Source organism: Sciurus vulgaris, assembly GCF_902686455.1.
Source record: "Sciurus vulgaris genome assembly, chromosome: 8".
NCBI classification, from domain to species: Eukaryota; Metazoa; Chordata; class Mammalia; order Rodentia; family Sciuridae; genus Sciurus; species Sciurus vulgaris.
This window is the reverse complement of record NC_136468.1, coordinates 47,161,590-47,405,382: the sequence shown is the minus strand read 5'-3', so window position 1 is coordinate 47,405,382 and position 243,793 is coordinate 47,161,590. Positions and strand designations below refer to the sequence as shown.

The 243,793-nt window shown below is 39.3% G+C and overlaps 1 protein-coding gene and 1 long non-coding RNA gene across 2 annotated transcripts; one reads left to right on the top strand and one right to left on the bottom strand.

Annotated features, from left to right (window-relative positions):
* Window positions 1–269: 269 nt before the first annotated feature.
* Window positions 270–216,907, bottom strand: SLC25A13 (solute carrier family 25 member 13). Its single transcript, XM_079152267.1, is given in 20 exon segments — window positions 270–1,440; window positions 1,683–1,773; window positions 1,891–2,049; window positions 36,667–36,805; window positions 56,399–56,539; window positions 85,494–85,574; window positions 87,140–87,192; window positions 100,956–101,114; window positions 101,592–101,679; window positions 104,949–105,033; window positions 105,260–105,353; window positions 106,101–106,239; window positions 108,322–108,468; window positions 123,124–123,263; window positions 150,667–150,782; window positions 179,835–179,977; window positions 189,041–189,094; window positions 216,696–216,720; window positions 216,722–216,768; window positions 216,770–216,907. Coding segments are annotated over 20 exon segments (2,211 nt in total). The 5' UTR covers window positions 216,893–216,907; the 3' UTR covers window positions 270–1,253.
* On the top strand, window positions 10,966–40,062 carry LOC306668676. Its single transcript, XR_013765939.1, has 2 exons — window positions 10,966–13,398; window positions 39,127–40,062. It is a non-coding gene; the product is annotated as an uncharacterized lncRNA (long non-coding RNA).
* Window positions 216,908–243,793: the final 26,886 nt, after the last annotated feature.

Genomic DNA, 243,793 nt, shown 5'->3' with positions numbered 1-243,793 from the left:
CTAAAATTTTATACTATCATTACGATAAGAAGCTGCTAAAAGTGTTAGGGCTGACTAGAACAAAAGTGTTAGTTTGCCATCTAGGGTCTTATCTAGGGTCAATGGAGCTTCTCTTGTTCTCTCGCAACCAGGAAAATGAGGGTACCCGTGACCTTGAGAGAGCATGACAATAGGAACCCAATCTTCCTCAAGCCATAAAATGTAGAACGGAGTCCACTAATGACAACTGTTATAATCGTTCACGATGCAATACACACATGAGAAAATGGTTCAGTAGCATTAAAAATAGTTTATTTCCACCTTAACAAACACATGGGCCTCTGACCATTATGTAAGGCACCAACAAATTAAATAAAAACCTATATTAGAAGATATTTGTCTGACATGATTCAAGACAGAAAGTGGATTTTAAAAGCAAATGGGTGCCAATTATGGGGATGTTGAGGGGATGAGGGCCACTAGGGAACTCAGCAATAGGGTGCATGAATTTTTCTACAGTATTTATTGAAACAGGCAGTAATCAGCATGAGTGCATCATATGAACAGTTATCCAAAACAATTAGCACATTCAGGAGCGGGACTGTGTCTCAGTTTCTCTGTCTATATAATCAAATGCCAAAAGCACTTCCTTAAAGTGCAAAAACTTTCCCCTAGCAGTTTTGGTACCAGTAACAGAATATGATTACTAAACATCTCCAATGTGGTTTTCATTACAAAAAACATGTTTCACATAAAAGCTTCATAATACAATCCAGAGACAAAATTTGTGCATGTTTAAAATTTGAATCCAGGCTGGCTATTTCTGATGTTTTTTTCACTTCTTCCAGTGTTTTTCATTTTTATAAATATGCACACAGCTTCCTACCAATTTAAACATACTCGGAACCCTTTGCTCCGAGAACCATGATTGCCTTTCAGCAGCCTCTCTGGGACCATCATCTCAGTCCAAGAAGGGGAGCCCTAATTTCTATTCTCCTTCCTTTGAATCATGTTAGCATTGACCAAATCTGAGCAAATGTCAGATACCAACCAGGGTTTGTAGGCAGAGGTCCAGAGAATAATTAGGAATAATTCCACTATGATCTGGTTGAGAAAACACACAGAAAATGAATGAATTCACTTTATAGAAAGCCTCGACCTGAATTCAAACATGAGATGGATGTGAAAGGAATGAAGCCTTGCTTCAATCCAAGCCGGGTCGTTCTTACTGCTGTACTATCCACCAAACAGCAATGTCCTGGTGGCCAGTCACCCTAGGGGCCTCCACTGAGCCCTTCTGAGGTAGATGCTGATGGCTTGAAGAGAGGTAGGTAAAGTCCAAATTTGTTTTCAATCCCTGCAAATGTTGCAACTGCTAGCTTATAGCCCCCAACATGATCAGGATTAGGAGCAGGCAGTGTGATCCTGGATTTAGGAACTGGCTCGGATCCCACGGGTTTTCTGAAAAAAGAATAAACATAGTAAAAATCTGAGTTTTTTGTTTTATTTATTTATTTTTAACTTGGTAAACCTGTTGCGTACAACATAAAGGAGCTGTTGAATTCTCAACAGCTATACGTTCCCCTTTGGAATGACCTTGTCAATGTTTCTTAAATCTTCTCTCTTTTACCATTGGGTCTGATGCACTTTTGTCAATGACAACCGAGGATTTGAGGTAGCAATAGATTTAGCATGATACTTACACTCCTCCAAAATCAATGTAGAACCATCGTTGTAGCAATTCATAAGTCAGCAAAGTGACACCAAACTGGGGCGAGGATCGAAATACACGGGCTTTGGGAAAAAAACAAAAACAAAAACAAAAAAAACAGGAACGTAACAGATATCATCAGATTTTTAAAAAATTTACCTGATACCAAAGGGTTAGTTAAGAACCAATTACTTCCATACCACCAGCTCCTTTCCACAAAGCTTTTGGGCCTTCTTCCCGCAGGATCTTTCTGAAGCAGTCTATCACTCCGCTGTAAGTGGTTTGGCCAGCCCGGGCGGCCACCTGTAATCTAGTCTTGATAACATCAGCAGGGGTCACTAAAGATGCCGCAGGCATACCTGTAGGAGACATGCAACACCATCTCAGTCTGGTCACATTCTCACTATATAAAAATAACTGTGCTTTGAACTGCTGGCCGTGAAAAGAAAGTTAAGAGGCTGAGGCAATAAAATGCCCGTTTCACTGTCCTCTCTGGACAGCATGGCCGTGCGGTCCTGTCTACAGTGAAGGCTGAGCCTGTGCACCTGCCTCCCTCGGCTCCCCTTCCCCAGCCTACTTTTATTATGTTCTTATTCTTAAATACTTAACAAAATGAAGGAATCATCTATCAGTAACACTACTTTGAGTGGTCTAGAATGAATGGAGAAAGTGGTTTCTAAAATATTTTTGCTTTCCTATTGAAATCTGAACCTCACAAGGTTATTAGGGTTGATTTTTCAGAGGTGGACTTTTTCTGTATTTACCTAGCTTTCTGGCAGCTGGCTGTCACAGCAGGCGCCTTCTCTCACACATTCAACCACTCTACCTTCCAAACCCCAACCTCTCCCTTACACCAGAAAGACTTTGCTGATAGCTAAACAAACACCGTGTGTGTGTGTGTGTGTGTGTGTGGGGGGACTCCACAGATAACCCTTCAGAATTCCTTTTTCCAAAGACTGACATCTCCAGAAAAATATCTGACAGAAGGCTTAAAATTTATACTGGCTGATAATCAATGAAAAAGGAACAACAACAACAAAAATCCCTCCTAAAATTACCAATGGGAAATTTTTCTACAGTCATTTTATCCAAAATGGGGCAGCCCATGTTTAGATTTTTTAAAAGCGAGACTGTACTCAGAAGACACTGTCTCTTATGGTTTTATTACTTTTCCATTATGAACCTATTCCAAACCAAATTGGTCAAATGCAGATGCATAAATCTCCTTTGCTTTTTTTAAGGCTTAATAATTCTGTAAGAATTTCTGTCCAAACCAACATGGTCTGGCTCATAACTATATCTCATCCTTCGAACAGACAGTTTTAAAGTTATAGTGTGAGTGTGAAAGTGCGTGTGTGTCCTGGTAAATCTGCATACTACATGTTTGCTTTCATGTTACTACAGCAGTCTCTTCCCCTTCCACCTCCACTCAGCTCCTCCAATGCTAATCTTAGGTAACAGTTGTTACAAAATGCACCACAATTTTACATGTGAAAAGCTCACTTTATATCCAATGCTTCACAGAGTAAGTCACACTGAGTTTCCTATTAGCTTGGAGGAATTATTTTAACTTCGAGCCAGGAATTTATCCTCCAACATAATGGAAGGAAACATGAAAAATGCTTAGAAACCCACTGTGTTCACACCACTGATTCTGCTTTACTTCCTGGTTTAGAGAGAGTTTAGCAGGCAGTCGGCTTTAGACATGCAATAAAATCCTTCTTACAGCAGTGGGCATGCATGTCCGAGTGTTGCTAAGAAATGCTTATGAGCAGTGAAGTGGGTAAAAAGTTCCCCTCTGTTAGTTCTCATAAATAGTTCCTTGTCAAGAGAAGAAGTATGGGGGAGGGGGAAACAGGGAGAAAAGACACTATTTACTAGAATAAAAATGCCCAAAGAAATGTCTAGGCTCCTTAGCAAACTTGTCTGACAATATCTGGTGTTTCAGGGATTCTAGAAATATGGCAACCCAAGAGATTAGGGGACAGGGTAACATCTTCCAGGATCCTCAACAGAGAGGATGCTGGCAGTCTGCCTGATTCTTCAATGATGAGACAGATGTGCAGCCCAGATGGCCAACCACCACCTCTGGGACAGGAACAATGTGGGTGCTCCTCAGCCAATAAAAACAGTCTTTAAGAGGGCCAGCAACTGGAGAGTGGAAGAAAATGTGCCTCGAAAATATAGTTTTGGGGCCTTGGGTCAACTTTAATTTTCACAAATATCCCATTAATATTTTTAAAGAATGTGTTTATGGTTTAAATGTTAATATGTATTTATTTTAGGTCAAGGCTAATAGTTTTCCAAATTCCCTTTGTATCCTTATCTCTATTATCTACCTGCTAGGTCAGCTTCTGAGCAGCGTGGTGAGGTTCCTCATTAGGAATGAGAAAACATGTTCTCCTTAGACTTGTAAGCTGAGATCTTATATGCTGATAATACACAGAGGTTGATGACGGCATCTCTGGAGTGAATTTTATCTTTTTTATGTAAAAAATGTCTTTATGCTTCTGAATGCCATTTTAATCCCCAAATTCTATATAGTCTGATGTTAATATTCCTATGCTCGCTTACTTTTGGCAATTGCCTGGAACATATTTTTCAATCCAATCTCTTTCAATCTTTCCATGTCATTGTTCTCTCTAGTTTCAGACAACTAGACGCTCTTTCAAAACTCATCTGAAAATGCTGTTTTTCCCCCTAGGGGCACTGAATCTATTCCCATTTATTGTGGCAATTGGACTCATTTCTGATATCCTATATTATGTTTTCTATTTTCTCTGCTTCTAGTTACTTACCTTTTGATTTCCCACCTTTCCTGAGTAAATTTATTTAAGTACTACACACATCTATCACACATGTCCATCACAGGGTATACCAATCCTCAACATTTGCATCCTGCTCTGGCAAGGTGAGGATTCAGTCCTTTCACTCCTGTCCTGGCTTTACATCATCTGTCTCCCAACAACCCTTCTTGAATAATAAATACATATGCCCAAGTCCACATTGTCTTCCTCCTCAAATTTACTCTCCAACTGGCTGCAGAGAAGGCCTGTGAGGGGTAACCTTGCAGTGACTGCATGTACACAAACTAAGCTTTACCTCCCTCCTGAACGCTTGTGTGCCTGGGAAACATAATCGCAGTGCAAGACCACTTCTCCCTGGTATTTTCTTTCTTGGCACCAGGCATTGAACCCAGGGCTACTTAACCACTGAGTCACATCCCCAGCCCTTTTATGTTTTTTATTTTGAGGCAGGGTCTCACTAAGTTGATGAGGCTGGCTTTGCTCCTCCTGCCTCAGCCTCCTGAGCCACAGGCACCAGCCGCCACACTCGGTTCTCCCTGGCAATTTGAAGGTGTTCAGCTTTGCAGATGAGAAGTCCATCTTCTGTTATTGATTTCTGTTTTCTGTCCTTCTCTTGTTATTACTTCTCCTCAGGGAACTCCCATTAAATACTTGTTAGATCTTCTAGATTAATTCTACAGCTCTCTTAAATTTTCTTTTCTTTCTCATCTCTGTATTTTTGCTTCACATTCTAGAGATCTTTCCATGTCTTTATTTTCCAGGTGTCTAGCTTGGTCTTTGATCACAGCCATTCATTCTGTCATTCAGAATGATCTCTTGATTTTTAATTTTGAGGATCCTTTCATTAATTTTCAAGAGAGCTTCCTTACTGATTATTCCTTTTGAATCCCTCTGAGGACCTTAATTATAGTTCTTAAAAGTTCTCTTCTGTTCCCTGAACTGCCTGTTTTCTCTATAATTCTTCAGTTCACTTTTGTGTTTGCTCCTTACTATCTGAAGACCTCTGGCTGTTTACTGATTCTCAAGTTCAAAGGCTACGCGTGCCTGATACGCATTTGTGGGTGTCATCAACCAGGCTCTGGGCTGGGTTCGCCCACAGGGGCACTCTCCATTACCTTTCATTTTTAAGGATCTAAGAATTGCATTTAAATGATCTAGCGTTATGTCCACATAATTAACACCTTTGTGCCAACAATACTTCTGTCCCAACTGATGCTTTCTTGTCCCTACCTTATGAAATCTACTGTTCTGCTTTCACTCAGCGGAAGCCAACCAAGTAAGTTAATCTGTGATGGTGATGGAGAGTGACATAGTGATCTATGCCCCAAATGAAGAGGCTGACCAAAAGGGGATACTTCTTTCTTTAGGTAACATAAATTTCTATTTATTTATTTTTATATATAACACTAGGGTTTATTTTGATGTAATCAAAAGGGATAATTGTTAAAGTAAATTTGGGTCCCAGAAACCTCCCTAGAGTCCTCAGTAAGAAATGGCAATCTAACCCAGTGTGTAAATAAACTGAAAACCTAATCTAGGAACACACACACACACACACACACACACACACACACACACACACAGCTTAATCTCAATCAAAGCAGCCAAACAGCTAACTAGCTATCTGTGAACCTCAATTCTGTTTTCTGTACATCATTTCCCTCTTCCTGTCTACAAATGCTCTTCAGCCAAGTGGCAGCCCTGGAGTTGCTCTGAACCTATTCTTGTTCTGAGGTCTAACCAATTCACAAATCATATTTTGCTCAATTAAACTCTGTTAAATTTTATATGCTTATTATCATCCTTCTAATATTTTAGGGAAAGCACCATAACCGATCGGACACATATAACATTTTCATATCTAAATAATGGACAGCTTTTAAAGACAATCCTGAAATAAATTTTAGTTTAACTTAATTAATTCAAAGGCAAAGAGACTGTTGGTTCGACTTGTTCCTGTATCTTATCACTCTGACAACAGAAATCATCTGGTATGATAAAATCCAAGAAGTATTAGATCTCCTTTATTTAATATTACCCATGAACTGTATTGAAATACCCTTCATTAATTATAAAATACAATACTTATTACAGGGAATTAGAATTTGGTTGCTTAATTACAGGCTCTTTGCTTCAGCCCTCACCTTCTGACATATTGAAGTACTCTGGCCAATAAACACAATTCACATGGTGGTTAACTTACTCTATAATGGAGATGTCCCCAGTATTTAAAGATACAGTTAGACAGTTACAAAACCTTTTACTTTTAAAGTAGACTAAAAAGAATCTTAAAACCATAGTCTCTAGATACTGAGATACCAAGAACAACCTGTTAAAAAGCTGTACATTACTAAAAAAAAAAAAAAAAAAAAAAAAAAAAATCCTAACTTCAAGACTGGCAAAATTCTATTTAAAAAATGAGATAATACTTATTAAATAAGTGAAATTATTATCAAAACAAAGAAAGCATTCATTTAAACACAGATCTACCTTAATTATAATAGGACTGTTATAAATACACATACACATATATTCTACATATATATTCTGTGTAAGTGATCAAATTAAATGTAGTACATATAACAAAGATTCACGAGCCACTTTATTATAAAAAAAGCTAGTGGCCAACAACTATTCACTGTAGTTATCTAAAGATTCACAGAAATAGGATTTTTATATTTTGAGATAAGCTTTTCCCCTTAAAGACAACAAACATCCCTCCTGCCCTAGGATGGTCTTCCCAGGGTTCTCTGCATGCTCTTCTTGTCCTAGGAACACCATTACTCATCTCCACAAAGGGAACGTGGAGGCCTGAATCCAAGATGGGTTTGGTGTGCCCTTGCTCTCCTCAGCAGCATAGCATTGGGCACGTTTCTGAACACATCTTGCCCTGCTCTGGACTATCCTGGCTCTCTGGGCCAGCATGCCAGCCAGGCTCTGCACAGCAGCTGGCTACCCTGCTTCCTCCGCAGTGTCAGCTTACCTGTTATCACTGGACATAGATTTCCTATGTTTATCTTAACAACAAAATGCACTGCTAATCTTTCTTTTTAATTTCAATATTTTTAGGCAGTTTGGATTTTCACGTAAATAACCATTTATATATAATGGTAGCTTCATTTCTTCTTTTCTAATATTTATACCTCTGACTTCTTATTTTCCAGATTGGAACCTCCAAAAGAATGGTGAATAGCAAGGATGTGAATGACATCTGTCTTATCCCTAACATTAATGAGATGGTAGTGATGGCATTTGCCATTGGCCTCTGATATCCTATGAAGAAACTGCTTAATCCTTATTCATTTAATAGGTTTGTAGAATATATACGCTGTTGAGTTTATAACTAATCCATTCTTTGAGCATAAAACCAATGGCACAACATATCTTATTATTTTCCCATCATTCAAGGAAGGAGAAGATTAAGGGAAAGATGAGTAACAATATGAAAATAAACGTTCTGTAGTAAGTGTACCAGATAGCTTCCAAAATGGCCCTTGATGACCTCTGCCTCTTGGCATTGACATTTATGTTTCTGTATGTCTCAAGGTGAGTGCTGCTTCTACCATGCCTTCTCTCAGTGTCTGCTCTGGGGAAGCCAACTGCCATGTTGTGAGGGTGTCCAAGCTAGCCTATGGGAAGGCCTAAGTGGCAAGAAGCTGAGACCTCCTGTCAAAAGAGATGTGATTCAGTCATTGTCCAAGTGGATCCTCCAACTTCATTCACGCCTTCTTGAGCTGTGGCTGCCACCCTGACTACAACTTCATGATAGACATTGAGCCAGACACATCCAATAAGCTGCTCCTGAGCCATGGAAACTGGAAGATAATAGATATTTCTTCTTTTAAACTAGTAGGTTTGGGGGTAATTTGGAATGCATCAATAGATAATGAATTCAGGTGTCTGGAAAGACAACAGTATGGCTGTTGGGTCTACCTAGTGGGAGAAGGATGCTAGCTACTCAAACTTTCAACACTGCTGTGGCAATGTCTTAAAAAACACACTTTTTATGAACCAACTCACTTCAGAAAATTTATTTCTCCAAAAAGAGTGATTTGAAATAGAGGAAAAGCCTTAGAGCCCAAAGATTTCTTTTTTTCAAAAAATTGCTTATTTAAAGTTTTTGGAAAAAAATTTAAGAAACTAAGACTAAGGAATATAAAGTATGCTGCAATTAAAAACTATGTTTAGATAGTTTTAAATTATATTTCAATAAAATTACTATTATTGAACACTTTTGAATATGTATATGCTAGGAAATATTTTGGATCTTTGTATCTATGAATTCACTTAATTCCCATAATAATTTGTGATGCTAGGACTCTTCTTATCCCCTAAAATAGAGAGAAAAAAAAAAAAGCCAAGAAAGATTAAGTAACTTGTGTTGGTTACACAGTTCTGAGTGGGGATACTAGAGTTTGAATCTAGGTAGCCTGACTCCACAGCACATACCATTTTGCTATGACAGCCAACAATGCTTAAGGTACTAGATTAAGTGAAAACCACATTTATAGTGTGATTATAACTGTGTTAAAAAACACCGAAGGGGAGGAAAAGTAGTAAAAATGTTAAATAGCAATAACAGTAGAACAATAGATAATAATTTCTAATTTACCCTTTCTTGTACTTTCCAAATATTTTACAAACAGCAATATTTTCATAATTATGAAAAAAAATAGAAAGAAAACAAATCTAGAAGAGAAAAAAATAATCTAGTAGTCAATTTCTATAGCACAGGTAGCATGAATTACCTCGTAAACTTCTCCCCATAGATGAGACTGATTCCCGGTACCTATTTTTTTCACAAGAAGGGTTAAATACAGTATTTTTATATTTCAAGAAAAATAAGGCTTAGGAAAGGGTTCTAGACCTTGATCTGAACTCTATTCCTTATCTTTAATTGCACCTCTAATACAAGGAGTGGTTTACATATGTTACGAGCTGGGCACTATGCTAAGTCCCTCACATGGATGCTGCCATCTGAGGACACCATACACTCACAGCAGGTTCAAGTACGATCTCCATTTACAGCCGAGGAAACTAAGATTTTGAGGACGTTACCTTACCCAAGGTCACACATTAATAAGTTGCACTTAGTTATCCTCATTAGGCCCCATCTTACTTCAAGTATGCAATTTAAAATAAACTGTATTATATTGCTTCATTTCCCCAAATTTTCTCATTTATACATATGTAAATGACCTACACAGGGCACAGTCAATCAATGGCTAGGTTGGAAGTAAAACTTGGAATTCTACACTCTAGACTTGAAATCATTCTTCCCTGATGTCATGGTGGTCTTATTGCTATTCTTAAGAAACAGGGTCCTTAAGCCACCAGGAAAAGAACAAGTGTCAAAGCCTTTGAAAAAGCAGAGATTAAGAAGAAGGAGGAGTTACATGATTTTCAGCTTCCAGAGGTTCCTGCAGGCTACCTGCAGCAGAGGGGAGACCCCAAACAGAAAACAACTCAAAGTTGGGGGTTGTTCTCCTGCTGTCTTTAGAAATAGCTCTAGCCACCTATCTGATGAGACCAACCCCCATAAGAAAAATGTCTGAAGCCAGAAATTCCATGACTGCCTTAGGGTTTGTTAATTCATTAAATGTTTGTTACCACCTGGAGAGCTAATCCAGACTGTACCAGCCTTTAGGGTCTCAGGATAAAGGAGGCTTATATAAAAGCACAAACTGATCCCTGCTGTGCCTATAATCAATATCTATACTTTTCTATTGGTATTTTCACCATAGCACTGAAAAAAAGACAGTTATTTCTAGGATTCAGTTAACACTATCCTACTCCTTTAACCTTAAAAGAGGGGAAGAACCCTGCCACTAATCAGTCCAAATTGTTATGGTTCTTATTATATTTCTTTTATGTAAATGATATCTAAATGATAACTATTGCTTCAATTTTGGACAAGTTCGTACGCAATATTTTGTTTATACATCTTTAAGGCACACATTTTCAAGTTTTTAAAAACTTCTGGCTGAAACATTACTATTCTTATGGTCTAAAGTGAAATTTCAAAATAACATGGAACTTGGATTGGAATCCAATAAGACCACAGAATGAATCAGTATTTAAGGATCCCTCTCCAGAATTATTAAGTTTATCTGATAATCTGATCTCCCAAAATGAATATTACTTTCTTACCCTCTCATTTCTGTAGCTATCCAAAATTATCTATAGCCAACTGTTATGTACCCCATCAAGAACTATCAGTAAATAAATCCAGTGTTGTAGCATGTGGTGGGGGTGGGGGTGGGGTGGGGGCGAAAACCTGGGGATGGGTGGTGGGGAAGCAACTCCATGGAGGACACTCACCAGCTACAGCACCAGCTAAGAGCAGGCTCCCGGGGCTAACCTGCCCATCTTCATTTGCCAAAGAAGCCTTCACATGAGCATAACACGGGAAGTAGATGGCCGAGAAAGGAATGTCCCGCAGAAAGCAGGCTTTGGCACCCTGTGCATTTTGCAAAGGAAGAAAAACCACATGAAACACATATCCCATTGAGAAGATCAGGCTTCTTTGGAACATACCTCAGAACAAAATATTCCTGGAGAAGACCAAATTTGTACTCTTAAGTTGAAAGGGGAACAGTAAAAAATCATCCAAATTCTGCAAGTAACAAGTCTGAATCTTGTATTTAAAAATAAAACTAGTTTTGTTGTATAGTGTGAGGAAGTGGGAGGAGAGTTCTCATTTATTCTAATACTAAGATTTCTATTTAAGCATTTTTGGAACTCTGCCTGTTAACAACCTTTCAAGTCCTCACTGGTGGCAAGTCATTGACATTTCAAGGAAGATCTGTTTGCTGGTTTCAACAGAAGATGGGAGACAATAATCAAGATGCTCTTTTGCTTATGCATGGGAAGTAGACAAATTATATAGGTGGAGGGGCAACGGGTCCAATTTTTGTATTATTTGAGAATCTGACAAAAGTATTGGAAATTTTCCCAGAAAAAAAGTTACATGTACACAAAAAGTTATGTATTTTTCTGGAGATTCATGGATCCTCTTAATTCATTCACACACGTACCCACCATTCAGGATTTATGAAACATTGAAAAATGCCTGTTCGTGGACCTTAAAATATTTACTGTAATTATGACACACATAAAAGCGGAGGTAAAATAATTAGCTCCTAGAGCAAAGTCTTCAATAAATAATTTCTGGTGCCAAAATAATGCCATACAGAGGCCCTGAGAACTGATGAGTGCCCTGAAATATGATATAATATTATAATGAAAACCACAACACATATATTGTGTTTGGGGTAGGCTGCTCAGGAAGGAAATCACCCCTTTTCAACACTTAATGATTTAATACCATTTCTTTCACAGATTTCTAATGTCTACAAATTTCCAACAACTATAAAGATTCCCAAAAGAAAATAATGAATCCATCCAGATTCAACAGATCTAGCCATGTCCAGCGACATTTACTGAGGTTTAGTAATGCTGGATCTTGGGTATTTCTCCCTGATGCTGCTCCAATCTGTCAAAGTTCTTTAACACCACACATCTGTTAACTGCAGCTTTGCTTTTTTTCTGACATCGACATTTCATTCCTAACTCAGACTGAGATTCTGGGTTATAAAACCCTTAGTCTTTTTCATAGAAACTGTTAACCCAGGTCTACTGCAACTTAGATGTACACAAGTAAAGTAACACAAGGAGGACTTTTATTTAATCCCATTACATTTAATACCCGTTTGGCTCATCCCTGCAACCAGAACAAATGCTTGGAATCTGGATTCTGTTGTGTTGGCTGTTCCTCAGTCAACTCCCCCATGGATGCCTGAAGCATGTCTCATGCCTCCATTCACTCTGCAAATGGATTCAAAAAAGGACTGGTCCATCTCACAATCGCCCATGCTTCTGTATTCTGTCCACTCCCAAACTGTTCAGTGTCTAACTGAAATTAAGGACCATGACATCCAGCACACACAAGCTGCTCATTTTATACATGTGCAAACTGATGCCCAGGATAATCTACCAATTGTGCTTTTTTTCTTGAAGGCTGTGCCGTGGGTTTGTTCAGAGTACATCTTGGTGTTAGTTCTGGATACAGGTCCAAAACTCAGGTCTCTGAGGGTTTTCCCCATCTCTTCCAGCTTTTTCAAGGTGGAAAAGTAAAGTACAATGTCAATATCCATATGTAGCATCCAAAATCCTTTCCTTATGATTAGTTTTTTAAAGTCATAATTTAGGTTGTTTGTGTGTAAGATAACTCTACCACCCTTTAAATTTCTTATTTTCTCTACCTTTTCCCTTCTTGCCTTTTTTTTTTTTTTTTATATAAGTTCTGCCTGCTCTTTTGTTTACATGTAGAGTCTGTCCAAAAGATACTCAAACTTGACAGCAAATAACCAACTCAAATAAAGATCAATTGAATCATCATGTCTGTTCCCTCAAAATGGTAAAAAAAATCACCATATTGCTGACTTTCTGAACAAATCATTTGGAGTAACTTTTTAGATTGGCGTAATTCTCACAAATTTTGCTTCTTACTACATCTATTAGTTTTTACCTTTAACCACGTCTCCCAATGTTCACATTTGAAGGCCAGATTTCAATCTGTTGTCCTCATATCTTTGCTGGTAATATTTTCTAAGACTTTTCCCCCCTCTACTGATTATAAAACAGTAAGTGTTTATCATAGGAAATACAGAAAGGCATTAAAAATTTAGTTGCACCTAATTTTTACCAGTCAGAGATAACCACAGCAAGTATTGCAAATGTTTTGGAGTCTTCTGATAGCAGAAATATTACCAACCCTTCCACAGCTGAGATCATGCTGGAGTGGCTCTGGGTTATGCCTTTTCTTCTCCTTAAATTCACAGTGTATGATTTTTTGTTTTGTTTTTGCCAGGGATGATCTAATATTTCCTTCATTCTTTAGTCATGCTGCCTACTTTTTTTTTCCCCCTATTCATTGTTTCAAAACCTCTAATGCCATCTTTGGTACTGGGTTGTCCTGTGGATTAGGATGAATATTCCCACCCTTGTCAAAGCTTTATAATGACCTCCCTCACTTTCCCAATTGCCTCTCTCTAGTAATCCTGATGCCTCTCAGATAAAGCTGTCAATGACCCATACACCTGATCAATCAAGGTACATCTATCCCTGAATATTCTTTTATGATCGCTAAGATGGGAGTACCAACCTCTTAAATATGACTTCTTCATTTACTTAAACCCTACATACCAAGTTTCCATGGAAGACTTTTTAAGTAGAAGAAAGACTGGGATGGATTCCACATGGCTCCGCACTGTCTATACCTTCTCAATACTGTTCTGAGTTTTCTTCATGTCCTTTTATCTGCTTGTGTCAGTGTTGCCCATTTCAGACTATAAGCAACCAGAGGCCAGGAACTATTATCTGATTTCATTCATAAAACACTTAGCAAAATCTTTGTCAGCTGGGGCCTAAGACATGTTCTTTAAGATGCTGATTTTATTTTGCCAATTCCCATAGGGGGGAAAAATCACAATTGAAAAGAGACATGAGAGATTTTCAGATATGTCAGATTTTCAAAAGGAAATGCTGGAAAAAATCATGTTGAAAAAAGCATATTAGAAAAACTATTATATTAGAGAAACTCATCCTGGAAAAAATCTATTAGGAAACAAAACAAGCTTTTAGTTGAGTAAAGACATGTTATTTGTTGGGGATACCACAAAAATAAGGGAAAGGAGTAATTTTGTACTGGAATGCTAAAGTTGGGGGGGGAAGGTTGGGGAGTCAGATTAATTTGTATTGTGCTGTGTGGCTTCAATATGAGCAAAAGAATATGCATGGGAAGACAGGACCTGAAATTAGAAACATCCTTAAGACACAGGAAGAGTGAAGGCACATGAAAGAAGCAGCTGGTGCCTTAAGAAGGGACCACACCAGCAGACCCTCTCCTTCTTTTCCTGAAATCCTGAGAGTAAATCATGCATCCCTGTGAGAAGTGCCTGGGGGCAGGTGTGAGGAAATTCAAGAGATGTTTGACAAGAACACTGGATGGTGGAAAGGAAAAATGGCTTGGCCAAAAATCAAACATACAAATGAAAAGGAACAAAATGGGCTGGGGTTGTGGCTCAGTGGTAGAGCACTCGCCGAGCATGTGTGAGGCCCTGGGTTCGAATCTCATCACTACATATAAATAAATAAAATAAAGGTCCATCAACAAATTAAAAAAAAAAAAAAAAGGAACAAACCTGGGGAAAGGTGAACTGCACAATTATGCAAACCAGAGTGAACGTTAGGATATGTAAGAGGACTCAGGTTTCCAATTACCTGAAAAAAAGAAAAAGTCCAGGAAGAGAACTTGTGGGCAACCACCACCCCTGCTCTACAGAAGGGGTGTTTAAACCTTTAAAAATGCATCTACTGAGATAAAGAGAACACGTGGAAGACCGCACACTACCCACCTCCACATCCAGCCATGTGATGAACCCCAGGAAACTTCCCGTCAAAAACACCAAAGGTGCCAGTCGCAGTGGTACACACCTGTAATCCCAGGGGCTCAGAAGGCTGAGGCAGGACTGTCAGTTCAAATCCAGCCTCAGCAGCTGAGCAAACCCTAAGCAACTTAGTGAGACGCTGTCTCTAAATACAATATAAAAAAGGGTTGGGGATGTGGCTCAGTGGTTGAGGACCCCCAGGTTCTATCCCCAGTACTAAACCACAACAAGAACAACAACAAGAACACACCAAAGGTCACATTCTCCAGGGAAGGGGAGGGACTGGAGTTTTAGTAATAAATGAGGCAATAACTATGTAAATCTTCTGAAAAGTACCCAGTACACTGAGTACACACATAAGGGACAAATGGGACCAGAGAGAGGGCTGTCTCCCTGCCTCTCTTGGTACCTGTATTATTTCCCAGTCCAGCTCCTGCTCAGGTGTCTCCCTGCAGCAAATAACAACCCTGACTGAGTCAGGAGGTGGCCTTCGATTCCCCTGCACTGCAGGCATGAAAATCCAATTCCCTTGGAGAGCTAACTTTGCAAAAGGCTGGAGAAACAGGCACACTTATTAAAATTCCCTGGTCTCCTTTTCCTCACTGCTTCCTTCAGGTTGTAGGCACAAAGGCGGGTGCCAATTTGCAAGGCCGCCTTAGGCAATCCCTGACCTGCTGCTCCCTGCACAATGAGAAGAGAAGCAGGATGTGAAAAAGGCTTTAAAGTCCCAAGGGTGAAAAAGTTTCTCTCCCAGATTCCTTGATAAATCCTTCACTTTGTCGTGTGAACACCCATTCTCTAGTCCTCCATCAAAACACAAACCTGTTTAACTTGTATTCTGCTTGCCCCTCGCATAACTTTTACTAAGCCATCAGCCATTCTGAACAAGCAACTGCAATAAAGGAAAACGCATTCTCTGCCATCCCATAGCCTCTGCGTCAGGAGCACAGAAATAATTACTTTGGCCATTAAAAAAATTAATAAATTACAAAGTGTGTGCATTTAAAATAAATCTGCCCCCTACAAAAATCCTCACATTTTCTGGCATGGAGTCTTTTTTCACTCATTCTCTGGGCAGCTCTGCTCTTAGACATTCTCTGGCTGGCCCTGAATTTCCTTTGTACACACAGTAAAATCATTTAGGGAAAATTAACAAGTGCAAAATACAATTCTCTAATCTCTTACTAGTCATTACTCTCTCCAAAACAGGGGAAATTATTGCTTTTTCTTCTTTTTAAATAAGTGGCCCACTATTACAGATAGGAACAACATAACACATCTCTGGGTAGACCTATACGTAAGCCATCTTGAACTCTGGCCCCCTCTAATTCTGAATCATTCTAATGCCCTCCACGGTCATCATATCGAGGCCTAGGAAGGTTCTTTAAAGGTACTCTCATTTCACTTAAAGTTCATCATCCATAGTCAACACAGGCCAACTGGACAGGTTTAGAGATGTTCGCCACAGTATCATCATGGCGCAAGAACCATTTACTGTGCTTCTCCTGACTTTTTGATGTGGACACTGTGCTGAAAGCCCTGGGGAACGTTAATGAATTCTTAAGTTTCCAGAATTACCCATCTGGGTTTACTCTGGCAGCTCTGTCTGGTGTGAGATTGTCAAAAGATACAACATGTCAGGATTTCCCTGTACTCTCACCCCAAGAGCTAGCTTCAATTCTCAATGTCTTTTTTCCTTTTTTATTTTTCTTTCAAAGTTCTTCATTTTGGATGGTATCACATCTGCCCAATCAATTCAAAGTTGGGAAAAAAGCCAGTCCTGAAGGGTGCTGCTGATAAAGAAGTCAGGACCAGGGCAGGTCTTTTCGCATGCTAATTCCTGCTTATTCTAGCTGTACCTGCAAACACAGCTCTAAACAGACTATTTCTAATACAGGGAAAGGTAATTACATTCACAAAGGCACCTCTGTGTCGGGCTGGGCACCAGGAGCCAGCAGGTCTGGGAGACAGAGGCTTAACAGAGACTCCAGCAGTGAATGCACATTGTCTAGCATGGGGGAAAATGCCAGACTGAGGGACCCTGCAGCATTCAGGACAACAGTGGTGCACCTTGTCTGAGAAGGTTATTTAATGCTTCTGGCACCTGTCGTCAGGGCCACCCCTCTTTTCCTACCTTACAGGTTTAGGATTTATTTGGCATGTATAATTGTATATTTTGATCCTGGAGCTACAAACAATGGGCAGCATGTCATGTCTTGATCCTTTAGCATTCTTCGTGGTTTCCCCAAATGAGTTAACCCTTAGATACACAGCCTGGCAGCGTGCCTGCAGCCCAGTCAAGGAACGGTTGGACCTCAGGTGCCTGGGACCTGAACAGGTGAGTTTCAGCATCTCAATGAGGAACATCACTAGTGCCAAAATCTGTTATGTTATTGTCAGTGGTGTTAAAACCAAATAAGCCAGTCAATAAATGAATACTTGATATCACTAAACATCAAAATGGTGTCCATTTTAATATAAAATGTAAGTTTCTACTATTTGGTGTCTAGTGCAAGGATTTTTAAAACATTGGCTTCTCCTTAATTTCACTGTAACTCTAAAAAAATAATCTTGGCAACCCCAAGGCGTTTTTTTGTTGTTGTTGTTTGTTTGTTTGTTTTGTTTTTTAAGGAAATGCCTTGGTAAGTCCCAGCTCTCTAACTGTTCTATTATTGTATGTTGCTTTGCCATTGACGGCATTCATAACTTAGATGGACTGGAATTTTTTCACAAGGAACTTTAGTCTGCAAGCTGCCAGTCCTGCCACCTTCATAAAGCCACACTGTGACATGTGTCCCACCTTTTCAATTTTTGATATCTTTCCTTCCTCTCCCCACTCACCCACACCATTACCTGCAAAGTCTATTTCTAGTCTAAGATTTTATGCAGAGAATGTTAATACATCTAGTTAATGTATTAGTCTTTGCTGTATTCACTTTCCTCTTGTATAACACATGTTCTTTAGATTACTTAAATTACAAGCAACCCCCATTTTATGATTATGAATTTTATTCTACCTTAAAACATTAAGCATTTATAATTACCATATATAAACATATACATACATATATAAATTAATTAAGGTAATGCTGTTTAGAGTAAACATTTATTACTTTCTTTGCTTTTCATTTCTGTTGCATTTCCACCTGCAATCAATTTTTTCTACCTTAAGTACATTTTATAATTTCCTTTATTAGGGGTTTCTGGTGATGTGTTTTTCCAGTCTAAAAATGTCTTCAATTTTTTCTGTCTTTCTAAAATACATTTTTACAGGGTATAGAATTCTGGGTGGAAAAGTTTTTTCTTTTAAACATCGACAACACCATTCAATTGTCTTCTGGTTGTCATTATTCCTAAGTTAACTGTTAGTTCAACTGCTGCCCCTTTGGAAACAAATCTGCCTTTCTCTCTGGCTGCTTAAGAGCTTCTCTTTAGTTGTGATGTTCAGCAGTTTTAGTCTACTGTGTCTAGTCTGGATTATTTTTATCTCGCACTTGCAATTTGTTGTACTTATTGAGTATATAAATTAATGGTTGTTATAAGATCTGGAAAACCTTCAGCTGTCATATTTTCTTTCTAGTTTTGATTTATACCTATTAGATCACCTCACACTTTGTCCATCTCAAATTCTATGTCTCTTAAAAATGCATACTGGATAATTTCTTATCTTCCAGCTCACTAATTCTCTCTTTGACTGTGTTCAATCTGCTGTCAAAGGCATCTGTTTAATTTTAATCATTATAAATATCTTCACTTTTTGATTTTTTTTTTAAATTAAAAATTAAAATTTCTGATGTTTTAAAAACTTATATCCAGGAAAGGTGGTGCATGCCTGAAATCTTAATAATATGGGAGGTTGAAGCAGGAGGATTGCAATTCTTAGGCCAGCTTGGGCGACTTAATTAGAATCTGTTTAAAAAATAAAAAAAAGGTCTAGGAATATAGCTCAGTGGTAGAGCACTTGCATAGCATGTGTGAGACCCTGGATTTGATCCTAGTATATTTGTAGATTGAAAATACTTCCCCATTGTTTTTGTTATCTCTTCTTAAAGTGCCTCACTGCTTGTATGACTTGAGATTTTCTAATGTGACTTACTCATTTTCTTATAACATAATCTATGAAAAAATTTTTGAGGCCTGGGTTGAATATGGATTCAAAGGACTTAGGATTGCTTCTGTCAGACAGAAAGCAGTACCATAAATTCAAGAGTGTTTAAAATTAATTACCAATGTGACATTTTTCTTATCACCAAAGAAATATAAATTCAGCCCGTAAGCTCATGTGAGACCAGCTCAGGGTTTCTGATTCTTCGGCGAGGTTCCCTCCCTAGCCCCTTTTCTCCTCTTCTACTGAGAAGTAAGGCAATTTTCCTTACAACCTACAGTAGAAAAGGCATTATTATTTTATTCATCCATTGGGGGCATAGCTCTCTGTGGTCCGTTTCATGGGGGAAGATTTTCTTTAGGATCAGAGGTAGGGTTAAGATTAGTGATGCCTGGAATAGACACATGGAGCAGACCCTCATTATCAGAGTTGTGCACATACAGGGCTGGCCCCTGGAAGTAAATATCCCCTTAAATTTTGTAACTGAGGTCCTTTGCTTGACTCAACTTAGTTCTCATCCTGTTCTTTTCAGATTTAAATCTTTAGGCAGTACCTACTTGTCCCCTACAGCTTCAAAAATTAATGCTAAACTTCAGCTGTTTTGCAAATGTCTTCAAAGCAAAAGTAAGCTTTGTCGTTCTGCTGAAGCCACCTAATTTTAGGTTCAAATATTCCTTATTTCCTTGCTAGCCCATGTGTTTGAAAAGGCTATTTAACAACACACTGAACAACATTTTAAGTTGTTTTAACTGGATGATCAGTTTTGATCTGCTAATGGCTGCAAACCCTATAGAGACAGTTTATGCATTTTGGAGGAGATGCTCATGTGGATTGCTCTTGACACTGTCCCTAGACACATTTCCTTCAAAACATGCCATGATTATGCAGGCAGTACCCCCTGCTAATTTTTTTGTTTGTCTTCCCCCTTGATGTAGATCACCAAATTGGGGAGGGGGCTTTTTTCCTAATTCCCTCAGCAAATCAATGAGGCCAACTGTCTATAACATCAACTATTATGGTTACTCAGCTAACTGAGCTGGGAATTCTCTTTGTGTCTCACCATTCCATGCAATTCTCTGAAAGCTCCCTCCCTGAAGAGGATGACTTCTCAGAGAAGTACATTGCTTAAAAGCACATATTCAAAATGTATCATCTTAAATATGGAATTACATCTGATTCTACCTCTCTGTGCCAAAAATAGTATGTTGTAGGAGCAAGAATACAATAGAGGATTTGAAATCAGAGACCTGGGCTCAGATTCTCTCTCTAATGTTGGGAGAAGTTTTCAGAATCTCAGTGCCTCAACTTTCACAGACACACTAAACTTAAATCCAATGATAAGTATAACGTACCTGGTATAGTACCTAGCACAAGGATCTTCAATAAAAGGTGATGATAATTACTACTACCAATGAAAAGCACATTGTCCTATTGGACAATGGAAGTTCATATCTGAATTATTGTAGGGTTTGACATTTATTAGGCTAAGATACAATCTTTTATTTATTTAGTGAAAGACCCAATTCTACTAAGTTTATAAGAGTTTGCTAAGTTGATCAGATCCCATAGGCTTCTTTAGTTACCACGAGACATTTATCTGTTTGATTCTGTAGTCAATTAACATTTCTTAAGTCAGTCATTTTTAAGTGCATACCTTGGTCACAACTGGAAATCAGAGAATACAAGGATAACTTGGTGGAAATAGAAACATATTCATCACTTCTTGAAAATATATTCAGAGCACCCTATGAACAGTGGGAGGTTAGTAGCATCATTTTATATACTTTTACCATGAAGGGCAGTCCGAAAGTTAAATAAAAGACCTGTCTTGGGACTGGGGCTGAGCTCAGTGGTAGAGCACTTGCCTGGCATGTGTGAGGCACTGGGTTTGATCCCCAGCACCACATTAAAAAATAATGAAATAAAGGTGTTGTGTCCATTTAAACTAAAAAAAAAAAAAAAAAAAGACCTGTCTTAAAATTAATCTGTGGGCACTCAGCAAGAAATAACAAAATTAGAAGGAAAAATAATAGAACAAAAACTGGTAAAAATGTGTGCCTCTTGAAAGATAGTTACTAAAGCATGGGGCTAAGAAAATAATATGTTATTGTTAGATATCCCGTTTTATCTGCATTTTCTATCTATTGTATCTGTATTTTCTATCTATTGAAACAAAATTTTTAAAAACTTTATGGCACTAGAATTATATGTTTATATTCTTTCATGCCCTCAACACTGATCACACTGAAGGCAATGATACTATATATGTCTCTGAAACTCCAGCACCTACTGCAGTGTTAGCACATAGCAAATATTTGGTGAATGAAAGAAAGAATGGTAAAATATTAATCATTCACTTTTTTTTTACCTTTTAGAATTTTTATTTTCATTTTTTAAAAAACTGTAATAACATACACAACGAAGTTTATCATCTTAAGCATTTTTAAGTGTGCACTTCAGTAGGGTTAAGGGCATTCACACTCCAGAAATTTTCATATTGCAAAACTGAAATTTTGTACCCACTGAACTCTACCTCCCATTCTCCTCCTGCTCCATGGCAACTACCACCCCACTTTCTGTCTCTATGAATCTGACTTACTCCAGATACCTCTTACCAGTGGAATTATGTCATACTGTCCTTTGTGATTGGCAAATTCTCTTGGCATAGTATCCTTAAGGTTCATCCACGTTGTAGCATGTGTTAGAATTTCCTCCCTTTTTCAGGATGAATACTATTTCTCATATATATATATATATATATATATATATATATATATATATGCCAAATTTTGTTTATCCACTCATCTGAGCATGGACACTTGCGCTCACTTGCCCTATTTTTAAGAATCTCTTTCCCCCTGGCTTCTTTAACACTCTCAATTCCTTTGGGAATTGTTTTACAACAACAATGTTTTTCAAGTCATCTCCTTTTTATTTGCTATTCCAAAGCTCTAACTTGATTGCCTAGCCTAGAGGAGGTTGCTGACCACACAGCTTTAGAAATTACCCAGGCCTGGGGCAGAACTAGGTATTTTTGCAAGGATCCCTTAGTTGGCATTCTATAATTAAAAATTACTAATAATCACGTCATATGCACTATGTGCTAAGCTCTACCTTATGTGCTTTGCATGTATTAGTAAATTCCCACAATAACCTTATGATTATTTCCCTGGAAATCTTCATGCATCTATTATGACTGTGTTCTTTTCTATTTGGCTCAAGTATCTTTAGGTTATAGGTCAGGTTTCAAAAAGCAATAGGACTGAGTTTGAAACCCAGTCTCACCACTTACCTCACAAGGAATGTGGCCTTATACCAATTACCTAAAACCATTAGTCTTCCCTTTCCTCTGCTGTAATGGGAGCTTAGAATAGTACCACCTGCCTGATAGGCTGTAGGGAGGACTAAATGATTCGAAGCATACACAGCTTCAAGCCAGGGGGCCCAGCAGAGTTACTCAGTAAACATAAGCACTAATGAGTTTACCCCTCCCCCGAACACACTTTCCTCTAAGCCAGGACAGGACACACTCTCTCTCTGCCTCCTGAGAGTCTAGCACTATATTGGGTCTTGCCACCTTCAGATGCTCCAAACCCTTCCATCTTCAGTGACTCTTCTGTCCTGCCTAGAGGCAGGCACAGTTCTCCTAAGAAAATTAAAACAAACAGGCTGGGAGTGTAGCTTAGTGGTACAGCACTTGCCTAGAATGCAGGAGGCCCTGAGTTCAATCCCCAGCACCACAACAAACAATAAAAAACAAACAGTAATCTCTCACCCTATCCCCACTGCCCCCACCAAAACATTATCCCTACATTCTTCTTCTTCTGGTTGTTGTTTTCTTTCACAGTAAAACTTTTAGTGTGAATGGTTTCTGTTTATATTTCCTCTTAAAGGTTTCTGTTTCTATCATCCTGATTAAATTGACTTCTTAAAGATAACCACTGACCTCCATCTTTAAGTTTGAAAACCTTTTCATATGCTTCATCCCTTTTAGTCTCAATAGTATCTGGTAACACTCATGGCTGTTTCTTCCTCACATCTCATTCCTCTACTAGTGCCACATGCTGTTCACTGATTTCTCCACCTGATAGCTGCACCCAGCTGCAGTCCCGCATACCTATAATCCCAGTGACTTGGGAGGCTGGGGCAAAAGCATCCTAAGTTCTAGGCCAGCCTCAGCAACTCAGCAAGACCCTGTTACAAAATAAAAAATAAAAAGGGCTAGGGATGTAGCTCAGTGGTAAAGTGCTCCTGGGTTCACTCCCCAGTACCAAACAAAAAAATATTTACATAAATAAATAAGGGTGGTCTCCAAGTTCCATTATTGATTTTCCTTGGCTTGGACATCTCACCTACGTTTAAGGCTTCACGCCTGTGGATGACTGATAGAGCACCTATCATACCCATGCCTCTGCAAGGCTCCAGTATTCCATCTTCACTGTAAGAAAAATACCAAACAGGGAGTCAGGGACCTGCCCCTGCCTACCTAGTAATGTAGCTAAACCTTATTAGAGTTCTTGGCCTCTATTCCCCAATTAGAAAAATAATAGTAGATAAAAGATCCTTTAAAGGTTTCTTACAGCTCCCCAAATATTCTGAAATTGTGAAGTTTACATTATTCCCATCTATCCAGGTGCTCAAGTGAGAAATCTACGAGTCACCTTTTAATTTTCCTTTACTCTCTACCTTTCATCACTTTTCAGGGCTTTGCGAGACTAACTCTGAAGCATCCTTTAAATATATCCCCCCCGTGCCACTGCCCTGGTCCACCCCAGCCTACATCCTTCTTGCTGTCCTCCTGCCTTCAGTCCTGTTCAGTTTTGGCCTGCCCCAGCATCCCCCACTGAAGCCAAATTATTTTCCCCACACATAAAGCTGCTTACGCCACCTTTCTCTGCCTTCCACCTGGTTCACTGTTTCTTCAAGGCCGTCTCTTTCAGAAAGCCTTCCTGGCTGTCTCTCGTGAGTTAGCTCCACCTCCTTTATAGCCTGCGCATTCACCCCTGGACAGCTCTTCTCAACTGCACGTACATAGTTTCTGTGGATCTGTGAACTTGGCTGACTGTTCCCATGAGATGGTAAAGTCTTTAAAAACCATCCTTATTGATTTACTTTTGTACCCCTGGTCTAGGGCAGAGCTTGCTGGGTAGAGAAATGGGTGTCTCTGAAACTGGACACAATTGGCCCGCTGTTCACATTTGACTTTCCCAATATCATGGTCTTTTTACCAAGCTACTTTCTCTGCTCTAATATCCTCATGTATGATGTGGAAACACCTGGCTTTTAGTTATCTTAATCAGGTGTCTCTTAAGTACCAGAAAAGTTAAAAAGCAGCAGTGAAGAAGAAAGTTTGCTGCTATCAAATATACTCTAGATAAGGGAGACACAACACACAGAGAAAGACATCTCTGTGATGGATGCTGGTGGAGAACTGGAAAGGGGACCAGGACAGCAAGTGGCCTGGCTGTCTTCCTGAGGAGGCATCTGTTTAGCTAAGGCTTCAGGGGAAGAGCCTTCAGGCAGACTGAAGAGCAAGAGGAAACAAGCATGGAATATCTGAAGAAAGCAAAGGCAGCCAGCAGAGCTAGCTCACAGGATGTTGATGCAAAATGGAGAGTGAAGAGGAAAGGCCCCCAGGCAGGCAGTGGGGATCTGCTCCAACTGCAAGAGAAAGCTGCTGGAAGGTTTTCCACTGGGGAACAGTTTCTGTAGAGCCCACTAGTTTCTCATTTCCTTCTGGTTTCTGCCCAGATACCTCATTCCAGAGGACTTCCCTGACCACCCTATTAAAATGTACCCCCAGCCTACTTTGGCCCTTCTCCATCCCCTTACCCTGACTTTTATGTCTTCAAAGTTCTTAGCACCACCTGATGTCATGTATTTGTTCTCTTGATGGCAAATTTTTCCTATACGCCAAACTGTGAGCAGCAACTTGGCTTTTCCCAGCACCACCCGAACGGCAAGAACAGCACCAGGCACATAGTTAGCTCCCAATAAAGTGTGCTGATGGATCTTTTTACTGTCTCTATGGTTTTGCCTTTTCCAGAATGTCATGCACTTGGACAAATACAACATGTACCCTTTTCAGATCAGCTTCTTTCACTTAGTAATATGTACTTAAATTTCTTCCATGTCTTTTCATGGCTTGAGAGCTCATTTCCTTTTAATATCGAGTAATAGTCCATTGTGTGCATGTCCCAAGTTTGTTTATCCATTCACTTAGTGAAGGACATCTTGGTTGCTTCTAGGTTTTTGGCAATTGTGAATAAAGTAGCTATAAACATTAAGAAAGTGTGTGTTGAGTGAGTTAATCAATCTGACTTACATTTTAAATGGATCATTTTGGCTGCTGCAATAACAATGAATTTGAAAGAATCAAAGTCAGAATAAAGAAACCACTGAAGAGGCTTCCACAGAGGTTCAGAGGAAGAGACAGAGGTACAAGCAGAAGGATGACAGCAGCCACTGCGGTGGCAGCAAAACCAAAGCATGCCCCTCGATGTTCCAAAACTAGTGTGCAACATATTCTCAAAGCAATGATTAAACAATTGCTTTCTTCACATGGGGCACACGCACATAAAAAGAGAAGTTTATGAAAGCTTCTTAGTACCACCTGATAAACTGAGGAATTATTCTTATAAGTACGCATGTGTTACAGGACGAAATTAAACTGATGGAATTTGATTAGCTCTATTAAAACTAAAACATGCACATGCCCCTTGATCTAACAACTTCATTCCCAGGAATTTATTCTTTGTATACACTAATGAAAGAATATCAAAATACCAAATCTTATTATTGCACAGTGTGCATGTATGCATATGTAACAACAAATCCCACTATCATGTATAATTATAATGCACCAATTAAAAAACACAAAAAAGTTTATCAAACTAAACCACAGGAATATTCACCAGGTATTACTTATATTTCCACACTGGAAGAAACATAAATACTCATCAAGAGGAAACCAGCTTTAAAAAAAAAAAAAAAAAATCAAAAAACAAAAAACAAAAAACAAAAGAAAAGAAAAGAAAAAAAAACTTAAAAATTTTGTGTAATTGTATACCACTATCAAATAAAACAAGGAAGGAGTTTTCACATACAATGTGCCTAGAAATACTCTTTATGGTAAAACACACATGCTATAATGCTATTGGTACATTTTAATATAGAGAGAGATAGAATGAAAGAAATGAGGAGACAAATACTCATGTAAGTAGAAAAATTTTTTCAAGGATTTATAAAAATTTAAGCAATGGATATTTGAAGAGAATGGAAAGCTAAAAGGCTGGTGAGAGAATTTTACTTCCCTCCATATCTATAGTTTGAGGTTTTAAAAATATCAACTTGTATTTTATTTGAAAATTGAAAAAAAAATCAAAACTTTGAGACAAGTAACAGAATAAACAAGAATGCATGGATATATCACTGCTTACTTTTACAAGATATGGACAATAGCTTCAATACTCATTTACACACAGTGGATGAACTCAGGTACACACTGATGCAGGTAGATGAAAAACACACTTGAAAACTGTCAAATACAGTGGGGTAAATCGAATGCCTTTGATCAGAACATGACCAACAAGAGCCCATATTTCTAAGCAACTTTCTAGTAAAAGCCTATGTTTAATTTGTGATTAGAGAATTTGAAACTATTTTGAACAATGCTTGATGGATCTTAGCTGTCACTGCTTCAGTGACCACTTTTTGTCTTCCAAAAGAGGCATGAACTCTTTTGGGCTTCCTAACAAAAGAATCTTTTTGGAACTGTGATAGCTCTGCTGCCATTTAATGTTCAACACAAATTTTATAAGTTGAGAGCTTCTAAGGAAAAGGTAACATTCAAAAATAGGTGGATGCAACTTTCTTTCCCATGACAAAAATCTGACTTATTTTATATTCTGGGAATTATGCATAAAAAAAATCTTTCCAGTAAAAGGAAATTATATCCCCATATAGTTTTTATTGTTAGTGTTGTTTTTTGGTGCTGAAGACCAGACCCAGGGCCTCATTCAGGCTAGGTAAGTGCTCTCCCACCAGCTCCAATCCTCACATATCCCCCCCCTCCCTTAATCCTCATATATTCTTAAGAAAAGTCATATATGTAATAGATTTTTTCTTAAACTACATCACAATCAGAGAGCTCTTTCAAAGGCAATGATTTATTCTGCTTTTACTTCAACCACCTATTTCCTGCATGCTATAACTACAGTTCTCTAAATGTCACTATTTTAGAGGGGTGCTTTGTTTACATAGTACCCTACATTGGCTCTAAACTATTTCTAATTTCAGGAATGTGAAATGTTTACCATATCCACTCTTTTTCACTTGCAAATGTATTCTAAAGCAAGAATTCTAATTGCCATTTACTGAGAAGTTGCAGAATAGTTAGGTATTTTGCAAGTCAATTCGGAGAAAAAACAGAAGGCTTGGTTAAGTCCAATTCAGGTGAGGTTAAGCTCAGCAGGCCTAGACACACAGACAGAGTCAACCACTCACCCCTCCTGTGCTGGGCATTATAATGTTAACATAGCAAACAAAAGAGCCCAGGGGAAGAGAAGGCAGATTACCAGTCCCAACAAAAACTATGACAGTGGTCTCTTTTTAAAGACCCACAGGGAAGGACACAAACCAGGCTTAAAAGTATTAGGTCACTTCTTGCCATTTGCATTTTTCTACCCAACCAAGACAACAAACAGAGAAAGGCACTATTGCTAAAAAGAGCTACTTAGAAACAAAAACACATTAAATACACAGCAATACTAAAGCTGTGATGCTCCCTAAATGGATGGAGCTTTACCTACTGAAATGATTTCTGACTGGGAAAGGTGAGGAGGGGCAGGTAAGTGGAGAGATGGGGGGCTTGAGTCCATTTTATAAGACAAGGCATAGGTTGAAAGCCATGATACCATAAATGAGGATCAGCTGGGGTGGTAATACAAGAGTGAGTTGACTCAAAGAAGCCAAAACCACAGGGAGGTGCATGTCTGCCCAGGGAAGTCTCACAGGTCTCCAGGAATTTAATTGATATAGATGGCCAGCAGGAAGGTGGAGAACGCTAGGTCATTCTCTCACAATGAAACCAAGTTTCCAGGTCAAGCACTAGTGACTTCACTTGGTAATTATCAATACACCAAAAACCAGTATATTGCAAGGCAGCTCCAAGCGCTATGGAATGCCTCTGAACTAGATTAAACCACTAGACTAGTAATTAAACTAACTTTATATGGGAGAGTTCTCATGCTCAAACTTGAGCAATCCTGCTCATTTCAGGAAAGCAATTTTGGCACAAAGTGGAAACAAGCATCTTCTGAACCTCAATTTCAACTCAAATACCAAGACTGGCAGCCTCTGTTCACCCAACTGCAAAATCAGGATACCAACTACTTCCAAAGGGTGTTAAAGGGAATTAAGATTATGAAATAATGTGAAGATGAAAAGCACTAAGTCCCAGGCTCGTAGCATCTGCAGGTGATTTAACAGGCCCTGTGTCTGTGTCGGCAAACAAGTCTTTACCATTTTATCCATCTAGACAATCTGAGGACAGTCACTGCCAGAGTACCCAAGTGTTTTTACCAGACAGGCCCACTGAAAGACTGCGTGGCGTCCTGTCAAAATGACACAGCTGCTACGATCACGTTATACACCACGAGAGCCTAAAATTTAGAAAAGAAGATGATTCAAATTGATCTTTGCTATGCCCATGACAATACTGTTTATTTCTTTGAACTGGATAATAAACTGGTAAAGAAAATAGCTATAGAACACTGCTCACTGCACATTTCCTGATTGTGTATCTTAAGTGGTGGGGGGAAGGGAAAAAATAACAGAATGAATCAAACAACATACCCTATGTAAATTTATGAATACACAAATGGTATGCCTTTATGCCCTGTACAAACAGAAAAACAACATGTATCCCATTTGTTTACAATAAAAAAAATTTATCATATAAAAAAAATCAGCATTTTATTCTTAAAAACCACATATGTTTAAGTAAATAAGGCAAGTTTATTCCCATCTCCCCAATCAACCCACTAAAGAGGACATCAGCTTATGGGGTGCTCTTTCTATCACTTAACTTTGAGAAGTGAAGTATCATTCGGGGAATGTAGATTTGCCCTAAATGACCACAAGCATTATTAATTCTGGATATTTAGTGAGGGTTCACTTACAAAACTCTGGGTACTCACAAAAGGAAAAACAATAAAGTATTCCATGGGGTAGGGATCTTATAATACTGTGATGAATGTCAAAACAAGTCATTGAAAGGTTCTCTAAAAAGCAATATGATCAGTTGAAACTCATTATGGGGATCAGTTATATCCACTCGTAGGATGCACTGAGACTAGGAAAAAAGACATCAACATCTCTCAATGTACATATCTGTGGGATAAAATTTCCAGGGACAATGTTGTACATGAAGATCAAAAGTGCTATATCTTGCAGAGGGTGAAAATGAAGACAGTATACTCTGTAAAACCACATTAACAGATGATCCGAAAAAGAATTAAGTAGTAATCAAGACACTTGTTTAAAATTTGCATAAATAATTTGAATTAGACATTTCTTGATATTATTCACAGAAACAAACCATTATTAATTTCATATATTTTATAATTTCTGTGTAAACACATGAAACTATTTTAAGTAGACATTTGATTCTCCCCCCTATATTCTTAAAGGTTTACTTATTCAAGTTAGTATAAACGTTTTTTTTTTTAATCTTATTGAAAATGGGAAACACCTTTTGTTTGATAGTCTTAGAGCGAGGCATATGTGCAGATGATTTTATATATTCCCTACAACTTTGTGGTAGAATGGTGTGAGTGATAAATTTAAAGTATCCTGGGTGCCTATAATCCTACTGGCTCTGGAGGCTGAGGCAGAAGGATTGGGAGTTCAAAGACAGCTTTGGCAAAGGTGAGTTGCTAAGCAACTCACCCTGTCTTAAATAAAATACAAAACAGGGCTGGGGGTGTGGCTCAGTGATCCAGTGCCCCCTGAGTTCAATCCCCTGTGCTACCCCCACCCCTAAAAAGTTTGGTTTATAATCATTCTGAAGAACCATTTTCAATGAAAAACTGTTAAGATTTTATAATAATTGGGAGGCAGCATAAATATAGAAAAACACGAATAGAGCCAATGTGTAGGGTCAGAAAATAAATTCTTGCCCTGGCGTGGGTTTCTCCTTAACTGAGCTCAGCACGCCTTCTGAAAGATGGTGCCCTAGGATCCTGGCTTATTTCCCTCATGGAGGAGGGCACTGAGAATTAGGTTTTTGTATCAATAACAAATCAAAATAAAGCCCTGGACAGTGTTGCTATAGAGAGTTGTGCTGAACAGCTCTGGTGGGCCATTCACTTCACAGTTCAGCTTGGATTTGTATGTCTGTGACTTGTGTATTGTATTCGGATTTGTGTGCAGTTTTTGGCAGATGGCAGGAATGGGTACTCCCTATGGGTTCCAGAAGAAAATTTTTTCACAGGAAAAGTCAATTTCAAGTTGATGAGTTACTAGTTTAGAAAATGAGCAAGCAATCAAGTCACTAAAGATACCTTGTAGATGCCAAAAAAGGCCCAAGTCTCGCAGGACGGGACAGAGCGCTGACTCGGGGTCCAGTGGTGATTTCTCCAGGCCACTTGCAAACGGTCTTGACAATTTCTAAAGGATTTGTGAAAATCACTTGGGAGCCTCCAGCCTAAAGAGAAAAGAAAAGATTTAGGATCAAGTTGGAGGAAATGGTAAGGTGGGTCAGAAAGAGATGAACAATTATTCTCAATAAAGCTCAGGAAGGTCTGTACTTAAAGACTCTACAGTTTCAGTCTTAGTCCCATCAATTAAAAACCTGGTGATCCACAAGCTTGATTAATCAAATATCAGAGTTACTGCCTAGAAGCCACTCAGGTAGAGATCCTGCCTCCTTCATCTCCAGAGATTTCCGTTGGCCTCACTTGAGTACTTCATACCATACAAAAGACTCCTCGAAGTATGAGCACCATGCATAATAAAATCATGTATTACCCAAACACAGGGGACAACGTCTGCCTCTCTGAATAGGAGGGAAGCAAGGAGGACAAATGGAGGACAAATGTTCTTCGATAATGGATTTCGTGAATTCTAAGTGATGATTCAAATATTGCCAGTGCTATGGTTTAGATGGTGGTGTCCCCTAAAAGTTCACGTGTGAGACAGTGCAAGAGGTTTAGACATGAAGTAATTGGGTTATGAGAGCCTTAAACCAATCAGTGAATTAATCCCCTGATAGGGATTAACTGAGTGGTAAATGAAAGCAGGTAGGATGTGGCTGGAGGAGATGGCACTGGAGTATGCCTTTGGAGTTTAATATTTTTTCTGGTTGAAGGGAGCTGAGCGACTCTCTCTCTCTCTCTCTCTCGTCTGATCCTGGATGCCATGCTCCAACTGCTTTCCTCCATCATTTTCTTCTGCCTCACTTCGGGTCCCAAGGAATGGAGTTCGCCATCTATGGTGGGAAACACTCTGAAACCATGAGCCCCAAATAAACTTTTCCCCTCAAATGTTTTTGTTAGGTCTTTGGTCACAGTAGTGGAAAAAACTGACTACAGACAGAACACATGTAAACAAGTGAAAAAACAATCTTAAAAAATTTGGGGTCATCCAATACCATTTCATAGAATTATAATTTTATTTATATGTTACCTGTGTAGAAAATTATTCTTTTCATATAAGATAAATGGTATTTCAAAGTAGTACAAATATGCATTAAATCAATTATGGTCCAAACTATGAACAATGAATATTATCATTCCAGAAATGGCTGGATGCCACTCCTCCAAGAACATCAGTGAAATCTTTAAAGTGCACTATATAGGAAATTTTAAGCTAGCTATTTTGAAGCTAAGCCTATGCTTATTATTAGCAATTATATTCTTTCTTATTGTACTTCAACTTGTTATTCCTTGTCACAAATCTACTAAATTTTATACACCAAAACTAAGGTTGCTATGTAGCACAGTTCAGAGTACCTGTTACGTAGTAATGTCACCAAAGCCAGACCACAGACAGAGCTGTCATTTTACAGTTTAGTAGACGTCATCAGGGCAACAGGTATAACATCACACAAAACTACCGCTTGGTAGATTCTCTACTCCCAGTCTGCAACATAGGCAGCCTCATAAAATGGTCTGCACTGATTAGAAATGGCTCCAAAGATGGTCTTATTTTTTCCAATTAAAATTTTTTTGTTTTAGTTGTAGATGAACACAATACCTTTATTATTTATTTATATGTGGTGGTAAGGATCGAACCCAGGGCCTCCACATGCTAAGCAAGCTCTCTACCACTGAGCCACAACCCCAAGCTCTAAAGATGGTCTTTGAGGTATTATTTATAATAGATGACAATAAGTTGGAAACAAAATAAATATCCAAGGCAAAGGGATGGATTAAATTAATTTGAGCATGTCTATACACTGAGATGCTATGCAATAAAAAAAATTTTGTAGAGAAATGTTCAATAGATACTGTTAAGTAGAAACTCTAATCACTAAATATGTTTAGAATACATGTACACTTTTCCCCCTGATGTACCCTACTACCACACAGAACACATATACCAAAGTGGTACTTTGAAGGTAGTAAGATTTCAAATAGTTTACTTCTTCTATTTTTTTTTCATACACGTGCGCGCGCGCACACACACAGATACATAGAGGGAAATATGTCCTACTTCTATAAAGAAAAATAAATACTTGTGCATAACTTCAAAGAAAAATGTTCATTCACTAACTCTACATCAAACTGTTTTTCCATTTTTATTAACTTGATATCATAATCAAGACACAGACAAGGGTTTCCCTGTCACCACATTTGGAGGGGAATAGCAGTCACCTGTGTTTTGACAATTGCAGACTATCTCTTCTTGGCTGCTTTTACCACGTTTTGCCTATCACCTTCACCTCTAAGGAGATGAGCCAAATGAGCTTGGTAGGAACAACCTGGATTGAGCTCACCGAAAAACCCAGGAGGCCCTCGTGAAGTAGGAGCAGAGTGCGGGATGGCAGTCCAGAGGGTGATGTTTCCTGGTCCGCACACACCAGCCTGTTCCCTACTCTATGGCTCAGAACAGTTCTGCTCGGCTTATCCCCTGCTGCTACCTGCAGCTACCTTGTAAGAACAACCCCCTGTCTGTCTACTGCCTTTAGTATTCTGTGGGTTTATATCTATCTTTCAATGGGATGTGAAAGGAGTTGTTGAAGGCTACAGGATGAAGAGATGAAACGACTTTGGTAGCTATGCTAAGCACATAAGCATTCTGTTTGTGCTTCCGGACTAGAGACCTCTCCATATGAAAGTGAAATGAAAATGAACAAAAATTTAAAGTGTAAAAAATTGTCTTATGGGGCAAAATTGCTGAGGAAGATTCAACCAGATGGAATTAGCTTGAGGGCTGATTTCTTACAAAGTGCCAATGGTGATGGTAAGATTATCTCTATGAGGGATAAAATGAAGTGTAATCAGATCATACCATCTTCTTGAAGAATAGAAAAGGAATGAAGCCCACCTTCATTCAAGCTCTGCCAACAGGAGGTAAGGAGACAGCTGAGCACCCTGTGTGAACAGCCCCTCAGCTACCCAAACCTGTCCAAATTCTTGCTTGCCAGGAAGAGCAGAGACGGCAAATGTCCAGCACCACACAATGCCCAAGACAGTGCAGTGGCTCCACATGCTCCGCTTTCTTTCCCTGTCTCATAATGGGCTGGTTTTACTCTTTGGTTGTAAATTACTATCACCTGCACAGCCTGTGAAAAGCAGTGACTTCTAGACCCCACTCTACACAGCTAAAATAATTTCTGCATTTGCCCTTATTAAAAAATTTCCTACGTAATTATTCTGGGCAATGAGCGTTGACAGAGTTCCTTCAGTACTCCATCTCTAGGAATGTTCTTTCTTTTGCTTCTTTTTTTTTTTTTTTTTTTGATGGGGGGTGGGTACTAGAGACTGAACCCATGGGTACTTTACCACTGAGTTATATCCCAGTTCTTTTATTCTGAGACGAGGGCTCACCAAGTTGCCCAGGAGGATCCTGAACTTGCCATCCTCCTATCAAACTCCCAGGTAGCTGGGATTACAGGCATGTACTCTATGTCTGGCAATCACTGTTAATTCTGAGGGTCGGTTTAGTAGTCCTCCTTAAGGCTATGATTTCTAGTCTCAAGTCCCCAATATTATTTCAGGGAGTAATTTTTACTTTTAACCTGTGATCACATAACCAAGTGCTGCCATTATTAAAGGGTACAATTTTTAGGCATAAATTGTCATCTTTTATTTTCTATATTCTCTACTACTATAAAAGTTCTGAACAATGTATATAGTTAAATGTACATTCTCAGCTCCCTGACTCCAAGCCAATGAGGACAGATACCAATTCTTTCACGAAAGCCAAGTGAGTTCTCATCAATGAGAATGATGCAAGAGACAAATCCACTTCAGAGAGCTTGTGGGGGGAAAGAGTGCAGTGATACCAGGAAAAAAACCCCTGGTGGACTAAGAAAGAACCTATAGACTTAAAGGTGTCAGAGATGAAACGGGTCCTTTGGAGTCAGACTGGAAGGAAATTCGAGACTCTAAGGCACCGAGAGAAGATGCTTATCATCAGATGCACAGTGTCTGAGTATCACCGTAGCTTGACCATGGAGCTCCACTCTGCCTGCTGCTCACCCAACTCCTGGTCTATTATCCCTTCACAGTCCCTTAGCCATGTTCCTCCTTCACAGAGATCAAAGATAGCTGAATCGGCAGACAACGAACAGGAACACCTATTGTGTGCAATGTCTTTGTGTCTCTCATCACTTGAGAGCTCTGGCTGTGTGAAGATACTGTCTTTTTTGTGCATGTAATTTTGTCACAAATAATTTCCCCATGACTTTCTGGAGTGTGGCGAGTAGGATGGGGAGATTTTCCATACTGAACTCTGTGTGGCATATTGTTTTTACAGTGGGGACACTTTCTTCTCTACGTGTTTCCTGTCATCGTCTTTGTTACTAAATCCATCTTAGAAGAAACATACCTATTACAGACCACTTCTGCAACTCCTCATCATTCATTCATGTCTTTGTTCACTGTGTTCAAAGTTTGTGCCAGGAATTGCAAGGACACAAGGCAAGAAAGCATTCTTGTCCATCAGGGGCTACTAAGGTGTGGCTTTGCATATACAGTGAATCTTTAGTCACTCAAGAGGTGCTTTTTCCAGATTTTACCTAGTTGTAAATGGAGACCTGAGGAAGATTAAAGCAATTGTTATGAGCTGAACCATGTTACACTGTAAGTCACGACTGGCTATGACTAACCCCTCTGAGGCACTGAACCCTCAGCACTTCAGAATGTGACCATGCACTTGGAGATGGGACTCTGAAAAGAGAACTAAATTGAAATGAAGTCTTTAAGGTGGGCTTTAATCCAGTCGCACTGGCATTCTTATGAGCACAGGAAATTAAACACAGGCATGTAAGGGCAGAGGGAAAAGACCATGTGAGGACGCAGGGAAAGACAGCCATCTCTAAGCCACAGAGGGAGGCCTCAGAGAAATCAACCTGCCAACACCTTGATTTTGGACTTCCACCCTCCAGAAATGTGAGAAAATAAATTTCTGTACTTTAAGCCACCCAGTCTATGGTATTTCACTTTGACAACCCCAGAAAACTAATATTGCAGTTTTCCCAAGGCTACCAGGAAAGCAAACAGAAGAAAGAATTCTTTATGGAGTTCACTAACTACATGACTTACAAGTATAGGAAATGGTACGTGACAAAAGGCAACTATTCCACGTGATAAGAGTTAAGATCCAGACAAATTGGTATGACAGTTCAAAGGAGGACAAGAGTTCTGGCTGGGATGTTCAGGGAAGTGGTAAAGCATACAAGGTAACATGGTGGCTGATAACTGAAGCAGGCTTAGGGCCTAGCTAGTCCAGACAGAAATGGCACAAAAGCTCAGTGACTGGGGCGACCAAAGGCATGGCATACTTAAATAGGTAACAGACCCAGCACTGTGCCACAAAGTAACATTTTATAAAGATAAGATCTATGTCATCATCCACCAGCATTCAACTGAGTGCTTACTATACCAGGCGTTGTGCTAAGAGTTTATAATCTTTCTTTCCCCCTGGGTTGGGCTTCATAATATCATAAAGTGAGTAATAATACTACCCTAATATTATACATGAACAAACTAAGGCTGAGAGGAGTAAAGGAGGCTTCTTACCTTGCCTGGGGTCACATAGCTGGGAAGGTAGGACTTGGATTCTAAGCTGGAGCTGGTGAAATTTCAAAATAACATGGAACTTGGATTGGAATCCAATAAGACCACAGAATGAATCAGTATTTAAGGATCCCTCTCCAGAATTATTAAGTTTATCTGATAATCTGATCTCCCAAAATGAATATTACTTTCTTACCCTCTCATTTCTGTAGCTATCCAAAATTATCTATAGCCAACTGTTATGTACCCCATCAAGAACTATCAGTAAATAAATCCAGTGTTGTAGCATGTGGTGGGGGTGGGGGTGGGGTGGGGGCGAAAACCTGGGGATGGGTGGTGGGGAAGCAACTCCACGGAGGACACTCACCAGCTACAGCACCAGCTAAGAGCAGGCTCCCGGGGCTAACCTGCCCATCTTCATTTGCCAAAGAAGCCTTCACATGAGCATAACACGGGAAGTAGATGGCCGAGAAAGGAATGTCCCGCAGAAAGCAGGCTTTGGCACCCTGTGCATTTTGCAAAGGAAGAAAAACCACATGAAACACATATCCCATTGAGAAGATCAGGCTTCTTTGGAACATACCTCAGAACAAAATATTCCTGGAGAAGACCAAATTTGTACTCTTAAGTTGAAAGGGGAACAGTAAAAAATCATCCAAATTCTGCAAGTAACAAGTCTGAATCTTGTATTTAAAAATAAAACTAGTTTGTTGTATAGTGTGAGGAAGTGGGAGGAGAGTTCTCATTTATTCTAATACTAAGATTTCTATTTAAGCATTTTTGGAACTCTGCCTGTTAACAACCTTTCAAGTCCTCACTGGTGGCAAGTCATTGACATTTCAAGGAAGATCTGTTTGCTGGTTTCAACAGAAGATGGGAGACAATAATCAAGATGCTCTTTTGCTTATGCATGGGAAGTAGACAAATTATATAGGTGGAGGGGCAACGGGTCCAATTTTTGTATTATTTGAGAATCTGACAAAAGTATTGGAAATTTTCCCAGAAAAAAAGTTACATGTACACAAAAAGTTATGTATTTTTCTGGAGATTCATGGATCCTCTTAATTCATTCACACACGTACCCACCATTCAGGATTTATGAAACATTGAAAAATGCCTGTTCGTGGACCTTAAAATATTTACTGTAATTATGACACACATAAAAGCGGAGGTAAAATAATTAGCTCCTAGAGCAAAGTCTTCAATAAATAATTTCTGGTGCCAAAATAATGCCATACAGAGGCCCTGAGAACTGATGAGTGCCCTGAAATATGATAATATTATAATGAAAACCACAACACATATATTGTGTTTGGGGTAGGCTGCTCAGGAAGGAAATCACCCCTTTTCAACACTTAATGATTTAATACCATTTCTTTCACAGATTTCTAATGTCTACAAATTTCCAACAACTATAAAGATTCCCAAAAGAAAATAATGAATCCATCCAGATTCAACAGATCTAGCCATGTCCAGCGACATTTACTGAGGTTTAGTAATGCTGGATCTTGGGTATTTCTCCCTGATGCTGCTCCAATCTGTCAAAGTTCTTTAACACCACACATCTGTTAACTGCAGCTTTGCTTTTTTTCTGACATCGACATTTCATTCCTAACTCAGACTGAGATTCTGGGTTATAAAACCCTTAGTCTTTTTCATAGAAACTGTTAACCCAGGTCTACTGCAACTTAGATGTACACAAGTAAAGTAACACAAGGAGGACTTTTATTTAATCCCATTACATTTAATACCCGTTTGGCTCATCCCTGCAACCAGAACAAATGCTTGGAATCTGGATTCTGTTGTGTTGGCTGTTCCTCAGTCAACTCCCCCATGGATGCCTGAAGCATGTCTCATGCCTCCATTCACTCTGCAAATGGATTCAAAAAGGACTGGTCCATCTCACAATCGCCCATGCTTCTGTTCTGTCCACTCCCAAACTGTTCAGTGTCTAACTGAAATTAAGGACCATGACATCCAGCACACACAAGCTGCTCATTTTATACATGTGCAAACTGATGCCCAGGATAATCTACCAATTGTGCTTTTTTTCTTGAAGGCTGTGCCGTGGGTTTGTTCAGAGTACATCTTGGTGTTAGTTCTGGATACAGGTCCAAAACTCAGGTCTCTGAGGGTTTTCCCCATCTTTCCAGCTTTTTCAAGGTGGAAAAGTAAAGTACAATGTCAATATCCATAGTAGCATCCAAAATCCTTTCCTTATGATTAGTTTTTTAAAGTCATAATTTAGGTTGTTTGTGTGTAAGATAACTCTACCACCCTTTAAATTTCTTATTTTCTCTACCTTTTCCCTTCTTGCCTTTTTTTTTTTTTTATATAAGTTCTGCCTGCTCTTTTGTTTACATGTAGAGTCTGTCCAAAAGATACTCAAACTTGACAGCAAATAACCAACTCAAATAAAGATCAATTGAATCATCATGTCTGTTCCCTCAAAATGGTAAAAAAAATCACCATATTGCTGACTTTCTGAACAAATCATTTGGAGTAACTTTTTAGATTGGCGTAATTCTCACAAATTTTGCTTCTTACTACATCTATTAGTTTTTACCTTTAACCACGTCTCCCAATGTTCACATTTGAAGGCCAGATTTCAATCTGTTGTCCTCATATCTTTGCTGGTAATATTTTCTAAGACTTTTCCCCCCTCTACTGATTATAAAACAGTAAGTGTTTATCATAGGAAATACAGAAAGGCATTAAAAATTTAGTTGCACCTAATTTTTACCAGTCAGAGATAACCACAGCAAGTATTGCAAATGTTTTGGAGTCTTCTGATAGCAGAAATATTACCAACCCTTCCACAGCTGAGATCATGCTGGAGTGGCTCTGGGTTATGCCTTTTCTTCTCCTTAAATTCACAGTGTATGATTTTTTGTTTTGTTTTTGCCAGGGATGATCTAATATTTCCTTCATTCTTTAGTCATGCTGCCTACTTTTTTTTCCCCCTATTCATTGTTTCAAAACCTCTAATGCCATCTTTGGTACTGGGTTGTCCTGTGGATTAGGATGAATATTCCCACCCTTGTCAAAGCTTTATAATGACCTCCCTCACTTTCCCAATTGCCTCTCTCTAGTAATCCTGATGCCTCTCAGATAAAGCTGTCAATGACCCATACACCTGATCAATCAAGGTACATCTATCCCTGAATATTCTTTTATGATCGCTAAGATGGGAGTACCAACCTCTTAAATATGACTTCTTCATTTACTTAAACCCTACATACAAGTTTCCATGGAAGACTTTTTAAAGTAGAAGAAAGACTGGGATGGATTCCACATGGCTCCCACTGTCTATACCTTCTCAATACTGTTCTGAGTTTTCTTCATGTCCTTTTATCTGCTTGTGTCAGTGTTGCCCATTTCAGACTATAAGCAACCAGAGGCCAGGAACTATTATCTGATTTCATTCATAAAACACTTAGCAAAATCTTTGTCAGCTGGGGCCTAAGACATGTTCTTTAAGATGCTGATTTTATTTTGCCAATTCCCATAGGGGGGAAAAATCACAATTGAAAAGAGACATGAGAGATTTTCAGATATGTCAGATTTTCAAAAGGAAATGCTGGAAAAAATCATGTTGAAAAAAGCATATTAGAAAAACTATATATTAGAGAAACTCATCCTGGAAAAAATCTATTAGGAAACAAAACAAGCTTTTAGTTGAGTAAAGACATGTTATTTGTTGGGGATACCACAAAAATAAGGGAAAGGAGTAATTTTGTACTGGAATGCTAAAGTTGGGGGGGGAAGGTTGGGGAGTCAGATTAATTTGTATTGTGCTGTGTGGCTTCAATATGAGCAAAAGAATATGCATGGGAAGACAGGACCTGAAATTAGAAACATCCTTAAGACACAGGAAGAGTGAAGGCACATGAAAGAAGCAGCTGGTGCCTTAAGAAGGGACCACACCAGCAGACCCTCTCCTTCTTTTCCTGAAATCCTGAGAGTAAATCATGCATCCCTGTGAGAAGTGCCTGGGGGCAGGTGTGAGGAAATTCAAGAGATGTTTGACAAGAACACTGGATGGTGGAAAGGAAAAATGGCTTGGCCAAAATCAAACATACAAATGAAAAGGAACAAAATGGGCTGGGGTTGTGGCTCAGTGGTAGAGCACTCGCCGAGCATGTGTGAGGCCCTGGGTTCGAATCTCATCACTACAATAAATAAAAAAATAAAGGTCCATCAACAAATTAAAAAAAAAAAAAAAAGGAACAAACCTGGGGAAAGGTGAACTGCACAATTATGCAAACCAGAGTGAACGTTAGGATATGTAAGAGGACTCAGGTTTCCAATTACCTGAAAAAAAGAAAAGTCCAGGAAGAGAACTTGTGGGCAACCACCACCCCTGCTCTACAGAAGGGTGTTTAAACCTTTAAAAATGCATCTACTGAGATAAAGAGAACACGTGGAAGACCGCACACTACCCACCTCCACATCCAGCCATGTGATGAACCCCAGGAAACTTCCCGTCAAAAACACCAAAGGTGCCAGTCGCAGTGGTACACACCTGTAATCCCAGGGGCTCAGAAGGCTGAGGCAGGACTGTCAGTTCAAATCCAGCCTCAGCAGCTGAGCAAACCCTAAGCAACTTAGTGAGACGCTGTCTCTAAATACAATATAAAAAAGGGTTGGGGATGTGGCTCAGTGGTTGAGGACCCCCAGGTTCTATCCCCAGTACTAAACCACAACAAGAACAACAACAAGAACACACCAAAGGTCACATTCTCCAGGGAAGGGGAGGGACTGGAGTTTTAGTAATAAATGAGGCAATAACTATGTAAATCTTCTGAAAAGTACCCAGTACACTGAGTACACACATAAGGGACAAATGGGACCAGAGAGAGGGCTGTCTCCCTGCCTCTCTTGGTACCTGTATTATTTCCCAGTCCAGCTCCTGCTCAGGTGTCTCCCTGCAGCAAATAACAACCCTGACTGAGTCAGGAGGTGGCCTTCGATTCCCCTGCACTGCAGGCATGAAAATCCAATTCCCTTGGAGAGCTAACTTTGCAAAAGGCTGGAGAAACAGGCACACTTATTAAAATTCCCTGGTCTCCTTTTCCTCACTGCTTCCTTCAGGTTGTAGGCACAAAGGCGGGTGCCAATTTGCAAGGCCGCCTTAGGCAATCCCTGACCTGCTGCTCCCTGCACAATGAGAAGAGAAGCAGGATGTGAAAAAGGCTTTAAAGTCCCAAGGGTGAAAAGTTTCTCTCCCAGATTCCTTGATAAATCCTTCACTTTGTCGTGTGAACACCCATTCTCTAGTCCTCCATCAAAACACAAACCTGTTTAACTTGTATTCTGCTTGCCCCTCGCATAACTTTTACTAAGCCATCAGCCATTCTGAACAAGCAACTGCAATAAAGGAAAACGCATTCTCTGCCATCCCATAGCCTCTGCGTCAGGAGCACAGAAATAATTACTTTGGCCATTAAAAAATTAATAAATTACAAAGTGTGTGCATTTAAAATAAATCTGCCCCCTACAAAAATCCTCACATTTTCTGGCATGGAGTCTTTTTCACTCATTCTCTGGGCAGCTCTGCTCTTAGACATCTCTGGCTGGCCCTGAATTTCCTTTGTACACACAGTAAAATCATTTAGGGAAAATTAACAAGTGCAAAATACAATTCTCTAATCTCTTACTAGTCATTACTCTCTCCAAAAAGGGGAAATTATTGCTTTTTCTTCTTTTTAAATAAGTGGCCCACTATTACAGATAGGAACAACAAAACACATCTCTGGGTAGACCTATACGTAAGCCATCTTGAACTCTGGCCCCCTCTAATTCTGAATCATTCTAATGCCCTCCACGGTCATCATATCGAGGCCTAGGAAGGTTCTTTAAAGGTACTCTCATTTCACTTAAAGTTCATCATCCATAGTCAACACAGGCCAACTGGACAGGTTTAGAGATGTTCGCCACAGTATCATCATGGCGCAAGAACCATTTACTGTGCTTCTCCTGACTTTTTGATGTGGACACTGTGCTGAAAGCCCTGGGGAACGTTAATGAATTCTTAAGTTTCCAGAATTACCCATCTGGGTTTACTCTGGCAGCTCTGTCTGGTGTGAGATTGTCAAAAGATACAACATGTCAGGATTTCCCTGTACTCTCACCCCAAGAGCTAGCTTCAATTCTCAATGTCTTTTTTCCTTTTTATTTTTCTTTCAAAGTTCTTCATTTTGGATGGTATCACATCTGCCCAATCAATTCAAAGTTGGGAAAAAAGCCAGTCCTGAAGGGTGCTGCTGATAAAGAAGTCAGGACCAGGGCAGGTCTTTTCGCATGCTAATTCCTGCTTATTCTAGCTGTACCTGCAAACACAGCTCTAAACAGACTATTTCTAATACAGGGAAAGGTAATTACATTCACAAAGGCACCTCTGTGTCGGGCTGGGCACCAGGAGCCAGCAGGTCTGGGAGACAGAGGCTTAACAGAGACTCCAGCAGTGAATGCACATTGTCTAGCATGGGGGAAAATGCCAGACTGAGGGACCCTGCAGCATTCAGGACAACAGTGGTGCACCTTGTCTGAGAAGGTTATTTAATGCTTCTGGCACCTGTCGTCAGGGCCACCCCTCTTTTCCTACCTTACAGGTTTAGGATTTATTTGGCATGTATAATTGTATATTTTGATCCTGGAGCTACAAACAATGGGCAGCATGTCATGTCTTGATCCTTTAGCATTCTTCGTGGTTTCCCCAAATGAGTTAACCCTTAGATACACAGCCTGGCAGCGTGCCTGCAGCCCAGTCAAGGAACGGTTGGACCTCAGGTGCCTGGGACCTGAACAGGTGAGTTTCAGCATCTCAATGAGGAACATCACTAGTGCCAAAATCTGTTATGTTATTGTCAGTGGTGTTAAAACCAAATAAGCCAGTCAATAAATGAATACTTGATATCACTAAACATCAAAATGGTGTCCATTTTAATATAAAATGTAAGTTTCTACTATTTGGTGTCTAGTGCAAGGATTTTTAAAACATTGGCTTCTCCTTAATTTCACTGTAACTCTAAAAAAATAATCTTGGCAACCCCAAGGCGTTTTTTTTTTGTTGTTGTTTGTTTGTTTGTTTTGTTTTTTAAGGAAATGCCTTGGTAAGTCCCAGCTCTCTAACTGTTCTATTATTGTATGTTGCTTTGCCATTGACGGCATTCATAACTTAGATGGACTGGAATTTTTTCACAAGGAACTTTAGTCTGCAAGCTGCCAGTCCTGCCACCTTCATAAAGCCACACTGTGACATGTGTCCCACCTTTTCAATTTTTGATATCTTTCCTTCCTCTCCCCACTCACCCACACCATTACCTGCAAAGTCTATTTCTAGTCTAAGATTTTATGCAGAGAATGTTAATACATCTAGTTAATGTATTAGTCTTTGCTGTATTCACTTTCCTCTTGTATAACACATGTTCTTTAGATTACTTAAATTACAAGCAACCCCCATTTTATGATTATGAATTTTAATTCTACCTTAAAACATTAAGCATTTATAATTACCATATATAAACATATACATACATATATAAATTAATTAAGGTAATGCTGTTTAGAGTAAACATTTATTACTTTCTTTGCTTTTCATTTCTGTTGCATTTCCACCTGCAATCAATTTTTTCTACCTTAAGTACATTTTATAATTTCCTTTATTAGGGGTTTCTGGTGATGTGTTTTTCCAGTCTAAAAATGTCTTCAATTTTTCTGTCTTTCTAAAATACATTTTTACAGGGTATAGAATTCTGGGTGGAAAAGTTTTTTCTTTTAAACATCGACAACACCATTCAATTGTCTTCTGGTTGTCATTATTCCTAAGTTAACTGTTAGTTCAACTGCTGCCCCTTTGGAAACAAATCTGCCTTTCTCTCTGGCTGCTTAAGAGCTTCTCTTTAGTTGTGATGTTCAGCAGTTTTAGTCTACTGTGTCTAGTCTGGATTTTTTATCTCGCACTTGCAATTTGTTGTACTTATTGAGTATATAAATTAATGGTTGTTATAAGATCTGGAAAACCTTCAGCTGTCATATTTTCTTTCTAGTTTTGATTTATACCTATTAGATCACCTCACACTTTGTCCATCTCAAATTCTATGTCTCTTAAAAATGCATACTGGATAATTTCTTATCTTCCAGCTCACTAATCTCTCTTTGACTGTGTTCAATCTGCTGTCAAAGGCATCTGTTTAATTTTAATCATTATAAATATCTTCACTTTTTGATTTTTTTTTAAATTAAAAATTAAAATTTCTGATGTTTTAAAAACTTATATCCAGGAAAGGTGGTGCATGCCTGAAATCTTAATAATATGGGAGGTTGAAGCAGGAGGATTGCAATTCTTAGGCCAGCTTGGGCGACTTAATTAGAATCTGTTTAAAAATAAAAAAAAGGTCTAGGAATATAGCTCAGTGGTAGAGCACTTGCATAGCATGTGTGAGACCCTGGATTTGATCCTAGTATATTTGTAGATTGAAAATACTTCCCCATTGTTTTTGTTATCTCTTCTTAAAGTGCCTCACTGCTTGTATGACTTGAGATTTTCTAATGTGACTTACTCATTTTCTTATAACATAATCTATGAAAAATTTTTGAGGCCTGGGTTGAATATGGATTCAAAGGACTTAGGATTGCTTCTGTCAGACAGAAAGCAGTACCATAAATTCAAGAGTGTTTAAAATTAATTACCAATGTGACATTTTTCTTATCACCAAAGAAATATAAATTCAGCCCGTAAGCTCATGTGAGACCAGCTCAGGGTTTCTGATTCTTCGGCGAGGTTCCCTCCCTAGCCCCTTTTCTCCTCTTCTACTGAGAAGTAAGGCAATTTTCCTTACAACCTACAGTAGAAAAGGCATTATTATTTTATTCATCCATTGGGGGCATAGCTCTCTGTGGTCCGTTTCATGGGGGAAGATTTTCTTTAGGATCAGAGGTAGGGTTAAGATTAGTGATGCCTGGAATAGACACATGGAGCAGACCCTCATTATCAGAGTTGTGCACATACAGGGCTGGCCCCTGGAAGTAAATATCCCCTTAAATTTTGTAACTGAGGTCCTTTGCTTGACTCAACTTAGTTCTCATCCTGTTCTTTTCAGATTTAAATCTTTAGGCAGTACCTACTTGTCCCCTACAGCTTCAAAAATTAATGCTAAACTTCAGCTGTTTTGCAAATGTCTTCAAAGCAAAAGTAAGCTTTGTCGTTCTGCTGAAGCCACCTAATTTTAGGTTCAAATATTCCTTATTTCCTTGCTAGCCCATGTGTTTGAAAAGGCTATTTAACAACACACTGAACAACATTTTAAGTTGTTTTAACTGGATGATCAGTTTTGATCTGCTAATGGCTGCAAACCCTATAGAGACAGTTTATGCATTTTGGAGGAGATGCTCATGTGGATTGCTCTTGACACTGTCCCTAGACACATTTCCTTCAAAACATGCCATGATTATGCAGGCAGTACCCCCTGCTAATTTTTTTGTTTGTCTTCCCCCTTGATGTAGATCACCAAATTGGGGAGGGGGCTTTTTTCCTAATTCCCTCAGCAAATCAATGAGGCCAACTGTCTATAACATCAACTATTATGGTTACTCAGCTAACTGAGCTGGGAATTCTCTTTGTGTCTCACCATTCCATGCAATTCTCTGAAAGCTCCCTCCCTGAAGAGGATGACTTCTCAGAGAAGTACATTGCTTAAAAGCACATATTCAAAATGTATCATCTTAAATATGGAATTACATCTGATTCTACCTCTCTGTGCCAAAAATAGTATGTTGTAGGAGCAAGAATACAATAGAGGATTTGAAATCAGAGACCTGGGCTCAGATTCTCTCTCTAATGTTGGGAGAAGTTTTCAGAATCTCAGTGCCTCAACTTTCACAGACACACTAAACTTAAATCCAATGATAAGTATAATGTACCTGGTATAGTACCTAGCACAAGGATCTTCAATAAAAGGTGATGATAATTACTACTACCAATGAAAAGCACACTGTCCTATTGGACAATGGAAGTTCATATCTGAATTATTGTAGGGTTTGACATTTATTAGGCTAAGATACAATCTTTTATTTATTTAGTGAAAGACCCAATTCTACTAAGTTTATAAGAGTTTGCTAAGTTGATCAGATCCCATAGGCTTCTTTAGTTACCACGAGACATTTATCTGTTTGATTCTGTAGTCAATTAACATTTCTTAAGTCAGTCATTTTTAAGTGCATACCTTGGTCACAACTGGAAATCAGAGAATACAAGGATAACTTGGTGGAAATAGAAACATATTCATCACTTCTTGAAAATATATTCAGAGCACCCTATGAACAGTGGGAGGTTAGTAGCATCATTTATATACTTTTACCATGAAGGGCAGTCCGAAAGTTAAATAAAAGACCTGTCTTGGGACTGGGGCTGAGCTCAGTGGTAGAGCACTTGCCTGGCATGTGTGAGGCACTGGGTTTGATCCCCAGCACCACATTAAAAAATAATGAAATAAAGGTGTTGTGTCCATTTACTAAACAAAAAAAAAAAAAAAGACCTGTCTTAAAATTAATCTGTGGGCACTCAGCAAGAAATAACAAAATTAGAAGGAAAAATAATAGAACAAAAACTGGTAAAAATGTGTGCCTCTTGAAAGATAGTTACTAAAGCATGGGGCTAAGAAAATAATATGTTATTGTTAGATATCCCGTTTTATCTGCATTTTCTATCTATTGTATCTGCATTTTCTATCTATTGAAACAAAATTTTTAAAAACTTTATGGCACTAGAATTATATGTTTATATTCTTTCATGCCCTCAACACTGATCACACTGAAGGCAATGATACTATATATGTCTCTGAAACTCCAGCACCTACTGCAGTGTTAGCACATAGCAAATATTTGGTGAATGAAAGAAAGAATGGTAAAATATTAATCATTCACTTTTTTTTTACCTTTTAGAATTTTTATTTTCATTTTTTAAAAAACTGTAATAACATACACAACGAAGTTTATCATCTTAAGCATTTTTAAGTGTGCACTTCAGTAGGGTTAAGGGCATTCACACTCCAGAAATTTTCATATTGCAAAACTGAAATTTTGTACCCACTGAACTCTACCTCCCATTCTCCTCCTGCTCCATGGCAACTACCACCCCACTTTCTGTCTCTATGAATCTGACTTACTCCAGATACCTCTTACCAGTGGAATTATGTCATACTGTCCTTTGTGATTGGCAAATTCTCTTGGCATAGTATCCTTAAGGTTCATCCACGTTGTAGCATGTGTTAGAATTTCCTCCCTTTTTCAGGATGAATACTATTTCTCATATATATATATATATATATATATATATATATATATATATATATGCCAAATTTTGTTTATCCACTCATCTGAGCATGGACACTTGCGCTCACTTGCCCTATTTTTAACACTCTCAATTCCTTTGGGAATTGTTTTACAACAACAATGTTTTTCAAGTCATCTCCTTTTTATTTGCTATTCCAAAGCTCTAACTTGATTGCCTAGCCTAGAGGAGGTTGCTGACCACACAGCTTTAGAAATTACCCAGGCCTGGGGCAGAACTAGGTATTTTTGCAAGGATCCCTTAGTTGGCATTCTAATAAAAATTACTAATAATCACTCATATGCACTATGTGCAAGCTCTACCTTATGTGCTTTGCATGTATTAGTAAATTCCCACAATAACCTTATGATTATTTCCCTGGAAATCTTCATGCATCTATTATGACTGTGTTCTTTTCTATTTGGCTCAAGTATCTTTAGGTTATAGGTCAGGTTTCAAAAAGCAATAGGACTGAGTTTGAAACCCAGTCTCACCACTTACCTCACAAGGAATGTGGCCTTATACCAATTACCTAAAACCATTAGTCTTCCCTTTCCTCTGCTGTAATGGGAGCTTAGAATAGTACCACCTGCCTGATAGGCTGTAGGGAGGACTAAATGATTCGAAGCATACACAGCTTCAAGCCAGGGGGCCCAGCAGAGTTACTCAGTAAACATAAGCACTAATGAGTTTACCCCTCCCCCGAACACACTTTCCTCTAAGCCAGGACAGGACACACTCTCTCTCTGCCTCCTGAGAGTCTAGCACTATATTGGGTCTTGCCACCTTCAGATGCTCCCAAACCCTTCCATCTTCAGTGACTCTTCTGTCCTGCCTAGAGGCAGGCACAGTTCTCCTAAGAAAATTAAAACAAACAGGCTGGGAGTGTAGCTTAGTGGTACAGCACTTGCCTAGAATGCAGGAGGCCCTGAGTTCAATCCCCAGCACCACAACAAACAATAAAAAACAAACAGTAATCTCTCACCCTATCCCCACTGCCCCCACCAAAACATTATCCCTACATTCTTCTTCTTCTGGTTGTTGTTTTCTTTCACAGTAAAACTTTTAGTGTGAATGGTTTCTTTTATATTTCCTCTTAAAGGTTTCTGTTTCTATCATCCTGATTAAATTGACTTCTTAAAGATAACCACTGACCTCCATCTTTAAGTTTGAAAAACCTTTTCATATGCTTCATCCCTTTAGTCTCAATAGTATCTGGTAACACTCATGGCTGTTTCTCCTCACATCTCATTCCTCTACTATGTGCCACATGCTGTTCACTGATTTCTCCACCTGATAGCTGCACCCAGCTGCAGTCCCGCATACCTATAATCCCAGTGACTTGGGAGGCTGGGGCAAAAGCATCCTAAGTTCTAGGCCAGCCTCAGCAACTCAGCAAGACCCTGTTACAAAATAAAAAATAAAAGGGCTAGGGATGTAGCTCAGTGGTAAAGTGCTCCTGGGTTCACTCCCCAGTACCAAACAAAAAAATATTTACATAAATAAATAAGGGTGGTCTCCAAGTTCCATTATTGATTTTCCTTGGCTTGGACATCTCACCTACGTTTAAGGCTTCACGCCTGTGGATGACTGATAGAGCACCTATCATACCCATGCCTCTGCAAGGCTCCAGTATTCCATCTTCACTGTAAGAAAAATACCAAACAGGGAGTCAGGGACCTGCCCCTGCCTACCTAGTAATGTAGCTAAACCTTATTAGAGTTCTTGGCCTCTATTCCCCAATTAGAAAAATAATAGTAGATAAAAGATCCTTTAAAGGTTTCTTACAGCTCCCCAAATATTCTGAAATTGTGAAGTTTACATTATTCCCATCTATCCAGGTGCTCAAGTGAGAAATCTACGAGTCACCTTTTAATTTTCCTTTACTCTCTACCTTTCATCACTTTTCAGGGCTTTGCGAGACTAACTCTGAAGCATCCTTTAAATATATCCCCCCGTGCCACTGCCCTGGTCCACCCCAGCCTACATCCTTCTTGCTGTCCTCCTGCCTTCAGTCCTGTTCAGTTTTGGCCTGCCCCAGCATCCCCCACTGAAGCCAAATTATTTTCCCCACACATAAAGCTGCTTACGCCACCTTTCTCTGCCTTCCACCTGGTTCACTGTTTCTTCAAGGCCGTCTCTTTCAGAAAGCCTTCCTGGCTGTCTCTCGTGAGTTAGCTCCACCTCCTTTATAGCCTGCGCATTCACCCCTGGACAGCTCTTCTCAACTGCACGTACATAGTTTCTGTGGATCTGTGAACTTGGCTGACTGTTCCCATGAGATGGTAAAGTCTTTAAAAAACCATCCTTATTGATTTACTTTTGTACCCCTGGTCTAGGGCAGAGCTTGCTGGGTAGAGAAATGGGTGTCTCTGAAACTGGACACAATTGGCCCGCTGTTCACATTTGACTTTCCCCAATATCATGGTCTTTTTACCAAGCTACTTTCTCTGCTCTAATATCCTCATGTATGATGTGGAAACACCTGGCTTTTAGTTATCTTAATCAGGTGTCTCTTAAGTACCAGAAAAGTTAAAAAGCAGCAGTGAAGAAGAAAGTTTGCTGCTATCAAATATACTCTAGATAAGGGAGACACAACACACAGAGAAAGACATCTCTGTGATGGATGCTGGTGGAGAACTGGAAAGGGGACCAGGACAGCAAGTGGCCTGGCTGTCTTCCTGAGGAGGCATCTGTTTAGCTAAGGCTTCAGGGGAAGAGCCTTCAGGCAGACTGAAGAGCAAGAGGAAACAAGCATGGAATATCTGAAGAAAGCAAAGGCAGCCAGCAGAGCTAGCTCACAGGATGTTGATGCAAAATGGAGAGTGAAGAGGAAAGGCCCCCAGGCAGGCAGTGGGGATCTGCTCCAACTGCAAGAGAAAGCTGCTGGAAGGTTTTCCACTGGGGAACAGTTTCTGTAGAGCCCACTAGTTTCTCATTTCCTTCTGGTTTCTGCCCAGATACCTCATTCCAGAGGACTTCCCTGACCACCCTATTAAAATGTACCCCCAGCCTACTTGGCCCTTCTCCATCCCCTTACCCTGACTTTTATGTCTTCAAAGTTCTTAGCACCACCTGATGTCATGTATTTGTTCTCTTGATGGCAAATTTTTCCTATACGCCAAACTGTGAGCAGCAACTTGGCTTTTCCCAGCACCACCCCGAACGGCAAGAACAGCACCAGGCACATAGTTAGCTCCCAATAAAGTGTGCTGATGGATCTTTTTACTGTCTCTATGGTTTTGCCTTTTCCAGAATGTCATGCACTTGGACAAATACAACATGTACCCTTTCCAGATCAGCTTCTTTCACTTAGTAATATGTACTTAAATTTCTTCCATGTCTTTTCATGGCTTGAGAGCTCATTTCCTTTTAATATCGAGTAATAGTCCATTGTGTGCATGTCCCAAGTTGTTTATCCATTCACTTAGTGAAGGACATCTTGGTTGCTTCTAGGTTTTTGGCAATTGTGAATAAAGTAGCTATAAACATTAAGAAAGTGTGTGTTGAGTGAGTTAATCAATCTGACTTACATTTTAAATGGATCATTTTGGCTGCTGCAATAACAATGAATTTGAAAGAATCAAAGTCAGAATAAAGAAACCACTGAAGAGGCTTCCACAGAGTTCAGAGGAAGAGACAGAGGTACAAGCAGAAGGATGACAGCAGCCACTGCGGTGGCAGCAAAACCAAAGCATGCCCCTCGATGTTCCAAAACTAGTGTGCAACATATTCTCAAAGCAATGATTAAACAATTGCTTTCTTCACATGGGGCACACGCACATAAAAAGAGAAGTTTATGAAGCTTCTTAGTACCACCTGATAAACTGAGGAATTATTCTTATAAGTACGCATGTGTTACAGGACGAAATTAAACTGATGGAATTTGATTAGCTCTATTAAAACTAAAACATGCACATGCCCCTTGATCTAACAACTTCATTCCCAGGAATTTATTCTTTGTATACACTAATGAAAGAATATCAAAATACCAAATCTTATTATTGCACAGTGTGCATGTATGCATATGTAACAACAAATCCCACTATCATGTATAATTATAATGCACCAATTAAAAAACACAAAAAAGTTTATCAAACTAAACCACAGGAATATTCACCAGGTATTACTTATATTTCCACACTGGAAGAAACATAAATACTCATCAAGAGGAAACCAGCTTTAAAAAAAAAAAAAAAAATCAAAAAACAAAAAACAAAAAACAAAAGAAAAGAAAAGAAAAAAAAACTTAAAAATTTTGTGTAATTGTATACCACTATCAAATAAAACAAGGAAGGAGTTTTCACATACAATGTGCCTAGAAATACTCTTTATGGTAAAACACACATGCTATAATGCTATTGGTACATTTAATATAGAGAGAGATAGAATGAAAGAAATGAGGAGACAAATACTCATGTAAGTAGAAAAATTTTTCAAGGATTTATAAAAATTTAAGCAATGGATATTTGAAGAGAATGGAAAGCTAAAAGGCTGGTGAGAGAATTTTACTTCCCTCCATATCTATAGTTTGAGGTTTTAAAAATATCAACTTGTATTTTATTTGAAAATTGAAAAAAAAATCAAAACTTTGAGACAAGTAACAGAATAAACAAGAATGCATGGATATATCACTGCTTACTTTTACAAGATATGGACAATAGCTTCAATACTCATTTACACACAGTGGATGAACTCAGGTACACACTGATGCAGGTAGATGAAAAAACACACTTGAAAACTGTCAAATACAGTGGGGTAAATCGAATGCCTTTGATCAGAACATGACCAACAAGAGCCCATATTTCTAAGCAACTTTCTAGTAAAAGCCTATGTTTAATTTGTGATTAGAGAATTTGAAACTATTTTGAACAATGCTTGATGGATCTTAGCTGTCACTGCTTCAGTGACCACTTTTTGTCTTCCAAAAGAGGCATGAACTCTTTTGGGCTTCCTAACAAAAGAATCTTTTTGGAACTGTGATAGCTCTGCTGCCATTTAATGTTCAACACAATTTTATAAGTTGAGAGCTTCTAAGGAAAAGGTAACATTCAAAAATAGGTGGATGCAACTTTCTTTCCCATGACAAAAATCTGACTTATTTTATATTCTGGGAATTATGCATAAAAAAAATCTTTCCAGTAAAAGGAAATTATATCCCCATATAGTTTTTATTGTTAGTGTTGTTTTTTGGTGCTGAAGACCAGACCCAGGGCCTCATTCAGGCTAGGTAAGTGCTCTCCCACCAGCTCCAATCCTCACATATCCCCCCCCCTCCCTTAATCCTCATATATTCTTAAGAAAAGTCATATATGTAATAGATTTTTTTCTTAACTACATCACAATCAGAGAGCTCTTTCAAAGGCAATGATTTATTCTGCTTTTACTTCAACCACCTATTTCCTGCATGCTATAACTACAGTTCTCTAAATGTCACTATTTTAGAGGGGTGCTTTGTTTACATAGTACCCTACATTGGCTCTAAACTATTTCTAATTTCAGGAATGTGAAATGTTTACCATATCCACTCTTTTTCACTTGCAAATGTATTTCTAAAGCAAGAATTCTAATTGCCATTTACTGAGAAGTTGCAGAATAGTTAGGTATTTTGCAAGTCAATTCGGAGAAAAACAGAAGGCTTGGTTAAGTCCAATTCAGGTGAGGTTAAGCTCAGCAGGCCTAGACACACAGACAGAGTCAACCACTCACCCCTCCTGTGCTGGGCATTATAATGTTAACATAGCAAACAAAAGAGCCCAGGGGAAGAGAAGGCAGATTACCAGTCCCAACAAAAACTATGACAGTGGTCTCTTTTTAAAGACCCACAGGGAAGGACACAAACCAGGCTTAAAAGTATTAGGTCACTTCTTGCCATTTGCATTTTTCTACCCAACCAAGACAACAAACAGAGAAAGGCACTATTGCTAAAAAGAGCTACTTAGAAACAAAAACACATTAAATACACAGCAATACTAAAGCTGTGATGCTCCCTAAATGGATGGAGCTTTACCTACTGAAATGATTTCTGACTGGGAAAGGTGAGGAGGGGCAGGTAAGGTGGAGAGATGGGGGGCTTGAGTCCATTTTTATAAGACAAGGCATAGGTTGAAAGCCATGATACCATAAATGAGGATCAGCTGGGGTGGTAATACAAGAGTGAGTTGACTCAAAGAAGCCAAAACCACAGGGAGGTGCATGTCTGCCCAGGGAAGTCTCACAGGTCTCCAGGAATTTAATTGATATAGATGGCCAGCAGGAAGGTGGAGAACGCTAGGTCATTCTCTCACAATGAAACCAAGTTTCCAGGTCAAGCACTAGTGACTTCACTTGGTAATTATCAATACACCAAAAACCAGTATATTGCAAGGCAGCTCCAAGCGCTATGGAATGCCTCTGAACTAGATTAAACCACTAGACTAGTAATTAAACTAACTTTATATGGGAGAGTTCTCATGCTCAAACTTGAGCAATCCTGCTCATTTCAGGAAAGCAATTTTGGCACAAAGTGGAAACAAGCATCTTCTGAACCTCAATTTCAACTCAATACCAAGACTGGCAGCCTCTGTTCACCCAACTGCAAAATCAGGATACCAACTACTTCCAAAGGGTGTTAAAGGGAATTAAGATTATGAAATAATGTGAAGATGAAAAGCACTAAGTCCCAGGCTCGTAGCATCTGCAGGTGATTTAACAGGCCCTGTGTCTGTGTCGGCAAACAAGTCTTTACCATTTTATCCATCTAGACAATCTGAGGACAGTCACTGCCAGAGTACCCAAGTGTTTTTACCAGACAGGCCCACTGAAAGACTGCGTGGCGTCCTGTCAAAATGACAAGCTGCTACGTCACGTTATACACCACGAGAGCCTAAAATTTAGAAAAGAAGATGATTCAAATTGATCTTTGCTATGCCCCATGACAATACTGTTTATTTCTTTGAACTGGATAATAAACTGGTAAAGAAAATAGCTATAGAACACTGCTCACTGCACATTTCCTGATTGTGTATCTTAAGTGGTGGGGGGAAGGGAAAAAATAACAGAATGAATCAAACAACATACCCTATGTAAATTTATGAATACACAAATGGTATGCCTTTATGCCCTGTACAAACAGAAAAACAACATGTATCCCATTTGTTTACAATAAAAAAATTTATCATATAAAAAAAATCAGCATTTTTATTCTTAAAAACCACATATGTTTAAGTAAATAAGGCAAGTTATTCCCATCTCCCCAAATCAACCCACTAAAGAGGACATCAGCTTATGGGGTGCTCTTTCTATCACTTAACTTTGAGAAGTGAAGTATCATTCGGGGAATGTAGATTTGCCCTAAATGACCACAAGCATTATTAATTCTGGATATTTAGTGAGGTTCACTTACAAAACTCTGGGTACTCACAAAAAGGAAAAACAATAAAGTATTCCATGGGGTAGGATCTTATAAATACTGTGATGAATGTCAAAACAAGTCATTGAAAGGTTCTCTAAAAAGCAATATGATCAGTTGAAACTCATTATGGGGATCAGTTATATCCACTCAGGATGCACTGAGACTAGGAAAAAAGACATCAACTCTCTCAATGTTACATATCTGTGGGATAAAATTTCCAGGGACAATGTTGTACATGAAGATCAAAAGTGCTATATCTTGCAGAGGGTGAAAATGAAGACAGTATACTCTGTAAAACCACATTAACAGATGATCCGAAAAAGAATTAAGTAGTAATCAAGACACTTGTTTAAAATTTGCATAAATAATTTGAATTAGACATTTCTTGATATTATTCACAGAAACAAACCATTATTAATTTCATATATTTTATAATTTCTGTGTAAACACATGAAACTATTTTAAGTAGACATTTGATTTCTCCCCCTATATTCTTAAAGGTTTACTTATTCAAGTTAGTATAAACGTTTTTTTTTTAATCTTATTGAAAAATGGGAAACACCTTTTGTTTGATAGTCTTAGAGCGAGGCATATGTGCAGATGATTTTATATATTCCCTACAACTTTGTGGTAGAATGGTGTGAGTGATAAATTTAAAGTATCCTGGGTGCCTATAATCCTACTGGCTCTGGAGGCTGAGGCAGAAGGATTGGGAGTTCAAAGACAGCTTTGGCAAAGGTGAGTTGCTAAGCAACTCACCCTGTCTTAAATAAAATACAAAAACAGGGCTGGGGGTGTGGCTCAGTGATCCAGTGCCCCTGAGTTCAATCCCCTGTGCTACCCCCACCCCTAAAAAAGTTTGGTTTTATAATCATTCTGAAGAACCATTTTCAAATGAAAAACTGTTAAGATTTATAATAATTGGGAGGCAGCATAAATATAGAAAACACGAATAGAGCCAATGTGTAGGGTCAGAAAATAAATTCTTGCCCTGGCGTGGGTTTCTCCTTAACTGAGCTCAGCACGCCTTCTGAAAGATGGTGCCCTAGGATCCTGGCTTATTTCCCTCATGGAGGAGGGCACTGAGAATTAGGTTTTTGTATCAATAACAAATCAAAATAAAGCCCTGGACAGTGTTGCTATAGAGAGTTGTGCTGAACAGCTCTGGTGGGCATTCACTTCACAGTCAGCTTGGATTTGTATGTCTGTGACTTGTGTATTGTATTCGGATTTGTGTGCAGTTTTTTGGCAGATGGCAGGATGGGTACCTCCCTATGGGTTCCAGAAGAAAATTTTTTCACAGGAAAAGTCAATTTCAAGTTGATGAGTTACTAGTTTAGAAAATGAGCAAGCAATCAAGTCACTAAAAGATACCTTGTAGATGCCAAAAAAGCCCAAGTCTCGCAGGACGGACAGAGCGCTGACTCGGGGTCCAGTGGTGATTTCTCCAGCCACTTGCAAACGGATCTTGACAATTTCTAAAGGATTTGTGAAAATCACTTGGGAGCCTCCAGCCTAAAGAGAAAAAGAAAAGATTTAGGATCAAAGTTGGGAAATGGTAAGGTGGGTCAGAAAGAGATGAACAATTATTCTCAATAAAGCTCAGGAAGTTCTGTACTTAAAGACTCTACAGTTTCAGTCTTAGTCCCATCAATTAAAAACCTGGTGATCACAAGCTTGAATCAAAATAGAGTTACTGCCTAGAAGCCTCAGGTAGAGATCCTGCCTCCTTCATCTCCAGAGATTTCCGTTGGCCTCACTTGAGTATTCATACCATAACAAAGACTCCTCGAAGTATGAGCAACATGCATAAAATCATGTATTACCCAAACACAGGGACACGTCTGCCTCTCTGAATAGGAGGGAAGCAAGGAGGACAAATGGAGGACAAATGTTCTTCGATAATGGATTTCGTGATTCTAAGTGATGATTCAAATATTGCCAGTGCTATGGTTTAGATGTGTGGTGTCCCCTAAAAGTTCACGTGTGAGACAGTGCAAGAAGGTTTAGACATGAAGTAATTGGGTTATGAGAGCCTTAACCAATCAGTGAATTAATCCCCTGATAGGGATTAACTGAGTGGTAAATGAAAGCAGGTAGGATGTGGCTGGAGGAGATGGGCACTGGAGTATGCCTTTGGAGTTTATATTTTTTCTGGTGAAGGGAGCGAGCGCTCTCTCTCTCTCTCTCTCTCTCTGATCCTGGATGCCATGCTCCCAACTGCTTTCCTCCATCATTTTCTTCTGCCTCACTTCGGGTCCCAAGGAATGGAGTTCGCCATCTATGGGTGGAAACCTCTGAAACCATGAGCCTCCAAATAAACTTTTCCTCCTCAAATTGTTTTTGTTAGGTCTTTTGGTCACAGTAGTGGAAAAAACTGACTAAAACAGACAGAACACATGTAAACAAGTGAAAAAACAATCTTTAAAAAATTTGTGGGTCATCCAATACCATTTCATAGAATTATAATTTTATTTATATGTTACCTGTGTAGAAAATTATTCTTTTCATATAAGATAAATGGTATTTCAAAGTAGTACAAATATGCATTAAATCAATTATGGTCCAAACTATGAACAATGAATATTATCATTCCAGAAATGGCTGGATGCCACTCCTCCAAGAACATCAGTGAAATCTTTAAAGTGCACTATATAGGAAATTTTAAGCTAGCTATTTTGAAGCTAAGCCTATGCTTATTATTAGCAATTATATTCTTTCTTATTGTACTTCAACTTGTTATTCCTTGTCACAAATCTACTAAATTTTATACACCAAAACTAAGGTTGCTATGTAGCACAGTTCAGAGTACCTGTTACGTAGTAATGTCACCAAAGCCAGACCACAGACAGAGCTGTCATTTTACAGTTTAGTAGACGTCATCAGGGCAACAGGTATAACATCACACAAAACTACCGCTTGGTAGATTCTCTACTCCCAGTCTGCAACATAGGCAGCCTCATAAAATGGTCTGCACTGATTAGAAATGGCTCCAAAGATGGTCTTATTTTTTCCAATTAAAATTTTTTTTGTTTTAGTTGTAGATGAACACAATACCTTTATTTTATTTATTTATATGTGGTGGTAAGGATCGAACCCAGGGCCTCCCACATGCTAAGCAAGCGCTCTACCACTGAGCCACAACCCCAAGCTCTAAAGATGGTCTTTGAGGTATTATTTATAATAGATGACAATAAGTTGGAAACAAAATAAATATCCAAGGCAAAGGGATGGATTAAATTAATTTGAGCATGTCTATACACTGAGATGCTATGCAATAAAAAAAAATTTTGTAGAGAAATGTTCAATAGATACTGTTAAGTAGAAACTCTAATCACTAAATATGTTTAGAATACATGTACACTTTTCCCCCTGATGTACCCTACTACCACACAGAACACATATACCAAAGTGGTACTTTGAAGGTAGTAAGATTTCAAATAGTTTACTTCTTCTATTTTTTTTTCATACACGTGCGCGCGCGCACACACACAGATACATAGAGGGAAATATGTCCTACTTCTATAAAGAAAAATAAATACTTGTGCATAACTTCAAAGAAAAATGTTCATTCACTAACTCTACATCAAACTGTTTTTCCATTTTTATTAACTTGATATCATAATCAAGACACAGACAAGGGTTTCCCTGTCACCACATTTGGAGGGGAATAGCAGTCACCTGTGTTTTGACAATTGCAGACTATCTCTTCTTGGCTGCTTTTACCACGTTTTGCCTATCACCTTCACCTCTAAGGAGATGAGCCAAATGAGCTTGGTAGGAACAACCTGGATTGAGCTCACCGAAAAACCCAGGAGGCCCTCGTGAAGTAGGAGCAGAGTGCGGGATGGCAGTCCAGAGGGTGATGTTTCCTGGTCCGCACACACACAGCCTGTTCCCTACTCTATGGCTCAGAACAGTTCTGCTCGGCTTATCCCCTGCTGCTACCTGCAGCTACCTTGTAAGAACAACCCCCTGTCTGTCTACTGCCTTTAGTATTCTGTGGGTTTATATCTATCTTTTCAATGGGATGTGAAAGGAGTTGTTGAAGGCTACAGGATGAAGAGATGAAACAGACTTTGGTAGCTATGCTAAGCACATAAGCATTCTGTTTGTGCTTCCGGACTAGAGACCTCTCCATATGAAAGTGAAATGAAAATGAACAAAAATTTAAAGTGTAAAAAATTGTCTTATGGGGCAAAATTGCTGAGGAAGATTCAACCAGATGGAATTAGCTTGAGGGCTGATTTCTTACAAAGTGCCAATGGTGATTGATGGTAAGATTATCTCTATGAGGGATAAAATGAAGTGTAATCAGATCATACTATCTTCTTGAAGAATAGAAAAGGAATGAAGCCCACCTTCATTCAAGCTCTGCCAACAGGAGGTAAGGAGACAGCTGAGCACCCTGTGTGAACAGCCAGCCTCAGCTACCCAAACCTGTCCAAATTCTTGCTTGCCAGGAAGAGCAGAGACGGCAAATGTCCAGCAGCCACACAATGCCCAAGACAGTGCAGTGGCTCCACATGCTCCGCTTTCTTTCCCTGTCTCATAATGGGCTGGTTTTACTCTTTGGTTGTAAATTACTATCACCTGCACAGCCTGTGAAAAGCAGTGACTTCTAGACCCCACTCTACACAGCTAAAATAATTTCTGCATTTGCCCTTATTAAAAAATTTCCTACGTAATTATTCTGGGCAATGAGCGTTGACAGAGTTCCTTCAGTACTCCATCTCTAGGAATGTTCTTTCTTTTTCTTCTTTTTTTTTTTTTTTTTGATGGGGGGTGGGTACTAGAGACTGAACCCATGGGTACTTTACCACTGAGTTATATCCCAGTTCTTTTATTCTGAGACGAGGGCTCACCAAGTTGCCCAGGAGGATCCTGAACTTGCCATCCTCCTATCAAACTCCCAGGTAGCTGGGATTACAGGCATGTACTCTATGTCTGGCAATCACTGTTAATTCTGAGGGTCGGTTTAGTAGTCCTCCTTAAGGCTATGATTTCTAGTCTCAAGTCCCCAATATTATTTCAGGGAGTAATTTTTACTTTTAACCTGTGATCACATAACCAAGTGCTGCCATTATTAAAGGGTACAATTTTTAGGCATAAATTGTCATCTTTTTATTTTCTATATTCTCTACTACTATAAAAGTTCTGAACAATGTATATAGTTAAATGTACATTCTCAGCTCCCTGACTCCAAGCCAATGAGGACAGATACCAATTCTTTCACGAAAGCCAAGTGAGTTCTCATCAATGAGAATGATGCAAGAGACAAATCCACTTCAGAGAGCTTGTGGGGGGAAAGAGTGCAGTGATACCAGGAAAAAAAACCCCTGGTGGACTAAGAAAGAACCTATAGACTTAAAGGTGTCAGAGATGAAACGGGTCCTTTGGAGTCAGACTGGAAGGAAATTCGAGACTCTAAGGCACCGAGAGAAGATGCTTATCATCAGATGCACAGTGTCTGAGTATCACCGTAGCTTGACCATGGAGCTCCACTCTGCCTGCTGCTCACCCAACTCCTGGTCTATTATCCCTTCACAGTCCCTTAGCCATGTTCCTCCTTCACAGAGATCAAAGATAGCTGAATCGGCAGACAACGAACAGGAACACCTATTGTGTGCAATGTCTTTGTGTCTCTCATCACTTGAGAGCTCTGGCTGTGTGAAGATACTGTCTTTTTTGTGCATGTAATTTTGTCACAAATAATTTCCCCATGACTTTCTGGAGTGTGGCGAGTAGGATGGGGAGATTTTCCATACTGAACTCTGTGTGGCATATTGTTTTTACAGTGGGGACACTTTCTTCTCTACGTGTTTCCTGTCATCGTCTTTGTTACTAAATCCATCTTAGAAGAAACATACCTATTACAGACCACTTCTGCAACTCCATCATTCATTCATGTCTTTGTTCACTGTGTTCAAAGTTTGTGCCAGGAATTGCAAGGACACAAGGCAAGAAAGCATTCTTGTCCATCAGGGGCTACTAAGGTGTGGCTTTGCATATACAGTGAATCTTTAGTCACTCAAGAGGTGCTTTTTCCAGATTTTACCTAGTTGTAAATGGAGACCTGAGGAAGATTAAAGCAATTGTTATGAGCTGAACCATGTTACACTGTAAGTCACGACTGGCTATGACTAACCCCTCTGAGGCACTGAACCCTCAGCACTTCAGAATGTGACCATGCACTTGGAGATGGGGACTCTGAAAAGAGAACTAAATTGAAATGAAGTCTTTAAGGTGGGCTTTAATCCAGTCGCACTGGCATTCTTATGAGCACAGGAAATTAAACACAGGCATGTAAGGGCAGAGGGAAAAGACCATGTGAGGACGCAGGGAAAGACAGCCATCTCTAAGCCACAGAGGGAGGCCTCAGAGAAATCAACCCTGCCAACACCTTGATTTTGGACTTCCACCCTCCAGAAATGTGAGAAAATAAATTTCTGTACTTTAAGCCACCCAGTCTATGGTATTTCACTTTGACAACCCCAGAAAACTAATATTGCAGTTTTCCCAAGGCTACCAGGAAAGCAAACAGAAGAAAGAATTCTTTATGGAGTTCACTAACTACATGACTTACAAGTATAGGAAATGGTACGTGACAAAAGGCAACTATTCCACGTGATAAGAGTTAAGATCCAGACAAATTGGTATGACAGTTCAAAGGAGGACAAGAGTTCTGGCTGGGATGTTCAGGGAAGTGGTAAAGCATACAAGGTAACATGGTGGCTGATAACTGAAGCAGGCTTAGGGCCTAGCTAGTCCAGACAGAAATGGCACAAAAGCTCAGTGACTGGGGCGACCAAAGGCATGGCATACTTAAATAGGTAACAGACCCAGCACTGTGCCACAAAGTAACATTTTTATAAAGATAAGATCTATGTCATCATCCACCAGCATTCAACTGAGTGCTTACTATACCAGGCGTTGTGCTAAGAGTTTATAATCTTTCTTTCCCCCTGGGTTGGGCTTCATAATATCATAAAGTGAGTAATAATACTACCCTAATATTATACATGAACAAACTAAGGCTGAGAGGAGTAAAGGAGGCTTCTTACCTTGCCTGGGGTCACATAGCTGGGAAGGTAGGACTTGGATTCTAAGCTGGAGCTGTTAGATGCCAGAGCCTGAGCACTCATTCTGCTACTGCTCATCACAGCAAATCAAAGGAAATGACCAGAGCCCCTTTCCTTTTAGACAGCATAGAAGTCGTATGAAAGAGGACAGCTGAAGATCAGTCTGTTGGGGCAAATCATGGAAGGCCTGTGACACCATCTTGACTGACAGGGTTGCATACTGGATTTGGTGCATGTGAGTTTATGGTAAGAAGAGGGCAGGTAAACACAGTTTAGCAGCTGGTGAGTAGTCTGACTAGTATCTTCACATCAGGAGAGTGCCCAGACAGCAGAGGAGAGGGAAGGAGAGGACGTATTAGGAAAAGAGAGCCCTGAGGCAGGGATAGCAATTAGGGTTAACAATCAGGGTTTTAGCAGAGTAGGTGAGAAATGAAAGGCCACAATTAGAACAATTACATTTGAAATGAACTAGGAGGTGGGTAATGAATGCAATAGAGACCAAGAGGGTTTGGCTGCAGAATATGCAACAAAGGAGTCACATTTTTGCATCTCCTTAAGAAGAACAAAGGGTTATAAAGAGAAAAAGGACACATTTAGAAGGCAAGGAAGAGTAAGTTTGGAGAAAAGAACTGAGACACAAGAGGGCAGATTCCACATAAATCGGAAGCAGGGGAGTGATGGGAAAAAATTGAAGGGAAGAGCTTATATGGAGTAGGAGGAAGAAAAAGATGAGAGACCTAAGAAGGGATGAGAAGCCTCTGATACACAGTAGTGTTCTGGTCATCTGGGCACAGAAGGCAAAAGGTGGGCTTACAGAAGGCAGAAGGTGAAGTGGCCAATGGCATCTGTTGACACAGGCAGGCTAAGTGGAGTCCACTGGGACCAGTGATGGGAAAGCAGAGGCTGAGGATTTAGAGAGCTGTGCAGTCTACACCTTCTGAGGAAGGGAAGGTGAGAGGATGGTAGTGATTTGTGAGAGCAAGCAAAGGACAATGAAAATTTATTTAGGGTAGTTAAGGAGAAAAGACCTAGGGGGAAAGGAGAAAGTAGAGATGAAACAGAGCTAGGGATAATTACTCCTTGGTTAAGCAAAATAGCACAAGTTCCAAGGAGAGAAAGAAGTGGAAGATAAACATATAAAGCCTTTGCTTTTGTGACACTCAGAACTGGGAGGCAATTTTGTTACAGGGCAAAAACTGATAATTGGTCATTTTCCCTTTTGTGCTTTGAAGATAAACAGAATCAAATGAAACAGGGTTTGGCACAAGGAGACACAAGTCAAGTCTGATGCATCAACCAAGACATCAACAATCAATCCCCCTGAAAAATCAATGATAAGGTAATATTCTGGTTCTTCATAAGAAGTTATGATGAAGTCTTTCTGATCTGTACATCGAGATTAAGTAGCTAATGACTTTAAAGGCGAGTCTTCAGGCAACTGCTCATGCGTTCGGTTCCTCAACCCAAAGACACTGGGAGATACAGTGGGGCCCCATCTATGTTTACACAGGCTTCTGCAACTGCGTCTGCCCCAGGAGACCCAGAACCACAGGCAGCCCTGTGCGTGCTGTATTAGGAGCCCACTAGGTGCACTGTAGATGAGCAATAACTAAGTTCACAGTCATGTGGATTCTTACCCTGGCTATTGGCAGGTCCTGAACAAGAATACTTGATTAACTCAATCTACTCACATTGAATACTGGTATGGGTATAATAAAAAATTTTGTAGCATTTTTAAGAAGACAGATTCTGACATTCAAAAACATGTGTCTTTAGCTGAGCACAGCGGCGCACACCTCTAATCCCAGCAGCTTGGGAGGTTGAGGCAGGAGGATCAAGAGTTCAAAGCCAGCCTCAGCAATAGGGAGATACTAAGCAACTCAGTGAGACCCTGTCTCTAAATAAAATACAAAATAGGGCTAGGGATATGGCTCAGTGTTCAAGTGCCCCTGAGTTCTATCCCTGGTACCCCACCCCCTCAAACAAATGTGTCTTTAAAGGAGAGAGATGGAAGTAGTACACCAAAAATAATCTTACATATTAATTTCTTTTATATCAAGTGGGATTAGTCAGAAATAACATGAAATATAGGCTCAAAACAAAGAAAAGTAGCTTTTCTTTAAGAGACAAAGTACCTGAATAGTAGAGAAACAAGCATTGTAGTTAGGGAGATTCAATGGTGTAAAGATGTCACTTGGCAAATTAATTTAAAATGCAAGCATAAAAACATCAATTTTCCTATAAACAAACATAAGAGTCAACTATTATAAAGGTATCATTTTCCCCAAAATTAATTTAAAATTTAAAACAATTTTCCCAAATAAAAATCCCAGTACAGTTTTCCAAAAGTGTTTGAACACAGGAATATTCTGAATAATCAGGTACAGAATTTTGTGTCCATACGTATTCACAAACTTTTACACTGTCAAAAAATTTAAAAGCGTAGCAGAACATCAGATAAATAAAAAGACCCAAACATGGAGATTTACTTAGTACCTCAAAAAGCCAGGCAAGAAGTACTGCTGGGTGACACAGTCAATGGTAGGGTGGAGCCCCTTCCATCTGTAGCTGGGAATACCTCTGCCCCACACACATATTTGGTGGCCTCTTAATGAGTCACTATGGTTTGCTAATCTTTTTGTTTTTTCTTTAAAAATGGATGAGTGAGGTTTTCAAGATGGCGGCCTAGAGGGTGGCTGCATTCCGTGTTGCTCCAGGACTCAGGATTCAAGAGAGGAGATATTGGGACGCTTGGGACCAACTCAAAGTAGCCGGGTGACTCTCACCCCCTGGGGGGGCATCCCGGATGGGACGAGGGTCCCGGAACGCAGGAAACTTTGTGAAGTAGAACTGCCGGCGAGACGCCCCTCCCCCCGCTGGAGCGCCATAGAGGAGGCCGCTCGGCACAGCGCTGGGACTCGGAGCAGCCACTGGGGCTCCGGCGGCTGCCCGGGGGAAGAGTGGCGAGGAGAACTGTGTGGACTCAGGACACCGGGGCCTGCCCTGAGGAGGAGGAGAGGAGCGTGGCCACTTGGATTCGGAGAGACTGCACCAGAGCTGCAGGCGGTTGCCAGAGGAGAAGCCGCGCGGCGAGCTGTTTGGAATCAGAACGACGCTTCTGAACCCCGGGGCCTGCCCTGAGGACAAGGAGGAAGAGGAGCAGCCGCTTGGATTCGGGTGACTATACGGGAACTACAGGCGGTTGCCAGAGAAGGGGCTGCGTGGCGAGCTGTTTGGACCCTGACCACTTCTGAACCCCGGGGCCTGCCCGGAGGAGTAGGAGAAGGAGGAGAAGGAGCGCGGCGGGTCCTTTGGACTCGCAGTGACTGCATTAGCGCTCCAGGCGGCGGCTCAGAGGAGAAGGCGAGTGGTGAGTTGTTTGGTCTTAAAGTGACAGCTCCTGAACACAGGGGGGCTGCCTGGAGGAGAAGCGTGGTGGGACGCTTGGTCTTGAGGGACCACACCAGAGCTCCGGGCGGTTGCCCAGAGGACCCGTGCAGCGGGTCACGTGGATTCAGAGCCACTCAGAGGGACTGCTCCTGAACACCCGGGGGGTTATCTGGAGAAGGAGGAGGAACGGGCAGGGTCACTTCGACTTGGAGTGATTGATTGCCCCGGGCTACGGGTGGTTGGTGGGAGGAGGAGGCACGAAGTGAGTTTCTTGGACTCCTAGTGACCGCACCGACATACTGGGCGGCTGTCTGGAGGAAGAGGCCTGTGGCGGGTCTCTGGGACTCAGAGCGATTGTTCGGGGCCACAGGTGGCTGCTCAGAGGAGGGGCCACGCAGCCAGGCGATTAGGTGCAGAACAGGGTCCCAGGATCTAGGAGGCTTCTGGGTGGAAGAGCCGCACAGAGACAGGCTTAGGGCGGAGCGAAGGTTCCAGGCCTATGGGCAAATTCTCTGAGGAGGGGCAGCCTAAGGAGATTCATCTGCGAAGGGTGAGGCTCCCAGGCCCAGGAGGTAGGGCCGGGCCCCTGGAAACTTTGCAGAGGAAGGCAGCCCAGCCCAGGCAGTAGCTGTAAATTGAGGGGAACCTCTAGGAGGAAACTGACCAGCGAGACCTCCCCACCGGGTGAGTCTTCCCTGCTGGGTGAGGTTTCCCACAAGGACGGTAAAACCAGAGGCTCAGGCCCAAACAGGCCTTGCCTCAGCCCACAGCCTAGGTCCCCTTTTGATGACCATTGGTCAACAAGTGGAGGCACCTCTGCCCACTAGCAGGGAATATACCCCACCTGAAGGCCACCACTCCTAGAGAGGCAGCTTCCTTGTGGAGCACCGCATTATCAACCTCCTCCAAGACTTCAGCCTACTGAAGGCTAAGAGGGGATATATATAGAAATCTTCAGGGTCATTGTAAATCAACAGAGGAAATCTGCAATATCTCAGCGGTCCACTGATATCTGAACAACATGAGAAAGCAAGGAAAGAAAATGCTGCAAACAAATCTAGATGTTACATCAATAAAACCCAATGACAGCATGGCAGAAGAAATGACAGAAAAGGAGTTCAGAATGTACATAATTAAAATGATCAGAGAAGCAAACGAGGAGATGAAAGAGCAAATGCAAGCATTGAATGATGAGATGAAAGAGCAAATGCAAGCATTGATTGATCGCACCAATCGACAGTTAAAAGAGCAAATACAGGAAGCAAAAGATCATTTCAATAAAGAGTTAGAGATATTGAAAAAAAAACCAAACAGAAATCCTTGACATGAAAGAAACAATAAACCAAATTAAGAACTCCATAGAAAGCATATCCAATAGGATAGAACACCTGGAAGACAGAACCTCAGACATTGAAGACAAAATATTTAACCTTGAAAACAAAGCTGAACAAACAGAGAAGATGGTAAGAAATCATGAACAGAATCTACAAGAACTATGGGATATCATGAAAAGGCCAAATTTAAGAATTATTGGGATTGAGGAAGGCCTAGAGAAACAAGCCAAAGGAATGAACAACCTATTCAATGAAATAATATCAGAAAATTTCCCAAATCTGAAGAATGAAATGGAAAATCAAGTTCAAGAGGCTTACAGGACTCCAAATACACAAAATTACAACAGACCCACACCAAGGCACATTATAATGAAAATACCGAACATACAAAATAAAGACAGAATTTTAAAGGCTGTGAGAGAAAAGAACCAAATTACATTCAGGGGGAAACCAATACGCATATCAGCAGATTTTTCAATCCAGACCCTAAAAGCTAGAAGGTCCTGGAACAACATTTTTCAAGCCCTGAAAGAAAATGGATGCCAACCAAGAATCTTATACCCAGCAAAACTTACCTTCAAATTTGACGATGAAATAAAATCCTTCCATGATAAACAAAAGCTAAAAGAATTTACAAAAAGAAAGCCAGCATTACAGAACATTCTCAACAAAATATTCCATGAGGAAGAGAGGAAAAACAAAGAAGCAAATCAGCAAAGGGAGGAATTATCCTAAAGGAATTGTCAAATAAAGGAGGAAACAAGTTGTGTCAAACAAATAAATAAACAAAATTTTAAAAATGAACCAAATGACCGGGAAACCAAATCATTTCTCTATAATAACCCTGAACGTTAATGGCCTGAATTCATCAATCAAAAGACATAGACTGGCAGACTGGATTAAAAAGAAAGATCCAACAATATGTTGCCTGCAAGAGACTCACCTCATAGAAAAAGATACCCATAGATTAAAGGTGAAAGGATGGGGAAAAACATACCATGCACATGGACTCAGCAAAAAAGCTGGAGTATCCATCCTCATTTCCGATAATGTGGACTTCAAGCCAAAGTTAGTCAGAAGGGATAAAGAAGGTCATTTCATACTGCTTAAGGGAAGCATAAATCAGCAAGATATAACAATCATAAACATCTATGCCCCAAACAGTGGCTCATCTATGTATGTCAAACAAATCCTTCTCAATTTCAGAAACCAAATCGACCATAACACAATAATACTAGGTGATTTTAACACGCCGCTCTCACCACTGGACAGATCTTCCAGACAAAAATTGAGCAAAGAAACCATAGATCTCAACAACACAATCAATAATTTAGACTTAACGGACATTTATAGAATATTCCATCCAACCAAGAGTGAATACACTTTCTTCTCAGCAGCACATGGATCCTTCTCTAAAATAGACCATATATTATGCCACAAAGCTAATGTTAGCAAATACAAGAAGATAGAGACACTAACATGTATTCTATCAGATCATAATGGATTGAAGTTAGAAATAAATGAAAGAGTAAAACACAGAAACTATTCCAACATCTGGAGATTAAACAATATGCTATTATATGATGAATGGATAACAGAAGATATTAGGAAGGAAATTAAAAAATTCTTAGAGGTAAATGAGAACAAAGAAACATCATATCAAAACCTCTGGGACACTATGAAAGCAGTACTTAGAGGGAAATTTATTTCATGGAGCGCATTTAATAAAAGAAGTAAAACTCAACAAATAAACAACCTAACACTACAGCTCAAAGCCTTAGAAAAAGAAGAACAGAACAGCACCAAAAGTAGTAGAAGACAGGAAATTGTTAAACTCAGAGCTGAAATCAATGAAATTGAAACAAAAGAAACAATACAAAAAATTGACAAAATAAATAGTTGGTTCTTCGAAAAAATAAACAAAATTGATAAACCTTTAGCCACACTAACAAAGAGAAGACGAGAGAAAACCCAAATCACTAAAATTCGGAATGAACAAGGAAATATCACTACAGACAGGATGGAAATACAAAACATAATTAGAAGCTATTTTGAAAATCTATACTCCAACAAAATAGAAAATTTCGAAGACATCAACAGGTTTCTAGAGACATATGAATTGCCTAAACTGAATGAGGAGGACATAAACAATTTAAATAGACCAATTTCAAGTACTGAAATAGAAGAAGTCATCAAAAGCCTACCAACAAAGAAAAGTCCGGGACCAGATGGGTTCTCAGCCGAGTTCTACAAAACCTTTAAGGAAGAGCTCATTCCAATACTTCTCAAAGTATTCCATAAAATAGAAGAGGAGGGAACCCTCCCAAACTCATTCTATGAAGCCAATATCACACTGATACCTAAACCAGACAGAGACTCATCAAGGAAAGAAAATTTCAGACCAATATCCTTAATGAACATCGACGCAAAAATTCTCAACAAAATTTTAGCAAATCGCATACAAAAACATATTAAAAAGATAGTGCACCATGATCAAGTTGGTTTCATCCCAGGGATGCAAGGTTGGTTCAACATCAGGAAATCAATAAACGTAATTCACCATATTAATAGACTTAAAGTCAAGAATCACATGATTATTTCAATAGATGCAGAAAAAGCATTTGATAAAATACAGCACCCCTTCATGCTCAAAACACTAGAAAAAATAGGGATAGTGGGAACATTCCTTAATATTGTAAAGGCCATTTATGCTAAGCCCATGGCTAATATCATTCTAAATGGTGAAAAACTGAAAGCATTCCCCCTAAAAACTAGAACAAGGCAGGGATGCCCTCTTTCACCACTTCTATTCAACATCGTTCTTGAGACTCTGGCCAGAGCAATTAGACAAACCAAAGAAATTAAAGGGATACGAATTGGAAAAGAAGAACTCAAACTATCCCTGTTCGCTGATGACATGATTATATATTTAGAGGAACCTGGAAATTCCACCAGAAAACTCTTAGAACTCATAAGTGATTTCAGTAAAGTAGCAGGTTACAAGATCAATGCCCATAAATCCAACGCATTTTTATACATAAGTGATGAATCTTCAGAAAGAGAAATTAGGAAAACTACCTCATTCACTATAGCCTCGAAAAAAATAAAATACTTGGGAATCAATCTCACAAAAGAGGTGAAAGACCTCTACAATGAGAACTATACAACACTAAAGAAAGAAATTAAAGAACACCTTAGAAGATGGAAAGATCTTCCATGTTCTTGGATAGGAAGAATTAATATTGTCAAAATGGCCATACTACCTAAAGTGCTATACAAATTCAATGCAATTCCAATTAAAATCCCAATGACGTACCTTACAGAAATAGAGCAGGCAATTATGAAATTCATCTGGAAGAATAAGAAACCCAGAATAGCTAAAGCAATCCTTAGCAGGAAGAGTGAAACAGGGGGTATTGCAATACCAGATCTTCAACTCTACTACAAAGCAATAGTAACAAAAACGGCATGGTATTGGTACCAAAATAGAAAGGTAGATCAATGGTACAGAATAGAGGACACGGACACAAACCCAAATAAATACAATTTTCTCATACTAGACAAAGGGGCCAAAAATATGCAATGGAGAAAAGATAGCCTCTTCAACAAATGGTGCTGGGAGAATTGGAAATCCATATGCAACAGAATGAAACTAAACCCATATCTCTCACCATGCACGAAACTAAACTCAAAATGGATTAAGGACCTCGGAATCAGACCAGAGACCCTGCAGATTATAGAAGAAAAAGTAGGTCCAAATCTTCATCTTGTTGGTCTAGGACCAGACTTCCTTAACAGGACTCCCATAGCACAAGAAATAAAAGCTAGAATCAACCACTGGGATAGATTCAAACTAAAAAGCTTTCTCTCAGCAAAGGAAACTATCAGCAATGCGAAGAAAGAGCCTACAGAGTGGGAGAATATCTTTGCCAATCATACTTCAGATAGAGCACTAATCTCCAGAATCTATAAAGAACTCAAAAAACTCTACTCCAAGAATTCAAACAGTCCAGTCAACAAATGGGCTAAGGAAATGAATAGACACTTCACAGAAGAAGATCTACAAGCAATCAACAAACATATGGAAAAATGTTCAACATCTCTATTAATAAGAGAAATGCAAATCAAAACCACCCTAAGGTTCCATCTCACCCCAATTAGAATGGCGATTATCAAGAATATGAGCAACAACAGGTGTTGGCGAGGATGTGGGGAGAAAGGTACACTCATACACTGCTGGTGGGGCTGCAAATTAGTGCAGCCGCTATGGAAAGCAGTGTGGAGATTCCTTAGAAAACTTGGAATGGAACCACCATTTGACCCAGCTATCCCACTCCTTGGCCTATACCCAAAGGACTTAAAATCTGCATACTACAGAAATACAGCCACATCAATGTTCATAGCTGCTCAATTCACAATAGCCAGACTGTGGAACCAACCTAGATGCCCTTCAATTGATGAGTGGATAAAGAAACTGTGGTATATATATACTATGGAATATTACTCAGCCATAAAGAATGATAAAATTATGACATTTGCAGGCAAATGGATGAAATTGGAGAATATCATGCTATGTGAGATAAGCCAATCTCAAAAAGCCAAAGGACGAATGATATCGCTAATAAGTGGAGGTTGACACATAATGGGGGGGAGGGAAGGGTTAGAGTTAGGGTTAGGGAGGGGGGCAAGTATGGAGGAAGGAACTACTGTATAGAGGGTAAAGAGGGGTGGGAGGGGTGGGGGGAAGGGGAAAAAATAACAGAATGAATCAAACAACATTGCTCTATGTAAATTTATGATTACACAAATGGTATGCCTTTACGCCATGTACAAACAGAGAAACAACATGTATCCCATTTGTTTACAATAAAAAAAAAAAAAAAAAAATGGATGAGTGGGATGCATTCATCATCAATCCCATGGGTTGATGAGGAATACTGCTCAATCTTTCTGGGATAGCATCCAGAGTCTGTTGATTCTTACTTCCCAGGGTTCTCCTTTCTCTTTATTTATAGGCTACATAGTTAACCAAGAAGTTCTGTGTACTGGAGGAATCCAAGAGAATGAAAGTATACAAGAGGAAGGAGATCAAGATTTTGCTGTATAATACTCAGGGCTAGTATGGGAATTATCTATTACCAGTTGTGTAAGGATTATTTTGCAGTCTACAGTTTTCAAACTGGTTTCCTACGTCTGAGGGCTCTCCCAGCAGAGAAAAAGCCCAGTGTGGACTCCAATTGCTTCTTCCCACAAGGCACTTTTCCTCTTCTTTCCTTTCTTCAGCTTTCTAATGAGCCAGTACACCTCTTTCTGTACTTTATGGCACCTGAAAGTTGTACCCTTTCCTCTAATATGTGGCTTTCCCCACCCTGATTTCTGTGCTGATTGTTTCCAGTCAGACCTCTAACAATGTCCACTAACACTAAGTCTGCCCCTCAAGGTCCCTTTCTGGAAAGATGGGTTTTCCCAGCAACCAGGTGGGAGTAGTCAGCTTGAGACTCAGTCTTCAACAACAAACTCTACCAGTGTGACCAGAAAGAAGACATGACTATAACTCTTTGAAAGACTAGGGACACCTGCAAACCCTTTCTCTTCTTCCCTCCCCTCCTCTCCTTAGCAAGTCAGGGCTAGACATTTGTGGAGCATATTCACATAGCAGCCACTGTGTTAAACTGTTCACTTTCTCTCCCTTGTCGCCACAATCATGCCAACACAAGCTGTGGTGTTCCTCCCTTTGGAGATGAGGAAATAGAAGCACAGAGTTCTGCCCAAGGCAGAACCCAGTCTGGCCTGATTTCAAACCAAAGCTCAGAATGGTTATGCTTATTTGCTGACTGTCAAAGAAAATGAGTTTTAAAACAGATTCATTTTCAGTTTTCTTGCTTGAATGGAATATCTGCCTGCATTTTTGGTTAATTTAGTCATATAGACTAGAATTCCCATGTCTTGGTGAACCTCTGTCCATGAGATAAAGAAATGATTCACAGACACTAATGTACATAAAGCAATGTGGAGGGGAGATGTTTCTTTAGATACAATATAATTAATTTTCATCAGTTGCCTTAAAATTTTCTTTGTATGTTAATAAATCTTAAGGAAGTCAAACTAATGAGTAGTAAAATCCCCAACTCATACTAACTCTGAATCTGAGGCATGATTTAGACTCAGAAATATACAACTGGTGATAATTTCAACTTTATTCAAATGGGCTTGCAAAATGGTTACAAGAGTAGAGGTTGTACTGTAGCATAGTAGCTCAAGGTAGGAGCGATGGATGTCTCACTTCTCAACCAACAACAAGCCCAAGTCCACATCTCCATGAGATAGTTTTGGCTGTTGTGATTCCTGTGTGTCCAGCAGGGCTGAGAGCAACCAGAAAGGGAAATGGGACTGTGGAAGCTCCGGTGCTAGCATGAAGCCCAGGTGGGGAGGCTTTATCTACACAGAGCATTGTTGTTTCCAAATGCTCTATTTTTCACATGACATGGTTCTCATGGAAGTGAAATTATAGTTTTGTTCTTCTAATGCTCCCCTCTGGAACGGGTTAGGAAATCTGCAAAGAACCCAAAGTGTAGCTTCTAGCACGGCTTCTCTCAGGCCATGCCCAGATGCTTCTCCGAGTGTGATTTCCTCTTCTCTTCCTCACAGTTTTGTGACCCAAATTTGTCTTGCCATGTTATGAACTATTTACTTCACTGTGGACATTTCTAACTCTGCAGAAGGAACTTAGTGATAGGGAGTGGTACAGCTAGTTCTTTTTTAAAAAACAGAATCTCAGGAAATAAAATATTTAGAAAGGCAATATAATTCAGAATCCTAATGTACTACCCATTTTCCCCAAGTAGTCCAAGAACAATGACCCTCACTAAATTGATAATATTCTTTAGGTCTAAGGTATGGACAAGTAGGTTTTACAGTTAAGCATGGGTTTTCAAAGTGACTTGCCAAGGCTGCCTGCTCATTATTGTAAAAAATACCAGCAGGCTACATAAATCAATCTAAAGGATTGGTTCAAGAGCTCGAGTTCCTGTTCCTCCACAATCCATTTTCTTTCACCTGTGTGAACTAAACAAGCCGCCTTTCTCCAATGCTTCTTTACTGAGATAGTATCCCCAAACAATTTTTCCTGGGACCTGAGGAGTCAAGTCAAAAGAATTCGTAAGATGAAGAAAAAGCATGCTTTCTTATTTTTCCCCCAAACCATTCTAGTCTGGAGAATATTCAGAGAATGCTCACAGTTTTGATTTTAAAACAATCAAAACCATCATCAGTCTGTAGTCCACAGAAAACAGAGTGTACATTTTTATCTGTGTAATTTCTGCTATGTTTTAAACTAAAAGCCTTAAATATAACCATAATTTAATCACTTTCCTTTAATTTGAATTCACATGGTACATACTTATAGCTACTTAAAAAATTAAGTGGCAAAATGTATATGAAGAATATGTATCTTGATATTTTAATTATACTCAATTGAATGTACTTAGATTTAAAGTGCTTTTCACAAATGACATGTGCTAAGAATATCTAATTGCACACTGACATTCTAAAATATGTGCTTACATGTGTCAAAAATAGATTAATAAGAAGTTATGGAATATGAATTTTTTTAAAACTAAAACCCAAATACATTATTTTGATTATTTAGATAAAAACAAAATTGTAACTATAAATAAGGTCTCCACTAGTAAATGCCTAATGTTTTATGTTACATTAAAATGACTAAAAGTATGTGCTATTTGAATAAATTAGAAAATAAAGATTTCTTAGGAAATCTAAGCTTTAAGATATTTTCCATTTACTCTCTCCCTAACACAATGTTAAATGACAACATGAAGATAATTTGTATACAGAACAAGTAGTATTATTGTGTATGAAAATCAAAAGTACAAAACAGATATTCAACAAATACCAATGAATGGATTAAATTCATATGCTTTGCAAATACGAGTTCACTACTGTTCCCAAGTAATGAAGGCAGGCATGTAGCACCTCACAAAAAAGCTACAAGCCTGAGGCAGCATGAAGTCCAAGGCCGTTCACTCTATCCAGCTCTGAAGGGAAAGTGTGTTGGGCCCAGTGTCCTCACAAGAAATGTCACCCTCCTGCAATCAGGAACTTAAGTCCCATTCCAAGTCCAGCAAAGAACTTTTTCTCAAATGCTAGTTGTTGTGGGCCGAATTACATCCCTCCAAAACTCATACCTGGAATTCCTAACTCCGAAAACATTCAGAATGAGTACCTCAGAATGAGACTGTATTTTGAGAAAGGACCTTTAAAGAGGTAATTAAAGTAAAATGAAATCATATGGGTGAGCCCTAATCCTCTGTCCTTATAAGAGGAGGAGATTAAGGTTCTATAGCACACAGACTAGGGGGTGACAACATGAGAACACAGGGACAAGGTGGCCCCCCTGCAACAAAGGGGAGAGCTTTAAGAGAATTAAACTTGCCAACAATGCAATCTTGGACTTCAAGGCCCCAGGTCTATGAGAAAATAAATTATGTTGCCAAGTAACCCAGTCTGTGGCATTTGTTATGACATTCCTAGAAAACTGACTAAGATGGAGTACTAAGATGGAGTGTCCGACTAATGACACATCTCTAAAATAAAGCAACTTAAGATTTTCCTCCTTTGATTTGGTATGTAAACTTAGTTCTTTGGTAAAAAAGTCTGTAACTAGATTTTCAACAACTTTGAAAAGAGAATAAAGTAGATTCTTACCATTTCACTGTTTCTGAGACAGATACCAAACTGAAATGTCCTAATTTCTCAATTGCATGGTAAGGCAGGAAAAGTCTATTCTGTATACACATTTCACAAATATTATATTTCGTATTTTCAGCTTCATAGGTTTTTAATAGACCTATAGAAGCCTGGCCAAGAAACCAAAGCAGAATCTATTTGACTGACATTAAAAAGCAATTAAGTTACAGACCTGTCAAATATGTTAACATTTAGGGTCTGCCTGTTACACATGTCTATTTTGACTAGTACCACCAGAATCACTTAATGCTTTACAGACCTTCCATGTCTAAAGTACCTTAACTGCATGAAAGCTGTGACCCAATCTTCCTTCAGATTTTCATATCATAACCCCCCCTTCCCCAATTTATTAGAAATCCAGAAGGAAGGTCCAACATTTTGAAGTGAGTTGACTTCTGAGGCTTTACCAAAGAGAAGAGAATAGCAGAAAAGAGATATCTGGTTGGTTGTGTGTCTGTTATGAGAGGTGGACTTCCCCACTAAGGTGGCACTGACGAGTCTCAGAAACAACCCTAAGTCAGGCAGGTCATCCTTGTCTCAGTCTGTTTAGCTGCTATAACAAAATGTCACAGACTAGGCAGCTTACTAAAGCATCAATTTATTTCTTAGAGTTCTAGAGGCTGAAAGTCCATGGTCAGGGTCCATGCTATCTCTTGCTGTATCTTCACATGGCATAAAGATAAGTAATTCTCTAAGGTTCTTTTTATAAGGGCACTAATCCCATTTGTGAGGGGTTCTCCTCTCATGACTTAAATCATTTCTGCAAAGCCCAACCCCTTAATACCATTACATTGGGGGTTAAGTTTCAATGTATGAAAAAATATTAACTCTATAGTTTCCATAAATCCTTAGTACCATAGTACCATCAGATTTTGCTTTTGTTTTTGCCCAGTCCAAATGGAAGTCATCTGCAGAAGATCCTCTCCTCTCACAGAGGCAGGCAGGCAGCGGAACTCTGTCCTAGGCATGGTCTCCGTCCCATCACATAGGAGACTTCTTGGGTGAACTATGATGGAGTTACCTCCTTGACTTTTCTGAGATCTCCAAATCTGGATACCGCCATGGCTAACATTTTTTGTTATTCATGAGCTCCTTTTTAAAGACTCTCTTTTCTATTATTCCTTCATGGTTTTGACATGATGTTTTCATATGTTAACCATTCAATAAAAACTTTTCTACTTAAAAGGGAGGCTATAATAAATAAACTATACCAAATGTCCCATGTTATTATCTTCTTTCTATTCTTAGGGTTCTGAATATATTTAAGGGTTATCTGACATTTTGGGGAATGAAGTCAAATAAAATAAACAGGGTCTTTTTAAAGGCTGCTCTATGGAATGCTTTCTTGTGAAACACCCTGCATATGTGGGCATGGTTACAGGCACAAGGGAAAGCCCACCAATTCCTTCACCTGCCCTCTCTGGAGTTCACACCTCTTCACTGGCCATCTCCCTCTAGGTTAATAAAAACAGGGAAGATGAAGTAACCACCTCTCCTTTCCAATTCACAACTGCCCTCATCACCAACACCTTTCAAACATTCATTCATTCAACAGACATTCTTTAAGCACCTCCTGTACATCAGACATTAAGCTAGGCACACATAACAGTGAGATATGTGCCCTCTGCTTATCACATGGATGTCTAGGTTTCATCAGCATCTAGCCAAGTTCCTGAGGGACACAGCACATAGTTGTAAAAGAGGATCTTCACAAGTGGCAAAGCAGTGATTGCATCTGACAAAGATAGTAGGTCACACATAACACCTGATACAGTCTCTAAGCCTTAAGTCAACAGGAGTTGAAAGACAGCATAAAGCACAAGGATAAATTAAGAAAATCTATAATATGTTCTTAATTTTGCAGGTGGGTATATGCAAAAATTACTTAGAGAAAATATTTCAAATAATAAAATTTTAAAATAGTGTTAACAGCCATTAGGTTTCCATTAAACTACAAGTGAATCACAAAGATGTAAGCATTAACCATAATCAACGTATTTCCATAATATCATCTTGGTTACTTGACATGTCACACAGGAGTGACTTCACAGAAACTCAACTTAATAACTGAGTCTCACATCACCTTCTATTTTTAAGTAGGATATGTGCAGAGACTTGAACAATGAAATAAAAATTCTGCCTTAAAAAAACTATACTGTGAGGCCATGTCTTCACAGGAAGACCTGGGAAGAAAAAGATCACCAAAGTTGGATTTAAATCCACTTTTGGCAATCTGCATGACCAGCTCTGATTGACAGAGTTTGCATTCATTACATTAAAGAAATTTTTTTTTCTGGTTTGATATGATTTGGTCCAAAATCTAAAGGGATTTCAAGTTCAATCACAAGGAACTTTTGGTATATCTTATAAAGGAAGAACCCACACTACTATTCAGGAAATACTTACAGAATTCAGAATTAAAAATAAAACAGTACAAGAAAGATTTGAAGACACACAAATAGTGGAAAACAAAGAAATTGTTAAGCACACTCACATCTGATTGATTCCAGGCTGCCATTAGCCTTCTACCCAAAATAAGATTTGCCAATCGAATTTCCTCTCAATAATGAAAAATAAAACACTACTGAGCAACTTGTCCTAATTAGCTGGAGGATAAAGAGAAGTTGAAAGGTCATACCATTACAGAGAGGCCAGGTAGTTGGCAAGAATATGGAGGGAATTCTAGAAAAAGTCAATGCCACAAAGAGAAGAAATGGACCAAAAGAGTAAAAAGATGTGTGGAGAGATGTAAAGTCATTGTGAGAGAGACCAAGAAGGCTAAGTGGGAAAATGGAGAGAGGAGACTGTTCCCAGAGCTGCTTCAATTCTCGAGAATCTTCACTTTTATTTCACGAGACCCTTAAGGTAAGCCTTGTTAATGCCACTTTAGTGAGCTTCTACTCCCAGTGGCCTCCAGCATTCTGTAACAGATGAATGGGTTCCAGAGTTAGCAACAGACCTGTGAGAAGACATGGGACTGCTTCTGAAGCCTTCTCAAGGTGGAGGGCCACAAGGGTGCTGCTGCCCCACAACACTGCTTACTGAGCCACCCACCAACTGTTGCTATTCCTACTCAGAGGTAGAGTCTAATTTCTCTCCTTTTGAATATGGCCTGGCCTCCCTGCCTTGCTTGACTTACAGAACAAAGTGGAAGTGTGGGCCATAAGAAGTCTGGCATTTTCTGCCAGGCCTCTTCAGATGGCCTGCTCTTGGTGGGGATCCTTTCAGAATCAAGCTGGCAAGGTATGCAAGGTACGAGTTACACAGAGAAGTCATAGTAGGTGCTCAGGACAACAGTCCCAACTGATAGCAGTTGACAGTGCACATTCTGGCCAGCCTTGAGAGTAAGCCACCGTGGATATGCGGCTCAGATAGGCCTCAGAAAAATCCAGCCCTGACTGGCATCTGCCTGTACCCATGTGGAAATCCCAAACTAGAGCCTCCCAGCTGAGCCCAGTCAACCCAGAGAACCATAAGAGATAATACACTGTTGTTTGAAGCCACTAGGTTTTAAGATGACTTGTTGTGCAGCGAAGGATAATCAGAACTCTGCTCCTCCTCAGTGATGCAGAAACTAAAATCATTCCCATCAGGAAGTAAACCCTGGGACCAAGACTGGAATGCAGTATGAGTTAAGATGGAATAAAAATCATATTTAGAAGAAGGATGCTTAGTTGCCCAGCAGAGGAAACCAACTGTAGAGAAATGGGCAAACTCATGGGCCAGGGCTGTAGCTCAGTAGTACAGTGCTGGCCTAGCACATGTAAAGCCCTGGGTTCCATCTCCAGTGCCTCAAAAACAAACAACAACAAAGGAGCTCAGATCTTCCACAGCCATATCCAAACTCTAATAAACTTCCCTTTGCCCCAGTGTAACTGAATGTGACTATTGTTTTCCATTTCGGAAGCCTAACTGAAACATTTATTTTCAAAGAGTCCAAAATATAAAAGCAGGTATTGGAAGAAGAGCAAGACTAGCATTGGACTCATGTTTTAATTACTGCACATTTATTATCTCTGTTAATTTCCACCACAACCATGACAAGTAAGAGAGTGTGGGTTAAAGATGGCTGCAATACCTCTGGCACTTCCTCTACTCTTGAGGAAGTGGACTTCCCCTGCCACTGAATCTGGCTTGTTAACACAATGTGATTAAATCAATGCCATGTACCTACAGAGGGTGGGCCTGAGAGACCCAGCTCCTCACTTGGCTCTTAGAACACTGCCACTTAGGAGCAGATATTACGGTATAAGGAAGCTTAGGAAGCCCAGGCAGCCACACCACCTGGGGAAGTTCACCTGCAGAACCCTAGGACTGCACGGAGTTCCCAGCTTGCTGCCATTTGTATGAGGCCATGCTGGATCTTCTAGCAGCCCAGCACTCCAGATGAAATCATAGCCAACAGGCAGAACTCTCGCGTCATTACTGTTTTAAGCCATTAAATGTTGGAAAGCCTTGTTATACATATTAGATAATTGAAAAGAGATTGTTATCTCCATTTTACAGACAAGAGAGGCCCAGAGAAGGCAAAAAAAAAACTATCTATCTATTCCTTGACTCCCATCTGGTAGGTGACGCTTTGAGACCCCAAACTGACTGAAAGCCCAGGCTCTTCAAAGGACAATGACCGTCCTGCTGTTAGATGGAATTACTTTTAACACAGATAGTTACAATTTTCAAAGGGATTAATTTTATAAATAAAAACATCCCTATTATGCAAATTCTCAAACACTAGAATTCTGAGGTTTTAAGAACACTTTCACTTTGTAAAATGATGTCCATCTATATGCTTTCTACTTTTTATAGCTTGGGAATCACGATTAAGTATGGCTTGGAGAGAAAGGTGATAAATTTTATTAAGGATGGGGAAGATATAACTAACTTTAAGGAAAATATATATGTATGAGCCCATTACCAGATCTGTCACGGATAAACTGAAGATTTAAGTAGTTTACTTTTAAGAGCCATTTTGGTTTTAAAATTCTTCCATTCAACAAACATATACGAAGTGTCTGCTTTACCATCTACCACCTGAGGTCCTTGAGGGTACATGAGTGAATAAAAAGACCCCTGCTCTTGTGGAGCCTATCCTTTATAATGAGAGAGGCAGAAGACAAACAGATGTCATTTGGTGAATATGTACAATTTTACAGAATGTTTAAAGGTAGTAAGAGCTATGACAAGAAGAGGGAGGGAGAGAGAGAAAAAGAAAGATGGAATGTAGGGAGGACCAACAATAAGGCAGAAAGGCAGGGTGTGTATCTGAAGTGGAGATGGTTAAAATTTTTTAATTTACTAGTACTGAGTTTAAGTGTAAACTGCAAGACTGAAGGAATAACGGTAGTCTAGGGAAGAAATCAAAACTTGGTTAAATGAATACACTGTCCCAAACAGAAGTATATCTATATACGCCTATAAATCCATGCATCTGTAACAGACACATAGCACATGCCACATCACAACATTTGAAAGTGATACTCCCATTTGCTCTTCTTTTCTGATAAGCAAAGCACAAGAGTGGCAGTGATGGGAAAATGCAAGGGCTTCAATCTGGAAATCATATAAGTTGTTCCCACAGCACCAGGTTTGAATGAGACATTCAAAAGCAAACATTTGTATTCCTTAGGGATACATTTATCTGTAACACAGAGCAGGAAGATGCACATGGCAATGAGAAATACCCATTTCAGGACAGGTTTGCTTGGGGGATGAAGAAAGGAAAAGCAACTGAGACATGCACACCAGGGCCTCCTGCTGCACTTACAAGTTTGCCATTTTTAGCTAAGTGGTAGGCACACTAGTGTATCTTTGTGTTTTCCAAAACTTTGCAAAATAAACATCAACCACAATTGAATGTAATGTAAAAAAGATGAGGCAAGTGATAAAAACTTGCTTCGAAAATGACATCTGATATATGACTGTACAACAGGTATTAAAATATCATATGCAGGGGAATTCCCAAGATAGTGAAAAAGTCGACAAGGACAGCATTAGGGTGCTGCCTACTTGCCAGGGAGAGCAATTAAGATAGTTCTTTAAGATGTAATCCCAGTTACTCAGGAGGATCCCACATTAAAGGCCAGCCTGGGCAATTTAGTAAGACCCTGATTTAAAATAAAATGAAAAAGCACTGGTGGTCGAGTGATTGCCTAGCATGTACTAGGCCCTAGGTTTGATCCTTACTACCTGAAGGGGGGAAACAAAAAGGACTGCTCTTCATTCCAGGTTTTTCTAATGGTGATAGTCTTACAATCCCTTTCAGAACCAATGACACAAGCATATCAGTGATTTTTCTCACTCAAACGTAAATTTCCATAAACAGCAGGTATATTTGTACATGAATACACACATGAACATCATGATGGGAAAATACCATGGACCCATTACTAAAGGATTATAGTTCAAAAGCGTTTGGGGCTGGGGGAGATAGCTCAGTTGGTAGAGTGCTTGCCTTGCAAGCACAAGGCTCTGGGTTCAATCCCCAGCACCACACACACACACAAAAAAGAATATAGTTCAAAAGTGTGTTCACTTGTTTTTCCAAAAATTGTTATAGAACATTACTATTTTCTATTGGTATATAACTAAGTTTTACTAAATGAACTTTAAAACTTTATATATTGATGACACTTTTTTTTTTTCCTGGTGAATATTAGACTTATTTTCACAACAGATAAATTAATCATCATATTTCTATTTCTTCCTTAAAATCAGCCATGGTACCACTTTTGCTTACTTGGTCCTTTTAAAGATAAAAGGATCAAAAGTTAAAGATTTCAAAACATCAGGATTTGAACCTTCTATTCCACTAGATACACAGAATATGATGGACTGTAATCTACAGATCATAGGAATTACAGAGATTTTTGTTTTTGTTTTTTTCTTAAGATAGTAATGAAGCAATAACAACAACATACTCAGAGATAGAATATCAGTTTTCCAAGTCACTGGGAACCTAACAGGGAATCCGGAGTGATCATAGGCCTCTCCTCTGCCACTTATGAGAACCTTCTCTGTCACTAACAGACTCCATCATACCCGCTCCCTGAGCTTCTAACCCAAGTTGGGGAAGAATGGAAGAAACAGAGGTGTGTGTGTGTGTGTGTGTGTGTGTGTGTATATTTAGTGCCAGGAAGCCTGAGGGTCCAGGGCTGTCAAAGCTCCCACAACTACTGACTAAATTTGGAATGTACAAAATCAACTCACAGAGAAAATGCACACCGCAAAGAATTCTTTCAGACTTAAAAAAGAGTTTGTAAACTTTGGTCTCAGCCACCTAGTTTAGCCTTGAATTGTGCTGAATATGTCACTACTGTAAAGTGTGAATCTACAAAACACTCAGAAAACTCAAGTCAAAATTTTGGCAGGGCTCTAAACTAAAACTAATCTCAATATGAAAAATCTGTTTTAAAAAAAAGTCTGATTCACCTTTTCATATGTGTCAATGAAACAAAAAATTTTATCTCATCGGTTACAGATACTATTTTATCAAAAATATCGAGTTAAGGAATGGGATAGATTTTATTCCTTTTATATATCAATGATTGGTTTCCTCTAAATATACTACCACTTTCATTTTTCCAAAAAATAAATAAAGATTGTTTGGCTAAGCACTATGAAGTTATGAGTTATAAGACAAAGATCTCCCAGCATATTTCTTGTTTTTGTATAAAACAGATTATAAAACAGAAAAAGCCTTGTCCAAAGAAATGAACAGCTTTGGTTATAAGTGCAAAAGTCAGTCATGTGTACTGACTCTTAGTAATGATGAAGCAAGGTGAATTCCCCAGGGACTTACAAGTCAACACCTAGCAATGCTTGGCTGGACTAAGGCAGGGCATGCTCATGTGACACAACCTCACTAAACCTTTTGTATCCCCGGTTGCACAGACCAGGTTGTGCAACTCACAGTGTCTAAGGTACACACTGGTTCCAGTTAAGGGAAAACATTGCCAAAGGCTTTGGGGAGAAATGTGGCTGCCGCTACTTAAAATACACACACACACAGGGAAGATGGAATCACCCAACTTCGTTCCTTGGAGATGGAAGGATGTCTGGATTGTCTGTTCCCCACAGGACTGCTTTCCTGGACAGGGATGCTGGGAGAGCCATGAACAATTGAGGAATACTGTCTATCTGCCTTTGAGATACAGGGTGGCAAACTTCACAGATATTTTAAGTAGTTGTAAAGCCTGAGTGGCTCCAGTTTTAAGCCTGTGTTTAGATCAGATTTGAAAAAGGGCTACACTTCTCTACTCTAAAATAACTAGATACCACATCTGATGCCAGCCTGTGCTCTGTATTTGAAATGGGCGACCACATGCAAAAACAAGACCACCTACAGATGGCACCCTGACAATACGTGCCACAACCAATCTCCTTGGCACCCAGATGCATGTGTAGGCAAAATGCTTTCATTGAAAACACACCTCCAGGCACCACACCATGATGACTGCCAAAATCTTTAGTAGCATCCCAGAATTAATTTTACATTTTGCATTCTTATAGAGATCTGTAATTGTGTCTTTATAGCAGGTTTAAAAATCTAATTTTAAAAGCAAACAAACAAACCCTGTGACCTGACTTACTGAAATGCCCTGCTATCTTGAATTCCTTGCAATAGCCTGAGGGCTGGGCTAGACACAGCCTGTGGAAACACCTATTTAGAAATCAGAAAATCCATTTACTCAAATGAAAGCCATAGAGGTTTTTTGAAATGAAGAGTACTTATGGAGAAGAGCAGTTTCTGCAACTGCTGCCATTCTCTGTGATTATTATTGTATGCTCTTTTTATTGAGCACATTAAAGGCTCCCTTTTTTCCATCCTGAATGCTACTAAAGTTACAGAACAAGGGGATCCTACCTGACCATCTCTGACAGGTCAGTGATCAAACAGAGTCAGTCAGAAGCCAAATTCCACCCATCTCTTTAAGAATCACCAGGAGCCATGACTTCATATTATGCTGAAGGGGCTACTCAATGTTAGGACAAGAGCCCATTCCACACAAATGTTAATATGCTCAGGTGTTTGGCCAATTTCTGAATGCAATGATTTTTAAGTTTATTTTATGATAACATAAAATAATTTCCAGCTCAGAAAAAAAGCAATAAAATAAAAAAAAAAGAAAGAAACAAAGAAAAATGTGACCTCATCTTTCTTAAAAGACACAAGGGTTAGGCAGAAAATCCACCACCACCATATTGCTTGAGTGATCAAAGCCTATTTATTTAACCAACCTTATCTTTAAGTAGCACCAGTCTTTGTATAAGAGTTTAATTTACTTAAAGTATTTATATTCACATGAACAAACCAGTACATGAGATAAAGCGAGACACAATGTTTTGTGGAACTTCAGAACAGGATGCAGGTTGTTCATCCATATCCAGAAGCAAACATTCCATGGTTTTGACAATGCAAAGCACCCTCAGCCAGTTATTCCCCAGCATCATTCCCCCAGAAGCACTGGAAGTTTGAAGGGTTGCTGCCACTTGTAAGGAAAAGCAAAGCAGAGAGCCACAGCTGATGTCTTCGAGCTACAAATCATAGTGCCTGACCCAGCAGAGGGTGTTGTGAGGAAGGAATGTACTGCAAATGAACTTTAGAAAAGGTAAGCAAAGATATTTCAAAGGCCAGACACTTCTGCCATGAATGACTTCTACTGCAGAACTAACTGCAAGCAATGATGCACTGCACAGGCATGACTTAACAGGCAGTACGACCAGAAACATTTACCCTTGCACCGCAGGAACAGTTGCCTGTGTAGGACAGGTAGAGTTGCCCTAGGAGACTCTGCCCTTGAACAGGATCTGTGGTTAAACAGAAGCCTTAGTCCACTCTGACAATGGCAGTGATAAGTGTGAGAAACAAATCTTTCAAATGTAGCCAAAGGTACTTACACAGCCTCCTGCAAGAATTTCTGCTGCAAGTGGGACGGAACCATCTTTGCGCATAAATTTATCCCTCACAAAATCATTCACCTTGAAGAAAAATATTTATAGAAGCTGATGAAAAATATAAAGAAAGTCATTAAACACGTATAAATATACATCTGTTAACATGCTATTTTTTTCTGTCAGTCTATTGGATAAATTAACAACCTTAAAATAATCTGAGAGAGGTACTCTTAACAGCATACATGCAGTCCTCGTCCCCCCCGCCCCCTTTTTTTTTTTTAGTACTGGGGATGGAACCCAGGGCCCTTTACATCTAAGTTGCATTCCCAGCCTTTTCTATTTTTTTTTATTTTGAGACAGGTCTCTCTAAGTTGCTTAGGGTCTCACAAAGTTTTTGAGGCTGGTCTTGAATTTGTAATCCTCCTGCCTCTGCTTCCCAAGTCGCTGGGATTACAGGTGTAAACTACCACACCCAGCATATATGCAGTTCCTAAAAGGTTAAAAAAAATGTATGCATCCTTGATCTTGCAGGGAGAAGAATTAAAGATATGTTGGCCTATAAGCCCCAAATTCAAATATGTCCTGCAGTTATAACTGCATGAAAATAAAGACAATGGACAGTAGAGATAAAATACAAACATATATCTTATAATTTAAGAACTGTTTTATAAGGTTTGATTAAAAATCACTTTCAAGTTTTCTAGCAAGATTTAATCTAAAATAGCACTCTTCACTGAGACCAATTTGGTTGTGCAGATTTTTTTAGCTTAGCAGAAATTCAGTATCTAAAAATTCCTCAAGGATTCTCAAAGAACCTCAATTGCATTAATTAATTAAGTATAATATTCTCAAAATGGTATGCACAACAAGCAATCTGAAGGAACAATCATGTGTTTTTGGCAGATACAGGTCAGAGAAGATTAGTTATCTCGAGGTCACATCACGGAATGGCATCAGAACTTCAAGGACCAAAGCTGTGTGGCCCAATTCAAAGAGTTTAACCTCCTGGAGTTTTGTGACCTTCATGATTTACATGCCATATCTACTTATTCCACAAGTTTAAAATGAATATCAACCACCTGTCAATATGAGCCATTCACTGGGCAAATAGTGATGAAGGATCAATTTCAACAAGAACACAGAGCCCTCAATATGCGACTTTCCAAAAGAAGCCCTGAACTCACATTCTGTAATCAGCAGGTGTAACTGAAAGAGTACATGTGTTGAGGTCAGAAAATCTGATTTTGAATTCTGGTTTTGAGTGATGTGGACCCAGGTTGGCTACTTACACCCTGTGAGCCTTTCTTTACCTGTATACAGTGGATCATATTTTGCTTGCAATTAAAACAATGAGAAGTTACACACACTAAGTGCCTACTGTGGTAGTACTGAAGGAAATGCTTCTGCTGTTGCTGCTGGAATGATGAATAACGATGGCAGCAACCACCAACAACCTTCAAATTCATTACCACGTTTTTGGATGTTTAGTGTTACATGGGTTATACTGAAAAGCTGCGTGTGCTGAGTATCCCATCTGCAAATTAGCACCTCGGAGGAACCACAAGCCTGCTGGTTCACGAAAGAATACCTGCTAGATCCTGGAGTCTGTGCAGATTCTCTTAATAAGAGCACCAACTCAAAAGACTTACTGTTAGTTTTATGGCCTTCTCTGGGGCGACTCCCAATAACTGTGGCAACAGACCTAAAAATCAACATAAGTAAGAAGTATATTAAATAAATTAGCATTAACTAAACAAATCAACAGCTCTGCAGAGGGGATCACCACTTAAAAACTGGGGCAATCTTTACTGCAATTTTCTGCTATTACCTTTAATGAGAATACTTGAAATGGAATGTTCAAGTACTAACTTCTAACAGCCACATCAGGCCCAAGTAAATTCCCTCCCACATTCTGGATCGTTTGCACATTGAGTAAATCAACAATATTAGTGATACAGGAAATCTTATTATTCCAGGGAAGTCTGCTCCTTTCCCTCCTGCCTCCTGGATCAGTAGACTTCAGTAGAAAAGTATATATACAATTCTCTTTAGTAAAGAGCATATAAACATATATGAATATATCTTTTAGTAAAGAATATACATATGTATATATATATAGTCTTTCCTGAAGATGTGTATATATATTTATATATACTAATGTATGCTTACCTATTCTTTACTAAAGATATATGCATACATATTTATATACACATACATATATATATGTACTAAAGTCCACTGATACGTATATATTTATTCAATCGTCCCAAATTCCCCAAGTTCAGCCATTTACTCATTCATTGAACTGTGACTTGTGAAAAGCACAAGACAAATAAGATTATGTGCTTACATGACTCACATGGAAGGAGAAACTTTTTGGGGAAGTGACAAGTGAAGAAAGATACATTCCAAAAGGGGGAACAGAAAAGTTCAAGAAAGCGGAGGAGACACAAGCCTGGTATGCTCTAGAGTGAGGGAGAACATCAGCAGGGCCCACAGAGAGCAGGCACAGGAAGAATAGCATAGGTGGGTGCCAGATGCTGTAGCCACACCAAGGGTAGGATTCTGAGCCTGATTTACTCCCAGATGAGAAGTAAGTAGAGTTTTAAGCAAGAGAGTGATGGGCTAATTCATATTTTTAAAAGACCACTCTGGCTGCTGTGTGGAAGGAAAAGAAGGGGACATACTTACTCTGTGTGTATGTGTCTCAGGATGGGAGACTGAGATTTGTCTGAGACAGTGAAATTGTCAAAAATGAAGACAGAAGACATTCTTGGAAGTAGCTAGAAACAATCTGTCATTTACTGGGATCCTTATTAAGATCAATAACAAATTTCTCTTTAGGAACCCCAGAAGTCACAAAGTAGTAGGATAATCAATTTGAAATATTAAAAGTAAATTCAACCCAACCTTGAATTCTATATCCACTAATACTATCCCTCAAACATGAAGGACATATTAAGAAATTCCTTGATTAAGAAAAAGATGAAAGAAAGAAAGAAAGAAAGAAAGAAAGGAAGAAAAAGGAAGAAAGAAAGAAAGGAAAAGAAAAGAAAGAGAGAAAGAGAGGGGGCGGGAAGGGAGAGGAGGGAGGGAGAGAAAGAGAAAAAAAAAGGAGTACTGGGGCTGGGGATATAGCTCAGTTGGTAAAGTGCTTGCCTCAGATGCACAAGGCCCTGAGTTCAATTCCCAGCACCACAATATCTAAATAAATAAAAAAGGAGTTCATTACTAGTAGATCTGTACAACAGGAAATAAGTTTTCAGCATGAACAGCTAGGAAGAGATGAGGAAGCCTATGGAGAGTGATGAGTCCGTGACAAGTGGACACATTCAGCCAAGTGGGAGGAAAACGAGGTTTGGAGAGTACAGGCAGGCAAGGCCTTTAGCAGGAAAGAGCCACTTTCAGGAATGATAGTTACACAATAGTTGATCTACATATCTAAACTGAAAAATGTCATTTCCATTTGTTCTTTCCTTTTTTTTTGGTACCAGAGATTGAACCCCGGGGCGCTTAACCACTGAGTCACATCCCCAGTCCTTTCTATGTCTTTTATTTAGAGACAAGGTCTCGCTAAATTGTGTGGGGCCTCGTTAGGTTGCTGAGGCTGGCTTTGAACTTGCAATTCTCCGGCCTCAGCCTCTGGAGCCACGTGGATTACAGGTATGGACCACCATGTCCACCTTTCATTTGTTCTAATGAAAGAAAATCAAAGTCAAATGCCTTTTCTTGGAAACACTAAGCTGACTGAGGGAAGAAACAGTTATCTATCCCCTGTGCCACACTGCTGTGCTTCAGAGGGGCTTCGCTGTTCTCTCCTTAGACAGGAAGTACAATTTTCTAATTTGTCCATGCAAGAAGGTCCACTTATAGCCTCTCCTGAGGGACCAGCCCTGCCCACACATCTTCTTAAAGGAGCAGTTTGAGGTCAGAGGTCACTAGCCTGTGTGTTGTATATATTCAACCTGTAGTTGTATGTGATTGAGGAACAAAAGTTTTCGAACATAATTTAAGCTCCTTGTAAAGACAGACAGATCTGAGAGCCCTGGGCTTCCTTCTGAAATCACAGCCATCTGCTCCAGGTGAGTAAGGCTCTGTCCTTTAGACAAGGACCCAAATCTGCAATCGGCCAAGGTCCCTCTCTGCATGAATGCTGACACCTCAATAAGGACAAGTGCCAGTTTTTGTTTTTATTGCTCTGTTGAGATCAGAGAAGTGTTTCTTTTTGCTCATGGCTACACAAAAAGTGAAACTAAATAGACCAAGACAGCTTCACATTTTAGGAAAAATGGGTCAAAGTTCATTTCATTGTGGAATTGGACAATAATGAAGATGCTGATGAAACATTTTAAAACAGCTATATCATGGTTGTTATGTGCCAGGCACGACTGTAAGCACTTTATTAATTCATTTAATCCTCATAACCACCCGCAGAGAGGAAACTAAGGCATACAGGGATTAAGTAATTTGTCCTAAGTTATCCAGGTAGTAAGTGGTGAGATGGGGCTTTCAAATCTAAGCCCTTCTACTCAAGAGTTTACACCCTTAGATGCCACTCAACTCTGTCATGTGTGTAATATGCATTTCTTCTCAGCCTCAAATGCTCATTTACATAAGCTGCCAGAATCTGACAAGGAGTTGAGTTTGCAATTCCTTGTCTAGGTAGCTATATTTTCAGAGCCTGCATCTCCCTGAGGCTACAACTGATTAGATAATGGGTAGACACCTAAAAGATCTGCAACCAGTAAGTTCAGCAAACTGAGACCTAGGGCAACCAAAGTGAAGCTTGCCAATCAGGATCCCTCCCTCTCATTGAGAGTCCTTTGAGGCAATGGAGCTGGCACAGAGGCCCAAATGGAAAAGGAAAAGATGCCATGGGTGGAGCAGAGGAAATGACCAGCTGGAAGCTCTGTGTGTGCTAATGTCACAAGGAAGCAGAAACCATGAATAAACAAAGGAAGTGGGTTGGCAGGAAGAAGAGAATGTAGAGCAAAAACAAAGGGAACACCAAAAAGAAAACAGAGTCCGAAGGCACAGAGATGGTCTCCATCACCCTCTGGTCACAATGAGACCAGGTTCTAGGATAACTCCCATTACTCCATGAGATTTCTGCCTTTTTTCTTACATGAACTCAACAGAAAGCCTCCCTGTGTACTTGCTAGCCTGAATGGAGCTATGCTCTTTATAATCTAAATGAGCCAAAGCAGCACTGGAGAGAAAGTGGGAATGGGGAGCCACCAGGTGAAGAAAGCCCTCTCTTTCAAAGAAAGCAGTCTCACCTCCTAAAACACTCATTTATCAACCTTTAAGAAGTTACACATAATGTGAGAAGAAAAGTTAGCTACTAACCAATGAAAACACATTAATTTCTACTAGTTAAACATGGCAAAAAGTTGTTTAAATTTCAGATGTTAACATTTAAAAGTAAAATCTCTATTTTCACTCTTGGTATTCAGGTAAAAACCAAAATGTTTAAATATTTACTTGCTAGATGTATTTTCTTCATTATTAAATTGCAGGCCCAAACTGTAGATGGGCTGAAAGCACTGTGATTTAAATGATGATCTCTTGTCTCCGTAACTACTCTATGACAGTCATTTTAAATGACTAATAAAAAAGCCCACAGAGCCAACTGACCACAGTGTTGGATGCAATCACCTCAGCCAGCCTTGTAAACTACTGAAATTTGTCTTTCTCCCTATAAATTTAGTGATGCATTGTGAACAGTAAAAACAAAAACAAAAAAAAAAAAAAAAAAACCAAAGCCAGAAAACCCTGTATTTATGATTAGAATGAGAGTAACATATATTTATTCATGGAGTGAACATTTACTGATTACCTTCTCTGGGTGCCTCACACTAGAATGAACTGGGATGAGATTGGTGTCTTTCCCTCAAAAAACTTCTTCCTTTAAAGGAAATTGGGTCCATGTGCCAGCAAGGGACAAAACATGTGAGAACAGCCTGATGAGCACCACAGCCCAGAGGTACCAAAGTGCCAGGAGATGGAGGAGAGAACAAGTGATTCTGTCTGTAGGAGGAAGGACGCACCAAAGAAGAGGAGCTATTTGCCCTGGGGCTTTAAGGGGCAACAGAGGTTCCCTGTAGTTAGAGATGTGAGTAGAAGGGAGGGCAACCTAGGTGGGCTGAGGGACTCGTGTGTGCAAAGACACCCAAGGCTCAAGATCATGGTTCATTCAGAGTCAGGGCAAGATCACTGGTTGGATCGGAGACCTTTTTACACACAATAATGATATCTGTGCACTTACTACACACTTGGTGCTACTTCTGTGTGTTTTATGTGAATTAACACATTTAAGCCAGGTGACGATCTTAACTCAGTGCATGCTACTTTTATCTCCATCAACCAATGAAGAAACTGAGGCTGACTTCAAAGTTGCTGCCCAGGGTTACTCAGTTGTTAGACAGAGAGCGGGAGTCTGGCTCCTACCTGGCATACTGAACCACTTATCTCATATTTAGTCACACTAAAAAGCATGGACCTAATTCTCTAGACACATCGGGTGGCTTTTAAAGTAAAAAGCAAAACATTACAGAGGCAGTTGAAGGACAAGCAAGGGCAGAGACCACGGACGGGAAGAAGAGTTAGGAGATTAGAGGAATATCATCAGAGGTCATGAGCTTCATTATACTGAATGAAGAATTTCAGCTCAGAATAAAACCAATGTACACGTGACTTGAAAGACCTGCGCCAGATGCCTGCACTCAGGGGGCTGGTGGGTGAGAACGATTCTTGTGGTGAAGATCTGGGCTAAACAGGAAAAAACAGGTGGCTGTGGGCTAAAACCTGAGGCCTAGAAGCTGTGCGCCTTGACACCACCCACCTTGGGTAAATGCTCTTTAGGAGGCAGGCGTCACAATCTGCTGGGATATCGAAAAGTCCGGGGGGGGGGAGGGGGGGAATTCCAGGAACCCTTCGTAGGCCCTGACCTCAGAGGGAGGAGGGTTATGTGTCTCAGTGAGGTTTAACCGCTCTAGTGAAGGCGCTTCATCACAGTTGCATTTAAGTGGCAAGTGCATATATGTTGAACATCTGGGTAACTCAGCAGAAATATCAGGTTTTTAACATAAGATGTTTCTGTTGGGTACTGGAAATCCATTTTAACCATTCAAAACACAGCTTGGATGTGTGTGTTGTTTCTAACCTGTCAAAACGGCAGTCCATTTTCCAACTGTCTCAAATGAAATTTATTAGTGTGGTTAGTTTTCTAATCTTCTCTTTTTAGTTCAGCTCCATCAGCACATATGGCAATGTTTCCTTGGCAAACTCTACTCTACCAGAAGGCTGTTAATGCGAGAAAAGATTTACAGGGTACAGTATTAATATGGTATTTTGTCTTCAAATTTCATGGGTTGGAGATATAAATCACACTGTCCCTCCTAATTCCAGTCCCGTAAGCAGCCCAACGAGAACTGAGCTGGAGGTGTGGGATCTAAGCCTACATTAGGAGCCTCCAACTTAAGCTTCATTTAGCCTCCCAAAAGGAGAATCCTACAAGCAATGTGCTAGGTTAGAAAGCTACCATACTATTTACCTAAGAACTTTTTGGAAATTCTAGAATTTCAGAGTTGAAAGAAACTGCGAGATAAACTAATAATACTAGTCCAAACAAGGTTATTTATTTTCAGTGGCCCGGCAACAAAATCAGCAGTTAGGGGTCTGGGCTAAAATGCTTGGTTTGTACCTCTTTCTTGATGAGTGATCTTGGCCAAGTTATTCTTGGCCAAACTAGTTCTAGGTTCCTCATTGTTTAAACAATGCTAATTACTATTCACTGGTTTAATTTGATAATTACATTAATAAATGTATACAAAGAACCAGATACTTTTCATCACCTATTGGGTAATGCCTCTTTCTCCGTATCTTCTCAAGGCATATCCTTGATTCATTCCTTGTTTACAAGACGCAATTCAGTCTCAATAATGTCCACAATCCAGAATTAGGTAAGGAGTATACTGCTGTTCTCATGACATTATGCCTACCCTTAGAAGAGCTATCCCCAAGCAACAAGGGCACATCTGGTCAGAGAGTCCAGGGCCCTCCTTTCTATAGGGAAAGAAAGATGATGAAGTAACACAGATGTAACAATACATTTTGAACTGCTTTGAAGTTAAAATATAATCTTACTAAGAACTTAAAAATTTTTCAACCTTTGCCAACATGCAACTTTTTGAAATGTTAATTTCTACTTGGTGACAGGGGAGCCAAGTGGTTAAGTGCATGGGTATAGAGCCCAGCCCCTGGGTCTGAATTCTGACTCTGCTATTTTTTAGCTGTGAAAGTGTTGTCGAGACACCTCATCTCTTTGTACCTTTACTTCCACTCCTGTGGAATGGGAATAATTATGGTATCACATCATCTTCATGGTGTACTTGTGAAGATGAAATGAGTTAATATAGACAAATCCCTCAGAACAGAGCCAAGCACACAGAAAGTTCTACAGAAATGGATTCTGTTGTTGCTTACTTTTATCAAGAATCTAGGAAGGATAAGCAGCTTGTTCCATGTCTATTTATTATCTATAGTAGCACTCAGAATCAAGGTCAGATCCACCACCAATTCCACAGTGGGCTCTAAACCCCCTAACGCTTACATTTTTGTTGCTCTAGTGAACTTATTGCTTCAACTTCCTTCTCTGTCCCAAAAAGACATTTCTTCCAGCACAGACAGTTCTGAAATGTTTCTCTGGGTTCCCAGCTCATGCTGCCAGCTCCCTGCACTGACTGGGCTTTTCATAAAACTACCGGAGGTTGGCCACAGGATGGGCATCAACATCACACTTCCCTCTGTCTCTACGTCATGAATACTAGGCTTTCCTGGGAAAGTAGTGTTCAAAAGTCCGGTTGACAGTCGACCAACAACTGTAGCTGTACATAGTTGCTGTTCCAAAGATCATGCTGGATATGATATGCAGAACCATGGAGCTGCTAACAAGGAAGAAACTCAAAACTGCAGGCAATGCTACTGTCCACTTAGACTAAAAGAAGGAGGGGAAGGTGCTGGGGTTGTGGTTCAGTGGTAATGCGCTTGCCTAGCACATGTGAGGCACTGGGTTTGATCCTCAGCACCACATAAAAATAAATAAATAAAAATCAATAAATAAAACAAGGGCATTGTGTTCATCTACAACTATATATACATACATACACATATACATCCATATATATATATATGGATGTGTATATATATATATATACACATATACATCCATATATATATATATATAGAGAGAGAGAGAGAGAGAGAGAGAGAGAGAGAGATTTTGATAGTGACCATGCCAGCCTGGAGAAAGGTAATGCAAAGCACATAAAATGGGGTCTAAAGCATTCAGCAAAGGCAACAGTCAGAATTTGGCAGGAAAAATTACTCTACAAGACACCTCTATTCCCATAGCTAAAGCCACAGCAGCACGCTGTTGTGTTATCTAGTTTCAACCTGGGGGCAACCCTTCCTATGTTAAATTCTTACCCTCCTGACCTCGCTGCTGAAGCCGCCACACTTGCCCCCCTGGCTTTCAACATCAGATTAACCTTCATTCTGGAGCTATCAGCACCCTGTGAGTCCTGCCTTCCAGCTCTTATTCCTGCTCCTATTTCTATGCCCTTCTCTCCTCACTTGTTCAAGCATTCTTTCCTCAGGCCTCCTCCCATTTGTCTGTCCACTTTTGACTCACATTGCCCCGGGCAGGAGGTACTTCCACCATCCCAACCACACTATCCTCTTTCAAAGCCCTCATTACAGTCCAGCTCTCCACAGGCTCCTGTGCTGCTGCCCCGAGGTGGCTGGACAGCAGAGCTGGGGAAAGGGCAGGGGCCAAGGAAGCAATGAAGATTTCAATGCCTGCCTATCTGGGTTAAAGGTTTTACTCAAAATTTCAGATACCATCTGTTTAAGTTATGGCTCTGGATGCCTTTGGGAGACTGCTAAAAAGCATAAAAGTAGGGCCTAGAAAAAAGTCAGCTCCTCTGACTTGTCTACTTTAGGGTTTTCCAGAAGAGAAGACCATTGGGAAGGATCATATAGTCTCTTTCAGTTTTTTATCCTAGTTCCTGACAACTTGAAGGATTCTGATTATCTTTGCTTCTATCTAAACTATAAAATATAATCTACCTCCTTTGTTTCAGTCTCAGTAAGGACAGTAGCTGGTTATATATGACCATTCCATTAATTTAATCATTAATCTTTTCTTCTCCAGGATGCCTGTAAGTTCAAGTTTCTGTCATATCTCACAGTTCTCTAAGCTCATCACTTCCCTCATAAGCCTCTAACAACTCTTCACACCTATCTGAGTTCCAGGTCTATTACCTTAGTCTCAGATAATAATGCCCTATGCTCACTACAGTCAATTCCCTAAAGATTCCTGAGAACGTGGTATCCTAAGGTAGGAACTACCCAAGTCTTTTGCTCTTTCTTGTTTGATTTCACATAATCAAATCTCTTTTAATTAATTATTATTTTTTTTTTTAGTTTAACACCCTAACAAAGTGTACAGCAATTGGCCAAGAAAATAAAACTCAAACTAAACTATTTTGTACTCAATAAAAAAGTTTTGGTGGACAAGGGTGAACCCATGGCCCAGACAGTTCACCAACTAGCTGTGGTTTGTTCCACAATGCACATGTTCGTAAGTAATGCAATTCAGAGTCGTGCAAACTTCATTTTATTTTGATGTTAGGATTTTAAAATCTACTTTTGCCCAAAGGCATTTTGCAAAAAGAAGGAATCTCACTGAGGGCCACACAATTTGGATACTCCCTTTATAGCACCATCAACCATAAGAAGAGACCTGGCATAAATTAGCTGCCTGACAAAACTTCCTTCCAGAATATACACAGATCAATGACTTCCTGATATATCACCACAACATCCTCTAGATGTCACCTTGAGAACATTCCAGGATGGAGAATGACTGTTTCACACTATACAGACAACCTGAAATAAGACATATTTAAAACTTTGCAAGCTTGAATCAACGGACTCAATAATTTTCCCCCCTTCTTTTGCCAATTACCTCAAAGATTAAGTACTGCTCCAAATTAAGTTTTATTCATAGAATGGTCTAATTTCTCTTTCTGGGAAATTTTCTTTAGGGCTTCTTGCACCAATAGAAACAAAAACCTTTCCTCTAAGAAGTATTTCTGATGAACCCCTATTTCTCTTGAATACATCTTTTCCCCAAAAGTCCTCCTAAATCATTTTCTAATTTCTGAGGCTTCTCATCTCAGTACCTGAAGCACCAGAGACAGGAGGGTGCCCTAAAGTTCAAAAGCAGAAACTAGTTACTCCTGGAAAGTTCAGAGCATTCAATTATGGATGACTGCCCCATCAACTGTCTGTCTTAAATATGCCTTGCTCTATAGTAGGGGCCAATGACTGGCTCATTTGGTCATCCAGTTCATTCAGACCAAATGAGCTGTCAAGTAATTCATTAAGGGTTTCAAACACCTGGGAGGATTCAATGGGTCTGGGGTAGGTCAGGTGTTATTTCCCTTAAGAGAGACAAACTTAGCCTGGGGGGGGGGGGGCAGATTTTAAAAAATTACAAAACACTTATGAAAATTTATCTGCTTTTTTTGTAAAGAAAGTAGTCCGTCTTATTATAGAGAAAGTTTGTGGACACAGTGTCATAGAACTTCTAAGGGGATCTTTTCCAGTAACCAAAACTTATACAAAAAATAAGAGTATCCTGGAGACAAAGAAACAGCAACCTACACAGAGACAGGGAGAGTAAGAACTACCCAGCTCACAATATTAACATTTCTTCTGACCCTAACGCAGTCTATTCAAATAAGGCCATCACCAACAGTTCCTAGAGCTATGTTATGGTCTCCTTGGGAAAAAGTGGCAGGGATTCAAATGTGCTCTCTGATTACTGCAGGATAACTTCCAGGACTCTATGCAGATGTTGGCAGCTGCCTGAGACAGGAAAAAACAAAACAGTGCATCCTGAAGCTGGAAGAATTACTTAAAAATAACCTTCATCCTAGTTCCATAGGGAACAACTTTTAAACACAAAATAGCTTCCTGTATTCTTGGTATAAGAAAAAAGACTGTGACAGAGAAAAGATAGTTATTAACCTTATAATAAGAACATATGCTGCAAAAGCACCTTCTTTCGGAGTCATTCGCCAACTTCTTAAAAAGTATACACAAAGGTAATTTTAAAATAGGGGAGAGACCTCACTTACACAACATTCTCAAATTATCCTATTCAGGGAATATGAGCAATTATATATGTCTTGATGGAGAAAAATTACATGTTATGCAAAATTTTAAAATATGAAAAAAATGCTCAATATTTTGAAACATGTTTATAAATTAGAAATGCACTCTGACATCTTCTCGCATGTTACAAGGTAAAAGCATTAATAAAGTGAATTTACATTCTCAAATTTCAAATTTAACCAACTTATCCTAGAATTACCAAAATTTTAAAACAATAAAATTACATTTAATGAGAAATGTACAAAGGATCACAGGGAGTTATTTTAAGTCTTGACTTTGTATATAAAGGTTACAATACTAAGTCTCAGAAATACTCCAGGTCTTTTCTATTTCTATTATTTCTTTTAATAATGATAGTTTCCCATAAGTTTTCTACATTTTTCATCTGATCTCTCTTCCCCAGTGATAAGCATTTATAAACATGTAGTTATACACAATTAATGATTATGTGCAAGGAACTAAAGGGAATTAGTCCCTGATCAAGCAAAAAAAGAAAGAAGTCATTTTCAAGGCAAGACTGTAAATCATTATTATTATTTTTAACCTGAACTGTCTATCATCTCTTTGCTCTCAAGATCCAAATTATAGATGGGAACTAAACAAGAGTTTTACAGTAAATGTTTTGTTTTAAAATTGTCTGCTGGAAAAAATAAGAACTCAGGACATGATGAACATAGGTGACTCCCAGGACTAATTTTCTAATATTCACACTCTACTTGTCATCTCCACAGCCAGCTTTGGCCCTTGCCCTGCGGGTTCAGGCACCCAAGCAGATAGATAAATGTCTATTTATAATCCTGGAATAGGGTGAAGAGCTGTCTCTTGGCTATTCCGAGGGAGCCTTCTCTCTATCCAATATGCCAGCACATTTTCCCTTCTGAGAAGCTAACAGCAATTGTTCCCATCTTCCACATGCAATAACTGAGCTGGCAAGAGATATAAAAAACTTTCAAAGGTCCACCTTAGCTCAGCACTCAGTATTCAGGTGTACTTTGAGCCTGCTGATTATGAGGTCAAAAGGACGTGTTTCAGAAGAGAAATGTAGACATAACCAAGAATGATGATCTGGGGGGATGTGATAGAGCACGATAGGTGAAATTATATTGTTCTATTGTGTGAATGTACAAATATGTAACAACAGATCCCACCATTAGGTACAACTGTAATGCCAATTAAAAAAGGTTGGGGATAAAAAAGAATGAGCATCTGGCAGGTGTGGTCACAGAGAAGAAATAAAGAACAAAAAGTCAAAAACAGTCTAGGTCAACACAAGCAAACTGAAGACACTTAGCAATTCTGGACAGGGTTCCCACAATTCTAAAGGCACCCTGACTTCAATCTAGCACCAATAAAAGAAAACCCATAAAAGTAGTTGGTGAAGACACGCCAAGGCTCCAATGTCTATCAAGACTAGAGGTTCAAAGTTGTCCCTTCCAAAAAACCACCCACATGAACAGGTAAGGTGGTCACTTCTGCCTAACTCACAGCAAAGCAGAAACTGTGACATTAACCTTGTACTGTGTAGGAGCCATTCCATTTGCAAGGTTGTTGTCACCAGGGAGAAGTAGTATTTCAAAAGGAAGGCAGTGACCCTACAGGGGTCATCATCAATCACCTGGGGTCAAAGACCTTCCAAATTGTAAAAGAGGCAGGGGGTAAGGGTAGAGGGCAGAGAAAAGATCAAAAGACCTTTGATGAGGGTTATCTACCTATATATTAAAACCTGCAAAATGGAACTCCTCTGCAGTAGGAAACCTAGCTTCTAAGGTGAGAGGGTTTTTGTTTTTTGACTTGGGTGCTTACTTTGGAGACTAGAGTCAGCAGATGGCAGAAGAGGCCTAGAGGCATGCTTTATGTGGCTGCCAGTTTTACCATGTGCCTCGGCAGAGCACTAAACACTATTTTCTTCTGATAGAGCAAGCACTGGAAGGGAAAGGAGGGAAGACCTGCAGTTGGCCAAGCAGCAAAGCAGTCGGCAGGAATTGCCTTGCAATTCTGCTTTTTCAGCTGATACGAATGCACTTCTTTCCTATTTGCAGAGGATGAGCATAAAAACAAAGTTGGGAAGTCCAGGCGTTTCTCCTTAGGCCACGCCAAAAGGGAGGCAGAGGGTCTGTGGGTTCTTTCCATTTGTAAGGAAATATGTGTTGTTCCTATTACTATGCTTCACAAACCTGAGGTGATCAGAGGAGCAGGTGGAGTCATGACAGCCAGGCTGCAATGGTGTGTGAATCAACTCCACTGGGTACAGAGTCAGAGGGAAGGAGCAAGTTTGATTCAGAAAGAGGCAGGAAAGAACTGCACTGAGCCCCTGGTTATCTGCTTGACAGACTTTATGTGGCTCTGCAGTCCCTCATCATCCATAGCAGGCACATTCCAAGATCTCCAGGGGATGCCTGAAACCTTGGATATTCCAACACTAAGTATACTGTTCTCTCCTATATACATATACCTATGATAAGGTTTTAGCTGATAAATTAGGCTCAGTAAAAAGATTAACCACAATAACTAATAAAACAATTGTACAGTATACTGCAAAGTTACGTGACTGTAGTCCCTCTCAAGATATCTTAGTGTAACCTACTCACCCAAAGTTGCTTCTTGTGATGATGTGAGAAGACCAACATCTCCGTGAGGAGATGAAGGGAGGTGATTTAGTGTAAAGTTGCATCTGACCTGCAAATCATCTCCTTACTTTGGTGTAGGAAAGTGTGAGATTTCATCACACTATGCATACTAGTGCTTAATTTACATCTTATAAACTGTTTACTTCTGGAATTTTCCACTTGATATTTTCAGATCGTGGTCAATTACACGTAACTGAAATCCTGGATAAGAAGCACCATGGTATATTCAAGAACATGAGTCCTGAGCAGGCTTTGTCCTGTCCCTAGGATACCTTTCCCAATTAGCTCTTGAGTGGAATACTTTAAGCATACAATGAGCCTTTTAAAAACTTAAAGATGTTTATAAAAATAATTTATTATTTTAAGAAATATAACATACAACACAGCAATATAAATGGCTTTCAGATTCTGGGCTGTTTTGATTAGCCATGCCCCAGAGGCCTCCAGCCTACACCCATTAGCATGGATAATTGAGAATCTGCTGCATTTCCATTTTAACACAGTCTCTCTGATTCATTTCAGGCACTGAGTTGAGAAACCAAAACCCTTGGCTATTATTTCATCTTACATGAATTTAGTACATAGCACTAACCTCTATATAGCCCAAAGAAGCCTTCGTAGCGTAGCACTTTCTTGAAGCAGTCAAAGCTGTTTTTATACATGAGCTCCCCTACAAAAGAGCCAGTTGATCGTTGGTTCTGCATTCGAGTTTTTACAAGATCGATAGGATACACGGCAGTGGCTCCAACAGCTAAAATTAAAGAATGCCAACATTTCAGAGGGAATTAGGGTCAGCTAGAGGAAGGGACCGATGAGGTGGGCAAAATCAAAGAAAAGTCTGAGAAAATAAACAAATTCTTCATGTCTAGATTTTAAAACTGTGCCCTTCCATACTCTTAATAAAATGCTATGGATTTTCACTCAAGTACCCCTGATAAAAAAGATTGGCACAGTTTAAATCAAAAGCACATCACCACAGCCTAACCTCATTATTAACCTGTCTTTAGAAAGGCTGTGTGAAGATAAGACAAAAATGTCACTTATAAGACCCTGGTCACATGCAGGTATGGAAAAGATTCCCTTTGCCCTGGGTCCAACCTCGCACAGACAGGTAACTGACTGGGGAACAACTAGGCAGGGTTTGTCCTGTAATATGTCAAGGTGGAAAATCAGAGAAAAGATAAAAGGGATAATAAAAGCGAAAATTTAATACTCATCCATGACTAACCTCCAGCAATAGAACCCAGACCAAACCTGTAGGCTGATTCTGCAACTTGGAGGAGAACCGGTCGGGCTGCATCGCCTGAAGCTTTCTGCTTTGCATGCACAGGGCCCAGGGAACAGGCAGCAGGCAGACAGGGGAATAGGACAGGAGAAAAGTGAGCACATATTAAAGAATTACTCACTGAGTTCTCAATATAAGTAAAATGTCAAAGAGGAAAGCAGGGTTAGATATCCTAAGTTTTGATTAATAAGAAGTTTTTCTTGCTATTAATGTTTAAAATCCAATTTGAACAGAAAGCCATTATTACAAAAAGGGCTGTCAACCTGTTTTCAAATGTTTAAGTCTCATTAGTGTTCAGAGAAATACATATTTAAAAACACCAATGAGACAACATTCTTCACTAATCAAATTGGTCAGTTTTTTATTTATAATTTTGGTTTTTGTTTTAAATGACAATACCCAGACTGGCAAGAGTTGGCAAAAAAACAGGCCTTCTCAAACTTACCATTAAATCATGTATATACTAAGGGAAGTTTGATAATATACATCCAAATGTTTAAAATTAACCTAACTCATGACCCTGTAGTTCTCTTTAAAAGAAGTTAGGTTAGAAAATAATCATGTACACACAGATCAAGCCACAAGAATATTAAAAACTAGTACTCTTTAAAGAGCAAAAACTCTGGAAATATGCTAAATCACTAGTAATAGAAGACTGTTTAAAATATAACACTATAACTTTAAAAAAGTATGTCATTAAACATTACATTGTCAAAGAATACCTGATGTTGGCAAAAATGTTCATAATGTATCATATAAAAAAACATAAACTGAAAAGAGCATGGTGGGTGGACTGGTATTTGATATATGATTCTCTTTACCTTTATAAATGTTTGAAACATTTCATGATAATTTTTTTAAAAAACATTTTTAACACTGTAAATATGAAGTCATTTTTTGTTTATATATATATAATATATATTTTATATATATTTCTAACATTTTATTATCCCTACCACCCAGAGATATTAAAAATATTTATGGTGGCTATAACTAGGGGTCTGTATTACAGGTTAATTGTTACTTTTTTCTCTTGTCATTTTTCCTAAATTCATACTTCAGCTCAGCCAGTTGTTTGGTTGCTATTCTTTTGAGCTATTTTCTATAGTGTTTCTGAGGCTAAAACATTTCAGAGTATTGCACTTCTCTGCCTGCATACATAAAATAGTAAATTTATGTCACACTGAGTTGTCAAATGAGGGTGACATATAGTCAGTGCTTAATAAATACCTGTTGAATGAATAAATACATTCAATAAAACTTGTTTTTCAAAGTCATGATAATTAAAATTAGTGAACAATGAAAATAATCACCAACCCCAGCAATCAGCCCACTGAATTTTAGTTGCTGTCAATGTAACACAATTCTAATACAATGAGATTATTTGGAATCTCCTTCAAAGTCACTTAACTGAAAATAGCTTTACATAGAAATATGCATCTGTAAGAATGGAAAACATTTCTTGCAAATTCCATGGGTTGATTCCAACTCTGTCCAGGCACAGATGGAGATCAATAGTACCTTCATGTTGACAGACATTATCCAAAAGAGAAGCACTATCTTATTTACACAGATAAAAATATGCAACACTCAGAAATGTCCTGGCATCAAAATAGTGAGTGAAAATACTCTGAAAATAATGAGTGAGAGTAACCTACCATTATCACTAATTGTTCATCTAAAAGACAAACAAAATTCTGCACTTTCATTAAACTTTCAGAAACTAGAAATGTAGTGTATTCTTAAAATGATATAATAAAGCTCCTTCTTTGCACCTCTGTGTAGGCCAAATGTGCCAAGGACTTCATGGTGCTGGACTGGCACATCTGCCCACAGGTGGATGACCCCCCTTGCTTGAATTTGTTAGGCCCAGTGGGGTTCATTCAGTAAAAAGCACACTGTATGCCAGGCAAGGCTACTGTGAATTGCTGGAAACCTCTAAGCAGCAGCCAATCGTTTCCTTCTGTAAGTCTCATCAAACTAGCCTAACCCTTTCATGGCCAGTATCAACAAGCACCCCTTCAAACTCTCAAAAGCTGCAAAGGGCATAAAGGGAAAATGGTGGGCTACCACTGCCAGCTGGAGAGCCGGAGAGATCTAAAAGAACTTCTCTGCTTTCCTTAATCTCCACATTTCTACGTAGCTGGTGGCGTACAGATGAAGAGATAATCATCTCATGAGCAGTGTTTAAAATCAAAGGGAAGGAGTGCAGCGTTGCTTCCACCTCTGCACGTGATTATACAGTTCTTTCTCCTGCACTGAGGGAAAGCGGCTTCCTCTTTTAACCACAGCCAGCTGGTTTTCCAGAGGTGCCTCACTAGGATTTACTGAGCACACACCCACTACTTTGACTTACATGCTGCGCACAAATCTCGCCACTGCCTTTGGGTGGGAAGGAGCTAAAAGGAGGGGGTCCTGGCTCCAGGCCTGACAGTCCTAAAAATGTAGCCCGCATCAACCCATTGTGGTCAAACTGGCGTCTTAGTACAGACCCAGAGCTCCAAGCCAAAAACGGTTAAGTCTCACAGGATTCAGGGATGGCTTTGCCTTAAAGGAGGTATTTTTCTAAAAATGATGCTGTCTGTGAGTGGATTTATTTTACAAACGCCATGCAAACACAACTCCCGCTATAAAGCTTTTATTCTCTAAGCCTGATCTATAGAGAGCTGAGTAAGAGTTAAATGAGGAGGTCCTGTCTTAAGTTTCTAACTCCCACAACTTTAAGAGATTGGTTTCTGTTAACCATAAAATAAAATTTAGCATTCCTAAAATTGTTTCCACATAACTTATGAATCCTTTCACAGAGAAAATAGGTCTAAAAGCCTTCAAACTACAACTCCAGACTAAACAAAATTATCTCATTTTGATATTCGGAAAAACGGAAGGCATGGCAGTTAGACAATGCGCTGATGGGGTCCCTCTGTGCAGAGCAAAGATGGCTTTCATTTAGCAACACACAGTTGCTGATAGGGACCGTGACACCAACCCAGGGTGCCTGCCTCTCATCCCTTGATGTGAGATTTAGGGAAGAAGAAAAGATCTATGTGTTTGCAGAGTGTGCAGTTACGGGTGCAGTGAAGAAATCACCCCATCTTGAAAAAATAAATAAATAAATAAACAGATGCCAAAGTGTGTTCATCAAGTTTCTAAGCAACTTCTCTTCTCGGCCTTCTGAAGTCGTCTGGATTTGGGGGGTAAAATGGAAAAATGTTATGTCAGGTACTAATGCCAGAGAGGCAAATAGGAGTGAAAAGGAGCTGGGGGAAACAACAGGAAGCACATCTGTCCCTCTTCACTCACCTGCCTCTGGGCCTCAGCCAAGTTGAAGGGCAGAGTTCCCTCCTCCAGGGGAGCAATCCGCTCAATATCTGCTAAGGTCATACGTCTGGAGGGAGAAGCATAATCAATGAGAAAAATATCAATTTGTTACATGTTCATTATGGAATTCTACAGTGTTCCTTTTATCATTTTCCATATTTCAGTGTTGCCTTTCATTTGGCTTCTTTCTCTCCCAATTGCTGCCTTCCCCTACTCCTACCTCCTAACATTCTTTTATTAAGCTAATTAAAAAAAAAAAAAAAAAAAAAAAAAAAAAAAAAAGGCCAACTTACCCCCTTGGCTCATATAAATCTGCTAACTGAAACAAGATGTCAACCTCCATGGGTGTAACCTGACCAAATTTCTGAGCTGCCAGAACAAACTCCTCTGTATGGAAAAAAATAAAAGGGAAAAAATTTAAGAAGCAATAGGACTACATTCAGCATTAACTCAAGGCACTGGAATGGATGGACATCACAGAACTTTATTACAATCAGTAACAGAATTCAAGTCAATCCAAATGGAGCAAGAATTTTCATAGTTCTTTCCTGCACTTGGAAAGAGTATGAAGAATACTTTCCCCAACATTTACTTTAAAAGCATGGTGCCATCTGACAGCTCTGAATAAATGACACAGGGTATTATTCAAATTACAAGTCAAGGGGAATAAGGAAGCATATATTAACTTCATATGCATAGGTCTGATCCCAAGAATTTATATTAATGAAGCTGTGGAAATCCTATGGGAAGTATCTGTTTTAGAAAAGTCCCATTAACATGCTGATAATATCTTGTTCAAGTTTACAGATATTACATTGTCACCAAACAAGTTTGTGGAATTCCTCATTTACCTCTAAAGAAGATCCCTTTAGAGGTAACCAACTGAGCTCAAGTTCTAACAAAATTTGAAAATATTTAAGAAATTGTACATTTTTCTCAAAGGTTGCCTTTATTTGGTGAAGATTGTTTTGTTTGCTTTTGTCTGTCTGATCAAAAGATGGAGGACACACGTGTACCATATGGTTAATACACGAGAATGGGGTGGAAATCTGTTAACATACACTCTGCCGTTACCTTCTTCACCCTAATCCCCAAGATGCTTCCAGGTAAGAATTCAGATATATTCTCACTCACCCTTAGTCACCTCTACATCTTTCCTGTTGCCGGCCAGAGTGCTGTAGATCTTTCTAATGAGTTCCATGTTGTTAAGAAGTGAATTAAATCCGTTAAAATAGGAGAAACTAACTTGATGAGATGTGGTACCTCCAGCAGCCTCGGTAAGTTGAAAACAAGAGAGACGAAGAAAAACAAAAGATTTATAGGTGAGGAAGGAAGAAGATTCAGAAGTACATCTATCTGATGCTAGTGTGGAATTAACAAGAATGCGTATATAACAAATGACCACATGAATTTTTCTTCCACATTAAAAAAAAAAGCCATAAATAATTTTTAGAAGTAACTGCAACTAATCATGACCAGAACTTGTACTTTCCACATATGACTCTTAGCAAACGAAATAAGTACATGTGTAAGATCATAACAATGGAACTAGCAATAATTTATAGAGTTCAAATTTCAATTGGAAATGTTTTATAAGTTGGTTTATTTCATCTAATGAGCAAATCTTAAAGGCAAAATTATATTATACAAATGCACACATTTATGTGCTTATTCATGCAAAACTGTATTATATCAACATAAGCACACTATGGATAGTGGTCAACTTAACATTAATATCAAGATTTGTCGCATTCTTGTAACCAGTAATAAATAATCATTTAAATACAAACTTTATAATTGGTGGGATTTCTAACAAGCATATTATGATAAAATTATGAGATGTCATATGTTTGGATGGGGGTTAATACTCATCAGAATTCTGATAATCAGAGTTCTTAAGAAAGCATATTTCCTCACAGGGGACAAGGGAAACAGAAAACATGTCCATTATGAATGGAACTTCAGTGTAGGGTTTCAAATTCTATCCTTTCCTAACAAGGCAAAATATTTTTATTAGGAAAGCACTTTTTATAAGGTAACAACCACATAAATCTCCACTTAGTAATCATTTAAAATAGCTGACATGAGCATTTAGTATGGAAAGGGAGGTGGTGGCGGCGGGGGTGGGGTGGGGTGTAGATTAACACAGTGCCCGATGGAAAAGCCTTGCCTGAAGGCCATGTCTCTAGAATGAGGCACTGGGAAGAGGGAAATTGAAAGGTTCCCTCACACCTGCCCCAGTAAGACTGTGAAAACACTGAAAGTCTTTTGCCTAGGATTGGCAAAAGAAAAGCTACCATTGGGGGTGGTTCCCAAATCTGAGTGATCATAACAACCATCTAGAAGTTGTACCAGTTAGATTCTAAGACCTCCTACTTAGAGATGGTGAAATACAGGCAGGCCTAAAAGAAACCTACAGCCTTTATTTTCAATAACTATCCATGGGATTCTGATGCTCCATGACCAGGGCTTGGGAACCACCACCACTAAAGGGTGCCGGACACACCCAGGGCTTGCAAGGTCGGGACAACAACTGAATACCTTCTGGGACAGAAGCTCCATGATACAGATGGCAGGGGTCTGCCTGCCACACGTGCCATCATAGTCTCAACACATCAACGGTGGATAAATGAGCAAATCAAAGGTCTAGCATTTCTGTTCTGCCCACTACTCCAATAAATAATAAATGCAGGTACCATTTTCTCCCCTTAGATAAGAAGAAAGATCAGCATTTGATATACCTCAAAATATAAAGTGATAAACACAAGCTGGTTTTTCCTTTTTACTTTAACAAGTTAATACAGCCAGCCCTTCCTATACATGAGTTCCATATCGATGATGGATTCTACCACTCTCAAATTGAAAAGATTTGGGGAAATTTGCATCTGTACTGCACATGCACAGACATTTTTCCCATTGTTATTCCTCAAATAATATAGCATAACTATCATTTATGTAACATTCACATTGTATTGAGTATTATAAGTAATCTGGAAATGATTTAAAGTATCAAAGTGATATGCATGGTTATAAACAAAGATATGCCATTTTATATAAGCAACTTGAGCATCTGCAAATTTTGGTATTCATGAGGGAGTCCTGGAAGGAATCACCAATGAGATGACTGTGCATTTCTGTAGGATACGCCATACAATTCAGGAAACAAATTAACCTACCCACTAAAACTAGCCAACTAGTTTCTAAGTTTGGTAATATATACAATCACATTAAGAAAATGTCAGTGTTTTAAGCAGAAAAAAAACCCATATAATTGATAAGTGTTTTTTATAATCTCATATTTACTGAGCTTAAACCAGGTAGAAAAAAAATGTCATTAGGGCAAGTTGCAACTTACAGCTACTAGACATTCTTCCACAAAAGGTGTCAAGACATGGGGCCGGATGGTGACCATGATGTCTCGGAAGTCAATGGCTGTGACTCTCCCAGTCTTGGCATTGTCCCTTTGCACAAAGGCTTGCTTTGCATGCTCCAACTGTATTTCCTATAAATAGAGAAGGTGGAATACTTACTTACTGCAAATGACTACTCATTTTCAAATCTGGCTGAAAATATCTAGATCATATCTTGATTTAACAAGCCCCCAATGGCTTGTTTAACAGTGCCCGAGCTACTACCTTCTTCTTCAAGACAGAGAACTTTGCTCAGATGGTGAATATGTCCTGAGAATATAAACGCCACCTTAAATCTCCTACCCAAAGAAACCAAATCACTTCTGAACTCTGCTAGAGTCTGATACACAAGAAAATAAAAACTGGAATGAAGTCTGGTAGGCTCAAAGATCTGGCCAGACACAGCTTAGGTGATACATATGAAAGGAAAAACCTATACCAGGACATTAACCTCTCCTGAAAGGAGAACAGTGTGTAACTGCAATCTGGTACTCAAATGTGGGCTGTAGCAGCAGACTGAAAAGAGCAGTTCTCCTTTGGAATACGCTTTTTCTCTAATACAGCACTATCGACATCTTGGGCAGGTGGAGACTACAAGGCTGTCTTGCACTTTCCCTGCCATCTTTCTACTAGGTCCTCCCCAAGGTTATGACAATCAAAAAAGACTCCAGAGCCGTATGTCCTGGTTGAGGACCACCACTCCAAAATGAGAAGCTGGATGGTATGTGGGTCAAGCGTATCTTTGGCAGTACCTCAGGACATCTATTTAATTCATATGATCTAAGTCCAGAGGTCTAATCACAGCTTTCTATTGCTATTCCCAGGGAACAAGTGTATACACAAAATAAAACTTAGCTTCCCATCCAAACTCAGTGCGCACCACACGGCAGAAGCAGCCCTCCCGCAGAGAGCATTTTGCCATCTTTCTCAGGGCACTCTGCCTACCTCCCAGACAGGCCCTCAGAAAGAAAGCTAATCTCTACACAATTAAAAAGCACCACTAAAGTGGCTCTCAAGGACTTCTGAGTATTTATATGAAATAAGGTTTTATTAAATGATATTACAGAACTGCTTTTTTTAACTTGGGTGAGATAATGACTTGTGTAAAAATTAATTGTCCTCATGAATTAGTGCAAGAGAGTGTAAGAAAGATGGCAGGCATCTGATACTGCTTTAAAGTATTAACTCCTTTTCTTTGCCCTAGACAGCTGGGGAGATGAAAGATTGACAAAATACTGATAATGAGTACAAGGTGGGTCCTTATAACCTTTCTTTCTACTTTTCTGTAGTTGATGTACCTTTTAAAAACTTTAAAGAGAAAACAATGAGTAAGAATCAGAGTTCCTATTCTATTTAAAATCCTTTTTTCAGTTATGGCATCTGCCAATTTTGAACCAGCATGTCCCAGCTGAAACTCTTTTCTGGGATTTGAATACTTTCTTTCCGTAAATGGAAGGGATTGGTCAATCCTTTATCCTCAGATCTCCTCACTCTGCTTTCCTGGGCAAAGTGCTCTTCTACCATGTCCTTAAGGACTTTTTATAAGCCAAGGTTTGACTTCCACATCCAAATCTCCCACTCCCATCTGCTGGACCAAAATTTCTAACTGCTTACACAGTATACCCTGTGAGTATCCCCTGAAGGCCATAAAATCACTAAACATCATAAATAAATCATAAAATCTATAAACAACACAAATCCACTATAACAGACCCCTGACTCAGCACTCAAACCTGGACCCTCTTCTATGTTCAAAGCCTAATTATTGGCATGTTGGTCTTCTAATCATCTTATCTAGAAAGCTATTATTTTTAATTCTTTAAGCTTCTTTTCCCTTAAGAATAAATCGGTTACCAAATTATGTATTTGAAAGTTCAAATACATCTTTTTCTTTTCCTTCTAGAAGGTGCTAATGGTTCAAGGCCTCCTCAGACCTTACCTAAATTACCACTATGGCCCCAACTGTCAATCTGGAGTTTCTCTCTGACCTCCGTGGTCTACCTGGAGTGGCATCTAAAGTCACCTTTCATAATCACAGATCTGACCTTCACCTTCCTCTGCAGAAAGCTGATGGTCATTGATCACAGAATCCTATCTTCACAGCAAGGCACTCAAGATCTACAGGAGATACTCTCAGTCACTTCTCCTGCTACCCCATGCCCTGCTTTTCCAGACCTCCATACATGCAGTAAATACAAGGAGACCTCCTAACTGAAAATCAGTCACTTGAGTCCCTGTGACCCTCTGCCTGAGCTTCAATTATAAGACCTGTCTTACCACATCTTATATTAGAATCAGTTGTTGACATTCTGTCCTTCCTTTGGCCTGGGCAAAGACACCATGTCCTGTTTATGTTTGTCCCACTTCTGCTTCCAGGCAGGATGAGTTAGGCATAAAGTCACGTGGTAGGCATTATCACCAGTGATGGAAGTCTATAAAACCAACTGGATGAACAAATCACAATCTATTGAACAAAACAGGGTTCTCTGTATGAGTGAGCCTGATTTAAGAGGAAGGAAGGAACCAACTGTTAAACACCCTGTAGTGATAAAATGACCACAGTATGTATTCAATTGAAAGTAAATGAACACAGTCATCTCCTTCGAATTGTCAGACCCACTGCTAAAGCTGTCATAAGCCAAGATTACTTTCAACAATAGGAGGAGGTATGTTCAGTTATTTACCATTTGCCCTAGTTTATAACTCCATCTTAGGGATCCTTAGAACATTACACCAAAACAGCACCACATTCCTTGGCTACCCCATCTCCCCAGAAAGCAGGAAGCCAGAACAGTAAGACCAGACTGCTGGAATGCCAAATGGAAAATGGGATGTCCAAAGCAGGGCCAGCGCTCACACTGCAGGGCAGGGCACGTGACTGTAAAGGGCAGAGAGTCCCTACCCGTTTCTGTGCCTACACTACCTTGATTAAACATTTACTAGAAGGGACTCCATGATCATGCGATAAAAAAAGCTTTGTCGCCCAGATGAACAACTTGAGAATCCATTTCCAACAGCTTTTAAAAACTGGAGACATTAGAATTCCATGCAGAAGAAGCAGCTAGATCCATGTAGTTCTCTCAATAGGAGGAGTGAGTGAAAACAGTTATTTGGCTCTGTAGATTACCGAAGACATGAGTACAACTATCTTCTATGGCTTGCCATCTATGGAGTGGCTGGTTCTTCCGCTGGGTGAAGAAATGAAACTATTTTCTCTACCAATGCAACTGCCACGATGACCTGATGTGTATCAGAAACCATTGTAAAGTGTTTTATAAAAATTAACTCATTTCATGTTCACAGCAGCCCTGTGTGGTAGGTAGATCATTTCCCCACTCGCTGAGGAAACTCAGGTCTCACTGACGGGCAGCAGCAAAGCTGGATCTCAGCCCCAGGCACTTGCACACCACTGAACTCTGACTACTCCAGTGTACTTCACAGGGAGCCTGGAGAAGGCTACTGTTAGAAATTTAATTAAAAGTGCATTTGATACTTCGTGGAATCTGAAGAGCTTTAGAAAGAGAAGCACTAAACTTACTTTTAAGTTACTCTAATGCCCTAGGTTTTGCTGTAGCCTACTTTCATGGGAAAACAATAATATTCCTGAAGATTTCCCATTAAGGAAAAGCCTGTGCATCCAGAGTGCCAGTGTGGTTTTACCAACAGTTACAAAGAAAGAGGAGAGTGAACTAAATCTAAGTTCTTCTGTGGTTCTTCTTAGGTTTTTTTCTTTTTCTCAACCCAAAGAAACTGAGGAGGGAAAAACCAAGAGAGAGGCCTATGGGAGCTAACACATCAGTTACTCCATAAACATCTAATTTAAGAATGTGTCATCTTTGAAATAAATGACCAGGTTTCTTCTCCTTTATGACACAGTGACTTAAAATTAAAGTTCTCTGGACACCTCCATAGCTATTTAAAAAAAACTTAATGTTTAGGCAGGGTCACCAAGAGACCAAAGGCTTCTAGATGTGAACCCAGAAGGGATAAAATGGAGACCAAGAGGTTTTAGTGTGCACAGAACATGACATGTGTAAATAATATTCATTTCCTAAGCAAAGGGGATCAGAATGGACAAACAGCTCTTATGTACGGGGAAGGGAAGAATGAGAGAATACATCATCACATTTAAATATTAAAAGATTATCAGGTAAAAAAGATGTTAGTCTGTCTCTTCATATTTCTTTAAAAAGAAGTCAATGGAAAGAAGGTATCAGGTCAGGTTTTGGCACATACACTGAAGTACTTAACCTATAAAACTACTGCATAGTGAAATGGAATACTTTGCAAAGTAGCAGGTTCCCTGTCACTGGGATCTATGGGCTAAGGAACACGAGTCAAGGATCTCACTCTATCCTGACAGACAGGACCATGGAAGCACTTTGTCCTGACAAAGCTGTGACATTTGGAACAGGAATGCCAAAGCAGTTGTAACTTTCCTATTGGGAATACACAGTTGTCTTGTTTGCGTCTCGGGCTCCAGGTTTGTCTTCAATGGCACACCAATGCCTGTTGTGGATCTAAAGGTCAAATGTGGAAGTCATTTAATAAGTGGAAGTTCAGAGTACTGGGGACGTACCTCAGTGATAGAGCCCTAGCCCATCGTGCACGAGATTTTGGGTTTGATCCCCAATGCCACACACACACATTGATGGCTGAGGTTCAAGGTGTAATAACCTCTAACGTCCTCTTCAGTATGTTAGAGTGGCTCTGCTGAGTCATTCTGAACTAGCCACAGGAACAGAAAGATGAACACGGGATAGCGTAGGACATAATAATAAAAGCTGAATGCTTTAACACTTATTGCAGGCCACGGCTATGCCACAAATGTCAAAGACAGCACCTTTCTTAAGCCTTGCAATAACTCTGTGCAGTAATAATCATCATCTTCTCTCTATAGAGAGATACCTGACATTCAGGAAGGTCAAGTAACTAACTCAAAGTCACACAGCTTATAAATAGCTCAGTTGAGATCCATAGAAATGTCTGAATTGAAAACTAAGATTCTTAACTGCTGACTCAGGATGCCTTGGGCAAAATCCTAAGCAAGGAGATCACACGTAGGTTTAGATAGATAACAGGAAAAAAGAGTTAAAGAAAAGTTTTGATGACGACTGGAATGCTATGAAAACAGGGCTAGACATATCTCAAAGAATTCTCATCTTGGATGATGGGGGAGATAGGAGAATCTAACACACACACACACACACACACACACACACACACACACACACACACGGGGGAGATAGGAGAATCTAACACACACACACACACACACACACACACACACACAGATATTTAAGGGAAAGAGATGAGGTGGTTGACCACAATGAGAAACTTGGAGTGAACTGAGTTTAAGTTATAAACAAAAGTTAAGCTATCTACAAAAGACAGCTTGAGGTACAGGTAGAAGTAAATCTGGAAAATTCAGAGGATGGGATCTGAGGGGGGAAAGTGAAAGGCTAGACTTTACCCCCTAGACAGTGGTCTTCCTACTTCAGCCACCTTGAGGTGGGCCTCCCGCAATGCTTTCATTCTGTAGATGAAAAAGCGAGGTGAAGCAAGCGAGGGTCACTTGAGGTTAAGGACAAAACTGGACAGGCAGTCAGGGTCTGGCTCCGAAGTCACAAACAACCTATACTGGGACCACTTTGTCATTTTAGAGGGAGGCCCAGAAAACACTAGAAGAAAACAAGAAATCACAGGGAGACATAAGAACATCTCACAGTACATACAAAGGGCAGGCAACAACAGGTACCTACGTGAGCGAGGGAGTGCAGATGATGCTGAGGGCCGAGTGTACAGAAAACCCAGAGTGCCAGCCTCTGTAGGAGCTCTCAGCAGTGGCAAGCAAGGGGTGCCAGCTAACTGCTGCCTGTGCAGGCCATCCCCCAGGAAGAGAAAGGCGCATCCTGTCAGTAAGGCCAGATGTCCCAGAGCAAGGAGCTCCATGGCTCCCTCTCTCAAGCAGTTCTGACCAAGCATGCAAAAGGAGGCCCCACTTCTCTGTAATATTTGCCAGTGAACTGCTTCCTGTCCCTCTATTCTAGTGCATGGTGATTAATGGAATAGGCTTTTATTGTAGCAGTTTCAAACTACTTCAACACACCCATTCAGATTGCTATAGAAAAAAAAGTCAAACTCTTCAAAATTGCCAGCTGTACAGAAATAAACATATATAGGGGTTATACTGCTTTAGGTCTAATATTCATACGTCTAATAGTTCCAGGCCTGTCATTTCCTTAATAATCTCCAATTTTCAAGTGGTTATATTTCTAATGCAAGAAAAAATTCTCTCCACCTCTATTCAGACATGCAAGTTTGTGCTTTAGCCTGAGAACAATTTATCAGAAATAAAGTAAGAAAAAGACCCTCAAAACAGGCAGCAGATTCAGATGGTTTATATTATAAAGCTAAGAACATTCTTTTTTAAAAATTCTGGTAAATTTATACTTTTGTGTCCTGAAATTTAAAAAATCTAAAATTTTAATAAAAGCAAAAAGTTAAGGAAGTGATTCAGAATTCCTTTTTGATGTGTGGTAGAATAATTCTGGGCAAAATGAAGGTAACTGTTTATCAGAACAAAAAACAAAAATGTATAATGATGTGTGAAAAATATTGTTATCTATTGTATCATATTTAGTCCTATTTCAACAAATTCTATATCAAGTTTTATTACCTGTATACTATTTAATATATAAGTATCTACTTTGTTTTCATAATTCTACGCTTATTTGGAGGACAGTTTGAATCAAGAGTCACATATTGTTAAATGGAGTAAACATGGAACCTGGCAGTGAAACACATAGCAGGTGAGTAGTTACCATTCTTAATACTTTCTCCACATTTAGCCATGCAGTCAGATTTTCATAGATCAGCTTAAAATTTCACCCCTAATTCACGGGGAGTGGCCTTTAATTAATATTTATCAGAAGCAACATCACCCATGGATCTGCATGTACAGCAACGCTTTGGCAGAAAACAAATACAGAGCTTTTCCACCTCAATTTCCTTGCTCTTCTGATTTAACGTTAAACTTCACAGTGGGTAACGGCTGGGGCAATGTTGTATAGAGTGCTCATTTTTAGCAGGATGTGACTGTAAAAGCCTGCACAACAGGCTGCTCAACAAAACAGCAAGCTGACAAAACACCATGGACACAACAGCACAATGAATCCTGATTTCCTTTGCCCAGACTGCAGAACGTGCAATATAAAGGAAACATATCCTGCATCTAATTGTACAAGTGACCAGTGATCACAGCTCTGGTCATCCATGCCCACACTAGCAATGGTTTCCATTTGGAGACAAAACAGAATTTAATCTGCTGGAAGAACTAGAGGTAAATAACATTAGTTGCCTTTTTTCATCATTTCCTTTTAGAATACCAAGTTACACTGTATGTATGCATTTTTGCAGTATGGGGATTGAAACCTAGGGTGCTACACCACTGAGCTACATCTCCAGCCCTCCTTCTCTTTCTCCTTCCTTCTTCTTCTCCTCCTCCTATTCCTACTTTCCTCTTCCTCCTCCTCCTTCATTTTTTTTTTTTTTTTTTTTTTTTTTTTTTAACTGAGCAGGGTCTTGCTAAAATTCTGAGGCTGGCATCACATTTGTAATCCTTGTCTTGGTCTCCTGATACTGTATCTCCTCAGCCACAGCACCTGGCTGTGATACTATATTTATTAAACAGGAAGAAGTTACATTACATGCCCTGCCTTATGTTTTATCAACATAAAAGGCACTCACAAGTTGAAAAGGCAAATGCATTTGGTTTCTGGCTATTAATAAAGCTTTTTTTTTTTTTTTTTTTTTAAAGACCCATGGTCCAGATATCTTCACTAACACAGATAAGGAGTTGGGGGACAAAAGGGAAATACAAATGGCTCTGGTTACTCAATCCTAAAAAAGGACTTGTTAATTGTTCACTAACTGGTTTAGTGAAGTGGTGGCTTCAGCAAGTTCAATAATTGATTCTTTAATTAACAACTGAAATCCCTTATTAATATCACAGCTTCAGAATTTGATGCTGCCATGTTTAAAAGTATGCTGTCTTTTTCTGGTGGTGGTGGTAGAAAGCAATTTCTTTGTTTCTTTTAAATTTTTAAAAATTTGATAGACCTTTATTTCATTCAATTATTTATATGTGGTGCTGAGGATGGAAACCAGCGCCTCACACACACTAGGCAAGTGCTCTACCACTGAGCCACAACCCCAGCCCCCTCAATTTCTTTTTTAATATATATAACATTTTGTCTTGAAATTTTTACCTTCTACCAGGAGGCTATGACAAATAAGGTAGCAAACTCTACAAAGCCAAAAACAGCACTGACTAGCAACAGTCAGCCTCTGACTTCTACAGTAATAGGTGGCAACCATCCGCACCTATTACTATTACAGGGTACAGCAGACTCCCAGTGCTCTGCTCTCTAGGGCTCAGAACCTGAATCACTAAATGGTCCATTTCACATTGCGTTCACACTGACTTGGACCATCTGGGCTGACTTGGTCAATCTGATTTAACAAAAAGAACCAAAAGTGTTCAGCTGCATGAGTAAGCTTTGACATCCCGCAGGGTTGTAGCAGGACTCATGTGACCCAAGGACAAGAATCCTTACCAATATGAACGGCCAGTCTAGGACACCAGACACATCTCTGATTCCTACATTCTGCTCTCTGTTCTTTCAACTAAGACAAACCACTCTGGTTCTCATCATGTTCTTCCAACAAAATGAGGACCTGAATATAATTATAATAAAACTCACCCATGAATTAGGGCCCTCTGTCAGGACAGGTAACTTCATTATTATGTTCTATGTGATGCAAAGACATTAGACAGAATTTATACACACACACACACACACACACACACACACACACACACAAGTTGTAGATGGACACAATACATTTATTTTATTTATTTATTTTTTGCAGTGCTGAGGATTGAACCCAGTGCCTCACATGTGCTAGGCCAATGCACTACCACTGAGCCAGAATCCCAGCCCCATAGAGAGGATTTTTTAGATCCATCTTCCCTCAAGTCAATTATCCTGTCTCTTGGTTAATGGAATGCCAACGTCAGAATCTGGTCTTTGCCCATCCAGAAACTGCTGACTTACTGATCTTGCCTCTACCTATAGTGATGGGTGGAAAACCCCTGGATACAGAAAAATTTCCTGGCTCCAAAAATATGAGAAACAATTCCTCAAAAAACCCAAATCTACATTAGAAGGGCTCCAAAGAAAATATCATTATAATTCTCAGGGGCAGAGGAGAGCCCAAATGCCAATACACGTGTGTGAGATTATTATATGCAAAGCACTGCTCTGTAACCCTGCCATAAAACCACCTCCTCTCCTGTGCTCCCCTTCTCAATAAAACCCAACCACCTCCCACTTGCCCAAGCCTAAAGCTCAGGAGTCGATGCAGAGTTCTGTAAAAGCCTTGGCTATCTCCTTCATATTCATTCTCTAAGCCTTGTCAGGACTACCCCTTTAACTTCCCTTGAATCCATTTATTTTGGCCCATTGTTATTACCATCCAACCTGGGCCACAGTTGTTTCACTCTAGGCTGAGAAAGTGACCAGCTAGCTGGTCTCTGTCTCTTTAGTCATTTCTTTCTCCACTTGATTATATATACAGTAGCCACAGTGATTCTTCTGAAGTACAATTCTGATCATGTCTGCCAAAAGAAGTTTCTCATCAGCCTTAGGATGAAGACTTAGGGTCAAGTTCTGTACTCTTAAACATCCATGGTTCAGAAGTCTAGACCAATGTGGTTCCTAGACCATCTGCAGCATTACAGTTTGGGATGCTTTGTGGAAGGGCAGCTTCTTAGCCTGATCCAGAAATACTGATTCAGAGTCTTAGGGGCAAGGAGGACCAGAATTCTGCATTTTAAAATAAGCATCTCAGATAAATTTTTACCATAAAATTTGGAAAAAACTGCTAGAGATTTAGGAAAATTAAATTCACCTTCAGTTCCACCTGTCTGATCTGGAACAAATCCAGAAAACTTCTCTTTAAGCTTCTGAGTGCTCCTCTTTTGTGGAGAAACAACAGCAAGTGCCTTACTTAGCTTAATACCTAAGGTGACTGTAAGGACAAATATAAGCAAAAGCAAAAGCACTCTCTAAGCTGGAAAATGCTGCATGAGAGGTAGCTGATAGCAATGTTTTTCTAGTTAACAGTAATATTGGATTTGGCAGCAATCCTAGACTTTTCAAACCTGAGGTTGGAGCCATGGGAAACTCCTATGTGCAGATTATTTTAAAACTTTAATAATTATATGTGAAATATGTACCCAATTATAAAACAGTACCAGAAAATAATTGAAAACAACAGTAACATGCACCCCACTAAGGATCCTATCTGGTGACTAAAGGTGAGGGTCAGGAATGCTAGATGTCCAGCAATGCATGGCTGGGCCCCCCTACTCAGAAGCAAAGCTCCTTCCAGGAACACAGCCTTGGCCCTGGAGAAAATGCACTACAGTGGTAACATCATGTTTCTGAATCCCGCAAATGTCTTTGATTTCATGGAAGAAGCTAAGCTCTAGAGCAGATGCTCTTTGCTGTTTTGGGATACTCCTTTGGGAACTTACTGAAAGTTATGGGTCATTTCCCCCAGAAAATTACCTGTAAATGCACAATTTTACCCTAGAGTGTATTTATTCTTTTGCATATAATAGAGGATAGTAATAATTACAAGTCAGGACATTGGGAGGATGCTATTATCAGAAAAACAATATTGAAAACACTTTGAAAATTATAAAGATCATACAGATATTAGTCACCATTTATTCTTTTGAAAATGTGTCTTAGCACTGACTCTAAATAATAATTGGCAGAAAAGTTTAAAAGATCTTTCATTTTGTGCCCCAAGTACCCTATGACATCTACTCAATAAAAAAAAAAAAAAAAAAAAAATGAGCAAAGGAATAGACACATCTCCAAAGAAGATGTGTAAGTGCCAATGAGCACTTGGAAAGATACTCAACATTATTATTAGAGAAGTGCAAATCAAAACCACATGTGAGGTCATTGTAAGAGTTTCTAAAGTGAAAAGTCTGTTTTCTCGTCTGTAAAATGGGTCAGTTAACTAGATGACCTGATGCTTGTACCTGGCTCTTAAAGTTCATAATTTGGATGGCTGCTGTACACCTACACTTTGAATGCTATTAGGCTTTATTTTACAAACCCTTAAGAGTTTTTGCTACAAAAGAGCAAAGTCACAGGGTCTACCTTCTATACCTGCTTTCAATTTCTCTTTTTATACTCTTAGGTGGCCATTAATAGGAACAATTTCCAGATTTATATATTATAATTGTCTCAAGAATTGGTGTCTCTGCACAGCTCAGCCCTTTGCACAAAGGTCTCTTGACAAACTCTGCATACTCAACAAACACTACTGAAGTGAATAGTTTGTCTGATATGAGTAACTATACAGCACAAAAGAGACTTCCAAACAGGGGTAGAGTTTAAGGTTAATATCATTTATGAACTGAAATTCCACCAGGTATAGAATAGGAAAATTTCTCTAAGTTGTTTTTTAAAAATCTCAGTATATTAAAATTCATTTCTATATTAGCAACCATAAAATTAGAGCTTTGTTCTTGGAGCTCAGAGTAGAGGTACATGGAGAGGTTTATAGAGTATTTTAAAATACACATACATAGGGCTGGGGATGTAGCTCAGTGGTAGCTTGCCGAGCATATGTGGGACCCTAAGTTCAGTCCCCAGCACCACAAGTAACAACAACAACAATAACAACAACAAAAATACCTAACAAACTGTACACTTATATAACTATTTACATACAAATGCACTATCATTCATGAATTTAAGATTTTAAAAGTAGGCATTCAAAAGCCTCAGCAGACAGTGCAATAGTACAAATGAAGGGGTAGTAGAAATGTGGCCCCATTCCCTTCTGAACTTCTTCCACAATAAAGAGGAACAAGACTATAGGAAGGAGACTTCTTGCCCGTTACTTGCTTTGGCACTATTAATGAGAGGCACAATAAAAGTAAGGCAGAATGAGCTCAAAGAATTATCAAATTGATCTGTCATTCAATGAATTTTATATACCAAGTACACAAAAAGACATACCAGCTCACCATTTAAGCAATGTCCCTACCTTAGTGGGTAGGGACCTGATCTAGACCATACAAAGATGAGCACATGAACCAAATAAGATTCTCATAAGCACATGATAGTTTATAACAAACTCCCATTTGCTTATAGTAAAACATTTATTAAATGAAGAAAAAAATGGAACTTGCAAAGAATGGCACTATCCACCAATGACATGTGTGTACATCCATGAGCATGGGTACCACATGCTGGCTGGAACCAACCTGATCTACTTTCTAGGCACCTCAATGGAATAGAGCAATGTTGTCTCTATATTGCACTCAGGCTTCCAGAAATCACAAGCACTTCTCAGTTGTCCCTACAGCTGTTCCTCTTCCTCATCAGTGACAAGTAGCAGCATGTGTGGTGGCAGCTCTTCCACGTCTTAAACAGCTGCTTTTACAGCTTTGGCACCAACCAGGGAGCTGAGGCCTTTGTTTCTGAGCCCTGCCCCAGAGTAGAAAGGCGGTGCATGCCTGACAAGGTGCAAGCCTGAAATGCCAGGTAAAATTCACTCATATCTTTCAGACACTATCCACATCCAACAAAGAGCCCAAAAGAAGCAAAGGAAGAATTTGAAGAGATCAGAAGCTCTATCTGCATTCAGAAAAGAGTTGACAGAAAATAACGTCTGAAATGGAGAGAAGGAAGACATTGAAATGGCATTCCTAGGCATTCATGTAAAGTCTGTCATGATATGTCTACTAATTTCTTTAAATCTGGGTCTGGAGTTGCACACAAAAGCAGGACCTGGACAAGATCATTAACCACCATAGCCATTTTAATCTAGTAAAAGTTTAATGCTTCCATTCTGGCCCCAAGGTCAAAATTGCCCCAACCAAGACACTGGGGGATGATTCCATTTACCAGTAAGGAATGAAGTCAGTTTAAGTGGTTACCCTACAAGCTGCAGCTGGAAACATATTTGGTAATCCCCCAGTCATCCAGCTTTTCCCATATCTTCCACTCCGGCCTAGAAGCTGCTATGCAATTCAGCATAATTGATACTTGCTTAAAGGAGGAAATGCGATCATCTTTACTATTGCTAACATCCCATTACGACTAAAAGTTAATTAGGCTGTATTCCATAAAGTCAATTTGAGGCATTTGTCTCAATAGCATTATTGTAATTATTCCTCATCAAAATGAATACCGCCTCCTACAGCGTGCCAATGTCCTGCGTAAACAACAGCAAAAATCCAACTCACGTTCCATTCTCCACCTGAGTTACTCAAGTATGTTTATGTTTATATGGAAGTGAAAATAAGGACTCATACATATTAACATGTTAAGAAAATACAAAGGCAGGTTTAAGGCAAGCACAATATATTCTATGTATTCTAACAGTACTATTAAAAAGTCAAAAAGAGAGGCACCTTTTGACGTTAACCAATTGCAGGTACTATTACCTAAAAATGGATGCCACAAAAATGCTGATGAAGGAGCAGCACAGCCCAGGGCCCATGTACAGCTGTGCACCCTCCACTCCATCCCAGTTGTGCCTCAACCTCTCCTCAGAAGAAGGCTCTGGCAATGTCTTGGGCACAGAGAAGAACCAGGGGTGCCAGGACAGCCACAAACAACACTTTTCGTAACCAAGAACCAAAGCTGATTTCCCTGGCAAATTTTTCCTCAAGGCTTAAAATTTAAACATATCATAAGTATGCCCTTAAATGAGCCTTTTTAAGTTTTAGATTTATAAATTATAAATAAAATCTGATTGAGAAACAAAATACATTGCATAAAAATCCAAAAGAAAGGGTGGTTTATCACAGAAACCTATATATCATGCTGGTATTGAACTTCAATGATTAAATGTTAACACAGAAATCAAAACATCTTTTAGATGATACTTCTGGAGGAAAACTTAAAATATGATCATATATCTTTTTTAAAATACTCTTCAGTGACATCATCAACGGCTCAAAGATGTGATCATAATGAGAGAAGAAAGTGAAAGGAGGGCAGGAGAGACTGGGCTAGGGAAGATGCACCCAGAAATGCAGACAATTCCTTCTGAGTTGCCCATGGGGAGCAATGGTTCTCAAGCCTGGCTGCACATCAAGGCCACCAGAGAAGCCTCAAATATACCAGTTCCCCAACCCCAACCAATTCTGTCTCTGGAGGTGGGAGCCAGGCAACAATAGTTTTCAAAGCTCCCCAGGTGATTCCAATATGCAGTCAACTTTGAGACCAGTGGCTTAAATCTATAAAAGGCCTCAGACAAAATGATGCTACAGTTAGATATGGATAATGGCATCTCATTTCTTAGGAGGGGTGGAAACACTATATAGTAGTGGAGCCATTCCAAAGTCCTGAATTCAAGTTTAAATTTTGTCCCTCCTGACTTAAGTGACCTTGAGGAAATCATCTGATTTTGTGGGGCCTCAATATGTATTCCTAGAAAGGAGCTCTACATAATCTTTTAAGAGCCCATTTAATGATTTAAACATATTAAAGAAGAATACTTCTAAATGGTGTAGTCTTGTCAGCATTTCAAAGTTGGGGTAAATCAAAGTTCAAGGCTCAAGTCAAAGCCAGTATCCTTTACCCACAATTTGAGCCTACATTTTACTTAACTGCTCTTCTTAACTTTTTAAGAGTTAGACCCACCAGCAAAAACTGAGTAAACTCTGCATATGTCAGGTGTCGTTTTCTTTCTTTTCCAAAATGTAGTTGCACAAATTCTGAATCCCAGTTAAACGGAATATGTTGATGAATTGTGGTCTGTCCAAAAACTTGCTTAACATCCTCTGAAAGAGAAAAGAAAGGTTGATTAAAACAAAGCAAGTCAGGTCCTTTTGTATAAAAACTGTTAAACAGATATTGCTATTCTTCTTATAAAAAAAATTCAATATTAAACAGATTTAAAAACTGGCTGAAATAAAAGTAAAAATACTCATGGAATCAGTCAAGAAACCGAAGTTAGTAATCCCACCAAAGGTGGGAAAAAAATCAAGAAGTCACTTTAAAGTCAGCTTTAAAGTACAATCCCACACACATACACAACCTAAAGGCAACAGGAACCCAGAGTAAAAGGCTAAAACTATGATCGTCTCATTTGTTCTCTTTCAACATATATTGGTTATTTTCAATCTTCATTGGTAGGAAACACATAACAGACCTACATATAACAATAAACAGATTTCAAGTAAAATCTTTACCTAATTATTAAGATTTTTGGAAGATTTAGATACCAGTTAAAGGAGGGAAGCACCCCTAAGACTCTATTTGAGTTTTACAAAGTCAAAAATTTATCTACACTTAAAGAAGAAGGGAAAAGTCAGCAGCCTGATTCTTTAACTTTATGCTCTTTTTTTGACTTGACTGAAGTCCTTAAATTGTCCAATCCCATTTCAAGTAGGCTTCCAAATGTGCCATACTGACTCATCACTTCTTTTCAGTCTCTCCTACAGAACTGTAAGAGGACTGACAGAAAAAAGGAATATGAAAACCTGACTTTTCTAAAGTGTCAAGGTTTTATTAGTTCCCTTTCCTCCCAAGAAAATGTGTGTTTGAAGGGTGGAGGAAACACAAATTATTTGATTAATAAAGTTTGTCTGGCCTTCACATTTTTAAATATATCCACCAAACCTGCTTGTTTTTATGAGCAAACTGTTCCTGATACCTTTTTCCCCTTCTGCTTCTATGATGATGAAGAAGAAGAGAGAAGAAAGAATAGAAGGTGGAGGAGGATGGGGGCGGGGAATGGGGGGAAGGGGAGGAGAGAAGTGGGAAGAGGAGGAGGAGGAGGGGGAGGATAAGGGGAAGAAGAGTTCTTAAGTCCTCTAAAGGGTGCCAAAACATTTAGCACATGTTTCTGCTTCTTCCAAATTTCCTACTTCCACCCCCATTATACCCATGAAGTTTTTATTCCATGCTTTTATTTAAAGTTCCCAGAAAATGTTAGTCTTGCCATGAAGCAACAGTAGTGCCACCATCAGCATAAGTGAGGGGTGTGCATTTGCACAGAGAAGCAATAAAAATCAGAATTATGCTGGGCTTAAATTTTATAAAAGGTGGCAGAAAACCTCAGGTTGGCCCCAGTGAGGAGAATAAAATCAAAGCTTTAAAGTACAATCCCAATTTCTCTCCATTTATTCTGTCTTCTTTGCTTATAAGGAACACAAAGTGAATCAAGAATTGGGATTTAAAAGAAAATAAAAGCGTGGGGGACTCTTAGAGGGTCTGATCAGAGAGACCAGTAAAACGAATTAGGTCAAAGACTCTCTTCAATACCTGAGAATAAAATATTGGAAATTCAAGTGACTTGGGTTCAAATTCTACCAATAACAGCAGCCAAAATTTCTTGGGCACTCACCATGTGCTAGGTATTATTCTAATGACTGTAAGTCCCTTAACAGCATGAAGCCTGACTTTCTTCAGAGGCAAAATATACCAACCAAGATACTCTGTAGCTCCTTTCCAGTTCTCATGTCTATGTCTCTGTGTGGATCAGGCCTGACAAGAGACTCCACAGGCCCTCCAGCCTTCTAATCTAGACCAGTAAGTTATCTAAGGAGAAACAATGTTCAAGTAATAAAGGCATGATCAAAAAGATGCAAAATTTTTTCACACATTAAATAAAATGTTACACCATGATAAAATTCAGAGAAATAATGAGCAAGCAAAAATAGCTTTCTGGTTTATCCTCAGTGAACCTGAAGACTGCTTTCCACCATGTTTTCTGATGAAGCGTGCTTATTTTTGGTGTGGTGCTGGGGATTATACTCAGGGCCTCATGAGTGCTAGGCAGGCACTGTTCTGAATCACGTCTTCAGTCTGAGGTCTCTCCTGTTTTTAACCTCTCCTTCATGTTCCATAGAAACTAACAGAAAATATTGACCAAATATGATATATATATATGGCATTCATTATCCATTTTAATATTCATAAGGCTTTAGATTATTGATATAGATATATACATATGTCAATTTAAGTTGCTGAAACATTTGTGAATGAATTTAAAATGGGTTTCATTCTAACCAACAATCTCATTTTGCCTATAAATGTAACATTTACTGCTTATTTGAAGTTAGATTTAAGTCCAAAACTCTGAACCTTTCCCCACTAGTCCATGGACTGGTCTCCCTATGCAAAAGCCCACCTGAAGTACTGTTAGTAAGTCACTCTGGGTTTCATTCACAATGCAGCCATCCATCACTCATCACTACTGTATCCAAAACTTTCTCATCACCCCACGCCTAGGCTCTATAGTCATTAAACAATAGTTTCCCCTCCCAGCTTACCTGTGGCCCCTTTTAGCCTCTATTCTGCTTTCGGCCTCTATGAATTTATCTATACTAGGTACCTCATATAAAATGGAACCATATAATCTCTCTCCTACTGGGTTAATTATACACCTACAAATGGTTAATGGAAGGAGTTAGAGAATATCATGCTAAGTTAAATAAGCCAAACCCGAAAAACCAAAGACCAAATGTTTTCTCTGATATGCAAATACTAATTCACAATAGGGCGGTGGCTGGGGGGGGGGTTGTGGACAGGGAAGAATAGAGTTAGTTTAGATTAGGTAGAGGGGAGTGAAGGGAGGGGAAGGGGTATGGAGGTAGGAAGGCAAGTAGGGTGAAGCTGACATTATTACCTCATGTACCTACATGACTGCATGACTGATGTGCTCCTATAACATGTACAATCAAAAAATTAGAAATTACATTCCATTTATGCATGATCTACCAAAATGGACAAATGTATTCTACTGTCATGTACAACTAATTAGAACAAATAAAATAAAATAAATGGTTAAAACAACCAAAAAAAAAAAAACTTAATTATTTAAAAATAATGAAAGGAAGGAGGTAGGGCAGTCTCCAGACCAGCCAGTGTAATGCAGTCCTGTTTAAACACTGATCATGTGTGGACCCTGGAGGACATTCACAGCCACCATATTGCCCAACTCCAGTGGATGGCATTCATTTCGTGGACCAGGTGACTAGTACTACTCCCTGGAGTTGAGCAGCATACAAACTCTGTGATCTTGAGAAAGTGGCCCAATTACCAGTTTCTTGGCTGTTCTAATATACCAGCCATGTAGAAATTTTCATTTCAGTTTTTAGCTAGCTAGCTACCAACTCCTAAGCAGCACAGTTTATAAGCACTGGACTAAGTTCTGTAGGAAGCAGAAGGTTGGAAGGAGACATGCTGTACCCAGATCTAACCCACAAGAAATAATCCAGCAGCAGATCCAAACAGTATTCTCCATTAGCACTACAATGCAAGGGCTTATCACAGCAAGGAAAGAGAATTTTTAAAAAGAAGGCACAGAAGAGGGAGAGAAAGGCTTCATAGGAATCTGAGACTTGATTTGGATCCTGATGGCTGCCAAAGATTTTACTCAGATGGACCTTTGGGGAAATTTTCAATGAGAGCAATGGCATGAAGAAAGGTTTGCTTCTTTGGAAGTAAGTTAAGGTTCAGTCATAGTGCCTTAGCCCAGAGCCACCTGTGTTTCTGAGATATGACAGATCCTGCTCCATGTAGCCACAGATACTGGTATCACCTGCCAGAGACCAATATTATTTTTAAAACCCTAGGACTTAATGCAACGTTTATGGTGAAGCAAAATCTGCTCTGGAACAAGAGGGGACTCTGCAGGGGGAAAAAAGGCCTTGAGTTGTTGCCACTTGGCCCAGTTCTACAAAACTAACTTTCCATCTCCCGACCTACCACACAGGATCATTACTGAAATATCATAAGACTGCCAAGCTTTGCTAATCAGACAAACCAATGATATGCAAAAGACGAAAGGAAGAAACCTACCAATGTATCTATTCATCTTCACAGATAATAAACTGTTTTTTAAAAAAATTAAAATATCAAATCTTAACACTCTGGAAAACTCATGTATTTACTTCAAAAATATCTTACAGGCTCTTAAGTCCTTGAGTATTTTATTCTGCCTCATAAGCCATTCTGGGACATTCATTTTCTAAAGTAGTTGCCTGGAGGTTCATGAATAGAAACAACACCTATAAACCAAATAAATAATCGCAATGGTTCCTGGCATTTTCCCTCACTTTGGAAGACATTAAAATACCACCTTGGGTTAATATTCTTTTTTCCTTTGAGGAGACACAAATAGCTTTCTCACATAACATCTGATTGTTTAAGCTTTCTCCAGACCTTGAGAAGCAATGACAGATAAGAGTATTCTTCTCATCTAATAGCTGGAAAATCAAAAAGAAAAACAACAACAGCAACACACACACACACACACACACACACACACACACACACAGCAATTTTCAAGTTCAGTTTTGTTCTGTACTCGAGCTCCCATGGGTAATTCGATAAATTTTACCATTAAAGACTCCAGCAAACTGAAGATCATCCTATCACTAAGCCCTCACCATTTTCAAATCTTTGCTCTGCTGTTAAGCACCCTTTGATTGACCAATCACTAACTTAAAAAGAATTAGGAGAAGGTTCTTCCTAGTCTAAAACAAAGGCCTTAAAAACTTACCCAGGCACTTAAGTCATACAGATTAGGAAGCAAAAATAAGTTACCACTGGAAAGTGAAAGTGACACTAGGTATAAATTGTGAATATATAAAACCATGTTTTTCTTAGTTCAGCCACTCCTCCTGAAACAAATTAGAATGCTTATCTCTGAAAGTGTACTCACTGTTATTTCAGTCTGTGCCAAACAAACTATGATTAGAAGGCCTATTGCTCTCATAAGATAACCAAGTAATGGTGATATTATTTAAAGCAAGATTTCACCAAATAAGCTCAAGGATTGCTCTGGGTTTATTTATGGAACTCTGCTTTCCCTACAAATACTTCCTGCGTAAAAGTCTGCTGGGTTTTTATTTTATTTATTTATTTTTGGTACTATCAATTGAACTCAGGGCCTCCCATATGCTAAGCTAGTGCTCTACCACTAAAATACATCCCCAGCCCTTTTTTAATTTTATTTTGAGATAGGGTCTCACTGAATTGAACAAGCTGGTCTCAAACTTGCAATCCTGCCTCAGCTTCCCAAGCTGGGATTATAGGCATGCAGCACCACATCTGACAGCTGCATTTTTAAATATCACAAAGAGATGATAACAAAGTGGCAGCTGTTTTTTCCTAAAGGTAAATTCAAAAAGTCAACTAAGTTCTCCTAAGTTAATAAATTTCTTGGGCTGCAGAGTGTTCTCACAGTGAAAAGAACTGAGATTTCTGAAAGCTGGATCACATGAAACGTTCTCTTATATACAGAAAGTCCTAAGGAATCAACTAAGAAACCATTAGAACTAATAATGTACCCAGCAAGGCTGGAAGATACAAGATCAGTATACGAAAATCAATTGTATTTCTACACATTTGAAATGAGCAATCTAAAAATGAAATTAGGAAAACAATTCCATTTATAATAACTTTGAAAAGAATAACATACTTCGAAATAAATTTAACAAAAGATAGATATGTAAAGCAGATTCTCTAAGAACTACAAAACAGTATTGACTAGAATACTAGAATATTGTTAAGATGGCAAGATACGTCCAAAGTTAACGTTAAAATGGTAATAGTTCCCAAAGTGATCTACAGAGTCATTGTAATCACTGTCAAATTCCCAAATGGCTTCTTTGCAGGAACTGACAAGTTGACTCAAAAATTCATACAAAATTTTAAGGAATCCAGAAAAGGCAAAATAAGCTTGGAAAATAAGAACAAAGCTGGATTTCAAAGTCAAGGCTACGTAGTATGCCAAAAAGTAGCCCTTGTTTTAGGCAGTTTTTTCGCTGCTGTGACTAAAGGTCTTGACAAGAACAATTTTAAGGAGGAAAAGTTTATTTGGGGGCTCACAGTTTCAGAGGTCTCAATGCAAGACAGCTGGTTCCATTCCTGCTGGCTCATCATGGTGGAAGAATGTGGTAGAAGGAAGCAGCATGCCCCCCAGTGCCCATCTCTTCTAGCCACGCCCTACCTGCCTTCAGTTATCACTCAGTTAATTCCTATCAGGGATAAGACTGATTGGGTTAAGACTCCCCTAATCTAATCATTTCACCTCTGAATGCTCCTGCATTGTCTCACACATGACCTTTTGGGGGATACCTCACATCCAAACCATAACAGGCCTATAAACCAATAATAAAATAAGAATGAATTAAAGTTAGAATACAAACAAGAGTCCAGAAATAAATTCTTACATTTATGGTTAACTGATCTTCAACAAATATGATGATATAATTCAACAGGAAAATGGTCTTTTCAAAAAATGGTGTTGGGACAAGATATCTACACGTAAAAGAACAGAGTTGGGCCCTGATCTCCAACCATGTACAAAAATTTCATCAAAATGAATCAAAGACTTAAATGTAAGAGCTAAGACTGCCAACAACTTTAGAAGAAAATATAAGCATATTTTCCAGAAAATTACAAAAGAATACACAGGCATAATTTTTGTGCCTTTGGATTAGGAGATGGTTGATTAGATATGACAACCAAAATAAAAGCAACAAAAGGAAAAAAATAACCAAGTTAATGTGATCAAAACTCAATTTTTTATGGTCCAAATACCATCAAGAAAGTGAAAAGATAGACTAGAGTATAGGAAGAAAACTTTACAATCACAAATCTGATAAGGAACTCTAGATCATACAAAATACTCTCACAACTCGACAATAAAAAGACAATCCAATTCTTAAATGGGCAAAGGATCTGAGTAGACATTTTCCCAAGATGACATAAGTCACTAAGTACATGCAAAGATGTTCAATATCATTAGCCATCGGGGAGATGAAAATAAAAATTATAGTAAGCACTTCACCCAAGTAAGATGGCTATAATCAAAAGAGATAGTAAGTGTTGATGAGGACATGAAGAAATTGAAGGCTTCACACACTGTTGGGAATACACAACAGTACAGCCACTTTGGAAAACAGACAGGTCCTCGAAGTGTTAATCATATGACCTAGCATTTCTTTTCTCATGTATATATTCATGAGAAATGAAACACATGTCCATATAAAAATGTGTACGTGAATGTTTATAGCAACATTATTCATAATTAGCCCCAAAGAAGAAACAACCAATGCCCTCACTTACTTACGGATGGATTAAACAAAATGTGTTATATCCATATAAAGGACTATTATTCATCAATAAAAAAGGAATAACATGCTTGCTAATATGTGGATGAAACTTGGTAATATTATGCTAAGAAGTCTGTCACAAAAGAGCATATTCTATGGTTATACTTATGTGAAATGTAGACAAATTCAGAGACAGAAGATAGATAATGGTTGCCTAGGGATGAAAGGACCTATGAAAACGGAGAGTGGGGTGTTGAAGGAAGTATGACTGCTGAAGTTTGGGCTTCCTTGTCAAGGCGATGAAAATGTTTTCACTGAAAGTGGAGATGGTTGCACACATCTGGGAATGTACTGAAACCCACTGAGTTCTATAGCTGAATAGGTAAATAGGGGATTATTTCTCAACAAAGCTGATTTTTCAAAAACCTGGAACTGCCAGAGCCACCTCTTACCAATAACTAACACAAGCAAAACTGCTGACTCGATTCTCTTCATCTTTAAAATGGGCATAAAATATCTATTTCAGCAGGTTATTCTGGAACTAAGAACGCTTAATACGATGTTCTACGCGCAGTAAGTGAGCATTAGGATGATAAGACTCTAAAATCTAAAGTCTTAATTATACTGAAAATTATTACTTGGGCACCAAATATTTACGAATGATACCAAAAAATCAGGCTCAGTGTGATTTGGGAATATCAGTTTATGCACCTCTCAAAAGGCCATAATTTTCCTCAAATATTTAAAATCCATCCTTCCCTAAGCTCATGTACTAAAATTTTGAATGAAAAATGATCAAAATTAAGTAATTTTCTATTATGTTTCTTAAAGTGCAAAATTAAGAAAGATTAAGAACCTCTACTCTTTACTTTGAAGATCTTTGCGATACTAAAAATATTTAATTGGCAAATTACTTGCACATGCCATTAAGTGGTTAGACTGAATTTGTTTTCACAAATTCTATGGGCCCTTATTCCTGAACCTCCACCACACTATAATCTGAAATCATCAAGGTCTTCACTTATGCAAATTTTAACTTTCTACATTTTTGTTTTCATACAGAATAACTAAATTAATGCACTTTAATTTCTAAGAGATTTACTTTTCAAAGCTGCAAATCAATGAAAACGAGTTTCATATTAAAATAAAAAAGGTTCATCAAGCTATATTCTTTCAAACACTAAACCATAATCTCCCTCTTGTAGATTCTAAAACTTGTATTAATACAATAAACACAAAAAGGATGTTCCTGTTAAACATGAAAGTAACCCCCTCTAGGAGGCAGGAGACAAGACTTTCTCTGAACAGCTTCACACTTTTTCTAACTTTGCTAAATCCTCAGAGAAAAGTTGTGGTTTTGCCCTAAGAGAAATAATATTCCACCCTGCTGATATGGTTAACAACAGCTGATATGGCCATCGTCTGCAGGGAGCAAAAGACAAATTGTTGAATTCGTAAGTTAAATAACATAATGGAGTAAGTGGATGCAGACTTATCTACTACCACATGCTCCAATATCAAGGTTGCCATTTCAAACCCTCTTGACAAGTGCCTTTTTATATTAATCACAGTTAAGGGTCTAAAGAGGAAAGAAGTATTCTGACTACAATTCAGACCCTCTCTAGGAAGTTCTAGGGGGAAAATGGGTGCCATTAAAACAGAGTAAGCAACACCCTAAGTACCTCATATTAAAACTGAGTTCTCTATAAGCCCCTGCAAACTTTTATTACTATTATTCTGAACATGCAGGTACAGCGAGATAAGTATCTTTCAAAAAATAAGTACACACAATCAAGCTGAGCTGAATGTTACACTGAAGTCATATATGATTTTGGTGCATGTAAAAATTAAGACTAATTTAAAACTCTTCTAGTTCTATACTTAGAGAGCAAAGGACCCACCCTCATTAAAGTCATGTGGCATTCTGGAAAGAACATTGTTCTAGTGCCAGAAGACAAAGTTGTGGTCCCTATGAAACCAGTCACCTTTCCACCTCCCGGGCCTATTCCCTCACGCATGAAAGAAAGCCATAAACTACACAAGCATTGTGCAACTGAAGTATGAACTATGTTCCTTTGGAGAGCCTGTTTAAACATTCCCAAGACCCACGCCCAGAGATTCTGAATCAGCAGATTTGAGATGGAGCCAGTGTGTCCAGAGTTGTAACAAACACTCCCGTGCTATTACAATGGGAACCCTTACGGACTGCCTCATTGATAAGAATCCTATTCTAAAAGCAGATGGACCTACAAATCCTCAAGATTAATAACCATTCAGGTCTTCATAGAGAATGTTGATTACCAACAAGGAAAAGTCTAAAGGTCAATCCATATTTAGCCTAAGACATTAATCACCTATCACACTTTCTGCATTGACTAAATCAAGGGCAGAAAGGCCCACTGAGACGTTTTCAATCTATCTGCTAGAAAAAGCATTTTCAATTGAGTAGACTGAATCATTAGCAGCCCTTCAGGACATCAAAAGTAGGTCAGTTAAAATGGTGTTTGGAGGCGTACAGCAGACTGTGGTCACTCTCCAGACGTGCCTGCTTTAATCATCTGTTGCGTTAATTACTATTAACTTTCATCACCATTAGAGAACACAACCAAAAAACTACAAAGCTTTGAAATTCTTAAAGTAGCACAAAGAATCCTAATTCATTCTCTAAATGCAAGTATAATATCCATATTGTTTAAAAAACCAATTTCCTAAGCTAGTTTCCTTAGACGGATGTTATCAAAAATAATTTTCTTACAAAAGCATTAACATACATTTAACCCTACTTAAATGCTTCAAGAGCAGATGTACTACAAATGTACACCCACAGTGATCCCATATTAGTATGAAACTGTTTTATTTCAATTAAAATGTCTAACTATCCACCCCCAACATATACCTAAACTGTAATTTTCTCTGAGAACTTCCAATATGTTCTTGATTTTGTTTCCTTTATCAACCTATCAGAGCAAAAACTGCCTTGCAACTGTTGGAAGAAATCAGTCATTAGCAGCAAGATTACAGCAAATTTTCCAATTTAGAAAAACTGTATTTTTATCTCTCTCTCATACTGAAAGAATAATGGTATAATTTTACTATTTTTAAATGAGCTGTTCAGTTTAAAATAGTCAGATTTTCCCAGGACTCCAAGTCTTAGGACTCACTGCTAGCAGCTTTTCCCCACACCCTCTGTCCTACTGACCAGTCCTCTTCGCCCTGTCTTGCTCACACATGCGCGCGCACACACACGCGCACACACACACACGTACCTAGAGGGCCCCCAGTGTGGCCTCTCCACACCACAACAGTCTTGGAGAAGCAGTTAACCTTCAGGCCATAGTTAACTAAGGAGGGGCTTCACACGTTTCTCGTGATTTCCTCTCCAATTGACATTCTTCCACCTTCTCAACAGGCCTGTCTTTTTTTCCTCCCTATTTTTAAAATGGAGTGATGAAGTAGCAAAAAGTACAATATTTTAGCCATTTGAGCATGGGCGATGCTCAGATTATCCCACCAACTGGAAGTGCTCTCTGATACCACTATCTTTCAAAATTGAAGCCATTATGGTCAATCGTGCAAATCCGTATTTTGCTTTTCGTAAATGGTGGATTTTTGACCCAATGAACTGGAACAGCCTCTGAGCGGTCTCCAGGATCTCTGACAAGATGCTTGGTGCGCAGTCACGCCGCGATTGTTACAGGTGTGGAGGTGTTCGCTTTCAAAGTGCACGCTGCTCTTACTGGGAATCCTTGCTCCCGCTAGAACTGACTATGTGTAAGAAAATATGCCTGGGTACCGCCTGGACGTAAAATCTGTAGGGTAGGAAGTTTTTTCTTCAAAAGGACACTTTATTTGTCAAATACCAAAATCAAAATCAGTATTAACAATGAATTTCCCGAATAATTTTCCTTCTGATTTATAAACATTCCTCCCCTTCGGCTATCTTTTTAAATATTTCATTTTCCAAAGGTCTTTCACAAAGATGGTAATAAATGATGGCTGAGGCCTACCCTCCTCTAGTTTCAGTACAGGAAACCCTCTAGCTTTTTGTATTTATTATCAGATTTAAGAGTTTAACTTGTAAATATCAGCATTTCCACACATCTAATTCTTATCCCTTTCTGCACCCATATGACAATGACTGAAGTGGGTTGTTTCCATACATTTCCTCATGTTGTCTAGCCTGCCTGTTTTTCCAAAGTACACCAATTTCATCTTTGTCACTGTAGGTATTCCTGGACACCATCAAACTGAACCCAGAAAGGGTCCCTGCAAACATCATCCCCATTAGAGAATTAACTAGCTGAGAAGGAATAGCGTGGGATTGAGAATTAACTCATTTAAAAATCAGTTCTGTGGATCTTATTTAGTGTGATACAAAAGAAAGCTTCTGCTAAAATCAAGTTTGCTAAATGCTAGTTTGAACAAAGTCAAATAGACTTATTTTCCTGCAGGACTTCTCAGAGCCTTAATAAACTAAAAATGTTAGGCTTTATGATTCTCTAACAGGAGAGTCCCTTTTCACAATACTTGCTAATAAAAACAGGAATCGCTACTATAAAGTAACTAAACATTACTTTTCCATGTAAAGATTAAAGGACAAAAGGCCACTACCGTTTCCAATAAAAGGGCAAGACTGGACTGGCTCCTTTGGGACTCCAGGTTAACTGACAGGGCTTGTGAAAGGAAGCACAGGCCAGTTTCTTCCATTCCACAATTCATGAAAATCAAGAACTGATTCTCTTGTAGAGCTTTTACTAGATAGCCAACAAACAGCTCATTCTGTATTCTTTATAATTCATTAATTGTTCTGCAATTACTTCAGTTATGGAAAAATGTCTTTTCAGATCTGCTTCTTATACATAATGGGGTTGCCAAAAACATTTTATTTCCCTGCATGTCATAAATCAAAAGGCACCCCCAACTGATCATCTTTATACTTTTGAGTCATACATAAACTACTGCTGATATTTTTATATGTTGGTTGGTAAATACTTAACAACATACCGATTTTGATGAAGACTTAAAATAAGATATATGTCCACTAGTTCAACTGGCCCTCTATGTAAAGCAGTTCTTATCTTTGGCAGATCACTGACAAATTTAAGATTTGCTAAAAGCTAAGCAATTCCTCCCCAGGGGGACAGGAAAAAGCCCATTTAGACAAAATATGAGAAACCACTGTGGCCACTTATGGACTCTCTGACACTTGTCTAGATCCCCCCCCCATGTTGAGAACCCCGTATTTAAAGTTCAATTAAAAACCTGGAACAGTCCCCCACAACACACGCTCTAGCACGCGCGCACACACACACACACACACACACACACACGCACGCACCCCTCCTCCTCCTCCTTATCACCACTGCCACCACCAAGAAGACTGTGATAATGAAACTGGGTTCTGTTCACAGACTAAGACAAACTAAGAACAATTTTGAAATTGCACATAAAAATACGTTTCATGAAATTTTATTCACTGTAATAAGAAATATAAACAAAAAAAGTCAAAGGAAGAGAAAAACAGGTAATGGCATTATGCAAATAAAATTTAGCTCTTAACTCAAGGAAGTGCTGTGGTATAGAACATATTTTAAATTTTCATTAAGTCCACTGGACAAAAGGAGGATTCGAGTCCTCCACCATTACTGAGCAAGGTTACTAATGCTGCCCATGCAGAACCATCACTGAGGAAAGGCCAATAAATAAGAAGAGGTGATGTCTTCAATTAGCATCACAGTAAGACTGATCCGGATGCACGTGCCAAATACTTCAGATAATGGTTTCATTACACACCCACGACTTGTCGGGGTCTTAAGCCCCCTTGCTCTTCTCGACCAGCGGCAAGGGAAGGGGACACTCCCCAACAAGGTCAGACCGGAATAGGTAGGGCCCACTGACCGCCCTGCTCCCAGCCCTCCCAGCGGAGGACAATCAGACCGTCAGGGAGACCCGTCACAGCAGGAACTCGTTTATTGAGGAAGTCACACAGCTTTTATGTAGGGTGGGGGCTAGGCGGGAACCAATCAGCTTAAAGGTCAGTAAGGCAAGGGGGGTTCACACAGGTGAGAGTCCCATAGGACTATATGGCAAGCAGAGCTGATCACATTCACGGAACTGTTGTTAACCAATCCCTGATGGTGGTTCGATTCATCGTCATTAACTACTGAAACCGCCTTTGAGGCCTTGATCTTGCTCACTCGCCAGGGAGTAAGGAGTCAGCCTGAGTTAGTTAACATGTCATTAGTCCCAACAACGACTTTCTAAAAATCCACAATGGAAATGCTCTTCTCCCAAGAATCATTAAATAAGAATTATGGTAAAACGAAAGTCTCCATAAAACTACCACCAGGCACGGCAGTCTGCACCACCCTGCTCAGGCATCAGGAAAGTCCTTCCAAACTCTTTCTAACCCCAACTCACAAGATGAGATAATTTATTTAATTTCATTCTACTATCTTTCCTACCCCCACACCCTTCACTCTCCTCTGTCTAATCCAAAGTACCTCTATTCTTCCCTAGTCCCTGCCACTGCTTATTGTGAATTAGCCTCTGCATATTAGAGAAAATATACGATTTTCTCTGGGATTGGCTTATTTTGCTTAGCATGATATTCTCCAGCTCCATCCATTTACCAGCAAGTGCCATAATTTCATTCTTCTTCAAGGCTGATAATATTCCATTGTGTATATATACCACGGTTTCTTTAATCCATTCATCTGTCGAAGGGCACTGAGGTAGGTTCCATTGTTCAGCTATTGTGAATTGAGCTGCTATAAATATTGATGTAGCTTTGTCACTTTAGTGTGCTGATTTAAGTCCTTTGGATATAAACTGAGGAGTGGGATAGCTGGATCAAATGGTGGTTCCACAGCAAGTTTTCTGAGGAATCTCCACACTGCTTTCCAAAGTGGCTGCACCAATTTGCAGTCCCACCAGCTATGTATGAGTGTACCTTTTTCCCCACATTGTTTTCAACATTTATTGCTGCTTGTATTCTTGATTATTGCCATTCTGACTGGAATGAGATGGAATCTCATTGTAGTTTTAATATGTATTTCTCTAATTGCTAGAGAGTTGGACATTTTTTTCAGATATTTGTTGATCGATTGTATTTCTTCTTCTGTGAAGTGTCTGTTCAGTTCCTTAGCCCATTTATTGATTGGGTTACTTGTTTTTTTGGTGTTAATTTTTTGAGTTCTTTATATATCCTCAAGATTAGAGCTCTATCTGAGGTGCATGTGGTATAGATTTTCTCCCACCCTGTAGGTTCTCTCTTCAAGCTATTGATTGTTTCCTTTGCTGAGAAGAAGCTTTTTAGTGTGATTCTATTCCATTTATTTATTCTTGATTTTGCTTCTTGTGCTTTAGGAATCTTGTAAAGGAAGTCAGTTCCTAAGCTGACATGGTGGAGATTTGGGGTTACTTTTTCTTCCACCAGGTGCGGGGTCTCTTATCTAATGCCTAAGTCCTTGAACCACTTTGAGTTGAGTTTCATGCAGGGTAAGAGATAAGGGTTTAATTTCATTTTGCTATGTATGGATTTCCAGTTCTCCCAGCACCATTTATTGAAGAGGCTATCTTTCCTCCGTTTTATGTTTTTGGCACCTTTGTCTAGTATGAGATGACTGTATATATGTGGGTTTATCTCTGTGTCTTCTATTCTGTACTACTGGTCTACAAACCTGTTTTGGTGCCAATACCATGCCACTTTTCTTACTATGGCTCTGTAGAACAGTTTAAGGTCTGGTATTGTGATGCCTCCTACTTCACTTTTCTTGCTAAGGATTGCTTTGGTTATACTGGGTCTCTTATTTTTCCAAATGAATTTCATGACTGCTTTTTTTTATTTCTATGAAGAATGTCATTGGGATTTTAACAGAAATTGCATTAAATCTGTATAACGCTTAACAACACTATTTTCAATGTATACAGAATATTCTCATCCAGGTACATTCTCTTCTTCATAATTACATTCCACCATAGTGAAACGAAGTCTTAACTAATACATTTGCTTATTTTTCTTTACTTTTTCATGAAAAAATATTACATCCTCCTACTGTCTGACACACTGAGACCATGACGGGTTGACTGACAGCTCCCTAGATTATGAAGGGCTCACCCTTTGGGACATGAGTATGACCACCAGCAGAGGGGGGCAGTATGGCACAGGAAATAGCAGTCTGCCTGGACAGGGTTGCTCTCCTGGCTCAGCCACAGGTCCACCTCCATGACTGGCCAAGGTGCTCACCTTCCTCTCATGCCCATTTCCTTATAAAAATTGAGGCTTCCTCTATTACAAGAATTTAATAAGTGACTTACAAATAAAGCACTTGGTTCAGTGGCTGGTATACAACAAGTAATCAGTAACTTAAAGATACAAATGCCAACCACTCTCATTTTCTCATGAGATCATGTAAACCTTATTCCAACCCCCACCCCCGCCCCACAGTACTGTGGACTGAACTCAGTACCTAATAACTGGGGTTACTCTCTACCAATGAGCTACATATCCCCAGCCCTTTTTATTTTTTATTTTGAGATAGGGTCTCATTAAGTTGCCCAGACTGGCCTTAAACTTGTGATCCTCCTTGCCTAGGCCCCACCTCAGTCGCTGGGACCATTTACAGCAACCCAGCAAATCATGCGTCTTGAGAGCAAAACCAGGTCAAAAGCAACTCCTTGGATTTTCTTCATTTCTTTTGATCCCTCTTTCTCCCACAACCAATCAGGAGCTGAGCCACACAGATTCATGCTTGGGAATGGCCCTGCAAGATTATAGGTAAGAATTCAGTCTAGGTGTCCATTTCTGCTGCCCTGGCTGTGGCAGCACTGTCCACATGACCATCGCCTCCAGAGCTCATTGGCCAACCCTTTCTGGAAATGTACAGCCCCCAGCACACCAGTTCGTTATTTACACTTCTCAGTTATGCCTCTGCACCTGCTCAGCCTCCCCACTCCTACCCACTTACAGATAGTGTATCCTGACATAGTATCATATATTTTCCATGTTTACCATCTCCCTCCATAAAATGCAAACTCCCAGAAGAAGAAGATATTTTAGTCTTGGTCAGTGCTGGATCTCCAGTCCTTTGACTCAGTGAGCATTCAGGAGTCATCCCTATCTTATTCATTTTTCTATCTAGTTCAATGGCTTCAAAAACACCTCTGTCTGCTGATACCTCTCAAAATTTACCTTTGTGTATGTAAGTGTGTACAGCTTCACTTAGATATCCAATAGGCAATGAACTAACACTTGTATAAGTGAGTTCCTATTCTTCCTTAGCCCACCCATCTGCCAGCAAGCCTTTTTCTGACAGCTGATAATTCCAACCTTCCAAATGATTTGGCCCAATTTTATAACCCTCTCTCCCTCCTAATTCCCCCAGGCCTCCATTGTTTCGTTTTGTTTTGTTTTTCTCTCTCTCTCTTCCCCCATCCCCTCCCCTCTGCCTCTCAGTCCTCCAATCTATTTGAGAGGCTATTGATTCTGTCCTCTAAATATGTCCAGAAACTAACCACTCCTCTCTCCAACCTTACCCTGGTATTGCCACAGTCATCTCTCATCTGGATTACAGCAATAGCCTCCTAACCTCTCTTTTTACCCTGGCCTGTGTATTGTCCATTCTCAGTACAGAAGCCAGAGAAGTATTGTTAACCAAATCCTGTCACCCCTCTACCAGGTAGGCAACCACAGAACATTTCTCACCACACTTACTAGCAAAGTCCGAGTCCTAACCTTGGCCTACAGGGCCCTACCTCACCAGGTCTTTAATTCTCTGAGCTCCTTTCCTCCTGGGCTCCTCCTGCCTCACTCCATTTACATGGGTCCTCCTTGCTGTCTCTCAAATATGTCAAGCATGCTCCAACCCTAGAACCTGGGTAATAGTTATTTCTTCTTCCAGGGAACATCTCCTCCAATATACCCCAAATCTATATGACCAATTCTCTCACCTTTTCTTTCTTTTTAACTATGGGAAGGACACTTTACATGAGATCTACTCTTCTAATGTATTTTTTTAGGTGTACAGTACAGTATTGTTAACTGTAAGTACAAAGTTATACAGCAGATCTGCAGAACTTATTTTACCTTGCTTAGCTGAAACTGTATGCCTGTTGGTAACTCATCATTTCCCCTTTCACCCAACCCCTGGAAGCTACCACTCTTTGGCTCTATGAATTTATCTATTTTAGATAACTCATTTAAGTAGAATTAAATGCAGTGCCTGTCTTTCTAAGACTGACTCATTTCACTCAGCAAAATGTCCTCATGGTCCATCGTAAGCCATATGGCAGGATTTCTTTTTTTATCCCACATTTAATTTTTTTTTTTTTTTTACCTGTTCACCTCTGGGTAAATATTCAGGTCATTTCCACATTTCAGCTATTGTGAACAGTAGTACAATGAATGGGAGAGGACTAGTGTCTCTTTGAGATCCTTAGTTCAGTAATTTTGGAAAAATACCCAAGTGTTTTCTGTATCTTACGGCTGTTCTATTTTTATTTTAGATTTCTGTAAGAACTTCCACACTGCTTTCTGTGGTAGCTTCGCCATTTTGTTTGTATTCCCAACAACAGTGTACCAGTTTCTCCCCCTCCTCACCAACACTTATCTTTTACTTCATCTCTTTAACGTGTGCTCGAAAGTCACTTTCACAATGAAATCTACCCTGAATAACCCTATTAAGGAGAGAATTCCACTCCCTGCATATATTCCAGTAGTCTTGGGACTACCCAACACTTAACAGGTTTTCCTTATTTTTTTCCAAAGTGCTCATCTAATGACTGCAACTCTATAACTTTTGTATTTATGATATTTGTTAATTTTGTTCTTCATGCTAGAATGCATGCTTCATGAGAGAGAAAGTTTTTATTTTATTCCTTCATGTATTCTAAGTGACTCGAATAGGCTTGGCAAATAACAGTGGCTCTGTAAGTCTATGTTGAATTAATATTTTTGGATACAAAAGGATTAAAGAAGCAATCTCTTCCCCCAGATTTCCAAGTCATCAACAGGACCCTCAATCTGCCTTTACGGGTTTTCTTGCCCCCTTCCCTAAGCTCCTCTCAAATGAACTTTCTGTGAGGCCCTGAGCCCACTCCCCCTCCACTCTAACCCTCTGCTCACATGGTCTCCTACACTTCCAACCCTGCTCTCACCACCCCCCAGCCCCAGAGGAACATTAACACCTCTGTCTATAGGAGCCTTGGCACGTTTCAGGAACTTCCTTTATATGGCACTAGGAGGTTCACCTCCTTCAAAGATGGGTCTGTCTTCCTTACCTTTGGACACAGGCAACATCTAGCATGGGACCTGATACAGAATGGGTGTTTAGTAAAGGTGCTGACAGAATTAAAACCTAATGTACAGATGGGGAGAGGGAGAATCCAACAGTGTGGACATAAATTCAATGACCTAGAGAGATTATGGGTCCCAATTCAGTGCTCCTTCTGTGACACCAACCCAGTCACCTGACCATGCCGTGACACTCTGGCTCTGTAGTCTATCACAGAAGAAAGCTCCTGGGCCATCCCAAACTCCCACTCTGAAACACAGGGGTACTCCACACACTGCTGCAGGGGGACTCCACCCGAGAACTAAGAGAAAGGCCAGAAGCGCCACAGCACAAGCCCAGCGTGGCCTACATGACGTCCTAATTTGCACAACCAACCTGACCCCTGCACCCTAAGGAGGGTTGTAGAACTCAGGCAGCTAGAGACCACACCTTAGAGAGGCCCAGCTGTATGCAAATCTATTTCCTCTAGTGACTGTGATTAGCTGCAAGAACTCAGACTTTCATTACTTTTTTAAAATTATTTTTTAAATTATGGTAAAATATACATAAAATTTACCATTTTAACTTTTAGGCAGATAATATAGCATTAAGTATATTTACACTGTTATACGACCATCACGACCATTCCTCTCAAAAATTGTTTTCATCTTGCAAAAGTGAAACTCTGCACCCATTAAACACTAATTTTCTTACCCCTTTTCCCCAAAGCCTGTTAACCACCTTTCTACTTTCTGCTTCTGTGAATATGACTAATCTCAGATAAATACAATCATACTATAAATCCTTTTTTTGTGATTGACTTGTTTTACTTAGTATAAAGTCTTCCAGGTTCATTTATATGTTGTAGCATGCGTCAGAATTTCCTTCCTTTTTTAAGGCTGAATAACCTTCCATTATGTGTGCATTCCTAGATCTCTGAACTGCTTGTACCTTCTGGCTACAGTCTTTATTGCTGCTAAGAACCTGAGGGCATGAATATCTGTCTGAGTCTCTGTTTTCACTCCAGAAGTGGAATCTTCCACCACTTTTGAGATTCTTATTTTCCTCTCCTGGACAGAATACCACCTCCTAGCATTATTATGAGGATTAAATGAGACAATGTGTAAAATGCTTACTGCACTGCTTCACACATAGTAGGCCAGTTATTATCACTGGCAAAAGGGCTTCCAGCAGCAATCACTGCTTAATCAGAAGAGCATCTCTTCACTGTTTCAGGGATAGAAAGATCAAATTTCTTCACTTCCAATTCTAGCCAAGAGTTTTTCAACTTGGCTCAGTCCACACCATTGGAAAAACAGGTTCTTGAAGTAGTTCAGTCCTCTTCCTCTTACAAACAGCAGACCTGGGCAGGGTGATAGCACCTCAGACACAGGTACTTAAAAGCTGCCACTGATCATTGTAAAAAGAAAAAAGCAGTCCCTAGTGCATGCAGGATGTATCTCCAACTTCTACTAGGTTGGCTGCACACTCATAACTTCTTTTTCCATGTGATGTCAAGAAAAGTCACCCCAACTCTGGGAGAACCCAACTCAACTACCTACACCTAGAGAATTTCTAAGAGGCATTTAAACTAATAAATAACCCTTCCAAATCATATTACATACAAAGAGAAGAACCCTCTTCATTTTTTTTCTTACATTTTCCTAATTTTTTCCAGCTTTATTGAGGTATAATTGACAAAAAAATAAGTGTACATGTCATATTTTTGATACATGTACACACTGCAAAACTTATCACAAGCTAATAAATATATCCACCATGTCACAGTTATACTTTGAAATCTGTAGTGAGAATACTTAAGATCTATTGTCACAACAAATTTCAAGGCTTAATACATAACTATTAACTGAAGTCACTATGCTATATATCAGGGCTCCAGAACTTATTAATCTTGAAAATGTTTACCTTTTGACCTACATCTCCCCATTTCCCCCACCTCTCAATCTCTGATAACCAACTTTCTATGTTTTTATGAGTTTGACTATTTTGGTTTCCATGTACAAGTAATATCACATAGCATTTGTCTGTTTCTTTAAAACAAAGATCTTATTTTGTGGCTACAGAAAATACCCAAACGTCACAAAATACCCATTCTACTAAGTATCTCAGTCCCTAGTCTTAATATCATCAGCATGTATATGTCCCTGGCACAAAGACCAGCAAATTTCTTTAGTCCACCAACTGGTCTTACAAATAAAACTTTATTGGAATAGAGCCACACCCATCATTTACCTACTGTGCATGGCTGGTCTCCCTTGCAACCACAGAGTTAAGGCGTTGTAAAGTCCAAAACATTTACTACTTGACCCTCTATGTAAAAAGTTTCAAGTTTGACCCTCTACGTAAAAGTTTCAAGTTTGCATAAAAAGTAACATTTTTTAAAAAGATAAAAAATCATGCTGATACTCAAAAAATATGTTGGTTTTTTTTTTTTTTTTTTTTTGGTTTTGATACTGGGGATTGAACTCAGGGGTTCTTAACCACTGAGCCACATTCCCAGTCCTATCTATTATCTATTATTATTATTATTTTTTTAATTTTGAGACAGGGTCTCACTAAGTTGCTAAGACTGGCTTTGGATTCATGATCCTCCTGCCTCAGCCCCCTGTGCTACTGGGATTATAGTCATGCACCACCATGCCTGGCTCAAAAAATATGTTTTAATGAGATAAGGCCTTTTAAATTTTTTTATCTGACAGTTTTATAATATCCTCTCACAAATAGCATAGATTTATAATTAATATAATGGTATTCCACTTGTTCTTTCTTTTGGTCAAATGACTAGAAAACCAACAAAAATCATTTTCTCCTTCCTCCTTACCCTGCTTGCCTTCCTCCATGATTGTTATGGTTCAGATATTAGGTGTCCCCCAAAAGTTCATGTGTGAGACAATGCAAGAGGGTTTAGAAGTGAAGTGGTTGAGTTATGAGAGCCTTAACTTAACCAGTACATTAATTCCCTGATGGGAATTAACTGGGTGGTTACTATAGACAGGGAGGGTACGGCTGGAGGAGGTGAGTTACTGGGGGCACACTCTTGGGGTTTATGTTTTACCCAAAATGAAGGGAGTAGTATGTCTGTCTGTCTGTCTCTTTCTCTTAGTTTCCTGGTACCACTTCCTGAGCTGTTTTTGTCCGCCACACTCCTCCAACCATGATGTCCTACCTCACTTCGGGCCTCAAGGAATGGAGTCGGCCATCTAAGGACTGAGACCTCTGAAAATGTGAGCCCCACATAAACTTTTCCTCCGCTATACTGTTCTTGTCAGATCTTTTGATCAAGTTGACTAAAAGAATGATTTAATCTTTTTATACATTCTTCTCTCCTGCTGTATTGGGAAAATTTGACAATATCAATGTCATTACTACTCAGAATCTTCAAGTTTCTATTTAGTACATTCAAATATAATATAAGTCTGCTTAAATATTCATGAACTGCAGGATTGGGGTTATAGCTCAGTGGTAAAGTGCTTGCCTAGCATGTGTGAGGTACTGGGTTCGAGTCTCAGCACCACAAAAAAATAAAGGTATGTATCCATGTACAATTAAAGAAATACTTTAAAAAATATTCATGAATTTCAAAAAAAGCAATGCTTACTCTTCATCTTAGATTCATGCTCATGTTTCTACTTTTTTTCCTTCTGAGGTTCTTAGCCCGAACTCCTACCAGTAGAAGTCCCACCTGCAAAATGGTACAGGCCCACTGGTATGTTTAGCTAATGGATGACACAGATCAGCTACCTTTCCTTTTCAAAATTTATAGTCTTCACCAAAATTTCCAAATAGTGGTAAAGCAGTTAGATGAATATTTGGAACTAAATAAACTTTTTAAAAATACTTAGGTAGAGCATTTGCCTGGCATGTGTGAAGCACTAGGTTTGATTCTCAGCACCACGTATAAATAAATAAATTAGATAAAGGTCCATTGACAATTAAAAATAAAAAGAATTTTTTTTAAAAAAGGAAACTGTTCCTTAAAAAAATTTTTTTTAAAAACCTTTATGGGAATTAGAACTTACTTATTCCTAGAGATATACATGCAGTTACTGTTCATATTTGATGCAATAGTATTCAAACTCCCAGTATGCTATTTTGGGAAATTAACACCTCATTCTAAAATTGGTGTGATAATGAAAAGGACCAAAACATGCCAAGATAATCTTAAAGAAAACAATAAGCTGTGGTAATTAAGTAATAACTGGTATGATTCCTCTACAAAACAGTTTGGCAAGATCAACTGAAGCTAAACAGACACATTTCCTATGACTCAGCAATTCTGTCCCTAAAAATGCTTATACACAAAAGCCCCCAAAACAGGTAAGAGTGTTCAAAGGACATTACTGATATTAGCCAAAACTAGAAATGTCCCAAATGTTTACCAGAGAGTGAATAAATGAGGATAGAGCCACACAATGGAATACCATATGATAAAGAAAAAGAATAAAGTAAAAATACACATAGATGAATCTCCTGAACAAGATGCTGAACAAAAGCATACTTTCTGTAGCACTCTACTGATATTACATTTAAAAACAGGCAAGATCAACTGATGTCAGTTGTTACCCGGTGACTGGGGGAACAAACCTCTGCACTGCTGGTACCATTCTCTTCTGATCTGGATGGTGGTAAATGAGTATTTATACTGTATAAAATTCAACCAAACATCCACTTACAATTTGTGCCGCCTTCTCCATTTATTGATGTATACTATACATCAATAAAGTATACTTTTAAAAATTGAAGGAAAGTTCAAAATCTACAATATAAAACAGACTAAAATGTAAACAAAATTTAGAATTTAGAACAAACTTTTTCCACAGAGACTCCTAAATTATTAACTAAAATTTACCATTTATTCCAACCTCCTAGCATCCACCCATTCATATCTCAAAATGCTACTTATAAACATCAGGTATCAAAATAAGAAAACATGATGACAGCAAGAATATTGAAGATAAGTTTTCTCTCAAAGGAAACAGGAGAATATAATGAACTGGATATCAAAGGAACAAAATTGGCCTAATCAAGATCTTTTCATTGTAGCAAACACAGGGAGTGATGCAGACATGAAAATATGATAAACATAAACAAGGACTCAGAGAAACAGGGCAGAGTTTCACTGAAATGTGACACTTGATTATCTGCCCCTCACTCCAACTGATTTTTGTTGAGTGTGTATCAGACTCAGTGTTAGTGGGAACAGCAACACTGCTGTGACTGACAAACACTGGTGCGCACTGAGCTTAGCTGTAGAAGCCTGCTTCGCAGACTCTTCCATGGCAACCCAATATGTACACAGTTAAAGAACATGTCTGATCTCACTGCAGGAAATGCAAAGCTGAGGGACAGAGGGGACCTGAGGCCACTCTGCAGCCTTTCCTGAGGCTCAGGGGAAGGCCCCAGGTGACTGTCATAATGTGAAAACAATGCTAAACCTGTGATAACCTGTCTACCAAGTCATTCTGGGAAATAAAAAGAAAGAGCCTCCTTCCTTTTGCAACTCCATGACCACTCTTCCCAAAGATGCCCACTGAGGTGGACCATCTTCAGACATGCTCAAGGGTTGATCTCAGATAAAGTATTTACACAGAGCTAAGGATGTCAACAGGTGAAAATGCCACTGCTTATCTCAAAATAGCCTCAAGTGGGCAGACAGCCAGCTTCATATCTGGATTTTCATTCTCTGAGTACTTTGGGTTTATGAGCCCATGATTGACAAGGTTAAGTCCTCAATTTGGTCCAATTTTTTTTGTGGTTTTATTTGCTTGTTTTTTCACACCTTCTACTCTACCTTAAGTTTTTGAAAAACATTGCTAGTTTCTTCTAAAGGTGCCTATCATTAAAAACAACAAGAACTCTGGAAAGCAGTATGGAGAATCCTCAGAAAACTTGGAATGGACCCACCTTTTGACCCAGTTATCCCACTCCTCAGTTTATACCCAAAGGACTTAAAATCTGCATACTACAGTAACACAGCCACATCAGTGTTTATAGTAGCTCAGTTCACAATAGCTAGATTGTGGACCAACCTAGATGCCCTTCAACAGATGAATGGATAAAGAAACTCTGGTATATATACACAATGGAATATTATTCAGTCATAAAGAAGAATATTATGGCATTTGCAAATAAATGGATGGAACTGGAGAATATCATGCTAAGTGAAATAAGCCAATCCCAAAAAACCAAAGGCTGAATGTTTTCCCTGATAAGTAGAGAATGATATATAACGGGGGTCAGGGATGGGGAGTGAGAGAAGAATGGGGGAACTTTAGATTATGTAGGAGGAAATGAGAGGGAGGGGTGTATGAAAAATAGTGGAATGAGACAGACACCATTACCCTATGTACTCATATGATTACATGAATGGTATGAATCTACATCATGTCCAACCACAGAAACAAAATGATGTAACCCATTTGTATACAATGACTCAAAATGCAGTCTGTAAAAAATTAAAATATAAATAATTTTAAAAAAAAACAACAACAACCAACAAACTCCTCAGGTTGCCTCCCCTCCAATATGATTTTGTTCCTTGGCCACAAGGCTGTCACCCACACAGATGACATTTGATGACTTTACCCTAACTTATGAAAAATATTAGAAGTCAGCTAATTTGCCATTTGATGGTCACTTGGGTTTCATAGTCCTATGCATTTTCATTTAATTTAATCTAATTATGGATTAATGGCTTAAAAGTCTAGGTTACACTTTATGACACCCACAGGATGAGGACCTCGTGGGGTCATCATAAATGTAAACAGGGCATACACAACATGCTCTTGTTGAAGAGATATGCAAACTCTACCAATAAGCTACCCATGCTGTACCTTCTTCTTTAACAGTCATATGCAACAGACGACATAACCAGAATATTAGATTCTTGCAATTAGGGCTTCCAACACTTCTGCTTATTGAGAAATGGGGCAGCATTAAACATACATAGCCAGACAGTAAGCAAAACAAACTTCTGGCTGACAGGCCAAAGGTTAAACTCCAAGTTGAAACAGTTTTCCTAAGAACAAGATTTTTTAAATGGGGGCTGAGTAAAAAAGGAAATCCCCTCTCTTAGGCAATTTCTTTCTGTGCTGTTATTTTTATAAAGGCCTTTCCTTTCCTGACAGTTACTATATATGTGGTGGATCTTTTAACACAGTCCTTTAAGGCAGATATTACCCCAATTTCATAGATGGGGCAAATAAGGCTCAGACAGTAGAAATGCTTTGTCTGTCTATAAAGAACTAGTAAGAAACAGCAAGGGATTTCTCCCACCAGTGCACTTTCTAAATTTACAGAAGACTGTCTCCTACACCCTGAGTCTCCACCCGTCCTTTTTTTTTTTTTTTTAAACTCTTTCTAACACACACATCCCTCTGTACTGCTGAAGGTCTGTTTCCTTCCTCTACTGGGGTATGGCTGGTGCCTCCAACATCCCTTACCAGGTCAGACCCGTGAAGGAAAGATTCATCCACATCGAGGAAGACAACTGAAGCCCATTTCCCAGGCCTGCCATCTCCAACCCTGCTTTCTCCCACTCCACCCAGGCTTTTGTAGTTCAACACAAGTTCATATTGTAGTATCATTTTCATCAAACTGTCTTCCATGACACCACAATCTAGCTGCTTACTGATCATCTGAAGGTTTTAATGGGATATTTTTTTCTTCTTTGCAGTATTGGGAATTAAACCCAGGACTTTGTGCATGCTAAGCAAGTGCTTTACCACTGAGCTACATCCCCAACCCTTCTGGATCTTTAAATATTAAGTGATCCTTCTGAAGTGTTAGTAGAAAACATCTGAGCTTCTAGAAACAAGTACATCATTTTTTGCCTTGGCCCCAGTTGATCCTATCTTGCATAATTCTGTCACGTCACATGAGCATGAAGGCATGGGAGGAGAGGAGAAGATTGGTACAATAAATCTATCATACTATCCTACCTATGCTTTATGTAGTTACTATCTTCGTTCTTGGTAAGGAAATGAGCACTTGAGAGGATAATTAACTTAGCTCAGAGGCAAAGGTGGCAGGGAAGGGCTGAGTCTCCCTGATTTTAGAACCTGCATGGCTGTGTTACATCATCTGTGTTTGTTCTGCATCTGGGTATTTCCCAAAATACATCAGAGAAGACAAGTCCAAGAAGTTTGGGCACATTAGTCACTTCCCCTAAAAGCACAATCGATACACCCAAAGGGCACCCAAGTTCTTCATGAGCAATGGTACCACAGATTTACCATACAGACTATATCTGGGCACCACACAGTCCAAGGGCAACAAAGTGCTTCATTAAAGAGCTTACCACTGCCTCACCGCTCCCCTTTCTTCTGAGTACTTAAAAAACTTCAGGGTTTCCTTCTGTTTTGCAGCTCACGCCCATGAAGATATGTCTTTCTTTCCTACACAAGGCGGCGGCATGCAGGAACTGCCACTGCAGTGACAGGCCAGGCTCTTTCAAGAACATTGTGAAGCCACATCATGAGCTATGCGTCTGACAGCAAACCACTCCAAGAGAACAAGAACGATAAGATAACTTCTGGTCATGGGAAGTGTACTAATTTCTTCATTTTCTCGAGAGAAAAGTGCTACGGATGGGAAAGGGAAGGAATTGACTCCCACATTCTACCACTGTGAAGAGTCATGCTGCATCCTTGGACCGATGAAGACCAGAGTATCAAAACTACTAAGGCTTCAAAGAGAAAGACATTTGAAATGGAGCCCCAACACTAAGTTATGCTTGTTAAAAGGAATATGCTGAGTTCTTAAAAGAGGTGCTCCCTAGCCCACCCTTGTGTAGCTATGCACACACTCAGGCTTCTTACCAAAAGTAACTTCTCCTTTGCCAGCTTTGTCGAACAGCTGAAAGGCGACCATAAACAAAGCATCTGGGGCACACAGGACAGACTCAAATGCTACAAATTCTTGAAAGGATATTAGCCTGCAACATAAAACAAGCATAAAGCACAAAGTTAGCAGCTTACTGAAAATAAAAGTTTACATAAACACACAGAGGGGAAAAAAGTCGAGAAAATGAAATTCAAAACTCAACACATTTATCAACACTAAGCACTTCCTTGTACATACAGTGGACTGAAATAACAATATAGAGAACTTAAAAAACATGGCATATAGTGAAACACTAAATGCATTATAATTTCAAATGAGACAATTTTATCCAATACCATTTACGTTGATTTACCTCAATCTTCCCTCAGGCACATTATTAGATTCTATAATTAAAGCTTAGAGACTTTAGGTTAAGAAATGACTGCATTACAGCCAAGACAGAGCAGCTTTGTTATTCATTAATACCCTTACACATGGTGTAAAAATGACTCACAGATGCGCATTCATTACTGACATCTACTCACCACATGTGAATTGTACCCGGGACATTTCAGGGAGAAATGCAGATAAATCAGACACCAAATGTGACCCAAAGGAACTTCCAGTCAGGCAAGGGAGGCAACACTAGTCCAGAAATAGTAGCATACAGGAAAGACAAATGGGAAAGGGAGGACCAACACAATGACAGCAGAATTCTGGAAGAAGATCAAAGGTGGTTTTGTAGCAGAAATGGAAGTGGAGTCAGGACTTGAGGACTGAGTAAAATTCAGACGTGCAGTGATGGGCTCAACGGGAAGACTCCTCAGAAAGACAGAGTGATAACTGATTGTGTCTGGACAACGGAGTGCACAAAAGAGAAGACTGCAAATGAGATTAGAAAGAGAAGACAGAGATGACCTTGAAGGCAAGGAAAGGACCCAGTTATTCTTCTCTAGGAAAAAGACTGAAAATTTCTGAGGAAGGCTACAATATGATCAAATTCATGCTTTAGGAAGAGTGTGACCAGCCAGGGATGCTCAACTTCCAAAGAGCAAACAGTCCATAAAAGATTTCCTAAGAATGTTTTTTTATCAATATGTTGTATTTTAAAGGTCAAAGTATTTCAATAATACGTTGAGATAATCCCAAGTTTCTGGAGAGTGTGGAGGGAGGGCGAAAATATGAACATCGTTATATGTTTTTCACAAAACACTTAATTTCAAATGTCTTATAGAGAAGATATTTCTACAAAATGTTACAAATTTAACTTAGCTTTATTCCAGAATGTCACCTGACTATAATAGCGCCATAAAGAAATGGAAAACGCAAGGTGTGTCCAATATAGAATCTCTATATTATTCACCATCCTAAACACAGCTGAAGGCATGGGACATTCAGGAACAAGTATTTCAGGAGAACACTTGCCCAGGAACTTTCAATCTCTACCATAGTCTCTTGCTAAGAATCTATGTGCAAATGAGACTGTGGGGATAGGAAGGGAAGCAGATGAGTCAAACCTTCTTGGCTGAACTCAGGGGGTTTCCTCCCTGTGAGGTGGAAGGGGAGACAGTCATAAGCATACAAAACTACCTGAGTGTAATAATCGAGTGTGAAAAAATAAAAGGAGAAATAAAACGCTAAGGGGCACAAAGAAGGAGGAATTTATTCTGCTTGGAAGAGCTGGGGAAAGCTTCACGGAGGTATGGCATTGAAAGGATAAATTCTCAAGGTCAATAGATCTTAAAGATCATCTGCTTCAAGCTCCTCAATTAACTTTTGCAGCTGGAAGAAAAAAATTACTTGGGCAAGGGGAAATAACTGGTTTCTGGCATTTTGGCTTACAAAATGGGTCTCCTGGTTTCTGTTTGACCTGGGTGGACTTCCAGTGGTGAGAGAAGATGGAGAGAGAGAGAAGGGGAGAGTGCATTCCACACTGAGGAAGCAGCAGAGCACTGAACAGAGGGAAAATGGAAGCGAGTGCTATGTTTAGAGAAGGACCTATGTGTTGCCAAGCCTGTGTCCAGCAGGTCTTGTGGATAAGAGTGGTCTGCGCTAGCATGTTTGCCCCCTACGGGACCTCAGAGGACAGGTTACAGAATCGCCATGCTTTTACAGGCAGGGGGAAATCACTCCAGGTTTTCAGAATAACAAATGACAGGGTCAAATCTTTGTTTTAGGAAAAGAATTGATGTTGAATATGAACCTAAAGGAGGAGAGGTGAGATGGATGTGGGAGGCTCTGGTCAGGCAGAGGGTCTGAGCCAGACTGAGAACCATAGGAATGAAAACAGAGGAAAGGAGAGGCTAGAAAACTACAGACAAGGCCAAAATGACAATACTGGTGCGGCTGAGGGCAAGAACAGAGACCAGGATGCTCCCAAGACTTCTACACCACACAGCTGAGTGGGATGATGAGACCACCACCAATGAAAAAGAACCCAACAGTGAGGGAAACCATAGAGGAGCGACTCATGGGAGCACGGGACCAGTTCTGACCATGCGAATTCGAGGTGCCCCCCACGTGTAGCTCAGCTGAGTTGCTGGTCAAGTTGAATTGTGTCCCTCCCCAGAAGCCTGACTCCCAGGACCTTAGAACATGATCTTATTTGGAAATAGGAGTTATTAGAGATGTCACTGGTTAAGACAAGGACCTACTGGAGTAGGGTGGCCACCTGATCCAGTGTGATGAGAGTCATTATAAAAGGGGATGATTTGAGCACAGACATGTATTTGGGGGACATGATGTGAAGGTTAAAACAGAAGTCAGGTGAGGCTTCTATTAAGTCAAAGAACCCCAAAGACTGCCAGCACACCCCCAGAGAGAGGCATGGAACACTCTCCCTGAGAAGAACAACCCACCGACCTCTTCATCCTGAACTTCCAACCTCCAGAGCTTGTGATAACACAGTGCTATTTTTTTAGCCATCCAGTTAATGGTACTTTGTTATAACACCTGAGGAAACTAATACAGAGGCCAAGACTGGAAACAAAGAGATGTGGGTGTTTTTAAAGAATGACTACTTAAAGCTGAGAATGAAACCGTCCCCAAGCACTTCATCTAGAGATGTTTTGTCTTCCTACTGAAACGTTCCTCACCAAGGATGGCCTTGAGGAACTGCCCAGCAGGCCTACCCTGAAGGGTCAAAGGTCCCTGACTGTGTCCTGTTGCCACCACTCCTAAGCTTCCACCCCACTGAGTAGGTACCTGCAGCCACACAGTCACACTGCACAGCTCCCCAGTGATTACAGGCAGTGTATAGAGGCAGAAAGCAGTCATGTTTGCTAAATTACCCTGCATAGGCGTTAGGTTAGTTAAAAAGAGAAATACACTGTGTGTAATCTAGAGAAAAGGTGTTTTTCATTTCATGGTCTGAATAACAGCTTGAAATAAAAAGAGCATCTTACCTCTCTCAAAATGGTATGAAAAACCTGAAAACCATATATATGTGTGAAAAAATCCTCTTCTGGCAATCTCAATGTGGTTTTATAACCGTAACCAGTTGGTGAATACTCTGACATTTTAGGTATGTTACTGATACCGAAAAGATATGTAATTTGGTAATCCTGTTAGATAGAAGTATCACACATCTATGTAGGAGGTATATAGAACCATGAAATCATAATGTATTACTATTCATCAAGATCATTTTGGATTTTGAAGGTAATCTGACTAGAAGGCTATGAGAATAATTATATAGTACTATATTCATTTACAGCATGATATCTTAAAACATCTATATTTTCATATAAACAGTACTTCAGTCTTGCTTTACAGATTTAATGGTATTAGCCTAAGTTGCAACAAAGAATACAAGCTTAATCAAGTTCAGACCTGGCTGGGGAGCTTACTTAGTTCCTTTCCCAAAGCCCATTCCCAAAACTTCTTTGACAGTGTTAGATGTCCTTTAAAGATAATCACGTAATTCGGAGCAATTCCATGGCTAGTATGTAAGGAAGAGTATTTGACACCAACACTCGCATAGAGCAACTAACAGTAGGACATGGGGCAGCAAACATGGAAGCAAATACGGAAGTCACATTTCATAGGCCTATAGCCCTCTGAGACAGGGGGAGGGGGGGTGTCTCTAATACTCTATCACAGTTTCGATGCTACCAGAAATATTTTTCAAGAAGTCTTTTGTGTTTTCCAAAGCACTAGAACTATTGTTCTCCTTCTGGAAGCCATTTACAACAGTAGCTACTTCATAACTCCTTTAAATAGCCCAAATAGTGCAATACTACTATAAAATACTGAGTCAAAAAGGAAAGAGATTCAAAGTGAATTGCATTTCTACACTAGGTTTATGATAATGTAAAGACTATATATCTGTCACATACACAGAAAGATACTAAAAGGATATATACCAAAATGAGGATGGTGCTTCTTTATCACTACAAAACTTTAGGTCCCCCTCGTCCATTTTCAAGTTGGCAAGAGATAGCTCTTAGCATGGAAATACTTAAAATATACACAAAGAACACAGAAAAACTTTATTCTCTATGCTACTATGGGAAAAGTAGTAATATCAGACAACTAGAAATAAATTAATCAATTCAGAAAGAAAAACTGCTGTTATATTGACAGCAAGGAAGAGATGAGGAAAGTACTAATGAAATTAGGAACATATGACATCCAAGGGAAGATGTGATTAAGTGAACATGAGATCAGTCTTGGCACAGAGGGAAGATGTTACAAGTGAACATTCACATCCGTCCTTCATCAGGGACATGACCCAGTTATCATGGGAGGTGGGGAAGGATGTATGCCAAATGCAGTTCGGCTTCAGTGTCTTCTCTGAACTCCAGGCAGAGACCAATGCTAAGAAGTGTAATCTCTGCTCCCCAGAGCTAGTGGGCCAGAGAGGCAGAAAGTAAGCCTAGAACCAAAGAGGGAGAACCAGAGACAAAGCACCACAATGTAGCTCTGTGGAGGGCAAGTGCATGGTAATACGGTACTCACGCCTGATCACGTGTACCTGATAAATTTGTGCTTCAGAACACTTAATCAACAGGATTGCTAAAATGAATTGGAAGGAGAAATATGAGTTAGGGAGACATGCTAGAAGGGTCCAGGGAAGAGTCAGGAAGGCCTTCGTTAGAAAGCAGATCTTCCTATACCAGGCAGTTGGTACAATGCCATGCCTCCTGAGTACAATCTGACAACACAACAAGAGTCTTTAAAAATAGTCTTTTTTTTTTTTTTTTTTTTTGATGCCACAATCCTACTTCTAGGAATTTTTCATAAAAAATAATGAATGAATATGTGCCAACTTTTATCTACAGGGATGTAGCACTGCAGACAATAGTGAAAATAACCTCAATACATAATATGCGATTACTTAAAGGAACATTCATATATGATATTCCACAAACACTAAAGACTGTTATAGGCAAATGCATGGTATTAAATAAAAATTCATTTACACATGGTATGTAGAAAATAATCCCATTTTGTTAAAAATGGAAAACAAATGTTATTTTACACACAAATCCTGAAGCTTATACAAGAAACTGTGAGTAGTAAATAGCTCCAGGTGGTTAATTATTTAAAATTTAAGGTTCTCTGTTATTTTTTTTTTTGACTGCTCATCTTTTCCGAATTTTTTTCAATAGTCATATGCTGTTATTTTTATAATAAAAAATAAATAAAATTCATGCAAAATAAAAGAGCAACTTGGTGGTGGCAGGAGTGAATAAGAGATACACTGGGAGAACAGAAGATTGAAAAAAGAAACAAACTCTCTGAAAGCATCACAGGAACTCTTGTTACCCAAGGTGGATAACCTCCAGTTCTCTTCCTCCCTGCTGGTGATCATTCCCACTCAGTAGGGGCTGAGACCCCATGTGGTCCCTTTCATCTCAGCCTAGCTCCTATCTCCAGGCCAACTCTGCGGCTATGAAAGTTTAAGCAAGTGCACATAAGGATCTGATCTGTTCATACTTCAGGAAGTTTGGGTGTAGACAATGCACCATATCAAAATCCAATTACCACTTTTACTTAAGGTTCCTAACCACAGGAGTGCTTTGCAAAAATAACTTCTCCTTACTACCTCCTCCGTGTGTTACAACAGAAGCCAAACAATTGTTCAGGATTAATGGCAGATATAAAAGTATATTCTAACTCCAAGACCACCCATATTCAAGATTCTGTGGATACTAAGAAAAAAATCCAGACCTGGACTCTCCTGTGACCACCAGTTTATCAAAAGAGCTCTGGACTCCAAGATTTTAATATCTTTAAATAGCTATCTGGCTTTCCCAGCTCTTAGTTTTTCTCCCAAAGCCTTGCAAATATGGATTGTTCAGGAAGTCAAGCAAATAAGGAGCCTGTGCCTACTCTATGCCAGGCAATGCCCTGAGCAGTAAGATACGGAGAAAGTGAGTACTACAGACAGAAACCATGTGCTCAAGAAATCACATTCTTGGCATGGGTGTGAGAAGGTGGGTGGCAAAGAGTACAAACATACATAAAGATAATTCCAGAATCAGATAACCATGTACAGAGAATAAAGTAGAGGAATGCATTAGAGCAGTGCTTTCCAGCTCCATAGACTCTATTTAATGTGTCTGAGCAAGGACCTGAGCACTCATTTGTTTGTCTAAAACTTCCCAAGTGACTCTACTATGCTGAGGATCAACAACGGAAGAATCAGAGGGATGGGAGATGGAGTTGCTTTGCCTCAGAAGGTTCGAGAAAATGTCTTGGGAGGAGGCATTAAGGTCTGAAAGATGAAAGAGCAGCAGCACTGAGAAGAGTGGGAGGCCGGGTCTTTTGACAAGAAAACTTTGTGCAAGGGGTCCAGCATAAATCAGCCAGGGCAAGTTCCATGGCGCAGGAGACAGCCAAGAGACTGGAGAAAAGAAGGTGGGAGGTAGTGACCAGGCGTGCGTGTACTTTATTTCTGGTGTATCTGGAAATAGCACTGTTGTCAGATTTGTGCAGGGAAGGAATGTGGTTCTCTGCAGAGTTGGAACTGTCCCTCAGGTCAGTGGGGCATGGTCAGCATGGCAAAGCTGGATCAGGGTGAAAGAAGCCGTATATCCAGGATCCACTGTCTGGATAGTTGTTAAAGCTTAATCATGCAGGGTTCAGTGGGACCATCCTACAAGCCACAGCAAGAAGTTTTTAAAAACCAGGCAGCCCGTCAGACACCTGAAGAGGATGTCTGGAAGCCTGAGGCTAGGGGGCTCCAGCCGGAGCAGGAAACACACACTGAGGCCCTGAGCTCACTGAGGATATGAAAACTACCAGTTAGGCAGATGACGAGGAAGCTCATAAATAAAGATTTTTACTTAACATGCCAGTTGATGGTCAGTGAGCACACAAAAGAGGCCTCCAAGCCCTAATTATGCAAATTTATCCTAATTGTTTATAAGGAGCTGTAAAAAAAGACAATGAGTTATTAGCTGATTTTCTACTCCAAACCTTCAGGAACAGGGTGGAAAGAAGCCCAAGTTCTAATCTTACCTGTGCCTAACTGCCAGAGTGACTTTGTCTCCTATTCCATGGAAGATGCTCTCTCACATGCCTTTCACTCTGAAATTCGGCTCTCTTCCCTTTTCGGTTACAGGGAGTCATTCCATGCCCACCCTAGTTCCAGCATGGGCTTGGCGGTCCCTGGACTGCATCTGTTGGAGGCCAGCATGGCTCTCTCGGCTCTCCTGTGCGCTCTGGTTCAAATCTCACTGCGGTGTTTGCCAAGGGCCTATTTAAATTCATTGGCTCCAATGAAAACTGGCAGACTGAATATTGTTCAAACAAGCAAGCTACTGCCTGGCTTTAAAATCCTATTAAAATTTTTATTAGCAATTTTACTGTATTGTTATCATGAATTTGGCCTATAAATATCACCTCTGCATACATCACTGCCTCCATATTGGCAAAAGAAGATAAATATACAGGCTCTCATAACTGTGAGCTTCACTCAGTAAATGATCTGTCTATATTGCCAGGCCTACCTGTCTGCCCCTAGCCTTGCCACTCATTCCAAGTGGCACTCATGGCCCAAGGCTGACAGTGCCAACCAGGGGGATTCATGGAGGGCATTTCTATGCTCCCTGCACCCCAACACTCCATCTCTTCCTTATCAGAGGAATCAAGCACATTTAACAGGCATAAGTCATCCTTTTCTAGTTCTTCTTTGCTAATAGTTATTTAGTTAACATTAATGTCTTTCACCTACACATCCTTTCATACTCCATCTATTCTTCCCTTTCCTGTTAAGTAACTACTGCCTTGCCCAATGATTGCAGAGAATCTGTTTCCATGTCCTTGTTACCTCCTTTCAACTTCAGAGTCAGAAAGTAGTTGTAATTGTGACTGATTCCCACAAGGATGATACTGTATCAAGGAAAAAACCACTACAAACTTTTTTTAAAAATACAGACCCATCAAAAGCTCTACCTCTGCAAGTCTCTATCCAAGTGCCCTGCTTCTTAAATATAAATATCATTTTTAAAAATCGAGAAATGCTATCTTATCATATTACATTATTCCTATTCTGTACAACAACCTATAACGAGGACAAAGTTGTAAATATGTGTTCACAAACATTCTCTCTATATAATACATCACAGGTATTTAAAGATCCAAAGACTTTTTTTGTTTTTTTTTTTTTTATGGAAAAGTGTACTAAGTTTAAAAAGAAAAAACATACAGAAAAACAACTCATTTTAAATAGCGTATTATTCTTAAAGAGGGGGAAATATAATAAGGGGTTAAGATAGATCAAGAAGAGAAAGGGAAAAGTAATTGCAAATCGTGTGAGAAAATTGATGGAGTTAAATGGAGAAGATTAAACAAAAAACAAAAAAAATCTTCTAGCTTTCCTATATCTTTCCTTATTCTTCTAATTAAGGCTGGATAAGAGGTTTCAACTTTATTCAAATGGCAAATGAAGAAGGATAACGGGAAGATAAATCACAGAAATCAGTCACTGAAAAACCAGCAGGCAAACAAATCTGTCAGTCAGCATTTTTTTAAGTGACCACTGAATGCTAGCCTAACATGGCATAAAGTAGCAGACTACTTTGCCCCGATTCACACTGGCTAACCAGTTTAAATGAACTGAGGATACAGAGACAGGTCTGCCTGTGGGACAATTGCTGCCAAACCCTTTGCTTATCGGACTACAGTCTAAGTTCGATTGAGGATATAAAGCAGGGCCTAAGGAACAGAGTTTCTTCATGCAGACTTCCTACTAAAGATGCCCTTATTACCTGTTGGTTCTTTGTTCAAATAGCATTTTAAAACACCAAAATCGATTGAGCTTTAGTGATTTTTTTATTGAAACACAATACCTTTCTCAATAGATTTTTTTGACTCTGGAGGGCAAGTAATGATTAAAATAATATTCTAAAACAATAAAAGGTACCTAAGTGTGTGTGTGAGCGCACAGGCACACACACACACACACAAAGTGAGAAGAGAAAATAGACTACATTTTTCCATCTACCAATGATGAATTCCCAGTTAGTCACTCTGTTGGAAAAAAAAAAACATACATAATGACCAATAAACTAAAAATTTTAAAAATACACATAAAATCAAATTACACTGATTCCTCTTTAAGAAACATAATCAATTACTTAGGCACATTTTAGCATTTTCTTTCATTCAATTACAATTCTTAGGTTTTGGATAAAGTACACAAAAGCCTCTCTTGATGTGATTATAATATAAACCCCCTGGCAAAGCAAAAATTAGATGACTGAAACAGCCCTTATCATTTAAAAATATAAAATTATTCATGGTGTAGGCAAGAAGAAATAAAAGTACACAGGATTCAGCCAGAATATTGCCAAAAAAACAGCCAACATTAATATCTGCTGGGCCAGCTGAATTCAAATTAACCCAATTTTTACATGTTAATTAAACCAGCTATTTTCTTCTTATTGTATTTTTGCTTCTTAAATAGTAGAGTCTACAAGTGATTCCCAACAGACTTGTTCCAACAACAATGACGTATTCATTTACTTCTATTATGACCATACAATACAGTAACTGAGCAGTAATTTTTCACAGTCAATTACATGTGTGGTTCTTTATGCTTAAAGATGCTGAAATAATGTGTACTATAGAGCCATATGCCTGAATCTCTAGTTTGCCAGAAGCAGTTGCCTGGGTAACACATTTTCTCTCCAGTTTAGCATAACCCTTCATTGAATATCATTAGGTGTCATTAAATAGCAAACATTAACATGAACTTCAATATACTACTTAGATAGAGTCATTTTACCCATGTAAACAAGTGCTCCATCATTTATGAAAAGCTTAAAATAGATTATGATTTTCTGTATTTAAGAACATGAAAAAAGAAAAAGTGCCCACATGTTGATTCCAAATTGAATTTGCAAAAATTTCTGGTAACATATGAGAACTCAGACCAAGTTCCAGGGATAACATTTCTCGTCAATATGTTCATAACAGTCAATAAAAACAAAGAAAGATTAGGCTTTCAAATTTTACTCAACACTGAAAATAATTCTATCCACTGCATCTCAGACCAAAGATTGTTTCACCTTCTTTTGGAAGGGCATGCACTTGAATTCAGTAGCAAAATGAATTTAAGGAATAAGGTGCTTAAAAATCAAGGTACATAGAAAGTACAGGATACTTTGTGCATTATCTAAAATTTTTCCAGCTTTAGTGAGGCATTCTTGACACCCAAAAATTATATATTGAAGGTAACAAGGTGATATCTTTATATATATATATCTATAGAGAGAGAGATATGAATACACATATACACACACACACACACTGTGAAATGATTATGACAATTAAGCTAATCTACACATCCATCACATCATAGTTATCTCATAGTTAAAACAGTTAAAATATTCAAAGTTTAAGGAAGGATTATATTGTTTATATTATGGCAATATATAGTTTATACAGGGAGTTCTAGAGGAAAGCCTGCATTAATAATAGTGGCCATCCTAAATAATCTCTATCAGCCCTCCACCACATGCCAACCCAAATAAGCATCCATAACTAAAAAAGACAATATCCTTTTTCTACAAACAGTCTCAACAGTTAGAAAATCCCCTCACTTTCCCAAATGGATTACCCCTCCTAAATCAGGGAACTATGTTGTTTTTGAGATACATCATAATTCCATATAAACCTAAACTCTTGATCTACAGTTAGGACTTTCCCTTATCCATATCACAAAATCTTACAAATGTTCAATGTTAATTTTGAAGGGCACACATAAGAGGAAAATGAATCATCAGATGGCACTTCCACCCTATTCTATTTTTTTTACCTCTCCCAGCAAAGAAGAAATGCAGGCTTCAAAACCCTGGCAATGAGGGTGGGGGAACTAACCGAGGGTCAGTGGCAGCATCCACTGTCCAATTAACCTAAGAATAACTGAAAAGAAAGCTCTGCCAAGAGTAAGTTAGCTCTTAACCATGGGAAGTGAGATCCCACAATCCCACACCTGCTTCCTAATCCAAAATAAGAAAAAACACAAAATGGTGACCTTGCCTTGGGTGGCCTGTTTCCACCTCCACTGCTCCAAGAATATCCCTCTAACTGCAAAGGCGAGCAAAACAGCAAGCACACGTCCAATCCAGGGGCCAACAAGTAGTTGGCAGGGGAAAAAATTACTTGATATTAAATGTATATTGCATCTCAGTTTCAGCAATCTCCTTTGAATGGACGATTCTATGAGGCAAATCATAATAAACCAATGGAGACCAAGAATAAATAAATCTTTAAGAAAAACATTTTCAAGATGTATTGGGATAAGTAGCAACTCAGTCATATCTCTGATGCCTCTCTGATAATTTATATCCTCAATAATTACCTAAGATACACTGTGATTTCAAATAAAATTTTTAAAAATAAAGTCAAGATGTATAAACTGTAATGCACAGGAAAAGTAGCCTAATAACCCAAGATGCATTATAAAAGAAAACTGAAATAAAAAGTGATTTGTTTATATTCTGATTAAGTGGTGTTTCTAGATTTTTCTAAAAATCCACAATAAAGAGAATACTATTTCCACCCCTAACCCTAATACTGATTAAAATTTTATTACAGGAACATAATTTGCTTAAGAATTGGCACGAGATCTGGAATCTGGTAAAGAAAAACACATAAATGTTTCATATTATGTTTTGTTATACAAATAATCACAACAAAATACAATGAATTCACCTATTAACACAGGCCACACATGAATGTAGATTTTCATTAGAATAACCAAAAGAATTTATTATGACTTAGCCTAGTTCTATTTAGGTTTATATGTTATTTTATTCTGTGGAAGAATCTATATAAGTGCTGAAAAAAAAGTAAAAGAAAGAAAATCTGTCCCAATTGATCCAGCATGTTTCCCCATCTTATTCCACACAATCTCTGCATTCTTTAGCAAGTCCTATGTGTAAAGTTCTCATAATAATCCCAAGCTTTTATAAAAGCAGGCAGTTACAACATAGAACAGCAACTGTAAAGGATAATCAAAATTAGACACTGCTGGGATTGCTTTGTAGTTTTGCAAAAGCAAATTAAACTACAAGACTTTTGAGACTCTACTGCTTTTTCTGGGCACAATTATTATAGAAAAGCAACATCAGGATTTTAATGCTTTTTTCCTTCAGGAAGTTGGTGACTTTTCTTCCTGATTTATAAAACAATAACAAACAAACAAACAAAACAAAAAACACTGACTCAGGAAATCATAAAGTGACAGAAAGAGGGTTTCCATATGAATTACATGTTCAGCAAGTCCTCAGTACTTTCAAGAGTGGTTTTCCCTTTTGTGAATCTAAAAATTATCTTCTAAATTAACAACCTGAAGAGTAATGTGAACAACTAAAATGGATGAATAGAGAAGAGGCATGATTCCATTTTTTAGCTCCAGTGCAGAAGGCAGGAACTCATCAAACCAGAAGTCGCAGATGAGAGGGGAAAAAGGGCAAGTGCCTAAAGGAGTCAAGTTCGCAAATACCTTGGCATGTATTTATCAAGTGCAGTCCCTTGCAGGGGACTGGGGGTATGGCAGGAGCCTCAAAAAGAACACAATCTCATCTTATGGGTGGTTTTCTCAACACAAAGGATCCCTCAGGATACTTTACAATAACTAAAACAACTCCAAACTCTTGTGGAATTAGCTTAGTTGGAGAAAAGTAAACGCAGAAAACAAGCTTTACAAGAAGTTTTAGTACCTGTTAAAAAGAAGAACTGTATGAAATGCTAGTGATCCTAAGAAGAAAGTAACAACCAGGGATTTTAACATATAGAAATTCCATATTCAACCTCAGAAATATGAGACTCTCTTCCTGTCCCTTTTTTTTTTTTTTTTTTTTTTTTTTTTTGGTACTAGGGATCAAACCCAGGTGTGCTTAACCACTGAGCCATATCCCCCAGCACTTTCTTTTTTCTTTCTTTCTTTCTTTCTTTTTTTTTTAATTTTGAGACAGGGTCTCACTAAGTTGCTTAGGGCCTTGCTAGGTTGCTGAGGCTGGCTTTGAACCTGTGATCCTCCTGCCTCAGCCTCCCAAGCTGGGGGATTACAGGTGCATGCACCACCATGCTCAGCTCACCTCCTTATCATTTTGATAAAAATATTTCATACATGCATGGGACCTCATGTGTCCAATACATTTAGTGAATATTTAGGGAGTACTACTATGTCCCAGCCATGATCCACATGCAGATTCAGTATTGAACAAACTAGACAAAAACCCTGCCTTCATGGAGATTCATGGAGCAAATGTTGGTGGAGGGGGACACACTAAAGCTATTAATAAAACTTACACATACAAGATAACCACTATGAGAAAAACTAAAGTAAGTAAGTGAGCTTCTTGGGGAAGAGATTCAGAGAAGAAAGACAGAGAAAGCACAAGGCTCCTAGGTAGGACCAAGCATGGTGTGTTGAAGGTGCAGCAAGAAAACCAATGGTGATGGAACAAAACAATGAAGGGGAAGAACATTGAGAAATGAATTAAAGGAGTGCAGAAAATAAGGCAAGGAGAACACTGGCACTGTAGGGTTCTACTGACCACACTCTGGCTGCTGTGTTCTTCAAGGAAGCAAGAACGGGATAAGGGAGGCCTGGAAGTTTTTTGGGGGGTTGTTTTTCTCTTTTGGTTCTGGGATTGAACCCAGGTATGTTTTACTGAGCTATATCCCCAGTCCTTTCCATTTTTTTTTAATTTTGAGATAGGGTCTTGCTAAATTACTGAGGCTGGCCTTGAACTTGCAATCCTCCTGCCTCAGCTTCCCGTGTCTCTGAGATTACAGGTGTGTGTGCAACACCACCTTGGGCTGACTTGGTAAGTCTTGGAACAACAGCCCAGGTCACAGATGGTCATACCTAGGACCAGAAAAGTAACTGCAAAGGTGGTAAGAAGTGGTCAAATTCTGGGTACAGAGTAACATCTCTCAAGAATCCTATGAGTGTAATTAAAAAAATAAAATAGGGATGGGCATAGGGGCACAGGGGCTCAGGAGGCTGAGATAGGAGAATCACAAGTTCAAAGCCAGCCTCAGCAACTTAGTGAGGCCCTAAGCAATTTAAGGAGATCCTGTCTCAAAATAAAAAATAAAATTGGCTGGGGATGTGGCTCAGTAGTTAAGTACCCCTGGGTTCAATTCCCAGTACCAAATAAAATAAAATAAAAATAAAATAAATGCAGGGTTACATTATTAGGAGTTCTGATACATTCCTACTATGTATCATACATTCCTACTATGTTCTGATACATAGTAGGAATGTATCTGAATAACTAGACCACTGAAAGTCAGGTACCAATCACCAGTTGTGCTATATCAGAATTTGTATTGGTACAGTGAACAAATGAGAGAGTTTTACTTTTTTCTTATTTAATAGAATTTGATTCTTGAAAATGTTATATTATGATGAATTTGCAAAGAAAATAAAAATGAAGCAGAATTACAGTGGCAAGTACATTTGCTAAACCTGCTGTCCATTTTAACCACCTTTACCAGAAGCTGCTGTGTAGCCATCTTCACTATTTCTCATATACATGGAACATGGGCTTTATGTTAGAAATCATCCTGATAGACCTAAGCACCTAAAGAGATGCCCTGGTTAGGGAGCCTCAAAATATTAGTCCTTCAGAGAAAACCAAAGCAGTTATTAACTTAGAAACTTCTCTATAGTTTTTCCAGAAAGACTTTATGAATCAAGATCAATAATAGAGCTTGTCCCCTGATTTTCACTGGTATCAGTCTTTCTTGGTCAACTTCCCAGCTTCACCCTTATTCTTATTGTCCCTGCTGATATCATGAAGCCCAAAGAGCAGCTGCTACTACTGTCACCTGGAGAAGAAACCAGACACTACATACTGATGGCAAAGCCAACCAGATTTTTTATAAGATCAGAAGTGAGGTGTGAGAGAAAAGGAGGAAGCAAGGACATCTCCAGGGTTTGGGGCCTGAAGCCTAGCTTACAACACCTCAGGTTTGAGAAACCTATGAGACAGGCAAATGACAGATCTCACAAGAAGCAGCTGGATGAATGCGAAATCCTAGAGATCATCAGGGAGAAGAGTGCTAGAGATGTAAAAGTAGACCTGCTGGAGTCCTTAGAGCCATGGCAAGGGATGAGATCACCAAGAATTAGCTAGGGAGAACTAGAGAGACGTGGAAGAACCAGAAAGGGGACTACGAAAGAACAGGCAGTGAAGTACGAAAAAAGGACACGGTGCACTGAAATTGAAGAGGGTGTTTCAAGAAGGTGTGAAGGAGCAACTGTGTCAACCTGAGCTCTAATATTATCATTGGATCCTACTGTGTGGATAAATTTAGTACTGTGGCAAGGGAAAAGCTGAGGAGAGCAGACTGAAGAATGAATGGGCACAGAGGAGTTAATTGCAAAGGCCAGAAGAGACAACTCTTCTGATAAGGGCTGCAGAAAGAAGAGAACTGAGGCAGAAGCTGAAGGGGAATGTGGAATCATGAGGTTTTCTAAATATAGAATATTAGAAGGTCTGTGTGCAGCCAGGAAAGACCCCAGGAACAGGGAGAAGTGGGAGGTGACAGAGCAGGAGAAGGAAAATGAAGGGGAGAGGGAAGGGATACTGGAACATTATCTGTGAGTCAGGTATGATGGGAAAGCTAACGAAACTATCTCTTAAATGTTAGTGCACCCAGTAATAACACACAAGCATTCACAGATCAGGGAATAACACCATTTACTTGGATGGAAAAACCAGGCTCGGAGAGATCAGTACACTTGTCCAAGTTTTTACCACTTTTAATAAGATCTAGTATGATATGAATGCTTTATCAAACACCATTTAGTGCTCCTTCCAATGACCCTGTTTTTCCCATGTGAAAGTTCCACTATATGTGAGGGAAGCAGTTAGCAGAAGGAATAAGAGCGAGCCACATAACACGAAAGCCCCTTCCCTGCATGACAGGGAAGCAGACAGCCTAAGAATTGTTTGATGCAGGAAACAGGAACACAGAAGCAAGAAAATGATGTCAGAGGGTAGCTAAGGTTCATCTATCCATTACGGCATGTCCAGTTCTCTATGATAACTGCCCTAACAGATGGTCAGGGAAAGGAGACTTATGACTTGAATAATGCAAGCCTTAAAACGAACTGGCCTGTCAATCCTCCAAAACCAAAGGTTGAATGTTCTTTCTGCTATGTGGATGCTGACACACAACAGGGTGGGGAGTGGAGGTTCACAGAATTAGATGGGGGTTAATGGGGAAAAGGAGGAGGTAGGAATGGCAAAGACAGTAGAATGAATTGTATATAACTTTCCTATGCTCATATATGAATACACAACCAGTATAACTCCATGTCATGTACAACCACACAAATGGGAAGTTATACTCCATGTATGTATGATATGTCAAAATATATTCTACTGTCATGTAAAACTAAAAAGAATTTTTTAAAAATTAAAAAATGAACTGGGCTATAAACTGGAACAGGAATAAGAATAATCTAAGGAGTATATAAAATGCATATTGTTAAACTGTACAGTCATTAAAAAGAATGAGCATACTTATAGAATGATCTTCAAGATGTACAGCTAAGATGTAAAAGTAAATGTAAGAGCATGTGTGTATGCATGTGTATTTTTCTCTTCCCACCATACACTGTGATGGTTAACTTTACATCAACTTGACAGGGACACTGGATTCCCAGATTAATACTTCTAGGTGTGTTTATGAAGGTGTCTCGGGATGAGATTAATTAATGGGTACACTGGGAGGAATAGATTGCTCTCCCCAGTGTGGTGGGTATCATCTAATCCACTAAGTTTGAATGGAAGGAAAAGATGGAAAAAGAAAAATACAGTCTCTCTGAGTGCTTCAGCTGGGAAAGCATCTTCTACCATCTGACTGAGAACTGCAATATCAGTTCCCTGGTTCTCGGGCCTTTGGACTGACAGGGAACTACACCACTGGCTTTCCTGGTCGCCAGTTTTCACCAAGCAGATAGGGGGACTCCTTAGCTTTTGTATTTGTATAAGCCAATTCCTTATAATTAACCTCTTCATGCATATCCTACTGGTTCTGTTTCTTGGGAGAACATTAACACATGCACACGTGCACATTCTTTCTCTCTCTATGAGTGTATGTATGGTATCTAAAACTTACATAGCTGTCTTTTGTTATGAATAGTGAGCAAAATATGAACACAAATATTCATACTAATATTCTTATATTTGGGGGAGAAATATTCTGTGGAATGAGAAACCAAAAACTTAAACAGAATGACCTCCAAAGGGGAGAGAAGAGATGGGGTGCGGAACTGACTTCCTTAAGCACACCTCCCTTCTGTTATAGACTTTAGAAACACATGGTTTACATATTCCAAAATTCAATTAAGCCTAAAAGAGAAAAAAGCGATCCCTAAAAATTGAAAACAAACTGAAACGAATGAACCTAACCATATATCAAGTTGGTGGCAAAACCACACAGAAATGAATTATTTCAAATAACTTATATGTATTCCATAGAGTGCAGTATAAGCACAAATAGAGCTGAAAAGAAACTTCATTCAGTAGCTGTTAAAACAATGCAGGTGTTATTTAGAATATAGCCTACATAATACAAATATGAAATTATGTGATTGTTGTTGATACCAAGAATAAAGAAATGAATAGAAAATCAAAGAAATAAAAATACTTTGTTGTCAGCTTATCCTTGAAGTAGAAATAGTATGAACTGAAGACCCTACAGCCACTGATAGGCCTTATTGATAAGACCTCAAAGTTAATGACATCCCAAAAGTAAGAAGCCCACCTAATACCCACACTTTAGTATCTAAATAACTGCTCATTAAAAAGAATAAGGAGTCAGGTGGGAAGCATACCTGTAATCCCTGTAACTTGTGAGGCTGAGGCAGAAGGATTGTAAATTGGAGGACAGCCTGGGAAACTTAGTAAGACTCTGTCTCAAAATGAAACAAAATGGGCTGGGGATATAGCTCAGTGGTAGAATGCCCTGGATTCAATCCCTAATACTGGGGTGTGGGGGGACTAGAAAAAGGAGAAAGAAAAAAAAAATGAGGGGGAAAAAGGGAAGGGAAGGGAAGGGAAGGGAAGGCAAAATGAATAAAGGCTCCAGCAAAGAGGAACTGATTCCAGGTCTAGAGCAAGAAATACATAAAATAACATCCTATTTTGTTAGAAATCATGGAAGCTATAAAATATTAATGGATCATATAAGAAGGAGCAAAGGAGAAAATGCAAAGGGACTCCCACTGGACAAAGATGAGATAAATGCAATCAATCAAAATATATCAAATTCATAAAAACCCATGAGTTCATAATACTTAACATCTAAAAAGGACCCCCCCATTCCTACACCCCCAAACAAAATCTCCCAATACATTGAACCTTCAAGAGTTATTACAGGACCAACTCCTCATGATGAAATTGGTTCAGACCAAGGAAGTCACTAGGTCAAACCCATCTCTAACCCAGACTTCCCCCTGAAATCCACACCCACACAGCCTACTTTTCCAGTCTATGAGATACCTCACAGGTATCTCAATACTAACACATCTTGAAGAACTCTTAATTTTGCTTCCAAATTTCCTCCCTTAACATTTCCTATCCCAGTGGCTGGAACTCCCTCTGTATTTCATATGCGATCCATCAAGAAAACTCCAAATCTGACCACTTCTTCCCATTCCAAAACCAACTCCTAGTCCTGCCACCACCATTTACATGGATTGCTTCGGGCCCTCCTAACAAATGCTCTTTCTTCCTGCTTTCTCTCCTCAACAAATCAGCCAGGGAAATCCTTTAAAAATTTAATGCAGACAATGTCACACCCAAGTTCAAACTCTCCAATGACTTCTGCTCTTGGAATAAAATTCTACAAAATCTACACAGTCTGTCCACACAAAGCTTTTTGGCTTCTTCCACTCTCCTGCTTTTTACCCTTTTCAAGCCAAAGTAGTCTCCTTGCTGCTCCTCAAACAGGCCAAGCACTCTCTCCTCTTGGGTTCATTGCTCTTATCCCCTCTCCCTAGAAGGTTCAATCCTAAAATCTCACATGGGTGACTCTGCCATACAAGTCTCAACCCAAATGTCACTTTTCCATGAGATCTTCCCTGACTACTCTATCAACCACAATGTTATGGACAGCTACCCATCTCTACAACACCTATATGACATTTATATTATATGTTTGCTGTGTGAGAACACATGTTTCTGATTTGTTTAGAACTGTGCCTGAAATAGAGTTGGTGCTGATAAATATTTGTTAAGCAAATAAATTACCCTGAAATTAACCTCTATTTTTCAAATATCAACCTTTTCTCAGATTTGTAACAAAAGGCCACTTGACCTTAATACATATCCTTTATTACAAAGATTAGATTTCTCTATACTTTCTGAGACTTATCAGTTGTCTTCTTTTACCTCTTGTTTTTTCCAGACTGAAGATCTCAAAACCTTTCCGTTATATTGCAAATGAAGTCTTGCCTCGAACCTTTCTTTAAAACCTGAGATTTACAGCATTTACTAGGAAGTAACTCATGGACAATTATGCCACTATCAATAGGAAAGTTAATAGGTACTAAATCTAATGTTTTTCTCTTGATTCATTTTGTGCTACTATAACAGAACACCTACAATCAGATAATTTGTAAAGAAAAAAAATTTATTTTTCACACTTCTGAAGGCTGAGAGGTCAAGATCAGGGTGCTAGCATCTGGTGAGGGCCTTCTGTATATCCTAACATTGCAGAAGGCATCACGTGAGGGCTAGGGACATAGCTCAGTGGTAGAACACTTGCCTAACATGTGCAAAAGGCCCAGGACTCAATTCCTAGCACCATCAAAAAAAAAAGAAAGAACTCCTCACAGCTGAGTGTAAGATAGTTTTAATTTAAGCAACTGTCACATCCTCTGCCTCTGATACTGACATTGGTAGACAAAGAGATATGCAAGTAGCTAGGAAACAGGTTATATTTTATTTCCTTTCTTTTTAAAATTTCATGCTTGAGTTTTAAACATGTATGGTCCAGGTAAAGCAAAACCTGATAATTAGTGCAATCTTTCTCTCCACATTAACAACCAAAGAAAGAAAGGAGGCCAGAACAGTATTTCTCCTTCAAACAATTACTGAGCACCATGATAAGCTAGGAATAATACAAAAGGAGGGCTGGTAAAGTTGGTCCAGAAAAGAATATGTTATGTGATAATAGCTCAAAGTTCAACATAAGAATAGGAAAATGGGAAAAAGGATTTCCAAAAACTATGCTTGAGTTAAAAAACATATGAAGAATGTGAGGTTATGAAGCCAGATTTTTTTCTTTTTTCTCCTTTGCCATATGTGTGTCTGTGTGTGTGTGTAAAAATATATAAATAAAATGTACACATTTTATTAGAAGGGTGAAGTCAGTTTTTAAAATAAATCAGTGGAAGAAAATTAGAGTAGTTCTCATGGAGGTCATAGGTCCGCCATATGTGGGCCAAATATGAGGGTTGAATGATGAAGATTCTGAAAATCTTGCAAGGGGTATCCATTAGAACTTCTAGGTAAAGACATAAGCAAAATTCTCTTGCAAAGCTCAGTTTTAAATATTATTCTTCATGCACAGAAAGTTTCATGGTAGAGCAGATTGGACACAAACCAGAAAGAACAAGGTTCCAAGTCTTGTTATCCCATGCACTAGTTATAAAACTTTAAGCAAATTATTTAACCTAATTCTCCACTTTTCTTTTGTAAGAGAAAGACAAAAATTATTTTAAGTACTTGAATGAAGATTAAATAAAACAATTGGAAATTGTTAACATCAGATCTGCAATCCTATATATATGTTCGGTAACTATAGTTTCTTTCATTTTTTGGTCTAACCTAGGAAGAACCACTGTAGCAGAGCTACTACCCACAAAGTATTTTTGTTTTTTAAAAATTCTTTAAGTAGTAAAACTGCACCTCCCAGTCTCCCTGCAAAGATCCCATCTCCCCAACAGTATAAAGTGGAGTCCACCAAGATGAATCACAACCTCCCTCAATGCTGTTGAGGGCAGACTCTACCAGCAACTTCAGACCTGCATCACCCACATCTAATCCCATAGAGGCTCTTCACTTCCCCTATTCTGTCACCATCTCCCAGACACCCTTCCACTGTGCCTTCTAGAGTCAAAGTGCATGTGACTCAGTCCCTACCATAAAAAGAATCCTTTCAGAGCCCTCTTCCGGTGATCTTCTCTCTACCCTTTCTCAACCACTCACTTACACGGTAAGATTCTAAATTGTTGTCATTAGCAATAGCCCCTGATTCTCAGCTTCACTCATCCTGCTTTTAGACCAGTCTTTTAGTCTTCCTGCCCACTCCCTCTTACAACCCAACTTCAACAATCTTCAACCACACTGGACCCTACAATTCGGTAAGTCTATTATGTCTCATTGCACCTACTCCAGCACCTTTCTAAATCTAGAGTTCATTATTATAATTGCTCCCTTGCATGCCCCATACCTCCCTGGAAACTTTCTGACTCTGAATTGTTTAATGGCCAAGGCCTTAACCCTGTTCTATCCACTCCTTCCTACTCCATGCCTGGACCTGGACAGCTAAACTTAGATGGAAAACGCATGGCCATATGAACTGGTCTCAAATTTTATGACCACAAAACCTCTGGTGGACACTCAAGGGGGGCCTGTGCAGCAGTCTTCCTGCTTCCTTATCTATTCAACCTCCCAACTTCCAGATGACTATTTACTATATTATTCTCTCCCCACAAACTGCCAATAACTCAACCTGCACCTCCCACTCACTCATCTATTTCTTGGAGAAAAATCAAAGAAACCAGAGGAAAAGTTGTCCCCTAATCCACTACATTACATCTTTACCCTCATCTCTGCCTTCCCTTCAACTTTTCAAGATCAGTGTTGTCAAATTTTAGCCCCCTTAACATGCTTAGAAATTACTGAGGACCCCAGGAGATTTTATTTATGTGGGTTATATTTATCAGACTTTACTATATTAGAAATTAAAACTGAAAAAAAATTTAAAAGTATTATTTCATGAAAAAGTAAATAAATCTATTACATAGTAATATAAATATTTATATGAAAAATAACAGTATTTAAAAATTGTGAGAAATGCAGTTTTATATCTACAAATCTCTTTAATGTCGCACTTAATAGAAGACAGCTGCATCCAATTGGCTCTAATATGTTCTTTTGGTTGAAGGATATGAAGAATTTCATCCTCATACAGATTCATAGTTAGAAAGGGGAGTATTTTAATTAACTTTTTAGATAATTGAGGATATTTTTCTTCGATACACCACCAAATCCCTCCCAACAAATAAGGGCTGAATAAAGATTAGTTGCAATGTGGAAGCTGAAACCATATATTTGGAAGAACTTTTCCATACTTTGTAACTTTAAAATTCTGTTGTGCACTTTGAAAAGATCTTATACATGCATGATTCCATTACACCATACACTGGTCAGCAGAAAAATTTTGTTTCCCTAAGTCCTGAAGATCTTCCAAATGCTCAGACATTTCATTACATCATATTAAAAGACCCACATCCATTAGTGTTACTACCAGTGACTTCAGAAAAGTCCTAAAATAACAGGAAGCTTTCATGTGAAAATTTTAATTCTTTCAACTAAGTAATTCTTTTGAATAAAAGCAGTATTCCATGGGAGGGGGGACTATCTCAGTTGGTAACTCAGTATTTCTCTGCAGACATCCATGTTAGAGTTAGCAGAATTTCTTAGGTGTACTTCCCACTTACTCAATTGTCAAAGGATGTGCACACAACAGTGAGATTTTAAGTCAGCAGAGCCCTCATAACTTAACTATCTCCCAAAGGTCCCAGCTATGAATATTATCCTTCTGGGTGTTATCTGGTGTTAAGGTATCAGCAGTTTTACCTATGTAGTTTTTTTAGTTAAGAATATCATCCAAATGAAAAGAACTTATTGTACTAGTATTTAGTATTATTATGTAAACAGTTCTGATCTCCTAGACTCCTGAAGAGGTCTTAGGGACTTCCAGAGGTCCACTGACCACACTTTGAGGGCAGCTGTTCTAGATGAACTCCGCATGTTCTTAACAAGAGGCCAACCTCCTAGACGACCCACCAGCATATCTTCCCGTCCTCCTACACTGTCAATTTCCTGCATTCTTCACCAAACCTTGCCCATAAACATACATTATGTTATTTATTCACCTACAAAACACCCTTCAGTGACTTCCCATTTTGCTCTGGTATGGCCCCATTTCTCACCTTCCCTTTTCAGCAAAGTGCTCCACAAGAGGGCTTGGGCTGGTGAGCAGGAGAAGAGGGAAGAGAAGGAAGGCCATGGGTACATATGAATGAGATGTGAAATCAGTACCTAGTCATTAATCAACCTTTCTGGAATTAGCAAGAAAAATAAAACCCAGGCACCTGACATTCCTAAAGATCTTCTAATACATCAGCAACATAATATCAACCTTTTTAAAAATTCTTTTTAATTTACTAGTCGTAGACAGTGTCTAGCCACCACATTGCACGTACCCCCCTATGATTTCAGACATCAAATATTAACACGAAGTGAGTAATGCAAAAAGAAAGGGGGTTAATCAGACATCTTCAGTGAAAGAAAAAGAAAATAACACTGATTCAATGAGAGCTGTTAATGAGGCTTTTTGTTTTGGTAGATTAATTTGGGAGTCTGATGACTACTAAGAACATTTAAGCTTCTCAGGTGACTGCTGTTGATTATTATCAAGGTTTTTTTTTTTTTTTCTAATTAAAGAGGTGCCTTTGCTTAATTCTACAGTTTATGAATTTTGGGTGTTTACCTCAAATCTGTGTCCACCCTAATAGTGTAGAAAACTTTGCTCATTAGCAAACTGAAAAAACTCCTCTTATTGATTCGGGATTGTACTTGACAGATGATGAGCATTTCAGGCTGCAAACTGCTGATGTTTAAATACATTACCCTAATACTCTTTAAGCATTGCCAATTGTAAACCTCATTAACTCCCAGCATGTGGCCAAGGCCTGGATTTCTTCACTACAGCCTCACAAAGTGAAAACAGGTATATAAAAATGATTTTATCATCAACATTATTATATCCTCCTTCACCTTGTGAAGTATTTAAAAGGCTGTACTTTCATTCCTCAGAAGGATAAATAAATGGCAAACAGGAAAAGCAGAGAACACACTTTGTTTATAAAGGCTACACATTCTAAACTCCTAGGTTCCTTTTATCTTTTCTTTGTTGACACCCTTATTCCTCAGGCATCAAAATCCGAACTGTCCCAGGAGTGATTCTCTGCACTCTGAACAGAATTATTTGCGGATGCTGATCATACTGCTATCATTTTGATTCAACAAAATGGGGGGTTGACAAGGCAGTAAGTTGGACCTGTCAGTCCATCACTAACAAATCAGGATGTCTGACATTCCCTTTTGCACAAGAGCCGACTTTTTTCTGCACATTGCATGTTCTTGCAGGGTGTAAAGGGGTTCCACACCTGAGGTGAAAAAACAGAGTCGGACTTGTGTATCCATGGGTCCCAAAATCTAAGGATTTAACCTCTCACAGATAGAAAATATTTAGGAAAAAAAGTTGCATCTGCACTGCAAATGTGGACTTTGGTTTCCTTGTCATTACTCCCTGAACAATACAAGACAACGACTATCATGCATTAGATATTATTAAGTAATCTAGAGATGATTTAAAGTACAGTGGAAGATGGGCACAGGTTATATGCAAACACTAGAGTATTTTATATATGGGACCGAAGCAGGTGCAGATTTTGGAATAGCAGAATCCTGTGGGGGTCCCGAATCAATCCCTCAAGGATATTGGGCAATGACTGTATGTGGTAAATGTGTATGTGATCCTAGCAAGCCAATTAGATACTCCATCCAACAGTGCCCCCACCCACACACAGACAGGGGTCAATAACTGTACCCTGCAGCCAGGCAGCCAGGACTCAACACCTAGATCTAATCCTCAACACCACTTAGTCTTCCCAGATGAGAAAGTCCAGCATTAGAGAAAACAGTTTTTTAGCCTTAGATCTCTCTGATGAGACAACAGTTGTTAATAAAATCAGAAATGTGTTTGCAAATCTCAGAGACCTAAATGAAATATTTTTCACCTTGCTCTTAACAGATAAATTGTGTGAACATTCATCCCCATTTCAAATGAAAACCAAAATCACAAACAAATCTAAGACACATCAAAAATCATACAAACAAATCCAACAGCAGAGTCCACACATTCGTGGTTCAATTCATCAGAGTGCGCAGGTCTTGACACACCTCCTCCTCCTCAGATGCTGAGACAAGCCCCTCTCACTCAGGAGGCCCACCAAGCAAAAAGCTATCACCCCGGGCATTTGAAGTGTCTTTTCCTCTCCCTCAAGGAACATCACGAACTGATTAAGCCCATCATTAAGTCAATTAAAATAGTGGAACACAGGGAAATCTAAAATGCAACAATGAATATTAACAAGGATTATGCTGTCACACAGGCAAAACAGGCCAATCCCCTGGTTCAATGGCTCTCCATTGCTCTCTAAGGTAAACTCTCCAGCTATTCTAACCCACAGTACTAATCCAAAAGAACCACATCAGAACTATGATACATATATACCAACATTTACAGAATGCAATTACAATAGTCTAGTTATGGAACCAGACTAGATGTCCATCAATAGATGAGTGGGTAATAAAATGGGTATATATATACACAAGGAGATTTACTCAGTCATAAAGAAGAATAAAATTGTCATTTGCTGGTAAATGGAACATTAAACTAAGTAAAATAAGTCAGACTTAGAAAGACAAGGGTCAAATGCTTTCTCTTGTACGTGGAAGCTGGGGTAGAAGTGGGTGAGGGAGAGAGAGGAAGAGAAAAGAAATTTTAAAAAAAAGAGGGGTGGTGGCAGTTTATGAAACTAGAAGGGAGACCAGAAGAGGAAGGGGATCTAGAGGAAGGGAAGAGGGGAGAGCATGGGAAGTAATGGAGAACAAAATCTACCCAAATTGTGTTATGTTCATGTATTAACAGACCACAACAACTCCCACTTGTACTAATTAAAATAATAATTATTAATAAAAATAACAGAAGGCAGATAAGCAGAACAGATAAGGCATCAGGGCAAGGATGCAGGGAGGGTAAGAGAAGGTACTAGGGAAAGAGATTGATCAAGTTACGATATGTACAAATATAATGAACCCCACTCTTGCGTATAATGTACCAATTAAGGAAAAAAAGATAAACACCCCAACCCTTAACATGAAGTACAAATCTCTACATGGCCCATCTCGCCCACCACCAGGCCCTGCAATTCCAAGTTCCAGGCATGCCAGCCTCTGCATTTCAGAATGCAGGGCCTTTGCAGTCAGTTTCTCTGCCTGCAATGTTGTCTCCAGTGCCCCCATCCCTCACTCCTACAGCTCAAATGTCACTCACAGGAAGTCTTCCCCGATCTCTCAGTCCCAATGAAGTTCCTATTTACTGTCTCTCACACCATGTCTCTCCTCATGTGGTCATTCTGTCTCTTCCTCTTCCCTGTGTCTGGGTCACATCTCCCTCTTCCTTTATTTCTTCTATCTTATAAAGACACTTGTGATGGAATTTAAGGCCCATCCCAGAAAACCCAGCGTAATCTCTTCATCACAACATCAGTTCATATTTATTTGGGGTTCTCTGATTAACACTTGTCCATTAAATGGTGCCAGGCATAGACAAAACTCTCAAGCTGCTGAATGGCTGGACAAGCACCCAGGGAGAAGTTCCCAGCAGGGAAGGTGGACCAAGTGACCACTTCATGAGCCATTAAATCAGAAATAAGAGAGCTCCAGCAAACAGGATCCCTTAGGCAATGAGCTGGAAATGAAACCTTAAGTTCATGCAGTGCACAGGCACCTAACTTTCTGCCCAGAGTTCAGCCTAAATCTAGACATAGGTGAAGTTTTCAGGAAGGGGCCAGGCTCTTGGGAGACAGTTCACGGCAGGAGTCACTGCCTGGGAAATGTCTAGATCAGTCAAAAGCTACTAGTAGAAAAAAGGGCTTTTTTTTTCTGGATCAAAATGGTCTTTGACCAAAGAAATTCTTCACGACCATAGGCTTTCTAATTTCCCAGGGGCGGGGTGGAACCTACATGAGTATATTGGTTTTCTACAATGGCTCTAAAAATAACAAGAAAATAAAATCATTATATTGAAGAGATGTCTGCATTCCTATGTTCACTGGAGCATTATTCACATTATCCAAGATACAGAAACAACCCAAGTGTCCATCAACAGTTGAGCACTTAAAAGAAAATGTGGTGTGTATCCACAAAATTATTCAATCATAAGAAAGAAAATTCTGTCATTTGTGACAATATGGATGAACCTGGAGGACATTATGTTAAGTGAAATAAACCAGGCACAGAAAGACAAACACCACATGCTCTCACTTACATGTGGAATCTAAAAAATTTAAAATCACAGAAGCAGAGAGCAGAATGGAGGTTACAAGCAACTAGTACAGGGGTGTGATATTAAGGCAATGCTGGTCAAAGGACACAAAATTTTACCTAGGAAGAACAGGCTCAAGAAACTCTTCATGGGACATGGTAACCATAGTTAATAACAATATAGTGTATACTTAAAAAAATTACCAAGAGAAATTTTAAATGTTCTCAACACAAAAAAATGAGTGTGTTAGTTAATAGATATGTTACTTAGCTTAACTTGGCCATTTCACAATACATATATGTTTCAAAACATCCTGGTGTGCACCATAAATATGCATAATCTTTATTTGTTGATTAAATATAAGTAAAGCAATTAACACAGGCCAGGTATTTTAAAACAGAAGAATTTATTCTATCACAGTTCTGGGAACCCAGTAACATGAGACTTCCCACAGGTTCTAGGGGAAAGTCTTTTGCTTCTTCCAGCTGCTAGTGGTTCCAGGCATTCCTTGGCTCATGGTCACATCACTTCAATCTCTGCCTCTGTGTTCACTCTTCTTCCTCTTCCCAGTGTCTATGTCAAATGTCCCTCTGCCTCTATCTTATAAAGACACTTGTAAGGGAATTTAGGGCCCACCCAGATAACTCAGAGTAATTTTTTCATCCCCAAAATCCTTAACTTTATAACATCTGGGAAGACCCTTCTTCCACTTAAGGTAACATTTACAAATCCAGGGATTAAGCAGAGAAAATTCATAATGGGAAAATATCCAAAGTCATTTTGCAAAGTGTCCCACTTAATTCTGTATGGTGTAGTCTCTCTCCTCCACCTTGCAGAATGCCTTTCCTGGTAATCTGGAATCATCATATTCTGTCTTTGAGATCCATACCATTTAATCATATGTGAAATTTTAAAGGTGATTTGAGCAAGGGAAAGATGATAAAAAAAGTTATGATCCTAGTGGTATGTTTAAATTTACTCATAATTCTACAACTGCCTTGAAAAATACCAGTGTACATATAAAAGCCCTCATATATCTCCACACCACCTCATCGATTACAATGGTTCTGCGAAATTATACATAGGTCTCCACATGAAATTACTAATTGTAAAATGATCATTGAAGGAAATATTAAGGGTAGTATTTATAAAAGAATATGTTAATGGTAATAGGTAGAGAAAAGGCTCTTAAGAGGTAGGAAGGTATATATTTAATGACTTTCTGATCATTAAAGCAACAAAAACCTGCTTTGAACAAAAATAAACATACCCATCTTTGGTCTGATCCACCACGCCACTTAAAAGTTCCACAGTCTTTGGATTAGGCTGGCTTTCTCCAAAAATATTCAAATATCGGGTAACAAAGTCATTAGGAGACATAAAATATTCACCATTTTTTTCAATGCTTGCATACTGTTAAGAAAAAGGGGAAAAAAGAAATGTTATTTTTAATACTTGATTCTCAAAAATATATAATCATGGGCTCAACATGTGAAAAGGCTGAGAATATTCAAAGGATAAAATATCAGATATGAAAATAGACTCTTTATAGTTGTAGTTATCTCCTGTCACTTCAAAGAAAAACAAAACCACATTAAATTTGTCAAATTTTGTGCTTACACCATTGGTTCTCAATTGTAAGTAATTTTCCCCCATAGGGGACATCTGGCAATGTCTGATAACAATTTTAATTGTCATAACTCAGAGGAAAGAGATGCTGTCAAATATCCTACAGTAAAGCACAGGATGTGCTCATACAACTGAGTTCTCTATCCCAAAATGTGAACAGCTCTGAGAAACCCTGGCGTACAGAAATTTAGAAAGACAAATTATGTCTTGTTTACTGACAAAAGACTCTAAAGTATTATAAAACAAATTGAAGGACAGTAGGATGAGATGCTCTAGTGCCTTGGGTTCCTACATAAGAAACCCAAACCCAACTCAACAAAAACAGTGAAGCAAAACTCAAGCTCAACCAATGTGTAATGCCAAACTGACCTCTAACCAGGGGTGTTTCACTTCAACCAATCAAATATTTTCTGTCTTGCTTCCCTCGACACTTTATAAAAGCTTCCCTCATGCACCGCTGATGGAGCCCTGAACTGCCTGTGGTCTGATGCTTCCAATTCATAAAATCATTGAGTGCTCAATGAATGTCTGAAAGATAGGGTTATCTCTCAACAGAAGTCCCGGAGGTAGCGACCTACAAGGAAGGGTGATAGACTAAGCTGAAAATCAAACTCTGAGCCACAATGCATCTTGTGGGATTTTATAGAACCAGGTATCAACTGCTGCCCTAGCTAATGTTCTCTCCACCCCTGAGCCCTACACAGAGATGGTCAATAAGAATCAGCTGGCATGCAATGCTTCTTCACCAGGTCTTGCCTTTAGTGGGACACATTCCAGCTGGAAGAGGGAACCCACTGACTTGGGTTCCATGGGTCCCCAGAGGCTGTGGGAAATGCTGAGAGCAGCATGCCAATCAAGTGGTGTCCTCTTGAAACAGAAGACCTACTGAGCCAAGAGAAGGAGAGGATAGTACAGCTAGGAGAGCAGGGCTAAGTGATGGGAACCACACTGGCAGACATAGTGACAAGGTACGCAGTGAAATGAGGTGCAAGGACAGTAACTCCCCTTCCTCAGGAACCCCAGAGTTAAGTCTAATCAAAACTGTTTTTACAAGTCATTGGTTATTTCTACATTAAAGTTCAATACAGACTAAGCCCTTGCTTATACACCTCATAATAAGCTTTAGAGTCTTTTGAGCTAGGGCTGTGTCTTTACTACATGAATGGCCTCATCTAACATCTAAGTAATTAAAATTTTCTGGGCCTCTGATTCTTCACCTGCAAAATAGGTACAACAATATTACCAGTTTCAATAGGCAGATGCTTGAAACAAATTAGATAATCATTTAGAACCCTTAGCACTATGCTCTACTACACATGACAGGCACTTTATAAAAGTTCTAGATTATTGTGTTTTGTTCTGTTTTTTTCCTCTGTCCCACTGAGTGACAGCTGCCACTGGTACAGGACCAGGACAAGGATGCAATCAGTAGTTTTCTCTCAGCACCAGCTACCAAATCCTGGCCCCACAGCACAGGGGAGGACCTGTGAATGTGCTAGTATATACCATCCTTTTCTTTTCTTTCCCTCCCTCCCTCCCTCCCTCCCTTCCTTCCTTCCTTTCTCTTTATGAGAAGGGTGCTGAAGATTTAACCCAGGGTCACTTTACACTGAACTACATCTCCAACCTTTTTTTTCTTCGAGACAGGTCTCAGTAAGTTGCCTAGGACCTCTCTAAGATGCTGAGGCTGGCCTTGAACTTGTCATCCTCCTGTCTCAGTCTTCCAAGACACTAGGATTACAGGAGTGTTCTACTGTGCCTGGCTATTTTCAATTAACGTGTTTTAGCACAATTAAAGGAAAAAAAATGGTCCAGTAATCCTACCATTCTTCAGTTAGTATTTGCTTCAGCTTCTAGGATATGCAGAAGGAAGAATATATTTTAATTTTCCTAACTGAGACAAAACAAGCTTGAAATCTGAAGGATATGCCAATAGTAATTAGAGCAATCCTATGATTTAGAGTTATGACCATTTCCTTATGACAGTGATTAATTTGTTTTAAAATATAATTTAACTTTTCTCCTACCAGTGGATAGATTATATCCAGTTTGGGGTATTTTAAATAAACCTAAGTTAGCCATTTTTGTGTGTTACACTTGTCCAAATTCCTGACAATTTTCGAAAGCTAGACTCCTAGAAAAGAAATTGTTGAGTCAAGGGAGAGCAACTTCAAGGCTCTTGGTGCTTATTATCACGCTGCTCTCCAGAAAAGATTGTACCAATTTACACTCCCACCAGCAGTGTGTGAACATGACCTTTCCCCTCTTTGTCTATCATATTTGTTGCAAATATTTTTCCAGTTTGATATTTTTATATAATTGAATCTGTAGATTTATTTTCCTTTGCAATTTCTTCCACTACTTTTCTAAGCTTAAAAAACTAGTCTTTCTTCATTACAAGATTAAATATTCACTCACAGTTCCTTTTAGCCTTTTTAAAGTACGGTTACCTTTAGGTTTTAGTAGACCAGTGCTTTATTTTTGCACATGGTCTGAGGTAAGAATCCTACAACCTTGTTTTTCCCACTTACTCTTGGTTGTTTCCGAACCACACATGAAATCATTCTCCCTTCCCTACTCTTTAGGACGCCTGCTTTGCATATGGTCACTAGGGAAAGCCCTGACAAGCAGGCTCGATCTTCAGCAACAGGTCTGATGAGTTGGTAATGGCTTCCCAGAGCAAACACTGTTCTGAATCTGCCCTGAACTTCACAGGAGAATGTCAGCATGGATTGAGAGTTCTTGTCATCACTGCAACGGGAAATGTTTCAGGATCATCCTCTCAATACACCTGGCTACTCTTGCAAAATTGTGTGCATCTTACTTGCTACAAGAAGAGGGAAAGCTCTGTCTGGATAGGAATTGTTTTCCTATCTTTTTCTTTGTTGTGTCCTCAAATTCCCAGACTACTGCCAGGCAGAGAGTGAAACAAGTTCAATAGATATTTATCAAAATGAATGAAAGGTTAAAAAAAGTTGTATTACTTTGCTCCTAGAAGTTTTCTTGGCTTGACGATCACACTTTGATTTTCCCTAAATGACCTTTAGAATCAATGTCAAATTGCTGCCCCCTTAAAAAAAGTTCCATTGAAAATGCACAATAAAACCACAATAAAATTCTACTAATCACCCACAAAATAATGAAGGATAACAACATTGGCAAAAATGTGGAGCAAATACTCTCACATATTGGTGGTATAATAAACTGATAAACCATTTTAGACAACTGCTACTGAACATAACAGACTCAGCAATTTCAATCATATGTCAATCTCCAACAGAAATTTTCACGTATGTATATAACATCAAACAATATGCCAAAGGGTCCATAGTAGTGTTATTTATAATAGAAAAAGGTACAAAAAATAACTCCTGTTAACTAGTAACAGGATACATAAACAGATTATGATATAGTAATAACAGAATACAACACAAGCAATGAGAATATACTAACTCCAACTATACACAACACTTGTTTTTGTTTGTGTTCTTGATAATAGCCATTCTAAGTGGAGTAAGATGAAATCTTAGAGTTGTTTTAATTTGCATTTGTCTAATTACTAGAGATGTTGAACACTTTTTCATATATTTGTTAATCACCTGTATATTTTCTGTAAAGTGTCTGTCCAGTTCCTTGGCCCATTTATTGATTGGGTTCTTTATATTTTTGGTATAAAGTTTTATAAGTTCTTTATAAATTTTGGAGACTAGTGCTATTAAAAAAATGCAAATAAAAAGTAAAATACAATTTTTCAACTAACTGGTTGGCAGAAATATTTTTTGTTGTTGCTGTTGTACTTAATAATAATCTGAATTGGTAACATAATGTGGGAACTGTACACTTCCACACTCCCACCCAAAATATGTAGTCTGTTAAGAGCAATCAAATGCTTTAATCTATTGTAAACCCACTCTTTAACCCAACAATGCCACTTCTAGGAATTCCTACTAAGAAAATAATGCAAGCTATATACAAATATATGAGTTGTTATGATAGCAAAGTAGAGCTGGCAACTAAACATCCAGTCATAAACATCAGTCACAATTAGGTAAATTGTGGTAAGATAAATTATGGTAGAACAGTTATACACAGGAATATCACACAGCATTAAAGTATTGTAGAAACACATCCAATTATAAGAAAAAGTGTTCATAATATATTAGGTGAGGGAAAATACTGGATACGAAACACTATTTTTTTTCTCATGTCAAAGAAAAAATCTGTACACATATACAGAGACACACACCCAGTAAGAGAGACCACTATATCTATACTGACATCAAGTTACTTTATTTGTCTTTTAGATCATCATGACAGAAACTGGTTTGTTGTTAAGACAGTTTTTCAAACAAGGCATTTTTCCTACAAAAATGTTTAAAGTGAACATCATGCTTTTGTTGAGAGATTAATTCTAAAACTCCAAGTACAATGCACTATTACTCCCTAACACATCCCACTTCTCCTGCCCAGCCCCTTCCCTGTTTTCCCATCTTCCACTTCCAACATGTAGCCACTCTAGACTGTAGGCTTCTGAACAGCCCATGACCATCTCCTTCCCTCCCCCTTGAGCCACTGCTTCCCTCCTTTATTTCTCTGTTCATATTACTGGCATCTCTCTGCACCCAGGGTATACACCTTCCCTCCCTGCTCTCTCTCATTTATATTAAAACAACAGTCGCTTTCATCAAATATCCCTTCAAAAGTGTCTCTGACTTGTCCAATCCTCACTCCTCCTGGTGTTATGACCTTAATAACTCTGAGGGCCTCCAACACCATCACTCCCAAGACCACACACCTCATGGCCTTGCTGCACCAGTCCAATCTCAAACCCATCTTCCTTGTCACTGGATTACTTAGAAAACCTTCAATGGCTTCCTATTGTTCAGTGGCATGCCAAACTCCCAATTACCTTTCCAATTTTATTACCCGCACCCTGTAATACTTAGCAGATTCCCTGGCAGAGAGCTGTATTTAAATAAACATTTGACAAATGAACAAGAATCCTTCAACCTGGCCCTGTCTCTGGGCTTTCCTTCCATGTGGTCCTCTTCTCTCTCCCACCATCCCAGGGGCTCCTCACATTCTCTCCACCAGCCTTCCCTGACCACTAGTCGAAATGGCAACTGCTCCCTCCTTCCGTTTCCTGTGGTATTTGCTGTAACCACACAGGCAGAACCTTCGAGTATGCTGACTTAGATTCTTTTTACCTTCTGTTGCTTGTCTACAAATCTGATCTCCTGTATAAAATCTGAACTTCTTTGAGACACAGTTATTGCTTACATTTCTTTTGCTCAGCTCACTCACAGCAGAATTTAAACAGAATATCTGTTTAAATTAATGTGAAACAACACCAAAAGCATTAGGTGGACAAAAAGAAAAAAAAAAAAAATGCCTGTCAACACAGAGGTTAAAAGCAGAATTGTCTACCTAGACTCATACTTCTGCATCCAGATAAAATGTAATATATTTCTTCTCACAAGAGTCTGCACAATACACTCAAATGCTTTTGCCTGGCATGTTTTGTGCTAAGTCTCTCCCTCCCTACCAAGCTAGAATCACTAGACCCTGCACTCCAGGCCACCCAAACTATCAGCTATTCCCTCCACACAATTGGCACACTTAGAGTTCTCTGCTTTGTACATGCTGTTTTCTTTGTTTAGAACAGTCTTCCTTTTACTTCAAATCTTCCTCTAACTTCTCCATCTGACAAATACCTATTAGTCTTCAAGCATGGCTCAAACATCCTGTCTGTAACTCTGATAACCCTCTATAGGAAGAAGTAATAAATCTCACCTTATCTTCCTTTAATCATGTATAATATTTATCCACCATATTGTGACTTTCTGTATTCTTGCACATGCATACACACAGTAAGATATTTAAGGGCAGGAGTCATGATGCATGCATCTGTAATGCCCAACACCTAACACCTACCTAATACCTAACAGGCAATGTCAAGGAAGGAAGGAAGGGAGGGAGGGAAGGAGGGAGGAAAAGTTGATTTAAACTCATCTCTAAAACATAAACTAAAAAAAAACCTGAGTTGCAGTCATTCCAGTCCTCCAAGAACCTTTCCTCATCTGGCTCAGTATAACAGGTTCTCTCTCACCTCTGCAGTTACCAACTCCTCTACTTCCTTCTACTCCCTGTACATCTGGAAGAAAGGAGACAATGAAGCTCCATTCCCCCTCCCCCAAGCTAAAAGAATCCTCTCTCCACCTAGTTAGCAGGGAGACAATTGGGATATTTCACACAGAATTTTTATTAGTAAGAAAATCAAGTCAGAAAAAATTCACACACACAAAATCAGCAAAGTAGACAGGTTTACAGAATGCTTACGCTGATCCGTACTTAACTAAAAAGCCCAGCCTGGCAGCCCCCACGGCGCCTCATTCCCCTTTCTCTTCTTCACCACAATACTGTCTGCGGTGGGTAGGAAACAAGGGATCCTCAGCTCTCTGAGCCAGGGTGGATTTGTGTTGGTCCCACACTATCCAAGCCTGGTGAGGTCACCAGAACCTCTGCCAGATCTGCAATCCCTTCCACAGACTGCTGATGCTGTTTTCTTGAGGAAACCCCCACCCCCACCCCATCTCCTCAGACTCCAAGGCATAAAAACTTGTTCAAAAGCCACAAACTCCTGGTTGCCGAAGTTTCCTCTCTGATTTCAAAGATTCCACTCCCAGCCTTCAGGTCCATGGTCACAGAAACCCCATTAGGTAACTCTTCAGAACTCCTGCTATAACTGAGTCCACTGCAGCCAATCAGACTTGCCCCCAGCCTAGACCTGCCCAATACCGAGTGGATATTGCAGCTGGCAAAGATGCTATTCCAAACTGAGATCTTAACCTAGCCTCACCAACTGCCACATGGCCTCAAGTAGTCACTGTCTTTAAATGGAGTCTTTCCAATGGATCATGTCAACAGACCAGTGAGCAGCAGAGCTGCACCATTTACAGAGACAGCCTCTAAGTTGTTCTCAGTTTCTGTTAGAAGGAGGCTCTTAACTCCTGTTAGAAAAGTGAAGTGGTATGCCCTGAGTTGAAAGACTAATTATAACTTCAACAGCTCTGGTGAATTTATCCATTTCTCTAGGCTCCTTGGCAGCACACTTAGATGTTCTTCTGCAAGTATCTTTCAAAATTAAATCATTAAAGAGTTTTACAACAGCAATAGGCTTTCATACACCTGATCCCAATCACAGTGGGCCCAATATGCACACAGCAACAGACATTTGTTTAGGGAGGAAAAGAACACTTTTCTTTTTTCTCAGTTTTCATTTTCTAGACTCTCTATACTGTATTGTGCTTTTTGGGGAAAAAGCAAATTTATAAAGAATCCTGTCTTTTCTGTACAATCCAAACCTCCCTACAAATTCATCCTTTCTTCCTTTCCCAAAACTGCCCCTGTTTAGTCATTTTTCAATTGAAATCTATCCTTCCTATATTTGAATTACTTAATTTCACACTTTGAATCAATATCTAAGGCATAGTAGGTTCTGGGCTTGGCGAAATAAGTTACCCCACCAAATCTTCACAAGCTTTTGTAACCTTTTACTATGAAAATGTTCCAACATATGCAAAGTACAGAAAATAGTATAAACCCAATATCCCACTTTCCAATTTCAAAAATCATCATACTGCCCACTCATTCTTCCCACTCCACCAAAATTGGCTTATGTAAAGACAAATCTCAGGCATCACGATCTCATCTGTAAATGCTTTGGTGTCTATTTCTGATAGACTGTATATTTCTCAGATTCGGAATGTCATTATTCAGCTTATAAATCAATTAATTACAATTCATGAGTATTAAATATCCCGTCAGTACTTGAATTCCCTAATGTCTCCATCTTTTTGTTCTTGCTGTTCCATTTTGGTTTTTCAGTGCTAAGGATTCAACCCAGAACCTTGCACATGTCAGACAAGGGCTCTTTCACTGAGCTGTACCTCCAGCCCTCATTCACCTTTTTTAAGCTAATGCATTTTGATGAGAACAGTGAGGCTCGCAGAATTAGTAACCTGCTAGCTCACATCAGTACACATCAAGGCACCAACCTGATACCTTAACTCCCCATTCCAGTCAGCACTGGTTCCCTTCTCACAATATTTAGAAAAGTCCACATATTTTGCTTTTATTGTCTTTACAAAAGTGGCCTTTCCTTTTTTGAGTACTTTAATTTCCGTTCAGTCACATAAATGTGCGTCAGTGTTGGAGACCAGAATAAGACTTTTATTATATTACACATTCACTGCCCAGCACTATCACGTAGGTAGAAGCCTAAGAAACCAAGAAAATGAGCTTGTGTAGTATCTGGTGTGCTTGAGTATTATTCCCCTGAGGCTGTCTCACAGGGCCCCATGGCTGTAATAAAATGACAGTGGTTATGATGATAAGAAAACAAAAATGGGCTTTTTCTACCAAGCAGAGACTGGATGGTCCCCTCTGGAAGAGTACAGGATTATGGGGGTGTTTACAAAGACCTTTAAACTTCTCAGTAGAAAAAGCATTGTCATGGTCCTTTGCAGGTTAACCCTGAAGAGGTAAATGAGCTGCAAGACTACCGTGCCAACTCCTTTTCAGCACTTGATACCATGTAAGATAAAGAAGAAAAAAAAAAAAAAAAAAAAAAAACACCATGTTGCCATCAAAAACAATTGGCTACACATTTCCTATACATTTTTTTAAAGACAGAATTGTAAAGCAACTCTTTCACAAATCCAATGTAAAAATACTTAGGATTTTTTTTTAATTTAACAATGAAATAAATAGTTGTTTGAAAATTATCTTTCCAAGTTTTAGAACACAAACCAAATAAGAAACAAAATAGATCCCTTTTATACTGACCTTCAAAAATATTGCTCTAAGCTCAGCTGGATCTGCTCTCTTGGTTAAAGCCACCTATAAATAAACATAAAAATGTTTATATTATTAGAACAAAGCTGAGAAATCAAGCTAGCAGACTAAGGGAAAATAAACTTCAGGTTAGAAATAAGTGGATTTCACTTTTATACTTAAAACATCAAATTGCCCCAGTGCATAAATGAGTTCCTAGATTTTAAATTAGACTCTGTATGTGGTTTCTAGAGTGATAATCGTCTGTTCAAGAAGCCAGTTAAAGCTCATAATATCTAGTGTTTAATGTATATTGTTTTTTAAAAAAGAACAAAAACAAAAAAATTGAAACAGATTTTTAAACACCTGGCATTTTTTAACTACACTCCAGGGGTATCTCATGCCTTTCACAGGAGAATATTAAAGTACAACCTGTTTGCTAACTATGCAAGGGAATATATTTCTTAAAGAAGTCAGTGAACTAGGCAAATCATATTAAAGAACCTAAGGAATTACTTCCCATAGTTCCACCATGAACAGGCGTGTATACCTAGCTACCCGGCAATGCCAAGGAACTTGTCCTCTCCCCAACTTCTAATTTAATAAATCAGAAGTCTCCAAAGGTATGACTATTATTCTCCACATTCAGAAATACAAGAGACTGTGGTTACCTTCCATGAGTAAAATTTGACAGATTAGCTCAGAATAGGTGTTGTGCTTAATTCTCCAGGCCACAAAGTCCAAAAACATCACTGGGGAAAAGCAAGACAAACTTGAACATGACTGCCCCAGGCCAACACAAAAGAGCCCTTATGTAGAAGCAAACAGTGGGCTTATTCAGCGTCCCATCACCCAATCCTGCTGGCAGAAACCATCATGAGACTGAATTCTCACCAAGCACAGCATCGCCCCAAGATACAGCCAAGGAGGGGCTCCTGGAACCACCCCAACACTGGAGCCATGTCACTATCCACGGGGAGATTTATGCAAATTGTTCTAAATCCTTTCTGTGTGTTTGCAAAGACTCTTCTGAGATCTTGGGACAATGAATTCTCTGTCTCTAAGTATGGAACTGCTGAGCTCCTTGGCCCTCCACTGTCAGGAATAATTTTATTAACTAATCACTGAAATGGGAGAGGTAGTCTTTCTGAAACCAGTTGGTTAGTCACCTTTTTTCCCAAAGTAAGACTGATAACTCTTTTAATTTTAGCTCAGTACCTATAACCACCAATTCTATTTTTACTCACAAGAATTTCTAATATTTTCTTATAATCCTGAATTAGTTGGTGGTCTCTGCTCTTCAATAGAGGGAAAAATAGACTGCTAACCAACTTAACCAAGATTAATGATACTGCTGACCTAAAAGTTCCAGAAGAGGATTCCTCCTGTGGGGTCTCTACTCTGAAAAAGGTGGGTCAGGACAAACACTCCTGGAGAGGTCATAAAAGCACTCCTACCTCCTCCATCGTCAGAGCAGGGAAATGCCCTCCTCTACACCAGGATTCCCACCCTTCACGATGGTCCAGAAGTAACATTTTGAAAAAGTCATTCAATATCGTAAGTTCTTAGTTGGTTTTCCTTTTAAAAGCCAAAGGAATTTTCCACAAAATGAACTATTACTATTCTATCTGAATACCACATCCTTTAAAACTACTTAGTTCACTATGCTGCACACTTCGTAAGGCCTTCACTGGGCAATGCTGTCTCAGTGAAACTTTCCCTGCCTTAAATTCCCACAGCACAGTCTGCTTACCAATCCCAAAATGTACATTCAGTGTTTTACCCCAGAACCACACCTCTGTGACAGAAAGCAGGTATTCACTTTGTAAGTTGCCCAGGATTTAGGGCACAGGACACACATGAAAACAATCCATACAGTGACCACCACTTACAAGTCATGTCACTTAGAACGTAGAGAACACTGGACAGTGTTCAGACCATGATTATTCTTTCCTTGGATCCTCACAGCAAATCTGAGATCCGATAGATATAACTCTGCCCCATGTGACGGAAGAGGAAACTGAGGCTCATTTATTTCCCCAAAAGCCAGGGTGAGAGCCAATCTGTGCCTACATTTTAAGTGTTTCCCGAGTCTTGGGGTTCTAAATCTCTCACTTCCTTCTGTACCACGTTATAAGTAGTTTCAACATGACCCTGACTTACGCTAACCAGGAATATCACAGAGCATGTGTATATTAATCAAGACTCTCCCAATTTCTCCTAATACCACCAGTTCAGTGTCCATCCAATGCTGTAAAGAGCATGGCTTTAGCTGGGTATGGTGGTGCACATCTATAATACCAGGGACTCAGATGCCAGGGCAGGAGGATTGCTAGCTTGAAGCCAGCCTCAGTAACTAAGATTGTCTCAAAATAAAAAATAAAAAGGGCTGGAGATGTGGCTTGGTGGTAGACTGTCCCTGAGTTCAGTTGTTCAAATTCCAGTAAGTGGAGTAGAGGGGAGGGGGCTTCAGTGTCAGACCATTTTTACATGGGGTTCAGGTCTGACCTCTTGAGCTCGCTGGCTGTGTGACCCTGGTGCTCTTGACTCTCAGCCTCAGTTTCCTCATCTCTAAAACAGGAAGTCCCAGAGACTTGGAAGAGCAATAAGAAATAATTACATGAAGTATTAAGCACCAAAAAGACCAGATAGCTAAAGCACTTAATAAATGGTATCAATCACTATTTGGATTATTTGTCCAAAGATATATATAGTCTACCATGCTTACTTCTTAATATGTTAAAGGATGAGTCACCTGGTTCAAATGACGGGAGAAATAGGGAGGAGAGAGGGGAAGGGACTCACAATCCTCAGAAACAACTCACCAAACCACTGAGACAACACTGAAGCCACTCTAAGTCATCATCCCCTCTGTTCTCCTAGCCCAATATCATGCTCCTTCTTGAAGACAGACCCAAAGTTGCAGTAAATGGTTAATGTTCACTATGGAATTTCCTTGAGGCCTGCTAAAATTTGTGTGAGGTCCTGGGCACATTCGGTTTAAGCACAGATAACTATTGTTCAGTGGGGGATGGATTCAGAAAAATTCCTACCAGCCTCCTGGGCCTCATCTCTGTACTAATTCCATCTACTCCCCACCAATCAAATGCCCTGTGACTTTTTGGAATTTCCATTTGAACGTCCACCTCCCATTCTTATCTTCTTGCTCACATGCCACATGCAGTGAAGGAAGGACACTTGTACAATTTCACTGAAGACAACAGAAAGTGGCAATGAGAAGTGCTGCTGTTCTGGAGGTGTATTTAGATGGATTCTACCTGGTGGCAAAACCAATACCCAGGAAGTTTCATGAGCTGGAAAAAAGAGCCACAGAAATGTAGCTGCCCTTTTTAAGTCAATTCAGAACAGCTGTTCAACATGCATACTTTACATCACACAAGCCTGGAATTATTAGACTTAGTTTATTCTTGGGCTTCAGAAGATTCATCAAACTTTAGATTGTTTCCAGAAGGCTGATTCTCACTGCTCTGTATTTTTTAAATATACGTATAGCATGTTCATATGTACAGGCACTATTCTCAAAATCTAATTGCCTGATTTTATCGCTATACTTCTGAATTTGCAATAGATTCCAACATTAAAACAATAATTTTTTGCCAATAATTTTAAATAAACTGATTTTCAAACATAATTAGTAAATTACTAAGAAGGAAAACAGTTCTTTGCATATGACTATGAAATATTACTTGGTATTTAAATCAGCATAATAGAGAATTTTATACAGTCAGATAACATAACAATTCTAGACTAAAAAGAGATGAAGGCATTGTTACAACAGGAAAAACTCTGTGCACTAATGTTTCTCGCATAAAGAGGGGAAAGTCTACCATTATTCAACTTTAGAATAGAAATTTCAGGTCAATTCCAAGAATCAATATTCCAAGGGGCAAATGTGAGGATCACTAAATCTGGAAAGTTTTTTGACAAGATAAACACTAGCTATATCTAGGTGAACAGATTATCAATAGCATTTGCAAAACATAAGCTAGGCATATCTTAGAATTTAAAAGAAAAAACAGCCAATAACACAACTTTAATAACTTGTTTTTTTAAAGGCATAAAAGAGGAGGAGGGAAATATGACAAGAAGAACCAGAAAGAGATCTTCCAGTACAAATAAATTTACTCTCATTCTAATAGGAATTAGAGCAGCCAAAGATAGAGGCTTGCTAGGAAGATATTCCCACATGTAGGAATATATTTACAACTGGCTTTCTTATCCTGGAATCAAGTCACAGTTGCAAGCTCTTTAACAAATCACAGTGGTACAGAATTGTTCTCTCCAAATAATTGTTAGGTCTAACCATGAGCAGTGGGGAAGGATATCTGAAAGCCTACGTAAGATAAGGGACTCATTTGAAAAATCTAAGTCAAATGCAGAGAAAAGCAGGGCTCTCCTCTCACAATGGAATGCTCTGGAGATGTGAGACCCTGGTCTCCCTGAAGGCTTATTTCTCAGACCATCCCAGACTTGGCAAAGAAGGGAAGCTAAGCAGACACTCCATAAGTGTTGACTGAGAGTTGATTCTAAGTAAGTAAAAATCCAGATATTTATAATTAAAATAGGGAGCTCCCTTCAGATAGCTGGTTCTTAAAATAAAGGACTGGTATCACCAGCACCAATTATCACCAAGAACTTGAAAGATGCAAATTCTCATTCTCTGCCCCAGACCTATGGAATCAGAAACTCTGGGAGTGGGGCCCCAATAGCCTGGAGGTTCCCAAGTCCTCCAGATGGTCCTGGCATGGTAGAAGGTAAGGAACCATTGTGTTACATAATAGCCAGTTCTAAAGTGTTGATTAGGATGCAGGTTCTCAGTCCATCTCAAAACCAGAAGAGTAACCAAGGGGGATGGAATTGAAATCTCTGGAATGAGTATCTTTAAAGCACCCCCATAAGATTATAATGTGTGAATGGGAGGAAAGCCACAGGCTTAGAACCCAAGGAGCCTTCCCTTTGCAGGATGTTCCCAATCCTCTTCCCAAACCAGAAAAGTCTATAAGTCAAAAGAAGCACAGACTTACATAGAAAATTCCATGTCATAATTATTTACCTGAGATATGAGATTAAAAACCAGAAGACACAGTTTTATCAAAAGCAGGCTACTGTGCATGTGTGAAAGCAATATGCAGTGACAAGAAAAGAGGGAGGACGGGGAGAAACATTTCTTCATACCCTCCACACCTGAGTAACCAAGTGTAGGTGGACCTGAATCCCACTGAAAGGTGTTCTCAGGTAGGACCCAATAACCAAGCAGCTGGGGTCCACCCTCCTTCTCCAGCTTCCTGTACTGCAGAGACTAGAAAGGTCTCTTTCCAGACTCCCTTGCAGCTAGGAGGCCCAGGTGCCATCAGTCAGACAAAATGGGGTCAGGACTGAAAGGCAAAGATTTGTAAGTGAGGGGCCATACTCCTGCTGTTTCTGCCAGCAGGCACCATCTTTGGAAGGGTCTGGGTTTTCCGGGGCACCTTCCTGCCTTCCCACACCAGTGGCAGCATGGTCCTGAAATATCCCCCAGTTGACAGGCAGTATCCTGACTGCACAGGACGACACTGCTCCCTTGGTGGCCTGCTCTGTTGTGAGGCTCTGGAAGTCATTCCTGAGAGCTCAACCTCAAGTCTGTTCCTTCACCTTCCCAACAAATTCTGTGAGCCATTTAATACCCTGTAATAAATCTTCCTCTGCTTAAACCAGCTAGAGTAGATTCTGTTCTCTGCAAGTGAACCTTGACTGATACAATCTGTAATTGCAAAAGAAAGTTTGGAATTCCCTAAAAACCACACGGTTGCCATTAACTTGAGGGAAGAAAGAGGTGTCTTACTAAATTTAAGAAAATAACATTTTTTATTGAAACCACTAAATCATTCATCCCTTATGCTAGTTTTCCTAATTTCTAATAAATGAAGACCAGTAATTATGCAAAAAGTTACTGAAGTATAAATTAGTATATAGACAAGATGCCGTGTTAAGCATTCTTCAAACCACAACATTTCTGTGCAATCAAACCTCGAAAGTTCATATCATTCAACAGTTGACTTACAAAGCATCAGGCGCCACATGTTAACCCATGAGTAATTACACAAGCAGGTCATTTCTGGGGTGCTGGAGATGTTTATCAGAACATTCAGTTGGTTGTGACATATGTTGGCTTTTGCTCTGTTCTGTTGTAGACAAACATTAAACAACTGTAAAACCATCATCATTAAAAGTCTGATATTAAGAAGAGTACAACATTAAGAAATGAATGGTGGTGTTTTAGCTGTGGGTCTTGCTTCAAAAGTTCTAAACACACTAGTTTTGGACGCCACTATTATTATCACTAAGCTACAGCTAGCATGCCAGCAAATGTCCCCAAGAGGAAAAATCAGACAAGAGGTGGTGTGTTCCTTTTCCAAAATAGACATATTTTTCTGTTTATAGTCTCAGCTCCTTACAGAGACAGAGACGCTTGCTCCCACTGATATCAGCAGACAGCAGAAGGTCTACAGGAAAGATGTATGGCCCAGCTGTGCTGCTAACATGGTGACCTCTTGGACAAACTTTATATCTGAGTTTTAGTTTCTTCATTTACATGATGGACAAAATGATAATAAAATCTAAGTTAAGTCAAGAACAAGACTATATGGAATTTCTAATTCTAAATATGAAAGGAAGGCAAGTAGGTCCAACATATACTGAACTTAGAAATAGGCAACAAAGCAGAGTATATTAAAATGCTATGGGATGACCAGGGTCTTTTAGGTCTGGAGAATCAGCCTGAAGTGGATGGTCCACTAGTGATGCCCCAAACTACCCCACAATGGCTTGGTAAGAAAACCACCTCAATTTTTACACCAAAACTCAGGCCACTCTGGCTGCCTATCAGATCAACTGCAGTGAAAACAGCACACACTACCTGGCTCTCACGGTGCCCTCTTCCTAACTGAAATCTTACCTGTGAGCGTCTGATGAGCAGAACCTAGGTCCTGCCTCCAAGGAAAGATGGGCACTGAGTTCTGAGTCCTAATTGGAGAAAGGAAACTGGGATCTCCTCCAACACAGAAAAGCTGGTCGGAGCACAATGGGTCACTAGAGCCATGAAAATGAACTTGGTTAGGCAGAGGCACTGGACACATGCCTGCATAATCTCCCTATCTTTTTAATCAACCCTTGAAGCAGGTAGTATTCTTTTTTTGTTACAGGTGAGAAAACTGCAGATCAGAAACAGATTGTCTGTCCCAGGTCCTGCCTTTTCCACAGGGTCACAGTCCAGGCAGTCAGGCTGCCTTAGACCAGGACTTTGCAACCTCTGTGGAGGGTCCAGGAATCATTCTTCACTGCAGTGTCAGTAGTGTGTTGAGCAGCATCGCGGCCTCTACCCACTAGATGCCAGGGGCAGCCTACACCCACCAGGCTATGATAACCAAAAAAAAAAATGTTTCCAGACATCAAAAAATATCCGCTAGAGGGAAAACCTCCCCCACCTTCAGTCAACAACTGCTGCCTCAGGAAGCGAAAATCTACTGCCCACTCATGCAGCACAACTCCTAGGGGAATGCTTCAGAGCTCCAGGCCAGGGCCAGGCTCTGAGACAACCTCAATAAACCAGAGACCCCGCCCAGGCGGAAGGACTGACCTATCGATGATGACACATGCTTTCACAAGGGACGGGGTGGAAGAACTACAATCACAATTCTGCTGGAGTTGGGGGCCACAGAGGTGAAGTCTTGAGTTGTATTGTTAATTACCAGTTATAGCAACACCAGTGACCGGCTAACTTTTACTGGGCCCTTAACTCTATGCCAGGTCTGCTGCTGAAGGTTTTATAGCTGATCTTAAACATGACTCTTTCAGGTGAAGAGTCACTAACATTCTTGTTTTTAGATGAGAGAGCTGAAGTATTTCAGAGTCTTCAATGATTACTCCTAAATCAGACCCAGAAACAACCCCAGAGTGCATATCATCTGGATGATAATTATAATATATGGACGAAGTGCCCAGAGTTTGGCAAGGATAGTTTAAAGCTAACCTGATGAATCATGCCACTGGACAACATTGTAACTGAAACCAATTTAAAAGTCTTTTTGATTTGGCATTATGATTCATAAATGATCATGGTTCAATAGAAGGCAGACCTGCCTAATGTAGAATATTACTTTCCAGTATTATATGCTGAACTTAGTCTCAATTTTTTTAAACCATCAAGGTTACAGTATAATTAGGAACCAGCTGCAATTGTAATTACGGCTCCCAATATAATTTGTTACATATTAGCAAGTGTCAAATTACTACTGCTTCTTAAATGAATAAAAACTGATTGTGCTGTTCTGAAGACTGGGATGTATGTTCCTGGTGGGGAACAAAGGAATATAAAAAGTATATGACATATTTATAAAGTGCTGAAAGGCTCTACTTAGGAGATCACAAGTTGCTAGAGCCCAGATAATGCCATAAAAAGTTAAAATGGCTTCCAGGGAGAATAGTTAACTTAATAAATACAGTGAAAGAGAAAACCAGAAATGACAATAAAGAAGTTGCTTCTACTAAATAATATCTTACCTGTTCCAAATTCTGCTAAGTAGCAAACTCATCTAACTGAAGCATAGTCAAGAACACAGAAGGAAGAAAAAGAAGAAAAGGAGCCCAACAATGGCACCACTTCCCCTGGCTGAGCTCCCCTGTATTCTCCTCCTGAGCCCAGGGACTAATGGAATGCCTTCAAGCATTACAACTCAAGAGTCCATAGCTAACACTGCTACAAACCATACTATGCCACAGGCTCTGCTCTAAGCTTTGCAAACATTAGCACACTGGGCCTCCAGCCATTCCAAAAAGTAGGTGCAACTACAACCCTTGACAGATGAGGAAACTGAAATATAGACAGGTTGAGTAACTTGCTCAAGTTACACAGTAAATAGCAGATCCGTAACATGAACACAAATCCATGGTTTCAACAATGATGTGACACTGCCTTTCAAAGGAAAAAAGAGAGAGTCTGAGATTGAGAAAGTAAGAGAACTCAGAGATAAAAGAAAACCAACACACATCAACCAACTATGATATAAAATGGGTCTTATTTATATTATAATTAAAAAATAACTAAAAAATTCTAATACAATAAGGGAAATGTATAAAATGTGTATAGAATAGGTATTTGAAGATGTTGAATAATCACTGTGATTTTTTTAGGTATGATAGTGATATTATGATGCTATTTTTAAGAAATTTTATTTAGGGATATATACTAAAATTCTTATACATAAAGATATGATGCCTGGGGTTTGCTTTGAAAAAAAATGGTGGTGCAGAATATGTTACAAGTAAAACAGTATTTTTGTCCCTAAATTAATAATTACTACTGGCTAGATAGTGAAATAGGGATTTGCTACACTATTTCATTTTTGCACATGATGGAAAACTTCTATAATAACTAGTTTTTAAAATGCTATTACTCTTTTTTTTTTTTTTTTTTTTTTTTTTTTTCAATTTTTTTTTTTATTGTAAACAAATGGGATACATGTTGTTTCTCTGTTTGTACATGGCGTAAAGGCATACCATTTGTGTAATCATAAATTTACATAGAGTAATGTTGTTTGATTCATTTTGTTATTTTTTCCCTTCCCCCCACCCCTCCCACCCCTCTTTACCCTCTATACAGTCCTTCCTTCCTCCATACTTGCCCCCTCCCTAACCCTAACTCTAACCCTAACACTAACCCTTCCCTCCCCCCCATTATGTGTCATCCTCCACTTATTAGCGATATCATTCGTCCCTTGGCTTTTTGAGATTGGCTTATCTCACTTAGCATGATATTCTCCAATTTCATCCATTTGCTGGCAAATGCCATAATTTTATCATTCTTTATGGCTGAGTAATATTCCATTGTATATATATACCACAGTTTCTTTATCCACTCATCAATTGAAGGGCATCTAGGTTGGTTCCACAGTCTGGCTATTGTGAATTGAGCAGCTATGAACATTGATGTGGCTGTATCTCTGTAGTATGCTGATTTTAAGTCCTTTGGGTATAGGCCAAGGAGTGGGATAGCTGGGTCAAATGGAGGGTCCATTCCAAGTTTTCTAAGGAATCTCCACACTGCTTTCCAGAGTGGCTGCACTAATTTGCAGCCCCACCAGCAATGTAAGAGTGTACCTTTCTCCCCACATCCTCGCCAACACCTGTTGTTGCTTGTATTCTTGATAATCGCCATTCTAATTGGGGTGAGATGGAATCTTAGGGTAGTTTTGATTTGCATTTCTCTTATTACTAGAGATGTTGAACATTTTTCCATATGTTTGTTGATTGCCTGTAGATCTTCTTCTGTGAAGTGTCTATTCATTTCCTTAGCCCATTTGTTGATTGGGTTATTTGTATTCTTCGTGTAGAGTTTTTTGAGTTCTTTATAGATTCTGGAGATTAGCGCTCTATCTGAAGTATGATTGGCAAAGATATTCTCCCACTCTGTAGGCTCTTTCTTCGCATTGCTGATAGTTTCCTTTGCTGAGAGAAAGCTTTTTAGTTTGAATCTATCCCAGTGGTTGATTCTAGCTTTTATTTCTTGTGCTATGGGAGTCCTGTTAAGGAAGTCTGATCCTAGACCAATAAGGTGAAGATTTGGACCTACTTTTTCTTCTATAAGATGCAGGGTCTCTGGTCTGATTCCGAGGTCCTTAATCCATTTTGAGTTTAGTTTCGTGCATGGTGAGAGATATGGGTTTAGTTTCATTCTGTTGCATATGGATTTCCAATTCTCCCAGCACCATTTGTTGAAGAGGCTATCTTTTCTCCATTGCATATTTTTGGCACCTTTGTCTAGTATGAGAAAATTGTATTTATTTGGGTTTGTGTCCGTGTCCTCTATTCTGTACCATTGATCTACCTTTCTATTTTGGTACCAATACCATGCCGTTTTTGTTACTATTGCTTTGTAGTAGAGTTGAAGATCTGGTATTGCAATACCCCCTGTTTCACTCTTCCTGCTAAGGATTGCTTTAGCTATTCTGGGTTTCTTATTCTTCCAGATGAATTTCATGATTGCTTGCTCTATTTCTGTAAGGTACGTCATTGGGATTTTAATTGGAATTGCATTGAATTTGTATAGCACTTTAGGTAGTATGGCCATTTTGACAATATTAATTCTTCCTATCCAAGAACATGGAAGATCTTTCCATCTTCTAAGGTGTTCTTTAATTTCTTTCTTTAGTGTTGTATAGTTCTCATTGTAGAGGTCTTTCACTTCTTTTGTGAGATTGATTCCCAAGTATTTTATTTTTTTCGAGGCTATAGTGAATGTGGTAGTTTTCCTAATTTCTCTTTCTGAAGATTCATCACTTATGTATAAAAATGCGTTGGATTTATGGGCATTGATCTTGTAACCTGCTACTTTACTGAAATCACTTATGAGTTCTAAGAGTTTTCTGGTGGAATTTCCAGGTTCCTCTAAATATATAATCATGTCATCAGCGAACAGGGATAGTTTGAGTTCTTCTTTTCCAATTCGTATCCCTTTAATTTCTTTGGTTTGTCTAATTGCTCTGGCCAGAGTCTCAAGAACGATGTTGAATAGAAGTGGTGAAAGAGGGCATCCCTGCCTTGTTCCAGTTTTTAGGGGGAATGCTTTCAGTTTCTCACCATTTAGAATGATATTAGCCATGGGCTTAGCATAGATGGCCTTCACTATGTTAAGGAATGTTCCCACTATCCCTATTTTTTCTAGTGTTTTGAGCATGAAGGGGTGCTGTATTTTATCAAATGCTTTTTCTGCATCTATTGAAATAATCATGTGATTCTTGACTTTAAGTCTATTAATATGGTGAATTACGTTTATTGATTTCCTGATGTTGAACCAACCTTGCATACCTGGGATGAAGCCCACTTGATCATGGTGCACTATCTTTTTAATATGTTTTTGTATGCGATTTGCTAAAATTTTGTTGAGAATTTTTGCGTCGATGTTCATTAAGGATATTGGTCTGAAATTTTCTTTCCTTGATGAGTCTCTGTCTGGTTTAGGTATCAGTGTGATATTTGCTTCATAGAATGAGTTTGGGAGGGTTCCCTCCTCTTCTATTTTATGGAATACTTTGAGAAGTATTGGAATGAGCTCTTCTTTAAAGGTTTTGTAGAACTCGGCTGAGAACCCATCTGGTCCCGGACTTTTCTTTGTTGGAAGGCTTTTGATGACTTCTTCTATTTCAGTACTTGAAATTGGTCTATTTAAATTGTTTATGTCCTCCTCGTTCAGTTTAGGCAATTCATATGTCTCTAGAAACCTGTTGATGTCTTCGAAATTTTCTATTTTGTTGGAGTATAGATTTTCAAAATAGCTTCTAATTATGTTTTGTATTTCAATCCTGTCTGTTGTGATATTTCCTTGTTCATTCCGAATTTTAGTGATTTGGGTTTTCTCTCGTCTTCTCTTTGTTAGTGTGGCTAAAGGTTTATCAATTTTGTTTATTTTTTCAAAGAACCAACTATTTATTTTGTCAATTTTTTGTATTGTTTCTTTTGTTTCAATTTCATTGATTTCGGCTCTGAGTTTAACTATTTCCTGTCTTCTACTACTTTTGGTGTTGGTCTGTTCTTCTTTTTCTAGGGCTTTGAGCTGTAGCGTTAGGTCGTTTATTTGTTGAGTTTTACTTCTTTTATTAAATGCGCTCCATGAAATAAATTTCCCTCTAAGTACTGCTTTCATAGTGTCCCAGAGATTTTGATATGATGTTTCTTTGTTCTCATTTACCTCTAGAAATTTTTTAATTTCCTTCCTAATATCTTCTGTTATCCATTCATCATATAATAGCATATTGTTTAATCTCCAGATGTTGGAATAGTTTCTGTGTTTTACTCTTTCATTTATTTCTAACTTCAATCCATTATGATCTGATAGAATACATGGTAGTGTCTCTATCTTCTTGTATTTGCTAACATTAGCTTTGTGGCATAATATATGGTCTATTTTTGAGAAGGATCCATGTGCTGCTGAGAAGAAAGTGTATTCGCTCTTGGTTGGATGGTATATTCTATAAATGTCCGTTAAGTCTAAATTATTGATTGTGTTATTGAGATCTATGGTTTCTTTGTTCAATTTTTGTCTGGAAGATCTGTCCAGTGGTGAGAGAGGCGTGTTAAAATCACCTAGTATTATTGTGTTATGGTCTATTTGGTTTCTGAAATTGAGAAGGATTTGTTTGACATACATGGATGAGCCACTGTTTGGGGCATAGATGTTTATGATTGTTATATCTTGCTGATTTATGCTTCCCTTAAGCAGTATGAAATGACCTTCTTTATCCCTTCTAACTAACTTTGGCTTGAAGTCGACACTATCGGAAATGAGGATGGATACTCCAGCTTTTTTGCTGAGTCCATGTGCATGGTATGTTTTTCCCCATCCTTTCACCTTTAGTCTATGAGTATCTTTTTCTATGAGGTGAGTCTCTTGCAGGCAACATATTGTTGGATCTTTCTTTTTAATCCAATCTGCCAGTCTATGTCTTTTGATTGATGAATTCAGGCCATTAACATTCAGGGTTATTATAGAGATATGATTTGGTTTCCCGGTCATTTGGTTCATTTTTTAAATTCTATTTATTTATTTCTTTGACACAACTTGTTTCCTCCTTTATTTGACAATTCCTTTAGGATAATTCCTCCCTTTGCTGATTTGCTGCTTTGTTTTTCATCTCTTCCTCATGGAATATTTTGCTGAGAATGTTTTGTAATGCTGGCTTTCTTTTTGTAAATTCTTTTAGCTTTTGTTTATCATGGAAGGATTTTATTTCATCGTCAAATTTGAAGGTAAGTTTTGCTGGGTATAAGATTCTTGGTTGGCATCCATTTTCTTTCAGGGCTTGAAAAATGTTGTTCCAGGCCCTTCTAGCTTTTAGGGTCTGGATTGAAAAGTCTGCTGATATCCGTATTGGTTTCCCCCTGAATGTAATTTGGTTCTTTTCTCTCACAGCTTTTAAAATTCTGTCTTTATTTTGTATGTTAGGTATTTTCATTATAATGTGCCTTGGTGTGGGTCTGTTGTAATTTTGTGTATTTGGAGTCCTATAAGCCTCTTGAACTTGATTTTCCATTTCATTCTTCAGATTTGGGAAATTTTCTGATATTATTTCATTGAATAAATTGTTCATTCCTTTGGCTTGTTTCTCTAGGCCTTCCTCAATCCCAATAATTCTTAAATTTGGCCTTTTCATGATATCCCATAGTTCTTGTAGATTCTGTTCATGATTTCTTACCATCTTCTCTGTTTGTTCAACTTTGTTTTCAAGGTTAAATATTTTGTCTTCAATGTCTGAGGTTCTGTCTTCCAGGTGTTCTATCCTATTGGATATGCTTTCTATGGAGTTCTTAATTTGGTTTATTGTTTCTTTCATGTCAAGGATTTCTGTTTGGTTTTTTTTTCAATATCTCTAACTCTTTATTGAAATGATCTTTTGCTTCCTGTATTTGCTCTTTTAACTGTCGATTGGTGCGATCATTCAATGCTTGCATTTGCTCTTTCATCTCATCGTTTGCTTCTCTGATCATTTTAATTATGTACATTCTGAACTCCTTTTCTGTCATTTCTTCTGCCATGCTGTCATTGGGTTTTATTGATGTAACATCTAGATTTGTTTGCAGCATTTTCTTTCCTTGTTTTCTCATATTGTTCAGGTATCAGTTGACCGCTGAGATATTGCAGATTTCCTCTATTGACTTACAATGTCCCTGAAGATTTCTATATATATCCCCCCTTAGCCTTCAGTAGGCAGAAGTCTTGGAGGAAGTTGATAATGCGGAGCTCCACAAGGAAGCTGCCTCTCTAGGGGTGGTGGCCTTCAGGAGGGGTATAATCCCTGCTAGTGGGCAGAGGTGCCTCCACTTGTTGACCAATGGTCATCCAAAGGGGACCTAGGCTGCAGGCTGAGGCAAGGCCTGTTTGGGCCTGAGTCTCTAGTTTTACCGTCCTTGTGGGGAAACCTCACCCGGCAGGGAAGACTCACCCGGTGGGGACGTCTCGCTGGTCAGTACCCTCCTAGAGGTTCCCCTCAATTACAGCTACCGCCTGGGCTGGGCTGCCTTCCTCTGCAAAGTTCTCAGGGGCCCGGCCCTACCTCCTGGGCCTGGGAGCCTCACCCTTCGCAGATGAATCTCCTTAGGCTGCCCCTCCTCAGAGAATATGCCCTCAGGCCTGGAACCTTTGCTCCGCCCTAAGCCTGTCTCTGTGCGGCTCTTCCACCCAGAAGCCTCCTAGATCCTGGGACCCTGCTCTGCCCCTAATTGCCTGGCTATGCGGCCCCTCCTCTGAGCAGCCACCTGGGGCCCCGTACAATCTCTCTGAGTCCCAGAGACCCGCCACACGCCTCTTCCTCCAGACAGCTGCCCAGTATTCCGGTGCGGTCACTAGGAGTCCAAGAAACTCACTGCGTGCCTCCACCTCCCACCAACCACCCGTAGCCCTGGGCAATCAATCACTCCGAGTCGAAGTGACCCTCCCCGTTCCTCCTCCTCCTCCAGATAACCCCCCGAGTGTTCAGGAGTGGTCGCTCTGGGTGGCTCTGAATCCACGTGACCCGCTGCACGGGTCCTATGGGCAACCGCCCGGAGCTCTTGGTGCGGCCACTCAAGACCAAGCGACCCACCACGCTTCCTCTCCAGGCAGCCCCCCTGTGTTCAGGCGCTGTCCCTTTAAGTCCAAACAACTCACCACTCGCCTTCTCCTCTGAGCAGCCGCCTGGAGCGCCAATGCAGTCACTGCGAGTCCAAAGGACCCGCCGCGCTTCTCCTCCTCCTCCGAGCAGGCCCCGGGGTTCAGAAGTGGTCCGAGTCCAAACAGCCCGCCACGCAGCCTCTTCTCTGGCAACCGCCTGAGGCTCTGGTGTAGTCACCCCGAATCCAAGCGGCCGCGTTCCTCTTCCTCCTCCTCGTCCTCAGGGCAGGCCCCGGGGTTCAGAAGCGTCGTTCTGAGACCAAACAGCTCGCCGCGGAGTTTCTCTTCTGGCAACCGCCTGTAGCTCTGGTGCAGTCTCTCCGAATCCAAGTGGCCACGCTCCTCCTCCTCCTCCTCAGGGCAGGCCCCGGTGTCCTGAGTCCACACAGCTCTCCTCGCCACTCCTCCCCTGGGCAGCCGCCGGATCCCCAGTCATGCTATTACTCTTTGAAGAACTAAGTCAAATGCATCTTCCTCCAGGAAGATTTTCTAGATTCTCTAAAGACAGTCTCTTCATAAGTATTACTTGCAACAATTTCATGGGTTTTGCAAAGAGACATTTAAATTCTGATGTTGCTAACCAACTACATGATCTCTTGGTTTTCTCATCATTAAAAAAGAAAAAGAGAATCAGGACTGAATGAAAACACATAACCTGGGACAGAATCTAGCAGTGCCTGGCTTCCCAGACACTGGCATCCTCTCCCCAGTCAGAGCAGCCCAGCTTAGTAAGCAGTGGATACCTGAGCTCTGGGAGAGGATTTCTGGGCCTTCTGAGCTGATGTGATTTTCTCTTAAGACTCTGAACCAGCAGATTCAGTCTGAATGGCAGTAGAGCAGGCTGGCTGATGATGTGGCACTAGTGAAGGTTCATGAACTCTAGGACTGAACAAAAACAAAAATTGAACCTCTTCCCTATCTTTCATCTGAAAAGGAAGGGGGAGAGGTAGACAGGAGAAGAGTGGGGAGAGAGGGGAAGGATTCTAAAAAGTACTACAAAGAAGGAGTCTAAAAAGTACCAGAAAAACATTTGAGTGATTTCTGATATTATGATAAGTCAGGAAGATGGTCTTAAATATGACATGTAACCCAAAAGCCATAAAGGAAAAGACTGATGAACATAAAGTGAATATGAACCAGTTAAACATCAAACCACCAAAGAAAAACCCAAGTGCAAACAGATGGGGCAAAGGGGCAAGGTTCTTAATTTAAAAGTCCTCTTAGGAGGGGGGAAAAAAAAAATCAATGCCCAATGGAAAATCAGGCAAAGGTCACAGTTAGACTCTACTCAAGCTGCTACTAAACACGAAACATGGACCAACCAAAATCTCCAAGAAACACTGTGAAAGAGGAGACAGAGCTTTTACTTCAGGAATTGAGATGGGAGACAATAAGAAGGTGGAATCCTCCAACTGAGTCAACATCAACTGGCAAGAAAACAAGTGTGTGGCTCCTCAGAAGTGAATGAAATCCTTTGCCAGTGGGCAGAGCAAAGTCAGAGACCTGAGATCACCAGTCTTCTTTCAAGCCACCTGATGACCCAGCATACTCTTGGGACTAGCTGGTCTGAAATAGCTACAAGGGACACACTGTTTGGACTTACTGGGATTTTTGCCCTCTAATGTAGCTGGGCTTTCTTTTTAGTTTTTTTTTTTTTTTTTTTTTTTTTTTTTTTTTTTTTTTTTTTTTTTTATTATTTTTAAGGTACCAGGGATTTCTTAATCAAAAGGGAAAGTATTTTTATAGGCACCTCCTTTTGAAGCAGTCATTCTGTGGTCCGAGAATCACGTACCTTGGGCCTAACCCTCTGCCAAGGTCTGCTCAGCAGCTGACTCTCCATGGCATGCACTTAGAGATTACCAGTGACATGAGCAACTTCTCACACATTTTCAAGTGACTTATTTTGGTGGGTGGAGGGGATTGGGTAAGTAGTTTATTAGAAAAAGAAAAAAAATCTCCAACAAACCATAAAAATGCAATAGAAAAACTTTTTCCCCTTTCACTTTGCCACAGGTTGGCACGCCAAATTAAAGAACAATAGTGTCCAAATGCTATGGAACAGCTATTTTAAGGATTACCTGAGTTTAGAGAAGGTCCCCGACTACAGGAACTTAAAATCTAGCAGGAAACATAAAATGAAAGAAAGAGCAAGGGCCAATCTCCTTCAAAACCTCAACATCATTATCTTAAGACAATTTAAAATATTTCAATATTCGTTATGAATTGAATTGTGTTCCCCAAATTCATAAGATGAAGTCCTAACTTAGCACCTCAGAATGTGATTTGTCATATGTGAAGGGTATTTCAAGAGGTTATTAAATTGAGATCAGTAGGGGGGACCCTGGTCCAATATGACTAGTGTCCTTATTAGAACTAGAAATTAGGATACAGATATAGACAGAAGCACATGAACACACAGGAAAAAGAAAGACAGCCAGTGACAAGCAAAGGAGAGAGGCCTCAGAAGAAACCCGCCCTGCCTGGATCTTGATCTCAGAATTATGAAGAAACAAACTCCTGCTACTTTTAAGCCACCCTGTCTTTGGTACTTTGTTGTGGAAACCTTATCAAACTAATACAATGTCGCTTTTTACAGAGCTGGTCCACCTGGACCTATTATTTCTTTCATTCCTTCATTTGTTTGGTATCCAGGTTCAAGCATTACATCTAGTCCTCATGTCTCTTTGGGTGTCTCCTTAAATTCAGTCCTTTTCATTCATAACTTGACATTTTTTAAGTCAGGTCAGAGTCTCAGAAAACGTCTCACTTTCTGCACTGTCCAGATGTTTCCTCCTGATTAGGTCCAGATTACATAATGTTGGAAAGAACGCTCCTCAAGTCCTGCTGTATACCTTCCACTGCATCTTATCAGGAGGTACAGCACAGCATCTTGTTCATGGCAACTTGGTGGAAGCAGATCTCTCCATTGTAAAGGTACCTCCTTCCCTTTGCAAGTAGTAAGTAATTTACAGGGAGATACATTGAGACAATGGGAATTCTAACAATCTTTTACCAAAGGGTTTTAGCATTTATTGACAATCCTTGCCTGAATCCATAATTACTACCAAGTTGCAAAATGAATTTTTCCTCCTTTTTCTAATTCTAGTATTCCTTTCACCTACAGATGACTCTTCAGTAAAGAAAGCATCTTTCTGCCCTCCACTGCACTGAGACTCCCGTGGACAGTGGCAATAATCACTCATTATGAATTCAGGTGTTTTTTTTTTTTTTTAATTTTCAATTTGTTAAAATGCATTTCCAATTGATTTGTAGAAACAAATTTTGGTAAATACATAAAATTTACCATTTTAATCATTTTTAAGAAGTCAATTCGGTGACATTAAGAATATTAAAAAAAAAAAAAAAAAAAAAAAAAGAATATTAAAAATGTTATATGACCATTACCACTACCCATTTTATCATCCCAAACACAAACTCTTGTAATTAATTAATATCCAAATGGTTTTTAATAGCCATTTTTTCTAAGAATTACAGTATGCTCATGTGTGAATATATACCCATAAATACATAAAATATACATGTGTACATATAAGCGTATGCAAAGAAAGAATGCAAATCACTTCTAATGTTCCACAGAGAACAACTGTTAATATTCAAACTTGGTCAAATAAAATAAATCATTACGCAAAGAGTTGGTGGACCCAAATGACAACATCAGAACCCACTGATCAAACATAAGATCACAGAAACAACAGAAAATGCTATGCCTCCCAATGTGAGCGGCCACTGCCAATTACCCAGTAACCTTACAGAGCACCCAGCACCACCTAGGAAGTATTCTAGCCAAAAACAAAAACTAAGTCCCTAATTTGATAAAACTTCTAGGTCTATCACTTGGCAGGAAAGGCCGAGGACAGAGCAACATGACGGAGGTGCTAGCCGCAAACTCCAAACTGTGGGAAATTACAGGAAAGACAACCTAATTCCTTTATCAAATAAAATGCAAGGAAAAGGAAACAATAAAAGAGGGGAGAACTAAGGATTGACAAGATGAAAAAGGCCTTCTAACAGAGGCCGGGTGCGCAGTATGTCTGAATCCTGAGTACAACAAACCCACTGTGCAAACTGTAAATCAGGACCTGGGTTGAACATCTTTACTGGACTTCAGGAAACTGGGAAATAGCATCAAGACCCCTTCCAAAAACTAATGGGAAGAACTTTTAACAAAATCTGCCCAACACTACAGAGAAATTCCAGGACACATTCCTATCTCTAGCTGAGCTCTAAGCCAAATAAACAAATAAATAAGCAAGCTCCCATGTTTTTCTTGCTACTCTGTAGCAATGGATTTATGGAAAGGAATTTGAACAAGGATTGGCTATTTCCCCTAAAACCACTGTGAAGGATGAGAAGGGAATGAGTGTGAGGTGATATTGGAGAAGTATTAAATTAAAAGTATTAATATACAGTCGGGCGAAGTGGTACAAGCCTGTAATCCCACTGGCTTGGGAGGTCAAGGCAGGAGGACCAAGAGTTCAAAGTCAACCTCAGCAAAAGCGAGGCCCTAAGCAACTCAGTGAGACCCTGTCTCTAAATAAAATACAAAATAGGGCTGGGGATGTGGTTCCGTGGTCGAGTGCACCTGAGTTCAATCCCTGGTACCCCCTCCCCCAAAAAGTATTAATATATAGCCAGTACCAAGGCGGAGTATAGCTTTCTAAGAGTTTAAATTTTATTTAAACTGAGCATGGTGATACACACCTGTAATCACAGCAACTTGAGCATCTGAGGCAGGAGGATTGCAAGTTTAAAGTCAGCCTCAGCTATTTAGTGAGACCCTGTGCAAATAGAAGATAAAAATGACTGGAGATGTGGCTCAGTGGTAGAGTACCATGGGTTCAATCCCCAGTACCAATAATAATAATAATAAATTTTATTTTATTGGTATCAGAAACCACACCTAGTAGCAAGGTAAATTAAAGAGCGCAGTGTTGCACAATGGTCATATGCATGGGTTCTTGAGTCAGGTTACACGCACTCAAACCATGGTTGTGCCCTTTATAAGCTGTGTGACCTTGGACAGGTTACTTAGTTTCTCTGAGCCTCATGGAACTTAACTCTTCTGTATAGTTGAGTTTCCCCATTTGTATAATGGAGCAACTTACATGTCATAGGATTATTATGAAGATTAAATTATTTGATTATAATACAGAATGCCTAGAACAGTCCCTGGCTCTTAAAGTGTTATGTAAAAATAAGCTAAAGTTCTTATCATTTGTATAACCTTCCTAGGTCTTAAATTCCTTTCCAAATGACATTATGAAGGCTTCCCCTCAAAAATGATTATAAAGATCAAACAATGGAACTTTGAGCTTTATATTATCTGATTACCTTACTCTCTATATAGACTGTGAGCTCTTGAAAGTAAGTTCAGTAGTTTCCTTGTTTTTGGAAGCCCAGCACTTAAAACAGAGGCTGACAAAAAGGCAGGGTCAACTACATACTGAATGCATTTTTTAAAACTGTTCAGTGTTGTACCTGTGAACACAGTACTGCTATTATCATGGTGACAAAAGCATACCTTAGAAGACTCCTTTGGCAGTTCTGGGCAGAATGGAGAGGGAGAAACCAAAGGCAAAACGACCTGAGTGGAAGCTACTGAGAAGACACAACTAACTAGTCGCGAGGATCTGAAGTGCAACAGAAAAGGCAGGATGCACGTGCTCCAGGAAAATAAAGGGGTTTCACTGACCCATCGCTTTCCCTACATTCAAATTCCTGTAGTGTCTCTCCTAGCTGCCTATATTGAACTAACCAAAAACTTCAGTGAGAAAGTTAAGTTTCAGGCTGACAGTAAGGAATTAAGATAGTGCATTTAGTTCTAGATGAGCAGAATGTGGAATATTTCTGAGACAGATATGCTCATACTCCCAACAAACATTGGAAAATTCCACCTGAAAATCAAAAGAGTTGCCCTGGCTGAGGCAGGCCACCATCACGACTCAGAAGGCAGGTGTTGCCACAGGAGCTAGAGGGACAAGGGTAGAGCTTTGGGGGATACCAACATTCCAGGGGAAGCAGAAAGATGAAGAGAAGACTGCAAATTGGAATAAAGGAGTAATATGAGAGGTAAGAGGCCAACTATGAAAGGATTTATCATGGAAGCTGATGGTGGGAGTTTAGGAAAGAAAGGGGTGAGCAGAACACAGTCCCAGGAGGCCAGAAATGAAGAGAACAGGCTACCAGATTAGAAGTGAGGTCACTGGTGACCTCTGGGAGAAAATGGTGGAAAAGCCTACAGGCAGAAGTTTATTGGCAGAATTTTAAGTACAGAAGAGTAATTTTTAAAAAAGGGGATGGGGAGTACAACCCTTATGTAATTCCCTTAAATAATAATTCAGAGATGTTCTAAAATAATACCCTGGCTCCAAAGTAAATTGATAGAAGCCTTAAGCACCCTAAAATTTATACTGGATTTTGTCACTATGTATTTAATTCTACAAAAAGTTGGTCTAACTTACAATGAATCCAAAAGGTGTTGTACCCTTGTTTTTAGAAAGGCAGTTACACTTAATTACATGGTAACAAGAATTCCAAATCAATACTCCCCAAACATAAGTGTGCTTAGGATCTCCTGGGGATCTTGTTAAAATGCAGCTGCTGATGCAACAGGCCTGGGGTGAGCCTGATGCACTGCATTTCTAACAAGCTCCCAAGTAAAGCCAACGCTACCAGTCCCTGGACAAAAACTTCCAATGGCAAGTCTCCAGGCAGACCACTTAGCCATTATGGTAGATCATGAGCTTTATTTACCACACCATGTTTCGTTCAGGTAGGTTAAATCATATCTATATCCACTAATTGAAAGTTAAGTAGAAATGTTCTGCAGACTCCAACAGACACATTTGGTCATTCCTATTGTGATCGCTGCTGATGTGACAGATGGTCCTGTTTCCCACAGAGTGGCTCCCAAAGCGCACCCAGAAAAGATAATTATTTGTCCAAATAATTCTCAACCTCAGTGGCAGCAGTGGGAAATAACCTGGGTTCTCCTACCTTCTGGTCCAGGGTTCTACCACTACACAGAGCTATTGATAGGGACTGGGGGGTTAATTCTGGAAGCCTCTTCCTAGATAAGAAAGTGGTGTAGCACACTAGGCAGTAGGTTGCTCTGCAGCTCCACCTATAACTATGACCAGTGTTCAAGAGAAGGCATGCAAATCACATCATGTCTAAATCTAAAAAACTAATAAACATGCACCTGGGGCTAAAAGAGTCTGCTCAAATCAGGCTTACTTATACAATTTTCTTACAATTTATACCACACACATCTGATATAAAAGATAACTGATCACAAAACAGCAAGTGTACCAGGAAATATGACTCTCTCATCAAGTCAACAGTTTTCATGGATAACATGCAAACTGTGGCTACATGTGGAAATGAAGACAAAGCTATCCATCTAATAAGAGCCATTAAATAGAGTGGTTTGTTTAAGTTGAACTGCTAAGAATTTCAATACTGCTAATTATGCTATATTGCCAGGCTTGAAAGCCAAAAGAAACCATCTAAGCCTTTTCTTCACTCATTCAAAGGAAAAGGTGAGTCTGAGTACTCTGTCAAACATTTTCAACCAACAAAACACACCATGGCTCCACAAATCAACCACCAAGAATAATTCTGAGTTAGCAGAATTCTAAGACCAAAACCAACATTTAAATGAGTTGCCTGGAAGAGTAAGAGGGCCTGGTTTAAAATGCCATGAGTTCAATTGCTGTTAAGTACTTTGCTTAGGGAACTGTATGAATAAAACAGGGCACAACCTCCTTCCCAGGAGGACCAACACACAACTACAGGCTCACACAGCTCTCTTCTCATCTCTGGTCACCCACCAGTCCTCTAACTGTTGATCAATACCTACAAATAAGAGCAAGGACAAAGTTATCCCACACCACTGGAGAAGGAGCCAGGGAAAGGGTTCTAAGACCAGGTATACTTTGATCATAGAAAACCACTTAGTCTTCCCAAGAGACAAATGGGACTTCCAATGGATTTTGGTGATAAAGCCTATATTCTAGGATAATTACAAAACTGTAAAAACTTGATGCCTAAGCACCAAGGGGACATGTGAAACAACTGAAAAGAAGTTTTCAATGAAAAAAGAGAATTTGACATGACCTCTGTGTATTCTTCCCTTAAATTAACAACACCAGAGATTTTTTCTGGCTAGTCTCACTTATCTGGTTGCATTCCTTTCTTATCCCAGGGAGCCAGCATAGGATCACTTGAGGCAAATATTTTGGATCACTGGTTGTCAAACTTTTAAAAACCCTGAGGCTCAGGCCACACTTAACTCTGATTCAATCAGAATGTGTGGGTAAGACCCATGGCATTAGCATCTTTCATACCTGCCTGGATGATTCCAGCAGCTGGGAACCAGAGTGAGAAAAGCAAAGGAGTTCAAGGGAACTGGAACCAATTACAAATGTTTCTGGGGCTCCAATTCTTCACCTGGTGAAGTGGAGAAGGACTGAAGTAGGGGAAGCGTAAAGACCATCGTCATATGAATTCCAGCGCCCATCCAGCTCTAACAATTAAAGAAACCCTAAAATTCAAACATTAATGAAACCATGGAAATTTGTCATAATAACCATCATGGTCATGTACAAAGAACTCAAGCTCTCTTTCCTTCATTCCCCGGGGGATGGTGGGGAGTGGATTTGGTCTGCTTTACCATATTACTGAATACCTAGCAGATTTTATTTTACCATAAGGGAGGGGAAAACCTGCCACATGAAGAATATCCTTGATTACCTCAAGCACAGGTACCTTCACAAAAAACCTCAGAGGAGAATTTTTTTATAGGTGAGATCACATGAAAAAGATGGAGATTACACGTGCAGCCCAAATCTTGTGTAGCAGAAACTGGATTAAAACTTTTACAAAGGTTCATGACAGTGGTGTCAGTTGTACAACGCTACGAATACACTAAATACCAATGAATTGTACGCTGTAAGTGGGTAACCTGTATGGTATATGAATTCTATCTCAATTGAGCAGTATAAAAAAGGTATATGACAATCTCTGCCCTGTTGGGATTTAAGTCCTCTTGAAAAGAAGGAAAACCCATACCTATCAAACACTGCAGTGACCTTGAGACATTACTGACCTCCCTAGACCCAGGTTTCTCACCTGTAAAATGAGGAGGACAGAAATAGAAAGCACTTGTTTCTTGGTATTATGAAGACTGATTTATTAATTGTGAAGCATTTGGTAAGGCAAGACACATAGCACACAGTAAGCACTATGTAAGCAATCCTTAAATAAAGCCTGGTTTATCTGGGGGTACCCAACGTCCCTCCTATTTGGATTCCTACACTCTCCCACAAGCCTCCTCTCCAGGGCCTGTATTACCCTGCAGACAATAATGTGCACAGACTAAGAGGACAGACTCTGAGCCTGAATGGTAGGATTTGAATTCCAGCTCCACAGCTTCCTGACTGTCAGGTCTTAGGCCACTTACATAAACTCTTACTGTTTCAGAGTCTTCACCTGCAGAACAGGGATGACAGAATCTAGCTCAGAGGCCTATTAGAAGGCTGGGCAGGGTAGCACACACCTGTAATACCAGTGACTCAAGAGGCTGAGGCAGGAGAGTCACAAGTTCAAAGTCAGTCTCTGAAACGTAGCAAAACCATATCTCAAAATAAAAAACAAAATGGGCTGACAACATGGAATAACTAAACTCCAAGGAAAAATCAAGGAGTACAGCCTTTAACTCAGAAAGACCAGTATGAACAGCAGTCGACAGAAGCAATCCATAAGGAGGGTGCCCAAAAACAACCCGGCAAGGGACATTTATTCTTGGACCTAGTCAGACCAGCACCGCTTCACTATGAGGCCTTTTAAGACCACATTTACCACACTGCCCTTGAGCTACAATGCAGGACATCATAAGAAATGACCTTGTGGAACCCACAAATGTATATTTATGGTCCTAAGGTAGTTTCAAATGCAGTTCACCCATGGCATATAAAAGGACACAGGGAGAAACTGTCCTCAGATAGAAGTACTAGGAGACCTCTCTCCCAAGTAACTGACCTTTCTGATTATTTCCTCTTTGCTTCCACCGCCAGAAAATGCAGCTAGCTATCTCTAGTGAGCACATACTTATTTCCCATTAACCTTGGTCCTGGCTTCATCTTACTTTTTCTTTGTACTGGCTTTCTCATCTACTCAGACTGGATTTTGATGTCTTGTTGGATTTTAAATGTATGTATATATGAGGTAAGCCACTAGAAATCCAGGAAAGAGGTGAGATTAAATGAATAAATAAACAAAAACACAGGTTCCCAAATAGCAAAAATGAAATGTTTCATTTTTCTCTAATTCTCACTACATGGCTAAAAATCAATTGCTTTTGCTAGGATATGACATTTTAATAAAAATACAACCAGAAAGTTCCTATTTCCATGTCACTTATTCTACTTCATATTAGTTGTCATATACTCCATTTCTAAGCACACTCAATTTAGTTTCTTCAATTACTTCATCTCCAAATAAAGTAAAAATGATTTAATTTACCTACAGATATACAAAGTAACAGTAAACAATGGGTATTTACTCCCACCTTCTCAGGGGAACCAATTCACACCCAATTCTTGGACTCTTAACTTCGTGAAAATTTACTAGAAAGAAAAAGTCAAGGGCTACTGGGCTTAAGAGTTAATGGAGCTTCAAAATAAACACAAGTGCAAGTGCACACACACACACACACACACAAACACAAAATCAGGAGCACACACATCAGAGCACAATCCTGAGGATGAAACTCAGTAATTACAAAAAAGAGGCCACTTAGGCCACCCAGTCTGGGAAAAGGAAGAAGCCTGCAGATTTGGGGAGCCTGGAGAAGCTTAAGTCACAGAACAGCATTTAAATATATTTGTCTGCTTACAATTTCCATTGCAAATGTGATTAGTTTGCTTGAATAAATAGGAATATGATGTGTTGGCCATGTTTTTCTCTTGAGGGTTATCACAGAGTTTTGATTAAGGACAAATGTTTGAAATGTTTAGTATATTTAAGTTCACTGCACTTAAAATGAGCTCAGAAGTTGTATAGACTTGATTAAAGGACTGCCTTCGTGAACTTAAAATTAAAAGCAATATATTCAATGATTCGAGTGATTGGGACTAAATATGGTATTCTGCCAGGAAAGTTGAAATGCAGTCCAAAGAGACTGAAATGGTGACCAGGTTTCAAGACATGGTGAAAGAGGAAAGGTCAAGCGGTCGGAGCTGCCTTTCCTCTGTGTTAGTGAATGATTCACATTACACAGAATTCCTTTTAAGTAGAACTTCACAGGAGTGACAGGCTCCCAGGACAATCTGTTTTGTCATTTCCAAAAAGATTCTCAAACGCTCCGAGGCCGGTTTGTAAATGTTGTCAGATGGGGAGAGAGGAGTGATGGGAAGGAGAGACGGGGAAGGGTTCCTGGTCTTTTCAGACTTGCAAGGGCAGGCCAAGTCTCCCAGGCAGTTTCCAAAACGGAAGTCAAGGTGACTTCCCCACCCGCGGGAAGGCGGGGCCCTTGAAACGTAATCGGATAAGGCTTTGCAGTGCCCCCTGGAAGAAGCCGGGGTCAACAACAACCGGGGTCAGGAGCAGGAGAGCCCCGGGGTGGCCGAGGGGGCCCCGGCTGGCCCTGAGCCCTTTCCGGGAGAACCGGGACCCCAATCGCGCCCGCTCCTCCTCGCCGGCCTTGGCGCTGCGCCGCCGGGCACCGACTCCCATCCCAGGCCAAGTGGGAGTGTCCGGCTGGCAAAGTTTCTGACCAAACCTCGGAGCCCACACGGGCCGCAGACGGCCAGGGCGAGGCAGCCCCTCCAGCCTCCGCAGCTGCAAGGTGGGGCAGCTGCCCGACACCCGCTTTTCTCCCGGGGTGCACCAACCTAGGCACGTGCGCGCCCGAGCGGCACGGCCCCGGCCCGGGCCGACGCTTACCTTGGCGGCCGCCATGCTTCGCCCCGTGCGGGCGGCTGCGGGCCCCTCTCACCGGCTCGCTCGTACTGGGGACCCCGGCGGCTCACTTCCCGTCCCGGCGGCGGCGGGGGCGGCGATTCGGCCCGGCAGCGTGCGCGCCCGGCCTGCCTCCCCACGCCCTCCCGCCGGCGCGGGTCATGCGGGCGCCGCCCGCCCATTGGCTGGGCCCGGCCGGGGCCGCCGGTGCGCGCGTGATCCCGCGGCCTCTGCCCTGAGCCCGGGGAGGGCCCAGGCCCGCTGGCAGCCAGGGGACCAACACGTGACTCCGGCTGCGCTGTCCAGCAGCAGCCAGACCGGAGGGGCCATGGCCCGGCCCAAGCCAGTCACCTAAGGACAGGTGACCCGGTGAGGGAAGCTGCGGGCTTGGATGGTACCAGGAGCTACTTCTGGGCCAGGTGGGAGGAGCAAGCAAGACTAATGGGTACACAGCCTGGGAACGTTGGAAAACTCCACCAGGGCCCAGGTATAGCCAGATTCTTTCTTCCTTCAAAGGAAGCTTCAAAGTTTCAAAGGAGCAGCACTCTGCACTATCATATAATGGATCCAAAAAGCCTTTAATCCAAAAGCATTGATTGATGGAAGGGGAGATGGCAAATATTGCTGCAAGCCTACTTTTAAGGTCAAATCTGGTATACTCTTAAGTACCCAACAGATGAATATAGTGCAAAACATATATTTGTGGGTCTACTCCCCTCCTTTTTAGAACAAAAGGTCAAAAGGTCCAGGATCAAAAGACCCTGTCTTCTAGAAAAATAGGTCCTACTAAAATAAATATGCAAAATTTTAATCGAAAAATTAGATGTATGACCTCCAGAGGTCTTATTCATCTTCATCAGAATTTCATTCATTTGTCCTTGTCATCAAAATTTATAAAATGGTGATCAAGGAAATGGTCTTTTAACATATTATGTATTGCAAATAGAATATATCAGCAAAAGTACATATTACAGATCAGTTGAATTAATCAACTCCTGCCTTCTATGTGCTAGGGACTGTGCTCAGTGCTGAAAGCCCTCAAATTACTTAAAAGCTAGTTATGGCCCTTAAATATCTTAAGGTTAGTGAAAAGGCAGACACATAAATGCTAATTCCATATAACTCATTAAGGCAACAACCTGTTCCCAGGGCAGCATGGGAACTGAGGATTGAGGAAGCCTCTTAAAGATGATGCCTGAACTGAGCGCAGGAAAGTGGCTGTGTATCAGTCCAATGAAGGAATACTGAGGGTGTTCCAGCCAGAGAAAATGAGTACAGGCAGGAGGCCCTGAAATTGCTGGGGAATCCAAGCAGTTGGTCATGGAAACTAACCTAAGCTATATAGGACTAGAGCAAGATGAGGCCAGACTGGCAGGTAGGGGGATGTCATGTAGAGTCTTGGGTGCCATGCTGAAGGATGTGTACCTTCACCTTAACTCAAGGGGTATAAGGCTAGAACCAGCATGACCCAGTTTCCAATGTGATGAATCTCACTGTGTTGTGGTCTGAATGTGTACTGAAAATTTATGTGTTGGAACTCTCCAAAGCAACAGTGTTAAGAGGTGGGGCCTGAAATGTTCAGGTTACGAAGCTCAGCACTACTATGAAAAGGGCTTTCAAGAAGGGGCCACGTACAGTGTCCACCATCATAAAAACAGAGACTAGGCCTTACCTGCTGGCACCTTGATTGTGTGGACTTTTCAGTCTCTAGATTAAGAAATAGATTTCTACTGCTTATAAATTACCTAGTCTCAGGAATTGTGTTATAGCAGCAGGCTATAGCTTACTATGTGGAGGATGGGGAAAGATTAACTCAATATCCATGCAAAACAGTCTGGGTATGGGCTATGACTGGAGGAATAAATAAAACATGATTAGTTGATCATAGACACTAATAATATGTGGGGTTGGAAGTGGAAAGAGGAGGTTATAGGTTGCATATAGACGTGTGGTATGGGGGTCTAGAAAGGCACCTGAGATCAGTAATACAAGAGTTTTGGAGATATGTGTCTATCTGTAAGGAGTGTATTACAGCAGACAAATTATGTTACAAAAGCAAGAAAAAAGAAGGATTTTGTGTTAACTTTTTGTTGCTATTGCAAAATACCTGGGATAAACAAGGGAAGAAAGAATTATTTTAGCTCAGAGTATCAGAAGTTTTAGTCCATAGTGTGCTAGCTCCATTGTTTCTGAGTCTATGATGAAGCAGTACATAATGGTGGCAAGGTCATGGAAGAGAAAAGCTGCTCACTTCATGTCAGCCACCAAGCAAAAGGAGAGACAGGAAGGGGCCAAGGATAAGATAGTAGTTCCCAAGGGCACACCTTCAAGGATCCACTGTCTTTTACTAGGTCCTGCCTCCTACTGTTTCCACCATCTCCCAGTAGTCCATTCAGCTATGAATTCATCATTGGAGTCATATCTCCAGAACACTCCTCTTGTATTCTGGATCTCAGTTATCTTTCCAGACATCCATTATCCATTCTCTTTCCAAAAGCCGCATCTCTGAACCTTGCTACACTGGGGACTAAGCCTTTAACACTTGAGCCTTTGGGGGACATTCCAGAGCCAAACCATAACATTTCAAAAAGGATCCAGTAGTTAACCTACTCTCTAGGGATCCAATAAAGCTCAGAACATATTCATAGGCTGAGGAGAAAGGCCAGCAAAGAGTGAAAGAATAAGTATAAAAGCAAAAAAAGAGGAGAATTGGTAGAGAAAAATATTGCAGGAATAGATTCTAAAGCTGTGGAAGGGTGACCACAGGTGCTATAAAAGGGTTGTTTTCTTTTTTTAAATGCAGTGCAAACACAAACCTCGTGTTAACAAAATCACATCATAGGCTGCATATTGATTTTTAAAGCATCACTAAAACTCTCATGATATAAAAGAAGCTTAAAATTCTTTTAATTTGGTAAAATACACATAACAAAATTTACCACACCTTTCTTAGTGTACATTCCTAAGTGTTAAATGCATTCATATTGTTATGTACCTGATCTTCAGAACTTTATTCTGCAAAACTGGAATTCCATGCCCTTTAAACAACCACTCACAATCCTGCCTCCCCCAGCCCCTAACATTCACCTTCTTTCTATCCCTATAAATGAGACTATTCCATGTACCTCATATAAGTGGAATCATACAGTATTTGTTTTTTATTTTGTGTGTGTGAGTGACTGACATTTCTCTTAGCATAAAGTCCTTAAAGTTCATTTTTGCTATAATACGTGTCAGATTTCCTTCTTTATTTTTAATGATATTGGGGATTGAACCCAGAATCTTCACCAAGTTGCTGAGGCTGCCATCAAACTTGTGGTCCTCCTGCCTCGGTCTCCCACATTACAGGTATTACAGATTACAGGCATGCAACACCATGTCTAGCATAATTTTCTTCTTTTTTAAGGCTTAATATTATCCCATTAACACATTAACTTTTATTTTTAATAACTTTTTATTGATTTGTTTTTTAATTAGTTATTTTCTGGTACTGAAGATCGAACCCAAGTATGCTCTTCCACTGGGCTACATCCACATTCCTTTTTATATTTTTATTTTGAGACAGGTTCTCACTATGTTTAAGAGGTGGGCTTTGAACTTGTGATCCTCTACCTCAGCCTCCCAAATCACAGAGATTATACGAGTGGGCCACCGCACCCAGCTTAACATCATGTTTTTAAATTTAAATACAATGAATCATCCTATGTATTAGTTTCCTACAGCTGCCACAATAAATTACTGCAAACTTGATAGCTCAAAACAACAGAAATTTGTTCCATTACCATCTGGAGGCCAGAAGTTTGCAATGAGTCTTACAGGACTAAAATCAAGGTATCAGAAGACAGTTCTCCTCCAGAGGATCTATGAGAGAAACTGTTTCTCTGCCTTTTCCAGGTGTTTATGGCACTTCTTTCATCTTCAAAGATAGTGGACATAGCATCTTATCTGTCTGACTCTTGCTTCTCTCAAGTGGCCTCTTTTCTTTCTGTAACCTCCCCCTTTTCTTTCTTCCTTTCTTCCTTCCTTTATTTATTTATTTATTTATTGGTGCTGAACATTGAACCCAGAGCCTTGAGTATGCTAGGCAAGCACTTTACCACTGAGCTAGACCTCCAGCCCTTTCCATTATATTTTAAGACAGGTCTAAATTGCCCAAGATAGCCTGGAACTTAAGATCTTTCTGCCTCCGCCTCCTGAGTAGCCTTAGGATTACAGGTATGTGCAACCATTCCCTGCTCTTTCTGCCTCCCTTTATATGGACAATTTTGATTGCATTTTTTGGGGCCCACCCAGATAATCCAGGATAGTCTTTCCACCTTCAGATTCCTAATCACATCTGCAAAGTCTCTGCCATGCAAGGTAATTCATAGGCCCTAGAGATTAGAATCTGTGTGGCAGACTATCACTCAACCTACCAAACCTGCCACACCATGGGTACAGATTTTACAATGTATTTTTACGTATATATTAATTACAGTTGGAATCATACTCAGTTAACTAAGCTACCCTCTTCATTCTAGAAGTCCCCAATATATGAAATTTATTAAAAGCTAAACTGTCAGGAACCTTGAAATAATAAAGTCAAAGATGCTCTTTGGCTTCACTTTACCTGTAAACAATAAAATGATGTGAAACATCATTTGAGATAAAGTATAAGCTGGTGGGGTACCTGCCACTTTGCCTTTTGCCACATTGTCTTATCCTGAAGGTTTAAGTGCTCCCCTGATTGGTGTAAATGTAAGTGACTGTCTCATGCTTATCCCCTCTGTGTCCCCAGACCACTGTTCCCCCTACCATTTAAAAGTAGTTGTCACTTAATTTTGGTGGAAAAAGTCCTGTTCAATTGTGTCCCCTTAAAGTCCTTAACTCCAGGGCCCCATAGTGGGACCTTATTTGGAAATCAAAGATATAATAAGTTAAAATGAGTTCTACCTACTAGAGTAGGTGGGCCCTTAATCTAATATGACTGGTGTTCTTAGAAGAAGACATAGAGACACACTGAGCAAACCTTTGCTCACAACAAAAGCAGAGGTTAGAGCTATGCAGCTACAAGCCAAGCAGTGCTCAGAATCAATGGCCACCACCAAGATGCAATAAGGGCGTCTACCCAGAGTTCTAGAGGAAACATGGCCCTGCTGACTTCTATTCACCAGAAATGTGAAAGAATGAATTTCTGTTATTTGAAGCCACCTAGTTTGTGGTATTTTGTTACGACAGCCTACAGAAACTAATATAGGTCCCCCAAACCACCTGTGTTTTATAGCACATTTTGCCAACCTTGTCGGCTGGGAAAGCAGCCAAACCAAATCATGGGAAAGGCTCATGGGCTAACAAGGCACACAGCATGAGCACAAGTCCAAGCCCAAGAGTTCAAAAGACCAACAATGTGGCCAGCTCTGAGCTTTCACCTTTCCCTGAGCACCCATGCCTTGCAGATGCCCTTTGACCATGCTCTTAAACTGTCTGATTTTCTTCAGTTCTGTAAATAACAAACGAGCAAACAAAAGACAGTACTACCACAGCCATCATGCTCCCAGGTTGGATTGCTAGAAAGGGTATCCTGCCAGAATGCTTGCAAAGCACATCATCTACAGGAAATTTTAGGCATACAACTGCAAATTGCAATAATAATCCTTTATGTGGATTGCATTTTGCAAAGGTAATAGCGGGGCTGGCAAAGGACATGGTGTGACAGAGTGAAAAGAGCACCATGTAAATGAGATGTTCCCAATTTCTGGCTTCACAACTGAGACTGGGCCACTCAAGGACATAGAGAGACCCTCTGTTGCAGCCAGTTGGTTTTGGAATTCTAACACATATCAGATCACACATGACAAGCCTTCCCTAAGAGTGGAGCTAAGGGCAGGTCAGAAATGAATATAACCCAGCTTCTTAATAGACCCAAATGAGAAAGCTGTGTCAACATTTTTAGAGTTAAGAAGGAAGAAGGGGGAGGGAGGAAGTGAGTCAGGAGGAGGAAACATAAGACACCTTGGGAAAGCGTGATTGAAAACAAATCCCTAAAAGCTTTGAGATATTATGCTCTGTGAGCAATGTCTTAAACTGTTAGTTCCTGAGAGTAGAGCAGGACTGTTACTTTCGGTAGGATAAAATCCACTTCCTTGTCTTTTTTAGCTTTCAGAATCCACCCATGATTCTTGGCACATGGCCCTCCTTATCCATCTTCAAAGCCAGTGACAGAGGGTCCAGTTTCCATATTACCTCATTCTTAACTCATCTTCTGTCTCCCTCTTCTATATTTAAGGACCCTTAGGTTATATTGGGATCACCCAGATAATCTACGATAGTCTCCGATGGTAAGGTCAGTTGACTATTATGAACTGCTATAACAAAATACCAAACACTGGATAGCATTAACAGCAGAAATTAATGTTTTCAGAATTCTGAAATCCAGTTATTAGCAGAATTGAATTGACTTACAGGTAGTCATCTTCTTCTGGTATCTTCTCATGTGAGTGTCTGTGTCCTATTTTGTATATAGTCACCAGTCATATGGATTAGCGTTCACCTTGATGACCTAATTTTAAGTTAATTATCACTTTAAAGACCTTGTCTCCAAATATAGTCACCCCCTGAGGTATGGTGGATGGGACATCAAGATACTAATGGGGGAAGGGACACATTCAATCCATAAAAATTAGCAACTTTAATTTCATCTGCTACCTTAATTCTCCTATACCTTGTGATATAGCATATTCATAGTTTCCAATGAGTGGAAGAGCCATGATTTTGTCTAACACACCCGTCCTGAAAATGTTATCTCTGTGTAACAAATCTTACAGAGGAGTTAGTTCTTACAGGGATAATTCTATACCTTTAATTGTAGTCCCATATGATCCCAGGAAAGCCAAAGGCGATTGCTCAAGGTAATTAAATCAACAGGCTTTAGAAGATGAGCTCAGTTTCTACCACCCAGAACCACAGTACCTCTTGGTCTTAGATCAAGCATAGGTTTGAATTTATGAATTCAGCTAAGGTCCTCTGAGCCTAGCAATGCCACTTGAGGCAGTGACAAATTCTTCTTAGGCCATCCTGGACCATCAGTGCACTCAAGAGGTACATATCAAAACAGGCAGGTGCCTCAGGAGCCCAGGGTCTGACCAGCAAGAAGGAGCAGCAGCCATGATGCACACAGTGAGCACTCAAGCCCTGGCCATCTGGTAACATGGAGCATTTCCTTTAAGTACACTGGGTTCTTTTGCAACAACTCCTGAAACTCTTTATCAAGAGCTCTACAATATTATAAATAATTAGATGCTGGGTAAAACAATCTAAACAAAACTAGTTTTTGTTTTGTTTTGTTTGCAAAAAAGAAAAGCTTTATTCATGGAGCTGCCAATCCAGTGGAGACAGAAGAGCTAGCTTCAAATCCGCCTCCCTGAGGATAGGGTTTAGGTGTATTTATGGGATAAAGAAGCAGGGTGGTCTATGGAGTGGGAAAAGGTGATAAGAGGTAAGCAAAATTGATAGATCTTCTAATTTGTAAAACAGAGATACAAAATACTCATTTTCCAAAATTGTCACAAATATTGAATGTATAAAAATCATTTGGCTCATGTGAATAAATTAGTAGTGATATTAGTATTAGAATGAGAGGGTCAGAGTGGCTGTTCTGAGTCTCCTCTGAATCTAATCTCTCAGTATTCTGTTATACAGATGAAGACAATTTATGCCTAAAGCTTTCTATCTCAGGGCCTTTTAAAAGCAGGGAAATACTGGGATAGGAGGGAGATAGGAGGTGCAAAAAAATGTAGGTTAATTTAGAATTGGAAAATCTATTTTTTTGTTGTTATAAATTTTGGTGCTGGGGATCAAATCCAGAACTTTGCATATGCTGTGTGCATGCTCTACCCCTGAGCTACACTCCCAGTCCCCAAATCTACTTTTACAGCTAGAAATTTAAACTCAGATAAGGTAGAGTACATGAAAGTACTTGAGTATTTAAGAACAGCCTATTAGTGTTAGCTCTAGGTTTTCAATTTGAAAATACTGGACCAGACTCTTACTGTCTAAACTTGTCAGGTGGATACAATCACAGTTTCAGCCTCAGGGCCACCAGCCTCAGCAGCTTTAACTTACTTCCTGCTGCTACTGCCTAAATCCATTAGGGATCCACTACTGGAAACAGAGGGAGCCATCCAGCCTCCAAGGATTCCTGCAGATGGCAGAGCTAATTCCCTTTAAGTTACAATGCAACAAAGGTCCTTAAACAGCAAAATATATGGCTAAAATGAAACTTACTATATATCAAAAAAGACAGGGGAAAACAAATCCTAGTTGAATGTTTGGCTCTTCCCTGTAAGAAGTTATATAATGTGGCCTCTGCTGCCTTTCAGGCCCTCCCATCCTTCACCTGCAGGCTGCCTTCAGTTCCTCTAAACACCATGCTCTTCTTGGCCCCAGGTTCTGCATTTGCTGTCTCCTCTGCCTGGAGCTCCTTCAGTCCCTCTTCTAGATTGTCTTTCACATCCTTCTGGTCCTTGGGGATGCCTTCCCTAAATTCCCTTTCAAAAGCATGAACCTCCTTATTGTTCTCTGTGTGTCCTGCTCTGTCCTTCTTAGTACTTACCAGATTGAGTATTTCTGGTTGTTTTCTTAGTATTGCTGTCAGGAGGTGGCATTGAAGAGCAAGACTGGGGTTCCATGGGAAAGGTGATTGGCCTGTACCTCTGGAATGACCCTCAGACTTTCTGTTGGTAAATGACCTGATTCATTAACTCTCTCAAAATTGTCAGGAGTGCTGGGTGTAGCGGCACATGCCTGTAATCCCTGTTACTTGGAAGGCTGAGACTGGAGGAATGCAAATTCAAAGCCAGTCTCAGACATTTAGAGACCCTAAGCAACTTAGTGAGACCCTGTCTCAACAGAAAAACTAAAAAGCAGCTGGGGTGTGACTCAGTGGTTAAGTGCCCCTGGGTTTGGTACCCCCCCCAAAAAAAAAAGTCAGGAATGACTTGGGATTTGATGTAATAAACTGACCTGGATTCCAGTTCCAATCCAATTCTGCTACTTAAGAGCTATATGATTGTGGGTAAATCACTTCTCTGCTCAGGGATTCAGTTTCTCCACTAATGAAATGGATGAGGTTGATTTTGAAGAGGCACCATCAAATATTAACTTTCTATTTCTTTTTTTTTTTTCGTATTTATTTAGACAACCAGTCAACTTCAGACATGAGGTAGAATGGAAAGGCATTCACTTTGGGGAATAAAGTGCTGTACACTAAGGATGGTATGCTAAGTGGATGTATACTAAGTGATGGCCCCTGGACTTAAATTACAAACTATCCTTTAATAAGAGGCTGAACTCCACTTGATCCCATCACTTCGCCTGACTAGATTCATCAGTTAGATATGTGACTGCCTACTCCATGTAACAGAATAAAATGGTCCTTGATCTCCTGTGTGTCACACTCTGTGACAAGCAATTTTCCCCAAAGTCACTGGTGAAAGGTAGATAACTCTCCTGGTAGAAACAGCCCCAAAGATGCCACCAGGCCTTTCATTTTTTAGAAACCTCTGGTTATGGAGACATGGAATAGAAGTGGTAGATCTGTCTAGACCTGCATTGTCCTATATGGCAGCCACTGACCACAGGTTGCTACTGAGCACTTGAAGCTTGATGTATGTGAATTGAAGTATGCTGAAAGTGTAAAATAAACACAGAGTTTCCAAAATCTAGTATGAAAAGCCAAATGTAAAATAGCTCATGAGATAATTGTTATATTGACTCATTTTGAAATAGCAATATTTTAGATATGTTGGGATAAATAAAATATATCAAAATTAATGTCATCTGTTCCTTTTAACTTTTTAAATGCTGCTAGAAAATTTTAAGTTCCTTAGTGACTCACAGTATTTTGCTATTGAACAGTGCTAATCTGAGAGAGAGCATGTGCACAGAGAGAAGATAGAGAAGTTGATATAGCAAAGGGGAGATAAATGAAGGAGATGGGGGTAATGGAGGAAGACATTTTACCTACTGTGTTCCCAGTTTGAACTTGATTTCACCAATAGACGGCAAGCTTAAAACAGTTCCATAACGCCATGGAACTGACTGGACTTACTGGAGGTAAAAATTCTAGGGATTTTCAGGATGTGACCTCATATAAGTCTAGGGTGTGATGAATCCAGTACAAGTGTGAGGATGGAGGAGTAGTCTGAAGAATTAGATCAGATTTTAAAAACCAGGCCACCCCTCAAAACTACAGTGCACTAGTCCACTAGTGAAATAGAGAGGACAGATGGAGAGGACAAAGACTGAAATGATCCAGATTAAACAAAGAGCCGCCTTATTTTAGTGCAAGTTATTTATTGAGGAATAAGATTTTATTTTATTGCATTGGGGTAATTTTTTTAAAATTCTGATTATAACAAATGTTGACAACACAGAAGGAAGACAACCAAGACAGTAAATAAAAATTATCCCTAACCCAGTTATAGATACTTTAATATTAACAATTTTATAATATTAATTAATAATTTAATATTGATAATGTTTCAGTTATTTTATTTATATACACAAATATGTGTCATAATGATGTATCCTATTAGTGGCATAACTAATTCTTGAATCTTACTGTTCAACTTAACTCTGTCATAAGTGTTCTTTCATGTCATTCAGTATTCTTGAGAAACACAATTATAAATGGGTACCTAATATTATAAGAGTTTATCAAGTCTTCAATTATTCTCTAATAATTTTTTATTTTGTGGTGTTGGGAATTGAACCCAGAAATGCTATACCATTGAGCAAAATCCCCAGCCCTTTAAAAAAAAAGATTGAGACAGGGTTTCACTAATTTGCTGAGGCTGGTCTGGAACTTGTATTCCTCCTGCCTCAGTTTCCTAAGTGACTGGGATTGTAGGCATGTACCACCACGCTCAGTGCTGCTGTTTTCCTCTTCTTCAACCTGAGACCAGTTTTTGTCCAGCATTTTCTACTTTCCTTCCATATTCCCTAGCTATGAGGTTAATGTCTACAAGCATAATCTGCAAAGCAGCTTATCCAGAGATTTATCAGTGGAGTTGGTTGCTCCCATTCAGTGTCAGATCCACTCCCATGAGTTATAGTCGGGGAAAACCTCCTTTGCTCTGCCAGCATGACTGCAAATGTACTCGAGACAGAGTAAGAAGCCCACTATCTCATTTCTGGAGATGAAATGGAAGAACACCCCAGAATCCCACTTGCTTCCTACAATAACCTACACCCACTGGTTATGACTGAAATGATGCTAATTGCCAAAAACAGTCTAAAAAAGAGATCTTACCAAAGAGAAGATTTTGTTTCCTAAGGGAGAAATCTTTATAACATTGGCATGAATAAGTTATGAAAAACCTTCACAACTGAAAGAGACATAATCATCATTCATGTATAACAGATTTGTTTATTCTGTAAAGATTCGTTTCACTTGATTAATTATCAGTATCTCTGATGGTGGGGGTAACAAGGCTGCTCTGATGAGAGAATTATTGAAGTACATGCTTAGAATATTTATCACTAGCACATATTGTATAAACTTAGCATATTTATCATGTTCTTTCTGTATGGGATCTTTCCTCTTCAGAATAGATTACACAGCACTGCCCATAGTGTAGACAATTTTCCTTCCAGATATGGTACTCTATTCTTTATAGAGAAGTTCACTATTTTTACATGTAATAACATTATTCTCCAATATAAATAAATCCTACATGAGTGACTCTCATGTCTTCCTCAGCCTTAGGCAGAGCTACTCTGAAATAGAACACAAATGGTTATTTCCAACCACATCAAGTTTGATCTTTATACTGTCCCCAATAGAATAACTGCTATTTAAAGGACAAGTGATCATTTGTGTAAATTAATACTCAGCATTAAAGTGAAAGTTAAATGTGACAGGTTGACTAAATGTAAATTAAAATATTAAAATTAATACTCTTCGACATAATCTCTATGTAATGATCTTCAAAGAGATGTATTCCTTTGCAGGGCATGGTGATGCATGACTATAATCCCAGCAGCTGGGGAGGATGAGATGGGAGGATTGCAAGTTCCAGGCCAGCCTCAGCAAGTTAGTGAAGACCTAAGCAATTTAGTAAGATGCTGTCTCAAAATAAGAAATAAAAAGGGTTGGAAATGGAGCTCAGTGGTAAAACACCCCTGGGTTCAATCCCTAGTCCCGCCCCCCAAATAACAGAAATGTATTCCTTCTACTTATCGAACATAATAGTTAAGAACTGCCATCTTATGGAGTCCTTACAGTGTGTCAGACGCTAAGCTGGAAGCTTTACATGCTTTCTAATTTAATGTCCATAACACTTGACTCTGTCTTCTCCCTGAGTCTGGGCTCTTTCCTACCATACTAGGTAGGGTTCACCCTTCTAATTCTGAGGCAAGATCACTATAAGAGCAGATTTTGATCCTAACTCCAGTAATACTATGTCCATGATATTTTTACTGTAACTGGGTCCCAATTTTCCCATATGTCTGGCTCACAAATCCTTTTTTTTTTTTTTTTCCTGTACTGGGGATTAAACCTAGGGGTGCTCTACTACTGAGCTACATGCCTAGCCCTCTTTTATTTTTATTTTGAGACAGAGTCTCCCTAAGTTGCTGAGGCTGGCCTCAAACTTGCAATCCTCCTGCCTCAGCCTCCAGAGTAATTGGGATTACAGGCATGCACCACCACATCTGGCATGACTTCCAAATCTTTATTTTCCTCTTTCTTTATCTCTCTCCCTGAGTTTTAGACTCATAATACTTATGCATGCAATTTGCTTTCTGAACATTTAAACTTTAGTGTGTCCAAATTGGACACCATCCTACCAGCAAACCCATATTGATCTCTATCTCAGTGAATGGTTGCTCAAGGACCACCATGCATCTCTTCTTCCCACCCCCAGCACTGAGAGGGTGCAAGCATGATGGCATCACCTAAGGAGTTCCAGAAGAGAGTTCCTTAACTGTTTCCTCACTTCCAGTCTTAGTCCTCTCCATGCCATTCTCCACCCTGTACCCAAAGTGAGCACTGGAAGACCCAAACCTCATCAGCTCAGTCCCCTGCCCAGAATCTTCCCAAAGCTCCCACTGTCCTTAGATAAAGCCCCAAGATTTTCCATTGCTCAGTGACTCCTATCTACCCCCTGCAGCCTCATCTTTGGCCATGTGGTCATCCCTGTAATTACTGCTTAGTCAATCTGAACTAATTTCTGTTTCTTAAACTCTTGTTTTGCTCTTTCCTGGGCCTTTCTCAAATTTTGTTCGTTCCAAGCCGGTGAACACCTTCCTCTCTGATTTCTAATTCTACTCATCTTTCAAACCTGGAGCCTTGTGTAAGCATCCTCACATCCCTTATAACTAGCTTGCTCTGTGCTCATTCATTTCCAGCTTCCTTCCGTCACCCCTTCATGGAACTTTTCACTCATTATGATTACTGTTGTCTCTCTTCACTGGCAGATTGTGAGGACTGAAATTGGGGACCTCGATCTTGCTTATTACAGATCGGCTGCTCTCAGGCATCTTATAGACTATCATTTATAAAATGGGAATTATAATTCCTCCCCTGCCCGCATCTCAGAGCTTTTGGAGATAATTGAGAAAACATTTCAAACTTTACAAAATGATAAATAAGTACAAGTTATTTTATTATTAAACCTAGCCCTACACCTAAACTTAAGGCAAGAAAAAGAAAAGACTATCTGAGGTTGAGTTCAATGTCTGAGATCTAGAATCACTTTGGAAGGTTTTCCTGATTCAATTATGCCTGGGGTTAGAGCCACGGAAGTTGTATGATTAAAAATTTCTTCTGATGACTCAGAAGCACAGACAAATTTAAGGAGTGATGACTTAGATCATGTTTCCTGACCTGAAAGGGTTTGGTCCTCATAAATCAGGGTAGAGAAAATATGGGTAATTTCCTTGGTCAGATTAATCCTACAGAGATAGAAGCAGCATGTTCATCTAGAAGGGAATCTATTGAAGCCCAATAATATAATGGCAACTTACCAATCCAGCAAGTAGGTTATATTAACTTGTGAAGGTCAGAAGCTAGTTACATAAAAGCAAAACTTATACCGAAAAAATGACTCATGAAAGATAAAGTAGAACTAGTCACTATAGCCTCAAGAATAGAGACTATGGCCCAAGATGGTCAAGAAGTGAAAGATGGGGTAAGATTGCACTGGGGGAGGGAAAGAGACTGTGTAAGTAGCATTTCCCAAACTGGGTTCTTTGGAACACTGTTTGGATGTTAAAAGAAATATCTTGAGAAAGTTATAATGCAAAATAAGTATACATATTATATCCTTTTGCACACTAATATATTACAGGCTGAGATCTTTTTGGTAAAGTTAAATCTTATTAACATTGTTTTACTCCGTATTTCCTAAACATATTTGAGAACAAATGAATTGCCTTATAATTGTTCTTGAAATAGAGAGTTTTAAAGCATTAAGCATTAAGGGACTTACCTGAAGTGAAAAAGGAAATTGGGAATCAGCCTTGTAAAAGTTTCCTTGAATCATCATCATCATTATGGAATATGATCTGCAAAGGCCATAAAACCTATAAGCAAAGTCTTATGCTAATTAAATTTTACATTTTTAGCATTTAATGTAGAGCTGGACACAACAAAAATGAATGTGGAACTGAATTGTCTTCCATCTTATTTGAATGAATAATATGACATTTAAGTCTTCGCAGCAGAGTTCAATTATTTAGGCATGTTCTCTTATTTATCCAATATTTCTTTATGGCCTTGTGAATGCCATTTAGATAATTGTCACTGGTTAGGGTTGAACTGTTAAATTATATAGCAAGGAGATCACACAGCCTTGCAGATTTACTATGCCCAATTATTTATTTCCTTTCTTTGAAAGTATAGGCTCACTTTCATGGAAAATTAGCCAATTGACATGCTATAAAAAAGTAGAGTATCAGATTATAAATTAAAGAGCATAAAATGATCTTCTAAATTGCTTTGAAATTTATTCTCAGTGGCCATTTTTTCTTCTTCTTTTAAAAATTTAATTTTGTTTTTGTTTTGTTGTACCAAGACATAACAAAGAGGCACTGTATCAGTGAATTATACCCCTAGTGCCCCTCCCCCTTGAGACAATTTCTTTCTAAGTTGCCAGGGCTGTCCTTGAGTTTGTCATCTTCCTGCCTCAGCCTCCCGAGTCGCTGGGGTTACAGGTCTGCACTGCTGCAACCACACCTGATCTGCCATTCATTTTTTTCACTTCCTTCCATTAGCATCTTCACCACCCTGTTCCAAACCACCATCTCTTGTCTGGATAGTATATATCTGATCTCCATGCTAATTGATCTCCACACTTCCATTTTTAAATTTTTATTTTGATTCATTGTACACAAATGGGGTACAACTTTCATTTCTCTGCTTGTACACGAAGTAGGGTCACAACATTTGTGTAATGATACATGTACAGAGAGTAATGATGTTTGTCTCATTCTATTACCTTTCCTTCCCCCTGACCACTCCCCGCCCCTCATTTTCCTCTACACAATCCATCCTTTCTCCATTCTTGCCTCCCCACCTCCTGTTATGTATCATCATCCACTTATCAGAGAAATCATTTGACCTTTGGTTTTTTGGGATTGGCTTATCTAGCTTAACATGATATTCTCCAATTCTATCCATTTACCTGCAAATACCATAGTTTTATTCTTCTTTATGGCTGAATAATATTCCATTGTGTATATATACCACAGTTTCTTTACCCATTCATTTGTTGAAGGACATCTAGGTTGGTTCCACAATCTAGTTGTTGTGAATTGAGCGGCTATAAACATAGATGTGACTGCATCACTGTAGTATGCTGATTTTAAGTCCATTGGCTATACCTGAGGAGTGGAATAGCCGGGTCAAAAGGTGGGTCCATTCCAAGTTTTCTGAAGAATCTCCATACCGCTTACCAGAGTGGCTATACCAATTTGCAACCCCAACAGCAATGTATGAGTGTAGGTTTTTCCCCACATCCTCGCCAACACCTATTGTTGCTTGTATTCTTGATGACAACCATTCTAATTGGGGTGAGATGGAATCTTAGGATAGTTTTGATTTGCATTTCTCTTATTACTAGAGATGTTGAACATGTTTTCATATATCTGTTGATTGCTTGTAGATCTTCTTCTGTGAGTGTCTGCTCATTTCCTTAGCCCATTTGTTGATTGGATTATTTGTATTCTTGGTGTAGTTTTTTGAGTTTTTTACAGATTCTGGAATTAGTGTTCTATTTGAAGTGCATGTGGCAAATATTTTCTCCCAGTCTGTAGGCTCTCTCTTCACACTGTTGGTTATTTCCTTTGCTGAGAAAAAACTTTTTAGTTTGAGATTCCTGCTTTTATTTCTTGTGCTTTGGGAGTCATGTTAAGGAAGTCTGGTCCTAAGCCAAAATGATGAATATTTGAACCTACTTTTTCTTCTATTAGGTGCAGGTCTCTGGTCTAATTCCTGGGTACTTGATCCATTTTGAATTGATTTTTATGCCGGGTGAGAGGTAGGGGTTTAATTTCATTTTTCTGCATATGAATTTCCAGTTTTCCCAGCACCATTTGTTAAAGAGGCTATCTTTTCTCCATTGTATGTTTTTGGCCCCTTTGTCTAGTATGAGATAACTCTATTTATGTGGGTTTGTCTCTGTGTCCTCTATTCTGTGCCATTGGTCTACCTGTCTCTTTTGGTGCCAATACCATGCCATTTTTGTTACTATTGCTCTGTAGTATAGTTTAAGGTCTGGTATGATGATACCTCCTGCTTCACTCTTCCTTCTTAGGATTGCTTTAGCTATTCTGGGTCTCCTATTCTTCCAAATTAATTTCATGATTGCTTTCTCTATTTTTATGAGGTATGTCATTGGGATTTTAATTGGAATTGCATTGAATTTGTATAGCACTTTTGGTAGTATGGCCATTTTGACAATATTAATTGTGCCTATCCAAGAACATGGGAGATCTTCCATCTTCTAAGGTTCTCTTTAAAATTTCTTTCTATAGTGTTCTGTAGTTTTCATTCTATAGGTCTTTCACCTCTTATTTTAGATTGATTCCCAAGTTTTTTTTTTTTTTTTTTTTTGAGGCTATTGTGAATGGGGTAGTATTCCTAATTTCTCTTTCAGAGGATTCACTTATGAATCACTTATGAATAGAAATGCATTAGATTTATGTGTTAATTTTATATCCTGCTACTTTGCTGAATTGATGAGTTCTAGAAGTTTTCTGGTGGAATTTTTTGGCTCCTGTAAGTATAGAATCATGTTATTGGCAAATAGTGATAGTTCGAGTTCTTCTTTTCCTATTTGTAACTTTTTAATGTCTTTGGTCTGTCTAATTGCTCTGGCTAGAGTTTCAAGGATGATGTTGAGTAGAAGTGGTGAAAGAGGGCATCCCTGCTTTGTTCCAGATTTTAGGAGGAATGCTTTCAGTTTTTCTTCATTTAGAATGATGTTGGCCATGGGTTCAGCATAGATAGCCTTTACAATGTTGAGGAATGTTCCCACTATCCCTATTTTTTCTAGTGTTTTTATCAAATGCATTTTCTGCATCTATTAAAATAATCATATGATTCTTAACTTTAAGTCTGTTGATGTGGTGAATTACATTTATTGATTTCTGGATGTTGAACCAACCTTGCATCCTTGGGATGAAACCCACTTGATCCTGGTGCACTATCTTTTTATTATGTTTTTATATGCAGTTTTCTAAAATTTTGTTAAGAATTTTTGCTCTATGTTCATTATGGATATTGGTCTGAAGTTTTCTTTCCTTGATGTGTCTTTGTCTGGTTTTGGTATCAGGGTGATACAAACTTCATAGAATGAGTTTGGAAGGATTCCCTCCTTTTGTATTTCATGGAATCCTTTGAGGAGTATTGGAATGAGTTATTCTTTGAAGGTCTCTAGAACTTGACTGAGAATCCATCTGGTCCCAGACTTTACTTGGTTGGTAGGTTTTTGATGACTTCTTCTATTTCATTGCTTGAAATTGATCTGTTTCAATTGTGTATGTCCTCCAGATTCAGTTTGGGAGAATCATATGTCTTTAGAAACCTGTTGATGTCTTTGAGATTTTCTATTTTGTTGGAGTATAGATTTTCAAAATAGCTTCTAATTATGTTTTATATTTCAATAGTGTCTGTTGTGATATTTCCTTTGTCATCATGAATTTTACTAATTTGAGTTTTCTCTCTCCATCTCTTGGTTAGTGTGGCTAAGGGTTTATCAATTTTGTTTATTTTTTCAAAGAACCAACTTTTTGTTTTGTCAATTTTTTGAATTTTTTCTTTTGTTTCAATTTCATTGATTTCAGCTCTGATTTTAATTATTTCATCTTCTACTACTTTTGATGTTGATCTGTTCTTTTTCTAGAGCTTTGAGCCATGATGGTAGGTTGTTTATTTGTTGACTTTTTTTTCTCTTATTGAATGCACTCCACGCAATGAATTTTCCTCTTATTTCTGCTTTCATAGTGTCCCAGATATTTTGATATGTCGTATTGTTCTTGTTTACCTCTAAGAATTTTTTTTTATCTCCCCTGATGTCTTCTGTTATCCATGCATCATTAAATAGTGTATTATTTAGTCTCCTGGTGTTGGAGTAGTTTGTTTTTTATTTTATTATTGATTTCTAATTTCATTCCATTATGATCTGATAGAATACAAAGTAGTATCTCTATTTTTTTGTATTTGCTAATAGTAGCTTTGTGGCATAACATATGGTCTGTTTTATTTTATTTTATTTTATTTTATTTTTCAGTGCTGGGGATTTGAACCCAGGGCCTTGTGCTTTAGAGGCAAGCGCTCTACCAACTGAGCTATATCCCCAACCCCCATATGGTCTGTTTTAGATAAGGATCCATGTGCTACTGAGAAGAAAGTGCATTTGTTCATTGATGGATGGAATATTCTATATTTGTCTGTTAAGTCTAAATTATTGATTGTGTTATTGAGTTCTATGGTTTCTTTGTTCAATTTTTGTTTGGAAGATCTATTCAATGGTGAGAGGGATGTATTAAAGTCACCTAGTATTATTGTGTTGTGGTCTATTTGGTTCCTGGAATTGAGAAGGATTTGTCTGACGTACATGGAAGCACCATTGTTTGGGGCATAAATATTTATGATTGTTACGTCTTGCTGATTTATGCTTCCCTTGAGCAGTATGAAATGTCCTTCTTTATCCCTTCTGACTAATTTTGGCTTGAAGTCTGCTTTATCTGATATGAGGATGAAAACCCCTGCTTTTTCACCGAGTCTGTGTTCATGGTATGTTTTTTTCCCATCCTTTCACCTTTAATCTGTGAGTGTCTTTTTCTTTGCGATAAGTCTCTTAAAGGCAGCATATTGTTGGGCCTTTCTTTTAATCCAATCTGACAGTCTATGTCTTTTGATTGAAGAGTTTAGGCCATTAACATTCAAGGTTATTATTGAGATATGACTTGTATTCCTGATTCTTTTGGCTAATTTTTGGTTTTTAACTTGACTTAATTTCTCCTTTAATTGGTTTTTCCTTTAGGGTAGTTCCTCCCTTTGCTGACTTACATTGTTGTTTTTCATTTCTTCCTCATGGAATGTTTTGCTGAGAATGTTCTGTAGCACTGGCTGTCTATTTACAAATTCCTTTAGCTTTTGTTTATCATGGAAGATTTTATTTCATCTTCAGATCTGAAGGTAAGTTTTGGTGGGTATAAGATTCTTGGTTGGCATCCATTTTCTTTTAGAGCTTGGTATATATTGTTCCAGGCCCTTCTAGCTTTTAGGGTTTGGGCTGAGAAATCTGCTGATATCTGTATTGATTTCCCCCTATATATAATCTGATGCTTTTATCTCACAGCCTTTAAAGTTCTATCTTTATTTTGTATGTTAGGTATTTTCAATATAATATGACTTGGTGTGGATTTGTTTTAATGTTGTACATTTGGTGTCCTGTAAGCCTCTTGTAGTTGATTTTCCATTTCATTCTTCAGATTTGGGGAATTTTCTGATAATATTTCATTGAATAGAGTGTTCATACCTTTGGTTTGTATCTCTGTGCCTTCCTCAATCCCAGTAATTCTTAAATTTGGTCTTTTCATGATATCCTATAATTCTTGGAAGTTCCATTCATGATTTCTTACCATCTTTTCTATTTGGTCAACTTTGTTTTCAAGATTAAATATTTTGTCTTCATTGTCTGAGGTTCTGTATTCCAAGTGATCTAGTCTATTGATTATACTTTCTACTGAGTTTTTAATTTGGTTTATTGTTTCCTTCATTTCAAGGATTTCTGTGCTTTTTTTTCTCAGAATTTCTCTCTCTTTTTTGAAATGATCTTTTGCTTCCTGCACTTGCTCTTTTAACTGCTTATTGGTGCAATCATCATTGCCTGCATTTGCTGTCTTATCTCATCGTTTGCTTCTCAGATCATTTTAATTATGTATATTCTGAACTCCTTTTCTGACATTTCTTCTTCCATGCTGCCATTGGATTCTATGACTATCGCATCTAGGGTTTGTTTAGGACACTTTCTTCCCTTGTTTTTTTATGTTGTTCGTGTGTCTTCCCCTCTAGCAGTGCAGATCCTAGGTATTATAATTTCCCTCCTATACGCTTATAGTGACCCTACGAGTTTCCAATACATCACCTTAAAGTGGGAGATCAATATTAGCAGCACACAATACAAACAATTTCCATCCTTAACCCACATAGTCCCAAACTTCCATTTTTGACTCATTCTTCATCCATCCTCCATGCAGCTGCCAGGATTCTCTTTCAAAACATGAACTGGATCATATCACTATGCTTCTTAAAACACTCTAAAGGGCTCCCTTAGAACACCCCTTCATAAAGCACACAAAATCCATTCTCATCTCCTGTCTCTCCCTTTTCTCATCACAAGAGCTTTCTTTCTGTTCCTGAAAATGCCAATCTGTTTCCCATCATCAAGCCTCTTGAAGAGTTTATCCTCCAGCAGAAATGCCCTCTTCTAGCTCTGGGTTCTGCTTCTTCCTTCCAGACATTCTAGTCTCAGTAGTTCCTGGTTCTCCTCTCAAAAGTAGCAACCTTTCTTCCCCTGTTCTCACTCCCCCATCACTCTATTTGACTTTTTCTCATGAAATCACTACCAGCATTTCTCTTGTACATTTAAACCTTTCCTTGTCTATTACTTTCTTCCATTTAGCTCTTAGAGAGCCTTTTCTTCCTGTTTACTAACATCTGGAACAGTGCGTGTCATGTGGCAAGCCTTCAAAACTATTTATTGAAGTATGATGGAAGAAATTAATTGTAATCTAGAATTTTAAAGGAGCTAATTTCTATCTCTTGGTAGAATCATGAATGGTCAGAACTAACATTTTCTATTTCTTTGAGCCTTAAAATCTCAGAGAAGGTTAAAATAGGATAAACTGGCATCAAAAGGTTTAATTTTAACATTTGTACTTGCCCTCTTATGCCCCAATTATTCTTTTTTTGTCCCTTATTTAATGTAGCAAAATATACATAACATAAAATTTACCATTTTAACCATTTTTGAATATACAATTCAGTGACAGGAAATACAGTCACAATGTTGTGCAACTGTATTGTTATAACCATTTCCAGAAACTTTCATTCATCTCAAACAGAAACTCTGTATCCATTAAACAAAAACTTCCTATTCTTCTCTCCCTCCAGTTCTTGGCAACCACCATCCTACTTTTTGCCTCTTTAAGTGGAATCATATATTTGTCCTTTTATGTCTAGCTTATTTCATTTAGCTTATTTTCAAGGTTCATTTTATGTTTCAGTATATTTTGGAGATCCCTTCCTAAGAATGAATAATATCCCATTGTATGTATGTACCATATTTTACTTATCCATTCATCTGTTGATGGACACTTGGGTTGTTTCTATCTTTTGGTTCTTGTAAATAATACTGCTATAAACTTTGGTGTACAAGTATATGTTTGAGTGCCAGCTTTCAATTCTTCTATGTATAGACCTAGGAGTGGTATTACTGGATCATGAGACAATTTCATGTTTAACTTTTTGAGGAACTGGCTCACCCATTCTTACCACTCACTTGCTCACATTCCTTCCAATATGCTATTCAATAAGAATGTAGCAGAGTTTCAGGACCTAGTCCCACTTGGGAACACTCCATGATTTTTTGCATTTTGTCAGGATGCTTCAATTTCCTGGTATTGACAACACCCACCATGCTCAAATGAACCAAGTTCTTTTATTTTCTTCTCTGTTGAACCTCCCAATATTTGAAAACATAATTGGATCATAACCAACATAGAAAATAGCTCTGAACATTTAAGCCAGCAGTTTCCCCATGGGAAAATTGATCTCTGATTGACAGGATGACTGATGATTTACAGTTGGGGAGTAGTCAGTTCAACAGTGGATACTCATCCCAAGCAGCACAGAACTCATGGTATCAAGTGTTTCCACAACCCTGACACACATGTGCATATTAAACAGAGGCTACTATTTGCTTTATTGCTATTAGGCCTAGAGATTTATTATGCTCCTCAAACTTGTCAGTGATTCTCAGACATCATGAGGCTTGATGCAGCCACATGGAGTTATATGAAGCCCCATTGTTTATGGATCACTTTCTTTTCCATTTTCTCCCTCTTGTGACTTTTTCCATCATTTTTTTCAGCATCAGGAAAATGCATTCAAAACATTATAAACAGCGGTTGGTAATCAGTGCATAACAGCTTTCTGTGTATAATACAATCATTAGGTGTACATTAGACATTTGGTATAATAGGAATACTGTCACTGTAATAGAACTCTGTCAAAGTACCAATGCCTCCTGCTTTGAAAATGCACAGATCAATTTTTGCATCACCCTATGGAATAGGGAGAAGTATAACAGCAGCATGGCATTACTCTGTGACAAAGTTCAATTGATTTTGCTTATCAAATTCTGAAGAAAGACAGTACACATGTAAATGTGTTAATACCAATTTCTCTTACATGCTATTTTATATCCTTCAATTTCCCTTTATTGAACCTGTATTCTTGACCCTTTTAAACTAAATTTGAACATGATTTCATATCATGTCCATAGCTGGCACTAGAGTGTTAGTGAACAAAGTATAATTTATGATGATGAAGATTGGGAATATCCCAATTAAAATGAAAATGGATATTGAGAAGTATCCAGGAAAGGCAAATATGTAGAGACAAAAGTAAATTACTGGCTGCCCAGGACTACTGGTGAGAACAGGGAATGTCTTCAAATAGTCATGAAGGACCTTTTTGAGGTGAGGGAAATATTCTAAAATTAGATTTTTGGTAATGGTCATATGACTGTAAATTTATTAAAAATCACTGACTTGTATACTTACAATGAGATAACTTTATGGTATATAAATTAAACCTTAGTAAAGCTGTTTTTTTAAAAAATAAACTGAACATAACTGTAAGTATATACATAATATGAATTCTGAGGTATGGAATGGTGGACCAAAGGATCATTCATCTAAAATTTTGGTAGAAACCACCCAATTGTTTTTCAGAGTCAGTTCACCAATGTATTCTCCTACTAATGTGTATGCCATTTATGTCATTATGTATTTGTCTATAATGTTGCCAATATTTATTATTGTTAATCTCATATTTTTATACTGTGGGAGAATGCTACAGTTAGTTTTTTAAATTACAGGGCTATTTTAGCCAATTAAATAATATTTGTATTGTCTGGATTTCTGTGTGGAATTATTTATATCCTCTAATCTCTTTAAAATATGACTTGTTGATGCCTTACTAACTTGCGTATTCTTAACTTTTAAGCATACTAATTTTCCCTATTACATATACTACAAATATCTCTCGTCTTTTTCCAGTGGTTGGAAAACTATAAGCCATGAGCCATATGTGACCTATTGCCTGTTCTTCATTTTTTTGTTTTTTATTTAACTTTTTATTTCAAAATAATTATAGATTTACACGAAGTTGACATGTACCTGTTTTAGTCAGCTATTTTGCTGCTGTGACAAAAAGGACCCAACCAGAACAATTGTAGGGAAGGAAAAGTTTATTTGAGGGCTCACAGTTTCAGAAATCTTAGTCCATAGAAGGCTGGCTCAAGGTGAGGCAGAAAATCATGGTGGAAGAAGGTGGTAGAGGGAAACAGCTCACATCATGATCAGGAAGCAGAGAGAGAGAGTCTCGACTTTTGAGATTCAAAATAAATACCTGATAGCCAAACCCCCAATGAACCACCTCCTTCAGTCATACTCCACCTGTCTCCAGTTACCACTCATTAATACCATCAGGGATTAGCTCATTGATTAGATTAAAGCTACGATCTGATCATTTCTCCTCCTGCATTCTCTCACACGTGAGCCTTTGGGGGATAGCTCACATCCAAACCACAACAGTACACTTCATCCAAATTTCCCCTCAGCAGTTACATTTTATGTAATTAACAGTACAATATTACTTGTAGTCAAGAAATTCATATTGATTCAATTTCTGTGTACACCTGTGCCATGCTATCATTTGTACAGATACATGTGGCCATCACCTCAACCAAGATACTCAGCCAAGATACAGAATAACTCCATTATCACAAAGACCTTCCACATGCTACCTCCTTATGGTCATGGTCATGTTCGTATCTCCAACCAAGCCTAACCCCTCATCACTCCATTTCTATAATTTTGTCATTTGGAGAATGTTAGATAGGATAATAGAGTATGTTGCCTTTGAGGTTGGCTCAATGTAACGTGCTTAAGATCTGTCCAAGTTGCTGCTCATATCAAGTGTTTGCTTCTTTGTAATTTTTAGTACTATTTGTGGCATAGATATACCCACCCTGCTTTTTTAGTAGAGATACACACACACACACACACACACACACACACACACACACACACATTTTTTTTTCTTTTTTTTGGTGGTGGCGGTGGGGATCAAAACCCAGGGCCTCACACATACTAGGTATGTGCTCTACTGAGTTACATACATCCTAAGCCTGGTGTTCATAAGAAGAGGTTTTATTGTAATATGAATTGTGCCCACATATTATATGTTCCATGATTACTTTCATTCTACAACCACAGAATTGAGTAGTTGGACAGTGGCCCCCATCCTGATAAGAGTATGGAAGCAGAGACAGGGAGGGCCAGGCCTTAATTTCCCTCAGGCAGTCTTAGCCCCTTGCCAACGCAGCTGCTCAGTGGGCAGAACTTCTTTCCTGGTTCAATGGACTTTCTGCTTACCCAAAATTGTATTTCTTTGCTGAGTAGAAAGCTCTTCAGTCTCTTAAATTCTCTACCTTAAGGAGCTTCTCATCATTGCCTTGTTTCCCTTTACATGAAGGATACAGAACTTACGGTGGAAATGTACAATTTTGGATCTGTACTGCCAGGAATAGCTTAGCCAAAAGCCTACAGCAACAAAGTATCAGCATTTCAGACAAACATATAGTATAGGGAAACCCTTTGGGGACCTTTGAAAGCTTATTTAACTTGTAGGAATCTCAATTTGAATTTCTGTTGTTAGCTGGGCATGTAGCTGCCCAGCATAAAATCTGTATTTCTGAAGTTGATTTGACCAGGCAAACAGACTGGGAGAAAAAGTGATGTGTGAGGGGAGGGAAGGTAGAAGGGTGGAAAGTCACCCTGGATCATGTGGCTAAGTGCCATGTAATAGTCAGCAACAAGACCAAAGATGCCTACATGACCTAGGACACAGCCATCACACTAGTCCTGGGCCACATACCTCTGGATTCCCACATGTCAAAGGGAGAAATTCCTATCTTATTTAAGTCACAGCATATTGACTCTCTAGGATATGAAGCTGGACCTTTAACATAAACTGCACAGCCCTTTCAGAGTTGTTTTTAAGGGAAAAAAAGCATATATATAGAACAGACTTCATCAATACAAGCATCCTTTCCTGTATGTTCATTTCTGTATTTACCACAGAAGTAGAAACAAAGAACGAATTCAATAAAGTGTTATGATCAATTGAACTGCATTTAGTAGTCTGAGATAGGATAGATTCTAGTCTTCAGACACACTTTGGAAAAGGTACACCAGGGTTTATATTTCTGCATGAGGGAGGCTGACATTTCACATGCCTTGGTTGGAAGATCCCCACTGTTAAATAGCCCGGATTCTTTCTCAAGCGTTGGAAGTTGCCTTCTGTTGCCTTCTGAAAACCCAGGAATTACATCAAGCTTCAGGTACTTCTGAGGTTCCCTGTGGGTCTTAGTAGGTGACTAGAAAGACAAACTGAGTAGTCACTGTCATCTCCCAGGGGAGAATGTACTATGAGTAAAAGCAGCCCCATCCCTGTCCATCACACATCATACAAGCTTTCCCTGGGGTCTATCCCTTCAAGTGTGAATCCACAGACTACCCTCCTAGAATTTCCCACCTCTCCAAAAGGAAAATGGCCTATTATGTTTCTGGGCAGATACTGTAATCAATGGGGGAGAGAAGCCCTATTTGCTGAAAGCTTTAACTCAGTGGGAAGAATCCTTTTTACAGTGGATTTTATGAAAGATTCCAGTATATGAGATTACAGAAGATAACCCTATTCCACAGTTCCAGCTTCATGACTGGGATTTCTGTATATTTGGGAAACAAAGGTAAGAAGACACATCTGTCTCCACATTGTAATAACATCCCACTTCAACCTTCAGAGAATCAAGGGACTTTATTATTCTTAATTATTCTCCCCCACCCCCAATTAACCAGTGAGAATTCAGAATATGAGATTGAGGGGATTTGTGTATGTGTGTGTGTGTGTGTGTGTGTATTGAGTTACATGGAAGAGAAATAAGCCAAAGCATACTTATGTGTCGATAAAGAAAAAATCTGGTATATGTATATAACTTCACAATTTAATCTCCAGGAGGCATTGCCTTTCTGATCTGCTTGGCAGTGAGATATTAAAAAGAAATCAGTGAAAATCATATTGAGAAAAATCTAGAAGAAAATAAAAAATAAGGGATTTTATGCTGAAATAATTATGCTGAAATTATGCTGAAATAATTTTATGTTAAAATACATTCTCTCTCTCTCTCTCTCTCTCTCTCTCTCTCTCTCTTACACACACACACACACACACACACACACAC